Below are 288,358 nucleotides of genomic sequence, written 5' to 3' on the forward strand. Positions count from 1 at the left end.
ATCCATCAAATAATTGCTCCATGCCACTAGCCATGGCCATGATTGGACAGGGGGTGCCATACAGGTCCGCTCATCTCTAGTCATGAAATGATGAACTTGTTTAGATACGTGTGTCATAAGGTTATTTACTTATCCAGATATGTGTCATGAGATCATGGACAGGACAAGGAATTTATGTCTTGAGAAGATGAACATGTCTACATATATGTATCATGAGAAGACTAACATGTCTAGATATGTGTATCACAAGAAGGTGGACATTTGCAGATATATGTTTTAGGAGAAAATGAACATGTCCAAATATGTACCATGAGAAGATGGACATGTCCAGAAATGTGTATCACAAGAAGATGTATCGTACATGTCCAGATACATGTTTAATGAGAAGATGAGCATGTCCAGATATAAACCATGAGATAATGGGCGCGTTAAGATATATGTGTCAAGAGATAGGGGCAGATTTACTTACCCGGTCCATTCGCGATCCAGCGGCGCGTTCTCTGCGCTGGATTCGGGTCCGGCCGGGATTCATCAAGGTAGTTCCTCCGCCGTCCACCAGGTGGCGCTGCTGCGCTGAGAAGCATCTGAACGCACTCGAGTTCACCGGGCCGGACCAAGTGAAGGTAAGCGCGTCCCAAGCGACACATTTCTTTTTTTAAATGCGGCGGTTTTTCCGAATCTGTCGGGTTTTCGCTCGGCCACGCCCCCCAATTTCCGTCGCGTGCATGTCGGCGCCGATGCGACACAATCCAATCGCGTGCGCCAAAATCCCGGGGCAATACAGGGGAAATCGGCGCAAATCGGAAATATTCGGGTAACACGTCGGGAAAACGCGAATCGGGCCCTTAGTAAATGACCCCCAAAATGTACATGTCCTAATAGGAATGCCTTGAGATGATGGACATATTAAAATAAGTATGCTATGAAAATATGGTCTTGTCCAGATATATGTGTCATGACAATATGGACATGTTGTATACATGTTCATTTCTCAATGGTTGTGATTTTTAGCCTTCAGAGGGGTTTTGTTAAAGAAGTTGTCAAACCACATAATTTGCTATTATGATGGAATTCATCCGATCTTTTAGAGTGGAATTAATTTGGTCCAGGAGGTAGTGAATGTGACAAGGGTAAAGTACATTAGAGAAAGAAGCACTTTCCTCGTCCCCCACCATTGACTCGTAGAGCTCAGGAAAGTAAAATGTGTTTTGAAAATGAAGCATTTATTTTATTGTTGTTACATATTCCCTTGAATCATCCTCTCATGTGTAAATTTATGGGAACACGTTGAAAATGTACACATAATTTGATTATCTTAATGTAGCTGGATGTCGGAAATAGCAAATTAAATGTGTCAGATTATGCATTTTAATTATTTCAAAAGTTTAGCAGAGACAAACAGATGTTCCTCATGAGTCTAATTCATTTTGGATCAAAAATAGCAAAAAGAAAATATTTGGACGTGCTGTGTAATTTGTAAGCTTTCAGAGTTTTCCCATTGAAGTAATGCTTATATAATGGAGCAGTATAACGTTCACCATAACTTAAAGGGGTTGGTCACTCTTGACTTTGGAAATCTCTTTCATTAGACATGTCTCTGTATGTATATGTATGTGTACCTTTTCCTCCTTTTATAGATTCATTCTTTCCATGTTCTCAACCTGCTCCCCTCTGCACATATACACGACTTCCTGTTTATCACTCCTTCAGTCTGTCCTCATGGTGTTACCCACTGTGCCTCTTTCTCTCACAGTCCATTCTCATTGACAGATACAGGATGGGGGAAGAGAGCAGGATAAATTATAACTCTACTGCTACAGCTCCTCCTATTATATCAGTGCTCAGACAAGTAAAGAGAGTTTGCAGACAGGACTAAAGAAAGTAGCAGTACTGCTGAATCATTTGATGGACATTCAGGGATTAATTAAGGCAGTAACTTATATAAAAGAGTGGCCAGCCCCTTTATTCGGTGTCACAGAAAATAGTCAGTTATTATATAGGATTTGCATACACTGTGGATAGTAAAGTAAGAGTATTTATACCACATATAACCCTATTAGCTTTCATAAGCCACTGATATCATACAACATATGGATCTTGTTACATAATAAAAATATAATATCAAAATGTTTTTTTCTTAATATTTTGAGGCAGCATTTACTTGTTTTTTATTCAATTTTTGATATTGAAACCAGTAGAGTATTTTTGAAGAAAATGAGAGATTGTATCTTTTTCATGTTCTGACAACAGGCCACATTGCAGCAAAAGCATATTGAAGAGGACTTCTCAATGCACAGCTCTATGGCTACTTAACTTTTTGGAAAGGGGAAGGTCTTACCTATTGCCTAAGCTAGATGGAATATTTAAATTTGGAATGCCCCTTTAAAATAGAATGTTAAAATGTATTTATTAATGTAACAAATTTTACAGGTGCAAGTTATTCTAGTAAAGTTTATTATTTAATGCTTTCCTATTCTGAAGTCTTGTGAGGAAAAGCTAAAGATTAACTCCTTACAAGCCTAGAGAATATTTCACTAAATGATTTGGTTCTGTAAGGAGATGAGCATATACAGTTACCGTATATACGCGAGTATAAGCCGACCCGAGTATAAGCCGAGACCCCTAATTTTGCCACCAAAAACTGGGAAAACCTATTGACTCGAGTATAAGCCGAGGGTGTAGTATACAGCCTGCCCCAAGTAGTATGCAGCCAGCCCCATGTAGTATACAGCCAGTCCCATGTAGCATACAGCCAGCCCCATGTAATATACAGCCAGCCCCATATAGTATACAACGGGTTCGCGATCGGGAGCCGCCGCCGGGGATCGGGGCATGGGAGGGTGAGTATTACTTTTTTTTTTCTTTGACTCGTGTATAAGCCAAGGTCAGATTTTTTTGTGCTGAAAAACTCAGCTTATACACGAGTAAATACAGTACTCTCATTAAGGAGTGGAGTTACTATAAACTTTACTGATTTCTTAGCTGCTAGACTGGGCGATAGGTCCAAATAAATCAGGGGGCAGAGCTAATATCAGAGCCAGAACTTAATGATTCCAGTTCCTGGCAAATAATCCTATATCCCTCCATAAACATAAGACTGATTTTATCACCAAAAGGGAGGCCCTGAAGAGATAAGAGGGGAGCAACATAGAGGGAAAAGGGATAGAGAAAAAAGCATGAGCAACTTGAAGTGAGATGGGTCAAAGAGAGAAGTCTAATACATGGGGGCACATTTACTGAGGGTCCTGCGGCCGGATTTCCGCTGGGTTTCGCAAATTTTTCCGTTTTTCGCTGAATTGCCCCGGGTTTTTGGCGCACACGATCGGATTGTGGCGACACATTGCATGCGACACAAATCGGGGGCCGTGGAAGTGGGCCAACCTGACTGATTCGGACAAACCGGGGAATGTAACTTTCGCGAGACATGCACTTACATGCACCGGGAAGAAGATGGTGAATTCCAATGGACCTCGGCGGGGAAGCAACACATGGAAGGAAATTGGACGCGGGATCTTAGTGAATCGCGGCAGCTCCGAATCCTTGTCGGACATTCCGGATCGGCAGCGTCAACGAGACGGGTAAGTAAATGTGCCCCACGGAGTTAAAATAGAAAATTAAATTTTGGTGTGAAAAAATAGAGATTAAAATTTTAGGCAGAATGGTCCAGTCCTACTATCTGAGCATAGAGGAACAGCTAATTTATACAAAGTTCTGGGAAGAAATGAAGTATAATGCAATTCAATAAAATGTAAATACTAATACAAAGTTTATTATCATCACCTGCTCTATTCATTCATGAAATAAAAAACAATATGTAAGCATTTAGTTTCACTTAAGTGAATGTAATTGCTTCCTTTTATGCAAATTCTTTAGAAAGTTGCTTTAGATGCAAACAAACAAGATGGGTTGTCTCATTTAGACAATCTATTTTTAATTTTTTTAATTAAAAAAATGTCCATTCATAAATCATATGTGGGCAACGAGTGTCTGTTCATTTTGGACAGATTTTTTGAAACTATGTAAAAGAATGGCTAACAGCGAAGGATGAGAGGACCCAATTGGATTCAGGTTTGACCGATTGTGGGTTCCGATGCTGTGTGCCATCTTTGCCAGTGGCATTTAAAAGGTTAACGCCTGTGACTGGTGTCAGCACCAATCCCGGGTGTTACTAGACCAGGGTTGGCCAGAATGCAAGCTTCTGGGTGTGGTCCTAGTTTGGGATTGGGAACCCAAGCCCAGAGCCGAATATCGTGCTTCGATTCCACTCATCCACTCATAGCAACCAATTACATCACAACTTTTGTTTTTCAAGAGTAGAATACAAAATGAAATGTGTTGTGATTGGTAGGTTTGGGAAGCAAAGACATTTTTTAGAAAGTTTCATAACTCTGTCTAATGACTTAGTCTGATTTCTTAGAATTTGGCACATAAGCAAAATAAGACGGACAACATGCAACAAATGGTTTTTTTTTAAGTTATGGCACATGAGGAAACAGAATTTAATAAAGCCATAAATTATATAAATAATGTAAAGTCAGATACACAACAGTCCAACATTAAATGCATATGGATTTCTTCATTACAGGGATTGCCACCTATATAATAATTTACTCCATTTTAATTGGGGGCTACTTTTTCCACCATAGATAAATTATAATTTAGTTTTTTTTATCAAAGTATAGCTGCAAAAAAAAAACTAAAAAGTTTTGTAGAAGGGAAATTGTCAGTCAGTTTTTACCCTTAAACTGCCAGCATACCTTCATTCCTGATGTTGAAGGCATGAACAGTTAAAGGGGTTGGTCACTTAAACCAAACTTTAACACAGACAATATAACAACCTAAAGGGGGCACCAATATTGTACTTAGCAGCAAGATTCTGGACTTCCTGTAAAGTCCTGTATCTTTTAGGCTTCTGATGGATGGAGGGGCCTTCCAGTGATTCCTGTCTGCACTCCCTCTCTGTTATACACTCCCATATCAGTGGTTGGAGGGGCGTGCACATGCCATGATCCTCTAGAGGGGACGATGTTCTTCCACTCTAGCTAATAGATTAGGGGTTATTTCAAAACATCATAAATGTAGTGATGAACATTATATAGGGGCTGCTACATAGATTCACTGCCTGACACTGCCTGCCACTGATCGGTCAATGTCAGAGAAGATTACCAAAACACATGCTCCGTCCTCAGCTAAAAGAACCTCTTTTCTGAGAGGAGAGAATTACAATGGCCAAATACCAAGACTGATATCTTGCAAGAAAATCAAAGCCCCAGAATTTGTGTAGAAGCCCTCCAGATGGTGTATTCTTAACTATGGGTGCTTCTCTGAAATTAGCTGTTATGCATGGCGGAACCAAGTCAAAGTGGACAACCAGAAAATATATAGGGGGCAATTTATCAGAAGTGACTGGGGCACATGAAAACCAATCAGAGCTCAGGTGTAATTTTATAAATTGTTGATAAATAAAAGCTGAGTTCTGATTGGTTGCCATGGGCAACTAGAACATTACTGCTCTCAGACACCTCTGATAAATCTCCCCCTATATAGTTTCTATGTGAATCAATTCATATCTATGTAATGAACATAGAGGTCAGGACTTATGGAGAAGGAGATGCTCTTTATATCAACATTCCAGAAATGTTCTTCTCTATTCACACAGTAATTTTCCTTTGTTTTCCTAAGATCATGGCCATATGTAAACGGGACAATGGTCAAAAACAAATGGTTGTACAAATGTTAGTTTACCCGATCATTGACTTATGTAGAAGAACCTGATATTTCCTATTCGCCACTGTAATTGCTTTATTAACCATAACTCATTCAACTCTCTTTATGCCTTGACCTTCTTGACTTGAAATATTATCTTCCCCCTTAAAGGTAAGTAATAATGAACAAGTGAACGAAAAGCGGCATCGTGTCAGGAAATTGAAAGGTATGAGATCGTTGGAGCATTACATTGAAAATTTCCCATAAGAAAATATGGTAAAGCATCAGTCTCCTCGATTTAATCGAACTGTAGCATAATACATAAAAGAGCAGAAATGAAAAGGAAACCTTTCAAGTAATAATTTCTCATAGATAGTGTCTGCAGCGCATCAGTTTCTGGAATGCTTTCTTAAAGTCCTCATTGAAGATGGTATATATGAGAGGGTTAATTAAGGAATTGAGGTATCCAAGCCACGTAAGGAAATTGGACATATCGTCCGAGATATAACATGCATCACATATATTTACAATAACTTCCTTCACAAAGAACGGAAGCCAACAAATGACAAAAGCCCCCAAGATTAAGCCCAAGGTGGTGGCGGCTTTGCGTTCTCTATTGCTGGAGATTCGTTGCTTCCGCGTTACCTTCTCTTGCCTCATTTCTACTCTTGGGTTCCGTATTGTGATATGGATCCTGTCAAAATCTGTCGAGTGGTCGGAGAAAGACTTCTCCGCTATACACATGGTAGAACTTTTCCCACAAGCTTCGAGAAGGACTTGGCCATTTTGTTCCTTCTCACACCGACTCATGTTGCGTTTGTGATACAAGGATTTGGCAGCTTTATAAATTTTATAGTAAAGGATCAGTATTAACGCCAATGGGATATAAAAGGCTCCAAATGTAGAATAAATAGTAAAAACAATGTGGTCGTGTTTGATGATGCATTCGTCGTCACGATTGTGTCTTTGGTGCCGCCAGAATAACGGCGGCATAGATATGAAGATAGAAATAATCCACACCATGGCAATCATGAAGGCCGCATGTCGGGTTGTCCGCTTTCTGGCATATTCCACCGCGTCTGTAATAGCTCTATAACGATCCAATGCAATAGCGGCGAGGTGCAATATGGAACACGTGCAACAAGTAATATCCACGCTCAACCAGATGTCACATACTGCTTGACCCATGACCCAGGTTTCCTTTACAATGTACATAATGCTGAACGGCATCACCAGCACGGCCACCAGGAAATCCGTCAATGCCAGGGAACATATCAAGTAGTTGGCAGGATGATGGAGCTTCCGTGTCACAATTATTGCAGCAATTACCAGAGAGTTTATTGCAGTTGTCATCAATGTCAGGACGGACAGAGTGAGCGAGATAAGAATCTTGCCTGTAATCCCTTTGGTTAGCGGTTCTGTGCAATTATATTCCGTTCTGTTTAGTATATCCATATTCCTTCTACACATAAAGTTCACAACGGGGAGTTGATAGCTGGAGAAGGAAAAAAAGACATGTTTAATGATACATTTACACATTTAGTATGTTATATGCTGTCATTATGATAAGAAGCCATGAAAGGCTGCATCTATGGTTGTATGATTATTATTATTGTTATTATTATCATGTCATGTTTTGTATGCTGTATTTGCATATTTGATGTTTGTTTGTTCTTATAGTGTAATATATTTGGGCATGTTCTATTATTGCTTTTTACTTATTTTGAAGAAATTCAGTGAATGTCTTTAAATGTATGCTTCTGCTACTGAGAGATGAAAAAGTTTGATATATAGATGATTGATAGATAAATAGATGAATGATTCATTGATATAGAGATAGATAGATAGATAGATAGATAGATAGATAGATAGATAGATAGATGATTGATAGACAGATAATAGATCAGCAGCTAATAGATCTCTTCATCAGTACAAGGAGTGCTGCCCCTTCACTGAACCTTTATTGGAGACCCAGGCCAATGGATCAGCGGCTTCTGCACCCACCGCTAGCTGTGCTGCTCTGGATCTTCTACTTTTTAGATAGATAGATAGGAGATAGATAGATAGATAGATGATTGATAGATAGATAGATAGATAGATATTTTAGGGGATGAATCATGATAGCATAGTGTAATCAACTATAAAGTCAAAACAAAATCCATGTTCCACGTATTTTGTGTCTCCTTTGGATCTCTGAGAATACATTTGACATATGACCTTGCATGCTAGGTACACTAAAGATACAGTACGCTCCAAAGGCAGTGTGAATACACGCAGTGTCATCAAAATCTGTAAATGTTCACCTCTTTATGCAAAAAGTAATTTTCTCCTCTGGCATGCCATGCCCAAGGAATCCATCACCACAATTTAGCTTCCCGAACTAACTGCCATGTTATGTAGGGTTATGCCACCCATACCATTGCTTCTATAGTACAGCTGCTCCAAGAGGACCCAAGGGTGATGTAGAGTCAAGGATGAGAGAAGACACCGGCGGTGGCAGTGTAGCAGGGGACATTGTTATTGCTGTGGAGCCGCACCCCTGAGGAACTCCTTAATGCCCATAAAGCTTGTCAGCCTCATTTGCATATTAAAAAGTGAGGTTTTTCATGAAAGGGGCATCTGTAATATAAATACATAGGTATAAGTGGCATGTGTGGGCATAGCCCTATATAACAGCAGTTGAGTCAGATCGTGGTGATTGATTCCCATTCATTTTAGTGGATTTCAGGATATCCCATATGCCAGCAATTAGCCTGTATAGATGTCAGCTATAACTTGCACCAATTTTCTGTAAATCTTCCCAGCCGAGGATCCTTGCTGTGACGCGCTCAATTTTTCATACTCACGAGCATCTTGTACGAAGAAAAACGTTGGGCAAATTTAAGTTTAAAATACCTATGCTCCACCTTCATACCAGAAAAGAGGAAGACTCAGCTTCATAAATCCCCCCACTATCCGAAATATCAGCAATCCGGTGATATTACATTGAAAAGCCTTATTTCTTATAAGAAGAGCATATGATAGACGCCATGATCATTTTTCGGTGAACAGTGCCTGTTTTCTAAGAGCAAAATTTCTAAAGGATTTAGTCGACATCTGCTCACTTTCTGAGGAAATATCATTTTGAAGAAGAAAAGCGCCGGTTTTGTATAAAAATCTATCAGGGGATATCATATGTGAGTCTATAAAAGGGCAGACATTATAAGCCTGGAAGATAATGCAAGGTAAGGAAGCCTCCCGGAGACTACGCTGCCTCTCTAGCAGACGTGTATGAATATGTCTTATACACTAGATAATTCTTAGTAACGGCTGAGATTTCCCATGTTGCAGGTAACAATAGCACCTCTCATTCGTGAACACAGATGATTTCAGCTTTTGGGACGTCATGAAGACCAGTCATTTACCATGGCAATAGAGGCCGCCGTGTTGCAGTTACCATGGAGTCCATAAACCATGGAGGCCTACAAGATGCTGTAAACACTTTGATCTCCTTTAACACTTCACAATTTAATAGTCGGAAATTTTCACCATCAGGTCTCATGCACAACTGTATGCTACACCAGGGCTGGGACCAGGGTGTAGCATACGGCCGGCCCCTCCATAAGGAGCTGTGCAGTCGTTCTGTATTTCCGCCAAAAGAAAGCGCATGCTCTATATTTTTGATGGTGAGACACACATGTGCTCTCTGTACTATGCCGTGCACGATGCACGTCTATGGCGACCTTATCCTAGCTTCTGTTCGTGGGGGGCGCCATAAACTGTATGTTCGTGTGTATGAGGCCCTACTCATGCAATGAGATTAACGATACAAGCTTTCAGATGACATTAATGAATAAGGATCTTATTCATTAATGTCAAAAGTAGCAGTAGGCCAGAATATAGTAAAAGTAATTGAGGCTATAGAGAATTATGCAGCTGCAAGGGCTAAAGTGTTCTCTTTAAACTCCATTCTCACTACCTGAAGAAAAGATGTCACCGGATGTAACTGGAACATAATACAAGCTAGTATACAAACAATGGGACCGATTTATCATTCCTTGCATGCCAGTCTTTTTGTTGTATACCAGGAATTTTTCGACCCTTCCTTTTTTCAAACAGTGAGCGTAAAGGGGCAGGTGCCCACACCAGAATACCAGCGCTGGTTATACCTCTAACCTGGCATACATTTCATTATGACACTGGGCCTGATTTAATAAGCGGTCAGAAGTTTTTATTAATTCCATCCTATTTTTCCAAATTTTTTAAAGATGTCTACCTCACGCAGAGCTGTGGCGCTGTATCTAAACTGCCATTATATTGGTATTTACCATAGATAGAGTTGAGCTAGTATATCCCCTTTGCTACTACAAAAGTATCTACTTTACGTAAAGCCGTTGTATCTGAGCTGTTGTAGAAGTAACTACCTCACATAGAGTTGAGCTGCTGTATCTAAGCTGCATTGATGTATTATTGACATTGACATATAGATGTTTTTGGACTACGGAGGGACATTCATTTTTAAGATGCTTGTCCTAAGACTGCTTTGTACTGTGTTGGCTATGTACTATGATATTGTTGATGGCCTTTTTACTTATTCCAAAAAATGGATTTAAAAAAATTATCATACTGTCAATGAACCTGCATCAATGTGTCATGTGAGCTGCTGAAAGGTACAGGAGGGTAAGAGGAAAGGGGGCATTGGTGTCCCAAAATCAAAACGGTTGCCCTAGGGCTCAGGTTTAGTTGCCCCCCTGTTGTTGATGTATGGTTTTTAGAAGAAAATATCCATGTTTTACCATGTTTTACTAATCCTGAACAACCTCTTTTAGGCGATTGCAACTCTTGGGAGAATAAACAATAAAATAATAAAAAAAATATTAAAATTATATATCATTAGCTAATGTATATTATTTACCAATACTGTAATGTTTACAACAAAATAAAACTTACATTGTAGTACATGAAATTTTGCCTTTGGTTTTACACAACTAGACGGCACACAGCAATGTCAAAGAAATAAATATCTGAAATTTTGATAACTAATATTCTGTGTGCACATAGAAGAGCAATGTATCCCATTTTTGTATGGCTCCGTCTGATAAACACATGGACACACTATAATGTCTGCTCTTAAAAAACCCACATTGTGAATATCTCCCCATACAGCTCTGTCGTTGTGAATGCAAATTTGAGACTCATCTTGAGCCCCTTATTCTGTCTAATCTCTGTCTATAAATCACTTCCGCTACATTCCATACTCTTTGACCTTTGTGTCTCGCCTCTCTATTATCTTTTTGAGCACGTTTTTTACATATTCTTTTATTTTCTGCTTAGGTTCTAAATTTACATTTCAGTTTCTTTTCTTATCATACATCAGTCCACATAAATAGAAGTCCAGATTTTAGCAGGGCTCCGCTGACAAGCTGACAATAGCCATGTATAATATGATGATAATGCACACATCATTCTCTCCCATAGATTGAGCATAATACATTATCACCTTAAATATCACATGTTGAAATCTCACACTTCAGTTATATGTCAGAACAGGGTGTTCTCAATGTATAATGCTGAAATACCAGACACTTCATCATAGGAGATGTATTTATCGTGCAGATGAGTTGTGGGAAGTGAGAGTCAATAAACTGTAGTCGTAGAGATTTTCTTCATACATCATTTTAGAATCCAAAAATTCTGATGAATCTGGTTCGCGGGAATATAATATAAGGCAAGGTTAGAAGCGGAGCTAGGAAAAGCAATTAAAAAAGCCCTCATCTATTTGTTAACCCCTTAATGACCTGGCCCCTTTTTTCACTCCCCACCTTCAAAAATCTAAAACTTTTTAATTTTTCCATGTGAAAAGCTGTGTGATGTCTTTTTTTTCTGCGTAAAAATTTGCACTTCATAGTGATGGTACTGAATATTCCATGCCGTGTACTGGGAAGCAGGAAAAAAAATTCCAAATGCAGTGAAAATGCTGAAAAAACACATTTGCGCCATTTTCTTGTGGGCTTGGATTTTACAGCTTTCACTGTTCACCCCAAATGACAAAAGGTCTACTTTATTCTTTGGGTTGGTACGATCACGGGAATAACACATTTGTATAGGTTTTATAATGTTTTCATACATTTACAAAAATTAAAACCTGTACAATTTTTTTTTTTTGATTTTGCCATCTTCTGGCTCTAATAAGTATTTCATACTTCACTGTACGGAGCTGTGGGTGGTGTCATTTTTTGTCACTTTTTATGAAGTTTTCAATGCTACCATTTTTAGGACTGTCCGACTGTTTTATCCCTTTTTTTTGAATTTTTGATATTTTTCAAAATGCCAAAAAAGGGCCATTTTCGACTTTGGGCGCTATTTTTCTTTACGGGGTTAACACAGTGAAAAACTGTTATTATATTTTGATAGATCGGGCATTTTCAGATGTGGCGATACCTAATGTGTTTATGATATTTACTGTTTATTTAAATTTATATCAGGAAAGGAGGGTGTTTTGAATTTTTAGGTTTTTTAATTATATATTTTTTATTTTACTTTTTTTATTTTTACTTTTACTATTTTTAAGAACCCCTAGGGTACTTTAACCCTAGATTGTCTCATTGATCCTACCATACACTGCCATACTCCAGTATGGCAGTATATAGGGATTTTCCTCCTAATTCGTTACAATGTGCAAATTGCACAATGTAATGAAATGGTTAAAACGAAACAGCCTTAGGTCTTCGGAAGACCCGAGGCTGTCATGGCGACCGATTGCCGCTCCCCAATGACGTCACGGGGATCGACGATCGTTGCCATCTTTTTGTAGCTGCCTGCAGCTTTGCGGTGGCCATCGGTGGAATAACACCCGTGATCGGTTTTAGCACTGAGCCCTCTCCATACCCGGTAAGCCTTTGCTGCATATTGCAGCATTGAAATGAAATTGTGCCATTCTCCACCCTTCAGGACCAGCACCATTCAGTGAATTAGCTTGGACTGGAATGTTCCTTTAAAGGATATATACCACATGGATAAAGTACTTATAAAGCCAGGAGGCTCCCATGCTGGATTTTTGCTTCCAATTTTTTAAATAAAATATGCAAATGAGCCACAGCCGCAAGGAGCTGCACGCTGAAGATGCATTGGTAGATGGATCGCAAGAGGCTATGGGGGCGTGGAGTAGCCGCACTGTGTAGCCTCAGCTCCGGCTACTCCACGCCCCAGTAGCCTCTTTAGTAACTTTGCATATAAGGGCCATTAAAAATTCAAAAAGATTTGGGGCACTAAAGGATTAGCCCTAAAAAGGGAAATCCTTCTACAAATTATAGGAACCTGCCACCAGATCTACCTTAATAGTTAGATCAGTGATGGCAAGTTTCCTTTAAGGATATGTACAGATACACTCAATATACTAGGTGCTTGGTCTATTCCTGATCATTGCACATTATAAGCTCATTGGGACTTGTGTCCTGACGATGCAGAACAAAACAAAGTTTGCATTAAAATCTGTCTGCACCCCAACATCTTAGCTGCAGGTTGACATGTGTTGTAACTTTCTCTTTTCTACTGACTCTCCATAAATATGGCTTTTTTTTATTTGCCCTAAGATAACCTCTTGAAAGGTCAATAGCCCCTTACCAAACCCTAGATCCAGGATAGATCATACTTTAGACAATTGAGCAACACAATATTTTTACTGGAAATGATTTAGGGGATGTAGTCCCCCTCTGATTATAGGTTTTGCCTTTCTGCTTAAAGTATTAGAATCTTCCGGCAGTATGTAGAGAAATGCAAGGTGATTTTCAACACACCTTCTTAATTTCTGTTCATTACGCCATTTCTAAGTACTCCAATTTTAATCTATATGCTAATTAGGTGATTGGTGCACTAAGGTCATATCCTCAGCACTGGGAGCACTGCTATTCCCACCTAAATCACTTCCCTCTTCTTCCACTGTTACTCCACGGCTACTCACAAGACAAATCTCTTTTTGTCTGGTCCAGGCAGGAATAGCAGTGCTCTGGTTCCTGAGGATGATCCCTGGATGCACCAACTGCCTAATTTGCATACAGATTAAAATGGGAATTTCTCAGAAATGTCATAATAGTAAGAAATAATGAATATCTTATTTCTTAATTATAGTGATTTTCTTCACAACTTGCTGCCAGCAGATTATAATGTTTGCGGAGAGAGTAGACCCCATTTATCCACAATTGATGGCAACAGGATCAAGGCAGAAGCTCAACTTTTTTTCGAAAATTACTTGTTGCCAATACAGCTGGATATGTACATCCAGATGCATATAACAGTCTGTGGGTGCCATATGTTGCCATATACTGCCCTAAAAGCGATGCTTCCGGACTGCATGATACAGTACATGACTGAATCTTTTCTGGCAGATTCCTATAGAGCCCAGATGCTTATATATTGATGTCTGTACAGTTGAATTACACTCATTTTATATTGTGCTCCATGTAAAGAATGGTTAGATGTGATGGGACTGGGAAGAGCCTTGTAATGAAGAATGAAGCTCTTTCCATCTACACCTTCCTCTGTAATGACTCCCCTCAGCGGCATATTGCAGATCTTGTTTATGCAAATCACATTTATATGATATGATGATTTAACCCTAAGGTCCATAGATGAATCTTTCACAAGCTATTCATCAGTTTTCATTACAGCTCACTTGCTTTCTTCAAGCTTGTAATCACGCTCCAATATCTAATGAAGCAATGATTAGAAACGGAAAAGTGACCCTGCTCGAACAGAGGACTGTGTTAGTCAGTACTGGCATGTTACATTATTTTAATAAATGTCCTTGTACTTTGGGGCTCAAGGCGGGCGCAACAAAAATGTTGGAAGCTCAGTAATGTTGTTCATTATCTAGGAATGACTGTAGACCTAACCGTGATCTGTTGTAGATGAAAGGTTCCTTGGAGGATCCATGATATAAGAATCCGAGGTTATATTCCTAAAGGAGTCTTAGAATTTTTTCAATTTGTCAGGAATTACGTCTAAAGGGGGGGGGGGGGGGTGAAATAAGTATCGAGCACTTTACCAATTTTCTAAGCAAATTTTCTAAATTGATGTGAAATGACCAGATGTCAGCACATCCTATCCGATCCACACTGGCAAATGAATCAAGCAATAGATGTTCATAAATTTTGTTATATCCAATAATGAGAAAAGAGGGAAAAAGTACTGATCACATGAAGAAAGAGAAGTGCAAAATGTCTTGGAAAGTCATGACACCGGCTGAATTTTATCAGTAATTAGAAAGCAATCCTGTCACTCAGTGAAAAATAATATTAGCTGGGTCAACTGAATCTGCTAAAATGGCCCAGCCAATCATATGACCTGAATCCATCAGAAAGTTCAATGAAGAAACTAAAGCTCACAGTACATAGAAGGAACCCACAGAACCCGCAGGATTTGAAGAGCGATTGTGTGGCAAATCACACCTGAGAAATGCATGTGACTAATTTCCTCATACAAGAGTTCTCTTCACCAAAAAAGGCTTTTGTGCAAAGTTTTAAACAAATTTCAATTTACCTAATATATGGACTTCCATTTTTTTTTGCCAGAGTGGGTTGTATGGTTTATTTTCGACATTTGGTCAAAATTCCTGTCTATGAAATGGATGTCACAGGCAAATGGTTACATGACCAACCATTAGATTGAAGGAGAAGCTACTAAATATGGGCCATTATGTAATACAAGCTTTGGTAATTATAGTCTGTTCGAGGAGAGGGGATAGAAGACGAGGTCGGGTTTTGGATACCAGACCCACTTAGGGATCTTCGTCTCATAGAATTGTATCAGACACCTATCATAGACGAAGAAGATGTAACTGAAAGTCTGAAAATCTTTTGGAGCTGGAGGGGGGCAGTCTGTCTACCTGGGGAGAGGGGAAGTATGTCTGCAGGTGGAGGGGGCAGTCTGTCTACAGGTTGAGAGGGGTAGTCTGTCTACAGGGGTGGGAGTGTGTCCACAAAGGGAGGGGGGAAGTCTGTCTACAGGGGGAGGGGGCAGTCTGTGTACAGGCGGAGGGGGGCAGTCTGTGTACTGGGGGAGGTTAGGCAGTGTGTTCACAGGGGTAGGGGGGGCAGTATGTCCACAGGGGTAGGGGGGCAGTGTGTCCACAGAGGTAGGGGGGCAGTGTGTCCACAGGGGTAGGGGTGCAGTGTGTCCACAGGGGTAGGGGGGAGGGGTAGTGTGTCCACAGGGGTTGGTGGGTAGTGTGTCCACAGGGGGGGGTGGCAGTGTGTCCACAGGAGGAGGGGAGACATTGTGGCTACGTGGGGTAGGGGAGAAGTGTGACTACGTTGGTTAGAAGGGCAGTGTGGCCACTGGAGGGCGGCCCACAAATGGGCCCACTAAAGCTCTGTCACCCAGGGGCCTACTAAAACTTGGAGCCAGCCTTGACTCCAGAGACATTTCAAAACAAATTTGTTTCAGATCAGCTGTCCAAAGGAACGAGACTAGGTACTTCAGAAATTTTGCTTTACAGCGGATAAAGTCTTCTCCTTTTAGCTCCATTCCCTGTGTAGGTCTCGGCAGCAGGTGGAACCAGTAACAACTGATCAGTGTCAAACCCTCATCAAAAACGGGAATGGAAAACCCCTTAAAACGGTGGTAATAAAAGGATAGTTTATTGCTTGTTGTCTTCCTCTTCATTTAAAGAAAAATACTCTGAGGAGCAAATGCTGTATACAGCAAGCCTATTTCTGTGCCTCACATATATATTGCCTCTGATGTTCCTTAGCCACATGACATATGTCATTTATATCCTTCTATACAGTGCTTATCTGTATACATTTTACTCTCATTAGTGTCTCCTACCTCTTAAACTAATTCCATTTTAATAGATGCAATGACAGAAACCATTTAACCAAGAAGATGGATATTTGTCTTTCCAATATTTATCACCTACTGGGGGTGGAATAATCATGTGACAACCATCAATCCTCACCCCTTTCAATGGTTTGTTAATTGGTTTTAACCTTAATTGTCAATCTTTCTGGTACTTATGTGATCAGCAGAATGTAGGTCACAAGTGCCCTATGTGCATAGAGAACTGGTGCCTATCCATTGCTCATCAGACAACCATCAAAGTGCTTGTCAGATGGTTTGCAAATTTTGTTTTTTTTGTCCAGATCTTACAATTTATGGGGCTTTTTCTGGGCAACATTGAATTTCATCTCCCTCTAAAGATTTGCAGTTGGGTTCAGGTCTGGAAACTGGTTCTTTGTCATGCTGGAAGACTCAACCTCCTATCTTTAATGCTCCTATGAAGGGAATGAAGTTGTTGGCCAAAATCTTGCAAAAGTATGATGTTTTCACCGACATGATTGGGATGCTTTTCTTGGGGGGGTACTCATCCCTCTTCACTCTCCGAACCCATGATAGTAAAACATTCTATTTTGGTCTCATCTAACTACATGACCTTCTCTTGTGCCTCCATTTGCTGGAGTGAGCAGAGGGAGTTTCACGGATAAGGTGACCTACAATAAAAATTCTAAATTCTTTGTATGTGGGAAGACTTGCAAAATCAATAGTGTATCTAAATCCTTATTTTCCCATACTAATGGTATGACAATTAAAGATGAGCGAGCATACTCGTCCGAGCTTGATGCTCGTTCGAGCATTAGCGTGAAGACCACATTGCAGATGTTTCCATACATCTGCTAACTTATCAGAGGACATGAGTGCAGAAAGGTGTTCTTCACAATAGTACGTGAAGAACAATATGTGTGAAGAACACATTGCAGATGTTTAACATGGGTCATTCTCCTTTTTGAAGTTCCACGAATATTCCATTGAATAAAAAAAACGAAGAAACAGGACTGACTTCCTTATTTCTCAAAAAAATGACACATTTTATTGGTCCTCTTGAAAAATGCTCGAGTCTCCCATTGTCTTCAATGGGGTTCATTATTCGAAACGAGCACTGGAGCAGCAGAAAAAGTTTGACTCGAGTAACGAGCACTCGAGCATTTTAGTGCTCGCTCATCTCTAATGACATGTTGATTCCTAAGATTGTGAAATTTTTTTTTTAGCAATTATTTTATACTAGTATGTCACAGTGCTGTTAAGAATGTTTTAAGAGGGCTCTTCAAGCACACTAGGTGTCTGCTGCATTATACAGAAAACACCCACCTGAAATAACCTATAAACTGATGCAAGCAAGCAAAAAGTTATGGATTATGAGTGAAGAAAAAATGGCAGCGAAAAAGGACATTAGTGAGAAGGGGTTAATAGCTTAATTTCCTATTAAAGGGGCTTGTCCACAAAAGAGAATTTTCAAATTTCAATACCCTAGTGATTGTTATACAAAAAAGATCATCTTTAACCCCTTGCTTTACAATTTTACTCAGTTTTATTGCTGTTTTAGCTCCTATCACTCCCAAGACCGCTCAGTGCAAAATCCCAAGAACTGCCTGTAAGTTGGTGTCTCTGCAGATGATTGCTTGTTCATGTCCCATGAGTGGAAAGAGTAAAAAAGTAAAAAGTCTAAATCATAACACAAACCCCACATATATAGTATCACCGCATCCATACTGCAACCCGTAGAATAACAGTAAATACTTATTGAACCCGCACGATCGCCGTTAAAAAACTCTCCATAAATTATGTTTTTTTCCTATTCAATCCCAGAAAAAATGCTATAAAAAGTGATCAAAAAAACATATGTACTCCAGAATGATACTAGTGCAAAGTACAACATGTGCCGCAAAAAACAAGCCATCAACCGGCTCCGTAGTCGAAAAAGTAACAATGTTATGCCACTTGGAAGACGGCAATGCAAAAATGATTTTTCCCACATTAGAGTTTTATTTCACAAATTTAGTAAAACGTAAGAAAAAATATTTATGTCTGGTATCCCCGTAATCGTATCGACCCATAAAAAAAGATAACATGATCATTAGTCTTTCGGTGGACACAAAAAAAAAAAAAAAGGAAAAAATCCAGTAGAGAATTGATGCTTTTCTACTCATGACCTCAAAAAAAAGTTCCTAAATTTTCATCAATAGGTGATACAAACACCAAAATGGTAACAATGGAAAAAGCATCTCATCCTGCAAAAAAATGCTGTCACATGGCCCCAATAACGGAAAAGCGAAAATTTTATAGCCTACAAAAGGGTCCAATGAGGAAACTAAAATCCTGGCAGCTGTAGGGTGCTCCTTCCCTTCTGCGCCTCGCTGTGCCCCCATAACACAAGTAACGGCCACATGTGGGGGGTCTCTGTACTTGGGAGAAATTATAGAACAAATTGTATGGTGGATTTTCTCTTTTTATCTTTTGGAAATGTATAAATCTTAGGGCCAAATGAACGTATAACCGTCAAAATTTGATTATTCTAAATTTCACCTCCATTTTAATTCAATTACTATGAAGATCTCAAGGGGTTAACAATCTTCCTAAAAGCTGTTTCTGATAGTTTGAGGGGTGCAGATTTGAAAATGGGTTGATTATATAGGGGGTTTTGATGCTAAATATGTAAAATTTCATTCAAAACTGTATTTTTCCCAAAAATAGTCAATTCTGAAAATCGCTATTTGATTTGTAAGCCACGTCAAAATAAATTCTCCAGACATTTCAAAAATTATGAAAATGTAAAGTAGACATATGGAAAATGTTATTCAGCACTTTATTTAGGTGGTAAATCGATCTGGCTGAAACGCGATGATTTCGAATTTTAAAAATGGCAAATTTTTCAAAAGATTCATCATTTTTTTTTTTTTGTAAATAAACGCAAAACTCATCAGCCAAAATTTACAACTAAAATGAAGTACAACATGTGGGGAAAAAACAATCTCAGAATCGCTTTGATAAGTAACAGTGCTCAAAAGTTATAACCATATAAAGCGACGCAAGTCAGAATCCAAAAAATGGGGCTGAGCCTTAAGCTACAAAATGGCTGCGTACTTAAGGGGTTAAATTTGACTTTAAATCCTTAAGATTTTTGCTATTCCTCTATTCCTTCTAGAAATATGGGAAAAAATTGACAACTGAATGGAAATTGCAAATTGCTAAGTCTAAAGTAAAATATTTCAGAGTTATTTTTTTATTTTGACATGAAGAATTCAAATGTTTATTGAACTAGAAATTTTAGGAGAAGGGAAATGTTAATTTCCTGCATGTCCACATACTTACATCAAACAGCAATTTCTCTCCAAGTAAATGAGAATGAAGGCAATTCCCTTGCGTGCGTCTGACAGCTCTTTTGGGTAATGAACTCGTTGGAGTAGGATCTCCTCACTTAATTGTTTTGTTTATGTGTGAAATTACCCATTACGCTCGCACACTGGTTTCATGTCACCGCTTTCTGATTCAGGTGAAAGAAGATGTAAGTGCCTCATCTCCAAATGATGATAATTATAGGGACATACATCCGGACACCTCCAGCTTCGTTTATGATGTCTTTTAAATGGAGAGCGAACAGCATGAGAAAGAGATGTTATAAAAACTTCACACTGTTAAGTATTTTTATAGAAGAGGCAGAAGGAAAGGATGTTGCCATGTTATGTACGTAGCCAACACATTGGACCCTACAATGTATTCAGAAGATCTTCAGACCCTTCCGCTTTTTTATATTGTATTGAATTGCAGCCTTGTGCTTAAAAAGAAAACATTAAAGAGGTATTCTCATCTGGGCATTCACATTCAGTTTCATTAATCTGCCACATATAAACATTTCTTCAATTAGATGTTATTAAAAAAATGTTCCTGTGTGAAGATAATTTCTCATAAATGTAGCCATGTTGTCCCTTAGAAACAAGACTGTGTCCCTAGATACAGCCACTTCTGCTGGAGGGATTGCACAAAGAAAGATACGTTTTTGTATATGAAATGTCCGGGAGTTACTGCAAGTCCCACAGCCGTCCTTTGGTAATGAACGCTGAAGCCATGTGGTCAGGCAGGGCTCAACAGTGGCATGTCTGGCCACTGCTGCCAGAGTGTGAGGTGGTCATAACCGAGGAAGCTTTCTCATTTCTAAGGGACGACATGGCTGCATTTATGAGAAATTATCTTCACACGGGAACATTTATTTTAATAACATCCAATTGAAGAAATGTTTATATATGGCAAATTAATGAAACTGAATGTAAATGCCCAAATGAGAATACCCCTTTAAGTTTTTCCTATAATTATGTCCTTAATAATCCACAATGACAAATAGAACGTATAGGGGCACATTTACTAAGAATGTAGGAAACTGCACTAAAAGTGCTCTGCCCGTGTAAAATTCATGATTCTAACTATAAAGGTAGAAGGAGTGGTAGCTGGATGAATGGGACGTGAGGATAGCCCTTTTTTGGGCTAATCCTCACGGCCCAGCTATCTTTAAGAAAATTTTAATCCTTGGATATGTAAACTTTTTAAGCGGCTACTGGGGCGTGGAGTAGCCAGACATGAGGCTACACGTCGCGGCTACTCCATGCCCCAGTAGCCTCTTTTCTCATCCTACCATTGCTCCTTGTAGCTGCGCGCCCACGTCCGAGTACCCGGCATCTGCGCATGTGCAGTAGCTCCAGCCTCTGAGCTGTGGCCGCGCTCCCGCATGCCTGCGCATGCGCAGAACGCTGGGTATTTGGACGAGGGCGCGCAACTATGAGGAGCTGCACGCCGAAGATGCAATGGTAGGAGGAGAAAAGAGGCTACTGGGGCGTGGAGTAGCCGCGACGTGTAGCCTCATGTCCTGCTACTCCACGCCCCAGTAGCCGTTTAAAAAATTTACATATCCACCGATTAAAGTTTTCTTAAAGAGGGAGTCCGACAGACTTTGCATGTTAAATCTGGCGCATGGTCCGACTGAGCATCAGAACGCCCCCTGATTTGTGTCGCATGGTGCCCAGTGCAGCTGTGCCACAAAAAAAATGTGCGTGCGGCACATGTGTTGCAGACACTTTTTAAATACCTGTGCGAGCAGTTTACACCTAAAAGAATGTGCAAAGTCCGATAGAAAACTGGTTCAAAGCCCTTAGTAAAAGTGCCCCATAATGTTAGAAATCTTACCTAAGTTATTGAAAACTCTAAACTTGAATATTGCATTGATGTAAGTGTTCAGATTCTTTACTCTGCTGTTTTATAGTGTCGTGAAATTCATCTTTGAGCCACTTAATAAAATATTAAGTTTAATACATTGGGGCACATTTACTTACACGGTCACTCGAGTTCACTAAAAGTGCATTGTCCGTCTGTAATGCTGCGTGCGGCTATTCATGAAGATCATGCGCCCGAAATCATGAATGTGTCGCTTCCCCACACTTGTCCAACATAGTTCACCCTCTTTTTTGTTGTGCACCTTTAACATAGGGTGTGCGACACAATTTGAAAGTTTAATACAGCACTTGGTCCGAATCAGTTGGACCGCCCAACGACACACCATTTGTGTCGCATGCACCACAAAAGGGTCTCAACGCAGACACTTCTTAAATACCTGTGTAAGCTGTTGTAGCCATGAAGAACATGCACTGTCCAACAAAAGTGCAGCATGCGACCCTTTGTAAATGTGACCCATTGAATTGCATTGATTGACATGATGTTTTATGCTGTTGTGTTTGCTGTGAATGTGCAATAGGTCTTTAACGGAAACCTACCTAATAAGGTAGATCCAATGGCAGATTACTACTCTCTGCCATATCTGTACAGCGTCCCTGGCTAATCTTTTTAATTAGTAGAAACAGAAAAAAAAAACTTTTCATCTTTATGCAAATTATTGCCAGAGGCCTCTTGGAGTTGCCACACAAGGGAACGTGAGCAATGGCTACTACATGTACCCGGCAGCATGTGCGATCCCTCCTACCAGCACCTTAGTGAAGTTGCCCCCCCCCCCACCTTGTTCAAATCAAACAAAATTGGTGTCAAATGTTTGTGCTACATTTGTGCTGGTTTGTGCAGCAGAAATTTCCGTTTGTGCTGCTATAGATATTATTAAAAGTTTTCAGAGGTCAACCAGCAACCCTACTTTGCCCAAATCTAACAAAACTGGTGCCCATCAATTGTTCTACGTTTGTGCTGCTCAAATTTTTGTTTGTGCTGCTTTTGTTTTTAATATATTAACAAAATTGTAAAGGTCAAAAGGGCAACCAGACCCCCCTCCCCCACATTTACTGAATCAAACAAAACTAATGTCAAACGTTTGTGCAGCTAAAATTTTTCTTTGTGCTGCTATCATTTTTAATATATTTATAAATTTTTCCAGAGGTCAGCAGAGTTCATTCCTTCCAAAGTACAATTTAGCAAGCTGTCTGAAAGTTAGAAAATATCTAGTTGCCCATGGCAACCAATTACAGATCCCCTGTAAAATATTCATGAGCACTGGTAAAATGAAAGCTGAGCTGTGATTGGTTGCCATGGGCAACTAGAAATATTCTGACTTTCAGACAGCTTGATAAATCTGCCCCAATGTGTTTGCTAGCTCCCCCTGGTGATCAAACCAGAGAAGTATCACTAGGTTTGTTTATTTACCAGTTCATCCTAAACACCTAAACCTATGTAAACACCTAAACATACCTTAAACATTTTTGCTGCACAAACCAGCACTAACGTTTGACACCAGTTTTGCTTGATTCGGTTAATGTGTGTGTTGGGGGGGTGCTGGTTGACCTTTTGACCTTTACAAATTTGTTAATAAATATTTAAAACAAAAGCAGCACAAACAAAAATATGAGCAGCACAAACCAGCACAAATGCAGCACAATTGATTGGCACCAGTTTTGTTTGATTTGGGCAATGTGGGGGGCTAGTTGACCTCTGATGACCTTACAAAACTTTTATGAATATCTTAAAAACGATAGTGGCAGAAACGAAAATTTCTGCTGCGCAAACCTGCACAAACGTAGCACAAATGTTTGACAGCAATTTTGTTAGATTTGAACAAGGTGGGGAGAGGGGGGGGGGGCAACTTCACTCAGGTCCTACCAGCGCCTCCTTTAATGCTTTCAACGGCCTAGTTTCCAAAGCGCATGCGCAGAACGCCGGGAGTTCATTGCTGTTCATGCTCTCTTCTCCAAAGCTAGAGTTCTGCACATGCACATGGGCTTTGGAGACAAGACTGTGGACATTGATGACGGAACGTGCCGAGGAGGCACTGGTAGGAGGGATTGCACAGGCCATACGTGGGGATACGACAGAGAGTAACAACTTACCATATTACCTTACATGTAGTTCCCTGATACTAGGATTCATTTAAGGTCTAGACCCTGACAAGCTTCCAGTTATACAAGGTGGAATTGAACATGGAACATGAACATGTTAGTGGAAAATCTGTCACATTCTGGGTCAAAAACCTCTGTTGCGCCTTACAACACAGATATCGACCAACCTGTCCTGTACCGAGCCCGGAACAGGATTTTAAAATTGCGTTCAGTCATCTCTACTTAGGACTAAAGAAAGGATTCTAAGAATCATTGGATCGTCACTTAGACTTAATTAATTGATTTATAATCAATACTGTTTTAATATAATTACTGAATAATAATGATAATAGTAATAATTGGTTACCCTCATTTTGGGAATGCTGTAGGGTTCAGACATTGAGAACAATTCTTCTTTGCTCCATGGATGTGTTTCTTTTTGGTCTTCTTCGCTTTGTACATTTCCAAAGAATTATATTCTCTGCCAATCTTCAGCGCTGAATCTATTTACACACATCTGGAAGGAAACAAAAAAGCATAAATTATGGCTGGAAATATTCATTTTTTTGGTTTGTGAGGATTAGAGTATCCACGAATATCCATGGAACTAAATACTGAAATAAGTGTAGAAATTGACAAGACGCTGGAAATATAAAATCAGTAGATCATGATCAGCATAGGCGGTCCCCTACTTAAGAACACCCAACTTACAGATGATCCCTAGTTACAAACGGACCTCTGGATGTTGGTAATTTACTGTAGTTTAGTCCTGGGCTACAGTGATCAGCTACAAGAGTTACCAAAGGTGTTTGCAATTAAGCTTTATTGTTAATTCTGGTTCTAATGACAACCCAACATTTTTAAAATCCAATTGTCATAGAGGTTACAATTATAAAATATTCAATTCTGACTTACACACAAATTCAACTTAAGAACAAACCTACAGAACTTGTAAGTAACCCCGCTATTGAACTAGTGATGAGAGGAGCTAAACCGCAATAAGGCAGAAGTTCAGGTCCCCCCCAAGACCAACCTCAATTAGTCTGGCTATGCTCAAACCCCCCACTGTTAACTTTTATGATCGATGCTGGCACCGATCACTGGTATTAACTGTTTAAATGCCAGTGAAAACTGCAGGCAGCATTTAAATCAACGTGGGGCTTGCATTGCACCATTTTGTGCAGAATTGGCACTCCCAATGGCGTCATAGGGAGCAATGATGCCATTGACGTCATGGGGAGCAAAATGCCATTGCGCTGCGTCGCTGGTATGTTAGTATTAACGCACCTGCACTCTATTGATATAAACAGCATTTTAACATTTAACAGAAACTGAACAGATTTTTAGGTCCCATCATCACTAATTGTAACAATCAGATTGCATTTTTAATAAAATAAAGTTTGAAAAAAAATTAGAGCAGTGTTAATCACTGTGGGTAAAGGTGTTGCTAGTCCCAATGGTATCTAGTTTCCAGATGTCTCAGATTTAGTAGGTCCCAGTTTTTGCTTGATATCTCACAGTCTCTATCTGCAGCTTTAGAAGGCGCAATGGGGGAGAAAGGTCACAAAATGTAGGATCCACATTAAGGTTACTCAAACAAAGAGAGCTGTAAAAAGCCATCCATAAAAATGCATAATATATTTTATTAGAGTAATAATGCAAACAATACAAAGTATATATCACGTGATAGGGAGGAAAAAAGGGGGAAAACAAATGGCCCCTGATGGAAATGGGGCAACCATGAAAAACACAAGCCACCTCAGAAAAAACATTAAGGTTATATACAATGAAGAGCCACAATAAAATGTCAATATGCATCTATTGCACAGCTACAATAGGGGCATTGTAAAGTAGGGGTGTTACAGCCTGGCATTACAGCTACTTTCCCACTGCCAACTCTGTCTTTGATCCAACTGAATCCCACTTTTCCTATGTGCACATTCTATGACAGCAACCACCTGTAATGGTGGAGAGTGCGGCTGTTGGAGACTTTGAAGGAGACACCGATATGCAAATGAGCTGTACAAGCTACAAAGGAAAATGTGCAGGAGACCCTTAAAGGAAATCCAGCTTTTGATTTCATGCATTATGAACCAAACATACCTTGAGAATGCTGTAGCTACACTGATGCAGAAACATATCTTGTTTAAACCCTGAGGTGGGTGGTTTTGTTGAAAAAGCTATTATAACATTCAGGAACCTGGGAAAGCTGGGTTGCATTCAGTGGGCCGTTTATAAACACATTGTCAGGGCCCTAAGTCTGTAGACCCTCTAGACCACCGCAGGAGATAGTACTAGCCGACCACCAGGTCGTGCCACAGGTGTGACTAGCCCGCGGTGGCAGCCAAGGTAGCAATGCAGGAGACAGTCCATACCCGGGGTGACAGCAGGATATCAGCACAGGTAGGCACACTAGGACTCACGTCAGGAACGCAGGAGCTGGCACCACGGTTCAGGAACACTGGAAAGGACTGGAACATGGGACAGGAACACAGGAGCAGGGTCACAGGAAGACAGGAGGAGGAACTGGAACACAGGATACAAGGGAACACACAGGAACGCTGGAGACACAGGAACGCTGGAGACACAGGAATGCTGGAGACACAGAAACGCTGGAGACACAGGAACGCTGGAGACACAGGAACGCTGGAGACACAGGAATGCTGGAGACACAGAAACGCTGGAGACACAGGAACGCTGGAGACACAGGAACGCTGGAGACACAGGAACGCTGGAGACACAGGAATGCTGGAGACACAGAAACGCTGGAGACACAGGAACGCTGGAGACACAGGAATGCTGGAGACACAGGAACGCTTGGAGACACAGGAACGCTTGGAGACACAGGAACGCTTGGAGACACAGGAACGCTGGAGACACAGGAACGCTGGAGACATAGGAGGGCTTTCTCCTCACAGGAATGGCTTGAAGATCCGGCGGGGAATGATGGGAGCCGCTGGCCCTTTAAATCTCTGAGCACCGATGCTCACGGTAAGTCCAAAGTCGGGGCAGCAGGGCCAGCACGGGGGGCACAGGTGCACCCACAATCCATGACATGGATCACGATGGTGCCCGTATCAGGGAAGGCGGGGGCAGCAGGATTAGCATGGGGGGCACGGGTGCACCGTGACACATGCCGGTGACACACATTACAAGGAGCTTCCTGAACTGTCCAGACAAGACTAATCAACCTGAGCTTCCTCACTCATACACAGCAGCTGGGGGATGGTGCAGAGATTGATTACTTCTGCCTGTCAGGCACAACACAGTGATTACATTATTCTGAGGAGCAGTGCATAGTTAATGCGAGAGGAGAAGAGCTGAGCCAGGCACAGAAACGTCAGAGCATCATTATCATAAATTTAGAATTTTTTTTTTAGGAAAAAAACTTCACTTAGGGATTAAACAAGATATGTTTCTGCATCAGTGTAGCTACAGCATTCTCAGGGTTATGTATGGTTTATAATGCATCAAATCAAATGCATGAAAATAATATTTCCTTTAATGAGCAGAAATTGGCTAATGCCGCCCCCTTTAATTTAGTCTGCTTTATCCTGCTGCCGGGGCCACTACCTCAACTCGCCTTGTGGTAGATTTGTCACCGTTGCCACAAGGGTAGAATTATAAGATTTGGGGGCTTCAATAGGGTGGCCACAAGGGTGTATTTTACATTGCTGGTCCAATAAGTAGGGGGAATCTTTTTCAACTATAGCAATTCCCCCCAAAGCAGAACTAAAGTCTCTTTCTCAGAACGTCCATCAAATAGAGAACATAAATTAGGCTGATGATTCTGGGAGTTATGATCTGATCGCAGTCATTTGCCTATGTGCTTTTCTCCGCACTAGTTCTGAAAACTCTTTACCCTATTGAGTTGCTTGTATAGTCTTTACACAGCGTGGAGAGATTATTTCATTGGTAATAAAATGTCAGGGATTGAATTTGAAATACATGGCTTAAATTAAAATTTCAGAATAGTGAACATCACAGAACAGCCTGAAGTGTCCGTGTAATCAATAATCACTAATACACTCGGTTAATTTAATTTGTTCAGTGAATTTCTGCAGACAAGATGTATTTTTTATTGCCAGGCTATTTATAGTATAGAGAGATCAATACATCTTCCTTTACCTGGAGGCACCACAACTGGTTAAAACGAACACCTACGCACAAGTGATTCATCCACTAGTTACAGCCAATCCCTAGGATAAAGCACTGGGCTTCATTCATGAGAACTTCCATTACCTTAATCAATACACTCCGTTCTTGTGAATATAATGTCATCATACACTGGGGCATCCTCCTCCGTTTTGGCCAAGGGCTGTTTCATATAATCTTGGTTGGTCCGTGAATCATGAATCTGCAGTGGACGGATCTCGTAGACCAACAACAGTTGAGTCCCTTCTTCCATGAGTTTGGTGCGGCTGTTCCCCTTGGAAGATGAGACTCCTTACATCAAATAACAGTTTGATGTTTGAAATCCTGTCCCCGGCAATGTCAATGGTCCAGTGCGGTTCTGTGATTTACGGACTGACCAAGGTTGCCTAGGATTTCACTAGTGCTGGACTTGGCTGGTGGGAGACCCACTTTGCAACTATGGAGTAGGGTGTCATACAATAAGTTTGCAAGGCCAAGGCTGCCCAAGAAAGTTGGACTTGGCTGCTAGGGACCTTGGTGGCATCTGTAGAGTAAGTTGTAATACAGCAGATGGACTACATAACTAAACCAGAAGACCAAACAGGAGTAGTATACTAGCCAAAATAATGACCAGGTGGACACCAGATATAACCAAATCATAAACAAAAGACAAACCAGGGAGAGCATCAACTTTTGGGTGGAGAAGATAACACCACTGTGCTTAATGACTAGTCTCTTTTGAAGCATAACATGTGGATAGCGATACTTTGAGGGTAATCTAAAGAAAAGCGATCCATAGGATCTCTAGAAAGCTGTTGTAATAATGGCTCATTAATATGAGAACACATACATAGTAAATAATTGCATGATGAGTATCATTAATATAAGTCAGTAATCTCCTATATCATATAACAATGTGGGTTCTTCAGTATAAATATCAGTCAGTTGACACACAGTGTGCTTCAGAAGGTCAAAGTGTCAAATACAATTTATATTGTGCAATTCATCTGAAGTGAACCAATGATTTACACTCCACTGTCAACCCATTCAGGCTCCGGGGTAAAGGTCTGACATAGCAGAAGCCTGCAGGGAGATATTGACCATAACATGAAACATCAGAATGATGGAATGAACAGTCCCAGGAGTAAACCAAGAATCTTTACTGGTCAGAAGAAGATCCACAATATTTCCTTTCCATATGATGGAACGAACGAAAAGATCCAGCCCTGACATCTTCTTTTCAATTGAACTTTGCCATCAGATGGCTTCATAATGGAAGATGTCATGAGCATGACCGCTGTACGTCTGACTTGAACATAATCCCCTACTGTGAGTTCAGTTGAGTAGCATTTTGGCCAAGAATTGTGGTTCACACATGGACCCCATATGGTGAATTAGTAATCAGTTTAGCACAGTAAATGTGAAGCACAGCTAACAATGTGACCTTCTAGTTAATTCCACAGTGATAGAAAGGCCAAAGGGTATATTCATAAACAGTATTTATGACATGGCCATAGAACCCACATCTATCTCTAGAATGAGTATCCATTGACCACCAATCTTATGGTGGAGTTGAGGCCTGAATAGACCAAAGTGTAGAGAATATGCAAAGCACTCACATAATTTACAGTACATCAATATTTCTGTCCCTGGGCATCCAAATGGTTTAGTTAAGGTCTCAGGCACGAAAAAGTAAACTCTATATACCCGTAGGACTGGGATCCGTGGACCTCTTCCTTACCAAGCAACGCCCAAGCAATCTATGTGACAAATATGATGAGTTATACAACCACTTCAAGCAGACAATTGCTGAGAGGACCAACCTATTCTTCTAAATATAGGTCACCATTGAAGAAATTACAATAACTAATCTCTAATGACTGGTTATGCCAATAATGATTGAAGATCAGTCATTCCCATTAGTCTGGAAATGTTGGCCCACAATATTTGCACAATGGAAGTGGGCACATACTTTTTCATAGCTCTGTGTCATATAACCATTAGAGATGAGCGAGCACTAAAATGCTCGGGTACTCGTTATTCGAGACGAACTTTTCCCGATGCTCGAGTGCTTGTCTCGAATAACGAGCACCATTGAAGTCAATGGGAGACTCAAGCATTTTTCAAGGGGACCAAGGCTCTGCACAGGGAAGCTTGGCCAAACACCTGGGAACCTCAGAAAAGGATGGAAACACCACGGAAATGGACAGGAAACAGCAGGGACAGCATGCATGGATGCCTCTGAGGCTGCTTAATCGCACCATTATGCCAAAATTATGGGCAACAGCATGGCCATGACAGAGTGACAGAATGAAGCTAGATAGCATCTAAAACATCCAATAATTGACCCTGACACTATAGGGGACGGCATGCAGAGGCAGCGGCAGCAGCGGCAGGCTAGAGAGTGGCATGGCGACATACCCTAAATGGACTCAGGCTTCAAACCAATGGGTGGCAGAGAGGAACCAAAGGAGGTGAGCAAGAAGCGCTCAAATAATATCGGTACATGATAAAAGTTTGCCAGTATATTTTGTGGATTACACAGCAGGGTGGCGACAAAGTTAACATGGAAGCCATGAAAACAACCCAAAATTCTGCCGGACACAGCTCGTTTGATAAGGGGACCATGTATGGAGGCAGTGAACTAGTAGTAGATTAAAGGTGCTGCAGTTAAAACTATGTTAGTTGGATCTTGGCATGGAGCTGGCGCTCCGCTGCCAGGCGAGCTTTCGCCAATCCAAGCCCCTGTCTCTAGGCTACTCCCCAAACAGCACTTCTAAGAACCTTTTGTATAAGATCAAGTGTAGTAGCGTTCTTATAAGTTTAGGATATGGCGGGTGAGGGGAATGTAAACAGATGCACAAGAAGCGCTGAAATAATATTGGTAAATGATAAAAGTTTGCCAGTATATTTTGTGGATTACACAGCAGTGTGGCGACAAAGTTAACAAGTTTGTTGTGGAAGCCATGAAAACAACCCAAAATTCTGCCTGACACAGCTCGTTTGATAAGGGGACCATGTATGCCTACAGTTCATGCCAGTCGCTGCACTGGCTGCCAGTCTCCTTTCGAATACAGTTTAAAATAATAACCCTCATCCATAAAGCTCTGTATAATGCTGCACCCCCCTACCTCTCCTCTCTTATCTCAGTCTATCGCCCAACCCGTGCTCTTAGATCCGCCAGTGATCTTAGATTAACCTCTACCCTAGTGCGGACCTCCCACTCGCGTCTCCAAGACTTCTCTAGAGCTGCACCAATTCTATGGAATGCTCTGCCCCAGACTATCAGACTAATACCTAACCTCCAAAGTTTCAAACGTGCTCTTAAAACCCATTTCTTTAGGCAAGCCTATAACACTCATTAACAGCATGAAGTTTTAACTCTTCTACTAACCCGTCCTGTGTCGTCCTCCCATCTGTTATCCAGCAACCAACAGGCACCAGACTTCTCTGCAGTCCCATTCACCCTGGACCTGGTATATAAGATGACGGCTGAGTGGTTCAAGCGACAGCAATTCCATTTATTATATTTTGTTCTATTCCCTAAGAAGAATGGTTTGACCATTAAAAATTCTTTTACCTCGTGTTACCCCATCATCTTCATAAACCGTAAGCTCTGGCGAGCAGGGACCTCACTCCTGTTGTTCCATACAAATGTTGTGCTCTGTTACATTACATTTGTATTTGTTTCCTATGATTTGTAAAGCGTTACGGAATATGATGGCGCTATATAAATAAAGATTATTATTATTATTATTATTATTATGGAGGCAGTGAACTAGTAGTAGATTAAAGGTGCTGCAGTTAAAACTATGTTAGTTGGATCTTGGGATGGAGCTGGCGCTCCGCTTCCAGGCGAGCTTTCGCCAATCCAAGCCCCTGTCTCTAGGCTACTCCCCAAACAGCACTTCTAAGAACCTTTTGTATAAGATCAAGTGTAGTAGCATTCTTATAAGTTTGGGATATGGCGGGTGAGGGGGAATGTAAACAGATACGCAAGAAGCGCTGAAATAATATCGGTAAATGATAAAAGTTTGCCAGTATATTTTGTGGATTACACAGCAGGGTGGCGACAAAGTTAACAACTTTGATGTGGAATGCCCTGTAATAGCTCTTGGGCGGTGTGCCTTTTATCGCCTAGGCTCAGCAGTTTGAGCATCGCCTGCTGTCGCTTAGCGACGGCACTGCTGCTGTGCCTAGAGCTACCGACTGATGGCGCCATGGCCACGGATGGTAATTCGGAGGAGGAGGAGGTGGAGGAGGGGTGGGAGGAGGAGGAGGTATAGTAGGCCTTTGAGACCTGGACCGAGGTAGGCCCCGCAATCCTCTGCGTCGGCAGTATATGACCAGCCCCAGGGTCAGACTCGGTCCCAGCCTGCACCAAGTTAAGTGTAGTAGCGTTCTTATAAGTTTGGGATATGGCGGGTGAGGGGAATGTAAACAGATGCGCAAGAAGCGCTGAAATAATATCCGTAAATGGTAAAAGTTTGCCAGTATATTTTGTGGATAACACAGCAGGGTGGCGACAAAGTTAACAACTTTGATGTGGAATCCATGAAAACAACCCAAATTTCTGCCTGACACACCTCGTTTGATAAGGGGACGATGTATGGAGGCAGCTATATGGACGACTTTTGGAGGTAGCAATGGAGACAACGTGTGGAGGCTGCTATGGAGACAATTTAATTTGGATAGTGCCTGTATGTGGCAGTCCAAAAAAGTTTTCAAACCAGAGGAGCAGGTAGGTGGCCCTCCAGAAAAATGAAATAGATTGAGTGCCTGTATGTGGCAGTCCAAAAAAGTTTTCAAACCAGAGGAGCAGGTAGGTGGCCCTCCAGAAAAATGAAATAGATTGAGTGCCTGTATGTGGCAGTCCAAAAAAGTTTTCAAACCAGAGGAGCAGGTAGGTGGCCCTCCAGAAAAATGAAATAGATTGAGTGCCTGTATGTGGCAGTCCAAAAAAGTTTTCAAACCAGAGGAGCAGGTAGGTGGCCCTCCAGAAAAATGAAATAGATTGAGTGCCTGTATGTGGCAGTCCAAAAAAGTTTTCAAACCAGAGGAGCAGGTAGGTGGCCCTCCAGAAAAATGAAATAGATTGAGTGCCTGTATGTGGCAGTCCAAAAAAGTTTTCAAACCAGAGGAGCAGGTAGGTGGCCCTCCAGAAAAATGAAATAGATTGAGTGCCTGTATGTGGCAGTCCAAAAAAGTTTTCAAACCAGAGGAGCAGGTAGGTGGCCCTCCAGAAAAATTGAATAGATTGAGTGCCTGTATGTGGCACTCCCAAAAATTGTTTAAAACAGAGGACCGGGTAGGTGGCCCTCCAGAAAAATTAAATGCATAAAGTACTATAGCTAGAGCCAGTGGGCCCTGTCAAAAATAGCCAGTTTCCTCTGCTTTAGTGTACAAAGAGGAGGAGAAGGAGGAAAATGAGGAGGAGGAGGAGTGCATAAATTATTCAGGTTGAGCTTCCTTCACCTGGTGGAGATTGGAAATTATGAGAAATCCAGGCTTTATTCATCTTAATAAGCGTCAGCCTGTCAGCGCTGTCAGTCGACAGGCGTGTACGCTTATCGGTGATGATGCCACCAGCTGCACTGAAAACCCGCTCGGACAACACGCTAGCGGCAGGGCAGGCAAGAACCTCCAAGGCGTACAGCGCCAGTTCGTGCCACATGTCCAGCTTTGAAACCCAGTAGTTGTAGGGAGCTGCGTGATCATTTAGGACGATGGTATGGTCAGCTACGTACTCCCTCACCATCTTTCTGTAAAGATCAGCCCTACTCTGCCGAGACTGGGGACAGGTGACAGTGTCTTGCTGGGGTGACATAAAGCTGGCAAAAGCCTTGTAAAGCGTACCCTTGCCAGTGCTGGACAAGCTGCCTGCTCGCCTACTCTCCCTCGCTACTTGTCCCGCAGAACTACGCACTCTGCCGCTAGTGCTGTCAGAAGGGAAATACTGTTTCAGCTTGTGCACCAGGGCCTGCTGGTATTCATGCATTCTCACACTCCTTTCCTCTCCAGGGATGAGAGTGGAAAGATTTTGCTTGTACCGTGGGTCCAGGAGAGTGAATACCCAGTAATCGGTGCTGGAATAAATTCTTTGAACGCGAGGGTCACGGGATAGGCAGCCTAACATGAAATCTTCCATATGCGCCAGAGTACCAACGCGTAAGAATTCACTCCCCTCACTGGCCTGACTGTCCATTTCCTCCTCCTCCAACTCCTCCAACTCCTCTTCTTCTGCCCATACACGCTGAACAGTGAAGGACTGAACAATGGTCCCCTCTTGTGTCTCGCCAACATTCTCCTCCTCTTCCTCCTCATCCTCCTCCACCTCCACCTCCTCCGATATGCGCTGAGAAACAGACCTAAGGGTGCTTTGGCTATCAACAAGGGAATCTTCTTCCCCCGTCTCTTGTGACGAGCGCAAAGCTTCCGACTTCATGCTGATCAGAGAGTTTTTCAACAGGCCAAGCAGCGGGATGGTGAGGCTGATGATGGCGGCATCGCCACTGACCATCTGTGTTGACTCCTCGAAGTTACTCAGCACCTGACAGATATCAGACATCCACGTCCACTCCTCATTGTAGACTTGAGGAAGCTGACTGACCTGACTACCAGTTCTGGTAGAAGTTGACATCTGGCAGTCTACAATCGCTCTGCGCTGCTGGTAAACTCTGGATAACATGGTTAATGTTGAATTCCACCTCGTGGGCACGTCACACAACAGTCGGTGAGCGGGCAGTTGGAGGCGGCGCTGCGCTGCCCTGAGAGTGGCAGCATCTGTGCTGGACTTCCTGAAATGCGCACAGATGCGGCGCACCTTCTTGAGCAAATCAGACAGATTGGGGTATGTCTTGAGGAAACGCTGGACTATCAGATTTAACACATGGGCCAGGCATGGCACATGTGTCAGTCTGCCGAGTTGCAGAGCCGCCACCAGGTTACGGCCGTTGTCACACACAACCATGCCTGGCTTCAGGTTCAGCGGTGCCAGCCACAGATGAGTCTGCGCCGTGATGCCCTGTAATAGTTCTTGGGCGGTGTGCCTTTTATCGCCTAGGCTCAGCAGTTTGAGCACCGCCTGCTGTTGCTTAGCGACGGCACTGCTGCTGTGCCTAGAGCTAGCGACTGATGGCGCCATGCCCACGGATGGTAGTTTGGAGGAGGAGGTGGAGGAGGGGTGGGAGGAGGAGGAGGCATAGTATGCCTGAAAGACCTGGACCGAGGTAGGCCCCGCAATCCTCGGCGTCGGCAGTATATGACCAGCCGCAGGGTCAGACTCGGTCCCAGCCTCCACCAAGTTAACCCAATGTGCCGTCAGCGATATATAGTGGCCCTGCCCGGCAGCACTCGTCCACGTGTCCGTGGTCAGGTGGACCTTGTCAGAAACGCTGTTGGTCAGGGCACGGATGATGTTGTCTGACACGTGCTGGTGCAGGGCTGGAACGGCACATCGGGAAAAGTAGTGGCGGCTGGGGACCGAATACCGAGGGGCGGCCGCCGCCATGAGGTTGCGAAAGGCCTCGGTCTCTACTAGCCTATAGGGCAGCATCTCCAGGCTAAGCAATCTGGAGATGTGGACATTAAGGGCTTGGGCGTGCGGGTGGGTTGCACTATATTTCCGTTTCCGCTCCAGCGTCTGGGGTATGGAGAGCTGAACGCTGGTGGATGCTGTGGAGGATCGTGGAGGATTGTGCCTCAGCTGACACAGGGGAAGGAGCAGTGGTGTGCACGGCCGGAGGTGAACGGGCTTGGTGCCACTGAGTGGGGTGTTTAGCATTCATATGCCTGCGCATACTGGTGGTAGTTAAGCTAGTAGTGGTGGAACCCCTGCTGATCCTGGTTTGGCAAAGGTTGCACACCACAGTCCGTCGGTCATCCGGTGTTTCCTTAAAGAACCTCCAGACTTCTGAAAATCTAGCCCTCGCCGCGGGAGCCCTCGCCACGGGGGCTTCACTACGTGACACATTTGGCGCTGATGCACCTGCTCTGGCACTGCCTCTCCGTCTGGCCCCACCACTGCCTCTTCCAACCTGTTCTGGTCGAGGACTCTCCTCCGTCTCAGAAGCACTGTGTTCACCCGGCCTCTCAACCCAGCTTGGGTCTGTCACCTCATCATCCTCCGATCCATCAGTCTGCTCCCCCCTCGGACTTCCTGCCCTGACAACAACTTCACCACTGTCTGACAACCGTGTCTCCTCATCGTCGGACACCTCTTTACACACTTCTTCCACTACGTCAAGAAGGTCATCATCACCCACAGACTGCGACTGGTGGAAAACCTGGGCATCGGAAAATTGCTCAGCAGCAACCGGACAAGTGGTTTGTGACTGTGGGAAGGGTCCAGAAAACAGTTCCTCAGAGTATGCCGGTTCAAATGCCAAATTTTCCTGGGAGGGGGCAGACTGGGGGGGAGGAGGCTGAGGTGCAGGAGCTGGAGGAGTGCCGATTTCGGTGACATGGGTGGACTGCGTGGAAGACTGACTGGTGGACAAATTGCTCGAAGCATTGTCGGCAATCCACGACATCACCTGTTCGCACTGTTCTGGCCTCAACAGTGCTCTACCACGAGTCCCAGTAACTTCAGACATGAACCTAGGGAGTGTAGCTCTGCGGCGTTCCCCTGCTCCCTCATCAGCAGGTGGTGTCTCACCCCACCCAGGACCACGGCCTCTAACCCCTGCAGTAGTTGGACGCCCACGTCCCCGCCCTCGTCCTCTACCCCTAGCCCTCGGGTTAAACATTTTGAAAATGAAAGTTATAACTTTAATTTTTTTTAAACTTTTTTTTGTGTTTTTTTGTGTTTTTTTTCTTTTTTGTGTTTTTTAGTTTTTAAAACCAAACGATGCTATCCTATTGCTATGGCTATTTTCTAGCCAAGTATGAAAGCACACTGATGAGATGACGCTGAGTTATGAAAAAATAAACGTAAAATAAAAAGGAAATGGCAGACTGTGCCTAATTGAAATCCAACCCCTAATAAATTTTCCCACTTCGGTCTTTGCGATGGATATGTGCGTCACTAAGCGCTAAACACAACGGTCGCAAGTCTCACTACAAATTCCTCACAATTTGGTAGTAGATGCACTGCAGCAAGGACAGCCACCAGCAGATCAACCAGAAATCAAATATATATAACGCTATTGTAGGCGTAAGTAAGCCGTTTGGATTCTCCTTTGACTATTTTCTAGCCAAGTATGAAAGCACACTGATGAGATGACACTGAGTTATGAAAAAATAAACGTAAAATAAAAAGTAAATGGCAGACTGTGCCTAATTCTAATCAAACCCCTAATAAATTTTCCCGCTTTGGTGTTTGAGGTGGATATGTGCGTCACTAAGCGCTAAACACAACGGTAGCAAGTCCCCCTGCAAATTCCTCACAATATGGTACTAGCTGCAAATAAAAAAAAAAAAAAAGTATAACGTTATTGTAGCCCTAAGAAGGGCTGTTGGGTTCTTGTAGAATCACTCCTGCCTAACAGTAAGCTAATAGAACACCCTAACGCTTTCCCTGAGCAGCAGCAGCTCTCTCCCTAGCGGCATCCAGACAGAGAATGATCCGAGCAGCGCGGGCAGCGGCTAGTCTATCCCAGGGTCACCTGATCTGGCCAGCCAACCACTGCTATCGACGTGTAAGGGTACCACGTCATGCTGGATGGAGTGCAGAGTCTCCTGGCTTGTGATTGGCTCTGTTTCTGGCCGCCAAAAGCAAAACGGCGGGAGCTGCCATTTTCTCGAGCGGGCGAAGTATTCGTCCGAGCAACGAGCAGTTTCGAGTACGCTAATGCTCGAACGAGCATCAAGCTCGGACGAGTATGTTCGCTCATCTCTAATAACCATTTATCATAATTAATAGTTGAGATACATAAAATCCATCTGTACATAACCTACATAGATGTTATAGGGTTTATAGAAGTGACCTGACATATCAGCATGTTCACTCTCTTCCTCCAGAGTTGCTCGGAGATGTGTGTCGGGCATGGTGACATTTCTCTGCTTGCTACCATCATACACCTTTTGTTACTAGGACAATTTTACCATAGAAAATCAAGATTTGTTCCACTGGAAAGAATTTCCACACTTGTTTCTGACATCCAGTCAACTCCAGACATCCTTACTATCTCTTCATTTCACATGAATACATCAGATGTGGACGATTGGGCAAATTTATCCCTGGATATGCTATGGGACTTATTTTGGTGTTCACATAAATCTGACTAAATTTATCAAAATCTGACCAAAATCTAAAACACCTTTTGATGAATGTGGAACACAACAGAAACCGACTCCAAAAGTAGAAGACTTTGCAGATGATTAGAAATGTGTCTTAAATGGATTTAGTTACCAAGATTCACAAAACTAATTAAATTTAATTAAACATTAAAGTCATATAGAGCCATGTCTTACTTTGGGTGAATGTAGGTTTTGGTCAGGTTGCAATTAGGGTTTGGTCAGTGAAAAACTGACATTTTTCATCAGAGCTCAATCAGTTTTCAGAGTTTGTTCAGTGTCTCAGTTTTTCACAAGTGTTTACAATGCATTTTCAATGTGTTTTTCACGTGCAGATAACGCGTGTAAAAAGGACTCAGGACTGAGCTCTATCTTTTTTACGGCAATTGATGCATGAAAAACGCATTGCACTTGCAAGTGTCCCAGAGTGCAGTGCGTTTTTGATGCATCTACATAGACTTCTATGGTGCGTTTTTCACGTTAAAAAAAATGCAAGCGCGTGTGCGTGAAAAAGAATGCAAGTCTGAAAAGACCCATTGATTACAGTGGGTCAGAGTGCAATGCAAGTTCTGCGCTTCAAAAACAGGCACAGAACAAAGACACGAAAAACGCAAGTGTGAAAGGTGCCTAATGTCTTTATCTGCTTTGCTCCATGGGAGATAGACACCCGGCAACAGCTACACACCTGGCAGTAGTATCATAATCTTGAAAGACTATCCTTTGTAAATTCAATACTGACCGTTATGTGCCACTGGTGTATACAGTCAGCCACCAATTGTGAAAATTCTCCCACTTAAGAAGACAAGACAAGGGCTGTAATCCACATCATAGGTAGAACCTCAAATGTGAGAGACAAAATGTGAAAACAAATCCAGAGAATCACTATGTCTGATTTTTAAAGAATTGATTTGCAAATTATGCAGTGTCCTGGGAATGTTCAGCGTGGAAAAGTTCCCCCTGGCTTCTCAAGTGCTCATGCCCTCCTTCTCACAGTTACTACCTGAGATGTGCTGGCACGAGGGGACTGGGAGGAAGAGGGGAACTCAGCTCCATGCTGCACACTCCCGGGACACTGGACATGAGCTGGTAGGGAGCCAGGTAAACTTTAATATAAGTTATTGTTTTACCAACTAATGTTAGATGTTCTATAAAACCAGTTTGGATATAAGCTATTTATTGTCTGTGGGGACATGGAGGAGGCTCAAAAAGCTTGTCTACTGACAGGTTCCCAAGTGGGAGAGCTTGCACAGTTAGTGGTTGACTGAACACTTTTTTTCCCCACTGTATTAGGCTGCACAGATTTTTACATAACGTTTTTGAAACTAAAACAAGATTGGATCATAATGGGAGATGGGGAAGAATTTTCCTATGGCACATTCTGCAGAGCTGCATGGAGGTCCACCAAGTGGATGAAATTTTATTGGACCAACTTTTCACGTAGTGTTTGGTGCAGCAATCCTCCTCTTCTAGATCTACTTTCTCAGGATAACTAGAGGGGAAGCTATTAGACAGAGAAGAGGAAGAGTGGGGGAGGAGAGCAATTCCATGCAGTCCCCTTTCACATTGAGGGATGGACAGGGAGGATGCACATCCTCTGTAATGGAGCTTCTTTCTCACTAGTTCCAGCAAAAAAATTGTGAGTTTAAAACATAAAGTTTGGATTTAAATCCACCAAAAAGAAAAATGTAACAACTAAAATCATTTCATAAGGATAAAATCAGCAAGAAGGTCCAACACAAGACTGCAGAATAACATGAGGAAAAGAACCTGCATGTCCAGTTTAAGGCCCATTCCACACTTGCGAGTGTGATGCGATGAACTTGCATCACACTCGCAACGCATGATGCCGGGAACGCACGGCCCGAACGCTGCACACCGGGAGTGAACTGACATGCTGAGTTCACTCCCCCAATGCAGCGTTTGGGCCATGCGTTCCCGGCAGCATGCGTTGCGAGTGTGATGCAAGTTCCTTGCATCACACTCGCAAGTGTGGAACGGGCCTAAATCCAACAGGGATGGGGAAAGCAGTTTGTTTCATTCACTGGGTTGTAGAGCAAAGAACCACTGTTTCCACAATGTATCACCAAAGATAATAACTAGTGCCCTGCAAGGCTAGTACCCATTACATGCCCTATTTGTGGTTAGCTCTGATCGCAGGTGTTAACATTTAAATACTGGCAGTGCATGTTCACCGCCATCTTCCCAAAGATTATCGACAAAAGGATAGAATAGGAATTGAACACAAAACCATGAACTATGTAATAATCTAAAGATAACCAATAACAACCATCCATGACACATACGCATATAGATATACAGTATATATATATTATAGCTGATACCACATTTAAATTAATTATAGACAGTAATAATTTAATACACAGCATGAGAAAATAGAGAAACTATAAAGGAAAACCTATGAGCTAAGCAAAGACCACTGTGAGACTGGAAATATACGGGGACATTTACTAAAAACAGTGCACATTTCTGTTGGTCTTGGCATGTTAAATGTAACGCACCGTCCAACTGTGCTTGGGAATTCCCATTTAATTATCAAAATTTGTGTTGTGTGAAGAATAGTGCAGCCGCGATACCAAAGGGACACTTTTTAAATACATGTGCAAGCAGTTTGCACAGAAAAGAATGTGCAAAGTCCAACAGAAATCTGGCGCAAGGTTTTTGGTAAATGTGGCCCATAGTGTTCCCGGTATATAATAATATAAATTACCAACATTTTTACTTGTATTTACTTACTGCCTGTTTGTAGTCACTGGAGTTGAGGAGCAATTCTGAAGTAAACTTCCACCAAGTTGAATTTACATCAGTCGATGAAGCCACCTGAAAAATTTTCAGGTGAAGTCCTTTTTGGGTGGAGCATCACCTGAAGGTAAGCTCTAGCCTAATGAATACATCACCTTAAGTAATGATGATAATCCTGGTAATTTATTTAATCCCTTTCAAAAAGCATTCAAAAAAGCAATCCTGTTAACCCAAATGCTAATACTAAGTGGCTGTATCCCACAGAGAACATTCAAGGCTACATGTGCCGGCATTGTATCTTCAGCAGAATTCTAGTCTGGGCCTTAAGGCCCCTTTCACACTTGCGTTTTTCACACGTGTGTTCTGCGTGTGCTTTTGATGTGCAGAACTTACATTGCACTCTGACCCATTGTAACCAATGGTTTTTTTCAGACTTCCATTTTTTAACGCACATTTAAATCTCGACATGCTCTACTTTTGCAAGTCACGCGCGTGAAAATCACACCATACAAGTCTATGGAGACGCATCAAAAACGCATCGCACTGTGAGACACATGCGATCAATTGCCATAGAAAAGATAGAGCTTAGTCTTGAGTCCTTTTCATGTGCGTTATCTGCGCGTAAAAAATGCATTAAAATTGCATTGAAAACACAAAAAAACATGTGAAAAACTGAGACACTAAGCAAACTCTGACCGAAAACTGATTGAACCCTGATGAAAAATGTCTGTTTTTCACTGACCAAACCCTGATCGCACCCTGATCAGACTCTGATCTGATCTGCGACGCAAGTGTGAAAGGGGCCTTAGAGATGGTTCACTAGGGTGAACTTGGTGTGAAAATAACTTGCTTGACTAACTGACCTGAAGTCTTTACAGATGATCTGAACATATGTAAGTTTATCTCAGCTATCCTGGTATCAGTCCAAACTCATCCATGTAGAGGCCAATGCACATGACAGTCTGGAGGCTTGTACCCGGCTTTTGGATGCTATCGCAACTGCTCTGGGATGTTTGGGGGTTGAGGCACTGCAGTAAAACTTGACTAAACTCTTAACAAAATTGCATAAATGAATAGTGCAGATAATAATGACAAAGTTTAGAATCTTTAGAACAGACAGTGCCCTTATTTGTCCTCTGCCTTTCTTACTTATGTAAGCAGTGTGAGTAAGTTATCGTTCTGTCCTGTATCCACTGACAGCTGAGAGATAAAGGAGCCTGATACTGACTACAGTCCTTCGATAATCTATTCTCCTCAGGGATCTGCATCAACTGTGCAAAGTAACGCTAATCTTTAGCGTTACTTCTTTATCTCTTTGCTGTGTACATGACTTCAGATACACTGCTCACTACAGGAGAAAGAAGGAGCTTTTGTCTAAATGAAGTATATTCCTAAATTATTATTATCAACTGCGCTATTTATTTCTGCAATGAAAAGAAAAAACTTGAAAGGTTTAGTTTTCCTTCAAATATGTAGGTGTTACTTTTATCCTCCCAAAAGTCAATTATCTAGCAGATCAATTATATGGCAATCAAACTGGAAAACATTCTACTACGTATAAGAATGGTACAATATTGTGATGTATTATCTCCTTCCTGTTCATTACATTGTTGCCAAAAAGTTGTGACATTTTTCCTTTTCGCTACTTTTGTGGCTCATGTTGACCTAGTTTTATGTCACAAATAAAGCAGAATGTTCCTTTGACAGTCTGTTAAATAACATCTTTTGTTAACTCTTAAAAATACAGAATGATTAAAAAGCATTAAAATGAAATGTGCGGAATGCATATGAGAAATAAACTCAAATTTCTGGAGTGTGTATTTATAGGGAATTTATCAATAGGTTTGGGGTCCCTAAACCAGTGGCAGCTGAGGTTTAGGGGCCCAAACCTTTTAACCATAAAGGAAATTTACCATCAAAATCAATGATGATAAACCTGGGGCACTTACACATAGATCCAGGCACTGTGGCTGTGGTAATCGTTTCATATTTGTTATCCATTGCCTCCTTCCTTCTAAAAGCAACTTTTAATATTATGCTAATGAGCCCAAAGTGCTATGGGATGTCACCAGAGCCCCACTGTCTTCAAGTCTCATAATCCCATTTACTCCCTCTGCATGTCTTTCTTCCCTCTGCCTGTTATCTCACACTGTGGAAGGGGAAAGTACTGATTGCACATTGTAACAGCCTTAGAAGTTGCAGCATGGACTAATTTGCTTTTTTCACAGCAACCAAAGGAATGCTGCTGCTTTTCTCTCCTACTCAGAGAAGTAGCATTCTTACGTCCTTTTTTCAAGGAAGTCCAAATGCATTTATAAGGGTAAAAATGTAATAATTGATGGGAACACTTGGAAAATGCCCTTAAGATAAGGCCATTACAAACCTTGTTCAGTGGCACCATGGGTCCACACCTGCTATCAGTTATAATAGTAAAGGTATTGCTCAATGACAGATACTTATAGTTATTCATCTAAACCCTGTACTCATACATGAACTGTGGAACCTCATGATTGTAAATAATAGGTAAAAATGGAATACTGACAAAGTACTTAAAGGACATCTACCAACAAGATCAAGGATTGTAAACAGTGTCGGACTGGGTTTCCTTAGGCCCACCAGAGAAAATCAATTTGGGGGCCCACTCTTCATTATTCCCTAAGAAATATACTCTAGCAGCCTCCAAATTATGGTGTTTTCTAAAGGACCTATGGGGTTCAGTATTGGGTTGAGCAAGGGCCCACCGGAGGATCCTCTGGTACTCTGGTGGGCCAGTCCGACACTGATTGTAAAACAAGCACACTTACATACTGGTGGGTGCTCCCTCAAGTAGGATCTGCTCTTCTTTTACCTTCTTATGCCCTTGTTTTTAAGAAAAAAAACCTTTAAAAATTATGCAAATAAGCCTGAGGAACTCCAGGCTCCATTAAAACCTATAGAGCCTCATTTGCATCATTTTACAAACATTTTTTTGTAAAAAACAGGGTATAACAAGCTAAAAGAAGAGCTGATTCTGACAGAGGAGGCACACACCAGTATGTCAGTGTGCTTGCTTTACAATCCTTCATTGAAATAGAAAAATATAGATATAATGCTTTCTATGAAATTTTTTTAGTCTCTTATTTTAGTACAGATTACAGCACTAACACAATACGGATGAATGTCAACAGAATCTAGACAAAAGCGCAAAAAAGGAGCCACAAAAATAACGTGATTTGTGCCGCTTGTCTTTTTTCAAGGAAAAAATGTAGGTAAAAGCAGAGCAGAGTAAGATTTCAATTAAACAACATTGATCCACATACTACGAAATCCCCATTGAGATTAACCTAAGCATCTGTGATGACATACATCAGCCATTGATTAAATACATTGCAATTTAAAGAACCTTACTGCTCCACATGACTTTAGGGTGAGACATCTGATAATCTCATTCATGGCGCGTGCTGGGTGTAATGAAACTATAGACTAATACAAGCTTGTGGCTGACTATAGATCCGGTAGCTCATAGATATATAGACACTAAAATAAAAAAATCTACTATTTAGTTTATTATGCTAGTAATATTTTTAAATTGTTGATAATTGCAAAAATATTAATTGTTGCTATTTGTTCAACTCAAATTTTAAGAATGTGTATTGTTCCTGTATGTTACATATTCTGTGCATTTGTATTGATAAAATGATGAAATATTAATTTAATAATCAGAATATTAGGATGTTAGTGTGTTAATTAGTATTAAATATTCATATCCTGTATTATTAAAGAGGACCTGTCACCCTAAAAAAAAAGCACTAGGAATTGCTCCCATTTTTAGCAGTGTTAAAGTGCTAGCTTTATCAGAACCCTCCGATAAAACTAGCAGACACTGCAGCGCCATAGCCTAAGAACCCTACAGAGGTCTGGCGTATTCATGAGGGGGCGGTCTGAGGTGCTGATTCTTCCCGGACCACCCCTCCCACACCATAGGCCAGCTGTGATTGTCAGGCTTCATGTGGCAGTCACCGCCTCCTCGGACAGCCCACTCATGAATACGACAGACCCCTGAAGCTTGGTCTGGCGTTCTTAGGGTATGGCGCTAAAGTGTCTGCTAGCTTTATTGGAGGATTCCGATAGAGCTATCAGTTTAACACTGCTAAAATTGGGGTAGCACTAGGAGCAGCTCCTAGTGCTTTTTTTTTAGGATGACAGGTCCACTTAAACTACCGTTGGTATTGATCCAGCCCATTGTTGAGACCAATAATGGTCATATATCTAAGATAGCTGTCATCTTATTCAGCCAATGATAATTCTGACCTGATTTCTCATAAACATAAATGTTTATCTTGGCCAAGCATCCTTGTATCCTAAATGAAACCACTAGATTGGAACAAATTGATCACACAATTCGAAGTGTAATAGTAAACTTTGTGATATAATTCATTAAAGAAATAAGCTTCACCATGTCATCATATTTGTTTCTCCTCTTTCTCCTGTAGTGAGCAGTGTATTTGAAAAAAAATCAGAGATCTATCCACTTCAGACAGGTTAGGAGGTTGCTGGCTAACTCTGTCCATACCTAGAGAATATTTACCTTGTTCATTCAGCTTTGTAACAGGATCAGACCACACAAGAATTGTTTGTAAAGATATCTGGTTTCTTTATCCATTAGTTGTCAGTGGATGCAGGACAAAAACCTGATTTACACAAACATCTTAAAATCAAAATCCATCATGATAAACCAGGGACACTTAATCCTAAATCCAGGCACCATAACTGTGATAATCGTTTTGTATTTGTTATCAATGGCGTCTCCCTTCTAGAATCAACTTTTACAATTATGTTAATTAGCCTGATCTGGAGGATGTTTCCAGAGCCCCTCATTGCTGTAGCTCCACAGGATGAGCAGAGCAGGTTTTCCTTATCCCTATCACATCCTGCTGCAGTTAGATAACACAGGCATAGGGAGACGTGAGAGAGCAGGCGGTTGGGCAAGTGTGTATGGCCGGATTAATCGTTTGGTCTAGTTTATCCTCTATCTATATTGTCCCATTTTCCTCAGGAAGGTCATTTTGCCAAATCATCCTTCTCTATTAGAGCTTCCAGTAGCAACCAAGCACTGTTCTCAACAATCTCCCAAAGTTTCAACAGGTACAAATTAGGTAGAGACATGCCTAAATGGGACCATGTTTACAGAATATAAGGGGGGGCCCAGCTGTCGTAATATCGTGTCCATCGGTAAGGTATCTCAATGCTTTCCACTACTGACATCCATGTGACAATATATTTGCTTTTACGTCTTAAAATAAGAATGGAAAAGACAGCGAGATATGAGAATGATAAGGAAGATATTCTACAAACACACTTGATTATACATTTGCTGGCTAGAAATCCAATGTTAATTAAAGAGCAGCGCCACTTTGAAGTGCAGAGATCTTTTTTATGTTCTGCCACTTCTCAACTCAGCCAAAAAAAAAAGCCAGATATTAATGAGAGTGACTAAAGTAATGGAGAGAGCTGCGATAATGGAATTATAGGATGTAACATCTTATATGACCTCCTCCAATCTCACTAGAATTTAATAAGCATTTTTTTTAACAACCATCTTTCCTTGGCCCAATGTCATTAAAGGGATGATCCAGCCAAAAAAATCTTTACTAGATTTTTGGGTATTCCTATCTCTTTGAGATGGTTGAATAGCAACAGTGTGAGTCTTCCTCTGGTGACATCCAGTTGTAGATTGTCATTCTGTCATCACAAAGCCCATTAGGACACCACAATGTTCAATTGTGACATGAAAATACCTTATTGTGACTTTACAATGACGTCAAAATGTCAGTTTGTGACATAAAAATACCCCATTATGACATCAGAGTGCCCCATTACGATATCACAATACCCTTTATGATATCCTATTGCCACACTGGGACATAACAATTGCCATTATGGCTTTACAATGCCCCATTGTGACATCAAAATGCCCTTTTTATAGCATTATATTCTCCATCTAGATCGTAATGATGAAAGCTCCAACATGGGGATTTTATGGATGGAAGGGATTTTATGGATCAGTCCTCAAGATCCCCACCCCAGGTAGGTCCATTTTGCCACAGTCCAAAACTGTAGGCAGGGATCCATCATCCATGAGGCAAGTGCACCCTCTTGGCTCAGGCATCACCAGCAGCAATATGGTGGCAGCATCAGGGGAGCAGTCACCTGCTACAAAAGCTTGTAAAAAATAGTGGTGATAACTGTCGCTTGAGAGGACTGATGACGATTGGGAGAAGTCTTTTTCTTTTCTCCCACAAAATGCCCATGCCCTGCAGTGCCCAAGAGTAAAATTACAAATTGCTGTCTGAATGGTAAAGGTGCTGGAGCTGGGTTTGATCCTCCACATTTGGTAGAGTTTTTATGGACTCTAACCATTCTGGACCATGGTATTTGACACTTTCAAGATGGTCACTGGTAAGTCTGTCCAGGTCTCCACCCAACTGGCATCACTCTCGGTTTTGCTTTGTACCTTCTTTGTAAAGAAAGATCTGCTATGCCATTTCCTGGTGGCCGAAGGAGCTGTACCGAGACATTGGAAGAGCTCATTTCTAAACTTATTCTTGTAGATGGTGCAGTCATATAGTATATTGAGCCTACTATTGATCCCTGCTGAGATCGAGCTGAATACATTAGACGGCCATGCAAGGCATGGGCTTTTCACTTTCTCACCCCCTTTCCTACATTCCCTTTCTTCCCTTTACCATTTTTTCCCCTCCTTCTACTTACTTTTGTTTATGGTTATCATGTTTAACCCAAGTAGATCCCTAAATATTCATCCATGGGATCCTTTCTCAGTGCTTTTTCCTGATATTGATCTATAGATCTTACATGTCCATCTAGGTGCCTTTTTCTTGCCCCACCAGGCATAGAAGGTTATGTGCCATCTACAACCTGCGTGATCTCTAGTTTTGTAATAAATGTTGATTATACATAAAAAATAATGGAGGAGATATATTCTTTCCCTTTCTAGGTTTCTAGTTCCCTTTTTTGTATAGTTTCTTAATCTAATTTGTCTTAGGTGGATTCTTTTCATGTTGGTTGCATTCGTGCCTGTAAGACTAACATTGCTCCCCGGTACCGATAATTTTTGCGCAAAAAAAAAAAGTTTTACAGTTGGCTGTCCGATAAATCTCCCCCTTTATCTACATAATGTTTTTGGTTATATTGTCTGCAAATTGCAGCGAAAGACATCTCAATGCCAGGTTTTTTTAAATTTTGATTGTCCAAATTTGCACAACTTTTGATGTTTCTAAAGTATTTAAAATCCAAAACGAATCCCTTGATAAACAGTTGTGGAGCAAATGTGTAAAAGTCACCAAAAAGGGGCGCAAAAACAGCAATGTGCAAAAATATGAGACTTTTTAGTTCTAACATTTAGAAGAAAGATAGGGACAAATCTTCCCAGGTGTCTCTTCATACCAGCATGGATGTGAGACACTGCATGGACAACTGACTTCTACTGGAAGTGATGGGGAGGGGCGTTGTTCTATGGCTTGCCTTAGGGAGAAGAGAAACTATAGGGATACCTGATGTTAGACCCCCTTATCCTATACCACTTTACTATGATGGCTTCTCGTCTTATCTAATGACAGGTCAATAGTGTTTTTCTTGTTTTTCCTGTGCAGTTTCCCTAACTCCTTATGTTTGTAGTGATTTGTATTTTCTTATATTACTTTATTTTTACTCTCAAGTGCTCTCGGCAAATAAATGTGACGCTTGAAACAATAATAGGAAGGAACTGAGGTACTAGTTATATCTTTTTTAACACAAAAACACTAAGTGGGCGACCACCCCGACATTATAGAACGGCAGTAAATACCTTGTTGTCAGAGGCTGGTAATTACTTTGTAAATTGTAAGCCGTATAGAACGGTGGGTGTTTTACATTGATCGCTGAGACCATCTCTCTCCCTCTCTAAGTGGACAGTGACAGAAGCTTTGCACTGCTGATTTACTGACATTATAGTTTTCTTTTCTGCTCTGTTGTCTGGCAGCTACTTCTTATCAAAGAGACCGCCGTTGAACTTTCTATAACAGCAGGATCTCTGCTTCTATTGACATCAATAAAGCAAGTAGTGTCTATGTAGGGAGACATGTTAACCACTTGAAGCCTACATCAAAGGATTTAGATGTCCTACAGAGTCACGGACAGGATGAACAATCAGCAGCCCGGCTTTTACTGCTTCTCCATCCTCTGGATGGCCAGATTATGATACAGGATGTGGCCACTCACACAGGACATTAGATTTTCCGCTTTGTAAAGTCATTAAAAGTACAAAGCCTTTATAGTAGCAGCAACATGTTGCAGAAAAATCCTCAATATCTAGAAAAGTATTTCACAACATTTATTGGTCTGAGGGCAAAATTTTCTCAACTTAATGGGAACCTGTCATCAGAAGTTTACCTAATAAACCATTACCAGTATGTTGTCAAGCAGCTGACACACCTTCCAGATCGTGTTTCTCTCATGACCCAGTGGTGGTGGCACCAGAAAATCTACTTTGTTTGTATAAAGTCAAGGAGGAGGAGATTTTAACACTGAAAAGTCAATCTTCCTCAGAAAGCCCCCTTCACTGTAATTGATGGTCCTGTATCCACAGACATCACTAACCATATATCTATGATTTCTATAATAGAGGAGGAGGTTTTCAGAGCTCTGCACCTTGACTTCAGTGTTGCACTCTCCACCTCCTTGACCTAATACAACCAATTTAAAGCTAACTTCAAAGCTGAATTTCTGGATGATGTCAATACACTGGATCATGAAGAAAAACAAAAACGTGGTAGTGTTATGCTGCTTTACAATATTCTGGTTGTGGTTTATTAGGTCATTTGCTGATGACAGGTTCCCCTTAAAGTGGTGATCAGCATTCTAGATGTGTCAGAAACCACAATACAGCACAAATGTCACAGAAACCGAATTTGTACAACAACTTATAGAGACTCCAGAGCAGACCAAGTAGATATACAATACAGGAGACATCAGAGCAGATTGATAATACAAGAGACACCAGAATAATAATAACCCAGACTATAATACTGAAGAAGCCCCAGAGTATAATATAATGGAGACCCCCCCTGGTCAAATGTATAATAATGGGGAGCCTCAAAGCACATGTACAATACTGGAGACTCATGAAGAAGACATATCATAGTAGAGAACCCCATAGCAGATGTGTAACATAAGGGAGACCCCAGAGCAGATGTATAATAGTGGAGACTCCAGAGCAGACACTAATACTGGAGAACCCCAGAGCAGACATTAATACTGGAGACCCCCATTTTGGCAAACAATACTGGAGACCCCTACAGCAGACATATAATCCTGGAGACCTTATAGCAGACTAAGAATAATGGGGACCCCCCAGAGCAGATCTATAATACTAGAGACACTCGGAACAGATATGTAATAGTGAAGACCCCCAGAGCAGACCTATAATAGTGGAGACCTCCAGAGCAGATGTTTGTTACTGTAGACCCCAGACCAGACACTAATATTTATCTGACTAATCTGACCGATTTTGACTAAATCTACGATCAGAAAATTCTACACATGTAAACAACTTATTCATCAAAAAAGCGTCTTCGGCTGTGTGGGCATATCCCTACATAACGTAGCAGTTATTTCTGTTAGGTAAATCATGGTGACATAATGGGGCTCATTTACTAAGGGTCCAGTGGCCGCACTTTGGTTGGATAGTCTGACGATTTACTTTCCGCGCCGCATGTAGCAGAGGATTTTGGCGCACACGATCGGATTTTGGCGCATCGGCGCCAGCTTTCACGTGACGCGAATCACGGGGCGGGCCATCGGACGATCTGAAGGATTCGGACTATGCATGGGATGTAACATTTCAAATTGTGTGGCAAGCCATGCACTCACATACATCGGGAATAAGAAGGTGGACATCGGCGGACCTGAACGGGGAAGCAACACATGCAGGATCTCGGGCGCATGATCTTAGTGAATTGCGCCGGACTTCATCCTCGTCTGTCAACGCACCTCGGGGATCGCGCAGGGACCAGGTAAGTAAATGTGCCCCATATTCTTTAAAGCCAATTTACATAGTTAGACCATCGGAACATGACTGATGCTGAATGCAAAGCAAAGTGTGATGCGAGGAAGGGTCTTCAAGCATAAAATGATATTTCCTCTGATTAAAAGTGACCATCTGCCATTTCTAGAGAGTCTCTTCTTTAACCCTGATCCCTAAGTAGCTACTTTTGTCACCGGCACTAATTGTCATTACAGTAAATGTTATCACCACTGCTGAAGGCAAATCACTTCTATTGGCATCAATGCAATCGCACCACCAGCTGTGAAAGGGAATTTAGATAATAACCTTGCAATGGAACATCCCTGAACTGCAAATGTGACATTTGGTTTATTAGAGCAAATAATATATGTGTGGTGAGTAGCACCCAAGATATACAGTAATAACCCACGTAGAAGGTGGAGAATGTCACACACCTATCATAGACCATGTATAATCACACCACGAAAAAGAAGTTTATGTGTATATAAAGGCATTTGCACACTGCATTCATGAATCAACTGTAGTAAATTATATATAGTCTGTATAAATAAACAGTCAAAACAAGCTAAAATATTTGTAAAATAGCTTCAAAAGCAGTGCAGAGGCTTTCAGCATTATAAAATGCTGGAACTTCAAAGGGGTTTTCCAGAAATTACTATTAATGATTTATCCACAGAAAAGGATATTGATATCTGATTGGTGGGGAGTTTCCCCCCTGCCCATCGTGCAAATCAGCTTTTCGGCAGGCCATAAACAGAGAGTCTTGAGCTGGCAGTTGTTGACGCTGTACTTTCTGCAGTGGCCAAACATTGTAACTACAGCAATGCAAGTGAATGGGAGCCACATGTGCAGCCACATGAGCCTTTAAAATGATAGTAAGCAAATCAATACCTGCAGTGACCTACTGGTACCTGTAATGATCTACTTTGGGGAAAGTGTGTCTGACATATTTGTTAAAAGACAAACAGTTTATTCTTATTTGGTAAATAAACAGGCTGTATAGTACCCCTAGCAACAGTGTACATGACTGTTGATAGGGGGAGTCTGTATTCAGCCTGTAGAATATATTTCCTTGAAGAGTGAATACAGGTTACAACTGTAAGGGTAACAGCCTCATTATTCTCTGTAACATCTCATTTAAATCTCTTCTGAGGTTTTTTTCTTAAACCATGCCCTCCATAATCTTCACTAAGTCTTTAACCCTATTCTAACTAGTTCTGCCTAACAGAATATCTTATCTGCCTACTTATCTCCCTCGCTTTCACTTTCAGCTGGATAAGAAAAGACAAAGGAGGAGGGAGATAAGGGGGGTCATTTACTAAGGGCCCGATTCGCGTTTTCCCGACGTGTTACCCGAATATTTCCGATTTGCAACGATTTCCCCTGAATTGCCCTGGGATTTTGGCACACGGGATCGGATTGTGGCACATCGGCGCTAGCATGCACGCGACGGAAATCGGGGGGTGTGGGTGAACGAAAACCCGATGGATTCGGAAAAACCGCCGCATTTAAAAAAAGAAATTGGTCGCACGGGCCATACTCAACGACCTCCAGTCCAACACTGCTTGGAACCGGTAACTGTAGCCAAGTTTACTCTTCAAGGTAAGGGGCAGATGGGCATCCGGAAAGGGCGCAAAAGTAAGGAGACTCAAGCAGTGGTGAGCTGTACAGTGCTGTTCAGAGAGAGCATTGGAACAATAAATTCATCTATGTGTTGGGTAGAGATTATTTTGGTGAACTATTCTTCTATGTATTGGCAGGTAGAGGATTTCCACTTACTAGGAATGACAGACTTGAAGGCTTGAAAGAGATGTTGGGTTGGTGGTTGGCTACAGTGTGTCAAACTATAAAATCAAAAATAAATAGAGAATCCTCTGGGAAATTGGGTATGGAAACCCTCAGTAACTCTCGGACCATAGACAAGACAACCAACCAACCAACCAAGAGAGCTGTAAAGTGCCCTACAAAATACAGTCCATTGTGCTCACGTTTGAGCTACATCAACAGCAGGGGTCAGGGGCTGAGGGGTACCAGCGGGGGTGTAAAATAGGGGCTCTATACCACCAGGAGAGCACCTACTTGCTAATCTTCTGGCTTTTGGGGGCACTCACAGCTCGGAGGGAGAAGGAGAAACCATTAGACCATTAAATTGATGGAAAAAACATGCCTTTATAAACTGCCTTTATAGGTAATGTTATTGGAGAAGAAATGCAAAAAATTTAAAGTTTATCTGAAGTATCGGAGAAATAATCCAACCACCACTATTAATGAGCCAATCTCAAATGGGATCTCAAAGTAATAAAATTTTATCAACAAATCTCATAATGAAGTAGAAATTCGTGCAGAAAGCGCATGGAGCACCCAACAGTTCATGCTTCAGGGTATACGCTTTCTAGATTTCTCTTATCCCCTGGGATTGTGATAAAAATAGAGATGGTGAAAATATGTCCTAATAAATTCCATCTAACTGGAGATGTAGATCACACTCATGTGTAATAGGCGATGCTGATGATTATGCATATAGTGCGTCATACCCATGCAAGCATTTGGAGATAATTTAATGTTATTTTGACAAATACTGCAATCGCCAATACATAGAAGTGATCTTATGTGACATTTATGTGCACTCGCTATCTGTCAAATGTTCTCAGTCAGTGGAAAAGTTCCTTGAAAATTGCCATTGTTTCTATTAGGAATGACGTTAAATTAATCATAAATCCAGTCTCAATTTCGTTTATGGACTTGCTGGGTTTACAAATCCTATTTTTCATACCTCCTTATACGGCATAATAGAGTAGAATTATTAGTGCATGATTCTTATCTCTTGGCCGGAGCGAAAGTGGTTATTCTTACTCGGGAAGATGTGTCCTGCCTTACAAAACAAAGACAATGGGGGAGATTCAATATGGCTTCTCCACCAGAAAACCATATGAATCTCCCTCTCCCCACTGGTTCTACAGTTTCTCTGACCCGCATGTCATTATGGACATGTCAGGGCGGAGACCGGGGCGGACAAAGGGCAGCCTGGGGCTTGTACGCCCGACCAGTCACATTTACTATAGTGTCCACCGGAAAACCGGCAGAGACTATCGCAACAAACTCCACCAGTTCAGATCTGGTGTAAAGAGCCTCTTTGTGTATATGGGCGCAGGAGCACCAGCGCGGGGAGTCTTAATAAATCTCTCCTAATGCATTGATATAAATTAGAACCGTGTAATGCTTTATTTCACCAGAAGTGGCACTGCAGTTGTTTACTCTATGCCAGGTTTCTAAACAGATATAAAACATGTTTGTTGGTGCCTTTAAGGCAAAACACCAAACATATATGGCATTTTGATATTAAAGACGTTGGCCACTTTTCAATAAATCTCTTAGATATGTTGCTGTATGTATATGTAGTTGTGTCTTTGCTTTTTTTGACAGCTTCAGACTTTCCCTGTTCTCAGCTGCTGCCCTCTGCATATATGCACAACTTCCCCTCTCTCCATGCTCTGGGCCATTCTCATGGTGTAGCCCACTGTGTCTTTTTTTTCACTGTTCCTCCTCACTGACAAAGACACAAAGAGGAGAGAAGGGCAGGGTGAGTCATAACTCTGCTGCTTCAGCCTCTTCTATTCATCAGAGCTCAGAGATGTAAACAAAGAAATACAGAAAGTCTGCTGACAACACAAAAGTAAGTATCAGGCCAACCAACTATTCATTGAACCTCATAAGCTGAGAACTCTATATATAGACGGATGATTGCTGTTAACAACAGATATCAACCTTTTGGTGCCTGCACTGATCGTGGGTGTTATCCTGTGATTGAACATGACCATAGCACTTAAGGGAAAGCAGCAAATGGGCTTTGTTTCGCAACACCAGATTTGACCCTTGCATTGGCAGGGGTGTTGCACCATAACATCCAGGACACTTTGAGAAGCTCCTATGGCTATCACACAACAATAACTATAACAATCTTCTAGAGACAGGCTGTCATACTGAAGCAGTATATCAGCAATATGCACAAGCAATCCGACTCCCTCAGAATCAAGTACCCTAAAGCATCTAAAAAATAACACAAATTTCCAAATTGTGACTTTTCCCATAAAAAGTTACACTTGTGAAAACAAACATTTTAACTAAAACTGATATAAATGTTGTACTATGAATTGTTTGGACACTGTAGAGCAAAAGCCATAAAAACTAAGCCCAAGAGAGAAAAAAAGAACAACAGAAACTTGTGGTTAAATGACTTTTTTTCTGGGGTGCATTGTTCTAGACATAGCTTAAAGGGAACCTGTTATCAGATACTGACCTAATAAACCACTACTAGTATGTTGTCATGTAGCTAAACACTTTGCAGATAATGTTTCCTTCATGGTCCTGTATGGTGGCATCATCCAGAAAATCAGCTTTGAAGTGAGATGTGAATTAGTTGTATAAAGTCAAGGAGGAGGAGAATTTAGCACTGAAGTCAAGCTCTCCATGCCCAGATTGCCCTTTCACTGTAATTGATAGTCCTGCATCCAGAGACATCACTAGGCAAATCTCTTGAAGTCCGTTGCATTATGTCAATCACATGGGAAGATGTGGGGAGAGCTTGACTTCATTGTTAAACTCTCCGCCTCCTTGACTTTATACCAGTTTACATCTCACTTTAAAGTTGATTTTCTTCATGATGGAACCACACAGAGCCATGAAAGAAACGTGATCTGGAAGGTGTTAAGCTTCTTTACAACATACGTACTAGTTTATTAAGTTTATTAGGCCCATTTCTGACGACTGGTTCCCTTTAAAAGATATACATCCCCACATATTACTCGCTGGGATATTCAGATGTGTAATTTTTCCTTCCATCTCTGAAATTGTGACTCATCCTATATATAGAGTGTGATATGTTCGGCTTCTTTAAGACAAAAGTTAAGGAAGCGAGTGGAAAGGTACCAGACTGCTATGGAGCTTGGCATTAAATTGCTTCCTTTGCTCGAAGTAATGCTGACAGCCTACCTGTAGTCCACTAGTTGGTGTTCATGGCTTGCAGCAATGATTCAGTTCAATACAGATTGTATTATTGTGGCTTCACGTAGCCTGAAATCCTGTATACAATTTACTAAGTCAGAATGGGGTCCGTTCGGATTTCTGCAGGGAAGCTGTGAGATTTTTGTGTACTCTCTTGGCTCGATACATCCTACCAGACCAACACAATTACTCCATGTCTACCAGATGAGCTTGGACTGCAGACTGACAGAAGCATAATTTTAATAATACAGATACAGAATCAGGGTAAACAACACCTGACAGATGATAAATTGCATATTTTCAGCCAATGTCTTATAAATGCGCATAAGACGCGCCGAAAAAAAAGGCCAAAACACAAAACTGACTGCCCAATTGCCTCCTCAGCTTCTGCAGATCTAATCCTGTGAAAAATGAGATTAAAATTAGTGTCATTTCCATTTATATGAGAATTTTTATTTTGCTGCTCTACAGACAGAACAGAATTTGCAGCAGATGTTAAACCGTGCTATAGACTCTGCATCCGCATGAGCTCATAAGGACGGCAGCGCTGTGCCCGATCCAACACAACGACTGTCCACATCGAGTCTACTGCAAGGACAAATTGTCAGGACATCTGCTCGGAGCACGCCGCTCGTAATGAAGTTAACTATTACATAATGTAATGAAATGATAAAACTGCTTAAATGCTTCACGTGTGCTGAAACCACTGATTCGATTTGTTATGGTGGCTGGCTTTCAGATAAATGCGGGAGACGGATGTTGGGGACTGTATTGTTGTGGTGAAATCCATTTTACAGGTTTAGATTGTCCAAACTATATTATGGGCAAAGGGAAATTGATGAAGCCCAGACACAGTCATAGCTCTTCCTGTCCTACCTCTTCTAATCTTATGTTTTATATTATTACATTATTTGATATTTAGCTAATTTTTTTTTTGTATTTTTATATACAGTTCTCCTCTTTCTCTTCCCGCTTCCGCTCATGTAGCTTTTAAAAACCTCTTTGGATTATCACTGAGAACTTTTTTTTCAATGGAGGAGTTATTTATCTTTAGTCAGGACATTTGTGCATTTGTTTCTTTGCTTTTTATTCAGCATTTTGGACTTGTTTAAGTTATCTTAGAGGTTGATCTATCAGAATTGTGTATTTGTTGTCTTTTTAAAAGAAAAAAGTTGCACAAAAGTTGCAAATTCAGCTTGAACCCTTATCTAAACTTTTGCCTATGCCTGCTTGGGACTGGAGTTTATTTACACCAAAATTGATGCTTTTTTATACGCCCAAATTTTAAAGATATATCAGGCGCAACACTGAAAAATTCTCACGCCTCTAACTTTGCTTGGCGAGTGAAAAAGTTACAAAGTTGGCACAAATATGCAAGTACAAATATAGAATTTTTTAAAATTCTTTGGTTGCTGGACTTACAAACAGCAGTGTTTACTGAGTGGGATGAATGACCAAATATTTAATGAGTTTGGTAATTTTTATGATGCAGCAATACCCAATTATTCTAGGCTATTTTTTGTGTTGCCCTTTTTTTTTACATGTAACAGGAAAAGGAAGTTTTAAATATTTCTAAATTGTGTTTTATATGAAAAAATATATTAGTTCCTTGAGTGAACAGGTACTTTTATAATACAATACAATTGTCTACAATAAAAGAGTGTCTGTACATGTCTGGTTGTGATGCTAACCTCTGGGCTACCTACAAATGGAGTATGGGTGGCAAGAAGGGGGGAAGAAAGTCTACATAGATATGAGGTAGATTACTCCAATTGTATTTATTTGAACAATCAAGTGGATTTAATCAAGCAGCAATGACTCAGCCTTCATTACTGAAGTGTGGCTCAAGCCTATGATTAGATAATTAAAGGTGGTTATTAGATAGAAAGATATACACCCTGTTGGAGAAACTAATTATGCAGTTTAGTTCTACACCCGTGTGTAATATTCTGCGGACAGCAGTTTGACAATTGACAGCTCAGCAGCCTCTCTCAGCAGGGAATCTGTGTGCACATACGGGAATGTTCAAGGGCTGCTTCAATCATCTTATGAGGCAGAGTTTTGACCATATATTCAAAAAAATTTAAATTGCCTGTTTGTTATGCCTGTGCCTGTGATTGATTTTGTCTTTATAGTGCTCTTTGAGATTCTTTTATAATCTTTTTTGTGCTTGCTGAAGTTCTGACCTTTTGCATTTACCTTGACTACTCTTTTGATTTATGATTTTGTACTTCACTGCCATCTTGTTTTTTACTTCATTTTGTTACAGTTTTCCATGTTGTCTGTCTTTGTCTCTTAGTTTGTCAGTCTTTCTTCAATGTACAGTTATCTTGGTTAGGGACTGAAACCCAGTAGTCACCTGCAATTCAGCATGGGGCCGTCAAGAAAGTTTTAAAGTGCAGGGCAGAGTTTTTCCATGCATTGACACCGTGATTTCATTTATCTCTTATACTTTGTTTTCACTTCTTTGTATGTGGATATTTTATGGAAATTGCAAGCACAGGTAACTTTTCCACAAATGCTGCTCTAGATAGATAGATAAATCCTAAATAGATGATAGATATGAGATAGATAATAGATACATATAAAATAGAAGTAAAACAAGAGTAATAGAGGATACTAATGCATTTTTAAAAATTACTACCCATGATTTGTTAGAAAATCTTCAATTTATCAAAATGTAGAGTCTGTATCATAACTTTTGCTCTTAAGGTTATAGTTTAGAAAAGTTGATAAATATATTCATGATCCTTCTATGTTTCCTGATGCATCTTCCGTTAATAATCTTTTACTTTTACAAAACTATGAATTCTTAATATCTGTGTATGTGCTGCTATGGGAATAAGTGAACAGAGAAAGATCTTAAGAACATGGTGGGGATAAAGGTTAAAACTAACTTAAGATTTTGGGATGAATTTTCTCTTAATGTGACTGGGAATAATAATAATTGAATTCCTTTAATATTAAAAAGAAAGTTTATTTTGACCTTGGGGAAAATAAATGAGAATTCAAACCACCTCCTTAACTTCATGATGTGGGAGATTATGATGACACCAAGAGTATTCAACTTTTCCCAGTAAGTAAGAGAGAATGAATAGGACCTGCCCCTCTTTTGCTGTGCGGGCAGTTGGCATGTTCTGGAGCCTCATCGTGTATGCACCTCATCCTGAACATCCCTAATAAATGGCTGTGAACTACGCACACAAACATCAGCATATTCATGGTCCTGTTACTTTTCATTGGGCATGTTCATGGTGTATTGCATGCACAGTGAGGCACCGGAATAGGGCCATGAGTTGGCAGAGTTGAGAGTCGAGGAATGACTGAAATTGGCAAGAGCTCTGTAAGTAAACAAGTAAGGGTAGGCTAGCAGTGTCTTCCAGGAGGTCAGTTAGGCAGGTGTGTACCTGTTTACGCCACATTAGGAATGATTCCACTCCAAAGGCTGGCAGAAAGGCTGTGTTCTCAAACAAGGGTGTTTGGGGACCCAAGTTTCTGGAGATAACACCTTGCCATTGCTGTAGATCCCAGAGAGAGAGAGAAACTGGTGGGTAATGTAAAACAGTCTCCATGTTGTGTAACTTGGGGTTTACCCAGGGAGGATTTTTGGAGCAATATCTGTGAAACAATTTCCTCTAACTGTACCACTTGTTTGAAGGGATCGTGTTTGAAACCATCAACCACTCTGGAGAGGATAGCTGCTCGATGGTATCTCTGAAAGTCATGGAGCCCAGTGCCACTGGGAGACTCATTCTTAATTCATTTAATAACGCATTCACTAATTCACTGCTATTAACAAAAATACAGCATTTCACAGATATAATTCCAGTCTGTTTCTATCAGTCTTAATGTTTGGATGTCCCTGTATACGACCGTACCAAATTTCTGGGGGGGCTTGTGTTTGTTTTTTAAGTGTCATGTTTGAGGCCATTAATTCATGAGATCACTGCAGAGATCCACTATCCGAGTCGAGTACATTGAGCAGATACTTATCTGACAATATAAAGTATTTGAATCTTAGCAGTCTCGACATGCAATTTTAAGTTAAGTTTTAGGCCTGACCAATAAGGCTCTTTCTGTCTTAGGACAGTTGGTAAATAAGGGGAAGGTCTGACTTTGCTCTGATTCTTCTCATGAACACCTTCCTGCCAACATTTCCTGCCGGCAAGCAACAGTGTGCAAAAACTTACTCTACAAGCTAGAGACAGAGAAGGTCTTTATCCAGGAGGGGGAGGCATAGCAGGGTGAGAGTGTCATTGTGTGTTATATCCATGGATCTCATCATCTCTCATCTCTGATCTGTGTCATCTCTCTTTTTTTAAGTGTAAGATGCTAGTAGAATGTTCATTACCTAAATAAATGTGTAGATCAACCCTGTATCCTGATAATCTAAGCACATTTTAAGCACAGAGTATCTCATAGCACAGGGGGATCATGAAGTCCCCCCACACTTTGGATTCTTACACTGATCTGAATCCCTTTCTATAGCTTTCTCCAGAAAGAGGATGAAGAGAGGGCAGGGGTGGCTGAAAAAAAATTCAAAAACGTTGGGAGAATGTCCATTTGTACAGGGTTAATTCTGCCGAACTATGAAAGGCGTTCAGTGCCATTGTTGGTCAGAGCCTTTAGGGTTTTCCGTAGGATAGGAGCAAAGTTCAAGGTGTATAAGTCTGACAATTTTGTTGGAAGACATATCTCCAAGTACTTGATATAATGTTGTTGCATTTAAAAGAATTATTAATAGTGAGGTGCAGAACCGCCACATAGAGCTAGGATAATATTAAAGGCCTTTGACTTAATTCACTTTAAAGTTTCTAAGCCTGTGAAATTGTTCAAATTCTCAGACAATAGAGGGGAAGAAGGTCAAGGGGTCAGTGACATACAAGAGCAAGTCATCAGCATACAGAACATGGGGCCTAGCGGGATACCATGAATGTTGACATTCCCCCGTAATGCAGTTGCTAGGTTCTCCAAAGTCAAAATATATAGAAGTTGGGCTAGGGATCACCCTTGTTGTGTGCCAAAGACAGTTAAAGGGGAAGTATTCAAGGCCATGATATTCCCCAAGAGGTTAGGGCCAATTCTAATTTGGGTGAGAGCACCACAGAGAAATGACCAACACGGTCAAATGCCTTTACAGCATTGACCAAGAGGAGGCAGTCTTTGGTACAGTCTTAAACTGCACCAAAATTCATCATCACAATTTTAAATTGGGCGCAGCTCAAGACTAGTGTTGTCGAACTGTTGCCAAGGTAATATAGAGTATGGAAAGAAGAGAGTAAACACATCTTGGGCAATGTGGGTGGTCATGACCCCAAAATCCACATTTTAATAATCCCATCTCTGCAATTGATGATGTGATGAGGCAGCCCCCAATCCCTTAATATACAGTGCTCAGGTCTCTCTAAAATGAAGACTGATAGATCTGTCACTCAAAATAGAGGGTGGGGATGGGGAGCATAGAAGGCAATAAAAACATTTGTTTCTAAGTCATATTACCTGTAGCTACTACTAAGTGGAATAACAATTAGCTTCCTTCCAATCCACTGTAATTTGCCATAATCCCACCTTTAAAATTATCTACAATCTCTTAATCCAGTAATTTGAGGTTGTCAATTACACCTAATGTAGACCTCAATGATTAAATGGAAACTTTACTGTGCAATTACTAGATAATAAATTGCATATGAGATTTCATGATTAGTCAATGGCCACTTAGTTCTGATTAATACATTATATTAACTGTATATATTGCGAGCTGTCATCTGCTGGCGGTAACATGGGATTTTCACTATTGTCAATCTGTAATGCTGAGGATGAATAATTCAGAATTCATTTAGTCTGAAAGGTCAGCTGCTCTTTTGACTGATAGATTTATTCATTGGGGACATGAACAAAATGTGGTTAAGAAAGCATGTACAAAAAGATAATAAGCCGCAGTGAAAAAATATTGGAGCCTTGAAGAGCAGATGTCAGCATTAATTATTATACTACTTCTATTAATTGAAGGGTCTTGCCTCAAATTACAGTTACCATCAGAGATATCACAGTACAGGTGCCCCCCAAATTCCTATTTACCCCATAACACTAATAAAGGGAACTTTGGTAGAATAGATGTGATAGAAATCTATGGTCCACATTCAACTCTCTCAAAAGAAGACAACTGGATAACAGCCAACAGAAACCAAAAGTCTTCTACAGAATTTTCCGTGACGCACCTGTGCTGTATATGTACCTTTAGAAAAAATTTTTTTATAAATTCTTTAATGAGTGATAAGAAGACCAAAACCACAAAATTAAGGTCTGTGCTGGTCATTGCAGGATCAGGTCCCCAAACCTGGACTTCAGCTAGAGATTTGAGTTTGACTGAAACCACCGCGGTTAACATCCAAGAACGGTGCTGGCGCCGATCTTTAAATGGCAGCAGCTGCGACATACTCTTTGATCGTTTGTCCTGATGACGTCACAGAGAGCGACAATCTTTGGTAAAATGGCGGCGCTTGTTGGTCCGTGCCAACCAGTTCTTGAGCAGAATTCATCTCTGAGTCTGAACTCATCTCTAGTCTGCAGCTCCAATAAATTTTTAGGTGTCTCCATGTTTAAAACGTAACAAACTTTTAAGTCAAATCGAATCGAAATTTTTAAAAATAGCTTCAAAGATTTCGTCACAATTTAAAGATTTTAGTTTCTTTCAGCCAAATTTAAGAAGCTTTTGTCATTTACCCTATGACAACCACTCCCTGTGATGTCATCACTTTGTCGGCACCACAAATGGGTGACCGTGGGATTTGCTGGTGGGGGTGAGCCTGAAAGCCAAAGCTGAATTTGTAGCTCATGTCCAGGCTTGGGTTTGGCATAGACGAGCTCCTACCTTGTCTCATAAATTTTTTAACAATTTAAAAAAAAAATTTCACTTGTCCAGCCCCCTCCATTAAGCTCTGGGATGAAAGAGTCATCTGAAGCAAAGAGTCATCGGAAGCAAAGAAGAAAAGATTGAGATTCAATCTGGTTTCCAAAAAATGGCAGATTTGTCTCCCAACCAACAAATAGATTCCTCATCTCCATTTGCAGCCTTCTGTTTACCTACAGATTTTAATTTTGCATTTCACAGTTCAATGTTTTTATAATTCCAGTAGATTTATGGTAAATGTATGGCTGTAAAGAAGGGATAAAAATAGGAATGACAACGTTTTACATACCAATTGTCTGCCTGGAGCTCTCTGCTTGTATGTAATATAGTTAATGATGTGGCTGTGAGACTGTTGTTACATGAAATCTGGGAGAGACACATGACAAAACACTGAGCTGCATAAATTAGGTCATTTACCGATAATTTATAGTTGGTTACTCTCATGCATGATGTCACATTGGCTAGATGAGTTTCCATAGGATTGAAGATTTTACTTCTATAGGTATCACTAGAACAAGAGAGGTCCAAAATATCCACATATGATGATATTTTGTTATTGCTCCTCTGACAGTAAAAAGCTTCATTCTAAAATGTTTGCAGATTGGGGCTTATTTACTAAGGATCCCTCGGCCGCATTTCCGTCACGTTTTCTGACGTTTTTTGGGGATCACTGGGACAAGGATTTAGCAGATGATTGTGTAGCACGCAATCGGTTTGTGTTGCAATTGCGCCGTCTTTCATGTGGGAGGCGGGCCATCGGACGATCAGACGGATTTAACTTAAAAATTGTGTCGCAAGACAAGCAATTACATGCACCAGGAGGAAGATGGTGAACTCCTGATTGGGGAAGGGACACATTCAGGAAATCAGGCGCACAATCTATGTGAATCGCGGCACAGTGCATTATCGTCTGACATTCCAGATCGGGGATGGGAGGGGTAAGTAAATGTGCCCCAATGTCTTGCAGATTAACACCTTCCTGATCATGTTTCTTTCATGATCCAGCATGGTGGCATCATCCAGAAAATCAAGTTGGAAGCATGATGTAAATTGGTTGCATAAAGTCAAGGAGAGATTAGCACAAACATCAAGCACTCACTGCTCTATAACAACTCTGTGCTGTGATTGACAAAATACACTAGACTTGGATGAGAACCTATAAGTGATGACCCTGGACAAAAGGGCATGAAATACAGTGCAAGTAGCATTCTGAGGCAGGGAGAGTTTGACTCCGGTGCTAAACGCTCCACCAGACGATGCCATCACACTCGGCCATAAAAGAAACATGATCTGGAATGTGTTAAGAAACTTGACAACATACTGGTAAGGGTTTAATAGGTCAATTTATGCTCACAGGTTCCCTTTAAGAAGTCCATATACTGATTGGTATTGCCTTTCTGCTGTAGTATCTGTATTACGGCCCCAAAACAGAACTTGACACTCACGCTTATCCAGTACACACAGCGATGTCCTAACGTAGGGATAATGCACACAGTGATGTCACACAAACAGTGATGCCACAGTGCAAGGATAATATACACAGTGATGTCATAGTGCAAAGATAATATACACAGTGATGCCACAGTGCAAGGATAATATACACAGTGATGCCACAGTGCAAGGATAATACACACAGTGATGCCACAGTGCAAGGATAATACAGTGATGTCACAGTACAGGGATAATACACACAGTGATGTCACAGTACAGAGGTAATACACACAGTGATGTCACAGTACAGGGATAACACACACAGAGATGTCACAGTACAGAGGTAATACACACAGTGATGCCACAGTGCAAGGATAATATACACAGTGATGTCACAGTACATAGATACAGTAGTTCTCGGACTATAAGGCGCACCGGAGTATGAGGCGCACCATCAATAAATGCCTGCTTAAACGTCTAGGTTCATATATAATGCGCACTGCATTATAAGGTGCACCTGATTATAAGGATGAATGACCAGCAGGTGGCAGACCAGCCTTATAGTCCGAAAAATACGGTAATACACAAAGTACAGAGATAATACACACAGTGATATAATAGTACCGGGATAATACACACAGTGATGTCACAGTACAGGGATAATACACACAGTGATGTCACAGTACAGGGATAATACATACAGTGATGTCACAGTACAGGGATAATACACACAGTGATGTCACAGTACAGGGATAATACACACAGTGATGTCACAGTACAGGGATAATACACACAGTGATGTCACAGTATATTGTGATATATTCCTGAAATTATATTATCAGTCACACCAGATGTGTATACACACAAAATAAGGAAATTGTATCCCATAGTAAAACTGAGTCGAACTAATTAAAATGCTACTTAGTTAACCCTATGTCTTAATAGATGGTTCCCATAGCAGCTGCTATTCTTGTAGCTGTGCCAATGGTTTCTGGCCTTAACAGCATCTAATAGGTGGAGAACAATTACATGTGTTGGTCTCTGTTCTCATGTTTTTCTCATGTGTCCAATACTGCAAACCTGATAAGTTTCCTATTACTGTCCTTAATTCCAGGTCTTGTGGTTCTTTGCAAACAGAAAAGTTTTGCGCTGTCACATCGCGACTCGCAAACCTTTTTCTTTACAACATTTAAGTTTTAATTACATTGATTCCACAAAGTAAGACACAATGGAAAAAGACATTGTAGGCGCCGGACCAGATACAACATTCCCTTCTTATTCCCATAAAGGAAATGTCCAGCTCCATTCACCTTGGATCTTTTGATGCCTGGGGCACTTGGAAGGAGGAATATTATATAGAAGTCTATAGTTGGGCAGCTGTGCACTAAAAATACAATGTAAAGAACATTGTTTGGCTGGAGTCAGTATGATAGAAGTCTCATAAAGATAGAGCCCCGGGCACTTTATATGTTATTGTAGTCTCAGAACTGCAGGATCCATTCTACTTGCGAGAATCCTATAGGATGTCTGTATCTTACACAAGGCACTGCACTATATATCCATTGAAGTGCCCCCTTTAGCTGGATATAAATAGTTCATATTCTTACATTACTAAAATCCCATTGAAAGTATAGAAAGTTTTAGAAGTCTATTAAATATATAAAATGTTGGGTCTAACTGTACATTTTGGATTCTGTTTCATCCTTTCTGCGGATTTTTTGTAAATAGAGACAAATTTTCGCACTCCTTGCTTGCTGAGGAGGATACTGTTTTTGGTTAAGATGAGCAGACCCGTCATTCAGTTCGGGATCGGCCGTGGGACCTGGACCTATTGCCGGATTGCCAGGCCGCATAGACTATGGGGCAGATTTACTTACCAATTCCTTGGAGTTCACCTACAGTGTATTGTCCGCTGATAATGCACTGTGCCGCGATTCACGAAGATCATGCGCCCGATATCCTGCATGTGTCGCTTCCTCGCTCAGGTTCGACAGAGTTCACCTGGTTTATGTAAGTGCTTGATCTTGTGACACAAATTTTAAGTTAAATGCCATGGTTTGTCCAAATCCGCCGGCCTGCATCCGATTTGTGTCGCATGAAGGCCGGCACGATTGTGACACAATCCGATCACGTGCGGCATGGCTGACCTGATCGGAGAAGGGACACATGCAGGAAATCGGGCGCCAATCTACGTGAATCGTGGCATAGTTCATTTTTGTTGAACACTCCGAATCGGGGAATGCACAGTACCGTGTAAGTAAATGTGCCACAATGTTCTGGTTTGTGGTTTGGGTTCGGTGTCCCTTGGTCAATCACAGCCATGGCTAATTGCTAGGAACATCAATTTGTCGAGTTGGCTGTTCGGCTGTCAAACTGACAATATGTCTGGGTCAGGTGGCCAAACCCTGAAACGGTCGACAACCATGGGTTCCGCTATCTCAGTCTGTGATGTCTCCAGTACACACTGATATTTAGCTCCATTAACTCAATTTCATGCATAGACACAGCAGCAGCATGGACAACACTATGCAGCAGCGTTGAGCAGTGAAGTTGTGAATAGAAAATACTTACAAAAACCACTTACTAGAAGCCGAAGCACGTCTGTGTCTGGCATCACTCTAGCTTTTCTCTGCTGCTGCAAATGTGTATTTAAATCTGTTATGTGTTAAAGGGAAACAGTCACCTCCGCTACCCTCATAATCCCCAAACAGCATCTTGTTCACCACTTTTGATATGTTAAAATTTAGTTTTTATATCTTAAAAAACGTTCCTGAATTCTTCTGGAAAAGAAAATAGTGGTGATAGGGTGCGGGGTTGTACAGCCGTGAGGAGGCGGGGTAGCTTGCATAGTTGAGCTCTCCTGCCTCCTGGTCTCTATGTTAGACTGTAGGAAGATTTTCAAGATATTAAAACACCCTTTCAACACTTGGAAAGGGGGGAAGAAGATACTTTTGGGGGGTAGTGGAGATGACAAATTCTCTTTAGTCTCTGAATGAAGTTTGAGTATAGATTTCACTCAAGAAACACAATGCACAATAAAAGATTCTACCGTTTTCTTCCCCTTCAACTTTCTTCTATGTGTCACAGCCGTGAACGACTTCCACTTTGGACAACTGTCAGGAATGGGAACCTCTTGGTGTACCTTGCCGTTACTGCGAGAAAAATTCAAGCCCTACCCCTTTTCCAAGCTCCACCCTCTCCAGGGACGCCTACAACAGCAGACAATGGATATGATCAGTAAGACATTCACACATTTTCTCTGCAGGATTCTGTTTCTTTTTTTACTTTTTACCATCATTTCTTTTACCGATATTTCTTGACTGGCTTTAGAAAATTGTCCCTTACATTCATTGAAGGATTCATTTGAAATCACCATTGGGGACCAGTCTGAGGTGAGTAGTAATGACCCCTGTCCAGTGCTGTGGAATATGCTGGTGATATGTAAGCAAGACAATAATATTATAGAGTGCGAGCTCGGTAGGGTAGAGTATTGTGTCATTCATGTTGCTGAAAATATTTCTGTTATAGTAAATAATAGACTATATAGCACATGACTAATTTATGATAATATTCCTAGACTGGTGTATGGAAACATCCCAGCCTTACAGAAGCTCACAGGCGGAATGTGAAGGCGGCCATTGAATAGAGTGATCTGTTCTTTCTGCATAGATGCACCGCTGGTAGGAACGGCGACATCACAGCTTGAGAAATACGCAGTTGGCAAACACTGGAGCATGCTGGAGGCTTCCCCGAGTCATGATTAGATATGATGTTGGGTCCTAGAACATGTAAGGAGGACACGGATGATTTCCTTTTGAGATAATTAGCATTTTTCATTGAGAAAAATGGAATTAAGGTCACTAAATAACTTCTCCTCTATAAGAATAAAATGATTTGTAACTAGAGACAAACTTATAGAAAACCTTAAAGGACTAAACGCTCTTAACCCATTTGAGCCATATTCACAGAGCAAGTAAGAGATCTTCAAATCGTAAACTATCAAAAACTTCAAATCAACTTTTATAAATATGCTAATGCGCCAGAAGGGCTCTGGGGTATAACCTGTAGCTTCATAGGTTGTGCAGACGCACGTATCACCCTCCCCCTGCTTGCTCGGTACTTCCCCCATACACCTGTCTGCTATACTTACGCAATGGGAAAGCAGAAAGTGCTCCTGCATAGTGTAACTGCCTACAGCACAAACGGCAGTGGTGGATTATAATATAGATGGTGTGGGCAGTAGCCCAGGGCCCAAGCCTTCTAGGGGACCCATGGCCACCTAAACCATCAACAAAATTTTGTAGTGAGAAGGACCTTTGTGCATCTGATTCTAGTACCATATGTAGGAAGTGATTTCCAGACTTGTAGGGGTTATAATATTCATACAGCCCAGGGTCCATGGGAGTCATAATCTACCAGAGGGGCTCTGGTAATGCCCCCACAAGCCCTAACTTGAAGAGTGAATGAAGAGTTTTCCACCATAGCTGCTATGGGGCCCGCAGTGTCAAGGGGCCCCAGCATCCGACCTGACACACTAAAGAATGAAGGATGCACACCATATAGTATGGTGCACATTGTACAGTATAATATACATACAACAGTGCACATCATCCCCAGTACACAGCATGAATCAGCAGCTCAGTTGAAAAATATCGGGGGAGAGGGAAGGGACAGAAGAACTACAGGACTGTATAAAAGTTCATGAATGAGTGTCTATACAAACATGTATATTTGTACTGATGGGTTAGGGCGGGGCCCATTCCAAAGTCTGCTATGGGGCCCTGCCTCTCCTAGTTACGCCCCTGGCTCCTATAGTTGCTGAAGGAGCTTTCCAAACAATAAAAGGTCATGTGAGTTATCACTGTGATAGGAGTGAACTATCCATGTTGTGTTACCAATCTCTAAGAATTATTGCTTTTAGTGACAACAGACAAATCTCTGCAGAATTGTCTCTAGTATGTTCTGTAGCTTACTTACTAGATTTGACTTTCAATGCTTATCGAGCACATTGCTCTGCAGATGATGCTGAAACATGCTGATGACGGGATCATTCAAGATTCAATTTGCTGAAACTTCACAAAATGTTTCAAAAAATTGAGGTCAGAAAGGTCAGAACCAATGTTGTCCTGGAAATTGGTATATATCCCCCTTAAGTTCTCTAAAATACAGATGTTTGCTTATAGAAAAAGGGTCCTATCTGGTACAAATATGCTTTCGTTAGGGTTGGCGTCAGGGTTAGAATTAGGGGTAACACTAATCCTAATGCTAACCTTCGTGAAAATTTGTAAAAAATGGACCATTTTATATATTTAAAAAATCTGTTATATGGCATTTCCAGGGGAATTGAAACAATATCGGTTGCCTGAATCAAATCAGGGGGAAAAAAAAAATTGGATTCAATTGGTAAATTTATTCCGAATCTACTAATTGAAAAAATAGATTTGCCCAGCTCTAATTATTACTCATACCTTGAGAAATCATGAATATTTTATGGAATTTTTATTTTTATTCTTTGTACGTTATTAGCAAATAAAAAACAAGGCCAACATATCCTTTATTTACAGTATTCTGGATTCCTAGCAGGTTCTGCACCCATCATTTTGTGTTTTCCTTCCACCACTCAAGTACCCAATACTAGATATTTTTATTTCAAGACCCAGATGGTGGAGCCACATGGAAGAGCCTTGACATTAGCTCAGTGCTCCCTATACTGACCCCAGGCACTTGTCATAAATCTTCTTTAATCCGCTCAATCTTTCAGACTTCTTTTCATCACTTGTCATCTTCAAATCTTAATACCTCTACTTTTTCATTTGCATATTTAATCCTAATTTATCTGTTAAAGGGAAAGTATTGCCCTTGGTTTATATTTTACTAATTACAAATAGAGGTTGAATAAATAGAAGCTAGTTTTTTGAACCTTACAAACTTGTAGAGTACAATTAATAAATGGGTTGATTTTACATTTAAAGGGATACTTAGAGGAGGCCTATATAATTTTAAAAAGAATTCAAGTGTGTTTTTACAATGATACAATAAAGAATAATTCCAAAGGGAACTGCAACATTAATACAGAACCTACTGCTAATAATGGCAAAGTCTTACACAAGATGATGACATTCTGACAACTTTAAAGGAAATATACCATTTGCTTTTACGCATTGTGACCCAAACATACCTTGAGAATGCTGTAGCTACACTGATGCAGAAGCATCTCCTTCTAAAGGTGCCCAACACTTAAAATCAATCAGCACTGCCTGAGGAGTTCCTTTGGCCCACCAGATAAAATTACTTTTCCATCAGCACCTAGGACCTCCAAATTGTGGTTACCCCTGGAATATAAATTGGGGTAAACCCTCAACCCATCGGGAACCAATCCAACACTGTAGACCGGGTCATATCTACCAAAATACAGACAGCATTAATCAACCTGAGCTGGATGACTCATACACAGCAGCTGGGGGATGGTGTAGCAAATGATTACTTCTGCCTGTCAGGTACAACACAGCGATGATGTATTCTCGGCTTATGCTGGGCAGGACAAGGCATAAAATCAGTGCATAATTAGGGTAAGAGGAAAGCGCCGGGAAAGACACAGGTGCGACAGAGCCTCATTATCATATCATTATCATTGTTTTTTCAGCAAAACCATTCAGTTGAATGGGATCTAATTACTGCTAACCTGGATCATTATTAGGGAAAAAAGTCTGCCTGTGTAGGAACAAACTTAGTGATATTTAGGATGCTAACATCCAAGGTCCATGGAGATCTCTCATTAACACAGAACAACAAATCTACCTCCTTCTAAAGGTGCCCATACACTTAAAGTCAATCAGCAGTGCCTGAGGAGTTCCTTTGGCCCACCAGATAAAATTCCTTTTCCATCTAGGACCTCCAAATTGTGATTACCTCTTGGATTATATATTGGGGTAAAGCCTCAGCCCACCGGAGGCCAATCCAACACCGTTGACCGGTTCATATCTACCAAAATAATGTTTCTTTGGATGAAATCTACCAAGAAACTATAAATTTAGCTAAGAAAAACTGCTGTCATCATCTAGAAAGAAATTAGCCCTTACATTTTTAGGCAGTCTATGAATAGCCTTTCCATAAAATCATTCTTTTCCCCAGAATTACAGAACATGGCCGCCCAGCTTATATGTTGTCCAAGTAGACCGAGATGTGTATAGCTGCATCTGTGAACTTAATGGTACATTCAATGGATGTTCAACCATCAACCTTAATTTTTATAATTTCTATGGTCAACTTAATCCATGCAAGAATAAATATATTTCTATGACTAATATACACTTTCAGACTTCAGAATAGCTTCCTATTGTTCTTGACAAATCTTACCTGGAGAACTGGGAAATTCAAAGATCACTTTAAGAAATTTTTGCAAGGGTTTGTTTAATACCTCCTGATGTGGATTCAATGGAAAAGCTTCCAATATATATTATGGAAACATAAAAAATGACATTCGCAGGGTCATGTAATCACCCAAGGTAATGCCAGAGCGACTTCGTGATGCTAAAAGTGTGAAAATGTAATACATTATCTAGGCTTTCTCTTACTTTACATCCTTTGTGTATTTTTACAAGTTTGATTTTGTGTTTTTAAGGGAAACCTACCATTTGCTTTTATGCATTAGGAACTAAACATACCTTGAGAATGCTATAGCTACACTGATGCAGAAACATATCTTGTTTATATCTTGAACATGCTCAAAAAACAATTATAAAATTCAGAACCTTGGGAAAGATGGGTGCAGGCCACTGCACTACATAAACAAATTACACGCAGCCTTCTGAACTCTACACACAGGATTAATCAACCCGAGCTGGATGACTTATACACAGCAGCTGGGGGATGGTGCAGCAATTGATTACTTCTGCCTGTCAGTTACAACACAGTGATGATGTATTCTCTGCTTATGCTGGGCAGGATAAGGCTGGATCAGTTCATAATTAGGGTGAGAGGAAAGCACCAGGACAGCCACAGGTGCGACTGAGCCTCATTATCATATCATTATCATTGTTTTTTCAGCAAAACCACTCAGTTGAATGGGATCTAATTACTGTTAACCTGGATCATTATTAGGGAAAAAAAGTCTGCCTGTGTAGGAACAAACTTAGTGACATTTAGGTTGCTAGCACCCAAGGTCCATGTGAATTGGATATTTAGATGACCCCACCGATTGTGAGCATAGGCACAAACCATTGTCCAAATGATGATTTGTCTCCATACAGTTTTGTGTTTTGACCTCAATCATCTCCAAGCAATCAAAGTGTTATACCAAACAGCAAAGCATTCATAGAGGCTGTTTTTCCGCCAAAAGGTGACGAAAGTTTTTTTAACAGACTTTTTGTTTTTATCGTCTACCGAATCCAAACATTTTTTCATAGAATGTATCTTTAGCCGATACAGATAGCGAAAAAATGCATAGAATTCTTCCGGTCATAGATTTGTCTGAACTGCTGTCCATAACCCCATGGATCATGATGTGAGTTCACTATGGAGCAATGACCTATTTTATGGTGCATTATATCAATCCGTTGTTATTTTGGCGGACGTCACAATCTTGTAAATTAACATCTTTCCATCTCGCAGTCATGTCTTACCATATAAATCAGTTCACTAGACGGGAATTATCCTTCGTTTCAGGATGACTTGACCCTCTGCGCTATATGTTTAAATAGAAGAAGCAATTTAAGCCAAGTCTTTTCAATTACTTCACCTTTCATGAACCCAAACTGCTAGATGGAAGACGTTTCTGAGAAGGAGTCTCTCCACCACCCTCGTAGCTCTCTGGGGGTTGTCTTCCATATTTAGAGGTCGTAACTTAGTGCTGTGAAGGATAGAGAATACGCTTCTGTTCACCATGTAGTCATGACATTGGAAGTTCACATTCTGACAAACCAATGTCTTTTAGTTCATCCTGAATATATGTATATATATATAGTCAGAGGTATACTACAGCCACTGCACAGTATATGGATTGGATGTTTGATTCTAAGAAGGAGAAAAGCCATAAACATGTCCAAGACATGATGGTAGGCATATATAAATTGTGTCGCAGGGTGGAGCAGCTATAACTTTCAGTGGGATGTAAGTTTGCATTGCAAGGAATTAATTAATTGGCTGGCGCACGTCCGAAAATGGTCTAAGCTAACTCTCTATTCACGAAGGTGAAATAGTTTTCCCCCATAAATGTGCCAAAAAATAGGTTAGGAAACTAGAGGCGCCGTAATAGTTTTGGATTCCCAAGTGGCGCCAAAATTATCCACCGCCCCTAAAACAAAAAAAAGTTGTGAGTGTTGGAAAGTATATTAATGAATGCCCCCAGAAGAATTTATGCATCAGTTGTTTCAGGCACAAATATAGCATTTTAGCTTCCCATGCACAATTAAAGGGGGTTTTCAGATTCTTATAATACTAGTGACCTATCCAAAGAATTGGTCATTTTTAGTGACCAATGGAGGTCCTATACTATCGACATCCAACCGAAAAGCCCAATGTAGAATTGGTATGAAGCTGATAGCTCTATAGTCTTATTGACCTCACTGAGAGCTGCGTCTCTTGAAACACCACAATGGGAGGGAGCTGTGTTAATATAGTTTCAAACCCAGTGTAAAATAGCTAAATGGGTGTCAGTTAGTGCACCCTAGTCATCAACTAATGACCTATAATCACAGCAAAACGGGCTAAAAATGCTAATAAAAATCATGTTCCGAGACAACAGGCCATCAAACAGACATTTCGTTCTCATGCACCAGATCTTCAGATCCTCCCCACTGGAGGATACTAACCAATACCAATACTAAAGGCGGAGATACAAGGAGATACAAGAGAAGTAAACCAAATTTACAGGTTAGGGGTCTTTTCTTAATGAAATAAGTAGGAGCCCTGGAATAATTTTATGTAGTGGGCTTTGGGAAAAAAAGCAAACAAAAATGCTTGTAAAAACCATACTGAAAAACTCAAGATCTGAACGGTCAATGAAGTGTTTTACCGTCATATAAGTGTTAGAAGTTGGGTGTTAGGAGAGTAAGAAATTGCTTTGAACCCTTTGAATTGTTATTTAGCTATTGAAAGAACATGAAAACCTTAAATGTAGACAAGATATGATAGATGTTTGTGGGCTCCGAGAAAGACACTAAAGCAAGAGGACAGTTCTGTGCTCTGTCACTTCGCACTGTGTTCATTCTGGATAGCAGGGGTGCAGTAATCTTTAAATAGATCCTTTCACAGATATAACACAACATCTCGACTAACATCTCCTCCATAAGAGTATGAATGGGATTAAGGAAAAGATTCCGCACATCACTCCCATTTTTAGAGAGTTGCCATGGAAATGTTTTATGTTTTGCTTGAGGTAGACTGTTAAAAGGAATCCAATGATGCTTCACCTAAATATCTCTTGAAGTTTTATAACAAATCAAGGTAATGAGTGGCAGAAGTAATATTCTTCCATGTATATTTACAGGAGGGGCTTCAACTGTCTACCGGCAAACACAGCAGGCATCGGGAGTCATACATCCTACCTACAGAATGATCAACAGAACTTTTGTTGGCGCCGCTAAAATTACATGTGGACCGATTTAAAGGTAGTTTGTCAGGTCTAAAGACCCCCTCCACCCCATAATAGGGCATTGTATGGGGCTTGGGAATTTATTGTGAACAAAAAGTCACAACTGTCTACCAGCAAACACAGCAGGCATGGGGGGTCATACATCCTACATACAGAATGATCAACAGATCTCTTGGTAGCACCGCTAAAATTACATGTAAACAAATTTAAAGGTAGTTTTTCAGGTCTAAAGTCCCCCTCCACCCCATAATAGGGTCTTGTAAGGGCCTTGGGAATTTATTGTGAACAAAAAGTGACAACCTTCTATCGGCAAACACAGCAGGCATCGGGGGTCATACATTCTGCCTACAGAATAGTCAACATATAAGATACTCTATCACAGTGATGGCAAACCTTTTAGAGGCCGAGTGCCCAAACTACAACAAAGACCTGCTTATTTATCGCGAAGTGCCAACACAGAAATGTAATTTGAGATTTATACTCCCTTCTCTGTCACAGTTTTCATTGATACCAGCCCCTGAGGACACCAATAAAGCAGAAAATAGTCCCAGGTACAGCTGTCACTTTAAAATATCTCTGTGCACAGCAAGTCCTGGGCTGTCTGGGACTGCAGGAAGATACCTGGAGTCATCTCTGGTGATTGCCTGAGTGCCCACAGAAAGGGCTCCGAGTGCCACCTCTGGCACCAGTGCCATAGGTTAGCCATCACTGCTCTATCAGGTCTAAAATCCCCCTCCCCCCATAATAGGGCCTTGTACGGGCCTTGGGAATTTATTGTGAACAAAAAGTCACAGCCTTCTATCGGTAAACACAGCAGGCATCGGGGGTCCTATATTCTGCCTACAGAATGGTCAACATATTTCATAGTAACACCGCTAAAATTACATGTAGACAAATTTAAAGATATTCTATCAGGCCTAAAATCCCCCTCCCCATAATAGGGCCTTGTATGGGCCTTGGGAATTATTGTGATCAAAAAGTTGCAACAAAAGTCACAACTATCTACCAGCAAACACAGCAGGCATTGGGGGGGGGGGGGTTATACATCCTACCTATAGATTGGTCAACAGATCTCTTGGTAGCACTGCTAAAGCTATATGTAGACAAAATGTACTCTGTCAAGTCAATCCCCCTCCCCTCATGATAGGGCATTGTACAGGCCTTGGGAATTATTGGGATCAAAAAGTCACAACAAAAGTCACAACTATCTACCGGCAAACACACCAGGAATCGGGGGTCATACATCATACCTGTAGATTGGTCAACAGATCTCTTGGTAGCACTGCTAAAACTATATATAGACAAATTTATTGTCTCAAGTCAATCCCCCTCCCTTCATATTAGGGCCTTGTACAGGCCTTGGGAATTGTTTGGATCAAAAAAATCTGGAATGCGTAAATAAGATGCAATGCAAGTAGTGGAATGTTGAACGCCAAGAAAGAAATTAATGAAATTTGCTTTTTTCGACTAGACATTATATCCTAGTTCTCGCTCTGCCTTGTTCAAGATATCACCTTTAATTAGATTCTCCGAAACCATTTTATGTTTCTACATTGCACAAAGATAATTCATGTGTAAGAGACACAATAACAGACTCCAATTCAGGATGAGGCTAACGTACATTCCCTTTCTTCTGCAGTTAGGGAAAAACAAAGAGGCTGAATTACTGATTTATATCACAAAGTGAAGGTTACTTTTATTGAAAAATCAGCCAGTTCCTTTAATGGGGAAGAGTTTCCATGTTCCATCTGTGACACAATGCCCCAGCTCCGATTTTCTCAGTACAGACCCTCACTGCAGTGGAAGACTTCTGTTTATATACTAAAGCAATAACTCAGAAGGAGGGGCTGTGCAAGAAGTGAACACAAACAAGAGTGCACCACAGGGCCCCAAGTCCAGCTACAATCCTGGAATATAAATAACTTTTTCACAATCCTGCGGCTACTTATAACACACAGGTTTGGTTACAAAGATCTCCAGGGCCAATACTTAACAAGATTTCTATGGTCAAACACAGGGCCAGCTCCACGTTCCAGAAGGCTTCTGGGCAACAGAGCATCAGTGGGCCCTCAATAAAAATTTAGAAACTAAAACAGTCTCTTTTTCCCTAAAATATCCCCTAGTTTATTATACCAAACAGTCCCCTTATGGTTATTTTATGTATATCACTTCATGGTTATTTTATTACAGGGACTTATTTAGCAAGGGTCCCGCGGCCGCATTTTTGTCGGGTTTCCAAACTTTTCGGGGATCACGTCGCATGCAATCGGATTTTAGCGCACCGGCGCCGGCTTTCATGAGACAGAAATCAGGGCATAGGCCGGCGTACGATCCAACGGATTCAGACTAAGCGCAGGACTTAACATTTAAATTTGTGTCGCATCCAATGCACAGGGAGGAAGATGGTGAACTCGGCGGACCTGATCAGGGAAGCGACACAAGCAGGAAATCGGGCGCACAATCTTCTTGAATCGGGCAAGTGTGTATTCTGGCGGACATTCCGGATCGGGGATTGCGCAGGACCGGGTAAGTAAATGTGCCCTGCAGTCTCCACAACCCCATGGATTCCTTATGTACAACCTTATGTGCCCCCCCCCCCCACTTGCCTGCCGCTTGCCCTGGTCAAATGTGATGCCGTTACGCTTTATGTTTGTTTCTCTATGAAAAGGTTTATCGTCATGGCTGATGATTGAACATCAACATTGGTCCACAACCAAGTTTAAATTTTGGCCCACTTTTTTTTTTAGTTTGATACCCCTGTTCTAGACAGAGAATCAAAATGGCACAAGTAGAAGTAAAACCTTTTTTTTCTATATAATATTTGATATTTATCAAGAAAGCCTCATTTGAGTGGATATATGTAGACTAAGGAAGACCTTTAGAAAATGTCAAGAAATCCAAGCTATTTTTTTTCCGGATTAAAACATACAACATTTCTTCAATTTTATATTATTTGAAGCTTTACATTTCTTCCTTCAGATAAAAGGAATAGAGCCCAAGAGATTAGATCAGATTTACATCTTGGTCGGAGCAATTTTCCCTCGTCAGTGCTGTCATAGCTTGTCCCCAAATAACTTTTTTTTATTCTTTCCATATATTATAATGACTCAGTGTTGTCACAATAAATATTTTTGCTTTATGAATAGAGATGAGGGAAACAATGACTATTTGCTTTGCCAATTTGGTGAATCACAGCATAATGTGAATTATGGAACCTTCTTTTTGAGATGTAATTTGAGGAAATCTAAAATTACCGACCTGTAATAAAACTCTTCTTTTTTATACTTTATGTGCAGAATGTAAATCAATAAAACTAATTTGTATTCTGTCCAAAGAAAACTTAGAGAGGAAAGATACAGAACCATAAATTTGTGTTCTCTTGTCTTCTATTAAAAGGATATATAACAATAAAATAGATAAATGTAGTCCCCTAGAAGCTAATTGAACCTAAAGGTGCCCGACCACAAGGTAGAAGTTTGTAGGATGAATGGCTGCTGGCCTTCTTCCTTTGTTCCTTTTTCCTGGCCAATGCAGCACAAAATTGAAAAGGCTGGTGTGCTTATTCTTAAAGGAAATCTACCATTTGTTTTCATGCATTGTGAACCAAACGTACCTTGAGAATTCTGTAGCTACACTGATGCAGAAGCATATCTTGTTTAATCACTGAATTGAGTGGTTTTGCTGAAAAAAACAATTATAAAATTATGGTAATGAGGCTGTGGTGTCCCTGACAGGCAGAAGTAATCAATCGCTGCACCACCCCCCAGCTGCTGTACATAAGTCATCCAGCTCAGGTTGCTTAGTCCTGTCTGGACAGTTCAGGAAGCTCCGTGTAATGTGTTTATGAACAGCTTCCAGCATGCAACCCAGATCACTTGGAAAAGGGATTAAACAAGATTTGTTTCTGCATCAGTGTAGCTACAGAATTCTCAAGGTATGTTTGGTTCACAATCCATGAAATCAAATGGTAGAATTCCTTTAAAGTATCCCTGCCCATTCCTGCCTGTTCAGCACTCTTACCTCTTAGTTCCTGACCATGGATTCGTTGCATTGATTTGTCTCATAATGGTGATTGTGTATGCTGATACTTGTAGATGACCCTAGTCTGACCCTAGTCTCTGCCTTGACCCTGGCTTCTCTGAGACTATCCCTTACCCGATTATTTGGTGCCTCACACCGGCATCTCCTAGGTCGGTTGTTATTAGCACTAGGGCAGCTCCAAGAAGTACCAGCCTCAAGATCTTGTTTCCAAGATCCCCATTCAAGTTTGAATGATAAAAACTTACAGGGTCAGTCGAAAATGTAAAAAATAAGCCAAACAATACTGGCCTATAAGTGGTTGGCCTAATAGAACACTGTTACTTTTCACCAAACAAAGGATTTTTATGGTTATTCATTGCATCTCTATATCTTTCTACCTGTTATATCTACATGGATATCTAAAATAGCGTAATACTGTAATATATTTTTATTTACGGCACATTTGTGCTTCCATTGTAGTTATTATTGTGGAGAACCGAACATCGATGCTGACACTGGATTTTACTGTTAGTGATCAAGTGAGCACTAGGGACCAGAGACAAGAAAAATAAACTTATCAGGCTATAACACAAAAACTTAAGAGTAACTGATTTCTATAAGGAAAACTGAAACACACAAACTTGTCACAAGACCTGGATCCAGGACAAAACACTGTAGATACAGTAGACACCAGTTCACATTAGAGATGAGCGGGAATCCTTATTAAGGTCTGGGGTTCCCACGCAATCGGACCATACTGCTGATAGGTGGTAATACAGCCAATCCGGCAAATTGGCGCCCCTACCTACTATCCATTTCTGTGATTGTCTAGGGGTGTCTCCTGGTCCTCTCATTTCTAGTTCACACCTCACAATAAGTTTTTGCAGCAGTTTTTGTAAGCCAGAACCATATGTGGAGACTGCACAGATAAGATATCATGGAAGGATTTGTACCACCCACCGGTAACACCCACGATCGGTGCACTTAAATCCTGCCCCTTTTCCCCAGGAATATCTGGCTGAAGTCCTGGTTAGAATTCCTAGACCAAATCTGCAATGTCTGACACAGAGCTTGAACATTGGGGCAAATTTACTTACCCGGTCCTGTCACGACCCCCGATTCAGACGGTCCGACGAAGATGAAGCCGGGGAGATTCACGTAGCTCGTGCCCCTGAGTTCCTGAATCCATTGCTTCCCCACGAGGTCCGCCAGAGTTCACCTTCTTCTTCCCGGTGCTTGTAAGTGCGTGTATTGCGTCAAAATTTGAAATGTTAATTCCCGCACGTAGTCCGAGTCTGTCGGTTGTCCGACGGCCCGTTCCCTGATTTGTGTTGCGTGCAAGCCGGCGCCAATGCGGCAAAATCCGATCGGGTGCGACACAATCCCCGGCACGATGCGGTGTGGATAGGAAATCGACGGAATATCCGACCAAAGTGCTGCCGCAGGACCCTTAGTAAATGAGCCCCATTGTGTACGGGTCTGCTCAACCCTTGTTATAACTTATTTCTGAGTTTGGTCTGGTTTGATGTAAATTGTTTAGATATTTTCAAAATATTATTATAAAATATAAAATTATTTTGAACAATTATTGACAACTTACAACACTCGTTCCGAATGCTCATAGTATAATTCTATCCTCTTCTGATTTGATACTACACGGACATTGCTCTATGTAACTAACCGCATTGTACTGAGCCAGAATCTCAGAGTTTATACACAAAGCTGGACGTAGTAGGGGTCGTCATTTCTAGCATTAGATTGACTAATAATGAATTCAAATATCTTGCCTTGTTCTGATGAGATGTAATAAGAATGAAACAGACCACAGATGATTTAGAGGTTGCGCATTATGCTTGGGAGGTTGTGTTTGTGCTATTAAAGCGGTAATTCTGTGTACGTTGTATATCATAATGAGGGGATTAATTCCTTCATTCCTTGGATTTGTAGAATAATTGTGATTGTTATGAGCTAGTGACGTGCCCGTGTTCTGCCTTCTGATTTAAGAAGGCTTTTTACTGAACTGGAAAAATGATTGAACATACTGGTTAGGGAAATCTATAAATAGAAGGTCTACCCCTCCCCCACGCCTCATCATGTTTTGCTCTTGATATTTGTGAGTTTTGCAGTTAAATATTAAGTGCTTTTTGTATAAGATGAGAATGAATTTTCAGTAAGGATGGAGAATACAGATTCGGAAATATCCGATGACTATTACAGTTCTAGCAGCCCTGAATAAAAGCTATTGGGGGCTTACATGGCGTGCATACCCCCTAAAATAAATCCATTTTTGAAAAGATTTATTCCAGCCGCATGTCAGATTTTGTTAGCTTCACAGATTTCCCACACACAACATTTCCACTGTACAAAATGTGTTTGCATTAATATGCACAGCTTCAGGATATCACTTAAGATCTCCCGCGCTGCGGAGAAAAAGCAGACGAGGACTTGTTCCATATTTTACAGCTCGGCTAGATGTGGAGTTCTGGCACATGGATTTTACGTACATGAAGTTACTTACTGGGGATATTATTTATGGAGCAATGATTGCAAAATATTGTGCGCAATTTAGAAGGACGACACCGCAACAATGTAGAGTCTAACCGCATAAGTACCACATCACCTTTTACAAATCACTGCAAAATATTTCAAACAAATTTTACAATTTTGACTTTTTGTATTGTATTATTGCAATGTAATTGTGTCACACTTTCAAATTTCTAGACATGTACTGGACCCCTAAAGAAATTCATACTTAGGGCCCCATTATGAATATACAGGCAGTCCTCTGGTTACCTACCAGATAGGTTCTTTGGGCTTGTACTTAAGTTGGATTTGTATGGAAATCGGAACTATATATTTTACAATTGTGGCTCCATAAAAATTTTAGTTTTGCCCCAGTGATTAGTGGATTTTCAAATTTTTTTGCTGTAATTGGAACAAGAATTATGAATAAAGCTTCATTACAGACGCCTTACAGCTGATCATTGCAGCCTGGGACTAAAGTAAAACAATTAAATATATTTGTTATCCTTACAAGATGCCAATGTAATATACGTTCTCCTAAATGGATCAAACATATAGCATATATTATCAGAGGGGAACGGCGCAAGAAGGGACAAAGTGGTAAGGTCCGTCAGAAAAACCACAAAGAGCAACAGTCATACAGGTAATGGTGTTCCTCTGCTTCAACGCTCCACTCTTCAATCCAGTAATAATAGATTCCAAGACGAAAGGAAAATATACAGCGAAAGAGGTACTGTATATTTTCCTTTCGTCTTGGAATCTATTATTACTGGATTGAAGAGTGGAGCGTTGAAGCAGAGGAACACCATTACCTGTGGGACTAAAGTAAAATCCAGAGAGCTTCACCAGAGGTCACAGTGGGCAGAGAGGTCCGTCTGTAACTATGGGTTGTCTGTAAGTCAGGTGTCCTAAACTAGGGAACCACCGGTAATCAATTACTCACCATTTTTTTGGCTAGTTATGGAAACCCTTTTTGAGGTATATCCTAATTGATAAAGGGGTATTCCGTTTACAAGTTATGCCCTGTCCACAAAATAGGTGATAACCTTGTGATCAGTAACGGTCCCAGTGGTGACTGAAGAGAACAGGGGTCTGTAGTATAACAAATGAATGTGGCAATAGGTCAATCCCGCGTGTTACTGCAACATTCACGATATATGTCACTACTGGAAATAGCTGTGTACTGCACTTGGATTTACGAGATGAATAGAGCAGCAGGGGACATGTTTGACTGACAGAACCCCGTTTACATGTGGGTCCCCCTGAGGGACCATCACCATTCAGAAAGCTATTCCCTACCCGACTACCTAGATCAGACTGCTAAACCGGGTCCTTGTATTAGCCAGGTTAAGCAGTCCCAAATTTGGATGATTTGACCTGATAAATTGGGGGTTATTTATCATAGGCACTGGTGTATGATAGCCTGGCCGCTTCTCCAGCACAGTCGGATACATCAAGAGGTTCAGCCCTCTTGATGCATCTGGTGGGGGCCTATACAGTTTTTAGCGCTACATGAGGCACTGCCTGGTGTAAAAATAAGCGCAGCCGTCAAATTTTCTCAGGTGTGCGGAAAGAGGGAAATAATGACAAGTGTTAGCAATCAGGCTACAATTTGCGCTTATTTCAGGGCTTCTACATCACAGACATGGTACAGAAGCCCTGACATATAGCCCCATGGGTGAGATTTATCAGAAGTGTCTGAGAGCAGAACTATTCTAGTTGGCCATGGCGACCAATTGGAGCTCAGCTTTAATTTTCCCACAGCTGTTTATAAAAATGAAAGCTGAGCTCTGATTGGTTTCCACCAGGAACTAGAACAGTTTTAAATTAGACACTTCTGATAAATCTCCCCCATTGGGGCAAATTTACTTACCTGGTCCTGTCGCGACCCCCGATTCGGACGGTCCGACGAAGATGAAGTCTTCTACACTTTTCAGGCTGCTATGGATGCAGCAACCACCTACCAGTAGCACCCACGATTGGTGCACTTCAATCCTGCCCCTTTTGCCCAGGAACATCTGGCTGAAGTCCTGGTTAGAATTCATAGACCAAACCTGCAATGTCTGACACAGAGCCTGAACATTGGGGCAAATTTACTTACCCGATCCTGTCGTGACCCCCGATCCGGATGGTCCGGCAAAGATGAAGCCGGCCCGATTCACGTAGTTCGTGCGCCCGAGTCCCTACATCCATGGTTTCCTGCCGAGGTCCGCCGGAGTTCACCTTCTTCCCAGTGCTTGTAAGTATGTGTCTTGCGTCACAATTCGAAATGTTAAATTCCACGTGTAGTCCGAATCCATCAAGTTGTCCAACACACAGCCCACGATTTGTGTCGCGTGCAAGCTGGGGCCGATGAGCCCCATTCATTGCAGCTAAAATAGTTACTGGGTTGGTAAATTTTCTACTGTACATGTGTCAAACGAAGTTATGACATGGCACCTAAAGCTTAGTTTGTCGTAACTTAAATTGTCTAGATGGAATAAAGTCTCCTATTTCTGACTTTCTATTCAGTACAGTGAATACTCGTGTTTTCAATTACCACCATTTTCACATTTCAAGTACCAATTTTACACCGTAAGAGGACACATTTGTAAAGTCTAAAAAGCCTGAAATAATTAGAGATAATTCAAATAAGTGACGGCGGATGCATAACATTGTTTACTAGAGATGGCGTCTCATTGTTTACTCATCGACAGGCACCACAAACACAGTTTATTTTCTAACACTAACAGGGAGCATAAAAGATCTGCAGAAACCATTAGTTTTTCGGAGAATTGTTTTTTCTAATTTGAAAATTGGTACTTATTATCCAAGCACACAGCCAATATGGGAATGGCTTGGCATCCACCGAGCAGCTTGTTAACAGCACTTACTTAATTTACTAATGGAGCGGAACAATTTTAAGTCACACAGGAGGCAAATGTTACAGTTAATATGAAATTTCTAACGAGGCAAAATATCAAACCGTTTATGAGTCACGACTCCAGAGGCAGTCGCTTGTCTTTCTTATTAGACGGCTCCATTGAAATACTGGGGTACAATTACTAGTTTCTTGAAGTCAACTTGACACAATCATGGCTTTGTGTATGGGCGCGTCTACGGGTGCAATATAGTTCTTTTTGTTGTTGATAAGAAGTACTGTGTGGAAAAATAATAGACAAGCAAGAGAACAACGTAAATAATAGTCCAGGAGCAAGTGGGTTGCCTGGCGTGGTGTTCATGTTTAAGTGACGTGCACAATGCGGGGATGTGCAACCTGTGGTCTTTCTGGAACTAACTGGTGGCATACGGAGACTTTGTTAATGGAGTACCTGCATGAAAGACTCACTTTAAGTGTTCACAGCAGTGTAAAATATTGAACAATGGAGGAAGGATTGTGTATTTTTTATGCAGGAATTTAAAGGACACCTACAATACCAAGTGTTTTCCCTTAAAAAAGTATTTCAGAATACAGAACTTGACTCCTGGTAAAAAAGACCTTCATGAAGCATCATCCTCCATCCATAGGGTGTCGCTAAGAAGGCTCCATTTGTGACTTTCTTGACCATTCTCAGTGTGAATACAAGTTTGGGCTTGTTGTTTTTTTTGATTGGTTAATACCACATCCATCACTCTACTGCAGCTTGGCTCTGGTTCATCTATAGTTAACCACCTATGATTGACAGCTTCTCACTAGGTCTGGATATCAGAGTTCACTCATCAGGGACAGGGTGGACTCATCGGGACAGGGTTCTGATACCACATAAGAGCCCTGCCCACCCTTGTCTTGCTCGCTCTAGAAGTTCCATGGTTTGCTTAAGGGGAACCTGTCCGCAGAAATTGACCTAATAAGTCACTACCAGTATTTTGCCAAGCCGCTGAACACCAACCAGATTATGTTTCTTTCATGTCTCAGTGTGGTGGTCTCATCCAGGAAATCTACTTGGAAGTGAGATGTAAACTGGTTGTATAAAGTCAAGGAGGTTGAGATTTTAACACTGAAGTCAAGCTCTTTCTTCCTCAGAAAGTCCCTTCACTGTAATTTATAGTTCTGCATCCAGAGACATCACTGACCAGATCTCCTGAAGTCCAGTGCATGATGTCAATCACAGAGGGGGAGGAGTTCAGAGCTCCCACCTTGACTTCAGTGTTAAACTCTTCTTCTCCTTGACTTTATACAACAAATTTACAGCTCACTTCAAAGTTGATTTTCTGGATGCTTCCACCAGACTAGACCATGAAAGAAACAAAAACTAAAAGGTGTTATGCTGTTTGACAATATACTGGTAGTGGTTTATTAGGCCAATTGCTGATGACAGGTTCCCTTTAATACAAATCTTCTTATCTCTGTCTTTGGACCTTTAAAAATATTCAACTCCTCAATCAACTCCTAGTGCCCTAGTTTTGCCTGTTGTATGAAGGGGATGACCATAGTAGCAGGTAAAAACACAGGCAAGATTAAAGGGGATTAGTTAAGAAAGAAATTGATATGTGGCAGTTACCAAAATCTGATATATCATAAAATGTACATTTTATTGAACAGGGAAGAGAATACAAAAGATATTAGAGCAAACCAGAAGATTTAGCACTAGATTCTGTGTGTGTTCTTTTTCTATGTATGTTACATAAGGATTTATAGTGGGAATTACCGTGTGGGGTCTATATGTGGTTAGAAAATATCACTTCTGTCACATCCACACATGAAGGGCCACCATGAGAATATCCCTGCAGAGCTGATAATTAATGTGTCTTCCATTTCTCAATGTCATATTTCCTTCCTGAAACAAACGCAGATCCTTGTGAATGTGGGAATTGAAACATGTAACTACATTAGACATGCTGAAAGCATGTAATATAGTCACCGGCAGCTTGGTTTTGTAAGGACACGGATTATAGAAGTGATCCATATGATCCATATATACCAGCGTATGACATCAATCCATTGTGTAAGGGAAATGTTTTACTGTACAGCACAACAACCCTTTGTCATTTCTTAATTTGAAAGGACATTTACCGCCAGGATAAAGGATTGTAAACCAAGCACACTGACATACTTGTGTGTTCCCCCTCTGGCAGTCTCCGCTCTTCTTAAAGCTTTTTATGCCCTTTGGGCCACATGTATCACTCGTTTTTTCTGTTGTTTTTGCGCCTTTTCATTCAGGCGCACCGTTTTTGCGCCATTTTTGCGACTAAACGCCAAACTAGCTGCACAGCAAAAATAACTAGCTTTCCCTCATCTATCTTACCAATCCAGATGTTTTGCTGCGCCTAATGATATTCATCACTTGCAACGCAAAAACGCACTGAGCCCCTTTGCAGAACAGCTCATTTCTAGCAGCAAAGCTCAGCCAGACACTGGTACAGATAAGGGTACATTCACACAGCGGCATGCCCGCCACGCGGGCATACCGCCGTGTGCTGGAGAGGAGGAGGAGGAGGCCCCTCCTCCCTCAATAGAGAATAGCGGCGCACGGCAGCACACACGCCGAAAGATAGAGCATGCTCTATCTTTTTGCGGTGTGCGGGCCGGATCTGCGCCGTATCTGCGCAGTGCCGTTATTGCCGTCTATGGGGACGTACATGCGGCCGCAAATTTGCGGCCGCATCTACGTCCCTGCAGACGGCCATGTGAATGTGCCCTAATAGATACACTACATACACTATAGAAAGGAGCTGCAGACTCTATTTACAGTTCATCACCTTCTATTTACAAAACATTCTGCAAAACTCTGAGCTCACAACAAGAGCAAGAGAAGTTTGCAGAAGTTTGCAGAATGTTGCAGATACTACCGACAAGTGTCCCCCATGTAATTCTGCACAGTATCTGAGGGGGATACTATGCAGAATTACAGGGGTGCAGCAGGAGACCAGCACTGGGGGATCCCCTCCAGGAGAAGCCACTGCTGAGGAGGTCACTGGGTGCAGGGTGTCACACACCTGGGTGCTGCTGTGAGTGTTATCTTCATTCTGGGCTGTGGGAGAAGCAGAGAGGAGCTTGTAGCAGGATCACATGTAAGTGCCTGAATCTAACATTGCGCCTAAACTGCGCCTAAACTGTGTTAAAGTAAAGTGATTAATAAGAGGCAGAAAATTACCTTATCAAACAAAACAGTGCGCCAGAATTTAGGCGCAACTACTACACTTAGGCGCACAAAAGTGATAAATGTGGCCCTTTGTTTTAAGAATGAGCAATGAGCCTGAGATGTTAATAGAGCCTGGAGCCCCTAAGGCTCATTTGCATAATTTTAAGAGCCCTTTTTTTGTAAAAACCAGGGAATTAGAAGTTAAAAGAAGAGCACACACCAGTATGTCCGTGTATTTGGTTTACAATCCTTCTTCATGGTGGTAGGTGTCCTTTAAGTATATCTCCTATTTATAATTATTTATTTTATAGATCTTATATTTGTATCTATCTATCTATCTATCAATCAATTTATTTATTACCTTCTACTGCATGTTTTTATCTTTATTTATTCTCATACAGTATATCTCAATTTGTAGAGATATACACAATTAATACCCCTTGAACCTTTCCTAATTAAATGTAATGGCCACAAACATAAATTTTATGAGATTGATGGTGAACCTTTTAGAGTCTCAAACTACAACCAAAAACCAAATTTTTTTTTTCACAAAGTGCTAAATGCCCAAATTGGGAGATTATTTCAAAATCTAGAAGAATATTTATTATGAAATATTTGCAAAGGCACATATCATTGTCTTTACACTAATACTTGAAGCTTTGTGTTGCTCTATCACAAAACAAACAATACATTTAAAGGAATTGGCCAATTCTTTACCTAATGTGTTCATGTGCCTTTTCTGCTATGAAGATATTCCCTGAATTTTTCTGAAGTGATTCAGCAGTTCTGCTTCTTACTTTTGTTCTTACAGATCATCGGTGCTTCTTTCTTTACATCTTTACAGCTCTGCAGAATAGGAGGAGCTGTAGCAGGAGATTATGACTCATGCTACTCCCTCTTCCCTCGCCCTTCCACGTTTTGAGACACTTTTTTTTATACTTTTTTGCCTTCATACAATGAAGACAAACATCTACTAAATAAAAGTGGGCAATGCATAGATGTTGGCTGACATTTAATTCCAGGTGACTACCTCATGAATCTGACACACAGTTATCATCAAAGCAAAAGGGGGCTCCTCATAGCAATATAGATGTATTTATCTTAAAAAATAGAACTTACTAAAAAAAAGCTTGTTACAATTTGAAGATTTCTGGGAAGCACCGAACAATAAACCTCACTGCTAGCCTGACTTCATGTAGGAAATCAGCTGTGTGTTGTGGAGCTCAGCTGTGCCAGCCAGAGGCAATTCTGTCCCAAAAAGTTTGGATCACTGATTTATCATTCTATATGTGGGGCAGCTATTCCTTGTCTTAGTAAGGACATAAGAGCTCTGAAGCCTGTGATTTACCACTGTATTATCTGGTACAGGTGCGCTATATTGAAAATTGGGGTTAAAAATTTTACATTTTCTTCTATATTGTGTCAGATATAGCAACTATATCATTTTATTTTGTGTGTAAAAAAACATGTCCCACATTTAGTATATGTAAAGTTTGCATCACGTATGTGCAGCGTGCTCCGGTTTTCACAAATGTGGCGCACGCTGCGTGCGGCCAAAATGCATAAGCTAAGTGTGCCAGTTTTTGTCTGGTGCACTCAGTTAAAGGGGCGTGCGACACATTTATGCTGGACTTCCAACATAAATGTGGTGCATGATGCAATTACGCACTGGAACGCTGCTTTCTGTGCACAATATTAGGTTGCGGCGACACAATACTGGCACAAACAGTTCATAAATACATGTGCAACCAGACTGCATTTATGTGCAATCTATGCCACAATTCTTTATAAATTTGGGCCCATGTGTTGTCACCCAGACGCGTGAAAAAAATGTATGAATTTTAGTAAATTACTGCTGACATTAGCAAATTATATAGGCGTTTTATGTCCATGCACCAGCGCATTCGCTGCACTCGTCAAATCTTCACATATAGTGGATGGATTTTACAAGAGGTCATAGTGTTGCAGGTTCAAGTAGTGCAAAACTGAATCAACTTCTGGGCATAAAAATATATATCAAGATTTAACCTCTGTAAGGCTACATTCACATGATGTATGCCCGCTGTTATGGCGGGCATACATCAGCGCCGGGGAGAGGAGGAGGGGATGAGCGCCGCTCACCCCCGTCACTCTCCATAGTGATGGGGAGCACTCCATATGGGGGCGGGGAGCACTGATACCACTAGGAGTAGTATGTATAAGGGTCAGATCAGTTCCCAGTTATTTGAATTGGAGTCAAGCTGTAGTGATTCGATTTGGCCACGTAACAGATAATGGAACTGTTTTTTTTATTAGCTGATTTGTATCCCAACCTATTTTCTGGAAATTATAGCAATATTTCTACTCTGGAAAACACTTTTGCTGCATTCAGATATCACACAACAAAAGTCATCTAAAAAGTTTTAGTAAAGCTTTAATGTTACTGCCTATAACTTGTTACAAGTCAAGTAAAACTTTGTTGTATCTGTAATAGCAATTGTCAATTAAGCAAAACCTAACAGGGAGTAGCCGGCAGGGAGCCGCCCCTGGGACACTTGTGCTTATCTTTAAACTATAATTTCCCTGAAACCCTGGGGCGTTCCATAGTAAAACAGTTATTATGTAGCCTGCTGGGATTTCACACTGCCTCTAATTTATACGTTCATGTATCTTCTTTAAACCCAAAAATATGTGTCACATTAAAGCTGTTCCTCAGCTGTAAGAAATTGAGGGACTGGAGGATAAAATAATAAAAAGAAAGAAAATTGAAAATAACTTCTCCTTCACCGCCACCAAGTTGTCTGGTCCCATTTCCAGCACTCTTCCTGAAGCGGAAGTAAAATGATGGCTAGCTTCTTACCCAGAGCTTAAAAATAAGGGTTATATACAGATGAAATCAGAAGATTATATACACTATATAAAAAGGCACATATTCATGTGTTTCTCAAAATCTGATATGAAGTGAGCATAAACTTTTCCTGGTTTTGGTCAAATAGGAATACTGAAATTATTTATATTTGCCAACACAATGAGAAAAAAGTTTTACAGCATTTTTATGACTTTCTGCAAAGTAAAAAGTTTACATATGTTAAAATTACTATTCTTTAACCCCTTAAGGACGGAGGGTTTTCCGGCTCATTTCTCGCTCTCCAACTTCAAAAATCCATAACTTTTTCATTTTTACGTGTACAGACCTGTGTGAGGGCTTATTTTGTGCGTAACAAATTTTACTTTCCCGTAATGTTATTTATTTTAACATGCCGTGTACTGCGAAGCTGAAAAAAAATTCCAAATGTGGAAAAATTGAAAAAAAACCGCACGTGCGTCACGTTCTTGTGGGCTCAGTTTTTACGACTTTCACTCTTCGCTCCAAATAACACGCCTACTTTATTCTTTGGTTCGGTGCGATCGCGGTGATACCAAATTTATATAGGTTTTATTGTGTTTTAATACATTTTCAAAAATTAAACGAATGTGTACAAAAAAGAAAAAAATTTTTTTGCCATCTTCTGTCGCTAATAACTTTTTCATACTTTGGCGCACGGAAATGTGTGATGGGTCATTTTTTGCGAAATGAGGCGACGTTTTCATTGCTACCATTTTGAGGTCTGTGCGACATTTTGATCATTTTTTATTTCATTTTTTATGTTATGTAAAAAGGTGTAAAAGTCGCATTTCGGACATTTGGGCGCCATTTCCCGCCTCGGAGGTCACCGCCGGCCGTAACCGTTTTTATATTTTGATAGATCGGGCATTTTGGGACGCGGCGATACCTAATATGTCTGTGATTTTTACTGTTTGTTATGTTTTATATCCGTTCTAGGGAAAGGGGGGTGATTTGAACTTTTAATATTTTATTAATTTTTTTTATTTTTTAAACTTTTTTTTTTCTTTTTTTTTTCACTATTTTTTAGACCATCTAGGGTACATTAACCCTAGATGATCAGATCGCTCCTACCATATACTGCAATACTACAGTATTGCAATATATGGCGTTTTTGCAGGTCTTACATTACAATGAGCCACTGGCTCATTGTAACGAACCTGCATAAACCATGTAGCCTCGTGTCAAGAGAAGACCCGAGGCTACCATGGTAACCGATCGCCGCCCCCCGATGACGTTCGGGGGCGTGGCGATCGAAAAAAAGATGGCGGCGCCTGCGCGCCGCCGTCTTTTAAACGCCGCCCGCGACTTTGCGGGCGGCGTTTAGAGGGTTAATAGCCGCGATCGGTGCAAGCACCGACCGCGGTTATTAGCGGTGGGGGTTTTGTGCAAAATGCAAAAACCCCCACCTCTGTATGAAGAGGACTCAGCCCGTGAGCCCTCTTCATACATCCCTTATACCTCTGCGCCGTAGAGCTACGGCGCAGAGCGTTAAGGGGTTAAACAATTTTGGACAGCTCATATGAGGATGTCACGTCTTTGGGAGCTTCTGATTTATTGTTTTACTGGTAATACACCTGTGGACATAATTGAAGGCACATCTGACATACTACTTCTTTGTGTAACATCATGGGAAAGTTTAAAGAAATCAGTCAAGATATCCAGAAGTGAACTTTCACAAGTCTGGTTTATCCTTGTGTGCAATTTCCAGATACCTGAAGGTGCCTCGTTCATCTATAAAAACTACTATAGCGTACAATTATACGCAATAACAAACAATGGTAAGAGTGTGACACTATTCACAGTCCAGTTGTGTAAGGACCGAGTCCAGATGTGGAACACTGTACTGGGCCTAGTCTCCTCTTGTGACAGGGGTTTTCTTACCTCCCCTTGGGAGATAGCAAGCACAATGTCCAACCAGCTCACTCCTTCCTTACAGCAATTACAGAGTGTTCAATTGGATAATAACATTAACTCCTTTCCTCCCAGGTAGAGTCTTACAGCTGCATTACAAGATTTCCATGTTGGAGACCTTCTAGTGAGGTGCTCAGGCTCACCAGACTGCTCCAGACATGGAGAGTGACACTTTTGCAACACATACCTACCCCTTTGAATCTTCCGGAAGGCTGTTGCACAAGCAGTTTTCACTGAAAAGAATGTTCAAAGTAAGACAGAAAACTGTCACAAAGCCAATAACCCCTTAAGGATGTGTTACATATTGCTACCTGCTGGTGTTTGGAGAGGGCTCATGGGCTGACCCGTCTCCATAAGGGGTGAGCATTTGCTGCATATTGCAACAAACACCCACCAGTAACATCCACTAGCACAAATCGTGGGTGTTAACCCTTTGATAGCCGGCGGCAAGGTGCTGCCATGGCTTAGATCGTTGATCCCTGTGATGTCTAGCTTGAAGATACTTTACCAGGCTGTGAGAAACCACCTTCATGCAAACCTGCTCCAACCAGCTACCTCTAACTATCTGAAGTCTGCTGATGTTTAAGGCCGTTGCCTGCTGTTTGCTGTTTCAATAAAGAACTGTAAGTTATTCTGCACCTATGTGCCGCAGTATGTTCCCTTGATTTGGCTGTTCACCATCACTGGCTCCTCATCTACCATCCCAAGGGATTCCTTCCACACATCGTGGTTGACCCTGGGAGAAACCTATACTATCAGCCTCTCCCTACATTTTCTTTTACACAACACCGCCCCGTGATCATCGCTGACCACAAGGCCCATTTGTCAGCCATTCCGGTAGTTTGGACCCCGGCTTTCTCCAGCCACCCGAAAAAGGTCACGCCCGGTGGGGGATGTTGCACTTGCACATGTATTTAGAAAGTGTCTGTGACACACATGTGTTAGAGCTACACTATCCCCACCATGACACAAAATTCTGCACTGGAAGGGGCGTTACGGTGCACAGACAGAACGTGCGCCTCATTTCTCATGCAATGTCGGACAGAATTATGGCGCAACAAAAAAGTGGTGCACTCTATCGGAGCAGTGCAGGGGGCGCCAGATTCATGAAGAACGTGCACCACACATCATGAAACTGGTGCGCTCTGCACATTACACAGGAAAACTGCACCTTAACTGGGCCATTAACTATGTAATGACAAATTATTCATAACCTTCACTCATATATAAGTATTTTGCAATGTAAAAGTTGCCAGGGTTAGAAGTTTATGACCTGCTTGGCACCGAGGACCTGCAATACTTAATGTGATTGAAGATGTAATGGTCACTGCCATCAATTCCCGATCCCCACCACCTTCAACACCATTACATTTACATCTAAAGTGACAATAAAATAGACATGAGTTATGTCACGAATTACGGTGATGACAATTTCCATATACACAGCATTAAGGGATAGCTGCAGTTCTTGCCCTGAGTTGAAACTACTTTCCTAAGCCAACCGCTCGCAGCCTATTTTGCTGAGCATTACTTCAGTATTTGTAGTAATACTTGAGGGGGAAAAAACATACTTTGTTATCTCATGCAGAAAATTGAATCTGACAAATGATAACTTTGGCACTAATGGTATGGTTTACTCTGCACTGTTCTACATTAGCTTTCATGCTACAGTAAAAGGGTATAACACTCTCAGACGGTAGTGATGTACGGTAATGGATCCAACCGCAAACTGCAGGTAAAGGGATAAAAATATATCAGCTTTATTTCAGTCCATTTCCAAAATATGAATAAAAATATAGTTGATAAAAATGTATCTTTTTTAAGAGCTTCTCTTATGGTGGAACCAGTGAGCAATATATCATCATTAAGGGGGTTGGTAGAAAAACTGCCAGAAACTCAAAAACACAGCTTTCGATAATCTGTCGTCATTCAGATGCTACTGGATCCTAAATTGAATTTACTAAAGTGTAATGTCTGGATGACTAACGGTTGTCAAATATGGAGACCCATCACCACCTTCACCAGCACAAACTCCTCCAATGTAAAGTTGAATTTGCCATGACTAAGAACGGGGTGCCGCTCGAAATACGTAGGCTTTATACTCACCTACATGCTACGTTTTTAAGAAGCCTTCAATAAAGAATTAGACTTTTAATAGGGATGTGCCCCCGATCTCTTTTTCCTTCACTTACTGAATGCGTTGCCTAGAGTCCAATGTGAATCCCTATCACACGGCATTTAGAATCAAACTGAGTTCCTATCAGAAAAGTGAGCTGCTACATTTTCACTTTTGAAGTTTCCTCCAATGTAAACAAGTGTACATCATTGATTTCGAGGCTGGTATATTTTGTGACTATTGACTAAAGGGAGGGCATCTGTGAGATTTGGTTACTTGTGGTGGTCATCGTTACTATTTGCTGCTCTGGGGGGCAACTTTGATTATATTGAGTAATATTGGGGCAATATAACTATATTAGCTACTAGCACTGTTACTATATTGGACACTGTGGTATAATCATTAGTACTGTATATTGGCTTTTGTGAAGGCATTGTTACTAAATTGGCTACTGTGGGGCAGCTAGTACTATAATGGATACTGTGGAGCACCATTACTATATTGGACAGTGCAAAAATTACAATCCAGCTCCCTGGAATTCCTAGTGGTAGCCCTATATGCAGCCTATGATATCCTATCTAATAACCATCGAAAAAATGCTGTTCATAAAAGTTATGCATTATTGGTTGGTATCCTATCCACCTCTCAGACCCTTGTGCAGTATATTTCAAGATACCACCGAATCACGATACTGCCCCTTACCGCCCCTATCGAGAATTCTTTTGCTGTCTCCATAGACTTCAATTTAAGTATAATCATAGTACCCCTTCCAAAAATTGTAAAAAGTTCATAAGTTGCATGTAAGGAACTTCTTTTCTCTTTACAGATCCTGTCCACCTGTGCGGATTCTGAAAAAATGCAAATCAGTTCTCTAATCTTTAATAATGTACGACACGGTCTGAGCTTTTTCCTAATCATCAATGTGACAGATGGACATAACACTATATGGCAGCTTTGCACAAACAAAAGCCTGAAGCATCTCGCTGAATCACGCTGCGTCACGTCTTTTGGAATATGGATCTTTAGAGTTAAAAACAATAACTTTTCTTAATTCTAACATTTTTTTCCCCCTTAACTTCCAACTTCATGACGTCATCACATCACACATTCATGTTGTTTAGATCAATTATAACATGAAATTGTTTTTGGAGACAGTACTTGATATTTCAGAACATTGTGAAGTACAGCTGACGAACCAGATAAGATATTAATTACGCAAACCAGACACAAATCATTAAGTCTTAACAAAAAAAAAAATCAAAATGTGTCTAAATTTTTCATCTTAACCTGACAATTAAGAAACAGGAGAAGTGATACTGTTAGAACCTGTTCAGCAACCGTGCAACCACAACTAGGCTTGGTGCTTTCTGGGTAAATGGTGGCGAACTCACCCTGTGACGTCCCTACGGTCTTTGGTCCTTCCTGCAGCAGATAAGCCACCCTGACAAGGTCGAACCCGCTATCAGGAACCTAACTAATGGTCCCTAATAGAGATGAGCGAGCACTAAAATGCTCGGGTACTCGTTATTCGAGACGAACTTTTCCCGATGCTCGAGTGCTCGTCTCGAATAACGAGCCCCATTGAAGTCAATGGGAGACTCGAGCATTTTTCAAGGGGACCAAGGCTCTGCACAGGGAAGCTTGGCCAAACACCTGGGAACCTCAGAAAAGGATGGAAACACCACAGAAATGGACAGGAAACAGCAGGGGCAGCATGCATGGATGCCTCTGAGGCTGCTTAATCGCACCATTATGCCAAAATTATGGGCAACAGCATGGCCATGACAGAGTGACAGAATGAAGCTAGATAGCATCTAAAACATCCAATAATTGACCCTGACACTATAGGGGACTTCATGCAGAGGCAGCGGCAGCAGCGGCAGGCTAGAGAGTGGCATGGCGACATACCCTAAATGGACTCAGGCTTCAAACCAATGGGTGGCAGAGAGGAACCAAAGGAGGCGAGCAAGAAGCGCTCAAATAATATCGGTACATGATAAAAGTTTGCCAGTATATTTTGTGGATTACACAGCAGGGTGGCGACAAAGTTAACATGGAAGCCATGAAAACAACCCAAAATTCTGCCTGACACAGCTCGTTTGATAAGGGGACCATGTATGGAGGCAGTGAACTAGTAGTAGATTAAAGGTGCTGCAGTTAAAACTATGTTAGTTGGATCTTGGCATGGAGCTGGCGCTCCGCTGCCAGGCGAGCTTTCGCCAATCCAAGCCCCTGTCTCTAGGCTACTCCCCAAACAGCACTTCTAAGAACCTTTTGTATAAGATCAAGTGCAATAGCGTTCTTATAAGTTTAGGATATGGCGGGTGAGGGGAATGGAAACAGATGCGCAAGAAGCGCTGAAATAATATTGGTAAATGATAAAAGTTTGCCAGTATATTTTGTGGATTACACAGCAGGGTGGCGACAAAGTTAACAAGTTTGTTGTGGAAGCCATGAAAACAACCCAAAATTCTGCCTGACACAGCTCGTTTGATAAGGGGACCATGTATGCCTACAGTTCATGCCAGTCGCTGCACTGGCTGCCAGTCTCCTTTCGAATACAGTTTAAAATAATAACCCTCATCCATAAAGCTCTGTATAATGCTGCACCCCCCTACCTCTCCTCTCTTATCTCAGTCTATCGCCCAACCCGTGCTCTTAGATCCGCCAGTGATCTTAGATCAACCTCTACCCTAGTGCAGACCTCCCACTCGCGTCTCCAAGACTTCTCTAGAGCTTCACCAATTCTATGGAATGCTCTGCCCCGGGCTATCAGACTAATACCTAACCTCCAAAGTTTCAAACGTGCTCTTAAAACCCATTTCTTTAGGCAAGCCTATAACACTCATTAACTGCATGAAGTTTTAACTCTTCTACTAACCCGTCCTGTGTCGTCCTCCCATCTGTTATCCAGCAACCAACAGGCACCAGACTTCTATGCAGTCCCATTCACCCTGGACCTGGTGACGGCTGAGTGGTTCAAGCGACAGCAATTCCATTTATTATATTTTGTTCTGTTCCCTAAGAAGAATGGCTTGACCATTAAAAATTCTTTTACCTCGTGTTACCCCATCATCTTCATAAACCGTAAGCTCTGGTGAGCAGGGACCTCACTCCTGTTGTTCCATACAAATGTTGTGCTCTGTTACATTACATTTGTATTTGTTTCCTATGATTTGTAAAGCGCTACGGAATATGATGGCGCTATATAAATAAAGATTATTATTATTATTATTATGGAGGCAGTGAACTAGTAGTAGATTAAAGGTGCTGCACTTAAAACTATGTTAGTTGTATCTTGGCATGGAGCTGGCGCTCCGCTGCCAGGCGAGCTTTCGCCAATCCAAGCCCGTGTCTCTAGGCTACTCCCCAAACAGCACTTCTAAGAACCTTTTGTATAAGATCAAGTGTAGTAGCGTTCTTATAAGTTTAGGATATGGCGGGTGAGGGGAATGTAAACAGAAGCGCAAGAAGCGCTGAAATAATATTGGTAAATGATAAAAGTTTGCCAGTATATTTTGTGGATAACACAGCTGGGTGGCGACAAAGTTAACAACTTTTATGTGGAATCCATGAAAACAACCCAAATTTCTGCCTGACACACCTCGTTTGATAAAGGGACGATGTATGGAGGCAGCTATATGGACGACTTTTGGAGGTAGCAATGGAGACAACGTGTGGAGGCTGCTATGGAGACAATTTAATTTGGATAGTGCCTGTATGTGGCAGTCCAAAAAAGTTTTCAAACCAGAGGAGCAGGTAGGTGGCCCTCCAGAAAAATGGAATAGATTGAGTGCCTGTATGTGGCAGTCCAAAAAAGTTTTCAAACCAGAGGAGCAGGTAGGTGGCCCTCCAGAAAAATGGAATAGATTGAGTGCCTGTATGTGGCAGTCCAAAAAAGTTTTCAAACCAGAGGAGCAGGTAGGTGGCCCTCCAGAAAAATGGAATAGATTGAGTGCCTGTATGTGGCAGTCCAAAAAAGTTTTCAAACCAGAGGAGCAGGTAGGTGGCCCTCCAGAAAAATGGAATAGATTGAGTGCCTGTATGTGGCAGTCCAAAAAAGTTTTCAAACCAGAGGAGCAGGTAGGTGGCCCTCCAGAAAAATGGAATAGATTGAGTGCCTGTATGTGGCAGTCCAAAAAAGTTTTCAAACCAGAGGAGCAGGTAGGTGGCCCTCCAGAAAAATTGAATAGATTGAGTGCCTGTATGTGGCACTCCCAAAAATTGTTTAAAACAGAGGACCGGGTCGGTGGCCCTCCAGAAAAATTAAATGCATAAAGTACTATAGCTAGAGCCAGTGGGCCCTGTCAAAAAATAGCCAGTTTCCTCTGCTTTACTGTACAAAGAGGAGGAGAAGGAGGAAAATGAGAAGGAGGAGGAGTGGATAAATTATTCAGGTTGAGCTTCCTTCACCTGGTGGAGATTGGAAATTATGAGAAATCCAGGCTTTATTCATCTTAATAAGCGTCAGCCTGTCAGCGCTGTCAGTCGACAGGCGTGTACGCTTATCGGTGATGATGCCACCAGCTGCACTGAAAACCCGCTCGGACAAGACGCTAGCGGCAGGGCAGGCAAGAACCTCCAAGGCGTACAGCGCCAGTTCGTGCCACATGTCCAGCTTTGAAACCCAGTAGTTGTAGGGAGCTGTGTGATCATTTAGGACGATGGTATGGTCAGCTACGTACTCCCTCACCATCTTTCTGTAAAGATCAGCCCTACTCTGCCGAGACTGGGGACAGGTGACAGTGTCTTGCTGGGGTGACATAAAGCTGGCAAAAGCCTTGTAAAGCGTACCCTTGCCAGTGCTGGACAAGCTGCCTGCTCGCCTACTCTCCCTCGCTACTTGTCCCGCAGAACTACGCACTCTGCCGCTAGCGCTGTCAGAAGGGAAATACTGTTTCAGCTTGTGCACCAGGGCCTGCTGGTATTCATGCATTCTCACACTCCTTTCCTCTCCAGGGATGAGAGTGGAAAGATTTTGCTTGTACCGTGGGTCCAGGAGAGTGAACACCCAGTAATCAGTGCTGGAATAAATTCTTTGAACGCGAGGGTCACGGGATAGGCAGCCTAGCATGAAATCTGCCATATGCGCCAGAGTACCAACGCGTAAGAATTCACTCCCCTCACTGGCCTGACTGTCCATTTCCTCCTCCTCCAACTCCTCTTCTTCTGCCCATACACGCTGAACAGTGAAGGACTCAACAATGGTCCCCTCTTGTGTCTCGCCAACATTCTCCTCCTCTTCCTCCTCATCCTCCTCCACCTCCACCTCCTCCGATATGCGCTGAGAAACAGACCTAAGGGTGCTTTGGCTATCAACAAGGGAATCTTCTTCCCCCGTCTCTTGTGACGAGCGCAAAGCTTCCGACTTCATGCTGATCAGAGATTTTTTCAACAGGCCAAGCAGCGGGATGGTGAGGCTGATGATGGCGGCATCGCCACTGACCATCTGTGTTGACTCCTCAAAGTTACTCAGCACCTGACAGATATCAGACATCCACGTCCACTCCTCATTGTAGACTTGAGGAAGCTGACTGACCTGACTACCAGTTCTGGTGGAAGTTGACATCTGGCAGTCTACAATCGCTCTGCGCTGCTGGTAAACTCTGGATAACATGGTCAGTGTTGAATTCCACCTCGTGGGCACGTCGCACAACAGTCGGTGAGCGGGCAGTTGGAGGCGGCGCTGCGCTGCCCTGAGAGTGGCAGCATCTATGCTGGACTTCCTGAAATGCGCACAGATGCGGCGCACCTTCGTGAGCAAATCAGACAGATTGGGCTATGTCTTGAGGAAACGCTGAACTATCAGATTTAACACATGGGCCAGGCATGGCACATGTGTCAGTCTGCCGAGTTGCAGAGCCGCCACCAGGTTACGGCCGTTGTCACACACAACCATGCCTGGCTTCATGTTCAGCGGTGCCAGCCACAGATCAGTCTGCGCCGTGATGCCCTGTAATAGTTCTTGGGCGGTGTGCCTTTTATCGCCTAGGCTCAGCAGTTTGAGCACCGCCTGCTGTCGCTTAGCGACGGCACTGCTGCTGTGCCTAGAGCTACCGACTGATGGCGCCATGCCCACGGATGGTAGTTCGGAGGAGGAGGTGGAGGAGGGGTGGGAGGAGGAGGAGGCATAGTAGGCCTGAAACACCTGGACCGAGGTAGGCCCCGCAATCCTTGGCGTCGGCAGTATATGACCAGCCTCAGGGTCAGACTCGGTCCCAGCCTCCACCAAGTTAACCCAATGTGCCGTCAGCGATATATAGTGGCCCTGCCCGGCAGCACTCGTCCACGAGTCCGTGGTCAGGTGGACCTTGTCAGAAACGGCGTTGGTCAGGGCACGGATGATGTTGTCTGACACGTGCTGGTGCAGGGCTGGGACGGCACATCGGGAAAAGTAGTGGCGGCTGGGGACCGAATACCGAGGGGCGGCCGCCGCCATGAGGTTGCGAAAGGCCTCGGTCTCTACTAGCCTATAGGGCAGCATCTCCAGGCTGAGCAATCTGGAGATGTGGACATTAAGGGCTTGGGCGTGCGGGTGGGTTGCACTATATTTGCGTTTCCGCTCCAGCGTCTGGGGTATGGAGAGCTGAACGCTGGTGGATGCTGTGGAGGATCGTGGAGGCGACGATGGGGTTTTTGTGGCAGGGTCCTGGGCAGGGGGCTGACTATCAGCTGACACAGGGGAAGGAGCAGTGGTGTGCACGGCCGGAGGTGAACGGGCTTGTTGCCACTGAGTGGGGTGTTTAGCATTCATATGCCTGCGCATACTGGTGGTAGTTAAGCTATTAGTGGTGGAACCCCTGCTGATCCTGGTTTGGCAAATGTTGCACACCACAGTCCGTCGGTCATCCGGTGTTTCCTTAAAGAACCTCCAGACTTCTGAAAATCTAGCCCTCGCCGCAGGAGACCTCGCCACGGGAGCTTCACTAGTTGACAAATTTGGCACTGATGCACCAGGTCTGGCCCTGCCTCTCCGTCTGGCCCCACCACTGCCTCTTCCAACCTGTTCTGGTCGAGGACTCTCCTCCGTCTCAGAAGCACTGTGTTCACCCGGCCTATCAACCCAGCTTGGGTCTGTCACCTCATCATCCTCCGATCCCTCAGTCTGCTCCCCCCTCGGACTTCCTGCCCTGACAACAACTTCCCCACTGTCTGACAACCGTGTCTCCTCATCGTCGGACACCTCTTTACACACTTCTTCCACTACGTCAAGAAGGTCATCATCACCCACAGACTGCGACTGGTGGAAAACCTGGGCATCGGAAAATTGCTCAGCAGCAACCGGACAAGTGGTTTGTGACTGTGGGAAGGGTCCAGAAAACAGTTCCTCAGAGTATGCCGGTTAAAATGCCAAATTTTCCTGGGAGGGGGGAGACTGGGGGGGAGGAGGCTGAGGTGCAGGAGCTGGAGGAGTGCCGATTTCGGTGACATGGGTGGACTGCGTGGAAGACTGACTGGTGGACAAATTGCTCGAAGCATTGTCGGCAATCCACGACATCACCTGTTCGCACTGTTCTGGCCTCAACAGTGCTCTACCACGAGTCCCAGTAACTTCAGACATGAACCTAGGGAGTGTAGCTCTGCGGCGTTCCCCTGCTCCCTCATCAGCAGGTGGTGTCTCACCCCGCCCAGGACCACGGCCTCTGATTCCTGCAGTAGTTGGACGCCCACGTCCCCGCCCTCGTCCTCTACCCCTAGCCCTCGGGTTAAACATTTTGAAAATGAAAGTTATAACTTTAATTTTTTTTAACTTTTTTTTGTGTTTTTTTGTGTTTTTTAGTTTTTTTTTGTGTTTTTTAGTTTTTAAAACCAAACAATGCTATCCTATTGCTATGGCTATTTTCTAGCCAAGTATGAAAGCACACTGCTATGCCTGATGAGATGACGCTGAGTTATGAAAAAATAAACGTAAAATAAAAAGAAACTGCCAGACTGTGCCTAATTGAAATCCAACCCCTAATAAATTTTCCCACTTCGGTCTTTGCGATGGATATGTGCGTCACTAAGCGCTAAACACAGCGGTCGCAAGTCTCACTCCAAATTCCTGACAATTGGCTAGTATATGCACTGCAGCAAGGGCAGCCACCAGCAGATCAACCAGAAATAAAATATATATAACGCTATTGTAGGCGTAAGTAAGCCGTTTGGATTCTCCTTTGGCTATTTTCTAGCCAAGTATGAAAGCACACTGATGAGATGACGCTGAGTTATGAAAAAATAAACGTAAAATAAAAATGAAATGGCAGACTGTGCCTAATTGAAATCCAACCCCTAATAAATTTTCCCACTTCGGTCTTTGCGATGGATATGTGCGTCACTAAGCACTAAACACAGCGGTCGCAAGTCTCACTCCAAATTCCTGACAATTGGCTAGTAGATGCACTGCAGCAAGGACAGCCACCAGCAGATCAACCAGAAATAAAATATATATAACGCTATTGTAGGCGTAAGTAAGCCGTTTGGACTCTCCTTTGGCTATTTTCTAGCCAAGTATGAAAGCACACTGATGAGATGACGCTGAGTTATGAAAAAATAAACGTAAAATAAAAAGAAACTGCCAGACTGTGCCTAATTGAAATCCAACCCCTAATAAATTTTCCCACTTCGGTCTTTGAGATGGATATGTGCGTCACTAAGCGCAAAACACAGCGGTCGCAAGTCTCACTACAAATTGCTCACAATTTGCTAGTAGATGCACTGCAGCAAGGACAGCCACCAGCAGATCAACCAGAAATAAAATATATATAACGCTACTGTAGGCGTAAGTAAGCCGTTTGGATTCTCCTATGGCTATTTTCTAGCCAAGTATGAAAGCACACTGCTATGCCAGATGAGATGACGCTGAGTTATGAAAAAAATAAACGTAAAATAAAAAAGTAAATGGCAGACTGTGCCTAATTGAAATCCAACCCCTAATAAATTTTCCCACTTCGGTCTTTGAGATGGATATGTGCGTCACTAAGCGCAAAACACAGCGGTCGCAACTCTCACTACAAATTGCTCACAATTTGCTAGTAGATGCACTGCAGCAAGGACAGCCACCAGCAGATCAACCAGAAATAAAATATATATAACGCTACTGTAGGCGTAAGTAAGACGTTTGGATTCTCCTATGGCTATTTTCTAGCCAAGTATGAAAGCACACTGCTATGCCAGATGAGATGACGCTGAGTTATGAAAAAAATAAACGTAAAATAAAAAAGTAAATGGCAGACTGTGCCTAATTGAAATCCAACCCCTAATAAATTTTCCCACTTCGGTCTTTGCGATGGATATGTGCGTCACTAAGCGCAAAACACAGCGGTCGCAACTCTCACTACAAATTGCTCACAATTTGCTAGTAGATGCACTGCAGCAAGGACAGCCACCAGCAGATCAACCAGAAATAAAATATATATAACGCTACTGTAGGTGTAAGTAAGCCGTTTGGATTCTCCTATGGCTATTTTCTAGCCAAGTATGAAAGCACACTGATGAGATGACGCTGAGTTATGAAAAAATAAACGTAAAATAAAAAGGAAATGGCAGACTGTGCCTAATTGAAATCCAACCCCTAATAAATTTTCCCACTTCGGTCTTTGCGATGGATATGTGCGTCACTAAGCGCTAAACACAGCGGTCGCAAGTCCCCCTGCAAATTGCTCACAATATGGTACTAGCTGCACTACTAGTGCCAGCAAGCCCAGCCACAAGCAAACAAAAAAAAAAAAGTATAACGTTATTGTAGCCCTAAGAAGGGCTGTTGTAGAATCACTCCTGCCTAACAGTAAGCTAATAGAACACCCTAACGCTTTCCCTGACCAGCAGCAGCTCTCTCCCTAGCGGCATCCAGACACAGAATGATCCGAGCAGCGCGGGCAGCGGCTAGTCTATCCCAGGGTCACCTGATCTGGCCAGCCAACCACTGCTATCGACGTGTAAGGGTACCACGTCATGCTGGGTGGAGTGCAGAGTCTCCTGGCATGTGATTGGCTCTGTTTCTGGCCGCCAAAAAGCAAAACGGCGGGAGCTGCCATTTTCTCGAGCGGGCGAAGTATTCGTCCGAGCAACGAGCAGTTTCGAGTACGCTAATGCTCGAACGAGCATCAAGCTCGGACGAGTATGTTCGCTCATCTCTAGTCCCTAAGTTACCCTACAAGATGAGAGGGAAAACTTACTTCATTTGGCAGCTGCTGGATGGTGGAGCAGACAGGTAACCGGAATACAGGTATAGACCAGTGTTCACACTGGTGCACAGAAACCAACACAAATCTGAGACAGGGAAAGTGGGATAACACTCGAAGATACATGACACTGAAGGACAAACAACAGATACAGACAGACAAGCAGAGTCACACAAACCGGGTCAAAACCAAGATGGCGGCAAATGTACAGAATCGTATAGCAAATAGATTGGTCGGTAGGCAAAACAGACTGAAACCTGATCCCATCAGAACAATTTGTGAGTTCTGACAGATACTCTAAGATATCTGACAACGGAGTGTTAATATGCCAGATTGGCTGTTTGACAATTTGTCGGAGTCGCACAGAGCATTACCGAACCCCTCATCTCTAGCCCCCAACTCCAAAATTCTAGATTTAGTAAAAAGCTTAATAGTTTTTGCAAGTTTAAGCCACTCCCTACAATTGGTTGGAAAATATATGTGGTTAGCCTGTTTGTTTTAGCACAGCTGGAGAGAGCCTTTGATATCAATTCCAATGATACCTGCATCATGTTGCTGGCTTCTTCCTATCCTGAGATATATCAGGTATATATAAAATTAGGTTCAGCTATTCCTGATGTGGGTGGACACCTTCAGCTTGTTACATCAGCTCAGGGCAATGAAGCCAGAACAGGACAGCATGTTTGTAATTGGCCGATCTGAAGCATGTGATGAGTCATTGCTAAAGGTCTTTTGCCAGAACACTAAGTACTTTCAATTGATGCAGGACAGCACGTTTGCAATTGGCTGGCCTGAAGTATGTAATGAGTCACATGCTTGTGACATCACTACAAGTACTACAGCCCCTCTCAACAACCCATTGTACATTCCATATACATGGTGGCCCCATTGTTTAAAGGGTTTTTCTAGGACATAAATAGATCAGCAATTGCTGTGCTTGGAATTGCAGTTCAGTCCCTTATCAGGACACCTTGCGTCAGTACAAAAGTGCATGTGCCTACGCCAGCAGTCCGATACTTGAACACACCTCCAAAAATAATACTATAAATACAGGAACATGTCAGTCAAAGGATACAATACCAATGGAGGGGGGCATTGGGTAAAATGGTTCCGAAAATATCCCAATAGTCAATAAGAAGGAAATAAATAAGATCACAAAGCCTGGCAATAGACCGGGGAATAATTCCATCGGTGCTATCTGGTCCTCCATCTTCTATTATGCCATAAACATCACAAAAATCTTCATGCTGCCAATTTACATTGCATATTTTTTTACCAGGCTTAACCTCTAATCAAATCTATTCTGTTTGATCAATATGATTGACAGCCTGTAGTTTTTGTAGTATCCACTGATTACTTAAAATTTTCATTTTATTCCTCTTTATTATGGCCATCAATTCATTTGTTCACATTAACCTAAGGAAATCACATGCATTAGAAGTCACAATGCAGGGTGCACTTTGAAAATCAGGACACAATTTTATATGTTAGCATTGTAAGAGCTCCGCATCTCACGGCTTTCTACTGATTACTAACCATCATTATTGGCTTGGAGGATTGGACAATAATAACAAGTTAAATATGACCTGTGTCCTCTATGAAGCTCAATAGCTACGTGACTTTGTACAGTGAATGGCCTAGAATAGTAGAGGGGTCTCTCTGCCGCCAGTTTAGGTGAATGAGTATCTTAGCAGCCTCCACTAGATGTGTGGTCAGATTAGGTTTAGATGGGTACCAGGATTTATGTGTTAACCATAGTAGAACTGATTCCAAAGTGAGGGTAAGCTTACGTTTAGGGATGGATTGTATGGGGGTCATTTACTAAAGGCCCGATTCGCGTTTTCCCGACGTGTTACCTGAATATTTCCAATTTGCGCCGATTTCCCCTGAATTGCCCCGGGATTTTGGCGCACACGATCGGATTGTGGCGCATCGGTGCTGGCATGCACGTGACGGAAATCGGGGGGCGTGGCCGAACGAAAACCCGACGGAAAAAATGTGTTGCGGAGCTTGCACTTACCTTAACTTGGAATAGGCCGGTGAACTTGAGTGCGTTCCGATGCTCTTCAGCATCTGGTGGATGTCGGAGGAACTGCCTTAATGAATCCCGGCTGGACCCGAATCCACCGCAGAGAACGCGCCGCTGGATCGCGAATAGACCGGGAAAGTAAATCTGCCCCTCTGTGTTCCTCTACTTCTGTCCAATATTTTTTAATTTTTGGGCATGCCCAGTAGATGTGTTCTATTGACCCCCCTGTGTTATCGCACCTTCAGCAGTTATCTCCCTCCATCAGACCCCATCTTCTACAGATCTAGCGGGGTACTAACATGTACTGCGCTCAGTGGCAGCTTGGTGGTGGCACCATTATGAAGAAGACAGCTGACTTGTTGAATGTGTTTTACCCCACCACGTTTTTGTCTGGAGTTCTTATGGATGCTTATTAACAACAAAGTTTTGAAGAAATCTAAAAGTCTGGTCCGGGATGAAGTCATTTTCATGGACCATTCAGATGTTTTTTCCATAGCACATCAGAGGGTTGTTTGTGGATTTGCATGAAGTTTGTATGTTTTCCTTTTCCTTATATAAAAGAAGAATATGGTTTATTTTTGTACTCCAAAATTGACTTATAAGGAATTTATATTGCAAACCATAAAGTGTGTAGTATTAGGACCCAGGAGCATGAAGTTATATCTCTCCATATTACCGTAACTGCAAAATGATGTTGTAGAAGTTGAAATTACCCTTAAAATTTTATTTTATTTTTGCCTAGAGAACACTTCATGGCTTTTCATTGGAAATATCCAATTTTGTGAGATTCAGGTTTTATGTAATCAGGTGAGTCAAATAAATACAGAGAAAAAGCAGAACCATCAGATTTCTATATATTATTAAATATAAGCTATTGCAGTGAGTTGTGAATTACTGAGTCACACATTGGACACTTTCCAAAGCAAAGATTTGGCAGTAAGCTGCAAATGATGGCTTTCTACTTCTATAGAAATCAATGTAAGAACCAATGCATCACCCAGACGGCTGGAACTTCATGATTTATTTCTGTGGGTTTTTACCTAAGTAGCGCTGACTACTACTAATTACAGATAATGTAAGTATTGTGATGATTTGCTTAAAATTCAATTATACAGCAATCTATATGTGTATAACCACATTCTATATGTTTCAAAACTTTACATTTTGCATGATATAAAATCCATCTTATCATTTCACATTCAAAAGTTATTTTACAATAAAATACCTCTGCCACTGTGTATACATGTGTATATAGAAGTTTATACATGTGTTAATAAAGAAGTGTATGCATGTGTGTTAATTGAAGTTTATACATGTGAATATATATAAGTTAATACATGCATGTGTGTATAGAAGTGTTTATGTGTGTAGATAAATCAAACCTTATAAGTGTGTATATGGAAGAGTTTACATATGTGTGTATGAGTAAGAGTGTATATATGTGTATGTATGAATAAAAGTGTACTCATGTGTGTAAACAGAAGTATAAACATGTGTGTATAAGTAAGTGTACAAGTGTGAATGCAGAAGTCTACACATGTGTTAATAGAAGTGTATACATGTGTATATGAGTAAGAGTGTACACATGTGTATGTAGAAGTGTATACATGTGTGTATAAGTAAGTGTACAAGTGTGAATGCAGAAGTCTACACATGTGTTAATAGAAGTGTATACATGTGTGTATGAGTAAGAGTGTACACATGTGTATGTAGAAGTGTATACATGTGTGTAAATAGAAGTGTATACATGTGTGTATGAGTAAGAGTGTACACATGTGTATGTAGAAGTGTATATATGTGGGTATGAGTAAGAGTGTACACATGTGTATGTAGAAGTGTATACATGTGTGTAAATAGAAGTTTATACATGTGTGTATGAGTAAGAGTGTACACATGTGTATGTAGAAGCGTATACATGTGTGTAAATAGAAGTGTATACATGTGTGTATGAGTAAGAGTGTACACATGTGTAAATAGAAGTGTATACATGATCGTATGAGTAAGAGTGTACACATGTGTATGTAGAAGTGTATACATGATTGTATGAGTAAGAGTGTACACATGTGTATGTAGAAGCGTATACATGTGTGTAAATAGAAGTGTATACATGTGTATGTAGAAGTGTATACATGTGTGTATGAGTAAGAGTGTACACATGTGTATGTAGAAGCGTATACATGTGTGTAAATAGAAGTGTATACATGTGTGTATGAGTATGAGTGTACACATGTGTATGTAGGAGTGTATACATGATTGTATGAGTAAGAGTATACACATGTGTATGTAGAAGCGTATACATGTGTGTAAATAGAAGTGTATACATGTGTGTATGAGTAAGAGTGTACACATGTGTATGTAGGAGTGTATACATGATTGTATGAGTAAGAGTATACACATGTGTATGTAGAAGTGTATATATGTGTGTAAATAGAAGTGTATGCATGTTTGTTTGAGTAACAGAGTGCACATGTGTCCAAATAGAAATGCATATGTGTGTGTATGAGTAAGAGTGTGCACCTGTGTGTATATGAGTGTATTACTACATGTGTATGAGGGTATACTTGTGCATATAAATTAAAGGAAAGAAAACACATATATAAAATAACATACACATACCTAACATGTGTATCATAAATTCTAAAATACTTTTTTTGTCTTGTTAAAATGTTTTTTCCAGCTCCAGAAAATTGACAGACTTTCTGTAGTAAAAGTAATCACTATTAGAGATGGGTGAATCGATTCTAATGATTCAAACTTTGGTTAGAATTTCAGGAAAAATTTGATTTGTCACAAAGTCGAAGTTTATGCTGATTTGCGGGAACAAAGTAGTTTTTTTCCCCTCATGTTTCTGCTAAATGGGCACTGGAACAACTTGTTACATGGGGCAGAGAACTCTGGGAAGGAGAAAGGAACACCCCTGATGACATCTGCAGACCTGTAAGCCAATCAGCGACCGGCAGGCTTATGTGATGTCACAGCCCTATAAAACCAGCCATTTTCTATCTCAGCACTTCACACCTCATGTTGTAGCGTCCAGCTGCTGCCATTGTACTGTGCGATTCTTGCTGCAATCTCTCGCTGTTCTCTAAGGGGGATCTGTATACCCCAAATAGCGGTTCTATTTAGTGACAAAATCGAATAGGAAGAAATCTGTTTGACTTTCATGCATCTGCAGTAGTGAGCTGTCAGTTGTGGGGTATCTGTATAACGCACATTGCCATACCTTTTTGTATCTGTAGTTTACAGCCAGATTCACATGTCAAATCCACATAGTTTATACAGTGATTTTCGCTGAAATTACACTGTCAGTTGTGGGGTATCTGTATAACGCACATTGCCATACCTTTTGGGGGCTCTAGTTTACAGCCAGATTAACGTGTCAAATCCACGTAGTTTATAGACCGATTGAAAGAGGACACTGACACGTGAAAAGAAGGGCAAAATGATCAGTCACATCAATGCAAAGTTGCTGCCGACATCCTCTGCACTCTTTTGGGGGGCTTTCCACATGTATCCGCGTTTAACAGAACAGGTTCTGTCGTAATCTATGGAATCATCTTAACAAATTTGCCCATCTCTAATCACTATACATGAAGATGATAGAAGCAGACAGCGCTGTCCTTTGTGTAGTGGTGGTGCAGGGCTACTACTGTACTGGCTCAGCTACTATTCACTTTGGTGAGAGCCTCCTTGCAGTAACCCTGCACCACCATTACACAATGGAGAGCGCTGTCTGCTTCTGTCCTGTGAGAAATAAAGCTGTTGGAAGCTGCTCTCCTCTGATCTTTTCCCGAAGGTATTTTAAGGTTTTGTACCAACAAGCAACAAGCAGGTATAAGGAGGGCTAGAAATCTAGGCTCTCAAAAGGCACTCTTATAATAAATTAAGTTATTGTGGCATATATCATGGTTAAGGGGGAATCCCATCCAGAAGTCGATATGGGGTCCAACCTTTCCCAGTCAAGCCCCCCAGCAGTAATAGAAGCTGTATGATGACAAGCCCCAGATCATGTAATAGATCCCCCACTAGCATGGAAACTGAATGCTACCCTCATAAGAGGGTTAGAGGAGCAGAATTTGGTCTACAGTGGATAGTGACAAACTCCAACACTTTTGTTAAGCTGATATGAACATTTTGGGACCAAAGCACGTTCATCTCTGGGAAAAAAATTATAATTATCCCATCCAGTGAACAAAAAAAAAGCACCCAAAAAACAAATGTAGAAATCACCACTTTTTGACCATTCACCCATGAAAATTTGAATGGATCTGGCAGTCAGCCAACACAACTACGCCAGGTCTGACCTGGCAAAGTTTGTGGAAAAACCTGTGTTCATTCACAGGTTTTAAGAAAGTAGAGAGGCACGGGACAGGAATTCCTTGTGCCCGACCACTCCACTGGCAACGGGGCGTAACAAATTGTGATTATTTCACAACTTCTACACCAGAAATTGGCATGGAAGTGCGGATACATCTTCCCCATGTGTATATTAATGTACATGTGTATGACCCAAAACATAGACCAAGGAATACATCAACTTTAATTAAAAAATTTTTTTAATACTGTCATATACACTCACCGGCCACTTTATTAGGTACACCATGCTAGTAACGGGTTGGACCCCCTTTTGCCTTCAGAACTGCCTCAATTCTTTGTGGCATAGATTCAACAAGGTGCTGGAAGCATTCCTCAGAGATTTTGGTCCATATTGACATGATGGCATCACACAGTTGCCGCATATTTGTCGGCTGCACATCCATGATGCGAATCTCCCGTTCCACCAGTTTCCTGTTCTTAGCTGAAAGGAGTGGCACCCGGTGTGGTCTTCTGCTGCTGTAGCCCATCTGCCTCAAAGTTCGACGTACTGTGCGTTCAGAGATGCTCTTCTGCCTACCTTGGTTGTAACGGGTGGCGATTTGAGTCACTGTTGCCTTTCTATCAGCTCGAACCAGTCTGCCCATTCTCCTCTGACCTCTGGCATCAACAAGGCATTTCCGCCCACAGAACTGCCGCTCACTGGATGTTTTTTCTTTTTCGGACCATTCTCTGTAAACCCTAGAGATGGTTGTGTGAAAATCCCAGTAGATCAGCAGTTTCTGAAATACTCAGACCAGCCCTTCTGGCACCAACAACCATGCCACGTTCAAAGGCCTCAAATCACCTTTCTTCCCCATACTGATGCTCGGTTTGAACTGCAGGAGATTGTCTTGACCATGTTTACATGCCTAAATGCACTGAGTTGCCGCCATGTGATTGGCTGATTAGAAATTAAGTGTTAACGAGTAGTTGGACAGGCGTACCTAATAAAGTGGCCGGTGAGTGTAGTTTGTCTTTCTCTTTTTTGAAACATATATATAAAATTTGCAGCAATTTAAGGAAGTAAAACTTGGAGTAGGGAATGGAATGGGTTATTATCTAGTTTTTACAGATCTGATCTCTTTCTGTCTTATCAAACTCAATCAGCCTGGAAAGGAACATTTGCATATGAAAAAAATCTTAAAATAGATATTAGATTTGATATGTACAAGGTGTGTGAGGCTCAAAATAAGAGTGAATCATGACATATCTGAAGAAGAAACATAGCACCTGAATGTATACCGAAAAAACCCAACTACTTCTTTTCTTAGTTTCATGAATAAAGGAAGAGAATATTTTTACTTGTGAAAGGATTAAAAGTAAATGACAAGTTTTTCAAATTACTTTGGGATATTGTGTCACCTGAGGTAGGTTTCTCCTTCTCCTGGGTTGATTCCTAAGGTGATTTCTTTCAAAATCATGGACAAAAAATTGCAGCAAAAATTCACACCATAACAGAAACTCTAAAGACTCCATTATAATCAGTGGGTCTATACGGGACCCTAAATTATTAGTGGCACTGCCATTATTATTGTCTGTAGTGGGTGCGCTTCCCTTTTCACTCTTTCCACATTTCTCCTCACTGGTCTGCAGGATAGGTCTGCTGGCCCTGCACCAAGAATCATGATCCTAGTCAATCCAATGTGACCCTTTATTAAAAAGGCAACATTTCCCATAGTAAGGTGCCTGAGCCAAAATTATTATGGGTTCTAGATCATGATTTTGGCTTATTGATTCCTCTCCTGTTACCTGTTATAGCCCCTCTGATCGCACTTGTTGACCACAGCTTGTCTATGGCTATGAATCTTTGCTGTCCTGACCTCAGCTCATTTCCTGGCTGCTCCGTGTTCTGGCTCCTTGCCCTTCACTCTCATCCCTTGGCTGGTAGCAGCCTGGTGCCTTTTGCGTCCAGATTCATATATAGGGATAACACCCTTAGAAATATCCCAATGCCAAACTGGTGAAAGAGTTGATCATTAGACCTTTTTTCAAAAAGTTTTGCTCATATAATGGAGCAGAATACTAGAAGAGGTCATGATTGCCAGTTTGATTCTTTTGTGGACACCTAGTTATCACTGACTGACATCAAATTTGCAGACTCTGGAAGCCAGAAGTGAATCAGAACGCCTGTCTAAAGTCTAGAATACTGATACAAAGGTATCCGTAGCATTTACTGTGTTGAGAATCACAATAACCTTCAGAAGCTTCTCGAGTAATGGACATTTTGTCATTAAAAAACGTCTCCTGTTATGGACTACTAATAGAGATGAGCGAGTATACTCGTCCGAGTATACCGCGCTCGGATGAGTATCTCGCCGGCTCGAGATTGAGAATTAAATTAATAAAAGACAGTGAAGAACAGTGTTTACAGTGCAGAATAACACATTACACATGTTTACAGATGTTTTCCTTGTAAGAACACATTGAAATAACACTATTCTTCACATTGCAGGCGCGTGTTCCGCTAAGTTAGGAGATGTGCACAAACATCTGGAATGTGAAGAATAGTGTTCTTTCAATGTGTTCTGCACTTAAATGGTCCTGTGTTCACTGTTTTCACTGTTTTTATTCTATTCTTCACTTTGCAGATGTGCGCGCACATCTCCAAACTTATCGGAAGACATTCGGAAGAATTCTATCGGATTGCGGCAGCTTTCAAGCAACAGAAATCGGGGGCGTGGCCGTTGGAAAACCGACGGATTCGGAAATTAAAAAACGAATTGTGTAGCAAAATCAATCACTCGCATCCACCAGGAATAGATGGTGAACTCTAGCGGACCTCCACGGACCTCGGCGCAGCAGCGACACCTGGTGGACATCGGGCACACAACCTTAGTGAATCGACGGAAGACCATAATTCTCATCAGAGAACGCGCCGCTGGATCGGGTAAGTAAATGTGCCCCAATGGCTATCTACCTTTTCATCCCTCTAAGTATCTTAGATATGTGTTCAAATTGCTAGCAATATAGAATGCCTAGTAATATATCCTTCCTGTACTATCTTTAGCCATCTTACTATATTTTACGTAGATGATAGAATTTTTTCACTTAGATCTGACTGGGATTCCTTCCTGCCCTGGCTCTAGTGCCACTGGGTACATTTTTGTCATATCAGCATCTTAATAATATTGAAATAAGACTAAACTTTGCTGAAACAGGGGATTTTTAATAGCTGAATATGGGGAAGTGGAGCTTGTTAACTGCAATAAAAGTCAAAGCAAATTTACAATGCGATCCATCAGATTTAGTTTTTTGTCTTCTGTGCCTCTCCTGACTCCTTTAGCAGTCATAGCTGCCGCCTTTTGCAAATATATTTGTTATAGAGACAATTATATATTATGGCAGGAGGGCAAATATAACTCTAGGAATGTTATTAAAGGAGAAGTCTAGGGGACTGTGACCATTCGACAAATCGTACGGATTTGAATTGACCCTAATGAGGGATCTCCGATTTGAGCTGTGTTTTACCCAAGCACTGGCAGCTGATCAGTGGGTTCTTTCTGGAAACCTTCTTAAAGGGAACCAACTCAACCCCCCACCCCCACCCCAAAATTCCAAAAGTACCTTAAATGACTCTTATAGTGTTTTCATGATCCCAGTGTGGCCCAAAAAAGATTTTTATTCCAACATTTTTTTTCTGAGATCCAGTGAAGGATGTGGGAGAAGCGCCCAAGCGTGGGTATTGTGCAATGAACCTGGTGCATGTGAGAGATATCCGATCCATGAGCTCTGCTGCCTCTTTCATTGGATCTTAGAAAATAAAGATGAGAAATAAGAAATTTTTTTGGACTGTAGCACCAATGCAGAGGAGACACAATGGGATACTGGGAGATGTTAACACCATTGCCGATACTTTTCTGGGTTTATTATGCAAATTAATATGAGGGGCTCCAGGCTCCATATCTGTTAACAGAACCTGGAGCCCCTCGGGCTCATTTGCATAATTTCTAAAGTCATTTTTTTAAAAAAACAAGGTAATAAGGAGCTAAAAGAATAGCAAATCCTGATACAAGGTGCACACACCAGCATGCCAGTGTACTTGGTTTTTATCCTTGCTCAGCTCTCCCATGTCAGGCAGAGTTATTCTGAGCCCGAGGTAGATACGATCTGGACTGTTTAACCCATTAATAGACCACAGCATCTACATGTATTGTAAAGGAGGGGGCTACTTCTCCCACCTATCGGCATCCCACAATAACAACTAGTTTCTGTGGCAACCAGATGCCGCAAAAAGGCAAATGTTTGCCATGTGGGGTAGCCTATTTGGCATGCCATTCAATGAGGGATCTGATAGGCTGCCTGGTGGGCAAAGGTCAAAGCTAATGGAGTTTGCAAAACTGCCAGATATAGTTCAGACATAAGGAGGAGGGGCAAGATGGGAAACAGTTAGGTAGATATGGCCAGGAAACACACATGGTCACACGGCAGGAATCCTACACAGATCTACTTAGCCGTCATTTGTCACCTTAATCTCTATTTGATTAATGTCAGAACCCCCCCCCCCCCACCCCTTTAACATCCTCACCGATAAAAACTTTGAACATACTAAAACAATGTGTTACAGAACTGGAGCAGCAGATAACCAGGTGTTTAGTAAAGAGAAAAAAAAGGAAAACTGATATAAAAGTCTCATTTTCTGTAGCGAGAGACCAAATGAAGAACAAAAAGGAAGCAATATCTATGTTAAATTCTCTCCAGAGGAATCTGTCAAAACCCAAAACTGAGGGAATATAATCTAGCCAATAACATGTCAACATCAAATGAAGTCTGACACTTCAACAGGAATTTGTATCTGCTCCAAGATCATCTCTCTGCTTGTAGAAACATCTCAGAAGACGGTGGAGACTGTCTCATTCCTCATATGCTTTGCATCTATAATTATTATTATATTTTAGTAAGAGGACACCAGTAATTCCATAATGCTTCATATTCCGAGAAAAATAAATACAACATTTTTTACATGTATATTATAAAAACAACTACAAATACCATAGACAAAAAACAAGACTCAACTAGTACAAGGGATGGAGGATCCTGTCCCTGACGGCCTACACTCCCTCTTTGAGAAGACCATTATGGGGCAGATTTACTTACCCGGTCCATTTGCGATCCAGCGGCGTGTTCTCTGCGCTGGATTCGGTCCGGCCGGGATTTATTAAGGTAGTTCCTCCTCCGTCCACCAGGTGGCGCTGCTGCGCTGGAAAGCATCGGAACGTGCTGGAGTTCACCGGCTCGGGCTTGGTGAAGGTAAGTGCAAGCTCCGAGACAGATTTTTTGTTTTAAATGCGGCGGTTTTTCCGTATCCGTCAGGTTTTTGTTCGGCCACGCCCCCCGATTTCCGTTGCATGCATGCCAGCGCCAATGCGCCACAATCCGATCGTGTGCGCCAAAATCATGGGGCAATTCAGGGGAAATTGGCGCAAATCGGAAATATTCGGGTAACACGTTGGGAAAACGCGAATTGGGCCCTTAGTAAATGACCCCCTATATGTCAGATTTCCCTATTTTATAAAATCAAAAATAAGATTTGAATATGGTGATAAATATGGTGAACGCCAAAACAATTGGCAAAATAATGGCTTCTTCCCCATAATTTTGATTGCCCACACATAACAATTTCTTCATGTAGTAACAATATATAAAATATGTTACCGTATTTATATCTATGCCGCTGTCAGGATGAGACCATCCCAGTAGTGGGAGTATTAGGAAGATTAGGGGGACTTGTGTTCCTCGTTCTGCTAATCACAATTTACAGAATCTCAGCTGTTGAACCAGATGTGACTAAGCATTTCCTGCTGATAATGGAAAATTATGAGTTACTATTCAACCCTTACATGATCCCATCCTGCAGAAGTAGTCATACCACCTGATGCCAGTGAGTGGGGTACACTAGAAATGGGGTACTTAGTAAAGCAAACCCTGAAGACTGCCATGTACAGCCCTACTACTGCAGAGACTCCTGGCTGCCCGAGATGGATTGTCTATGCTTGATAATGATTGTTGGACTACTTCGACCCACGGTGTTAATAGTAGGCATGTACACCAGAAGTTTACATAGACTATATAAAAAAGAGACGGATGGGGGCACATTTAGTAAGGGTCTGTGGACCACATTTCCATCGGGTTTCCTGACAATTTCCGTTTTTCGCCGCATTTAACAGGGGTTTTTGGCGCACACAATCGGATTTTGGCGCAATCACGGCAACTTTCATGCAACAAAAAGGGGGGGTGTGGCCATCAGACAACCCGACTGTTTCGTACAAATTGTGTCGCAAGACATGCACTCACATAGACCGGGAAGAAGGTGAACTCCAGCGGACCTCAGCGGGGAAGCAACACATGTAGGAGATCGGGCTCATGATCTTAGTAAATTGCGGCAGACTTCATCCTCATCAGACAGCGAACCTCGGGGATCGCCCAGGGACCAGGTAAGTAAATGTGCCCCATGACGTTTTCTCATAAAATTTTTAATAGGATTGAGACCAGGGCTTTGTATTGGCCACTTCAAAACATTGGGGGTCATTTACTAAGGTCCCGAATCGCGTTTTTACGACGGGTTACCCGAATATTTCCGAAGATTTTCCCTGAATTGCCCCGGGTTTTTGGCGCACGCGATCGGCGCTGGCGTGCACGCGACGGAAATTGGGGGCCGTGTCCGAACAAAAACCCAACGGATTCAGAGAAACCGCCGCATTTAAAAAAAAAAGTGTCGCTGGTCACACGCTTACCTGCACCCAGCAACGGATCGTGAACTCCGGCGGACCTCGGTGGACTTCAGCGCAGCAGCGACACCTGGTGGACGTTGGAGGAACTGCCTTAGTTAATCGCCGGAAGACCCGAATCCACCGCAGAGAACACGCCGCCGGATCGTGAATGGACCGGGTAAGTAAATCTGCCCCATTGACTTTGTTATCATTAGAGGGGTTGCCCCTTTTACAATGGTCATTATTGTCAAACAGTAAAATTTTTATTTTGGTCTTTGTTCCTGTGTGCATTTGCATACATTAATCTATTTATGTTTCTTTTGGAGTGATGGCTTCTTCCTGGCAGAGCGGCTTTTCAGCCCATGTTAATACAGGACTTGTATCACTGTAGATAATGACGCACTCTTAACTGCATCTTTAAAAGGTGTTTTGCTTTATTTTTCCTTGATATGCACATTTTAGACCAAAGCATTTTCATCTGATGATTGATGATTGTACATCTTCATCTTGCATATACACAAACCATATACACATACATGCAGAATATACACACCATGTATACATGCATACAACATACAACATATACACACAAGCAAACAGTATATACACACCCAGGGCCGGATTATAGGCGGGGCTCCCGGGGCTCTAGCCCCGGGGCCCCCACCATCTTGCCCCCCTAGGGGCCCCCACCAGATCGCACCTCCCGTGCCCCCCCTCATGAGCCGAACGCCGCCCTCCGCCTCCGGGCATTGGTGAGCGCCTCCCCGGCGATCCAGCCCCTGCATAAACTGCCCGCCCACTCATCCTGCTGCATGGGGAGCCGCCCCCTGCCACTCCGCCCCTCCCCCCCTCCGGCACAGGTGACAAGCAACCCCGCTCGCTCCCGCTCCGCTCAATCCCGGCTAAACACCGCCCCCGGCTCCCCGCCCCCTGCTCCGCTCACTCGCTCTCCGCTCCCGCTCCGCTCAATCCTGGCTAAACACCGCCCCCGGCTCCCCGCCCGGCTCGCTCTCCTCTCGCTCAACAACCCCCGCTCCTCTCGCTCACCACCCCCCGCTCCCCGCTCCGCTCGCTCACCACCCCCCGCTCCCCGCTCCGCTCGCTAACCACCCCCCGCTCGCTCACCACCCCTTGCTCCCCGCTCAGCTTGCTCACCACCCCCCGCTCAGCTCGCTCACCACCCCCCGCTCAGCTCGCTCACCACCCCCCGCTCCGCTCGCTCACCACCCCCCGCTCCGCTCGCTCACCACCCCCCGCTCCGCTCGCTCACCACCGCCCCGCTCCCCGCTCCGCTCGCTCACCTCCCCCCGCTCCCCGCTCAACACCCCCCCCCGTCCCCCGCACGAAACATGCACCCGCCAACACCCCCCCTCCTTCCCGGCCGAATAAGCAACAACCGACCGACTTCCCCCCCCTGGCGAACAAGCACTGGCAAGACCCCCCGCCCGAACAAACAGGCACCCGGTCAACACTAACAGGTAAGTATATACATATGTGTTTTTCTGTGTGTGTATATGTGTATATACAGTGTATATGTGTATATACAGTGTATATACAGTGTATATACAGTGTATATACAGTGTATATGTGTATATACAGTGTATATATGTATATACTGTATATACATTCATCTACTGTGTAAATGTGTATATATGTATATACGGTGTACATATGCATCTACTATGTATGTACTGTGTATATATTCATCTACTGTGTATATATATGTATATACTGTGTATTTATGCATCTACTGTGTATATATATGTATATACTGTGTATTTATGCATCTACTGTGTATATATATGTATATACTGTGTATTTATGCATCTACTGTGTATATATATGTATATACTGTGTATTTATGCATCTACTGTGTATGTATATGTATATACTGTGTATTTATGCATCTACTGTATATATATGTATATACTGTGTATTTATGCATCTACTGTGTATATATGTATATACTGTGTATTTATGCATCTACTGTGTTTATACACGCATATATTTATATAAGCATATATGTGTGTACATTTATATATATGTGAATGATGTGGTTTTTGTATATACTGTGTATTTGGAATGTATGTATATACTCTATATATATACATATATATATGTTTTGTGCTGTCGCCGCTGTATGTAGCTGTGTTACTGGGGATGAGGCGGCTGTATGTAGCTGTGTTACTGGGGGTGAGGCGGATGTATGTAGCGGTGTTACTGGGGATGAGGTGGCTGTATGTAGCTTAGTTACTTGGGGGCGAGGCGGCTGTATGTAGCTGTGTTACTGGGGGGGAGGCGGCTGTATGTAGCTGTGTTACTGGGGGGGAGGCGGCTGTATGTAGCTGTGTTACTGGAGATGAAGCGGCTGTATGTAGCTGTGTTACTGGGGGCGAGGCGGCTGTATGTAGCTGTGTTACTGGGGTGAGGCGGCTGTATGTAGCAGTGTTACTGGGGTGAGGCGGCTGTATGTAGCAGTGTTACTGGGGTGAGGCGGCTGTATGTAGCTGTGTTACTGCTGGGATAGTGGAAAGGAAGCAGGAGGACGTGTGTGTACGCTACACTTAGTGGGGACCTCCACCAGATTTTGCGCCCAAGGGCCCCCACCAACCTTAATCCGGCCCTGTACACACCATGTACACAGATACAGCAAATACCCACATACATATAACATATACACACACATACACTAACTTATACACCCAAACAGAATATACACATCACATATTCACACAGTATATACACACCACACATATAGAACATAGGCATACAATACCCCAGTTGCCGGGGCCCCTTGAAACACTGGGCCCCATAGAAGCTACTATGGCTGCTACTCCTGTAGTTATCCTCCTGCTTGGAAAGCATGTAACATCCAAGAACTGAATCTCTGCAAAAGTACTGTGTCTTTTCATAGACATGTGATTGTCACAGTTTTTATTAAATGTATTCAAATAGAAGATTTTAAACAACTAAATTAGTTTTCTTAAAGTAGGTGTAACCCAACATAACTGCATCACATGTAGAAAAATCTAAATAATTGTAATGAATAATTATTAATATTATTTTAGGTGGAAGTGTTTACCTGTATGCCTACCCGTCATCACGGTTTCAGATATTTTGAAAGAACTTTGCTATAAAACAGTAGAATCAGGCTAAACTCAAGAACAGCAACAATTTCTTCCAAACATGTGAAGAAGTAGAAGATAAATTGGAATGGACGAGTGCAGCTTTATAGTGATCACAAGAGCCTATAATGATAAATCTGCTTCCTGAACACGGCCGATTGCAGTCATTCCAGATACAAGGTTGTTGTTTCCTTCTCCCATTTCACAACATGTTGTCTACTTCCCGACTGGAAAATAATATGATGGAGTGTAACACTGGGATAGATACGGCAATGTAAGCTGCTGACGACAGCACGTCCAGGACATTGGAAGATAAAGTACATTTGGGATGTGTTACACTTCAGCAGCGACTATTTGTTTAGCTGATGTTAAAGTTCTCCTAAGTAGCTATTGATTATTTCCTAAATCATTTTAAAGAGCACAAGCCTCCAATAATACGGATGATAAACATTAAGAAACTGAAATATTTGGCCGGGAAAGGCCACAGCTTGGTATTAATAGATGGTTACACCGGAGATTAGAGGACAGGATGACTATTATAGGGTAATCATCAAAGCTTGGAACTTTCTGATCAATACATGTCCTCTCCTGCATATCAATGATCAGCGGGCCATTAGTGATCAGTCTGGATACAGCAGTTTATTAGGGAGAACTCGAGAAAACAGCAGTGCAGATTTGTGGTGGTAGACCATGTTGAACAGCCCACCAGAGTATCAGAGGATCCTTCGGTGGGCACAGGCTCTAAGCTTAATATTGGACCCAATAGATACAACAGAAGACAACCAAGAAATTGGGGCACATTTAATTACCTGGTCCTGTCGCGATCCCCACTGTGCATTGTCTGATGATCATGGACTCCGGCGTGATTCAATAAGATTGTGCGCCCGATATTCTGCATGTGTCAATTCCGAATCCATCGTATCGTCCAGCGGCCCGCCCCCCGATTTCTGTTGCATGAAAGCCGGCGCCGATGCGCCAAAATCTGATTGCGTGCGACACAATCCCCTCCTAAATGCCTGTCCCGGCAAAAGTTGAAAAACCCAAAGGAAATGCGGCCATGGGACCCTTAGTAAATAAGCCCCATTGTGTCTATTTTCTGGGGGATGATCAAGGCTGAGCCCACAGAATAATCTTATCTGGAAGAACCACGGTCTGTCACTGGAGATATGAAAGACCAAAACAGTGGACCTGTAACGGAAGATTGTACATGATATATCTTCTGGTTACCAAACCCCAAAATTTGATTATTAGATTAAAGGAAATGCAGTGTAAAATAAGGTGCAGTCTTAAATGCACAGAGCTACCCAATGAACTTCAAGAGAGAATCAGGTAACAATGCTCTGCCGATGTCTTCGTTATGTTTGCTGCACTATTCTTCTCCTGGAAGTGGCTGGTCTTCATCAGTAGGTTGCACTCGGCCTTGAACACAATGAAAGCCTTCCTATTGGCCTTTTTTGAGCCATATAACAATAAAATATGTAAATAAGCCAGAGACGCTCCGCTGCATTATAATATTTGCTCGCCTCCCGCTCCCACCTTTCTTTTTCATCCCCCCTAGGTCGAGGAAGAACGGTGGGAGCGGGGGACATATATATATTATGATGCAGTGGAGCCAAGAGGCACTCCAATGACGTTGTCCAGGGCGCCTCTGGCTTATTTACATATTTTATAAAGTAGTTTTTTAGCTTAAAGGGGTTGTCCGAGGATTTGAAAACATTAGGAACTGGGCTGGGGTAGGCTTTCTTAAAAAATAAATGTGCACACACCTCCTCATGTCCCTCGGTCTGATCTGTGCCCCTGTTAACAGAGCTGTACTTGGGAAGCCAGCCGAGGTGGCTGACCACTCCCATCCGTCCCTATCTCTCACCAGTGTATCAGGCGCAGGGATATGATGACAAAGGGGAGTGGCCCGCTGAACACAGCTTCCATGCCACTATAAACAAACAGGGGCACGGATCCGACAAACCGTAGCACGGGACATCAGGAGCAACGGAGGAGGTGAGTACATGTTTATTTTTGTTAAAAGCCCGCCCCAGCCTGGCTTCTAATGTTTTCAAACTCTCAGACACCCCCTTTAACAAAGGACTCCTACGATTAAAGAAAGACAAGGTCATCCCCTAGATAAGGTAACAAGCACTGTTTTGAGGGCATCTACCATCAGTAAATCTGATGGTAGATGCCCTTTAACTTTGATGCTCGGAGTGCTATCCCCCCAAACAATATTCTGTCCCTGAAATCTGGCCACCACATGGTCTTACAGACTCAGCGTGATACATAACAGCAACCAACCACCAGAACCAATAAGTAGATAAAACAAAAATTAAAAAGTTGCAAATGAAACATCTCCCACTGGGTGTAATTGGCTATAACTGTGACCTTGTATGATTTTTATTGTATTACTGTTAATTGCATATTCTGCATTTTAATGATGACCTGGAGGTTTATAACTTGGATCTTCATCTGTGGCGAAACTACAACTCTCAGCATGCCCTAACAGCAGGAAGATTTTGATGGAGTTGCAATTAGAGGAAAGCATAAATAGCATTTCCAAAATATATATTGTAACTCTCCAAGTCAAATAATACACAGAGATCATTCCTGGCAAATATGCTGACTATATGCAAAATACCAGAAAAACTGTGGGACTTTTACATTATTTGTGAAATGTGAACTTTTATTTCTACGTTCTGATTGCGAAAATGGAAAAGATTGTATTGGTAAACTTATAACATCTTATAACATCTCGCTTCTCCTGGCAGATATCGGCGGTGAATATTAATGCGATGTGTTTAGGCAGAGGTTTCCTTTTGTTTATTCATTGGAACTTGTTATATGAAGTCCTGAACATATTGCAGTGGGAGGCTGATTTCCATGCAAATCATATGGATGGCTTTCAGGAACAGAAACAGAAGGTAGAAATGAGAGGTAATACTACAGAGGTGGGTGGAAAACCGACAAGCTCAAATTTATTTGTTTCTAGGATTTTAGTATCTCATTGTAATAAACATTGTATTGTTCCAATATCTTCCACCATGGGGCCAATCTAAGCTGAATGTCAACTGGATCAAAATGCGAAGAAAGCTAATTGAGAGCACTGCTCTTGGGGTGTGTTCACACGTCCAGTTTTTCAGATGCAGTTTCCAATGTCCAAACCAGGAGTGGAGTGAAAAGAAGAGGAGGAGCAGCATCACTCAATGATATGTTGTCATATAATGATCCACATTTGCTTTTAGCTTTGAAAACATCTTAAAAACTGAATGTGTGAACAAATCCTCCGTAAAGTTGGAGAATCATCTTGCATTCCTTGTTCATGCCTTAATATAATGTATACAGGTATGGTTCTTTAGGTTTCTACTTCATTTGAATTTGTATGTAGGTTGGAACCAGTATTATTTTATTATATGTAGTTACAGACAAAAAAAATTGTCCCTGTGACAATTGGATTTTCAAAATTGGAAGTAGGCTTGTCGATAAAGCTTTTTTACAGCCAGTTTACAGCTGATCATTGCGTCCTAAAGTAATGGAGACCCTTACCACGGGTCCCAGTGGGCAGAGAGGTCCGTCTGTAACTAGGGGGCATCTGTAAGTCGAGTGTCTGTCTCTCCGCTTGTCTGTCTCTTTATCTCTGTCTGTTTGTCTGTCTGTCTCTCTGTCTGTCTTTCAGTCTCTCTCTCTCTCTCTGTATGTCAGTGTGTCTCTCTGTCTGTCAGTCTCTCTGCTTGTCTCTCTCTATCTCTCTGTTTGTCTCTCTGTCTCTTTGTCTGTCTGTTTGTCTCTCTGTCTGTCCCTCTCTCTGTCTCTTTATTTCTGTCTGTTTGTTTTTCTGTCTCTATCCATATTACTTCACACATAAGATGTCTTATACTCATTGCCTATAGTAACCAATCAAAGCTCAGAGCTCATATTAATGACCTGTGGAAAAATAGAAGCTGAACTGTGACAATGGCTCCTGTATATAAGGGTTAATAAGTAATAATAATAATTCTTTATTTATATAGCACACACAGATTTGGAAAGCAAGGGGTGAAAATTGTAGCTACAGACAAAAAAATTGTTTCTGTAACAATTGGATTTTCAAAATTGGAAGTAGGATTATCAATAAAGCTTTATTACAGACACCTTAAAGCTGATCATTGTGGCCTTGGACTAAAGAAATGAATCAAGGGAGCTTCACCAGAGGTCACAGCGAGGTCTGTCTTTAACTATCTCTGCCTGTCTCTCTGTCTGTCTTTCTTGTCTATCTCTGTCTCTTTATCTCTGTCTGTATGTCTCTCTATCTGTCTCTCTGTCTCTTTATCTCTGTCTGTTTGTCTTTCTGTCTCTATCCATATTACCTCACACATAAGCTTATGTCTTATACTCATTGCCTATAGTAACCAAAGAAAAGCTCAGAGCTTATATTAATGACCTGTGGCAAAATAGAAGCTGAGCTGTGATTAGTTGCTAACTGCCACAGCAGACAATGGCTCCTGTATATTAGTGTTAATAAGTGTATTTTGGAAAGTGTGGGGTGAAAATTTGAACTGAAGTCACTCAAATTGAAAAGTCCTAGGAAGCGGGTGTGCAAAATTAGATTTTAAATGAGACGGTATAGATTCCTTTAACGGACATACATACACATACATGCACTATATATATATTTGGTAAGTCAATGGGGCTCATTTACTAAGGGTCGCGCTGTGCAATATTGTCAAACTGTGCACCTTTTTCGGGGCTAAAACAGCTTGGACAGGTATTTAAGAAGTGTGTGTGCTGGGATCTTGGCGCAGCTGCCCTGGCTTCCATGAGACAGAAATTGGGGGGCAGACCATCAGACGATCCGACTGATTTGGACTGAGTGCGGGATTTAACTTTCAAATTGTGTCGCAAGTCCAAGCACTTAGATGCACCAAAAAATAAGTGTATCGCGGCACAGGGCATTATACAAGGACAATGCACTGTCTGTGAACTCCAGCATCCGGGTAAGTAAATGTGCCCCAATGTCTTTTAGAATCGCACTGAGGTTTGGCAATTAAATGTTACTTTATATTCTATTTATTTATATTATATGTATAGTTATTGAGTTTACTTCATAGCACATATAAATTCACAAACTCAGTTTTCCTCATCTATATGATTTAGAAATAGATATAATTTATATTTATGTATATGTTAACATTTTACATATGCTTGAGCACTGCTGATTAACATCTCATATCCTAATACAAGATGGATTTTCCATATTCTCAGGAGACCCAAACACCTCTATGAAAGCATCATCCATGTGTCAAAGCACTTAACACGTTTTATCTGCCAGGAATAGCGCTAACATTAAGTGTTAATACGAGGCAGCAATGTAATACATTGGATGCATTTTGAAAATACAATGAAATGATATATAAAAATTAAAATTTTTCCAAATCTTATTTGAGTTAATCAAATATTAAGAAAATCTACAATGAAACTTATCCAGTTGGAAAAATTAAAAGGGTTGTCCAGTTTCAGCAAATAATTGATATGGATTGTGTAAGAAAAAGTTTCCATTATACTTTCTGTATCAATTCCTCACAGGTTTCTAGATCTCTGTTTGATTTCCCTCTATAGGAATCTTATATGTTTACTACCAATGGATAGAAATCTGCCCATGGTCACCCAGGTATAAGCGCCGCTATATCCCTGGTCATCAGAGCCGGATTAAGGGTGGTGGGGGCCCCTGGGTGCACACTGGTGGGGCCCTTCCAACAATCTTTTTGGAAGCATACAGCCACCAGCCCCCTGTAGCATACAGCCATCAGCCCCCTGTAGCATACAGCCACCATCTCCCTGTAGTATACAGCCACCAGCCCTCTGTAGAATATAGCCGCCAGCCCCTAGTAGTATACAGCTGCCAGTCCCCTGTATAATTTATCCGTCCCATCGCAACCTGCTGTTGCTGAAACAGTGCATCGGTGATCTCCCCCAGCGATGGCAGCTGTGTCTTACTTACACAACTGACATCCTAGACCCCTATGTGTGCATCACACACAGAGACAGTCAGCGACTCTGAGCTAAGTCGCTGACCGTTGGAAACTGGTGGGGGCCCCTTTAAAGGTGAAAGTGGTGGGGGCCCCGGGGCTCAAGCCGTTATATCCCTGGTCATGTGATGTCACACAGGTGCACAACTCATTGTATCCCTGGTCATGCGGTGTCACACAGGTACATGAGCCATTACATCCTTGGTCATGTGATGTCACACAGGTGCACAGCTCATCATATTACACAGCTCTGATTATTCTCTGTGATACTATCAAGCTGTGCACCTGTGTGACATCACATGACCGTAGACAGATTTCTATCTACTGCAAGCAAACATAGAATCTTTCTATGGAAAAACAGCAAGCAGAGATCTAGAAAACTGAGAATTGATACAGAAAGTTTATTGGAAAAACATAACTTTTCCTTACACAAACCATATCAATTATTAAGTGGACAAGTCAAAGTGAAAAGAGGGGCTAACTTGCTGACTTAGAATCCCTGTTGTACCCCAAAGTAATAGAGCAGCCGGTTGCACGCATGCGCTGCTTCTCCACTCACTGTATATAGAACTGATGGACATAGAGGAGTATGGCGTGGGGTGCATGTGAGACTGTCTGCTTGAGACTTATAGTATTTATTTGCCCATTGCTTTCCCCGCACCAAATTCAACAAATTAACTCAGTGGGGGATATTTATCACACAATGGCGCTCGTGCGCCAGCGTATGATAGCCCCGCCGCTGCAAATTTGCAGCCCGATACATCAAGAGGCTTCTGCGGGCGCACGATGTTGGTGAATCGCGCCGGACTTCAACTTTGTCGGACCTTTCGGATCGGGGATCGCGACAGGACCGGGTAAGTAAATGTGCCCCCTTGTGTCATCACATGTGTGGCCTCTCATGGCAGAGCTTCTCATTGGCATATTCTGGCTGGATTACGCTTACCCACACACAAGCGTTTCACAGGAATTTTCGCGCCAATTTACAATTTACTATAACAATTTCTTGGTCTGCTTGACAACTGAGCATGTACAGGATACCAACATGAGCAACTGAGCATTCTATATCTACAGGGTCAGCTGTAACCTCTATAGCCCTATATGCCAAAAGATACCATAAGGAACCTATGGTAACCAATGGTATGATAAGGTCAGCTAATCAGTGGCTGAGATGGGTCACTACAAGAGATGTGCAAACCGGAACTTTCCTGTGTTTTCCGATGACACACTTGAAGAAACTTGTGGGGCAGACACAACTACCAACTACCGGCGACTGAACTTCTAAAACATTGTTCTCCATAACATAATGAATCCATAAAAATAAATCCCAGAATTCTAGATTTCCTCATTACAACATTTACACATTCATCTTCTGACCCATTATACATCAGTTTGCGATTTGCATTTTTTCGTCACATATCCAAGACCTTCCTGACACTTGGCAACATCTAATTGAAGCAATATTACTGCATCTAATTGAAGTAATATTTAAGTGATCTCTAATACATTTCAATATAAATGGTAATTTTTAGCATTTGTCTTCAAAATCAAAACTTTGATAAAAAAGGTAATATATTTTTGACATAATTGATCCTTGAAAGTCGGTTTGTGCACAACACATTTCTATGACTGCAACGCAAATGCAAATCATTGTGACACTGAAATTTACATCTCTGGCCTATACTATACTATTGTACTACACAGAAAACTAGACATTCTGCCAGCTACATGTTCATTCTTCCCATTTTATATTCAAAAACTCGATGAGCAGACCCGAATCCCAATGCCAGAAGTGCAGGTTTGGAGAACCCCCTGTGCCAGTGTTAACTCGTTAACTAATATAGAGGCAATCTCATTTGTTTTTGCATCGCCATCTTTTCAGAGACGTAACTTTAATATATTTTGGTTGACAGAGCTAGTTTAGGGCTTATTTTTTACGTGTTGAGTTGTTCTTTTCAGTGGTACCGTTTTGGCGCATATAACTTTTTTTGATCACTTTTTAGAACATTTTTGTGCAGAGATTTTATGAAAAATGTACATTTTTTGGCGTATTTTTCGGGTTTTGTTTTTACAGCGTTCACTGAGCGGATCCAATAATGAGTTATTGTATGGATTGTTACGGACGCAACGATACCAAATATGTGGGGTTTTTGGGCGATTTTGTGTTTTTCTCCCTTTATTGCATGTGTATAGGGAATATTTGTGTGTAGGGGACTTTAACTTTATTTAATTAATTATTTTTATTCAAAAATGTTTTTATTTAATGTTTTTAACTTTTTTTATTTACTTTTACAGGTAAGCTTGAAGAAGCGATCCACAGATCGCTTGTTCAAGCTCTTCTTCACATTACACAGTGTAATACAGATGTATTACACTGTGTAATGTAACACACTGAGCTGCTGCGCATGCTCAGTGTGTTACAGCCGGATCCTGTCAGAAGGCAGGACCCGGCTACAGGAAGGAGATCGCGCAGCCCCGGGCACCGGCAGTCCCGGGGCTGCGATCGGAACAGCGGACTCCCCCCGGTAAGCGCTGCGGGGGGGTCCAATTCATATAGCTGACACCCGAAGCTTCTGGCCCCGGCTCCGTTCAGGAGCCGCGGCCAGAAGCATGACGTAATAGTACTGCATTTTGCGGGAACGCACCTCCCGCGATGCAGTACTATTACGTCAAATGTCGGGAAGGGGTTAATATGTCAGGCTACGGCATAGGGCATTGTGGTTCATATTTTTCATAGGAGGTTAATATAATTCATATTTTTAGGAGGACATTAGGGATGACATTTTTAATCAGTGTCCTCAAGCTGAAATATCACCGCACTTAAAATATGATTATTTACTTACTTTATGAACTAAATGGGTACTGCTATTTCAGCCCACTAGACATAAATAACCTTCCAGACGTGAGCCGATCCATCACCTCCCCACTCCTAGACAAGATTCAATCAATATCCTAGGAGCTAAGATAACACTATATGCTGTTGTGCCTGTAATACCATCTTTAAGTCATAGACTGGAGTAGTATTGTGGTTCCAATAACAGAATACATTTGGTAACCATTACTAAGAAAAATCCAGGTTACATAATCATATGTTTAAGAAAACATTTTTTAGACACCCATTTATTGACAGTCACATTACTAAACATGGAATTTTTTTTTCTTTTATGCATTAGGCTGCGCTTCTCCATGTAATAAATCTATAAATAATCCTCATTTATCTGGCGATCCAGCTGTTTTACACTTAAAATAACGGATCAAAAAATATTACATTGTGAAAAGAATTGGGAGCACGCAGGTTAAATCTAATACCGGACAGTGATATTATTTCTCGTATGAATTCTCAGAATGGTCTCTTCTTTCAAAGAAAGTAATCCATGTGAAATCAGCTTCAGAAAGCGCTCGCGTCTTATCCATTTGAGCTTCAATTGGCAATACAGCAGATGAAATGAACTGTGCTAGATTCAGATTTATGCATGGCTTACTGTACCCATTGTATTTTGTTTTCTTCCTAAAAGGTAGACGTGAAGCAGAAGCTTGGAGATGAATTGGATATCACACTATGTTCCAGGGCTCGGGCATGACCCTGGTATCATCGCATTATCACTTAAAATGACTTTTTATTACCAGTACTGGAAAGCTCACGGTGCTATCTCTGTATATTGCTTCTGTCTATCAAGTTTACAATTTATTCTATTTTTGATGACAATTTTTGTGCTCTTCAAAGCAAGTTATAGGTCCACCATTCAGTTTTAACCCATGCAACCAGCTATAGTTCTGATGATGTCAATCATGGGATGGGTTTCCAGAACACGTCAGCACTTGGTTATGTAAATGTGGATGAAATACAATTGAGAGTTGCTGGGCATTCAAAAACATCTCAAGATGTTTCCACTCTTCAGGGGTTTTCCAATTTAAATAATATATATTGATAACCTATTTATTAGATGGTTCTTTGAAGTCAACACCCAGGATGTGCTCCAATCAGCTGAACTAACCAGTTTTCTTTGGTGCCATGATTAAGGGTGTACGCTACACCCGAAACGTGTAGGCCTGTATCCTACGAAAATTACATGGTGATGCTATATTGGATATCTGCTTTGACTATGTAACATTTGGATTTTGAAACAATAAAAAGAATTGAAATTAAAGATTTCTCGGTGCCCGAGTGAACTACATTTTCTGTGCATTTGTGCGAACGTCGGGGTCTGGACGTAGTCCAGAGCACGAATAAGGATAGAGGTGAGCCGTTGAACAATCTTTTTTCTTGTTATAAGTCTTCTTTTTGGCTTCTTTGTACAAATTTGTTACACATTTGTTAAATTATATAACATAATTGAGAGAATTTGTCTAGCGATGAGCAGACCTGTTCATGTTCGGGTTTGCCTATGTTCGACCAAACATGAAACTGAAAGTTCAGTCCAGGTTCGGATAACGATCACGAATGCTCACCCCCACCTGCTAGTGCTGATTGCGGGTGCTATCCTGTTAATGTCTAAGGCAAAGCCTTGTGACGTCATTGGGGACTGACAATCCTAGAGTCAGTGGCAGCTTTACCAATGGAATTTAAAGAGTTAATATGCGGATTGTTGCCAGCACCATTCACAGTTGTTACCAGCGGGAGTCAAAGCGAAAAACAATGCCGGAATTCCGGCTGATTGCGGTTACGGATCTGGTCATCACTTAAGTTATTGTTTTTAACCTTAATGGGGAAATGTCTGTTTAAAAGAACTGAATACAATAATAGATTATAGTTATTGGGAAGAAAAGGAATTTATAATTTAGGTCATTTTGTAAAAGAGAAAAATGTATCGCTTGGAGGAATAGGAAATGAATTATGACTTAGGAGCAAGTAGTTTCCTTTTATATCTCCAACTGCGTCATGTGTTTCAGCAGGAGGATTGGAATTATCTCATGATTAATGAGGTTGCACCTGTTATACGGGGGGGGGGGTCATGGACTCCAGTTTTGTAAAAGTGGTTTAGGGACTTGTGAAAAACATTGACCAAAATGAGGACTTTTCATAAAATATAAAAAAAAACCTTTACCCTTTATTAAAACTCAATCATTCTGGTGCTCCCCACTGTTCTCTGCTTCTCTTAATACATCCCTAAATTGCTTTTTATAGCAGCTGCCTGGCTCTCATCCTTAAAATTAAGTTTATCTTCCACCAATACCTCCGAGTCAATTTCTGCTGCAGTTTTTCCAAGTAATTGACTTTTTAGAACATAATTTTATTTATTATTTCCATGGCCCAAGTGCATAAACTCTACATTAAACTTCATCAGCTATTTCTCTGCTCATTCCTCAAGCTTCCACAATTCCTCTGTAATGTTATACTGTCCTCTTATTAATTATTTTACAGAGTTTAGTATCATCTGCAAATATTGAAACTCTACTTTGTAAACCCCCTATATCAATAAAAAATATTAAAAAGAAGTGGCCCCAATACTGACCCCTGTGGCACTCCACTGTTAACATCAACCCAATTTGAGAATGTGCCATTAATGACACAAGACAATGTTTTCTATCACTAAGCCAATAGCCTACCAAAATACACAGATTTTCTCTTAGATTCAATAGCCTTATTTTATCAAATGCCTTTGTAAAGTTCAGATACACAACATCAATGTAACCACAATCGACCATAAAGTTAGTCCACTTAAGACCAGTCTCCTGTAGAACAATGCAGAGAAGCGAGTTGAGCACTAGTAAGGCTCCTTTGCACATGGTATCAATTCCTTAATGACCTTGATACAATTGAACTCAAGGGGGGCCCGATTAGAGGCACAGGAGGCCATGGTTCCTCCTACAATTTAATGGTTAGTAGCCCGTACAACTGTAGAGGTCACACATAACTTTTAATAGACATACCATTACCATCATTTTAGTACATATGGTACTAGAATCAAGCTTCTTGGAAATTTGAGCATTTGGAGGACCTTCAAAGGTCCTGAAATGGCTCCTGTGTATATGTGTATCGAGAGCAGGAGCAGATATATGGGGATTTCACGGGTGTAGGTCTTTCTTAGTATAAAATTTGGAGGGTGGTTTGCGCGGCCTTGGGCTTGGGTTTCCTCAGCAAAACTGAGTGGGAGAGTCAAAAGTGACACTTTGTGCCAATTACAAGATTTTTTTAAGCTTTACTTTCTTGTAATTGGCACAAAGTGTCACTTTTGCCTATATTTTTTTCATATATACAATGAACACAAGCTAAGCATCAGGTGCCAAATTTCTGTTATCAAACAATTGCTTACACGGACTGTGGTTAAGGATTTGCCTTCTGTTATTTTTACACCACAATCTGTAGGGATTATTGGATTTATAAACTATAAACATATTATATAATTGGACTGAAATACATTAGTAATCCAATGGTCACACTGATTCATAATGACTGAAATATAATTTATTATATAATAAGGGAAACTGTCACCACAGAACTACACTATAAACCCCATCTTCTTGTTCATTTATCCCTAATATTATTGTTGTCATAGTTTGTGCTTCACTCTCTGTATCCTCTCTGCTGCTGTAACGCTGTGAATTTCCCCACTGTGGGACTAATAAAGGATTATCTTATTATATAGTAACATTTAGATGACTGTAATTGTACTTTCATGGTTCCTTTGTGTATTTTGTACGTTGCAGCTTCATCCTGAAAAGCACTTTTATTCAGCCTGGTTTCTCTCACCGATGCAGTCAAGTTGGTGGGAGACCAGTCAAGCTCTCTCCCGCTCCCTCACAGCCGCTGTGCCCAGTAAACCCACCCCTCCACACTGGCACTGCCCCATCTTCATGTACAGAGCTTGTGTTTGAAAACTCTGCGCATGCACAGTTTGGCTTGATGCGCCAAGCGGCTTGTTCCCAGCTGTAACCAGAGCTGCACCGGGTTGTGTCTGCAGTGCTGGGTATATGCTACAGCCGGCCATGCTCCGATGTGCACAGCCGCACCGCCCATGTGTACAGTTTTCAAACATGAGCTCTGTGACATGAAAAGGGGGCAGTGCCAAGGGACAGGTGGAGGGGGGGGTTTACCGGGCACAGCGGCTGTGAGGGGGCGGGAGAGATCTTGTCTGTTCTCCCTCTTCCTTGATTGCATCGATGAGAGAAACCAGGCTCAATAAAAGTGTTTTTTGGGAGGAAGCGACAAGGTACAGACTGCACAAAAGAACCATGAACATTACCAATACAGTTATCGAGAAGGTACTATAGGGGGTTGATAGTGTGGTTCTGTGCTGACAGGTTCCCTTTAAAGTTAAATAAATAATAAAACACAATAAATATATGATGCAAAATTAACCCCTAGGCGCACCAGGACGTTATAGTACGTCCCCGGGGCTAGATGCTTAGCGCACGGGGACGTTCTATAACGTCCTGCTTCTGGCACCGGCTCACGAACGGAGCCGGTACCAGAAGCAGCGGCTGTCAGCTGTCTAGTACAGCTGACAGCCTGCGCTAACACCCGCGATCGGAGCCGGCTCCGATCGCGGGTGTTAACCCCTTACACGCCGCGGTCAAACATGACCGCGGCGTGTAACGGTGTTAGCGCTGTGGATCGGATCCCCCGTGCCGCTTACCGGGGGATCCGATCCTCTTCCGGGCAGCTCCGAGGACTGGCATGTGCCCCGGAGCTGCCCGGTCTCCATGGCAGCCAGACCCCTTCCGGGTCTGGCTGTAAACTGTCTGAGCATGCGCAAGCTTGCTCAGACAGTTTACACTGCTCTACAATAAAATAGTATTGTAGAGCAGTGTATTGAACTTAAACCAGTGATCAGAGCATCACTGGTTTAAGTTCAAGTATGTATAAGTAAAAATATGCAAAAACAGTTAACACTACACATTATAATAAATAAAAAATTAATACATAAAAATATAAGCCCCTAAAATGTCACTTTCCCATAAAAAAACTTAATAAAGTATAAAAAACATAAAAACACAAAAAAAACCCCGCATATTTGGTATTGCCGCGTCCGTAACAATCTGCATAATAAAACAGAATTGTTACTAGACCCGCACGGTAAACGCCGGAGGAAAAAAACGCAAAAAACATTCCGAAAAAAGATAATTTTTAATTAATACCCTATAAAAAATGCTCTAAAAAGTGATTTAAAAAATGTTATGCACTCCAAAATAAGCCCACTAAAAAGAACAACTGTTCTCGCAAAAAATAAGCCCCTAACAAGATTTATCTGCCAAAAAATAAAAAAGTTATGCATATAAAAAGATGGTGATGCTAAAATGAATAAGATTTTCTCCAAATTAGTTTTTATTCAGTACAATTGAATAAAATACACAAAACCCCCACATATTTGGTATCCCTGCGTCCGTAACAATCTGTATAATAAAACAGAATCGTTATTAGATCCGCAAAGTGAACCCCGTAAAAAACAACCTAAAAAAACTCTCTCTGCTAAAGATGATTATTTTATTAATGCCCTTTAAAAATGCTCTAAAAAAGTGATTTTAAAAAGTTACGCAATCTAAAATAAGACCACTAAAAAGAGCTATCATTCTTGCAAAAAATAAGCCCTTAAACAGATTTTTGAGGTGAAAAATAAAAAAGTTATGCATATGAAAGACGGTGATGCTAAAATTAACAACAATTTTGCCAAATTACTTTTTATTCAGTAAAAATGGGAAAAAATAAAAAAATATATATAAATGAAGTATTTTCATAAACGTGGCGACCCAAAGAATAAAAATAATATACTATTTTCATGGTATGGTTAACGGCCAAAAAAAAAAACACATAAAAATTTTCCTAAAAATTGATGATTTTCATTTCCTCCACCAACAAAGAGTTAATTAAATCTCACCAATTAGCTATAGATGCCCCAAAATTATGTATTAGAAAAGTGCATCTCATGTGGCAAAAGAAATAAGCCCCTATAGGTCCTCAATAAAAAAAAGAAAAAAATTATAGCCTGTACAATGTGACATAGCAAATCTGATTTGAATGGCGCCTCCTACCCTTCTATGCCCGGCCGTGCGCCCATACAGCAGGTTACCACCACATGTAGGGTATCGGTGTACTCGGGAGAAATTGCGTATCAAACTTTGTGGAGCCTTTTTTCATTTTATCCATTACAAATGTAAAATTTTCCACCCAAAATGAGTGTATTGTGAAAAAATATTACAATTTGCAGACTCCACCTCCATTTTGTTTTAACCCCTATAAAACACGTAAAGGGTTAACAAACTTCTTAAAAGTGGTTTTTCATACGTTGAGGGGTGTAGTTTCCACAATGGGGTAATTTACGAGTCTCGCTATTATTAAGGCCTCTCAGTGTCAATTAGAAACTGAGCAGGTCCATCTAAATACAGGTTTTGGCGATTTTACAAAAAATGTGAAAAATGGCACCCAAATTCTGAGCCTCATAACATTCTAGTAAAATATGTGGAATCTTAAAAAACCATGCCAACATAAAGCAGACATTTGGGAAATGTAAGTTATGAATTTATTTGGGTGCTATGACTTTCTGAATCAAAAGTAGAGAATTTAGAACGTTGAAAATAAAGAATTTTTCAAAATTTTTGCCAAATTTTGTTTTTTTTCATAACTAAACGCAAAATATTTCATCCAAATTTTTAAACTAATTTGAAGTACAATGTGTCACGAGAAAACAATCTCAAAATCCCCTGGATATCTCACAGCGTTCCCACGCTATAACCACTTATAGTGACACAGGCCAGATTTGAAAAATGGGGCTGCGTCCTTTAGGCCAAAAGATGCTGTGTCCCGTAGGGGTTAAAATACCCAGTGCCCTCTTTTTGCTGTAGCTCCTCTGATACCCAGCCCCCCTTTTGTACAATACCCACATTATGCACTTCTATTTATTGTATACCATTGGGTCTCTTTATTACTTGTGTCTCCCCCTTGTTATCGTGCCGTATTTCTGTGGTGTGCCGGTTATAGTCTGCCAGCTCCTTATGAAGAATCAAAAATCAATGAAGTGAAAGAATAAATAGTTGTGTTTACAAGCTGAGTCGATAGAATTATAAAATATTCAAGCAAATGTTCAAGGTTTATTTTATATTCCAGAGAACAAAAAGTTCACAGATATGTTTTTCAAAAACAGTAAAACTATTGCTCATGTACTGTCCATCCAGAAAATGGTAGATTTCATGAAGTTTGTGTACATAATAATTAGCAAACTTATGCCGGAAGGGATCCCGAGCAGGAACTTGCCAATAAGCTGTTCCTGACACACATTGAATATATTAATGCACAAACAGACAGACTCTAGATTACCAAAAAATATGAAAACTTTCTATTTTATTAAAATTACCATAAAATATACACTCCATATACAAATCATAGCATTATACAATCAAAATCAAGATGACCGGCTGGTCTATATGGCTTTCCTTTCCCGACGAGTAAGGAAGGATCATCATGTGCAGTAGTGCAGCCCCGTTGGAAGTGGGGCAGATTTTGGACATCGGGACATCATGCACACGCCGGAAGAGCTACACAGGTGAAATCATGTTATCTAGGTATGTTTAAAAAGCAGTCTATATGACACACAATAACAACCCTCTGAGGACGTCACATGTGCATTGGGTTAGTCCCAGCAGCAGTGTGTTGACCGTTTATCGGAAATAGGTAAGACCTTAATAGCTGTTGACATGCTTTACATATAAAGGGAACCTGTTAGCAGAAATTCACCTAATAAAACACTACTAGCATTTTGCCAAGCAGCTGAACACCTTCCAGATCATGTTTCTTTCATGGCCCAGTGTGGTGGCATTATCCAGAAAATTAGTGAGATGTAACTTGGTTGTATAAAGTCAAGGAGTTGGAGATTTTAACACTGAGGTTAATACTGCTATAATACTATTGGGGGTCATTTATCTTATCCCTGTTTGTTTTGGCTTGTTTTTGCCTGTCTATTTTCCGTCTGCTACTTTGGTAATTTACTCTTTTCTTGTGTTAAATTGTTTTTGTTTTTTTCAGATCTCTTTTTGCGACATTTGTTACAAATGTCTCAAAAATGTTGCACAAATGTCTCAAGTCACTTCTTTTCAAATTTTTCCGTACGTATGGTTTCTTTTGGAGTTTTTTGCGCCAAAAAATGTCACAAATTTTAGATAATTTGAAAAGATAAATGTCATTTAGCACATCTGGGAAGGACGATAAATGTACCTTACTGACGATAAACAAATGAATATTTTAAAAAGGTGCAAAAAATGCAAAATGACCCCCTGTGAATATTTGGAGTTTTTATAAGGACCTCAATAGGTCAGAAACGCGTATGCATTGGAACAAGTGAGTGCTGCTCCTATTTCCTTGAGTCAAGCACCTGGGGTTAGAGTGGACCTGTTCTTTTTTTCTTTAGACTGTATATTTTATGGTAATAAAAGTTTTTACATTTTTGACTCCTGACTGTTTTTGCATTGATTGATTAAATGGGAGGAGTTGCCTAATTTAATGGGTTTCTGTGATTGTAAGCCTGAGGATGTTTAAGTAAATACATTGAACATAAGCAGAAGTCCAGCTCCATTCTCTGTCTAGTGGTCTGTGTCGGGTACAGCCCAGATCTTTATGAAGTGAATGGGAGATTAGTTACGGTTGTGGATGTCGGAACCAAACTCTACCTTTCTAAGGTTTTCTACAATGTTGATGATGACCTATCCACATTGATAGGTGATTGATTACATAAAATGTGGTTGAAGGGAGAATATGTAACTTTTATTATGGGACCATTAAAATGAAGGGATGATTTAATCAGTGAATTTCTGTCGTAGAAGAACTGGAAAAAAAAAATTGTGACTGCGCCATGCCATGAAGGTCACGGTATGGAGGGACATGACTGACAGCAGAATGGGTCTGCACGAGGTGTTCCTACCCAGGGACTGCATACTTTTTAACCCCTTAACGACTTGGCCTTTTTTAGTTTTTTCACTTCCATTTTTCACTCACCAACTTAAAAAATCTATAACTTTTTTATTTTTCCACATAAAGAGCTCTGTGATGGCTTATTTTCTGCGTAACAAATTGCACGTCATAGTGACCGTATTTTAATATTCCATGGCGTGTACTGGGAAGCGGGAAAAAATGCGTCCCAAATGACATGTCTACTTTATTCTTTGGGTCGGTACAATCACGTGGATACCAAATTTGTATAGGTTTTCTAATGGTTTTATACATTTAAAAAAATTAAAACCTCCTGTACAAAATATTTTTTTTTATTTTGCCATCTTCTGGCGCCAATAACTTTTTCATACTTTGGTGTACGGAGCTGTGGGTAGTGTCATTTTTTGCAAATTTCGATGGCGTTTTCATTGCTATAATTTTTGGGACTGTGCGACCTTTTGATCACTTTTTATTAATTTTTTTATATTTTTCAACTTTTCGACTTTGGACGCTATTTTCTGTTACGGGGTTAAACGCAGTGAAAAACCGTTATTATATTTTGATAGATCAAACATTTTCAGATGCGGCGATACCTAATGTGTTTATGATTTTTACTGTTTATTTAGATTTATATCCGTTCTGGGGAAAGTGGGGTGATTAGAATTTTTAGGTTTTTTTATTATATATTTTTTTTAAACTTTTTTTTATTTTTACTTTTACTATTTTTAAGACTCCCTAGGGTACTCTAACCCTAAGTAGTCTGATTCATCCTATCATATACTGCCATACTACTGTATGGCAGTATATGTGGATTTTACTCCCCATTCATTACAATGTGCAATTAGCACATTGTAATGCATGGGTTAACACGAAGTAGCCTCGGGCATTCGGAACGCCCGAGGCTACCATGGCTCGTGACGTCATCGGGGAGCGACGATCGGCGACAAGATGGCGGCGCCCACGCGCCGTCATCCTTTTGAAGCCGCCAGCAGCATTGCCAGCGGCGATCGAGGTGAAAACACCCGCAATCGGTGCAAGCACCGATCGCGGGTGTTACCGGTAAGCCTTTGCTGCAATATGCAGCAAAGACTTACCGGCTATGGAGAGAGCTCGGCCCGCGAGCCCTCTCCATGCACCGGGACCCGGCGCACGCCGTACTAGTACGGTGCGCATCGGGAAGGGGTTAAAAACCTGCAAATGGTTCTGCCATAGTTTTGCCTGGTGGGGCAGCCGCCCAATGGATGCATCAAGAAGCCTACGTTCGGTTACAGGCCGGTGTATGATAAATTCTCCCCATAGTGTTTAATGAAAATCTACCACCAGGATGTAAACCAAGAACTCTTACATGTGCCCCCTCCTGCAGGATCCACTCTTCTTTAAGTTTCTTACATTCCTTATGCCCTACAATAAATGGCTTTAAAAATTATGCAAACGAGCTTGAGAGACTCCTGGCTCAATTAACAACTATGGAGATAGAAGACACTGAGGCTCGTTTGCATCAATTGTATGGCATTTTTTTTGCAAAAGCAAGAGCATAAAGCGCTAAAATAAAAGTGGTTATTGCCAGAGGGGGCACACACCAGCATGAAAGTGAGCTTGATTTACAATTTTTGTTCCTGGTGATAGATTTCCTTTAAATTGTTATTTATGTTGCATTTTTCTTTATGCACTATTGAAATACCCCACACAGAGTGGGCTTAGGGCCCATATATTTGGGGCTCCGCATACCTGTGGTCAGGTGATCAATAATCAGGTGATTAATAATAGAACCATCACTTGGGATAACGGGACAGAAGATGATTCCGGAGACTCACTTCTCCCCAGCTATAATGGTTCTGGCAACTTCATCGCCCATGAGGCATGGCCGCTGCTTTATGGAGACATGCAGCGCCGATGCAGACTAAGGAGTAGAGATGAGCGAGCACTAAAATGCTCGAGTGCTCGTTATTCGAGACGAACTTTTCCTGATGCTCGAGTGCTCGTCTCGAATAACGAGCCCCATTGAAGTCAATGGGAGACTCGAGCATTTTTCAAAGGGACCATGGTTCGGGAATAAAATGTGTTATTTAATTGAAAAAGAATGTCTTCTGATAAGTTAGCAGATGTATGCAAACATCTGCAATCTATTCTTCACTGTTCCGCGTGTATATTATCTCCCGACAAGTTAGCAGATGTGAAGAACAGTGAAGAATAGAATAAAACAGTGACCACAGGATCATTTAAGTGAAAAACACAGTGAAGAATAGATTGCAGATGTTTGGCACATCTGCTTACTTGTCGGGAGATACGCTGTCCCGGGATCCGCTGCTCTTCTTCCACTGAAGTCTCCCCGATGTCTCCGTGCCGCTGCCCGATGTCTCCGTGCCCCTATGTCTCCGTGCCCCTATGTCTCCGTGCCCCAATGCCTCCGTGCCCCAATGCCTCCGTGCCCCGATGTCTCCGTGCCCCTATGCCTCCGTGCCCCGATGTCTCCGTGCCCCTATGCCTCCATGCCCCGATGTCTCCGTGCCCCTATGTCTCCGTGCCCCGATGTCTCCGTGCCCCTATGTCTCCGTGCCCCTATGTCTCTGTGCCGCTCCGTGCCGCTGTCCGATGTCTCCGTGCCCCAATGTCTCCGTGCCCCGATGTCTCCGTGCCCCTATGTCTCCGTGCCCCTATGTCTCCGTGCCCCTATGTCTCTGTGCCGCTCCGTGCCGCTGCCCGATGTCTCCGTGCCACTGCCCGATGTCTCCATGCCGCTCCCCGGTGTCTCTGTGCTGCTCCCCGGTGTCTCTGTGCTGCTCCCCGGTGTCTCTGTCCTGCTCACCGTGTTCTTCAATGTGTTCTTCACACATATATATTGTTCTTCACATACTATTTTGTTTGCACCGTTCCGCGCGTATCTTCCGACAAGTTAGCAGATGTGAAGAACAGTGAAGAATAGAATAAAAACAGTGAACACCGTGAACACAGGATCATTTAAGTGAAAAACACAGTAAAGAACACAATGAAGAATAGATTACAGATGTTCAGCACATCTGCTTACTTGTCGGGAGATACGCGCGGAACGGTGCGTACAAAATAGCATGTGAAGAACAATATATATGTGTGAAGAAGACATTGCAGATGTATGTAAACATCTGCAATGTGTTCTTTACACACATATATATATTGTTCTTCACATGCTATTTTGTACGCACCGTTCCGCGCGTATCTCCCGACAAGTAAGCAGATGTGCCGAACATCTGTAATCTATTCTGCACTGTGTTCTGCACTGTGTTTTTCACTTAAATGATCCTGTGTTCACTGTTTTTATTCTATTCTTCATTGTTCTTCACTGTGTTTTTTTAATTAAATGCTCGATCTCGAGCAGGGGAAATACTCGTCCGAGCAACGAGCCGTTTCGAGTACCTTAATACTCGAACGAGCATCAAGCTCGGACGAGTATACTCGCTCATCTCTACTAAGGAGCCATCAGTTATCTTCAGGGAGGTCGAGGTGGGTCGTGGTCTTTAAGTTTCAAGTGTTATGACATATCAAGGTATTCTTTTCTATGTCATTCATAGCAGATCAATATGGCTCTGAGGCTTAGACACCCACTGGGCCATGTCACCGGAAAACAATGGCATTGAGTCAGACGGTAACAAGTGATCAGACGGTACACACAGACGGTCCCCTACTTAAGAACACCCGACTTACAGACGACCCCTAGTTACAAACGAACGTCTGGATATTGGTAATTTTCTGTACTTTAGCCTTAGGCTTTATTGTTAATCCTGGTTCTTATGACAATCCAACATTTTTAAAATCCAATTGTCACAGAGACCAGAAAAAAATTTGGCTGGAGTTACAATTATAAAGTATACAGTTCCTACTTACATACAAATTCAACTTAAGAACAAACCTACAGAACCCATCCTGTACCTAAGCAGGGGACTGCCTGTATATATACTATATAATAAATATTTTGACCCATCTTCTCAGTTTTGTATAACGGATATTTTGCTGTTTCACAATCACAATTTTTTCTGCAGTTTCTTATTTTAATGTATTTCATATAAAAACAAATCATACAATGTCTTTTTCTCTTCCACAGCAGAGAACATATTCCTTTCTAAGCTAATTGAATGTCTGATGAGTTTTACTGACCACACTCATTTTCATAGATTCTCAATGGCACTAGAGGTGAAAAACAGAGATAGAAAGATTTTTAACTATTGTTCCATCTGAGCCGGAGGATTAGAAGTAATAGTCTTAAAATTAGACTAGATTCCATTAGAAAATTAACTTTTTATTTAATAGATACTGTGCACAGTCCAATTTTTCAATCCAGCCTTTCAGAATGCTCCATCATCAGATTATACTGGTTTTAACACTATAAACTCCTCTGTCCTAATGAAAAACAATAAGACAGTTTATCCAATCACCAAGTTTGGCAAAAAATAAACATTTATAAACACCTAGAAATGAGTCCAATAAGGCATATCGGACTCACCTCTAGTGCACCACCCTATTGTACTACCGCAGTGGGAATAATTTAAAGTGCAACTCGATTTTTATAATGATGTTATCAAATTGTCATATATGATTCCTCCTTTCAAAACAAATAGAGTGTTGCCCACATAAGACTGCTAGCCTTTTTTATGAATAATTTTATTTTTTGTTCTAAGCTACTTGCCAGAAATTTTCTGTAGTAGTGAAGTGGGTAGAGACTAACCTCTTCCTGTCTTTCCCCTAAAGATGAGCAAATGCAGTTTCCTATAAACAAATCAAATCAATGGAGATCTGGATAGTGTGTACATACTGGACTATATAGTTACTGTATTTGACTGTATAGTGAATGTATAATAACTATATGTGATGAAAGTTAGTGTCTGCTTTTATAACAAGGAGGAGTATAATAAAATTGATAATAAAATAATATAATAATAATAATATAATTATACATTTATAATAAAATTGATCATACAATCATATAATAATAATAAGAATAAGAATAGTAATATAATAAAATTATGATATTGCTATTTTTGTGGTAAACATATAAACCCAAAAATACAGTAGCAAGGTATTAAAAATCAAATAATAATTATAATCATGACAATCATGATTATTATTATGAGCCACAACATCACATGGCACAGTGTATCTGTATATCATTTTAGCCCATCACCCACTAAACTTAGGACTGAAGACTTATAGAAGATAAAATAATTTCTATTTTATTATTATTTTATTATGCACATAATGGGAAAGTTCCATTGAACAGATCCTGTATCAGGAGACATCCCCTGGGATTCCCATACTCCGGCTTTCTAGGAAGATTCAAATTGAACACGTAACATCCATCAAATCATTAATCTGTGTCAGTAAAAGCTAAGAGGAAATAGCAGGTGGTAGCTAAGACGCTCTTCTCATCATTTGGAGGATGAATGTTATGGCTGCTGTGGACTGCACTACTGTATCAGGATGATAGATATCGCTGCGGCCTGTGGTGGTGTAGACAGAATTCACAAATCATCTACAAGGTCAATATATCTTATGACCCAGCGAGACAATGCATGTAATGGGCAATAGACAATGGTTACATAAGGTTTAACCGGTTCTGCTGCGGAATAACTTATCTTGTGCATATGTATAGCCTTTAACTGAATTTCTCTTTATGTTTCACAAAAATTCACAAATATTTTTATTTTGATAAAAACTGTTTCATTCAATACCGAAATCTAAACCTCTTTCTGATTAAGAGCAGTTCTGTGAAAAAAAAGTGCTTATCCGGGTAGAAAGATACATTGGGGCAGATTTACTTACCCGGTCCGCTCGCGATCCAGCGGTGCGTTCTCTGCACTGGATTCGGGTCCGGCCGGGATTCATCAAAGCAGTTCCTCCGCCGTCCACCAGGTGGCGCTGCTGCGCTGAAGTCCGCTGGAATGCCTCGAAATACACCGGCCTATCCAGGATGAAGGTGAGTGAAATTTTCGCGACACAATTTTTTTTTTAAATGCGGCGGTTTTTCCGAATACGTCGGGTTTTCGTTCGGCCACGCCCCCCGATTTCTGTCGCGCGCATGCCAGCTCCGATGCGCCACAATTCGATCGCGTGCGCCAAAAACCCGGGGCAATTCGGGTACAATCGGCGCAAATCGGAAATATTCGGGTAACACGTCGAGAAAACGCGAATCTGGCCCTTAGTAAATGACCCCCATTGTGTTCCTGAATCTTTTCACAAATGAGCTTGGTTGGTTTATAGATTGAAGCTTCCAAAAGCAGCAGAGAGATTTACCGAAAATCCCGGTGTATCTAGGGGGGGCACAGATAAAAAAAACGGGGAAAATATCAACTTTTACGTCTTCCTTCTGTACCTTAAACAAATACAACTCTGCAGACGGTTCTTCTGTCCTATCATTGTGTGTATACATCTCCTGCATGATGTGTCCACTAACTGAAAATATTCTTCATGACACAGTGATGATGCATACACATGGATACATTACCAAAATTCCATTTGGCATATACATCAAGTGTCCATATGGTGGAACCACTGCCAAGGCCGTAGAGAAGAAAATTACAATTCAGCAAAAACTTGCTTCGGAGCTACATTACTGCTGAGGGTGTGGCTAGCAATTTATAACTTAAATGGAACCAGTCACCAGATTTTCACTTAGAAACCTGTTGACAGGTTCCCTTAGCACTATGCTAAATATTGACCACACTGTTTTTAGCTAAAAAAAAGTACTTGTAAGCCTACCTGGCCTATAAGGGGTGTGTGTTATTCATGCAATGCTTCGGGCATCTCCCTTATTCCCCCCTCTTTTTGGCTGAACACAGCTGAGCAGAGGATGATGTCAGCCGAAGGGAGGGGGAAAGAGGGAGATGCCAGAAACATGGAAAGAGTCACACAGTGACTCACATGAATAACATAAACCCCTTGTGACGATTCTGGAGCTCAGTCTTAAATTATCTGATGCACCCTGCTCTGTAAGTGCGCACTATTTTATTTTTGTTGCACTTTTAGTATACAGAATGCGATACAATTATGTCGAGTCGCTGTATGTTGCAAACTCTGACTAAGGGCTCACTCACACGGCTGTTTATGGGGATGTACATGCGGCCGCAAATGTGTGGCACCAATCCGTGCCACACACCGCAAAAAGATAGAGCATGCTCTATCTTTCTACGAGTGTGTGGCAGTGCACCGCTGTTTTCTATGGAGGGAGGAGCCTTCACCGCCTCCTCCCCTCCAAAACACGGTGGTATGCCTGCACGGCGGGCAAATCGTGTGTGAATGAACCCTAAGCAGTAACACACCTCTTTAGGTGTACATTTTTCTGTCTTGTTTGGAAACAGTTCAGCCGTGACACATGACTGGTGCAGACACTTCTTAAATACATGTGCAAGCTCTGACGCATTGCAAAGTCAGACAGAAAACTGTCACAATCTGAACTGATTGGTTTTGCTGAAAAAAAATTATTATAAAATTAGGGTAATGAGGCTCTGTCGCTCCTGTGGCTGGCGCTTCTCCTCTTACCCCAAGGGTGATACCACAAGTGGCGTTTTTGGTCCGTTTTTAAGCATGCATTTTCAGTCCGTTTAAAAACACATGCATTTAATAAGGCATGAGTTTTTAAAATGCATCAGTTTTGGACCGTTTACCATCTGTTTGGCTGCTTAAAACCTGTTTATCTTAATAGATAAACAGGTTCAAAGAAGCCAAACAGTAAAACACTAATGAGTTTTAAAAACTCATGCGTTATTAAATGCATGTGTTTTAAACGGACTGAAAATGCATGCTTAAAAACATGCTCAAAAACGCGACATGTGGCATCTCCCTAATTAAACACTGCTTCAACCTTGTCCCGCCCAAAATAAGCAGAGAATACATCATCACTATGTTGTCCCTGACAGGCAGAAGTAATCAATCACTGCGCCACCCCCCAGCTGCTGGGTTTGAGTCATCCAGTTTAGGTTTATTAGTCCTGTCTGGACAGTTCAGGAAGCTCTGTGAGTTCTGTGTATTATGAACGGCAGCCAGCATGCAACCCAGCTTTCCCAAGGTCCTGAATTTTGTAATAGTTTTTTGAGCAAAACCACTAGGATCATGGCTTGAACAAGATGTTGCTGCATCAGTTTAGCTTCAGCATTCTCAAGGGACGTTTGGTTCAATACATGAAAAAAATGGTAGATTTCCTTTAAAAGCTCCATGTCGCACAGTTGTAAATAAAAAAAAAGAATAAAGAGGATAATCTCAACGTATATCCAGCAACCAGAGCTGTGATGCTCTGCTGATGCATCATGGGATTGAGAGTAGTGCATGGACAATGGGGAAACATGGAAGTCTTTAAAAAAAAAAAAATCAGAGAAGAGGGTGCACTGTAAGAGGTACATAATATGTTTCAGAGTTGGATATAGTCAGGTGGAGGTGCAGGAAAAGACACTTTTGCATTGCAGGTCTTATTTAAGTCTTATACTCCTCAAGCCAATAACATTAAAATTAAAGGGGTATTCCCATCTGGGCATTCACATTTAATTTAATTCACTTGCCATATGTAAACATTTATTCAATTGGATGTTATTAAAAAAATGTTCCTGTGTGAAGATAATTTCTCATAAATGTAGCCATGTTGCCCCTAGAAACCAGATAGCTTCCTTGGATACAACCATGTAACACTCTGGCAGCGGTGGACAGACATTCGCTATTGAGTCTGGCCTGACCACATGGATTCAGCAATCATTACTACAGGACGGTTATGGGACCTGCAGTAACTCCCGGACATTTCATTTCCAAAAACCTTTTGTTTCTTTGTGCACTCACTCCAGCAGAGGTGGCTGTATCCAAGGACACAGACTTATTTCTAAGGGACCATATGACTACATTAATGAGAAATTATCTTCACATAGGGACATTTTTTTTTAATAACATCTAATTGAAGAAATGTTTATATATACGGCAGATTAATAAAATTGGGAATACCCAGACGAGAATACCCCTTTAAGTATCCTTAGTGGTAGTTGTTTCCATTCATCAGTGAAACCCAACTGCAACTACTAAAGACTCCTGTAACCCAAAGATGAACCGAGTAGCTAATATTACATTTCTCAGTAGTGCTACCATAAAGGAGTAAAGGCTTATGCTGCACAGCATGAAATCACCCATGTAATATATGGTTCTGTACAGATCATCAGGATTATAAAGACTTTCCTCAGGACCACCATCTTCTATACAAAGTTGGAGTATTAGAAAATGGTTCTCCAAATCAGACAATCCTCTATTTAGTGACAAATCTTTTTGGTTTTTGCTTTGAAGATATGACCAGTTCTTTACCTTCTATTACTTATTATTATTATTATTATTATTATTATTATTATTCTATTATTATACCTTATATTATTATTATTATTATTATTATTATATCTTCTTTTATTATTATTATTATTCTCTTATTACTATTATTATGATACCTTCTATTATTATTATTATTATTCTATGATTATTTGCTATTCGGTTTGAGATTTTGAGTTAGTTCTGTGATAAAATGTTTTCTTGACCCTGGATTTTCGTTACAATATGTCCCTCGCTGGGAACAGAAAGCCAAAAGGACAAAAAAATCCCATAAAAAACATGTTCTATATTTCCATTTAGATTGGTCATTTATTACATTCCTATAGCTACAGGATATCTTCTGCTTTGTATCCTCCAGCGCTCATTAATCAGGAATAACAAAATTGTATTATATGAGATGTATCGGGAGCGATGCTACCAGCACACTCATCATTTAAATGGAAAATCAGATATCTGGTGCCGATCAGCGCCTCACGTCCTCCTTGAATAGTTGTCATTTTGACAAAAGATCCCACCGAGGCTAAAACCCTGAAAATATATGCTATTTAGCCAGAAAGTTTTAGTTAAACAGTTATTCTGGGGCTAAATCATTATATTTACTATGAATAGTAAAAGCAAACAGATGTATAACCTCCATTTCTAAATAGCAGAAGAATCGTTCTTCACTTATAGCAGAAGTCACTGTCTTCTGCAGGATCGAGCTCCTCTTCTCCTGCTGCTGCCGTGTCAATGATCACAGTGTGTTCCAGGCTTCAAACTAAGTGTCTCGGCTTTAGAACAGATAAGATCAAACATTTGTAAAGTGCAAATTCTTCATCTACATCCTTTCTATTCTCCTGTCTGATACCTGCTATTCACCATCCAATACAGAAATGTGATGTAAAAAGTAACAGAATTGTACCTAAAGATGTTTTCAAGGTACAAGGGGTGCCACTTATTTGGGGTACACATGGGGCCACATTTACTTACCCGGTCCGAGGAGTTCACAGAAAGTGCATTATGCGTGTATAATACGCTGTGCCGCAATTCACTAAGATTACGCGCCCGATATCCTGCATGTGTCGCTTCCCCGCTCAGGTCCGATGGAGTTCACCTTCTTTGTCCTGGAGCATGTAAGTGCATGTCTTGTGACACAATTTGAAAGTTAAATCCCGCGCTCAGTCCGAATCAGTCGGATCGTCCGATGGCACGTCCCCCAATTTCTATAGCATGGAGGCCAGGGCAGATGTGCCACAATCCAATCGTGTGCGACACAATCGCAGCACAGACACCTGTTACATACCTGGCAAAGCTACGCAAATCCCAAAACAGTGAACAAACCAACGAAAGTGTGATCTGCGACCCTTAGTAAATAAGCCCCATTATATACAGAACAGCAACAACCCATTCATTCTAAAAGAACTATTTAAAGGAAATCTACCATCAAAATCCATCATGATAAACTTACTCATAGATCCAGATACTGTGACTATCTTCTTTTATTTGTTATAAATGGCCTCCTTTCTTCAAAAATCAACTTTTAATATGATGATAATGAACCAGAAGGGCGCTGGGGACGTTACCAGAGCCCCTCCATGCTCTGGCTTTAGAGGCTGTTACACTGTGCAGGAGCACTTCCCCACTCCCCACTGTGTTCTGAAATGTCTTCTACTGCAGTGAGATTACATCAAACAAAGGGAAAAGGGAAGTCCTAAGGGAGGGTAAAACAGTGTAACAGCCTGTGAAGCTACAGTTTGAAGGGGCTCTAATAACACCCTCCCAAAGCCCTTTTGGCACATTACCATCATTTTAAAAGTTGCCGGGATCTATGAGTAAGTGTCCCTGGTTTTTCATGATGGATGTTGGCTTAAGGGGATCTGTAATATAATTTCCCTCTTATATCCGCATCCCCACTGATTGGGCTGCACTGCTCCAGGTGCCATTTCAAACTCCACCATCTAGGTGTCTCCCAACAGCAATATAAACACTGGGGGGAGACCTACCATTATTTAACTAAACTGTAAGATCCCTTTAAGCATTGCTGCACATAACCGGTAATTTTTTGATGGTCCCAACAGCAGGAGACTTCACAAAGGTTTTTTTTTTCCAAAAATCGGCTGTCAAAAGTGGGTTTCCTTCCTTTTTCTAGCAGAACTCTAGTGAAAGGTTTCTACAGATGAGCTCTAAGGTCAAGAACTACGACCATTGCTAACAAAACCCCACAGCTCTGCTCTGCCGCTCACATGAGGCCATGCCACAAGATCTCGTCTTCTTGCCTATCTTTGCTTGACCTCACTTGGCCTGTAATTAAGTTTTCTGGTGGCTAAATATGAAGGGAGATCGAGGGAAAAAATTATTCTAAGGAAATATTTGATTATTTGACACGTGCTCCAGGGTTTATCACTGTCAAATATCAGCTGATAAAAATTGACAAGTTCGCTGGAAATACTCAATGTTGTGATGACCTGAAACGACACAGCGCAAATGTTCTATGCGGAGGATTCTTCAAAAAACAAAAGTTTACAACTTGGGATCTTTACTACATTCTCCTGACCTTCGTATCACTTTTAGAGGTCTAGGCTTCATGATGTATCCACCCTGGTGGCGCGGTGGCTGGGAGTTTATCAAACGCTGGGACTTTTCTTTATTTCTCAACCACATCGGAGATATTATCCAAACCTTTTGTAGACTGCACCCTAATAAAAAAAGGTTCCTACTTATTAAAGGAAATCTGCCATCAAGAATGATAATCCAGGGACAGTTACCCAGAAGCACTCAGTGCTGTAGCTTCACAGGCTGTTACAATGACTCCCCCTCCCCCTGCTCCCTCAGCACTTCATCCACACTCAGCTTGCTGTAATCTCACATTGTGGGAGGAGGAAAAGTGTTTTTGCACAGTGTAAGAGCCTGTGAATCTGCAGCATGAAGGGACTCTGGTAACACCCTCAGAGCTCTTCTGGCTCATTAGCATAATTAAAAGTTAAAATTAGAAGGAAGGAGGCCATGGATAACAGATATAAGAAGATTACCACAGTCATGGTGCCTGGATCTATGAGTAAGTGTTAATCATGATGGATTTTGATGGTAGATTTCCTTTAAGAAGAAACAATATACCTTTATGAAGTTGAAACTACAGTATTTTTCGGACTATAAATGGCACCGGATTATAAGGAGCACCATCAATAAATGCCTGCTAAAACGTCTAGATTCATATATAAGGCGCACCTGATTATAAGGATGAATGACCAGCAGGTGGCAGACCTGTGCACAGTTCAAGACAGTTGTTGTCTGTAAGTGCGGTTCATATATACGTCGCACTGGACTATAAGGCGCACCTGAGAAAATCAAAGGATTTTTTGTGCACCTTATAGTCCGAAAAATACGGTAATGGGAAAAACCCTATAATATTGCACCCATCATGTGCCCACATTTAAAAGGGAACCAATAGAGGAGCATTACTTTTTCTTACATAGATTTCCCAGTTTACTCAACAATAATGTGATAAGAAATCTATTCCATATGTTCATATTCCTTCTTGAGAAGATGATGGTAGGGCGGACAGATTATGTGGACATTTACCAAGACTAAGACAAGACTAATCAAGCGAAGATGCATTATGTGATGCGATACATTAAAATCAACAGCTTTAAGGAGTTAATAACAACTTCCATTCAGCTACAACTCCCAAAAAATATCAGTTTACCAAAAAAAGGCATATTCCGAAATAATAATCACATCGCTTTTTGCTCCCCTTCCCCAGTATAATGTGTGATTTCCGTCCAGCCGGTACTTTTTCAAGTGCCGATAAGTGATGACTGATAACAGGTAATTACATCCGATACAATTTCATCATCTCTCGCCTGACGTTACCGCTATGTCCTTGCATGACCGATTTCCATCACGAGGAAAGAAAACCACAAAGAATTTTTATCGGATCCAGTTGGATTATTGCCCCCATAGCTGCCATTCAAGAATTTGGTGGAGAAATATCTCAAAATAATGGAGTCTTAGTAAATGTTTTTATCAAATAAGGAAGCAGCCAACATAATTTTTATGGAATATCTGTACAAGAATGGAATCTTTCTATTGAATGTTGGATACAATGTTGAGTACATATTACATGCATATAGACAGGATATTTGTGTAGCTCAACATACGGGGGCAGATTTACTTACCCGGTCCGTTCGCGATCCAGCGGCGCGTTCTCTGTGGTGAATTCGGGTCCGGCCGGGATTCACTAAGGTAGTTCCTCCGCTGTCCACCAGGTGCCGCTGCTGCGCTGAAAAGCATCTGAACGCGCTGGAGTTCATCGAGCCGGACCAAGTGAAGGTAAGCGCGTCCCAAGCGACACTTTTTTTGTTTTAAATGTGGCGGTTTTTCTGAATCCGTCGGGTTTTCGCTCGGCCACGCCCCCGATTTGCGTCGCATGCATGCCGGCGCCGATGCGCCACAATCCGATCGCGTGCGCAATACAGGGAAAATTGGCGCAAATCGGAAATATTTGGGTAACACGTTGGGAAAATGTGAATCGGGCCCTTAGTAAATGACCCCCACTGTATCTGCTCGACCATGGCCTGAGCGATGATCCACAAAGTCAACCAAGGACAAAATAGTCAATATCACAATAAGGCACAATATGGAGAGGCTTAGAAATTCTATTCAAGTTCATTCATATATTTCTTTCTCCAAAGCTTCTTATGATTGACAGTTACCTCTACTACAATGGATGAAAAACCCGGTGGATGAGTTGGCCTTACTAATTCTTTGGGTAGATAGATCTTGTCCTGGTCTAAGTAGGTGAAAGAAATGTTGTGTTGTATTACAAGGAAAAATTACTTAGAAGGCTCCTCACAATATGAGTAGGTGAAAAATATGTTCGGCCTGGAAAACACATTTTCGAGGATGCAAAGAGTTGCGATTGGTGGACATGATAATTGATGTTATTGTTATGAAAGATACTGTCACGAGACAAATTATTTTAATAAAATGTTGTTTAAAAAAATGTCCCAATTTGAAGGGTTTATCTTGTGGTTCTAGAATGGAAAAGCTTATCACAAGGGCTCAAGCACACGACTGTTTGGGTTGGGTTCAGCGCATCTCCAGAGGAGCTTAGCGGTGGTGCAAGAACATGGTCAGGAATAGGAACTTTTCTATAATTTGTGGTGTGGCCATTTGGCGCCGTGGCGGTGCTATGAGACACGGTGGCATCACGTCACCATAACCATGCATAATAGAAACCAATGACAGTCACGAGCTAGCAGTATACGCTCGTGAGCATGAGGCATAAGATGGTAGCCTCCATGGCACTGCTGTAACAAAACGCTTACATGAAATCTTCCATCTAGCAACAGACTGCAGCCTGAATTTCCGCTCATGAATGCAGACTAAAGACTGTCATTGAAAAGCCAATATGCGGTTAATGGGTTGATCCAAAATATGTGAAGCCTTGATTTGTTATTCCAATAAATACACTACCAAGGGCCAGGGGCGCAACTAGGAGAGGCAGGGCCCCATAACAGACTTCTGAATGGGGTCCCCTTACCCTTAAAATATACATATTACATTCATATATCTATACACACATTTATACCTATTACTATATACATAAATATATAGTTCTTCACTCATTTGTGTATATAGAATATACACATTAAATATACACACACACAGTGCCATACAAGCACACACCTTATACAGATACAGCATATACACATCACAGATATACAGCACATATACATTATATGGTGTACATATTATGCTGTACAATGTGGAGCATAATATGTATATAATGGTGCACATCCTCCATTCATTAGTTTCAGGTCAGATGACAGGGCGCCCTGACACTGCGGGCCCCACAGCAGCTGCTATGGCTGATACCACTGTAGTTACGCCCCTGCCAAGGCCATAGCTTTAGGGTGTGCTTTTGCCCATAAGGGTACACCTTTTGGCACACAAGAAGACATGGTAGGTATCAACTAGTAATTCAATCTTGTTTCCAACCTAGGATTTTTAACTCACGCCTCTGAGTGCTTTTTATAGTATGACCTGATATATTCATATAGGGCTATACCAAAGGTCACCCTATCCTTTAAAGCAATGTATTACACGATTTGTTACAACAGTGTTTCTCCACATTAGGAAAGCGCTAACATACACATCTGTCAGTCAAAGGGCCAAGCGACAGAAGTAAAGTGAGAAATTCTCCCCAATTTAAGTAAGAAATAATAAGTAATCATATAAACACTTCAAAAAAAAAGTGCGGGAATGATAATCACCTCTGTGCTGCCATCATTAAATCAGCTCTAATGATGTTGATTCCAGTATTGGGTGTGTGTGCCCTGCACAGATCCAGTAACCACTATTCATCTTAATTAAATGATATTTTTATTCATTCTTTTTGTAACTTAATATAAGACAGAAGTAAAGTGATTGTAAACTAATGAGTAACATTAAATAAGCAGAAACAGGATCCCGGGAGGTGGATATGGAATAGAGATTGTAACTACCTGTGTACAGTAAGTGATGATCTTCTCTGTACTGCTCTGTGGTATAGGTTGGAGCTCTATAAAAGAATGAACTATGGGACTAATGAAAATATGGTACAGGTGGTTCCCTAATTAAGGACACCCGACTTACAGACAACCCCTAGTTACAGACGGACCCCTCTGTCCCCTGTGACCTCTGGTGAGGCTCTCTGGATGTTACTATAGTCCCAGGCTGCAATGATCAGCTGTAAGGTGTATTGATAATCCTTGGTCCCATTACAGCAAAAAATTTTGAAACTTCAATTGTCGCTGGGGCAAAAATATTTTTCTCTAGATCTACAATTATAAAATATTCAGTTTCAACATACATACAAATTCAACTTAAGAATAAAGCTATCTTGTAGGTAACCCGGGGACTGCCTGTAATATGTAGTCACAGATATTTTGGGACAATTTTTCTGTGCATTTATTCCATAAATATTAATTCCTCCAAAAGTGATTTTCTATATAAAATATGTAAAAACGTATAAGTGTTTCTTTTCCTTATGTTCTTAGAGCAAAGAGATATTGTCATCATTGTGAAGATTCTCCCAAATTCTAGTATAGAATGACCTATATAAAATACACTGAGAGATAAAACACACTTTATAGGAATGTTTTATGGAGGATTTTCTCCCTCTGACCTCACATCTGGGCTAAATGAATCAGGGTAAACGCTTGGTTTCTTAGCCATCCATGAGCGGAGGCTGAACACCTGGTGCCTGTAGTGTATGTGCATCCTACATATATGTAATACCTGCTCTAATATTAGATTGACTCCATGGCCCGTAAAGGATCCATCAAGAATCATTTTAGAATGACCTAAATATTCCATATATCATAATGACAAACGCCAAGGAAAGTGCATGCAAAATGTATCATTTCCATATAGTTCTAGTTCTAGTTTAGGTTAGTAGGTCATGACCTAGGCCGGTTTTAGACAAAGTGGGGCCCTGGGCAAAACTAAATGTGGGGCCCTAAAATAAAACTCTTTTATAAACAGTCACAGCCAGTAAGAGGCTCCTTTATAAGAACACTTTGTGGTTTTTGTGAATCTAGAATTTACAGAATCCTATAGAAAACTCAGCAGCCACAGAATATATTACAAATGTCATGTACATTTACCAGGGAAAAGAAAAGACAAATGAAGATGGATTTTAAATCTATTCTTATCTCCAATAATGTAAAGGAAATCCAACATCAAAATCCATCATGATAAACCAGGGACACATACTCATAGATCCTGGCACCGTGACTGTGGTCCTCCTTCTAAAATCAACTTTTATGATTAGTGATTAGAGTAGTGTTCCCATACCACTGTACTTCCCACTGCTGCTAGATTATACAGGGAGGAAGAAGAGGTCAGGGGGTTGGGTGGAAAATATTCTGCTCATTGTAACAGCCAATGAGTCTGCAGCAAAGAGAGGTTTTAGTAAAGTCCTCAGAACCCTTCTTGCTCATTAGCATAATTGTAACCCCTTTAGGATGCAGCCAATTTGTAGCTTAGTCCCATTTTTTGCAATCAAACAGACATCGCTTTATATAGTTATAACTTATCAAAGTGATTTTGAGATTATTTTTCAACATATGTTGTACTTTACATTAGAGAAGTAAATTTTGGCTGATAAATTTTGTGTTTAATCATTTTTACCACCCAAATTAGTTACTGAATAACATTCCCTATATGTCTGTTTTATGTTTTCAGAATTTTGAAAATGTCTGGATATTTTATCCAGGCTTACAAATCGAACATTGTTTTTCCAAATTTCCAAGGAGATTTCAAAATTGACTTAATTGGGGATTATTAGTGTTTGTAATGAAATAAGTAAAATCTCATATAATGAGATTGAAATATATAATATTAGAAACCATATATCAAATCTGCACCCCTCAAGCTATCATAAACAGCTTTTAGGAAGATTGGTAACCCTTTGAGATCCACATAGTATTTAAAACAAAATGGAGGTGAAATTAAGAATATTCGATTAAGAATGGTCCGATTTTGTCAGTACAGGTGGTCCCCTACTTAAGGACACCCGACTTACAGACCACCCCTAGTTAAAGATGGACCCCTCAGCCCCCTGTGACCTCTGGGACTGTCTGTAATAAGTTCATTTAGCCCTAAAATTAACATGCTCACAATAGATAAAAATCTTACATTTGTTATGCAATTTCTCCCTAGTACGGAGACACCCCACATGTGGATGTAACTTGCTGTATGGGCGCACAGCGGGGCACAGAAGGGAAGGACGCTGTGTATTAGCCAATTTTGTCCTATAGAATTTTGTGGGTTTTAGTTGGCTCATGGCGCACTTTTGTGAGCTATAAAATGTTTGTTTTTCCGTTGTTGCCAACTGAGGGCCTATTTTTTGCAGGATGAGATATATTTTTCAGTGGTACAATTTTTTTGGGCTTCTATGCCCTATTGATGAAAATGTATTGGGTGTTCATCGTATACAATAAGTAACATGTTAGATTTATTCTACAGGTCAGTACAATTAAGGCGATACTAAGTTTCTAAATTTTTGCTTACTTTTTACAAATTTTGTGGAATAAAACCTAATGGCCTACATTTATCAAAACAAGTGCAGTGTATACTATGTGCAGTTTGCCTGTGGAGTGTACAGGGGGCGCCAGATTCATCAAAACTGATGCACGATGAATGAATCTGGCGCCCCCTGCATTGCTCGGGAAGTGAGCACCATTATTTTTTTGTGCACTTTGTTCTTGCTGCAGAATTGTGGTGCACGTCAGTAATAAATGTGGCACAAACTCAGAGTAAGCAGTAACACCCTCCTTTAATAGCACATTGTTCTGTATTGTCGGTCACAGTGCAACCATGACATAAAACTGGTGAGGACAATTTATAAGTACTTGTGCAGTGAGTTTGCATGTTCTTTTAAGTGCAAAGTCAGACAGAAACTGGAACAACTGCTTTAAAGGGAACCTGTCACCAGGAGACCCATTTTTAGCACTCCCGCAGTCCCCACAGAGCATAGTACATACACTGCCAAAGTGTTTTTGTATTAAAAATAGGTTTTACAGAAAAAAAGATATGTTATATTGTACCTTTCATTAGCATCTGCTGTGTGACTAGGCAGTTGCCTTTTGGGAGGAGCTGGAAAGGAGCAGTTCCCCCCACCCTTGGGAAACATGTGACCATTTCAAATATATGAATAACTCCCAACACTCGGGATTGGCTGTAGAGGAGCAGGGGGCGTCGCTAAGCCAAGTGATGGGTGTTTTCATATATTTGAAAAGGTCACATGGAGAAGCTGAATCCCAAGGGTGGGGGGGGAACTGCTCCTTTCCAGACCCTCCCTTTTGGCAACTGCCTAGTCACACAGCACATGCTAATGAAAGGTACAATATAACATATCTGTTTTTCTGTAAAACCTATTTTTAATACAAAAACACTTTGGCAGTGTATGTACTATGCTCTGTGGGGACTGGGGGAGTGCTAAAAATGGGTCTCCTGGTGACAGGTTCCCTTTAATAAATACGGGGCAATATGGGGGAAAAAAAACTATAATTTTTGCATCGCCATTTTCCAAGTGGCATAATTCTTTCCATTTTTGATCTATAGAGCTGTTCGAGAGCTTGTTTTTTTGCGGGACACGGTTCACTTTACAGCAGCGCCATTTATGTATTGACTTGGGGTTTTTTTTAATCACTTTTATTGCATTTTATGTGGGATAAGGTAAAAATCATAATTGTTTTAACTTTTTTCTTGTCCAACTAATGGACATGAGCAAGTTAGATCAGACTTAGGGTTGCTATAGCAGTAAACGGCCCCCTGAAAATGCCAATCGAGCAGGGAATCTCCAGGCATTTAAATAGCACGGTCACGTTAACCTCAGTATTTTAAAGTGTTAACACCCGCGTTTGGAGCGTGCTCTGAGCGTGGGTGTTATACGGGGATGTCAGTGGTAGATTACCGCTAGCACCCAGTGGTTCCCGATGCCGGTTCAGCTCCAGTGAGGAGATGTCCTGCATCAGCTCCATGACGTACTATTACTGCATGTTGCGCTCCATGCAGTAATAGTACGAAAAAGTGCACTTAGAGGTTAAAAGTTGATTTTAGAAGGAAGGAGGTCATGGATAACAAATATAAGAAGATTACCACAGTCACGGTACATGGATATATAAGTGTCCCTGGTCATAAATTTAAAAAGCAATTTTTTTATTTTCGGAAACCTGTACCCCATCTAATATCCAGATTCCAGATGTAAAAAAAAATATGTGCAGAGCTGTGCAGTTTTGTCACAATACATTAAACAAAATAAATGGGTTTATGTAGAACAACAGATAAATCAAAAAGACAGACAGAAGCAAAGATCCTCAGATCAGGAGTAAATTATAGGAAATAATAGGAAATCTTCTATAGTTGTGCACATAGTAGAAACATTTACATTCATTTCTACAGATACTGGATAAGCCTTTTAGGTTTTTCCCATAATAAATTGAGTGTCGAGCTATATTTTGCATCACCAAACACTTTATTGCAGAACATAATGATGGGAATTCATTAAGACTGGAGGTTTAACATTTCCCCGCTTTGGCCTCTTAGATTAGGCGCAATCTCCGCCAAGTCAGACCAAAGACCATGTCTGGTTTGCTGGAGATTTCTGCTCTGGTATTTGCCGGTAGAGACGATAATAAATTGGGTGGGCCGGACATTCACATAGCTGCCCACCCACCGCCCGCCCACAGGATCCGAGAGTGGTGTGCAAGTCGAGAAATCATAATGAATCTCCTCCAATGTATCTACACTTATAGATGTACAAGTATATGTCATGAATGATACTGATCACTGTTCGGCACTTGGTTTCGTAGGAAGAACAAATAGGCGTCAGATATGTCAAACACCTACATGAAGGGAATTTTGGTCTAATTTTGCACCAAAAGAAGTGTCAGGAAACTTTAATGTGCAAGATATGTGTCATATGCGTCATATACCATATATTCTCGTGTGTAAGCCGAGTTTTTTAGCACAAAAAATGTGGTGAAAAACCTCACCTTGGCTTATACACGAGTCAATTAAAAAAAAAAAAATTAATACTTGCCTTCCGGCGCGCGAATCCTTTGCACGGTTCCCGGCTCCTCTTCTCTCTTCTCTAGCCAGCAGTCATGTCCATGCGATCTCCCGGCCTACCCACACTATGATGCGGCGGTGTCGCCGCTGATGACGTCATCAGTGGCGACACCTCCGCATCATAGTGTGAGCCCGCCCGCAGATTGCATGGACATGACTGCTGGCTAGAGAAGAGAGAAGAAAGAAGAGGAGCCGCTGAGAACCGCCCCAAGGATTGGGAGCCATGCAGAGCATCGGGGGTGAGTATGGCCAGAGGGTGAGTATTATTTATTTTTTTTAATGTGCTTGGCATACAGGGGGAAGGCTGGCTGTATAATATATGGGGCTGGCTGTATTCTTTATGGGGGCTGGCTGTATACTACATGGGGGCTGTATAATATATGGGGCTGGCTGTATACTACAGGGGGCTGGCTGTATACTATATGGGGGCCGGCTGTATACTATATGGGGGCTGGCTGTATACTACATGGGGGCTGTATAATATATGGGGCTGGCTGTATACTACAGGGAGCTGTCTGGCTGCGTACTACATGGGGCTGGCTATATACTGGTGGGGGCTGTCTGGCTGTATACTACATGGGGGCTGGCTGGCTGAATACTACACCCTCAGCTTATACTCAAGTCAACAGGTTTTCCCAGTTTTTGGTGGTAAAATTAGGGTTGGACAAGATGCAGAAACAATATATATGTGTGAAGAAGACATTGCAGATGTATGGAAACATCAGCAATTTGTTCTTCACACACATATATATTGTTCTTCACATGCTATTTTGTTCGCACCGTTCCGCGCGTATCTCCCGACAAGTAAGCAGATGTGCCGAACATCTGTAATCTATTCTTTACTGTTCTTTACTGTGTTTTTCACTTAAATGATCCTGTGTTCACTGTTTTTATTCTATTCTTCACTGTTCTTCACTGTGTTTTTTTAATTAAATGCTCGATCTCGAGCAGGGGAGTTATTCATGTCACCTAGCAACCCATCCGTTTAAAACGCATTGCACTCGCATTGCACTTGCAATGCTTGCGAGTGCAATGCATTTTTGATGCGTCTCCATAGACTTGAATGGGGCGGGAAAACGCAAAAGTAGAGCATGCTGCGATTTTGACGCGCGTCAAAACAAACGCAAGCATGCGCGTGAAAAACAACGCAAATGAGGAAAGGAAACAATGGGACAGAGTGCAATGCAAGTTCTGCGCGTCAAAAGCACGCGCAGAACTCGCGCGGGAAAAACGCTAGTGTGGAAGGGGCCTAAGGTAATAGAAGTCTAAGGGTCCGCAAAAAAAAAAAAAAAAACAGACAAAACATCCATTTTTTTTTTTTTTACTGAGGAGGCTGAAAACCCAGGTGTGAATTCAAAGCAATGTTACACCTTTAGTGTTTTTTGCTGACACAGAGACAATACGGAAGAAAAACGGAGACACAACACAACGGCTGCAAAACTGAAGCTGAGAACAAACCCCAATGCGAAAGAGCCCTGAGTGGATGAATAGCTAATAAGGGATCATAAGAATTGGAGTTGGTGGATGAACTGCTAATATTGGATGATGAGAGTTGGAGTTGGAGGATGAATTGCTATTATTGGATGATGAGAGTTGGAGTTGGATGAATTGCTAATATTGGATGATAAGAGTTGGAGTTGGTAGATGAATTGCTATTATTGGATAATAAGAGTTGGAGTTGGTGGATGAATTGCTATTATTGGATGATGAGAGTTGGAGTTGGTGGATGCATTTCTAATATTGGATGATAAGAGTTGGAGTTGGTGGATGAATTGCTATTATTGGATAATAAGAGTTGGAGTTGGTGGATGAATTGCTATTATTGAATGATGAGAGTTGGAGTTGGTGGATGCATTTCTAATATTGGATGATAAGAGTTGGAGTTGGTAGATGAATTGCTAATATTGGATAATAAGAGTTGGAGTTGGTGGATGCATTGCTATTATTGGATGATGAGAGTTGGAGTTGGATGAATTGCTAATATTGGATGATAAGAGTTGGAGTTGGTAGATGAATTGCTATTATTGGATAATAAGAGTTGGAGTTGGTGGATGAATTGCTATTATTGGATGATGAGAGTTGGAGTTGGTGGATGCATTTCTAATACTGGATGATAAGAGTTGGAGTTGGTGGATGAATTGCTATTATTGGATGATGAGAGTTGGAGTTGGTGGATGCATTTCTATAAGAGTTGGAGTTGGTGGATGAATAGCTAATAAGAGATGATAAGAGTTGGTGGAGCTAATAAAAGTGAACTTTAATTGGGCACCCACAAGCTCTAGAAGCTGCATCTCTGATTAATTTTGGGTAATCATAAGCCCGAGATCAGAAGGTCCCACAATATTATGGGTACTGATAGGGACCAAATAAAGAAACCCACAAGTCTTGATCATTACTTTCTTCCCGGTGGGTGGATTACCCACTTACAGCGGATTGGTTACTATTCAATTGGATTCCATGTGCTAACCCATTCAGAAGAATGGAACAGATTCCTATAACAGCTCTGCTCACACATATTGTTCCTTTCATCCCATTCATGTCCCCAGGGAACACAAAATGTTCACTAAACTTATGGAATAAAGTGACAAAAAACAACTGTTCAAGCATAAAATCATATATCATTAATGAGTCAGTGCGGTCCAGACACACTGCACAAGTCCACAGCTAAATAACTGGATACAGACATAGCAGAGCTGAACTTGTTACTAAACTATTTCATCTATAAATGTGCAATATAATCCCACAAGTTATCTCCATCTCCATGTAAAAAGACAGACTGAAGAGTTGTGCCAGATGACTAAGTCAGCTCTGCTATGCTGAAAATCACTAGTCTAGATTTCAGCAACTTTACTACACCAGAGGATAAGCAGAGTTCTCCATGTGTCCTGTATAGTCTGCCTGGCTACTTGTGATGGGTAGAGTCATCTTAAAGTGATAGCTCCTTACCTGCCTCCTGTGCATGTCCCAGCTGGGTCTCCTTCACAATGTGGTACAACTTTCTGCTCATTTTCCCCCAAAAAATCATCCAGAATCAGATGAAGATATACCCTGGGATGTGATTCTTGTTAATCCATGTGTGTGCTCAGAGAGAAAGAGCAGGCAATGTGAAACCCCTTAAAGTACTTAATAAAACAAGGCAAAATGTAGTAGGAGAATAAGGCAAAGCTGTTCAGAGACTTGCAGGCAGCCCAGGAGCTCCTCGTACTGACTGCATCTCTACAGGGTGATGTGTGCACATTCCAATAGCTGGATGCGCTGCAGAGAGGCCGAGTGCTGCCACCTGCTGCCTGCTTCATGTACTGCTCATTCAGAATGATGTAGTCAGTGCCCCACACACATTACCATCCACATTCCTCTCTCCTATGTACAGGCAGTCCCCTGGTTATGTACAAGATAGGGTCCGGAGGTTTGTACTTAAGTTGAATTTGTATGTAAGTCGAAACTGTTTATTTTATTATTATAGATCCAGACCAAAAAAAATTTTGGCCCCCAGTGACAATTGGAGTTTAAACATTTTTTGCTGTAGGATTATCAATAAAGCTTCATTACAGACACCTTACAGCTGATTATTGCAGTCTGAGACTATAGTAAAGCATTCAGAAAGCTGCACCAGAGGTCAGAGGGGTCTGTCTGTAACTATGGGTTGTCTGTAAGTCAGGGGACCGCCTGTACTTACTACAGCACATAATATATTCATACACCTTTTTTTGCAGTTTAGAAAGGTTGCCTTAAAGAATAGGTCCATATTTATCAAAAGTGAGGTACTAAGGGGGTCATTTATCTTTATTTTTATTCCAGTCTTTTTTTGAGACATTTTTTGCCGTATTGCAATTTTTGCACCTTTTTGGGGACATTTTTACATTTAACGCAAAAAACTCCAGATGAAACCATACGTGATCAGATTTTGGTGCAGCTGCGCTGGCTTTCATGCAACAGAAATTGGGGGAGGGGGCGTGCCGTCAGACGATCCGACTGATTCGGACTGAGTGCGGGATTTAACTTTCAAATTGTGTCGCAAGACAAAGCACTTACATGCACCAGGAAGAAGAAGGTGAACCCCTGTGGACCTGATCAGGGAAGCGACACGTGCAGCATATTGGGCGCACAATCTTAGTGAATCGCGTGATCGGCGGACAATGCACTTTCTGTGAACTCCCGTGGGAATATAAGTAAATGAGCCCCATTGCATAAACCAAGTTTAATACATAGATAAGTTGGGGCTGATAGAACTTCACTGTGGACCCAGCAAACATTTCCTCTTAATTTTACTGGGATGGGAAACCCCTTAATCATACAACATCCTTGGTGTCAGGACATAAACAATATGGAGTAATTTATTGATAATCTACAATCAGATATACAATTATGATGATCAGATGCACCAGTTTTGAAGGTCACATGAAAGAAACACTGAAACACTGTCCTGAACGTTAGATATTTGCACCAATGAAGGCGCAATCTCTGGAGCTGATTTCCAGCCATCGTCAGCTCTTCTCTTTCCATGATGGCTACATGCACTCTATATTCAGGTTTACCCTTGCTGCCAGTCTGAAGGGCTTCACAATGGCATTCCCTTATTCCCTATAGAACCACTATATTTTTCCAATTTCCTCTATCTTTTATCTCCAGCTCTCACTCCTATCATGTTGACTTTTTCCCCAGTATAGAGACAAAAGGGCTTTCCGGACGTCAGATCTCATCAGTATTCTACCTAATTCACACCAAACCAGCTACTTGTCTTACATTTCATTCATCATCCCTGATTTGCAGTGAATTGTCTGCTCCTTCATGTATCACCAGTCCATCAGATAAGGAAGGAAAATTGCACTGCATGTACTTTGTATAGAAAAGCCCCATCAACACGTCTAACACACTGTGCAAGAGCACTTCACCCTTCCCCTGTATCAGAGGGGGAAAGCACTGAGTGCACAGTGTAACAGCCTTTGAAGCCACAGCACAGAGGGGCTCTGCCAAAGCCTCCACTTCTGGCTCATTTGCATCATTTTAATTTTAAGGTAATATATTAGAACAAATATATAAAACAAATATGAGGGATATAAATACAAGGGGTAACAAATATACAAAAAAATACCACAACCACAGTGCCTGGAGTAAGTGTCCCTAGTTTATCATAATGGATTGTGATGGTAGATTTCCTTTTAGGCAGCCCCCCTGTATCCTCAAGCTGTAAACTCAATTTTGGAAAAAATGGAATCTAAGTAGTCAACCACCATTGATTCACTGACAATAAAGGAATTCACATTTTAGAAAAAAAAAAAAAAAAACACACACACCGCATAAAACATATTACACAAATAAATATATTCCTGAGACTGCCATGGACCCTGTGCTGTATCAATATTATAGCCCCTACAATTCTGGAATTCGGGCTCTTGAAATGGATAGATGACACAGACATAGACCATGTGCCCTGAAACTAAACCCCCTTTCCAGCTGTCCCTGCCTACTTTCCTCACTTATGCTAAGTGGTAAGGGACAACTTGTTGGCATTCACTTCCTACACCAAAGTACAAAACACAGAGATGATGGCAAGACTAGAAGGCCTGGGCTCTGGGTTACCACCTAAGCTGCCTTAATTATAATCCACTACTGCTCGCAGCCTCAGCTCAGATCTGAAAAGAAAAACCCTCCTCCACCGCCGGCCTGCACTTTATTAGAATCTCTGCCTAGTGCAGGAGGATCAGATAAGTTGCTCTTCCATAGTTTTCATTATTCAGTGAAGGAGATGAAGGTAAAGCAGTTCTCGGGTGTGCAGCCCTGTAGAAGAGGAAGTGTCCGTCATTAATGTGGGGGTTAAGCCTCTTATTCGGGAAGCAGTAAGAGACACTGAGACTGGGCCCAGCCTTGCCGCGCTCCTCTACAATGAATCAAGCAACTCTGCTTTTCCCGCAGCAGGTGGCATCGGTGAATTTTTTTCTACTCCTCATCACCCCCCCAGACCAGAGCAGAGATAGCGATCACCTACCTCTACCTACCCCTCCTCCAGACCCTGCTCTGATTCCTTAGGAAGAGAGAGCGAGGCATTTGAGATTAGATTGCATGACGCTTTGCTGAATCTTTGATTCAGTTCAGAATCAAACCAGTCAGAATTGATGTTGTGACAATCGCCCTGGAGATCGGTATATAACCCCGCCTAGTACTCTAAAACACAGATTGTTTAGAGATTGGGAAAGATTGGGCAAGATTGTTTTGTAGTGCCTGGAACCTGTTCTGTATACTCTGGAATGGAAGCATCCTTCAGAAAAATATGCAAATGTTGGCTCTGCTGTCTAATTATATGTCACATATGTGTATATATGTATATATACTCTTCTGTTGATATTGACCGCACATGTACACTTGTAATAAATTATGCTAATGCTTCCTGGGAGTGTATTTATACTCCATTTGTAACTCTCACTTCCATGCTTGAAAATAGCTCCATTGAGGGGCTGAAACGTCGCACCTTCCACATTTGGTGAAGAAACGCCTTTTCCAGGAGTGCAGCCTCATCTCTTTTATTTCCTTTGGCAATCGTTTGCTTACATTGAGTCCGGTCAGCGGAGTCTTGACCCACACTGGGACCCTAGTCCCCTCCTTCACAGTGCTGCTCTACCTTCAATCTACCTGTAGATTTCTATGGCTCCAGACCACGTTGGGGTGGCTGCGCCGGATGGTTTAGGACTTTTCCTATACTTTGCCAGATACTCGGCATGGCCACTCTTCTGACTGTGGATGGAGGAGGAGTGACAAGCACTTATCCCTTCCCCCCGACTCCTCCCGGCCCTGTGCTCTACCGGGATCTGGTCCTGGCAAGCACATGGCCACAGAAATGCCCCCTTAGACAGGTTCCACTACGCATATACACTCACCGGCCACTTTATTAGGTACACCTGTCCAACTGCTCGTTAACACTTAATTTCTAATCAGCCAATCACATAGCGGCAACTCAGTGCATTTAGGCATGTAGACATGGTCAAGACAATCTCCTGCAGTTCAAACCGAGCATCAGTATGGGGAAGAAAGGTGATTTGAGTGCCTTTGAACATGGCATGGTTGTTGGTGCCAGAAGGGCTGGTCTGAGTATTTCAGAAACTGCTGATCTACTGGAATTTTCACGCACAACCATCTCTAGGGTTTACAGAGAATGGTCCGAAAAAGAAAAAACATCCAGTGAGCGGCAGTTCTGTGGGCGGAAATGCCTTGTTGATGCCAGAGGTCAGAGGAGAATGGGCAGACTGGTTCGAGCTGATAGAAAGGCAACAATGAGTCAAATCGCCAACCGTTACAACTAAGGTAGGCAGAAGAGCATCTCTGAACGCACAGTATGTTGAACTTTGAGGCAGATGGGCTACAGCAGCAGAAGACCACACCGGGTGCCACTCCTTTCAGCTAAGAACAGGAAACTGAGGCTACAATTTGCACAAGCTCATCGAAATTGGACAGTAGAAGATTGGAAAAACGTTGCCTGGTCTGATGAGTCTCGATTTCTGCTGCGACATTCGGATGGTAGGGTCAGAATTTGGCGTCAACAACATGAAAGCATGGATCCATCCTGCCTTGTATCAACGGTTCAGGCTGGTGGTGTCAAGTTGTGGGGAATATTTTCTTGGCACTCTTTGGGCCCCTTGGTACCAATTGAGCATCGTTGCAACGCCACAGCCTACCTGAGTATTGTTGCTGACCATGTCCATCCCTTTATGACCACAATGTACCCAACATCTGATGGCTACTTTCAGCAGGATAATGCGCCATGTCATAAAGCTGGAATCATCTCAGACTGGTTTCTTGAACATGACAATGAGGTCACTGTACTCAAATGGCCTCCACAGTCACCAGATCTCAATCCAATAGAGCATCTTTGGGATGTGGTGGAACGGGAGATTGGCATCATGGATGTGCAGCCGACAAATCTGCGGCAACTGTGTGATGCCATCATGTCAATATGGACCAAAATGTTTCCAGCACCTTGTTGAATCTATGCCACGAAGAATTGAGGCAGTACTGAAGGCAAAAGGAGGTCCAACCCGTTACTAGCATGGTGTACCTAATAAAGGGGCCGGTGAGTGTAGTTCATAATGTACCAGAGAAGATTGAACTTTTTGGCTTAATGTATAAATTGAAACTTATTTACTGAAAAAACTTTGCAAAAAAATAAAGATTCTCAGTATTTGTTACATGGTTATAACGCACGGCAAGGTTATAAGTCGGGCAAAAACACATTCAGTATACTGATACATTGTTACATAGACGTAAAACTCTCCGACTCCTTATCTCCTCTGCATGCAGATCAGCTCCAGCGATTCTAAGCAGAACTAAATTTCTCAATCCCTGGAGGACGCAATGTTGAATTTTGTTGTATTTCACAGTACGGCTAGAGATGACTGATTCAGTGTTCTATGAATTAGAATGAAATGTGATGAGAGACATGCATCGCCACTATCCAGTAACCTCATTCTGCACCAAATAACACTCTGTGCGCCGGAACGACGGGGGAAGATAAAGAAATAAGGTCATCAAGCAGAAGCAGATTAAAGTAGACATGTTTCCTGCGCGAGGCTTCTGCTCCTCGTAGTGGGAAGTGCCGGTTGTTGTTGTTACTAGACTTTCCCTGGAAATGACCAGAATCCAGACCAGCATAAGGAAACTATTTCATTTGATATAAATGACTCCGAGGTGAACAGCTGACGTCTTGTTCTTCATAAGAGAGAGTCTTCTCCACCATCAAAGATATTGTAGTTGTGTTGTAAATCTCGGGGGGGATCACAAGGATCGCAACAATGTAGTCAAATCTGCCTTCTTGAAGCTTCCTAGAATCCAGCTGCTTCTGAGGACATCAGTCAGATGCTTGATGGTATATGCACAATGTGCGGAAAAATCCAGTAAAATTCAGTGCAAAAATGGACCTTTATATGACCATCACATGGCAAACTTGTATCTAGATTTTAGATGCAGATGTCAACAAGACCATTGAGTCTTCCATACTTGAATCTACATCAAATCCACATCAAATTATGTAACTAAATCTACATGAAAAGCTCACAAATTAGTTATGGATTTTGCTGGAGAGCTTGATATAGAAAACTAGCTGTGTTACCCTGAGGTAAGGGCCACAGCTGTGGAAAAATGGGCAGTGGCTAACATTTGGAAATAGCTTTCTGGTAGGTCTGGTCTTCTGGTGGCCAATCGCGCTGTTATGAAGCCCTTGAAATGGACAGGTGACACAGACATAGACCATGCGCCCTGAGACTAAATCTCCTTCCCATCTGTCCCTGCCTATTTTCCTCACTTATGCTAAGTGGTAAGAAACAACTTCTTGGCGTTCTCTTCCTACACAAAGTGCAAAACACATAGATGATGTCAAGACAAGAAGGCCTGGGCCTTAGTTACCACCTAAACTGCCTTTATTATAATCCACTACTGCTCGCAGTCTCAGCTCATATCTGAAAAGGAAAACCCTCCCTGCCTGCACTTTATTAGAACCTCTAAGTGCAGGAGGATCAGATGAGTTGCGCTTTCCTGCTCTCCATTATCCAGTGAAGGAGATGCAAGTAAGCGGGAAGGGACATGTGTAAAACATGGAGATGAAGTCAAGACGAATACACACAATACAACACAGAAGAATAGTCTCCGGAGCCACGTCAAAACCATGAGGACAGATACAGTATAAAATCTCAAGACAAAAGGATAGTTGGAATAGGAGTAAAAGGGTCAAAATACCAGGATAGAGGTAGCAGGATTACAGGATAATCTGAAGATTACTAAATCCTCTATTACAGGCAGAGTAAAGATCAGGAGACACGATGACACAATCCTCTGCGGTAACTTACTGATAGACAATGACATCGATGTTAGACACGCATATTATAATCCGGAACTGTTGCTTATGCATCTGTTTTGCACCTTAGTGACCGATCTATGTGTTATTAATAGGTACCACATGTCCTCCTAAGAAATTTATAAAAAAAGAACACAAATTTGCTATTCTGTTTATTTTTAAAAAAAACATAAATAACACTTAAGGTTTTTCTCTGGGTCGATACGAATACAGCAATAAATAATCATTACTATATCACTATTAGTATATTTGTATGATTCAGTCTTTTTTCTCTTAAAGGACACCTACCACCAGGATGAAGGATTGTAAGCCAAGTACACTGACAGCCTGGTGTGTTCTCCCTCTGGAATGATCTATTCTTCTTTAATCTTCTTATTTCCTGGTTTTTGCAAAAAAAAGTTCCCATCTTTGTGCTGTGTTCATGAAAAAAACTAAACTCAAAACAAAATTACTTGTCAAATATGCATTAAAATCATAGTTAAAGCTGCACAATAAATCAACAAATGAGGGTTATTCTTAATTAGTTTGATTGGGCTACAAAAACCCTACATAGCTCCATCTAGTGGCAAATGTAGGGAGCAATTATTTTCAGTTTTATCTGTAATTCGCCACTGTTAAATAAGAAGTAGTAGTGTAAAATGTACTATATCCATATAGAAGTTCTACAGTAAAATTCTTTGACTCTTTTGATGAAGTTTCTGTCTATGAGAATTTCTAGGTACTTCAACTTTTATTCCTGCCATGGCTTCTGTGTAATGGCCTGCAGACATTGTGCCTATGATACACTGTACTGACATCTTACAGCTGCTCGGCTCCAGTACAACAAATCTAAACTGGGCCCCAAAATATAATCAGCTATTTATTTTACTAGTATTTTTGTTACATTATGGACCCTCTAAGATGCATGAGACAGGATGGAATAGGAGCCTCTTTAACCCTCAAGTTAAAGGACATCTACTACCAGGATGAAGGATTGTAAACCAAGCACACTGACATACTGGTGTGCGCCTCCTCTGTCAGGATCTGCTCTTCTTTTAGCTTCCTTTACTTGGTATATACAAAAAAAAGGCTTTTAAAATTATGCAAATGAGCCTAAGGGGCTCTTGGCTCCATAGATTTGAATGAAGCCTGGAGCCTCTCAGGCTCATGTGCATGATTTTAAAAGCCTTTTTTTCTTAAAAACAAGGTCATAGGAAGCTTAGAGAAAAGCAGGTTCTACCAGAGGGGGCACACACCAGTATGTCAGCGTTCTTGGTTTACAATCCTTCATCCTGGTGGTAGATGTCCTTTAAGCTTCTGTGTATAGAATAGGTATATTTATAATTTATATGATTTTCAGTGTTATTTTCTGTACATTACTCATTTATGACAGCATTTTATGTGCTCATCGTGATCCAAGCAGCATTGATATTTCGATAGCTATTTTATTTGCACTCTATACTACTATTTTGGGTTCTTTAAACAATGTAGGACTTTCATCTAACTACAAAGAGAGAATATGATGAGATTTGGATACAAATAGAATGCCACTATGTCTCATCTGCTTGAAAAATAAACCTATCATTTACAATGTGATGTCATACAACAATTCAGACAAACAAGTGGACTTCTATTTTGTGTACAGAAAATTCCCCTCCAATAATAGAAATAATAGAATACGTGGAAATGACTGTCCTCGTGCTCATGTCTACGTCTCTGCATGTAAATATGTTCTGAAGTCTGTCCTCATTGTATCTGTAACACTCAGGTCCTGTCTTCACAATTGACTCTCCACAACTGTGACATCAATGGGTTTTCTGTAGCCACTTGAATGTCATTCAAGAAAATGTAACACATTTTCTAAAAATCCTCTTCTCGCTGAAATTGAGCCTTGTTATATAGGTAGGTCTCTGTCCTCTATAACATCTTCACTGTCACGTGGAGGAACCAGAACTAGAACATCTATTAAAAGTGACAGAGGTGAAATACTTTAAAGCTTAATGAGTTGGGTTGAGCAGAACCGAACCCCAATGTTCAGCTTTCGGACTCACCCATAAAAAGCTGGTTAATGGGTAGAATTGCCGTTTTGGCTAGGGTTGTCGCTCTGCACTGATGTCATGGGGTACAACAATCCCAGGTAAAATGGCGGTGCACATTTGAAAGGTTAACAACGACAAATGGTGCTATAACTCGTCTATTAAAGAAGTATTCCCATTTCATGTATTTAGGAGATATCCATGGGTATATTTAGAACCTAGGCCACATGCATACTGCTGTTGCCTGCTGCGCCGTAGCACGGCGGGCACACGGCAGCGCGGGGAGAGGAGGAGGAGGTGAGCGCCGCTCACTCCCGCCCCTCTCCATAGGAACATATGGGCCATGTTCTATCTTTTCCCTGGGTACGGAGCGGTACGGTGCCGCGCGTGCGCTGCACCATACTGCTCCCGTACGATGCCGTGAGCCCATAGAAGTGTATGGGGGACGTATATCGGCCGTATATAAGTCAGCCGTATATACATTCCCCATACATGTGTGTGAATGCAGCTTCACCCTGTGTTCCCTCTTTAAATAAATGGGAGCTCTAAAAACAGGGTAACGAGCAGCCTTGGCTACTTTAAACACTCCCATTCACATGAATAGATAGTGTGGTCAGTCCGATTACCCCTGCATTCACATGAATAGATAGTGTGGTCAGTCCGATTACCACTGCATTCACATGAATAGATAGTGTGGTCAGTCCGATTACCGCTGATTTCACAAGTGGGGGTGAAATGGAGTTCAGTAGACTTTAATTTATACATTAGGTGTAAGTCCCAGAGATTTGACCAGTATCGGTGATCCGTTTTTTGTCATAAATCCATTAGATGGGACAATTCCTTTAAAGGGTGTTTCCATTAAAAAAAAACACTGGGGGGCATTTATCATTGGATTTTTGTTTATGTTTGGCGCAGTTGTGGTACAAATGCTGTTTAGTAACTTTCCATTCTGCCAAATGATCATAGGACAGATCAAAGTTACTTTAATATGTGCTAAATTCATTATTTGCACAGACTGGTTTTCACAATGCGGAACGGAATTCATGATTTTTGATTTGATGCAAATTTTCCTTTAGGTGCAAAGTTTGGTCCAAAATGACTCTAGTCACCCCCTTGGCATAGAAATAGGAGAAGAGCCAAATTTATCAAGACCAATTGCTCTTTAGAGGAACATGTGCACCAAAAAAAGAACATTTCGCATCAAAATAGGCAAAAAATACCAATATTATAAGACAAACAAAAAAAAACAAACAAAAACACAACAACATTCATAGACCCACTTGATAAATTCAGATAAAACAAAAATGGAATTGAGCATAGACGACCAAGTCAAAGACAAATTGTAATGATAGATTCCCCCCAGGGTGGGAGTTCAGAAGTGACCCACAGGTCCAAAACATTTTGTTTCAATTCTGCCGCGGCCCTCATGATCTCAACTAACACAATGACATCATGTGGAGAACACTTGCAGTAAATCACTGGTGTCACCTGGAACAACATGATATCACTGCGGCAGTTGATCCAAAAACATCAAGTCATTGCGGGGGAAATAAACAGGTAAATACACAATTTTTCATTGATTTATCCAAACCAGTTTCTCTTGAAAACTTGGCATCCCAAGAAAAGGAAGATTTCAAAGGGTATCCCAAACAAGGAAATAAGTGATAGCGAAACAGAGCATACTAACCCACGTATTGGGTATAAAAATGTTATATTAAATATTACCACCGCTAACAAAGTATAAAGCACAAATCCTGATGAATGCACACAGGATACTTAAAGTGAACCTGTCACCAGGAATGGCATTTTTAACTGGTGACAGGTCCTTATACCCTATGTTATGCTGAATTTAAAAATGCCTTTATCAGCATTCCGGATTATTTCAGTACTTTATAAAACTTTATTTCACATTACTAGCAGCGTGTGATAAGTCCTGGGGTTTTGGAAGGCGGGGAGCTGGAGCAGCCTGTGAGCCTGTGTTTTGCTCTGCTCTTCTCCATGCTAATCCAACTCCCTCCCCACTTCCTTTCATGTGTGGAGTTGCTGTGTACCATGCACTACATTTATCATGCAGAGTCCAACAGAAGTGTGCTGCACGCACCATGTTAAAGGTGAACCAAAAAAAGTTGGGGTAGTTTAAGTGGCGCCAAATTCATGATGATCGTGCACTGCAATTCATGAGTCTGGCGCACCCTGCACACTACACAGGCAAACTGCACCTAGAGCACTATTTTTGGTAAATATGAGCCTGGGAGTGCCGAAAAAAGCCATAATTCTGACTGCAATACAGATTTTATCAACAGAGAAACAAACGCTGCTACAAAGTAGCACTTCAAAGCTTGTTTCACTTTTTTTTGGTGCACCTTTCACACGGGCAATGCGACACACTTCTGTCTGACTGCATGTTAAATCTAGCACACGGTCCGACAGAACACCAGAACGTCCCCTAATTTGTGTTGCATGAAGAATAGTGCAGCTGCATCACAAAAGGGTTGTGTGCGACATAAATGTGGCGCAGACACTTCTTAAATACATGTGCAAGCAGTTTGCACCTAAAAGAGCGTGCAAAGTCTGAAAGAAAACTGGTGCAAGGTCCATAGTAAATGTGCCCCACTGTTCTTTAGGTCCCTAAATGGCTACCAATAACATGGATTTTACCAAATCCTACCACCCTAAAAACTAATTTGACACTAAACACTAGTCAAAGTGCAGAGTGAAAAACAAGGGGGGGATTTATCAATGCACTTGCGCCACAATTCTGGTGGTTTTGAGGCAAAAAACATAACCACAGTTATCAAGGCTTTAAGACAGTTTTTTGGCATATTCCCGACTTGTCCAATTAAGGGGCGTGGTCTCCATGAGATGGGCGTGACCTTGCGAGAAAGGGTCATTGCTTGTGGTAAATCGTCTGTGTGCCCAAAATTCTGGCGCACAGTTTAGACCAACTAAAAGTAGATTTAAAGTAGGAACCAACTTTCTTTTACTCCAGCAGAATTCATTATTACCGTGATAAATCTGGTGCAGGGAAAGACAAGTGTTTTTCAGCTAGAAACTGGCAGAGCCTAAGACACATTGGGGCTTATTTACTAAGGGTCCTGCGGCCGCATTTCTGTCGGGTTTTCTGACTTCGGGGATCGCGTCACTGTGAAAGGGATTTAGAATTGGGGTTGGGCCATCGGACGATCCGACGGATTAAAACAAACTGTGGGATTTAACTTTAAAATTGTGTCGCTAGACAATGCACTTACATGCACCAGGAAGAAGAAGGTGAACTCCGGCGGACCTGAGCGGGGAAGCGACACATGCAGGAAATCGGGCGCATGATCTCAGTGAATCGCGGCAGAGTGCATGATCGTCGGGGAACGAACCTCGGGAAACGCGCATGGATGGGTAAGTAAATGTGCCCCATTGTTACATCGCCTCCAAAGAGTAGACCCCCTCTCACAGAAAACCCCAAAACCTATAAGGTCTATAAGTCCTCCATATACAAATTTAGACAACACAATTGACAGATTTTTCAATTTTTTTTCAAAATCACTGTAGTAGAAACCTGATGGAAGTTCACAGTGTTCTTTTTCTGTACACCACTATATTTATCTGGTAGCGTTCATAGGGCTGAAATAATGTTCACCATAGAAAAGGGAAATACAAAACAAATGTTGAAAATATATTACACGATCATAACGCATAACACCATATAAAATCAGTAGACAATCAAAGGAAAGAACAGAGTGTGAGCCCAAGAATGTAGGCAGATAAATGTGAATACAAATGGTGCCCTCAAGCACAGCGATCATTCACAATACCGTGATAAACAGTATTGTTTATTCGGCTCATCTATCCATCTGTGCCTGCTCCTCAAAATGGGGTCATACAATACAAAAATACAAAAAAGATCACTGACAGAATTGGAGTCAGGCCTCTTATTAAATAAGGGTGCAAACTCCGCCAATGGACCAATGGACTGTAGGTCTTTACTATAGTAAATGTAACGTTCACATCCCTGCCCACCCTCCAGGCTCACCGCCTGCTCCACCGCGCCCAGACATGCTCAAAGTGGTGTGCAAGTTGGGGAAAAGCAAAAGTAGCGGGGGGGGGGGGGGAGATTCCTCTGCCTCCTGGATGAGAAGCCATGATGAGTCTCCACCGATATCTCCTGAAATTATCAATACACCGAGCCCCTAAAATAATGAACCTATTCACTGTAGCCTGTTATATTATACAGTATCCTAAGCCCCTGGGGGGAGAAAATAACCAATCCACTTTAATTCCTGAAATAAATTATATGTTCCACTGTGTCCACTAAAAGACATACAACACTTAGTTTACAGTACTCCTTGAATTAGGAATACTGTACACTAAGACCCCTGACATATATATAATACAGTACACTAAGACCCCTGACATATATATAATACAGTACACTAAGCCCTCTGACATATATATAATACAGTACACTAAGCCCTCTGACATATATAATACAATACACTATGCCCCTATAATATATACATTGATACTGTACACTGTGGCAGACCACCATGACTGCTACTACTGATGCAAATGGTGCAAGCTAAAAATAAGTCTGTTTATCCAAGAGGAAGATCTTGACTTTATTTTGGGCCTGACAGGTGGTGACATATTAATATTGTATGACAGCAGATGGTAATGCGGGTGTGTGGTAACATTAGCAAGAAAATAGCGGACATAATGGTGTCTTCTAGGCTGGGACACTGGTAATATTGGTACAAGTTCCACTTGTGTAAACACAATGGGGCAGATTTACTTACCCGGTCCGTTCGCGATCCAGCGGCGCGTTCTCTGCGCTGGATTCGGGTCCGGCCGGGATTTATCAAGGTAGTTCCTCTGCTGTCCACCAGGTGGCGCTGCTGCGCTGAAAAGCATCTGAACGCACCCGTCGGTTTTTCCGAATCCGTTGGGTTTTCGCTCAGCCACGCCCCCCCGATTTCCGTCGCGTGCATGCCGGCGCCGATGCGACAGAATCCGATCGCGTGCGCCAAAATCCCGGGGCAATACAGGGGAAATCGGCGCAAATAGGAAATATTCGGGTAACACGTCGGGAAAACGGGAATCGGGCCCTTAGTAAATGACCCCCAATGGGACACATTTACTTACCTGTCCAACGAATTTCCCAGAAAATGCATTGTCCAACGATGATGCACTCTGCGGCGATTCAGTAAGATTGTGCGCCCGATATCCTGCATGTGTCGCTTCCCCGCTCAGGTCCAACGGAGTTCACCTTCTTCTTCCCGGTGCATGTAAATCCATTGTCTTGTGACACAATTTGAAAGTTAAATCCCGCACTCAGTCCGAATCAGTTGGATCGCCCGACGGCCCGTCCCCCGAATTCTGTTGCATGAAAATCATCTAGAATAATGCTTTGTACTGTAGGACATCGTTATGAAATGGTCTAAAAGAAAAACTGCCTTTGGTTGCCAAAAACAACTAATCATAGCACGGCATTCAAGAGCAAAAGATGAAATCTGTACCGTGATTGGTTATAATGAGCAATAGAGATAACTTTTCTTAGCATTTATTTTTGATTCCCCTATCAGTGATGTCACTTTGTGGTCCAGCAACATCCTGTATACGCGTAGAAGATGTTGCTGACCAATGTCTGGGGCTCTCCAATGCACCTGCTCCATTCAACCTCTGCTAAACCTTGGAGAGGCCTCCGACATGAATTGTCCAAAATATCTTCTACTCATGTTGCTTATTCTATGGAGCCAAAGTCCATTTGTGCTCTATGAACACCCCCACCCTACCCATTCTGGAGCACTTCAACCTCATAAACATAGTTAGATAATCAAATTTGAGAATGAATAGAAAGATGCCTGCCATATCCCACAAAACAGCATTGTTGGATTGGTTTAGTGGAAATCTAGTACCCTCCACTTTGTTTAAAATGTTGGGTCCTACAGCGATGGCAATGTACTGTGTGTATACCTTTAACTGTTTTATGTTTAATAAAGAAAGGAGCTGGCCTACCAAGGTGAGAGAGTAGTGAAGCATTGTGGGAAGAAGAGGGGAGGAGTTAAGAGAGAGTGAGTGAGAGTAGAAGTCTGAGGAGAGTGTAAGCGTGGAGGGAGTGAAGTCAGTCTGCAGGAGCAGTCAGGTTGAACAGTAGCTGGTGAAGCATGTCCTAGAGGAGAAGCTCAAAGGAGCTAAGCAGCCCAGCAAGCGGAGGTTGTGCCTGTAATCAGAGGAGTTCAATGCAGCTGAGGAACAAGCAAAAATCATATTGAGGAGGATAGCTCACCAAGGTGGCCGGCATCCCTACAGTTCAAGTTCAAACGCAAGTGTATGAGTTGTTTCTTTGGCGTCACTATCATTGTGAGGCAAGTGACTTACACCTCCACCTCCATCCACTCCCCTGGGAGCAGCCCTAGTCGGGAAGGGTTCATAACATCATGCTGAACCGCAACACCTATCTCCCAGGGCTGAAGTCAGCAACCATTATCCCGGCTGGAGTCACGAACATTTCCTTACAAGTCCTTTCCTTCCCCCTTTTCAGGGGAGGATAATGGTGGCCCCTGGTTCCCCATCAGTACCCTCGGCCTAAGGGGGCAGGGGGCGCGTCAGTAACATATGACAGATTCCCTTTAAATTACATCATGGGGGGTTGAGGATGGAAAGCAGTGTTCCCTTTTAATCAGTATTTATTTTTATGAGCTGAACAAATTGATTAACACCATATTGTGGATGTTCTTTATTGCCACTTGCACATTATAATGGAGCACGACACAACCAATGAGGATATCCAACGAGAGCTGTCCATCTTGTCCCATCATGCTCGCTACATCTCTCTGAGGAAAACTGGCAGATGAGAAGGGAAGAGTTAGGCTTCATTGTCATTCCACAGGCCACCAACAACATTGTGTGTGTGTCATCGATGTGTGAGGTCCATTCACATGCGAAAGAACGTAATAAAGACTGTCCAATAGTGGTGAGCGGACCCGAACACCTGCAATCGGTGCCAGAACTGATAAAAAGGTGATAACTGTTCAAATGCCGCTGGCAAAGTCACCAGAGTTTAAATTCCTGCGGGCGGGCACACCCTGCCATTTATAGGAGCTTTGTCACTCTGATGATGTCATCGGGGAGGAACAATCTTCCCCATAATGGAGGTGCTCTGTAACACTAGCAACTTTGGCGATTTTGCTCGTGATCAGTGCTAGAGTTAGAGGCCTGGGGCAGTTTGAGCCAAACCCAGTCCCAAACCTCAAATAAAGTTCAGCGTTGGGTCCAGGAGAACTTAACCCGCAAAGTTCGGCACTAACCAGAACTTTGCAGTTTGGGTATACTCATCACTACTGTGCAAGCCACAAACATGGGCAGGAATAGAACCTGACCTGTGTATGTACCCATGGAAATTTATTGGACCCTGTGCTATCCATTGACTCAACAGATAGGACACAGACATAAAAAAGTGTCTATGCTCAAGGCTTAGAGAGGAAAAAGAGAAAAAGTCCTACAGATGAAAGAATAGAATATTAAAACATCATATGAGTGGTTAAAACATTTCCAAGAAGAGACAATTACCAATATCCAGCTGAATAAAAAGAAATAAAATATCCATACAGTGAATTATTATTTTTAATGATTAGTTTGCAAGAATCTTAATGTAATGGCTTTTGCCCTGAGTATTCTGTGACCTGGAGCTTGCGAACGCAGGGACTTCATCGTAGTATCTTCCGGCCTCCCCTCTGACTGCCCCTTTGCCTGCCTTCACCATGCCTATGGGTAAGTGTGACCTGCACTGTTGGAATTTCTAAACACCGGATGGTACCTCCGGTCTATTAAAGTGGTTCATGTGCATTTGGGTCCATCTTCCCCTAAATAGTTGGTCCTATTGTTGGACGCAGTATTTATTTGATTTTTACTCTTGGCAAGCTTTTGATTTTGGGGCATACGGAGGAGGGGGGGTCGTAGGTACTTTGTGTTGGTCCCATTCTCCATCTGGGACATCTTGGTTCCCCCATTGTTTGTACTTCCCAAACTTTTTGTTGGAAGTCGCTTATGTGTATTATCTTGGAATGTCAATAAAGTATAATTATTCTTCTTGAGCTCTTTGTTTTGGTATTGCTGGTTCTTAATTCTTGAGAGCAGAACAGAGATTGCATATGTGGGCTTTATTGGTTTTTCATTCAGTGGGAAAGTCTGATTCTGGTTAATATTAGAGGGGCCATTTATGTAGGCCTTTGAAGACTAAACAAGTCACCTGTAGCTTCCTTCCATTTCACAGTTTTGCCAACAAACTCCACGTTCCACATAATCCAGAGAGAGCCACTACTGGGATTAAAAACACTCATGGTCAGCAGCAGGAGAGGCTGTGTACAAAAAAAAAGTGACATCTTCCCCCTTTCCTATTTGAGTTCCACCGATACGGCAACTGACTCCAACAGTATCTGCTTGTTGGACCATTAGTCATCTGTCGCGGTTTTGTGTCACCTTTACAAAAGATGAATTGAAAATGTAAAAATACATAATGTACTAAACACAATGAATAATGAATCTTAATAGCTGTTAAATAGTTTTATTACCTAATTTTTAACTAAAACATTAGAATTTTTTAAGTCTTTGCTAGGTGTTTTTGTCTTTCACCAATGAAACAGCTCCTGATTAGAAATATTGACCCTATAACAGATATTTTAGGAAAAACAAGAGCTCCACAGGAGGAGAGGAAGCTCAATAAACATTCCTGCTGAATCAACTATGCGGCTATAGGTATTCAATATGGTGCATTAGGCAGGCTGAAAACTTGGATTGTTCAGGTGACATTGAAGTTTTCCAAAGATATTGATGATATTTGCTAAGGATGGGTCCCCAATATCACATTGAACACCCAGGTCCTCCACAGCTCAGCTTTCCATAGCAGCTGATAAACACGGAATGGAACAGGAAGCAGACAGCTCTCTTCTCTCTATAGTGGCTGAACTGAGTCACTACAGCTTGGCCTCCCTTCAGATGCATGCCAAAGAATAGCCATATTTATTGGTGTTGCTTTCTCTGTGAATACTTGCGAAAACTCTGCCTCCATTATAATCACAGCGTTTTTTGCTTCGGAACTGGAGTTTACATCAGTTACCGATCACTGTAGTGAGAATTCGTAGCCATTATTTAGTCTTTCTTTCATTGCTGCATTCCTGGGTGAAAGCTTCTGGTGGTGAACAAATTGCATTGGTGCCAGAGGGAGCACTCAGAGCCCTTTCCTTGGGCACCCAGGCCTAGCAGGACTCATGGAATCCCAGTCAGCCCAGGACATTCTGCACTCAGGGCTATTTTAAAGCAACACATACTTGGTTGCCTAAGATTTCAGGAGGAGCAGGGACGTTTGGGCCAGGCCCCATTTTCATTGGTATGCCTACTACTACTGGTCCCTCAATTCTTCTTGTCAATGGGGGATAAAAGCTACAATGATAAATCAAATTACTCTTTTTTTCAATATATTGCTTAAAGGGAACCTACCACCACAAATCTACCTATAAAGGTAGATTGGGTGGTAGGTGGATCAATGGGACGTGAGGATAGCCCTTTTAAGGGCTAATCCTCACGTCCCCACACTTTTTTGATAACTTTTATTATCCCTATATTCAAATTTACTTATGCGGCTACTGGGGCGTGGAGTAGCCGCATCTGAGGTTACACGAGGCGGCTACTCCACTCCCCGGTAGCCTCTTTTCTCCTCCTACTCACCCATCTTCGGCGCGCAGCTCCGCGTAGCTGTGCGCCCTCGTCCGGCGATCCTGCCGTCTGCGCATGCGCAGAAGAGCAGGCCCGCGCCTGTTTCGGAGCAGTGAGCGCGCAGGCGCGGGCCTGCTCTTCTGCGCATGCGCAGACGGCAGGATCGCCGGGCGAGGGCGCGCAGCTACGCGGAGCTGCACGACGAAGATGGGTGAGTAGGAGGGGTAAAGTGGCTACCGGGGCATGGAGTAGCCGCCTCGTGTAACCTCAGATGCGGCTACTCCACGCCCCAGTAGCCGCATAAGTAAATTTGAATATAGGGATAATAAAAGTTATCAAAAAAGTGTGGGGACGTGAGGATTAGCCCTTAAAAGGGCTATCCTCACGTCCCATTGATCCACCTACCACCCAATCTACCTTTATAGGTAGATTTGTGGTGGTAGGTGCCCTTTAAATTGCCATGTTGGCACCTTAACAATAAATAAGTGCTGTAGGTTTTGATTATCAGTCGGGCACTCAGTGTGTAAAAAGTTCATCGTCAAGTTCTAAGGTGTCAGAAGGTCTCCACTATGGTATCCTAAAGCACTACTAATGTGTTTTTCCTATTCTGTTGTTAAATTTTTTAACTATATAATTTTTGCTTGCATTTACTGTATATTTCATTAGTTAATACTAACCTTAGGACAGTGCTTTCCCTGTGTAACTTTTCCTGGTGACCACTGAGGGTGCCAAATTAACATCCCCCCACCTTCATATAGTCCCATTTTAAAAATTTAGACGTCATCCCTTACCCCAACCCCAAAAAGTACTGTACTATATAATGCCCCACCGGCCCCTAGTAGCCTTCCTGCAGCCCCCTTAAAATATTTCCTTCCCTCCAGCTTCCCCTCTTGTACTGCCCTCTTTCCTGCAGCCCCATATAATGCTCCCTTTAGGTAAGCAACAACTACCCTTCTTCCCTTGTTCCATTGAAACAAAAAATTTGGAACTGACCTACGCATGACCCCATGGCATTCCTCATCTGCAGGGCTTTGAAGCCGGCAGGCCAAATGTGTTGACATCATCATTGCTAGTGGCTTTAGAGCCTCACACACACAAAATGAGAACCGCTGTGGGTGAACATGGAAAGGTAAGTATCAGATTTTTTTTTAGTAGCCGCCAACTGTTCAGTCAGGACCAGGTGTTTCATGGCTCGGTGCTGGGCAGCCATAACACAATCATGAGCTCTTAGGTGCATCTCTAAGAAAAATAGCTGAACAGATATTTGAGGCTTCTTAGAAACTGGCCCCAATAAGGGATAACATATCTCAAACAGCATGCTTTTAAAAATATTCCCAGATCCAAAATCTGAATTTTTTTCAATGTTAAGTACATATGGCGAGATGTATCTCAATATAACTTATTAGTTGAAAGAACCATTACTGTATATACTTGTATATACTTGAATAGAATCAGACAAAAAAGTGGTAAAACTTACTGACTGTAGTATAAGCCTAGAGTGGGAAATGCTGCCACTACTGGTAAGTTTCAAAAATGAAAATAGCTACCAATAACATTTTCATTAATTGAGGCAACAGTAGGCAGCAACCTCATCCTCACTAACAAATTCCAGCAGCCTCCCCTCACTAACAAATTCCAGGAGCCTCCCCTCACTAACGAATTACAGCAGCCTCCCCTCTTTAGAGAAATGTCCTGCAGCCTCCCCTCATTAATAACATGTCTAGCAAAGCCTCCCATACAACAACGGCAAAGGAGAAGATGGGGAGGACTATGAGTCTCAGCACTGGCTCCCATAACAACAGCAGAGGAGGTGTGGAGGACTAAAAATACCAGCACAAATAACCATACAGTAGATGAGGAGGTGCAGTTTCATATTTTCTATTCTCAATACTTTATGTTGCTCTATCCTATAAAATATCAATAAATTTTTTGACAGTAACATTTAAAAATTAATCAAAGTTTAAGGGCATTGATACTTTTGCAACCCTGCGTAGGTCTGTATGGGAGCTGTAGAAAAAAGATTGTTTACACAGAATCTGGCATTTAAAATAGCCCACCCAAATGAAATACTTAATTAAAAACGATGATTAAAAAGCATAAGATAAGATAATCCTTTATTAGTCCCACAGTGGGGAAATTCACAGCGTTACAGCAGCAGAGAGGGTACAGAGAGTGAAGTACAACAATAATATTAGGGATAAATGAACAAAAAGAAAAGGGGGATAAAAAGACAAAAAAGAGACAGTTTGATGTTTAGTCTGTGGATGGGACCTGCAGGGACTGGTTAGGTGGGGGGCGCAGGTTACTTCTGTTTGGGCCTTGTTTGTTGAACAGCCTGATGGCAGCAGGGAGGAATGACTTACGATAACGCTCCCTCTCACACTTGGGGTGAAGCAGTCGGTCACTGAATGTGCTCCCCAATGCCACCACAGTCTCATGCAAGGAATGGGAGCTATTCTCCAGAATAGACTTCAACTTACACAGTGTCCTCCTCTCAGCTACCACCTGCACTGTGTCAAGAGGACCCCCCAGGACAGAACTGGCTTTCCTAATCAGTTTGTGCAGTCTGCTCCTCTCCCTCGCTGAGATGCTGCTTCCCCAACAGACTATGCCAAAGAAGATGGCTGGTGCCACTACAGAGTTGAAGAAGCTCTTAAGAAGAGCCCCCCGCACTCCGAATGCCCTCAGCCTCCTCAGCAGGTGTAGCCGGCTCTGACCCCTCCTGTGAAGTGCATTTATGTTCTCTGCCCATTCCAGTTTATTGTTGAGGAGGACACCCAAGTACTTATAGGATTTCACTGCCTCAATGTCTGTCCCATTGACAATGTCTGTCCCATTACCCTTATTCCTAAATTGTTCCTTTCCATGCAATTTTAAAATATCAGTTTATAATCTTAGAAGCAAATCATCTGATTTAAGTCCATTTACACTAAGTGAGTCCTGTATAGTGCCCTGCCTCCTTGTTCCTGATTAACAGGAACTGCCAGGACATGCTGTTGTATGGAACATTGAGAAAGAATTCTGTTACATCATTGGGCACTGTAAGCGATGTCATCTAAGGTCCTATTACATTTGCAACTTCTTCCCCATGTATGTATCTGATCACATGAAATCTCATCATGCCTCCATGGATTTTATGTTCCTCTCCATCCTACATGGAGGCTGCGGTGATGTCATGAGATCAGACACATACATAGGGCAGACTTTGAAAATATAATAGGACCTTAGAGGACATCACCCTGGCCACATGAGACGCTGAGAATAGGCAAAGGACATAAAGAGGAGCAGATGGGTGATGCCGGCTGAGCAGGACATGCCTCCTCTGATGCCAGGATATGAGTTGATTTTAGGGGGGATGTAAGAGAAACAATTTTTAGCTAAAAGAAGGATGTCTCTATGGGAACCTGTCACTAGTTATATTTGTAAAAATGTCCCCTTTAAGTATTTGCAATATTTTTATTTTTGATGTGATTGAATTTTTAAAGCAATATTGCAAATGAGAATTTTTCTTTAAAATACTTTTTTGTAATGTCACAATTGTGTGGATTACCGGGGATATTTTATATCTGTCAGCAGAAAGACTGTAGTCCAAATTCCTCCTAATAACAGGCTGTCATGTTCCAAGGGCTTTGTTGTTCCTATCTTTATACATACGACTATAGTCATTACTTTTTAATACATAACCCTGGGCTAGGCTGCTCACAGTGATACGACCACAGTAGTAAACAAGGATGGAATTGTATAGTGAGATGAAAGTGAGACGGAATGGACAATATCTGGATACTACTTATTTTTTTAACCAACAGTAATGATGAGCATCTTTAAGACCATCAATTGAGCAATTAAAAAGATCAAACGAACTGCAAGTACCAGGATTTAGAGAACCGAGCACAATATATAATTTACAGATGAGCACTGTATCTCCTTAAGGAAAGTGTTGTGTTCCTTTATCTTCTTTGAAGCTGTAGATGTATAGGAGAACGATATATAGAAATCTTAGGAATCTCTCCAGATGTATAATTACCTCTCGCTGCCTTACATATGCAACCATACGCTGGCCCTGATATGTTCCCTAGATCGTATCTATGTGATTGATGTCTCGGAGAATCGCTGGCAAGTACTTTAACATAGAACGTTTCTGTTAAAAGGCTAATTAATTGGAGGGCATGATGGAGGAAGAGATAAAGCGGAGAATAATAGCGTTTATCTTCAGAGCCCGGCGCTAATCCTTCTGCATTGTACGTAGGATCGGAAAAATAAAGATGACATAAAAATGTCTACTAAAAGCAAATGCCACAAATCACTATTACTGTTTGTGTATTTAACTTTATGTAACTTAGATTTTTCATTTTCTGCATTAGAAATGAGACAGTAATGTATGAAGGCAGTTTGGCCACTCGATGCTCTACAGTAAGTACCATATTATTAATTGTTATTCATTTAAGAACTTCATGAATACCATTGCATTGTACGGGATAAATGATAAAGAGTTTATATATGAAATACAGAAGAACAAGTTATGGAATGGTTGGTACAGGGAAAGAGTAGACCCTAAAAATTGACGATATACTGGGAAGGCGGAGGAGACTATAGGGGAGGTATTACCTGCTCATATGTTTGAAGGGGTTGTCAGAGTTAAATATTTTTTGAAATTTGATTTCCAAATAATAACTAGTAACATAACAAAGTGTAAAAGGGGTTGTCCAACAGCATAAAAAACCCATTGGTTGCCGGGAGGGGGCTGGTTAAAAAAATAAACATTTACTTACCTTCACTGTCCCTCCCGCCGTCCCATGCTGTCATGACCACGATTCGTGCCTCAAATAAACACAAAAACCAACAGGGGCACGGAAACCATGCTGCAATCAGCTTGAAATGACGTTGGAAATAAGGACGGGCAGGCGTGGACGACCATCTCGGTCAGCTGGAAACTGAATGCAAGCACGGCTTACTTGCCCCTGTTCGTTTACATGGAGCATGGACCAGAGTAATGGTAGCACATGACTCCAGGAGGGACTGCGAAGGTAAGTATTTTTTTTTTAACTAACCATGGGTTTTTTATGCTGATGGAAAACCCCTTTCATTTCTCTCCCGGCACTTGACCGCTAGCTGTTGGTCTAAAGTTGTCACATGCATGCAATACAAAGGAGACAGGGAGTCGTTCAGTACAAGCAGCACTGGACCCCCGTGTCAAAAGAGGTAAGTAGACTTTATTATGTTATGTGGACAATCTTGCAGCTGATAAGGTAATAGGTTTTGTCTCTTTCCAGAAGAGATCGGTTAAGGGTAAATCCCTTAGGGCGTTTGCTAAATTCTAGATGATGACACTCCGCTTTAAAAGTCTGTAGATTTATAGCTATTAGGCCCCTTTCACATAAACTTATGCTATGCTTTGGCTGGAACCCAGGTGTAGCATACAGCCGACTGGAGAAGGGTAGCAGGGAGCACTCCTTTCCCCTCCCATCTCCATATGAATCTGTGCTGCAGCACTGTAGGTATACCAAAGGATTTAGCACATCCTATCTTTTTTTGGGCACATGTTGTGTTCAACGTACCATGCCAATGCAATTTTTACGGCAGCTGATTGTAAGCTGCTGTTCGTATGGGTTGCATACGACCGCCATAAACGTTTGTGTGAAAGGGGCCTTAATCTGTACATGGTCAGCTGCTGCAAGCATCCATAATTACTAGAGCTGCCCATCCCCCTCTGACTACAGTAACAATTTAAAGATGCCATAATCATGTTTATCGGCTACATTTGTAATCCATGTAAATTGCCACCTATAGCAAAATTGAAGAGGGGACTCCTAATCTGAACCTTTTTTATTTACTAGAGTGGAGGGAGTGTCTCTCACTCCAAAAGACCTAGTACATATCCACAATATATGGATAGTGTATTGATTCAATCGGATCCTTTGTCAATTTCAATTTCGCAGGTGGCGGCGCTATAGGGCAACTGAGTAATTGGTGCCATATTTACACACATAATATGGCTGATCACTAGGTACCCGGTATCACCTTACAGTCATGTGACCTTTGTGGTGGTAAGAGATAATCCAAAGCAGAGGGTTGTGAGATTGTTTACAATTCTTTGATGTCCTGTGATCTAGGAACATTGGTTACATCTACAAAGAGACTTGGCTTCTGCTATAAGAACCTTTTAAATACCAATTTGCGTTATCACATATTTGTGAGTTTGAAGGTTAAAAAGCCGCCGTAAATGTGGAGGGAAAAGCTTGTTTGCATGATCAGCTGTAATTTCAAATCATCTCGGCTTTCTCTCTGTAGTTGTAATAAAAAGCAGAGAAAAGAAGATTAATTGGTATTTTTCTCCGGCTTAGTACTAAACACATTTTGTCATGCATCAGTTATAGATTTAGCACATTCTATATATAGCTCCGCAGTGATAACTCGTCTGTGCTACTCACAATGATAAGATGCGCTAATCTGAACTGAGCAGGGTTTGTATTTTAAGATTTGTACTATGTGTGAACCGCCGCACTTCTGACTTCTGTCTGGTTTATCCTTATGGTGCTGTGTATGGATGATAAAGTCCTTTCTAGAATTTCTCTTCTGTATGACTGTAGGTTAGAAACACCTATGTGCATGTTTAGTGCATATTATGGGGTAAAAATCAACACGTTATTAGGTTTTCCTTTAAATATTTTCATAAAATTTCTCTTGTGTTCCCACTTGCCTGGACCTCCCATTGCTGACCCAGGATTTGGACTTGACCTTGCATCTCTGCCGCCTGCCCTGACCCTGAGCCTGGACCTGACCTCGAGACTGTCTTCCGTTAAGGTACCTCGACCTCGGCTACCAGCGCGGGCTGGTCGCACCTGTGGAACGACCTGGTGGTATCCTGCCGCAGCAAGTCCAACCCGAAAAACCAGGTGCCACTTAGACTCCGGTCCCAGTTGTCGGCTTGTTTCATCTCTCGCGGTGGTTCAGAGGATCTACTGGTCCTGACATGACATAAGCTGACACCTGAGGCTGGAGTCTAAGTGGTACCTGGTTTTCACCAGAGCGCGCCTCATACTTGCTGCGGCGTGGTACCACCAGGTTGTTACACAGGTGTGACTTGTCCACTGTGGCAGCCAAGGTCAAGGTACAGGAATGGCAGGCAATCTTGTAGTCGGGAATAGGCAGGAGGTCAAGACGGGCAGCACAGGGTCAGAGTAAGAGACGTAACAACAGGTCAGGGCAGGTGGCAGAGGAGTGTAGTCAGGAATGGAACCGGTGTCACAACGGGAAATCTCAAACACAGCACAAGGCATCAGACACAGCTTTCTCTAGGGCACAAGGCACAAAGATGCGGCAGGGTGTACAGGAAGAGGCAGGCTTATATGCGTTTTCTGAAATTGGCCAGCGGCAATTAATGTTGCGTTGGCACTTTAAATCTAGAGAAGCACCCTAGGAGTTAGTAACGCTTGGATACGCCGGATGAAGACGAGACAGAAGCCGGGACAGGTAAGGTGCGCGGGCAACATGTTAGCAGGGGTAGAGGGGCATCTTGTGTAATGTGGTCATGTTAATCTATATGGTGATATATCACAATGCAACTAAGGAACTAGTAACATGTAAGAGCATGCCTTTTGTAGTGTATGTATGTAACTGTAACCTTAACCTATCTCTTACTGTGTGAAACAATTGCCAGGACACTCTGTACAAAAGAATCCCGCCCCCAGGGGATCAATAGAGTACTATCATATTGGGGATCATTTACTAAGGGGCCGAATCACCGGGTTTCCTGAATATTACCGATTTGCGCTGCTTTTCCCTGAATTGCCCCGGGTTTTTGGCGCACGCGATCGGATTGTGTCGCATCGGCGCCGGCTTGCACGCGACGGAAATTGGGGGGCATGGCCATTGGAAAACCCGATGGATTCAGAAAAAACGCGGTATTTGAAAAATAGTTTGACTCACTTGACACACACTTACATGCACCGAAGAGAAGAAGGTGAACTCCGGCGGAGCTCGGCGCAGCAGCGACACCTGGGGGCACATCGGGTGCATGGACCTTAGTGAATCCCGGCAGAACCCAAATCCTCATCAGAGAATGTGCCGCTGGATCGCGACTGGACTGGGTAAGTAAATGTGCCCCATTGTATCTTAAAAAAATATTAACATTCCATTTAGAAAGTTTATCATCACATGTTTACGGACAGCTAATACTCTAAATAAAGGTTTAAAACATAATATAAAGTTCTTTCTGCAATCTTTAAAGGAGGGCAATCCAATTTTTTTCATATACTACCCTTCAATGATGAAGCCAACCTCATCTGCCACCATAAGTGTAATGGCAGGAGCATTTTGTTGGCAATCGGGCTCTCTGTGTCACTTTTCCCAATGTACGAGACACGGTCGGTAACCTGTAGAGGTGCCCTTTAAGAATCAGTCTTATGCTCTCTTTTAAAACTCGCATAATATATTTATCGTAACGAACAAAAATAAATTATGAACTTTAGCACAACAATAAGCAGAATAATGACCTATTATCTCATCCAGTCATCCCCTTTGAAGTTCAATGTCAAGCCAGAGGAGGGTAGAACCTAGTACATGACAGAAATGTTAATAATTTGTGGCAGTTCAGCATGGCTCTACAAACACAAACGCTAACAGTTCCCTGTGATCTTCCATCTGATAGATTCTGGCACGGAGACCTAATTCTGTCATGTGAAGTAGTCGCTGCCACAGATAAACAGTTTACCAACAAATGGCTCCTGTAATGAAGGGATTAATATGTGTGTTAATTAGGGATAAGCAGAATGAGTTCTCCATATTAGTAATGTAACAGCTTTTGGATCACAAGCACAAACCACTTTACAAAATGAAATAAGAGACGTACACGTAACGTGGAGATGTGATGAGCCTTCGTTTGTTGCAGGATTTTCTTTCGTTTTTTTTTTTTGCACGTTCCCCTTCTCACAAGCAACACATCATTAAACATATACATATACGTGCATAGGAGTGTGGGAAATGACACCCACCTCCTCCACTCTTTATTTAGATTCACTTTTGAAAGCAAATTTACCATTTGCTTTTATGCATTATGAACCAAACATACCTTGAGAATGCTGTAGCTACAATGATGCAGAAACATATCTTGGTTTTGCTAAAAAAAACAATTATAAAATTATGATAATGAGGCTCTGTCCCTCCTGTGGCTGCTTGGGCACTTCTCCTCACCCTTATGATGCCCTGCTCCAGCCATGTTCCACCCGGTATAAGCGGAGAATGATGTAATCATTGTGTTTTCCCTGACAGTTAGAAGTAATCAATTACTGCATCATCCCCCAGCTGCTGTGTATGATCCATCCAGATCAGATTGATTAGTCCTGTCTGGACAGTTCAGGAAGCTCCCGGTACTGAGTTTATGTAGGCAGCCAGCATGCAAGACAGCTTTCCAAGGTCCGGAATTTTATAATGGTTTTTTGAGCCAAACCACTTGGTTCAGCTATTAAACAAGGTATGTTTCTACATCAGTGTAACTTTCTCAAGGTATTTTTGGTGCACAATGCATAAAAACAGATGGTATATTTCCTTTAACTTCTGCTTCTCCCCCTCCCATAGTGTGGCGCCTTGACTAGGATAATATGGTGACAATCTATATAGGATGATTTAGCATGCCGTTGCTTTATCAATTTTGAACTTTGATTCATAGGTGATTTATATTGGTTTTAATCAGTATGTTGATCTTATGCAAACAGTTGCACCATAGTTTGATTCCATTATTTCCTATGTGAGAATGAAAACTAAAAATGGCCCTGCACCAAATACAGTTAAAAACATTTTCAATTTTATTCTATATTTTAATTTAAAAATACATTATGACAAAAAAAATATTTGCTATATAATTACATACATGGGGGGAATTTATTATGACTGGCGTTTGCCAATTCTCCTCCATTGACGCACAGCATCCTGGATCTACTAAGAGGCTCCTGTATGCTGCGCTCTCAGCTCTCCGCCCCATCATGTCCAAGTGGTGTGTGGAGCGGAAAAGCTCAAAAACTGGTGGAGACTTATAACATGGCTTCTCCAGAAAGTAACTTTTGAAAATGCATAGTAACAGCTCCTTAAGAACAGTCTTTATAAAAAGACTTTTGAAAAGCACTGTTCTTATTGGGGCAGATTTACTTACCCGTCCCGTCGTGAGGATTCGGGTCTGCCGCGATTCACTAAGGTCATGCGTCCAATTTCCTGCATGTGTCACTTCCGAGCTAAGGTTTGCCAGAGTTCACCTTCTTCTTCCTGGTGTATGTGAGTGCATGATCTTGCGACACAATTCTGATTCTAAATTCCGCGGTTTGTCCGAAACCGTTGGGTTGTCCGATGGCACGCCTCCTGAATTCTGTCACATGCAAGACGGCGCTGATGTGTCACAATCCGATCGCATAAGCAAAAAACCCGGGGCAATTCGGCGCAAAATGGAAATATTCAGTAAACCCGACGGAAACGCAGTTTGCGGACCCTTAGTAAATGAGCCCCATTGTGTTTCTCTCGTGTTGCCGTAACCTCTTTATTACCTATTCAAACCTGTCAGAATGACATGGGAAACTTAACCATCCGCTTTTCCTTTCAGACCTGTGGTTTAGTGTCCCAAATCACCTTATATCACCTCATCACAAGGACATTAAAACACTTGAACCAATGTGCTGCATTGAACCTACCTCTAATGCTTCCAGCGCCTGCACCATATTGCTTCAATGTAGAAGCCCTGACAGCTTCCAGAACATTATTTGGAGTGGCACACTCCAGCCTCCAGCACATTTTGTTGTTCTCTTTCTCCGTGTTTGTGCTATCTCTTTACAAGGTAAGCATTACAAACACTCAGCACTTCTGTAACAACTGTTCTAAAGCCTTCCTCTGTCTGCAAAGGACATCATAGGTGGAGTTAAATCTCCTTTCTGTTGTGTGTGAACTGTGGATAACGAAGATGCTGTGTTAGGATTTATTTAGCCACACTCAGATCTCTGCAGCCCAGCCCTAACCAGCAAGGGTTACTAGAGTGATGAATGGCTGATCCAGTCAGCTGCTGGAGGCGGTGTCCAGTAACTCCTTTATACATCTTTCCAGTTCCTTTACATCTTGCTGGTTCTACCGTTCCCCTTAAACATGTTCCGATTGCAGCTTGTTTTTACTTTGCTATTCCTTGTATCCAACCTCTTCTTTCTTTACTTGAGCATTCTCCTGCGACATGCTTCTTGCTTCACTGACATCTTGTTTGTAACAAGGTCATGCCACACTGGCTTCTTTTCTGTCTCTACCTGATGTTTGTCCCTCTGTGTTGTGTCTCCCATGTTCTGTCCCCACTTTCGCTGACTCAGCTTTGTTTTTTTCTCTTGACGCATTTCATAGTGTCCTAGTGTGAACACTTGTCTGTCCCCCTGTTACTGTTACTGGATCCACCATCTAGCAGCTCCCAGACGAAGTAAGTTATTTCTGTCACCTTTCAGGGTCTATCATGGTATGTTAGTTAGGTTCTTGATAGCAGGTTCAACCTTATCAGGGCAACTTATCTGCTTTAGGCAGGTCTGTAGTCTTCATGGACATTGCAGGGTGAGTTCTTCACCACTTACGCAGTCTGATAGCTTTTCGCCAAGCCTTTTACCTCTGCACATCAATAATACCTTGTACAGGTAACATTGCTCTAAATATACAGGCAAGATATAAAATTGTGGTACCATTGATAACTGTACATTGCATTTAATCAATCATATGGCCATCACTTATGTATTGAGCATAATATCTTCTTTCACGGGTGGTCCCGCGACCCATATCGCGGGTCGTGGGCTCACCCGTGCTGCCCAGCCCCCGCCAGCGCGCCGCCAGCGCGTCTCACCTGGCCCGGCTCCCAGCTCGCTCCCCTCCGCGGTCCGCGCGTGTCCCCAACTGCTAGGGCGCACGGCTCCTTCTCAAGATTTAAAGGGCCCCATATTGCCCAAATCTATATAAGCCTGCCCCTTCCTGCAAGCCCTGCTCGGATCTTTGTCCTCACAGCCTGAGAGAAAGCTTTACTGCGATTAGCCTGCGTTCCTGTGTCTCCTGCGTTCCTGTGTCTCCTGCGTTCCTGTGTCCCTCCGTGTTCTTGTGTTACCTGAGCTCCTCCGTGTTTCCGTGTACCAGTGATCCTCCGTGCTGCTGTCCTGTGTGCTGTGTTCCCGCACCCCTCTGCTTGGACCTCCTGTTGCTGACCCCGGATTGAACCCTGACGTTGTATCTCTGTCGCCTGCCCTGACCCTGTGCCTGGACTTTGACCACGAGATTGATTGCCGTTCTTGTACCTCAACCTTGGCCGGAACTGCAGACAAGTCACGCCTGAGGAACGACCTGGTGGTACCACGCCGCAGCTTGTCTAACCCGCTTTGCGGCGGGCTCTGGGGAAAACTGGGTACCACTTAGACTCCGGTCCGAGGTAGTGGCTTGTGTCATCGTCTGCAGTGGTCCAGAGGATCCACAACCCGCAAGCCTGACATCTTCATTGTACAAATGTGGAATATGTGCCTGTAATGCATATTGAACTATTCATGTTACATGTTATATCTTAAAAAATAATAAAACAGAATTCTAAAAAAAATAAAAAATAATAATACCTTGTACAGAGACTATGTAATCAGGTCCATTCTATAGATACATTTACTTGAATATAATAATAATCTTCAGATTTGTTCATGTTATCTAAAATAATACTAAAAGATTATCTAAGATCCCAGATTTGTGCAGTATGTCTTTAAGACTAGAGGAAAGTCGTAGTAAAAATATCATTTTTCAGGTATTAACCAAAGAAATATTCCTTCTGATTGTTCAGTTTCCTATTTCATTTAAGGCTTCGGCGCTGGTGATTGGGGTCTTGAATTATAAATTAATGTTTGCATGAATATGACCTTTCATTGTATAGTTTTGTCTATGATTTCACAGCGTACAACTAAATTATACAGCAGTGTGTATGATTCTAGACATAAATTATACATTACACAATATGCTTTCTTCTGGACTGCGGAATAAGGAAGTAGTCAACGCAACGAGAAATACCATGAGAAATCGAGATCGCTACAAAGATTGTCAAGTGCACGCAAGCAGAAAAATATTCTGTTGTCAGAATTCATTATTATGTCCCATCGTGTGCCAGAAGAGTCCAATATGCTTCTATCCATAATCATAAGTAATCCAGAAGGATAGGCTGGTACAGGGAACCCTCACTACTTCCTATAGCACCCAGTAGTCTATAACTGTGGTCCTGATTCATCATCTTTCTTGTGTTTCATATAAAAAAAAAAAATTATTGATGGATGTTGCTGCTTTGTCTTTGTCTGGACCATTTAGACTATATGGCTTGAAAGTAAGACTCCGGTATTAAACTTTGTAATACTAAAAACTATAGCATTATTGTAGTGTGAGCCATAAGCTTCTCACAAACTCTGTTCCTGCCTACTTTCTAACCCCTTGGCGGCGGTCCCTACACTGGTAACTTCAGCAACAATAAATGCAAAACAAATACAAACACAGAAAGATAACAAGAGAGGTCAAACAAATTGGGTCAGAACAAAGATGGTGGCAAAGTACAAAATCACCAGGCAGAAGGATTGTCAGGGTACCGTCAGTTTCATGGAATCACTACAGCCAGAAGTCAAGTCTATAACAGGCACCTGTTTAAAGTTTTAAAAGCAATATATAGAGTAGTTGCAGGACTGTGTTCACACATTTCAAGCTGACAAGGTCAGAAAGGGACCATAATCTGCAGACCAAGCTCTGTAGTTCTTACAATACCCCCCCCCCCCTCTCTAGGAGGGGCCACAGGACACTTCTCTAATGGTATTTAACCGGGTTCTTTGAGAAGGATGCTTTGGGCTGTAAACGGGTTCTTGCGAGCCTGTGCCCACCCTGTGCACAATTGGAAACAACAATTTCTTGAGGGTAACAAGATGAATCAGAGGACAACCATTAAAAAAAAGAAGATTGAATCCCTAAATGCAGAAAAATGAGGATGAGGCACCAAATGGATTAATGTGGTTCTTATGTACGAACTCAGCAAGAACTTAATGTCTCCCATATTCTTCCTGGCAGTCAGAAACTAAACTCCTGACTACTGTCCTAGAACCAGATAGTCCCGCTCAAACCGCCTGTTAGTCTCTGGGTGATAGGCTGATGAAAATAAGTGTTGTATCTCCAACTTACTACAAAAATCCCTCGAGAAACTTACAGATACAAATTGTACCCCTCGCTCAAAGACAATGACAATATTGTCATTCAACAGAGTTTGTCATTGGGAAGATAAGGAGAAAAATGTTTTATTTTACTGTTTTTATGCACTAAACTTTAGATTATATATAAACTCTACACCACTGGGGAGGCACCAATTTCCTAATAGTTTGGGGCCTGTAATAGTATTATACTTAAAGGGGTATTCTCGTCTGGGCATTAAGATTCAGTTTGATTAATCTGCCATATATACATTTCTTTAATTGGATGTTATTAAATTTTTTTTTACCTGGATACGGCCACCTCTGCCCAAAGATACGAAATGTCCAGGAGTTACTGCAGGTCCCACAGCTGTCGTGTGGCAATGAATGCTAAATCCAGGTGGCCAGGCAGTACTGAATAGTGCATGTCTGGCCACCACTCCTGAAATTCCTAGTGTCCCTGAGTGTCCCTTGCTTATTTTGCACGATTGTGGTGGTAGATTTCCTTTAAAGGCATGATAAACCAGGGACATTACTCATAGATCTAGGCATTGTGACTGTGGTAATCTACTTATATTTGTTAACCATGTCTCCTTTTCTTCTAAAATCAATTTTTAAAATGATGCTAATGAGCCAGATGTGCAAGCTGTTATACTCCTCCCCCTCAGTCACTCTGCACTTCTGCACTCCCTCTGCCTGATGTAATCTCACTGCAGCAAAGTTTCAGCACATATTGGGAGTGGGAAAGTGCTCCTGCAAAGTGTAACAGCCTGTGAAGCTGCAAAGGGGCTCCGATAATGCCACCAAGACCCCTTCTGGCTCATTAATATAATTTGAGAGTTAATTTTAGAAAACAGGAGGCCATGGATAGCAAATATAAGAAGATTACCACGGTCACAGTGTCAGGATCTATGAGTTAGTGTCCCTGGTTTATCATTTTGTAGATTTCCTTTCAACTATACCACATTCAGTGGACCAGCATCTGGTGAAGCTTTGCAAAATGTTGGAGCTGGTGGAGGTGGTAAAGGTCCCTTTAAAGGGGTTTGCCTATGAAAGAATATTCTCAAATTGCAAACCCTTAATGATGTTTACACAATAAAGATAATTTTTAAACCCTTACTTTGCAAGTTTACTCATTTTTGTTGCTATTTTAGTGTAAAATCCAGTGTGTGGTCAGTGTGTGGGCAGGGACTCTCCAAGCAGACACTTCATGATTTCTCTGTGCTATGAGATGCTGTGTGCTGACAATGTGCTCAAATGATCAGGGTGCAGATTTATTTACACTTTCATTTAGATTCTGCATGTTCTACTAGCATCTGACATAGAAAGAGAGATGAGACAGATCAGAGATGAGATCTGTGAGATGCATATAACACACAATGACATTCTCAGTTGTACTATATTCTGCTAAAATAACATACACTGTCAGCTCTGCAATGCCCCCTCCCTTGGGTAAAGACCTTATCTATCTGTAGCTTGTAAAGTAAGTCTCCTCATGCTGCTGTTTGCCGGCAGGAAGTCTGAGTGTTTGTATGTGAGCTTGTCGTGGAATACAAGCGGAGGGCCGCAATTCCGTCAGGTTTTCCCGAATATTTCTGTTCTGCGCCCTTTTGAGCAGAATTGCCCCAGGTTTTTGGCGCACACAATCGGAATGTGGCACATCAGCGCCGGCTTGCACGCAACAGAAGTGGGGGGACATGGCTGTCGGACAACCCGATGGCTTTGGACAAAACACGGAATTTAAAAAACTAAATGTGTCGGAAGATCACACACTTACATGCACCAGGAAGAAGAAGATGAATTCCGGTGAATCTCGGCACGGAAGCGACAACTGCAGGAAATTGGACGCACAACCTTAGTGAATCGCGCCGGACCTGAATCCTCATCAGACAACGCACCACGAGATCGCGACAGGACTGGGTAAGTAAATGTGCCCCAATGTGTCCTGCTCGATCCAAAGTAATAGAGACAGGTTAGAATTATATCTGTGAAATGCTGTATTTTTGTTAATAACAGGGAATTAGAGAATTGTTATTCTGGGTACATTTAGGAATCTTGTATTCGTGGGAATACCCCTTTATATCTCTTGATATGGTATCCCTATAACTAGTAATCAGCATGTTTTTGAGATTTTCTATGAACCCCACACAAACACAAGAAGAAGATACACTCTATACACATGACTGGTCAGCACAATTTTTTATTATGGATGTATACATACAATGAATAAACGTGCTGTGAGTGTAAGAGGCTAGATACACTGAAGGCCAATTTGCACAACACAGTCACAGGCCTTGGGAGGTGTGAACCTAAGAATCCAGTGCTGCCCAATGCTCCCAATATTAAATTGTATTTTGGGAATATTTTTGTGACAGCTATGAGTCTTTTTTCTAAGCTGACATGATTCAGAGCGTGCGTCACTGCCATGTCACCTTTGGTTTACACCACACGTACAGTAATACATTGTGACAGGTTACAATTATTATCTTAACAATTACAGCGATTCAGAAATAGCGGATCATTTAACCTTTATTGAAAAGATTAATAACACTTCACAAAACGTCAGATAAAACGGATATAGTCTTTATGGAAAATCTAAAAGTCTTGTGTAAGGGTTTTTTTATATTTTAATTTTCAGCTGCAGGATCACCCTTGAGTTAAAGGAATTTGTTCCTTTTCATTGAATAATTTCTCATTATACTTTATGTATCACTTCTTCACAGTTTTCTTCCTCTTCCATGGTCATGTCATGTCACACAGGTGCGCGGCTCGTTAAAATTACAGAGAGTAATCAGAGCTGTGTGATATAACAAGCCGTGCACCTGTGTGATATCACATGACCAGGGATACAAGGAGCCGTGTATCTTTGTGACATCACGTGACCAGGGATATAACAAGCCGTGCACCTGTGTGACATCACATGATCAGGGATACAAGGAGCCGTGTATCTTTGTGACATCACGTGACCAGGGATATAACGAGCCGTGCACCTGTGTGACATCATATGACCAGGGATATAAAGAGCCGTATATCTGTGTGACATCACATGACCAGGAAACAAGGAGCAGTGCACCTGTGTTACGTTACATGATCAGGGATACAAGGGGCCGTGCACCTGCATGACATCACATGATCAGGGATATAAAGAGCCGTGCACCAGTGTGACATCACATGACCAGGGATACAAGGAGCAGTGCACCTGTGTGACATCACATGACCAGGGATACAAGGAGCAGTGCACCTGTGTTACCTCACATGACCAAGGAGCGTTTTTTATCCATTGGAAATAAACAATGCTTCACTTTTAGAAATTGCTAGATTTGCAGACAGATATATCAACGCCGGTGACTCCCAAAATTGATCTTCCCCCTCCTTTTTTTTGTCCTGCGTAATCTGAGGTGCTTATCTTTCAGGCTTTGTTCATACATTCTATCTGGACTGCTTTCAAAAGGCCACCCAGACACAGCAGGAAGGGGCTCGTTCCAACTGTATATGCTTTTCAACAGAATTGCTTCAGATCGGTCACAGGTGCTCCTTGTTTTGCATTGTTTACATGCAAAACACTGGGCATGCACTACAGATCGCATGCATTTCTATTGAAGCGCACATGCGATTGGCCAGTGAACACAGCCTCAAGCTCCCTGCAAATGGAATAGTTAAATGGCAAATGTATATCATATGAGATCGCCTATGGGCTCTCCTGGTCATCGGCATAAAGGGATCAATTTCTCTTCAAGATGTTAAGGGCGACAAGCAGGGCTGGCGCCAGCACTGGCGTACCTGGGCAAGTGCCAGGGCCCAGAGATACTGGGGGCCCTCATAAGGCTGTACATAAGGAATTTTATGGGCGTGAGGGTGGCTGTATCCAATAAATCCATAGTGGGTGCTGGGGTTTTTATATAAAATACCCATGGGGTGGGGGGGTGCGGCATATAAAATAACCATGAGGGGGGCTGTTTGTTATGATAAACTAGAGAATATTTTAGGGAACAGGAGACTTTTTTTTTGTATCTGAATTTTTAATGCCACCACGTGAGTTCACTGCAAAGGGGCCCACTGAGGCTCAGTCGCCCAGGGGCTTACTGCAACCTGAAGCCGACCCTGGCAACAAGTAAAACCATCTGTTCCCTTTAAAGCAGTCTTTTTTTGAATATTTCTCCTCTGGAGGTGAATCATACAGAAATGTTTTGCTGTAATGTTGTCATTTATTTTTGTGGCACGCAATAAACGTAACAACTGAATTTCTCTAACTTTATTTACTTTCTATGTCGGGGGCTTATCAGCCGTTTACAGGCCTGTCAGCTTGACTTCATTCATATATCAATATGAAAGTAATTCTTTTATTCGATATTTGGCATTCCTGACTATAGCCATGTAGCAGCTGTGTGCTCTACCTTTTATGCTATGATTTATGGAGGAGTTATGTTTATCCTTCCCTGTTCCCGCAGACAGACAATTAACTTGAAGTGAAATAAATGAAGCCAAAAGTGAAAAGTCCTGAAAAGTAGTTTTTTTAATTTCTTTATTCTTCTCCATACTATTATTGTACAATGCAGCATATATATTATGTCCTATGTGGTAATTAGGTTTTAGGAGGCAGGAAATAAATTGCTACAGTTTGTTGAGATATAACATGCTGTGCAGATAGATGAAAAGGTTTTGTTTCCTACAAAAATTTGTCTTCTTGAAAAACCAACAAAAACAAAAACTGAAGTCACCTCCCGAAATATAACATTTATAAGAGTTTAATTATATGTGCTGCTTCAAAGCATAACATAGAAATATAGCATGACAATGCCCAGAACCACCCTCTAGATTTAGGTAGGTTTTATAGGTGATAGCCATAAGCTCCCTCAGAAATAAAGATAGAGGGGGGGGGGGGGCGTTTAGCATACACCGGGTCATCGCCAGATACATTGAGAGTCCAGCAGCTACTTTTCTTTTTTCTTTCTTTCTGGTGTACAATTCTACGCCAAGCTATGGCTTGCATAGAATTGCGCTATTACCTGTGCCCATTCAGGCCATTCAGGCAGGAGCGCCCATGCTGACCCACTCCACTCTCGGGTGCTCCAACCTTCACCAACCTCCACGCTGTCAGGATCAGTGGTAACTGTCAGGATCAGTGGTAACTGTCAGGATAAGTGGTAGTGGATCCTCTGGACCACCGCGGACGATGACGTAAGCCAACATCTGGCACCGGAGTCCAAGTGGCACCTGGTTTTCACCAGAGCCCACCTCAAAGCAGGTTGGACTTGCTGTGGTACCACCAGGTCGTTCAACAGGTGCAACTTTGTCTGCGGTGGCTGCCAAGGCTAAGTGCACAATCGCGAGGCAGAAGCGTGGTCGGGGACAGACAGTAGGTCGAACAGGCAGCATAGGATCAGAGTCAGGAACGTAGCAGAAGGTCAGGACGGGTAGCACAGGAGCAAGGTCAGGAACAGAATTGAGGTCGGAACGGAAAATCAGGATAATCGTACAGGTTGTATCATTGCCTTAGACTTGGGGCATCCTCTACACCTAGGGGAGAGGCGGTTCTACCATCGCCATAGACATGGGGCATCCTCTACACCTAGAGGAATGGCTTATCTACCATCACCTCAGACAGGAAGCATCCTCTACACCTATAGGAGAGACGGTTCTACCATCACCATTGACAGGGGGCATCCTCTACACCTAGAGGAGAGGAGGTTCTACCATCACCATAAACAGGGGGCATCCTCTACACCTAGGGGAGAGGCGGTTCTACCATCGCCATAGACATGGGGCATCCTCTACACCTAGAGGAGAGGCTTATCTACCATCACCGCAGACAGGGGGCATCCTCTACACCTAGAGGAGAGACGGTTCTACCATCACCATTGACAGGGGGCATCCTCTACACCTAGAGGAGAGGTAGTTCTACCATCACCATAGACAGGGGACATCCTCTTCACCTAGAGGAGAGGCAGTTCCACCATCACCAAAGACAGGGGTCATCCTCTACACCTAGAGGAGAGTTGGTTCTACCATCACCATAGACAGGGGGCATCCTCTACACCTAGAGGAGAGACGGTTCTGCCATCACCATAGACAGGGGACATCCTCTTCACCTAGAGGAGAGGCAGTTCCACCATCACCAAAGACAGAGGTCATCCTCTACACCTAGAGGAGAGTTGGTTCTACCATCACCATAGACAGGGGGCATCCTCTACACCTAGAGGAGAGACGGTTCTGCCATCACCACAGACAGGGGCATCCTCTACACCTAGAGGAGAGACAGTTCTACCATCACCACAGACAGGGGCATCCTCTACACCTAGAGGAGAGACGGTTCTACCATTACCATAGACTTGGGGCATCCTCTACACCTAGAGGAGAGGTGGCTCTAACATCACCAAAGACAGGGGCATCCTCTACACCTAGAGGAGAGGTAGTTCTACCATCACTATAGACAGGGGGCATCCTCTACACCTAGAGGAGAGGTGGTTCTACCATCACCATAGACAAGGGGCATCCGCTACACCTACAGGAGAGGAGGTTCTACCATCACCATAGACAGGGGGCATCCTCTACACCTAGAGGAGAGACGGTTCTACCATCACCATAGACAGGGGGCATCCTCTACACCTAGAGGAGAGACGGTTCTACCATCACCATAGACAGGAGGCATCCTCTACACCTAGAGGAGAGGAGGTTCTACCATCACCATAGACAGGGGGCATCCTCTACACCTAGAGGAGAGACGGTTCTACCATCACCATAGACTGTGTGCATCCTCTACACCTAGAGGAGAGGCGGTTCTACCATCACCATAGACAGGGGGCATCCTCTACACCTAGAGGAGAGACGGTTCTACCATCACCATAGACTGTGTGCATCCTCTACACCTAGAGGAGAGGCGGTTCTACCATCACCATAGACAGGGGGCATCCTCTACACCTAGAGGAGAGGCAGTCCTACCATCGCCATAGACAGGGATACTTTACCATGAGCAGTGAGAATATGGATCTTGCTGACACAGAATATTGTGATGGCTTATATATAGTACATGTTCAAGCAAATATATTACATTTTATGACAAAGACATTTTGGTATATGATATTGATCCAGTGAGTAATTCTGTCATATTTCTGAAAATGAAAAGCCCCTTTAAGAAAAACACTTGACTATACCTGAGAAGTTTACCATCCAAGTTTGAGTTTTATAATACATACTGAAACTTATAATAGTTGTAAAATCTATGTGAGAGTTTGCAATGAAAAAGCCAGGCTAAAGTCCTCCAAATCTTCTACTAGATACCTTGTAATCGACTAGCGGGGGACAGGCTTTGCCTGATAATGGAAAATGAGAGCCAAGAAATATTTACATATAAATTGATCTGAACTGGTGGCTAAAAATAAAAGCCCTTATATGACTAGTGTGTAATAATATCCATGAAATCAATGGACACTCATCGAGCAAAATATAATGGTTGGGGACGATCATTATAAAACGTGATATGGAGAAACCTGAAATCTATATCTATGTCATAAAGATAATAAGAAAGCATGGTAGTATAATATAGGATAGTATATTAATATTGGATAGTTGGATAGATGATAGAAGGACAGGCAGATAGATAGATAGATAGATAGATAGATAGATACCATCAGTGAAACAGTTAAATGAAGTGCACAGTCTGTTCTGTGTGAGGGTTAAAGGGAACCTGTCACCAGGGACCTCATTTTCACTAAAGACAGGTTGCAGAAGCTCAACACACCTGCATTGCACATACGCCTTTCTGCCTTCTCTAAGCATTTGCATTACAATATACACTCACCGGCCACTTTATTAGGTACACCATGCTAGTAACGGGTTGGACCCCCTTTTGCCTTCAGAACTGCCTCAATTCTTCGTGGCATAGATTCAACAAGGTGCTGGAAGCATTCCAGATTTTGGTCCATATTGACATGATGGCATCACACAGTTGCCGCAGATTTGTCGGCTGCACATCCATGATGCGAATCTCCCGTTCCACCACATCCCAAAGATGCTCTATTGGATTGAGATCTGGTGACTGTGGAGACCATTTGAGTCCAGTGACCTCATTGTCATGTTCAAGAAACCAGTCTGAGATGATTCCAGCTTTATGACATGGCGCATTATCCTGCTGAAAGTAGCCATCAGATGTTGGGTACATTGTGGTCATAAAGGGATGGACATGGTCAGCAACAATACTCAGGTAGGCTGTGGTGTTGCAACGATGCTCAATTGGTACCAAGGGGCCCAAAGAGTGCCAAGAAAATATTCCCCACACCATGACACCACCACCACCAGCCTGAACCGTTGATACAAGGCTGGATGGATCCATGCTTTCATGTTGTTGACGCCAAATTCTGACCCTACCATCCGAATGTCGCAGCAGAAATCGAGACTCATCAGACCAGGCAATGTTTTTCCAATCTTCTACTGTCCAATTTCGATGAACTTGTGCAAATTGTAGCCTCAGTTTCCTGTTCTTAGCTGAAAGGAGTGGCACCCGGTGTGGTCTTCTGCTGCTGTAGCCCATCTGCCTCAAAGTTCAACGTACTGTGCATTCAGAGATGCTCTTCTGCCTACCTTGGTTGTAACGGGTGGCGATTTGAGTCACTGTTGCCTTTCAGCTCGAACCAGTCTGCCCATTCTCCTCTGACCTCTGGCATTAACAAGGCATTTCCACCCACAGAACTGCCGCTCAATGGATGTTTTTTAGTTTTCGGACCATTCTCTGTAAACCCTAGAGATGGTTGTGCGTCAAAATCCCAGTAGATCAGCAGTTTCTGAAATACTCAGACCAGCCCTTCTGGCACCAACAACCATGCCACGTTCAAAGGCACTCAAATCACCTTTCTTCCCCATACTGATGCTCGGTTTGAACTGCAGGAGATTGTTTTGACCATGTCTACATGCCTAAATGCACTGAGTTGCCGCCATGTGATTGGCTGATTAGAAATTAAGTGTTAATGAGCAGTTGGACAGGTGTACCTAATAAAGTGGCCGGTGAGTGTAAATGTGTGTTTTAACTTACCTGGCTTACTGACAACATCTTTTTTTTAGTCCAAGGGGTTGGGCTTTAGTTGGGTTGCATTTCAAAACACAACACGTGCCTTGTGCGTGCTGTTTACTCCTCAGCTCTCAGCCCCCACCTTTCTGCCCCTGTCCAGCTCCTCCCTCCACCAGTGATGTCAGCTCTGTCCCTATGAAGGAGTACAAATATGGGGGCTGAGAACAGGTGTGATGGGCTTTTGCAACCTGTCTTTAGTGAAAATGAGGACCCTGGTAACAGGTTCGCATTAATAGCATTTCCTCACTGTGCAGAAAGTACAGACTAGAAGGTGGGGGAGGGAGTGCAGCATGAGGTGAAGAGAGAGACAGAGAGATGGAGAAAAGTTACTAACAAAATAATAAATTATGAAAACACAAGGAAACACAGGAAACACATTACATTTTATTTTATTTTATTTATTATTTATTTCTATTACATTCATTATTTTTTCTTTCCATCGCTGCTAGTGGATGGTGGATTATGAGGTGAGGGGGTTGGCTGTTGAAAAGAGGTGGGTAAAAATTAAAATAATAAAATAGTTATTGGGGCACATTTACCTACATGGTCACTGGAGCTCCCCTTAAGTGCATTGTTCGCCTGTAATGCTGCGTGCGGCGATTCACTAAGATCGTGCGCCCCGTCATGCATGCATGCATGTGTCGCTTTCCAGAGATCACTTTTTTGTGGTGCATTTTAAACATAGGGCTTGTGACACAATTTGAAAGTTAAATACCGTGCTCAGTCTAAGTCAGTTGGCACGCCCCCTAATTTGTGTCACATGGAAGCCAGCGCAGCTGCGCCAAAAAACGATCACGTGCGCCACAATCAAAGCACACACACTTATTAAATACCTGTTCAAGAAGTTTTAGCCCTGAAAAAAATGCACTCCCCAACAAAAGTGTGCGCGACCCTTAGTAAATGAGCCCCAATGTAACTGATAAATTATGGTCGTGTGAGCAGTGGACATGTTATTTAATTTTTATTTGAATATTTGTTTTCTTTTTTAAAGAGGACCTGTCACCTAAATTTTCGGTAAGCAGCTCCTAGTGCTTGAACAAACGCCACAGTGTTAGAGTGATAGCATTACCGGAAACCTCCGGTAACACTATCAAACACTGCGGCGGGGTACAATGTACTCATCGGACCGATTGCATGATGTATTCATGAGGGGGCGGTCCGAGGCGCCCGCTCGCTCCATAGGCCTGGAGTGACTAGCCACGCCCCCTCATGAATACGTCGGACAGCTTTGCGAGCTGTCCGACAATTACACTGTACCCCGCCACAGTGTTAGGTAGCGTTAACGGAGGTTTCCGGTAACGCTATCACTCTAACACTGCAGCGTTTGTTCAGGCACTAGGAGCTGCTTACTTTAGTAAGCAGCACCTAGTGCCGATAAATTGGGTGACAGGTCCTCTTTAAGTTGTGGTATAAAAAAAATTACATAAACTACATAAAACTTCATTTCATATTTGACCAAAAATTATTATAATACATATTCATAGATATACTATAGTAAGTAAGGATTTCATACCTTCATATCCGGCACTATTGTTGGCCCACAGTATGGGGACATTGTTTCCTATATATTATAACAAAAACAGAGAGATATTTTTTCTATTTTCTCCCATCTGTATAGCCCATCCTGAGCTCTGTCAATGTCTTACTGCCTATGTTCAATCCAGCGCATAACATAAAGACAGAAACTACGAGCAGTCACCGCGGTGGTCACTCTGAATCACATTGCTGAAATCTTTAATTAGTTGTCAATGTTCTCACCTTGTCTGCAGTCAATGAGGAAGAAAACAACAGGAAATCTCTGAAGCACTGTCCTGTCTCTCATATAAAGTGTTCTGTGGGATACAGGGGTACTCAAATGATAATGTTTTGGCTGCCTATAGAGTTTGTATGGGTTGAGATGACATGGGTTGAGTAAGGTTGAGATGACATTTCCTGCAATTTCCTTGGCAGATGTTTTAGACATGTCACATAATAAGGTGACATCTTAAAGTGGTGCTTAAAAGAGCAAATGTGCCTTGGTATATCAGGGGGCCATATCATTGAAAAAACTTTTTTGATATTAGGTCCTTCTCACTCCATTTACTAAGTCAAGGAATTCACGCGATCTTGTCCTGTTGTATCAGTTCTGGCACCAACAAATTGTGAGGTGCGGTCTCCATGCATTTGACTTTCCAGGACCTCCAAAAAAAAAATTTGACTGGATTGAGATTTGAGGAACTAAGGGCAAAGTAAACTAATCTAAGGTTTTCCTGAGGTCATTGCTCAAAGCATCACACTGTCTCCTCTGGCTTGACTTCACTGCTCCGTAGCCTAGTTCTGGTGCCCACAAGACATGATGAAGACAGGTAGGCTAGTCTTTACTCTGCATTTGTATTCACGACCCTTGATCACCTAGTTTTTCATTCTTGGATCACTCCACAAAACCTGTTGTAACCTAGTCATCTAGCTATCACCACCTAGTCCATGTTTTGGGTCTCAGGTGCAGCCTGTGCCTCCCTGTGCCTCCCTGTGCCCCCAGAGTTTGGGAGCTTCTCTCACCTTGCCATGCTGGAGCAATGGTCTCCTCGATCCAGTGCGCGCATACCCAGGGCCAAAAATAATTGGTGCTAGTTGACCACCTTCCCTGTTAAGTTCCCGAACCTTTCCGGTGTTCTATGCCAGATCTTTGTGTCTAGTGCCTCTGAGAAAGCTTGTTCCCTTTGCCTTGTGCTTGTGTTGTGAATTCCCATTGTGACCCGGGTTCCATCCCTGACTACGCTCCTTTGCTGCCTGACCTGACCTTCCGCTATGACCCTGACTCTGATCCCATGCTGCCGGTCCTGACCTCTTGCCTGTCCCCAACTACAATTCTGTACTCGACCTTGGCCGCCACTGCTTACAAAGTTGCACCTGTGGAGCGACCTAGTGATACCACGCCGCAACAAGCCCAGCCTGCTTTGCGGCAGGCTCTGGTGAAAACCAGGTACCACTTAGACTCTGCTCCTTGGTGTCGGCTTACGTCATCGTCCACGGTCATACAGAGGATTCAATACCACTGATCCTGAGACTCAACATCACTTAGATCCATGCACTTGTCCATTGTTCCTGTTTACAACACATCAATTTCTAGAACTGATTGTTTGCTTGCAGTCAAATATATCTCACTCCTCGAACACTAGTGTACAGTGATGCACCCACAAAGTAAAGAAATAATCGGCTTTCAAGATGTTAAGCATGTTCCTAACTTAACCAACAAGGTAGGCCCTCGCTAATTACTTGTTGGGTTATTCAGATACGTCATATTTATTTGGTTTCTCAAATAAAAGTAACCTAGGACTTTTGAGTCCAGGGGTGCATTAATACAGCCATGTGCCTGGGATTTAAGAAAATTGGGGTCCCCTTGTGAGTCTAATTTTTGTTATGGTTGGAAATGTACTTCCTACAGCACCAGAACCAAGTTACTTTGAAAAGGAAGTCCTGTTGGCTTTCAGTTTAAGGACGTTTTGAGGATTTTTACATGTCTTGAAAGGGCTTTCGTAAGTATGTCAAGTATGTGTCAAGAGTGGGAACACATTTATGAAAATATCATTTCTGGGAGATCCCTCTCTTTTTTATATCTACAGAGCAGTATCAAATTTGGTTGGTGGTTTGGGTAGACATGGGCCCCATAGAAGCCTCGGGCTCCAGGCTGCTGCCCAAACCGCCCATATTTTGTTGTACTTCTGCATTTGTCTCCCTATACATATGTATAAAGCAAAAGTAAAGGGCTAACTATGCTGTATATAGATGCATGCTAATATTTCCTTAAAATAATTTAGAATTAATTTATTTTGTGACAAATGTGAGTTTCCTGAAATATTTTTTGAGGATACAAGCCTCATCGTTTACACCGCTGCTTCCTTCACATCAAGGACTTCTTGATTGCTTAATGATTAACACTGAGTGGTTGGACTGAAATGCACAAGTGGATTTAGTCTTCTATCTGGATCCTATTTGTTTGGCTAAATTGGGTTTGGAGTCCTGCATTGAGCACAGTTGTTATGACAACAAAGGCTAAGGGATAATCAGCGTTTAGTCGGGTAAGTCACACTTGGCTTCTTGTGTTTATCTTGATTTCCTTGAAACAGTGAGATAAATATATTATCTGGAATGATAAAATCTGAATGGAGGGTAAAATCTCCAGTGTAAGTGAAAGTCAGAAGTTAGAATTTTCCTTATTTCATTTGTATGAAATAACTTGGATCAAGGGAGCAAAGAAAAATCTTAGAGATACCCAAAGGTATGAAGATATTTCATATTTTTCTCAGCAATTTCATAGTTATTGGTTTCTAGTAATACAGGATGACAATTCGAGAGCAGTGATATGAACCTTTTAAAGACCGAGTACCCAAAATGCAATCTGAAACCCACTTCTTTATTGCAAAGAGCCAACACAACAATCCAAGCAGTAACTTATTGCCATCTTCTTGCTCGCTGCTCAACCACTGCTTTCAACCACTTGAGGACACCAATGTCATTGACAGAGATTCAGATCGCCATTGAAGCTTCCAAACAGGAAGAATTGTGGGGCACGGAGCAGGAGCTCCAATGGTTTCAATGTAAATGAGACCCAGCCCACATCTTCTCTGTCTTCCTGCAGTAGACCAGGATGCTTCACTTTAACATAATGCTGAGCATGGCACGTCCTGGGTTACATGGGACTGCAGAAGGTCCTGTCTGGTGAACTCTGTGCTGGGGTAACAGCCACCATGAGGACGCTAAGTACCATCTCGGGAACCCTGCCATAGTTTTGCCACCACTACCCTAGTGCATATAATGGGGCTTATTTACTGAGGGTCGCGGATCGCACATTCATCATACTTTGCGCCGTTTTCGGGGTTTGCACTGCTCGGAAAGGTATTTAACAGGGGTTTGCGCCAGAATTTTGTAGCACGCAATCGGATTTTGACACAGCTACGCTGGCTTCCATGCAACACAAATTGGGGGGCGTTTCGTTGGACAATCCAACGGATTCGTTCTGAGCGCGGGATTTAACTTTCAAATTGTGTCGCAAGACCAAGCACTTACATGCACCAGGAAGAAGAAGGTGAAGTCCGGTGGACCAGAGCGGGAAAATGATACATGCAGGATATCAGGTGCACGATCTTAGTGAATCGCAGCAGAGTGCATGATCGACGGACAATGCACTTTCGGTCAACTCCACGGACCTGGTAAGCAAATGTGCCCCAATAATATTGTTATGGAAGCTTCCATTTGGCTTTCCAAGAGCACTTAGAACAACGTTTTAGGTGATGTTCTAAGCAGATGGTGTGGTTGGGTTTCTCACCCAGGCTCTAAAAACTAATAATGAGATCCAAAGAACACAACCCTGGTACAAGTCTTTGGGAAGCTAAATTTAAAATTGGGGTCTTTAAATTATTACATTTTATTGATAATATCTCAAACATGGAGATGCACATGTTCTGTAGAGATGAAGAGTCATCAAGATGAAGAATCATAAACCTTTGTACATATTTATTAGATCAAAGTTGGACAAATCTGTTGCTTTCAGCTGACCCACTATTGTGCCATACTGACCAAACTGCTTATCTTCACCTCCCATCACTTGTCAATCACTAATAAGAACACCCACTGGACTACTAAATAACAAGTTATACAGTTTTTTTTCAATATAAAACTATATATGAATTAGCTCAGCTCCTCCTGCTCTATAACATGTTACCTATGGATTTAACTTCATGTTCATAGTGATAACCATTTAAAAATTAGAAACCATAAAGGACAGTAGATAAAAGTTAGACAGACATGACAACGTTGTGCTCTACACCATTAGTATGTGATACATGTTAGTACAAATGTGATCTACATCACCAAATAAACAACATTGAACTTAATTTCTTATACATTTGTTTGTGGCTTTGCTTCATTTGGAAGGGATAAATCTTTATCGTCTTTGTCCTTTTAACCATGAACTTTGTCTTCCTATTTGGCTACAATTACCGGCGAGCTCATTGTATAAACACGGTCACCGGGGACTACAGCCGCCTGCGCCGGAACATTTCATTGTCCTTCTCTTTATTTTTCTTGATTCTTAGGAGAAAAGCGGATAAGAAAATAAAGGCAGAAATGTCACATTTACAAAACCTGCACACGTGGGACAACTCTGAAGACGCACGTTCTTATCCATTACAACAAATAAAGAAGTTCTGATGATTTCCCAATAACTTCTGTAGGTTAAAACAGGTTTGCTATAACTCTGAAACTTGAAAACTGCTATAACTCTGTTAAAGGGGTTGTCTACTCTGAAAAACTAAAAGGTGCATTGAGTCAAAAGTTTTGAGAAAGTTTACTTTTGTGACTATTGAAGCAAGGGCATAATTATAGGGGTAGCAGCCATAGCAGCTGCTATGGGGCCCACAGTCAAGGGGCCCTAGCATCTGGGGTATTGGGAGTTTATATGCTGTATGAGTGTGGTGTGAATATACTGTATGTATGTGCATGTGTGATGTGTAAATGCTCTATATCTGTGTGTATCTGTGATGTGTTAATGTATGTGTGTGGATATGACGCATGGGTGTATATGGTACTGTATGTATGTGTGAATAGGCTGTATATGGTGTGTGTATGTACTGTGTGTGATTGTAACTCACAAGTGTGTATATTTTTAAGGGGTGGGGGGAAGTCTGCTACGGGGCCCTGAATCTCCAAGTTTTGCCCCTGTTGAATACAACTTTTACTGATACCGTTTCTATTCCTTTTGGCATAACAAATTAAACCTTAACCTTATACTCTTAAGTCTATGCCCCCACTTTATGCTCAAACTGTGGGATATGTTCTCCACCTGCCCTCCCCCCGCCCCTCCTCCACCTTGAAGGCGAAAGTGACGTAAACATTGGCTTTAGCAAATCCCTTCTGCAGGGAATCTGCAGTGTTAAGTAATTGTACACATTTGGATAGTGACACCACTGGAGAAACACCCACTGCCTAAGCTCAGCGGAGGCCAGAGATGGATGCTGACAGTTGCATCAGTTCCCCATAGGATATTATGGCCTCGGCTGTATGAACACTGCACTCTCCAGCAGTAAGCTGGATAAAAGGTATACAAGGCAGGATGCCGCCGCCTGCCATTATAACTCTAATATGCAGGGAGCTTTCCACAAAAAAAAAAAAAATTTTGAATGTAGGCTTAGATTTATGTTTCTTTTTTGAAGACTGAGAATTATTTGTTCCAAATGTTGCGTGCGAGCAGTCTACAAATGCGTTGACTGCTCATCATCCTTCCAGGTTAAAGAATGTACACATTAATTTATTCACCTGACTTAACAATATTATCAACGTGTATTTGCATGAATGCACAAGGATTTCTAATCTGCACCACTTATCAGGTACCCAGTTAACTCATGGACATCCTTTACCTTGTTTGTCACTGTCCTGTAATCATCTAGTACAGTGATGGCGAACCTTTGAGAGCCTGAGTGCCCAAACTTCAACCAAAAGCCACTTATTTATTGCAAAGTGCCAGCGCAGTAATTTAAGCAGTAATTTATTTCTCCTTGTTCATTGACAACTTTCAATCTTTCAGACTCCTAAAGACACCAATGCAGTTGAAAAGAGGAGGGCAAATTCATCTATCATTGTAGGAAGAATCTGTAGGCAGATTCTTTGAGTTCTGTCTGGTGAACTTCATGCTGGGTTGATGGCCTGGGTGCCCACAGACTGGGCTCTGAGTGCCGCCTCTGGCACCAGTGCCATAGGTTCGCCACCACTGATCTAGTAGGTATATATCAGTCACATAGAATGATAGAAGAATGATATAGAATTTCATCTGCAGCCACGATTCCAGGGAAGTTTAATGTATTTCATTTGTTTATCTATGAGACTTTGGCTTTATATCAAAATATTTGTCCTATTTAATGAGTTTAATGGGAGGAATAGGAAGTCATGTGGTTGTTTCTTGGAAAACTCATTTATGATTTTATAAAATGTCAGCAAAGAGAAATGTTTAAGCTCGGCTTATCTGCTAAATTATCAGCGATTCTGTGAGCAAAACAAGATTTTAGAATAATGTAGACACTTCACAAATGAAAATGTACCAAGATTCATGTGTAATGCCACATTGTGTCGGAAGAATTATGTTTTTTCATTTTGGTGTAAGCTAAAGGGTGTCTAAATTTAGACTTGACATTTTTAAAGAAGATATGTCACCAGAATTTTAGCCCTCACACCAGTAATACCTGCTGGTAAAGAGTTAATATTCCACTTCATATCATGTAAAATGATCTGCCACTGAGACACTGTACTGTAATTACAGTCCTTTTTCTGATATGCAAATGAGAATAGATGAGTCAACTTCTGGAGAAAAGAGTCATGTTTCTTCAGGCTACCAGTGAACCCCGCCTCCTTCTTTTGACTGACAGCTCAGTGCCTCTTCAAATCTCTGCCTCAGCAGACAGAAAGTCCTATCCCTGTCCACTGTGTTGAAAACTGCAGATCTTCTCACTATTTCAAGCACGCCAAGTGGCGCTAGGTGTGTAAGGTTTAGTGTTTCTGTTCTTGATAAGTTCCCTTAAAACTGTACCAGATGTAATATGGGGGCTGGTGTTGGATGATAAATCTAGCTTTAGTGTACAATTTTCTAGCATGACGTTTGAGTCTCTAACTTTATTTTATATTAATAGTTACTCTTGTGGTTGGGGTGACACAGTAAATAAAAATGTATTTATTCATTTATATCTCGGAGATAGCTGGAAATCACAGAGTAGGACAACTCACTGTTTTTTTAAATACAAAGTAAGCATAGATATAAATAACAAATTGTGCTAAATTGTTTCCCACCAAACTACATTTAAATCTTCTTAGCTCATCCTGCACTATAAGATGCTGCATGCAGGGCTGCATCTGCCATGAAGAGGGATGAAATTCCTGCCTCAGGCGGCAGATGACTGAGCCCCGAGGGGGGCGGCAGAATTGCCGTTTGTAATGTGGGCTGAAGACAGCTGCACTGGACTCCAGCAATATGGGATGGCAGGTGGGGTATATAAGGTACTTCATATAGCATTGGACACATGTGGCAGCCCTTACTAGTCAGTCCAGTGTACGCACCACCTGTTTTCCATCTACTATAACAGAAGAGTAATTGCAGGAGTGCAATTGGAAGCAAAACTATAATATTGGTTTAATTTTATGGGGGTTTTTTTGCAGTGTCACCTAAAAAAATCTACAATGTATCTGTATCGCTGCTATCATTAATATTATATGTAATTTATCTAAAAATCCTAAGCAATAAATCATCCTTTGATACTGCAAAGCCTTACGGTGTCTTACCAGTACTCGGTGCCTTGCAGCCGCCATATATAAATATATATATTTGCATCCTGCATCAAACTCAATGTTTCAGAGCTGCTGTAATGTAAAACATATTTTCTGTACTGTATCCTTTAACAAAGCCACTAAAATATGCAGAAAATGCACTGGATGCAAATGACTTTTGCCTTAAGGATGTAAGTCATTGCGGCCTCTCCATAGACTGAACCCGTTGTGAACTATGACTTGTAATTTAATATGCATGGAAATGAAGAAGTGTCTTCTCCTCTAATCACAATGATGTGGCTGAAAAGGAGTCATCAGCATATAAATATCTGTCATTAATATAGCCACATATGACAGCCACGTACTGAGAAATAATAACCTGAGTGATTTATGGAGTTATTGCTAATAAGTGATTGTACTTGTCTTATTATTGTATAAATATTGCATTAGTCCTTAGGACATATCACAGCGATGGTTTCCTAGATTCCTAAATACCAAAGATGGTTAAAATTTTGCATAAACAACTAGTTATTCTATGTCTTTTCTGATGCTAATCTATATCTTCTCGCTCTGGCTCACACCCAGGGCCGCCATTAGGGGGGCTTAGTGTGACTGTGTTCAGGGGGCCCTGAAAAGAAGGGGCCCCAAGTCACAGAAAACCCTCCTCCCTTACCAGGTGCAGGAAACTCTCTGTGCACACAGATATTTTCATTCTGGGATTCTGGGGGGGGGGGGGAGCAAAAAAATTAACAGCCGGGGGCCCCAAACTTTCTACCACCATGATGACTACTTCAAGCCCCTTATCTCTGCACACAAACTTACAATCGTGTTTGTATGCTCAATTTTCTTTCTTAGTGCCCTTACACAATAACAGCTAAGTATTTTAAGTGAAGTGTGCCCCAACAAAAAATTTCCCACACGGTAATAATGACAAAATGTTACCCCACAAAATTCGTGTCCCCTTTTTGTCCCCATATAGTAATAATATCCACTTTTTACCCATCACATAAAAATAGTTGCCCCCCTTTGTGCTCCTACTCCATAATAATGTTCCTTCAATGCCCCCAAAGTAAAAATCCAATCTTCACAGAATTATAATGTTCTAATCCCCTTATTTGTGCCCTACATTAACAATTTCCCGGGAGGGACTATATATCCTGTGTCATAGGCTCCTCTGTCGGCTTTTACGCTGTAATAAATGAATTTGGCGCAGAGAAGTAATTTATTTGCCGCATGACAGTGCTATACAAGCACCAAAAGATGAAAACGTATTGTTTTTGGAAAACAACGATAATAATTGAGGCAGAAGTCCCGGATCATCATTGGGTACTTGAGAATTGGTTCTGCAAGTCATATTAAATCCTTCCCCTTGTGTCTCTCATTAGTCCAATTCCCAAAAAGTATCAAACCAAAAAGTCACCCAAAATAGCCTGATCTCAAGATTTCCTACTATAAGCACCATCCTCAATGAGAATGTGGGACTGTGTTAGGGATGGAAATGTTTGTATCTGATGCATTATTTACATCCATCATTATACGATGATTCAATCAATTCTAAGTACCGTATATACTCAAGTATAAGCCGAGTTTTTCAGCAAAAAAACTCGGCTTATACTCAAGTGTATAAAAAATAAACTTGTATACTTAACTTCTGGCGCTCACCGCTGGCGTCCTCTTCTCCCTGTCTTTTCCATATAGATCCAGCTTTCCTGCAGTGTGGGCAGAGGCATGTCGATGCTCTCTACCCACACACACACACATTATGGCGCAATTTATCCCTGCCTGACTACCTCCTTTGCTCACTCTGCTGGGGGAAGAAGATGTGGGGGTAAGCACCGGTTGTAAGTACTTAGTTTATTATTTTTAAGGGCACTATGCTACCGAACTGGGGACTATGCTGCTGGACATTAAGGGGGGCTCTGCTGCTGGACATTAAGGGGGGCTCTGCTGCTGGATGCTAATAGAGGCTTTGTTACTGGACAGAGGGGCTCTGGTGCTGGTTGCTAAGGGGCACTGCTGCTGGACGTAAAAGGGGGCTCAGCTACTGGACAGGGGGGTTCTGCTGCTGGATGTTAAGGGGGGCTTTGTTACTGTACAGGATGGCTCTATTGATGGACCCTAAGGTGGTCTCTGGTACTGGACAGGGGGACTACGCTGTTGGACGCAGGGGTAAGCACCAGTTGTAAGTACTTAGTTTATTATTTTTTAGGGGGACTTTGCTATCGGACTGGGGACTATGGTGCTGGACATTAAGGGGGGCTCTGCTGATGACTTTAGGGGGGGCTCTGCTGATGGAAATTTCAGTAAAGAGTAGTTGTTTGCATTTTACACCCTGGGCTTATACTAGTCATTAAGTTTTACCAGCCTATACTAGGGTCGGCTTATACTTGAGCATATACAGTAGTTAGCCTACAGAACCTCATATCTTGTACTGCCTGTAATTCTTTTTTGTAGGCCGGATATAAATCTCAGAGTGTAATAATGGCGGGCTTATGAATGTGGGACAAGTATCACAGGATGAAGCCAGGATGAGCCACGGAATCGTCTGTCATCACCTTCCTCGGTGCATGTTAGAGCCGCATCAAGGATCATTATCCGATTATTGCTTGTTTTAAGCCCAAAACCCCGTAATTTGTTGCCTCTCCCGCACATAATCACCACTAATGTTGTCATTGTCACCCCTGCAGGCCATTGTGACACATCTCTTCCCACTGCAGGAGACTCGCAGAGTAAATTCTTGCTCTAATTGCTTTCTGTTTTTCCTGTAGTTTTACAAGCAGCGGATGAGTCACCGGGATGTATCATGAGGGCAGAGGTTGGCAGGATGGCGCTGATCATTAGGAAGCCGTGCCATGTGGAGATGTCTTAATTGGGCTCAAATGTAAAACATTTCTTGCATGTCATAGACTAAATGAAATGAAACATGTTCTCATTCAATGAACATTCGACATTCCCCTTAGAAAAATGAATCCCTTTTCAAATACGACTAAGAAAGGTAATAGTATATTTTAGTATAACATGTACATAGGTCATGTGTTCATCTGTATAAAACTAAAAACTGTAAAAATACTGAAAATGCAATAAATTATGAACGTGCACAACGAGCTACAGAGAATAAAAGGGTTTTCCCATCGTAAAGGGATTGACCACTTTACCTAATTTTTTTTAGTGTGTGTGGGGGCAGGATATTAGTTAATTTACCAATATACATCTGGTAAATTATCCTGTCCCTAAAATGGTCGCAGTCAGATCATGTGATCTCTATGTGTACATGAGCAATCGCCCTGCCAGGACCTTATGATAGTATTCATGAATATAAGATCAAGGTCCTGGCAGGGCGATTGCTCATGGACATTTAGAGATCACATGACCCTTCATCTGCAGCCATTTTATGGACAGGAATGTTTGACAGATGAGGTAAAAGACAGGAGGCTTCACTTTACATATCAAGAGAGTGGAGCGGAACTAGTAATATATGTATATTGGTACATTACCTAATATCCTGCCCCCCACACTTTCACACAGTACAAAAAAAATTGTGGTAAAGTGGCCAACCCCTGTTCATGCCATACCCACAAGATAATAGATACGGATAATAGCTATGGGTCATACTTATGGGACACACACCTCTCGGGAACGAAGGTACACTGTCCTGCTCCTGCCACCGGGGTGGATGGGGAGAGTGCCACGGATGTACGACCACTCTCCAATCAGCTGTATGGGAGCTCCGATTTTATAGTCCTAGCTCCTGTCACAGCTTCCATAGCGCTGAATGTAGATTGGCCATACATGCATTGGAAAGGAGGTCAGTGGACAGGAAGAGGACCGTCATCCGTCATCTAGAACATCCTTTAACTAGAACAGTTCTGCTCTGAAAAGCTTCTGAAAAATTTCCCCCATAGCTTAGATTATGTTCTATAATGCCATGGTATTTTATGAGGTATAGAGTAGGACTGTCCTACTAGGGTTTGGGAAGACGCTTTGGTGGCCTCTGAAGGTCCATCACAAAAAAACTCAATTTTGGGCTGGAAAAGGCTCCTACGTTGTTATTTTCTCAACAATGCTGAAACCCAATCCGATTCCACCTGAGTAAACCATGATATGGGATTATCTTTGCAGGTGCCCTGCTATGATTACCATATGTATGTACCCAATGCATATATGTATCTATAAATAGAAATGCATCCATTTATCCGCAGCCATGTAGATAATTGAATCTTGGCTTTTCCGGAAGCCATTACCGTACTTACTCTCTCTTCTCTGATACCTTTTTAATTGATGTACAAGATAAGAAAATGATGTCTAAAGCTTAAGATTTCATTTCTTCTCTCTGATATCATCATCAACAGATTGTGGCCCCGGCGGCTCCAATGATCACTGAATCCTACATTTTACCGTGGATGAGTTCATTTTGTGTGAGGCGAAAAGAGAAGAGTTCATCAAAAAATGTTCCGAGAACTCAGTAGAGCAGATGGTTCCACGTGCATCGGGGATGTGTTTGTCCTGCCTAATGAATTCCCATCACAGTGCTCTCCGCTTCTTCTAGGAAAAGATCTCAGGAAAGAAATCTGCATCATAAGTAGCGGAATGTATTGGGATGAGAACAATGACAAATTAGACTGCTTAAATATATCCCAGTGTATATTGTGCCATCTGCTCAACCTCAGCCTATTTTCACTTCAAAGACCTTTGGCGCTCATATTACTTTTGGCTACCGTACATTTAGATTTCTTCCATCCAAAGAACATAAAGTCGTTTCTAAAGTTATAGCATGCACCATAAGAGAAAATGATACTTTTGTGATTTTTTTTTTAATTTAAAGGGAATTGGTTAGTAGTTTTTAAAATATAACTGCAGACAGCAGTGTGAGACCTCACATTGATTTGCTCTTAGCTCTCTGCATTGTGCTCCACCTTCCCTCCCTAGTATGTAGAAGCTGTCATAGGATTTTGGTTATTTATTAAAGCAGTCATTCACAGGAAAGGGACAAAGAAGTCTGTAAAAGAGACATGAGATTGTCAAAGGGGCTGGCCACCTTTAGCATAAAACTAAAACTGGGCAATAGATGGGCTAAATGTGCTAATAAATAATTCTCCCTACCAGTCCCAATAGCAGGTCCTAAACCGCCCCTGCTTGTTTCCCCAGCTCTCCGCAGAGTCCCTGAGTGAGAGGGATCCGCTGGCACCATCTTTGCGCATCGCTACGTTCATCACTGGTCACGCAAATCAGAGCCCACTGTCTTCATCGAATGTGCCCCTGACAGAGAAGATAGAGGGGCATGCATGACAAATGGGAGGAGCATCACATGTTCCACCAGTGGGACATGAAAGGTGGGCAGGAAGACAAAGAAGATGGACCAAGGACCGCCAGACTGCACAGGAGGATTGAGACAACACTGGAGAGGTCGTAGGTAAGATTGACAAATGTTTGTTAGCCTTCCCTCTGGCCATAATTAATTTTATATTAAAGTGGCAAAACCCTTTAAGAGCAGTCTGTGTAATAGAGGGATTGGGCCATAGGTAGATTGATAAGAATTTTTGTCCCTACTGTACCCTCTAAAGGTTAATGTTCCAGAATGTTCCTAAAATTACATCAGTACCTACAAAACAACACTGTGTGAACCAAAATATAAACAATGACCATACACACAATAAAAAAAACACAATATTAACTTATTAAATGTTGAAACCCTATTGGGGCCTAAAAATATGGCAATGTTGGTGGTCATGGTTCACAATGTAAACAATGTATATCAATCACAACTATAAATCAATACCAAGTAATGTGCAGAATGTCCCCCGGTAACAGGACCTACATATCACAGCCCATAACAACAACTAGAGAGGAATTATACCTTCTATTGAAATAATCATGGTTCCATTGGAACTAAATCCATACTGACCCAAAAGAGATGTATGTAAAAAAAAAAAGATTACGGAAAGACAATACCACCACCACAGCACAAGTCGGGGTTGTGTTTCACTGCTTTCCTCAATGGGTTTGCTTTGGATTAATATGTATCCAATCAGATGGTAATTCATATGGGGTCTACCAATGGAAGGATACTATATAGGCAATGTCATCCAAAAGACAAAAGTTTTAGCCAAATTGCATGGCATGGCTACCCAGTGTTATAAAAAATAGTGCATGGTGTCCGCTGATCCCATCACATACCAAGAATATTCATTTATCATCATCTGATCACAACACATTGGCAATCAGTACATTTACCATGTAAAATCCCGGTAAATAAAGGGAACCTGTCATCAGAAATTGGCCTTATAAACCACTACCGGTATGTTATCAAGCAGTTGAACAGTTTCTAGATGATGTTTCTTTCATGGCCCACAGGGTTAAACACTGGACATAACCGTTATTATATTTTGATAGATTGGACATCTTGGGACACAGCGATACCTAACATGTTTATGATTTTTACTGTTTATTTATATTTATATAGGTTCTTGGGAAAGGGGGGTGATATGTGATTTTATAACTTTTTTAAAAAATTTTTTACTATAACAATACTTTAACAATTGATTGTTTGACTGATCCTAAAAAATTGACCCAGGGGCCCCCTAGGAGAGGCAGGGCCCCCTAGCAGGCTACTATATGGGACCCCCCTTCCCACTTAAAAAATATACATATTAGTATACTCACACATGCGCGTTACAATCACATATAAATACACTCATGTGCAAGTACACACACATACAGTGCCACATGCAACATACTCACATATAGTGTAAACAGACACCAAATACACATCACAGATACTGCATATATACATCACAGTGTATGTTATATACATATTATGCTGGACAATGTGCAGTACAATATAGATATAATGGTGCACATCCTCCATTCTTTATTGTGTCAGGTTGGATGACGGGCCCCCTGACACTGCGGGCCCCATAGCGGCTGCTATGGCTGCTACCATTGTAGTTACACCCCTGGATTGACCCATTTTGAAGATGGCAGGTTGACATGAATCAGCATTAGCAAGAAGCCTAACTTTACTCCTGGTATGGAGTTCACTCTCCTTCATACTGCCCCCTATAATATAGCTGCCATCATTATAGTTTTTTAAAGATTAGAAAAATTTGGTCCCTTTCCTCCAAAAATCTTGTCTACTGTCAATGCCGATTATATTGCATGGAGGCTTCTATAAAATCAAGCAATTAGCCTGTCATTATAATTTCCTGTTGCATTCATGTATGTATTAGACATATGAGAACAAACCTCTAGATCCTGACCTTTTACCGAGATTAGAAAAAAAAGGTCACCCGTCAGATCTAAGGTATAGATACCAGCCGTATTCTATAGGGTGGCCTTTTACCTTGCGGTTTAAGGTCATCCCACCACAGTTCATATTTCTTGTATCTTTTAATTTTATTACAGGATCATTTCTTTCCAGAAGACAAAGATGAAGAAGGGCTTAGAAGCACATGGGTTATTCTTAGTTACAGTGTCAATTAACGTAGGATTAGATATAACAGGAATCCAAAGATGAGGATTAGTGGTGAAGGCATGAAATGAGGCATAATACAAAGTTGCATATGAAATTAAATATTGTTGCTCCCTCAGTTCTGAATAAATTTATTGGAATTTTTGAAATGATGATTTTCGATTACCAAGTATGTTTGTTACAGCATTCCATATATATATATATATATATATATATATATATATATTTCAATGTTATTAACAAAAATACGTCAATTCACAGATGAAATTCAAACCTGTCTCTATCAGAGTATAGAATGTTGCCCCAGGATCCAACCGTAAAACTTCTGACTATGGTCAGGCAGGTTCTTCTCATGAATAGCTTCACTAGTCCGCGCTCTGCCTCCTGCCCCTCCACCCTGTGTTACAAGACAAGCTCACACACAGACACTCACGAACACTTCCTGGTGGCAAGTAGCAAGCAGAGTTTACTTTACAAGCTACAGATAAGATAAGGTCTTTATCCAGGGGAGGGAGTCACAGCGTGTGTTATAGCTGAGATGTAGCAGAGTTGAAGTTTATCATTGTGTGATATATCCAACTCATGGATCTCTCATCTCTAATCTGTCTTATCTTTCTTTTTCTATTTGTTAGATACTAGTGAATGTTCAGAAGCTAAATAAAAATGTAGATAAATGATGGACCCTGATAATCTAAGCACATTGTCAGCACACAGCATCTCATAGCACAGAGGAATCATGAAGTGTCTGCTTAGAGAGTCCCAGCCCACACTCTGAAATCTTACACTGACCATCACTGAGTGATAGAAGCTAAAACAGCAATAAAACTCAGTAAAATTGTAAAAAAAAAGGTTATAAATTATCTTTATTGTGTAAACTTCACTAGGGGATTGAAATTTGAGAACTTTCTTTCATGAGCAAACCCCTTTAAAGAAAATCTACTCTCGAAAAAAAGTCAGGGAACCAGGGTCACTTACTCATAGGTCCAGTCACTGTAACTGTGGTAATCTTCTTTTATTTGTTATTAGAGATGAGCGAACATACTTCGAGCATTAGCGTACTCGAAACTGCTCGTTGCTCGGACGAATACTTCGCCCACTCGAGAAAATGGCAGCTCCCGCCGTTTTGCTTTTTGGCAGCCAGAAACAGAGCCAATCACAAGCCAGGAGACTCTGCACTCCACCCAGCATGACGTGGTACCCTTACACGTCGATAGCAGTGGTTGGCTGGCCAGATCAGGTGACCCTGGGATAGACTAGCCGCTGCCCGCGCTGCTCGGATCATTCTGTGTCTGGATGCCGCTAGGGAGAGAGCTGCTGCTGGTCAGGGAAAGCGTTAGGGTGTTCTATTAGAATAGTGTTAGGCAGGAGTGATTCAACAAGAACCCAACAGCCCTTCTTAGGGCTACAATAACGTTATACTTTTTTTTTTTTGTTTGCTTGTGGCTGGGCTTGCTGGCACTAGTAGTGCAGCTAGTACCATATTGTGAGGAATTTGCAGGGGGACTTGCTACCGTTGTGTTTAGCTCTTAGTGACACACATATCCACCTCAAACACCAAAGTGGGAAAATTTATTAGGGGTTTGATTTCAATTAGGCACAGTCTGCCATTTACTTTTTATTTTACGTTTATTTTTTCATAACTCAGCGTCATCTCATCAGTGTGCTTTAATACTTGGCTAGAAAATAGCCATAGGAGAATCCAAACGGCTTACTTACGCCTACAGTAGCGTTATATATATTTGATTTCTGGTTGATCTGCTGGTGGCTGTCCTTGCTGCAGTGCATCTACTAGCAAATTGTGAGCAATTTGTAGTGAGACTTGCGACCGCTGTGTTTTGCGCTTAGTGACGCACATATCCATCGCAAAGACCGAAGTGGGAAAATTTATTAGGGGTTGGATTTCAATTAGGCACAGTCTGCCATTTCCTTTTTTATTTTACGTTTATTTTTTCAATAACTCAGCGTCATCTCATCTGGCATAGCAGTGTGCTTTCATACTTGGCTAGAAAATAGCCATAGCAATAGGATAGCATCGTTTGGTTTTAAAAACTAAAAAACACAAAAAAAAACAAAAAACACAAAAAAAAGTAAAAAAAAAATTAAAGTTATAACTCTCATTTTCAAAATGTTTAACCCGAGGGCTAGGGGTAGAGGACGAGGGCGGGGACGTGGGCGTCCAACTACTGCAGGGGTCAGAGGCCGTGGTCCTGGGCGGGGTGAGACACCACCTGCTTATGAGGGAGCAGGGGAACGCCGCAGAGCTACACTCCCTAGGTTCATGTCTGAAGTTACTGGGACTCGTGGTAGAGCACTGTTGAGGCCAGAACAGTGCGAACAGGTGATGTCGTGGATTGCCGACAATGCTTCGAGCAATTTGTCCACCAGTCAGTCTTCCACGCAGTCCACCCATGTCACCGAAATCGGCACTCCTCCAGCTCCTGCACCTCAGCCTCCTCCCCCCCAGTCTGCCCCCTCCCAGGAAAATTTGGCATTTGAACCGGCATACTCTGAGGAACTGTTTTCTGGACCCTTCCCACAGTCACAAACCACTTGTCCGGTTGCTGCTGAGCAATTTTCCGATGCCCAGGTTTTCCACCAGTCGCAGTCTGTGGGTGATGATGACCTTCTTGACGTAGTGGAAGAAGTGTGTAAAGAGGTGTCCGACGATGAGGAGACACGGTTGTCAGACAGTGGGGAAGTTGTTGTCAGGGCAGGAAGTCCGAGGGGGGAGCAGACTGAGGGATCGGAGGATGATGAGGTGACAGTCCCAAGCTGGGTTGATAGGCCGGGTGAACACAGTGCTTCTGAGACGGAGGAGAGTCCTCGACCAGAACAGGTTGGAAGAGGCAGTGGTGGGGCCAGACGGAGAGGCAGGGCCAGAGCAGGTGCATCAGCGCCAAATGTGTCACGTAGTGAAGCTCCCGTGGCGAGGGCTCCCGCGGCGAGGGCTAGATTTTCAGAAGTCTGGAGGTTCTTTAAGGAAACACCGGATGACCGACGGACTGTGGTGTGCAACATTTGCCAAACCAGGATCAGCAGGGGTTCCACCACTAATAGCTTAACTACCACCAGTATGCGCAGGCATATGAATGCTAAACACCCCACTCAGTGGCAACAAGCCCGTTCACCTCCGGCCGTGCACACCCCTGCTCCTTCCCCTCTGTCAGCTGATAGTCAGCCCCCTGCCCAGGACCCTGCCACAAAAACCCCATCGTCGCCTCCACGATCCTCCACAGCATCCACCAGCGTTCAGCTCTCCATACCCCAGACGCTGGAGCGGAAACGCAAATATAGTGCAACCCACCCGCACGCCCAAGCCCTTAATGTCCACATCTCCAGATTGTTCAGCCTGGAGATGCTGCCCTATAGGCTAGTAGAGACCGAGGCCTTTCGCAACCTCATGGCGGCGGCCGCCCCTCGGTATTCGGTCCCCAGCCGCCACTACTTTTCCCGATGTGCCGTCCCAGCCCTGCACCAGCACGTGTCAGACAACATCATCCGTGCCCTGACCAACGCCGTTTCTGACAAGGTCCACCTGACCACGGACACGTGGACGAGTGCTGCCGGGCAGGGCCACTATATATCGCGGACGGCACATTGGGTTAACTTGGTGGAGGCTGGGACCGAGTCTGACCCTGCGGCTGGTCATATACTGCCGACGCCAAGGATTGCGGGGCCTACCTCGGTCCAGGTGTTTCAGGCCTACTATGCCTCCTCCTCCTCCCACCCCTCCTCCACCTCCTCCTCCGAACTACCATCCGTGGGCATGGCGCCATCAGTCGGTAGCTCTAGGCACAGCAGCAGTGCCGTCGCTAAGCGACAGCAGGCCGTGCTCAAACTGCTGAGCCTAGGCGATAAAAGGCACACCGCCCAAGAACTATTACAGGGCATCACGGCGCAGACTGATCTGTGGCTGGCACCGCTGAACCTGAAGCCAGGCATGGTTGTGTGTGACAACGGCCGTAACCTGGTGGCGGCTCTGCAACTCGGCAGACTGACACATGTGCCATGCCTGGCCCATGTGTTAAATCTGATAGTTCAGCGTTTCCTCAAGACATACCCCAATCTGTCTGATTTGCTCACGAAGGTGCGCCGCATCTGTGCGCATTTCAGGAAGTCCAGCACAGATGCTGCCACTCTCAGGGCAGCGCAGCGCCGCCTCCAACTGCCCGCTCACCGACTGTTGTGCGACGTGCCCACGAGGTGGAATTCAACACTGACCATGTTATCCAGAGTTTACCAGCAGCGCCGAGCGATTGTAGACTGCCAGATGTCAACTTCCACCAGAACTGGTAGTCAGGTCAGTCAGCTTCCTCAAGTCTACAATGAGGAGTGGACGTGGATGTCTGATATCTGTCAGGTGCTGAGTAACTTTGAGGAGTCAACACAGATGGTCAGTGGCGATGCCGCCATCATCAGCCTCACCATCCCGCTGCTTGGCCTGTTGAAAAAATCTCTGATCAGCATGAAGTCGGAAGCTTTGCGCTCGTCACAAGAGACGGGGGAAGAAGATTCCCTTGTTGATAGCCAAAGCACCCTTAGGTCTGTTTCTCAGCGCATATCGGAGGAGGTGGAGGTGGAGGAGGATGAGGAGGAAGAGGAGGAGAATGTTGGCGAGACACAAGAGGGGACCATTGTTGAGTCCTTCACTGTTCAGCGTGTATGGGCAGAAGAAGAGGAGTTGGAGGAGTTGGAGGAGGAGGAAATGGACAGTCAGGCCAGTGAGGGGAGTGAATTCTTACGCGTTGGTACTCTGGCGCATATGGCAGATTTCATGCTAGGCTGCCTATCCCGTGACCCTCGCGTTCAAAGAATTTATTCCAGCACCGATTACTGGGTGTTCACTCTCCTGGACCCACGGTACAAGCAAAATCTTTCCACTCTCATCCCTGGAGAGGAAAGGAGTGTGAGAATGCATGAATACCAGCAGGCCCTGGTGCACAAGCTGAAACAGTATTTCCCTTCTGACAGCGCTAGCGGCAGAGTGCGTAGTTCTGAGGGACAAGTAGCGAGGGAGAGTAGGCGAGCAGGCAGCTTGTCCAGCACTGGCAAGGGTACGCTTTACAAGGCTTTTGCCAGCTTTATGTCACCCCAGCAAGACACTGTCACCTGTCCCCAGTCTCGGCAGAGTAGGGCTGATCTTTACAGAAAGATGGTGAGGGAGTACGTAGCTGACCATACCATCGTCCTAAATGATCACACAGCTCCCTACAACTACTGGGTTTCAAAGCTGGACATGTGGCACGAACTGGCGCTGTACGCCTTGGAGGTTCTTGCCTGCCCTGCCGCTGGCGTCTTGTCCGAGCGGGTTTTCAGTGCAGCTGGTGGCATCATCACCGATAAGCGTACACGCCTGTCGACTGACAGCGCTGACAGGCTGACGCTTATTAAGATGAATAAAGCCTGGATTTCTCCTAATTTCCAATCTCCACCAGGTGAAGGAAGCTCAACCTGAATAATTTATCCACTCCTCCTCCTCCTCATTTTCCTCCTTCTCCTCCTCTTTGTACAGTAAAGCAGAGGAAACTGGCTATTTTTTGACAGGGCCCACTGGCTCTAGCTATAGTACTTTATGCATTTAATTTTTCTGGAGGGCCACCGACCCGGTCCTCTGTTTTAAACAATTTTTGGGAGTGCCACATACAGGCACTCAATCTATTCAATTTTTCTGGAGGGCCACCTACCTGCTCCTCTGGTTTGAAAACTTTTTTGGACTGCCACATACAGGCACTCAATCTATTCCATTTTTCTGGAGGGCCACCTACCTGCTCCTCTGGTTTGAAAACTTTTTTGGACTGCCACATACAGGCACTATCCAAATTAAATTGTCTCCATAGCAGCCTCCACACGTTGTCTCCATTGCTACCTCCAAAAGTCGTCCATATAGCTGCCTCCATACATCGTCCCTTTATTAAACGAGGTGTGTCAGGCAGAAATTTGGGTTGTTTTCATGGATTCCACATCAAAGTTGTTAACTTTGTCGCCACCCAGCTGTGTTATCCACAAAATATACTGGCAAACTTTTATCATTTACCAATATTATTTCAGCGCTTCTTGCGCATCTGTTTACATTCCCCTCACCAGCCATATCCTAAACTTATAAGAACGCTACTACCCTTGATCTTATACAAAAGGTTCTTAGAAGTGCTGTTTGGGGAGTAGCCTAGAGACACGGGCTTGGATTGGCGAAAGCTCGCCTGGCAGCGGAGCGCCAGCTCCATGCCAAGATCCAACTAACATAGTTTTAACTGCAGCACCTTTAATCTACTACTAGTTCACTGCCTCCATACATGGTCCCCTTATCAAACGAGCTTTGTCAGGCAGAATTTTGGGTTGTTTTCATGGCTTCCACAACAAACTTGTTAACTTTGTCGCCACCCTGCTGTGTAATCCACAAAATATACTGGCAAACTTTTATCATTTACCAATATTATTTCAGCGCTTCTTGCGCATCTGTTTACATTCCCCTCACTAGCCATATCCCAAACTTATAAGAACGCTACTACACTTAACTTGGTGCACGCTGTGACCGAGTCTGACCCTGGGGCTGGTGATATACTGCCGACGCAGAGGATTGCGGGGCCTACCTCGGTCCAGGTCTCAAAGGCCTACTATACCTCCTCCTCCTCCCACCCCTCCTCCACCTCCTCCTCCTCCGAATTACCATCCGTGGCCATGGCGCCATCAGTCGGTAGCTCTAGGCACAGCAGCAGTGCCGTCGCTAAGCGACAGAAGGCGGTGCTCAAACTGCTGAGCCTAGCCGATAAAAGGCACACCGCCCAAGAGCTATTACAGGGCATTCCACATCAAACTTGTTAACTTTCTCGCCACCCTGCTGTGTAATCCACAAAAGATACTGGCAAACTTTTATCATTTACCGATATAATTTCAGCGCTTCTTGCGCATCTGTTTACATTCCCCTCTCTCGCCATATCCCAAACTTATAAGAACGCTACTACACTTGATCTTATACAAAAGGTTCTTAGAAGTGCTGTTTGGGGAGTAGCCTAGAGACAGGGGCTTGGATTGGCGAAAGCTCGCCTGGAAGCGGAGCGCCAGCTCCATCCCAAGATACAACTAACATAGTTTTAAGTGCAGCACATTTAATCTACTACTAGTTCACTGCCTCCATAATAATAATAATAATAATCTTTATTTATATAGCGCCATCATATTCCGTAGCGCTTTACAAATCATAGGAAACAAATACAAATGTAATGTAACAGAGCACAACATTTGTATGGAACAACAGGAGTGAGGTCCCTGCTCGCCAGAGCTTACGGTTTATGAAGATGATGGGGTAACACGAGGTAAAAGAATTTTTAATGGTCAAGCCATTCTTCTTAGGGAATAGAACAAAATATAATAAATGGAATTGCTGTCGCTTGAACCACTCAGCCGTCACCAGGTCCAGGGTGAATGGGACTGCATAGAAGTCTGGTGCCTGTTGGTTGCTGGATAACAGATGGGAGGACGACACAGGACGGGTTAGTAGAAGAGTTAAAACTTCATGCAGTTAATGAGTGTTATAGGCTTGCCTAAAGAAATGGGTTTTAAGAGCACGTTTGAAACTTTGGAGGTTAGGTATTAGTCTGATAGTCCGGGGCAGAGCATTCCATAGAATTGGTGCAGCTCTAGAGAAGTCTTGGAGACGCGAGTGGGAGGTCCGCACTAGGGTAGAGGTTGATCTAAGATCACTGGCGGATCTAAGAGCACGGGTTGGGCGATAGACTGAGATAAGAGAGGAGAGGTAGGGGGGTGCAGCATTATACAGAGCTTTATGGATGAGGGTTATTATTTTAAACTGTATTCGAAAGGAGACTGGCAGCCAGAACAGCGACTGGCATGAACTGTAGGCATACATGGTCCCCTTATCAAACGAGCTGTGTCAGGCAGAATTTTGGGTTGTTTTCATGGCTTCCACAACAAACTTGTTAACTTTGTCGCCACCCTGCTGTGTAATCCACAAAATATACTGGCAAACTTTTATCATTTACCAATATTATTTCAGCGCTTCTTGCGCATCTGTTTCCATTCCCCTCACCCGCCATATCCTAAACTTATAAGAACGCTATTACACTTGATCTTATACAATAGGTTCTTAGAAGTGCTGTTTGGTGAGTAGCCTAGAGACAGGGGCTTGGATTGGCGAAAGCTCGCCTGGCAGCGGAGCACCAGCTCCATGCCAAGATCCAACTAACATAGTTTTAACTGCGGCACCTTTAATCTACTACTAGTTCACTGCCTCCATACATGGTCCCCTTATCAAACGAGCTGTGTCAGGCAGAATTTTGGGTTGTTTTCATGGCTTCCATGTTAACTTTGTCGCCACCCTGCTGTGTAATCCACAAAATATACTGGCAAACTTTTATCATGTACCGATATTATTTGAGCGCTTCTTGCTCACCTCCTTTGGTTCCTCTCTGCCACCCATTGGTTTAAAGCCTGAGTCCATTTAGGGTATGTCGCCATGCCACTCTCTAGCCTGCCGCTGCTGCCGCTGCCTCTGCATGAAGTCCAGTATAGTGTCAGGGTCAATTATTGGATGTTTTAGATGCTATCTAGCTTCATTCTGTCACTCTGTCATGGCCATGCTGTTGCCCATAATTTTGGCATAATGGTGCGATTAAGCAGCCTCAGAGGCATCCATGCATGCTGCCCCTGCTGTTTCCTGTCCATTTCCGTGGTGTTTCCATCCTTTTCTGAGGTTCCCAGGTGTTTGGCCAAGCTTCCCTGTGCAGAGCCTTGGTCCCCTTGAAAAATGCTCGAGTCTCCCATTGACTTCAATGGGGCTCGTTATTCGAGACGAGCACTCGAGCATCGGGAAAAGTTCGCCTCGAATAACGAGCACCCGAGCATTTTAGTGCTCGCTCATCTCTATTTGTTATCCATTATGATAAATCAACTTTTAAAATCATGGTAAAGAGACACCACAGCTATGGGCATATTTCAGAAGCTCTATGTTCTCTGGCTTCACAGGCTGTTGTTACACTGCAGCAACAGGTCTTAGTCTAACACTCCCCCAGGCTCATTAGAATGTAACAACCTGTGAATCTGCATCTTAGAGGGGGATCCTTTCTAGCTTTTTAGTACAATTTTAAAAGTTGATTTTAGAAGGAAGGAGGTCGTGGGTAACACATATAAGAAGATTACCACAGTCACGGTGCCTGGATCTATGAGTAATGTTCCTGGTTTATCATGCTGGATTTTAATGGTAGATTTCCTTTAAAGAGAACCTGTCACCAGAGCGCTCTTTTTTAAAGGTGACGGGTTCCAATAGAGACAGAAAACTTATTATCACACACATGTTTTTACATCATCTCTAAATTACTTTGTTTTAGTAATATCCGATTATAAAATTTACCTGTTTCCTTTCCTGCTTGCACATAAAAGTCCTGGGGTCTGTGCCTTTTATATTGCAACGGGTGCCTGCTCATATGTATCTTTACTGCGTTCGTCCCCCTGCTCATTAGTATTCACCCCAAACCCCTCCCACATCCTCCCTCTATTACCCCTCCCACCTATGACATAGACTCACCACGCAAGCAAACCTCGAGCTTGTGCAGTGAGCCAAGTAATTCTGATATGTGCATCAAGCATGCGTCACTTTGTATTCTATATCTAACTACTGCTTGTCTGATTAAGAGCTAAAGAGAAGCTACTGAGTGCAGAACATATGAAAGCGGGCTGGGGGTGTGAATAGTGTGACAGGACTACACTGAATAGAATTTCAGGTTCCATATTTTACCATCCACTTCTGCTTTAAATGTAAGACTTACAGGATTTTACAGACAATCATCTTAGCTATCTCTTACATAATTTGACTTTTAACATATGCCGATTCTTGTAAATTATCTAAAATCTTTCTCAAAATTTTCATTTTTTATTATTTTGTTAAAATATTATAAATCCCCCTTTTGGATTTAAAAATAACCAGCGATCTTCTGGCCATGCCCTCGATAACTATAGCTGTGATGAAATCGAATATTTGGTATCTTCTTTACGTTTCTAATGTTGGATCACATTTGGTTGACTAACTTGGGTATAAATGAAGTTTTTTCTTCAATACTACCCACATATGTTCGATTGGGTTTAGGTGTGGGGACTGTGGGGAAACTCTTGTCCTTTTTACACCCTTAGCACTTGAGTATACTCTTCTTGTAGGATACTTACATGTTACTCAGCAATAAGAGTGCCATCTATCTTGGCCATGTATCCAAAGCCTGTCTGATAAACAACCCCATATCATCAGGCTTCCTTGACACCGACCTGGACAGTTTCTAGATGCATTACCCACTTTTCTCTTGATTCTTCGTTTGCACCCATCAGAGCCCAAACTATTGACTTTCATTGCATCGCTCCAAACACCCGTTTCTAATCTTCTGCTGTCCACTTTTCGTACTTTTTTGCACACTTGAGCCAAGGCTTCACATTACGAGATTGCAGTCAAGGCTTTTTCATCTTCTTTGGGCCACCATTCCAGACTAGTGTAAGGTATTTCACACAATGCTATCATTGACATTTCTTATTTCACTATTATGAAGCATATGAACCACCTCCACCGGCATGTTACATTAGAACTGATAGACCTTGTGATGGGCCTACGTGTTCACTCTGCCTGGACAAAAATATTTTGGCTTTGGAAACAATAGTCTGACTTAATTCCATAATTTTACTACTATAGCACTGGCATGATGCAGTTTGCCAGTTTTCCTGGACAAGAGACCACTATCCATGAGCTTGATGATGTTGTTTATCTTCTCTTTGGAAATTTTCTTCATGGGTGAATGAAGTAATGAATGTGAGATCAGGTTGTACTTTGTAGTTACATGCCAAGAATCTGCAGAACTAGAGATGAGCGAGTATACTCGTCCGAGTTTGATGCTCGTTCGAGTATTAGGGTACTCAAAACGGCTCATTGCTCGGACGAGTATTTCGCCTGCTCAATAACGTGCTTTCACTTAACGAAACACAGTGAAGAATAGTGAAGAATACAGTGAAAACAGTGAACACAGGATCATTTAAGTGAAGAACACAGTGAAGAACACAATGCAGATGTTTCCGTACATCTGGTAACTTATCAGAAGACACGGGTGCTGAACAGTGTTCTTCACAATAGTATGTGAAGAACATGTGTGAAGAATTGCAAGTCCAATTTATGTATGAGATAGCCAAGATGATTGTCTATAAAATGAGGTAGTGTCACGTGCAAAGCTGTAGTGGATGGAGAGATATAGTGTATTTATTACTTTCCAACCTACATTATCTTCACCAATTGGTAAGTTCTGAGTTATAGATTTTCATTGATAAAATGTATCCACACATTGGGAGAGATTTTCAAGGCTTGTACACCACTTTGCTGGAATGCAAACCTTGAAATAATCACAATTCTTTGCACACCGACAGGAATTACGAATATTTTGCCCCTTATATCACATCACATCCACACCAAGTTGACGTAAAGGGCACAAAAGTGACCATACAAGGCAGTATGTTCCTGGCCGGGTACAGGTTATAGCACAAGAATTGTCCGGCAGAGTTGCCAGCCGCTGGAGCCTCTCGATATATACGGTGTGTGTGATAAATCTCTCCCGCTGCTTCTATAATACTCTGTACCAAAGATGGTGCAATATCAATATCAATGCAATGTCCAAGTCTTTGATAACAATATTTCTTATTTCCTCAATTTTTAAATGAAGTCTACCGTATATACTCAAGTATAAACCGACCCACGTATAAGCCGAGGCCCCTAATTTTACCACAAAAACCTGGTAAAACCTATATTTTTTTTACTCAGGTATAAGCCAGAGTTTGGGTTTTCATCACATTTTCTGTGCTGAAAAACTAGGCTTATACTCGAGTATATATGGTATGTTCTTTAAAATCTACAACAACTTTCCAAAAACATCAATAAAACACTAAATAGAAGATTTTTTTTCAGAGATTTGTACATAAGTCTTGCAAAAATAATTCTGGTTTTGAATAAATTAAGTCTCTTTAGATACTAATTACTTGAAGTCACTATATAGGTCACACATAACCTTAGGGTAGAACCACAATTGAAGTGACAACAGGAATGGCACATCTACCAACATTTCTAATTAATTCTCTAATTTGATCATGCCGTGGAACTACATTAAATTAATAATTTACAGAAAAGCAGCATTTTATTTTCTTTTTGGAACATAAAATGTTTTTTCCGAAGCGAATATAAATTCACATGAGTTATTGCTGTTATTATAGGATCTGAAACTGATTTAACACTTCAAAATGTTTTATGGCAGCCCGGTGGATGTTAAGGGCTCATTTGCTTGGTAAATGCTTAGATAAGCAGTTTTCAAATAAGTCTTTATAAAAAATGTCTTATCAATTGCTCCTTCACCTAGATGGCCGCCCTGCTGAATGTAGCCGAGATCTGATGGTCCCTGCCCCTGGCTCGGTTACCCCCTCAGCTGCCTTGGATAGGGCCTAACATTGCGTCGTGGGAAAACCCCTTTAAGGCAAGTTGAACTGTATTTTTTTTAATCCAAAACAAAAAATATGAATATTATTTTATATTTCGAATTCCTTTTGCCTAAAAGAAAATTGCCAAAAAAGTTCCAATCTTTGACTAAGAACATGTTCACATATAGTTGACACTAGTCTTTTTATTCAATCAGCTTATGGTGTTGATTGCATATCTAAAACTTGACCAAAGATATTTTAAGAATTTTTTAAAGTTTTTGAATTTTTCAGTCATCATAACTAGATGAGGGTTTGCTTTTTTCATTGATTTTCTAAAAACCAAGGCATAAGAAGCTAAAAGAATAGCGGATCCTCCTAGAGGGGGCACACACCAATATCTCAGCATGCTTGGTTTACAATCCTTCATCCTGGTGGTGCCCCTTTAACACTTCAGAATTGCCAATTGTTGTTTCCCAACCACATTTTGCTGCATAATTATATAGAAATAAGAACAATTAAAAAGAACAGCATTAAAAAGTCAGTTCCCCGCCTTAATTTACCACCTAGCACTGTGCCTTCACCAACAATCGTTATCAGTTACAGCTATGACATTTCAAAGTGATATTTAAGACTGGTTACACATTTCTAAAGGTCTTATGGAAAAGAAAGATGTCAGATTTATGCCGCCAGATGTGATTTTGTGCCTATAGACATTTCATAACAAACAATAAATTCTTGTACAAAGGTGAGAGGAGGATGTTAAAGTTTTCAGGTCTGCAAACATGAGAAGAGATAATGAAGTCAATTTTAGTGAAGCTTTAAAGTTTTGAATTACTATTGACGTTAATAGGAAGTTTAGTTTAAAGGGTTTGTCCATAATAAAAAAAAATTCTAAAAAGCATTGGAAAGTTTGTTAAAAAAACTGCTGCTCCAGCACTGCCTCTGATGGACACTGGTCACATGGACATAGGTCCAGCATCAGGACAGTCCCATGGTCCTCGACACCATGAGTTGGGATGATTTAGTGGCTTCAGTGGCACCTTGAATATCAGTTAATCTACACCACAAGTGACTTGTTTTGGCATCTCTGAGGATGCATGACATTGTGCAACCTATTATTGGCCTGCCATACCTGAAGACCGTGCCAGGTAGGGTTTTTTTTTTGTTATTAAGCTACCAGCCCCCAGGAATTTTAAAAAGGACTTTTTAACACCTATATCAACACTCAACTGTTTCCACAGATCCTGCTCTACTAATTCTTTTTTTTTAACACGCATTTTTATTGTTTTTTTAAACAAAATTATACAGTACAGTGAGTACAGTGAGGGGGTAACCGGATCGCCCCGGTGCAAATAACAAAGCAATAATACAAATCTCAAGTGGAGGGGAAAGAAAATGGGGGCAGGAAGAGGGGAAGGATGGAAAGGGTAGGAGAAGAGAGTACATATCAGAGGAGGGGATAACAGTAGCAATAACCACAATATTAACAGTTAACAATAACCATAGCAGTAACATGCTCCCTGTATCCATTTTTAAAGTGTAATATGGTGACTGTCAAGATGTCAAGACGTGGAATGTCAACAATTTGTCCTCTTTGTTTAGATCATCCAGATCTAAGGATATGAGAGCTACCTAAGGACCCCATGGAGGAGGGTTTTTTTTGCCGAAACAAACAATATTCACACAATTCCCCCACACGTGTAAAAGAGTGCCGCTCTCTCTATTCCATCTCCAGTATTTTGGAAAGACGAAATTGGGCCAGAAATCACTGGTTGATGCAGTGAGATGATTTAGAGCTCATGAGGAACACTTCTTGCCACCGTTGAGGTGAGAATTGGCTTTTTTGTTCCTCTTACCATCTAGAGACAAAGCAAATGGGTCCGTCTGTCTCGGACAGTATGATAGCGCCGTAGATCACGGAAATACCTTTACGCTTTTTAAGATGGTTGTAGTAAAAGGATTCTATGGGAGTTGGCGGATGGGTTGCACCCACGTCATGCCCTGAGGAGAAATGTCTGATCTGAATGTATTTGAAGAATTATTTGTTTGAAATATATCCTTGATGAAGATCACCCATAGTCAGTAAACCCACACGTATCCAAGAAGAAAAGTCTGAGTCAAGAATAATGTGTTGGACGGTATTAAGAGGAACATCTCCATATCTGAGGGGGAGTAATTAAGGGGATTGTAACAAACCTCACCACAAGGATATGGTTGACCTAAGTGTAGGGAGATTAGTAGGACATGGGGACTTGTCCACCCTAGCCTTCCACAACCAGTCCTCGGGCCGCATGTTATGAAAGGTAGCAGACTCAATTTGTACCCATAGCTTGGACGTGTTCCCCTGCCCTGCTCTACTGATTCTTGATAGTTGGATCTTGATAGAGTATCTTGTTATTGAACTATGGATCTACTATGAAATGGGAGGTTCCAGGTTGTCTCTCAGCTGTCAGATGGGTGTTCCTTGGCAATTGTTGATTGCTTTGGATGCCAATTTGACAGTAGAAAACCAAAAATGGTTACACCGATGACAAGAATGAACTCCCCTTACCCTTGTCTGACGAATGTTGTAAAGAGGTGGCAGCACATGTGTGGCTTTCTCCATTAAGTCCAATGGAACTTCCTTTGAGTTAATAGACGGGTCATCCATGTGCACCCATCATTCTGTTTACCACAACCTCGAACATTCCGGGTTGAAGAACTCACTTCATTTTGAAACTGTTGGCACCCTGCAGTGACTGAGATGAGTGGATCTTTTTAGTACAGCAAAATGAATCTAAATCTCAGAGAACATGAAGCTCTGACCCTCGGGATGGGGAAACCACATGATTGGAGTCTAACAATCATTGCAAGATAGTGAAAAGATCCAACTTTCTGGTCCCTGGGAACCGATCAATTATCTTTAAACAGGGAAGGTTGAAATACAAAGTACATCATGTAGATGTAGGATTAAGAAATTGCTCAATAACCAATCCTGGTCGAAACTTTGTTGTGATTGATCTAGCACAGACTATGATACAGTGTTCTGGCATAATTAACGTTTCATGACCTTTACAAATTTGAGACACACTTGTGTACATTTAAAAAAAATAACATGAGGAAAACATTAAAAAATGAATGGCATAAGAGATACTATTTGAAACTAAATTCTATATTCAAATAAATTTGTAAAGAAGTCTGAACAAGTAAGCGATTCTCTCTGATGTCCTTCCTTTCCATCATGTTGATGCATTCCTCAGCAAGGTATTAACTAAATCAGTAAAAAACACAGCCGCCGACGGAAGGATATTTGGCTGCATACATCAAGTATGGTAATAATGTGAGAGAGGAAATGCAGAACTTGGCCGGCACGAAGAAAGCCACTGCTAACATCAATGAGGTTCTCCACCACAAGGTACGTCTACGTCCAGTGACTGGTCTGATCACTGCTGTGCAGACTCCGTACATCCAGCATCATGTCAGATAATTGGGAGACATAAATATATAAAAGCAATGTATCAGACAAGACGGACATAAATAAAAAAAATACACTGACATAAACAAGACCCAATGGAGCTTATTATATGGAAATGTGGAGACATAACCAGGCACAGGCCCAAGTAAGAGAATAAAATAAATACAGGCTCCTAAAACATAATGATTATGGGCTCATTACACAACAATGTTCGTATAGTCACAAAATCTTTGATCCAAGCTCAACTTCTTAGGTGGACTAGTAAATAGATTCCAGATAAATGAGTTTAATGATTCCCAGGGCAGGGCAGAGGTGAAATCCTGGATCGTGCTAGACTTGTCCTGGATTTTATTGATTTGTTATAATTCTTAATTTTATACTACTTTTGTAAGTTTATAATAAAATATTTTATTTTGATATCTGAGGTGATCTACAATATATATACCATATATACTGGTGTATAAGCTGAGTTTTTCAGCACAATTCTATAAAAAAAATAAACTTGTATACTCACCCTCCTTTGGCCCAAAGCTCCACGTGGCTCCTCTTCTTTCTTCCCCGCGGCTCCTCTGTCAGTCTTTTTTAACAGCCGGCATGGACGTGGCCATGTTATCTTCTGGCCGGCTGGCGCATACTATAACGTCAGCAGCGGCCGCATCATAGTATGTGGAGGGTGAGTATATAAGTTTATTTTTTTAAGTGCTGGGGGGGGGCTGGCTGTATACTACATGGGGGCTGGCTGGCTGTATACTACTGGGGGCTGGCTGTATACTACTGGGGGCTGGCTGTATACTACATGGGGGCTGACTGTATACTACATGGGGGCTGGCTGTATACTACATGGGGGCAGACTGGCTATATACTACTGGGAGCTGGCTGGCTATATAGTACTGGCGGGGTTGTGACCAATGCATTTCCCACCCTCGGCTTATACTCGAGTCAATAGTTTTTCAATTAGGGGTCTCGGCTTATACTCAGGTCGGCTTATACTCGAGTATATACAGTACTTTAAACTGTTACATCCGTAGGAAGCATTGGAGTCATCTGTACATGTACATGGATCTGCAGACAATCGCTAGGAGTTTCCTTGGCATGAATACAGACATAACTTTTTTTTCCACTATTTTCTATCTTCAATACGGAGGGGAATTATTGAGCTCATTCATCTGGAATCTTATTATCAGTCCACCTAAGGAATTGGGTTCAGAATAAAAAATGTTGCCGATGTGCTTGAAGTTTAAGAATTTTCTTGGGACTTTCCTTACTTGACTGCTCCTCTGACTTGGTGATAAGTATACCAGCTGTTGGTTTTTATTTTGTTTTATGCTAAATGTGTGTATAGTATATGTAAATGATGAAGTGATGAAATGTAACACAGAAAATGGCATTGTAGAAGTACACTGGACCTTCTTTGGATTTCAGAACTTTACCAATTCATTGAAGAATACACAAGTATCAAGCGCAGACATAAGAGGGATATATAAAATGCTTTCACCACCAGTTTTCTGGCAGAGAGGGCACATAAATATCCTCATCCTAACCAATTTCCCTGCTTCTCTGACTCGCATGCAACATTGGGTGTGTTGGGGCAGGGAGCAGGGGTGTTTAGGGGCGTAAACCCCCAACCCACCAAATTTACTAAAGTCCCACTGGAAAACTGGGAGACTAAGCTAAGACAGAACTCTCAACCTGGCGGTGATTGCACCCATATCTAGTAACAGGCAGGAGCATCTTAGTAGATATGGACACCAGTGAGGGGAATTTTGAGACTGGCATTTCTAATGCCAGTCTTAATGAATCCCTGCCTCCCCTCCCCCTCCCCCCCAAGGGATTCAGGTTGTGCTGACAGAACTTTTCCAGACAATTACATCACATCTACCAGCCTTAGCTGCCAGTAAGATTTCATCAATTCTAATGTTCCTATTAGTATAAAGAAATCTTAATTGATGGATAATTTTCCTTATCCTATTATTCTTGTAACATCTTGGGCATTATTGCAATAGGAAAACAAGATTTAATTTAATTAATTTTTGAAATGCTGGATGCAGCTCCCCTATGTTCAAATTTCTTTAGATCAGTTGTCCCCAACCTTTTTTTGTATCCGAGGATTTATTTTTTGCAGGGACTGGGTCGAGTAACCCCCTTACCATGGTCCCTTGGAAAAATAATTGGTAGTCCCGCCTAAACCCCATTACTAACCTTAACCCATATAATGTGCCATTTCCAGCTACACTTAGTCTAAAATGCCCCCTTTCCTGCAGCTACCCCTTTTCTGTAGCCCTGTCCTGATAGTGCTGCTTCTTCTTTTAAATAAATGTCCACAGCAGAGCTTCCCCCTCCCCTATTAATGAAATGTCCACAGTAGAGCTTCCCCCTCCCCTATTAATGAAATGTCCACAGTAGAGCTTCCCCCTCCCCTATTAATGAAATGTCCACAGCAGAGCTTCCCCCTCCCCTATTAATGAAATGTCCACAGCAGAGCTTCCCCCTCCCCTATTAATGAAATGTCCACAGTAGAGCTTCCCCCTCCCCTATTAATGAAATGTCCACAGCAGTGCCACCCTTAAATGAAATGTACACAAAATGTCCACAGCAGAGTCTCCTTTTAAAGAAATGTCCACAGCAGAACGTCCTTTTATAGGAATGTCCACAGCAGAGCCCCCTTTTAAAGAAATGTCCCTCCCCCATTAATGAAATGTCCACAGCAGAGCTCCTTTGTAGAAGTTCTCTATACCTACCTCCCTCAGGGAGAAGCCAAAGGTAAGCATAGGGGTTTTTTTTTTGACAAAGCTATCTGTCCTCTGCCCGGCACATGGGGACTGCTGCATAGATCATATGATTTTCTGAATACTGATGTGGCTGCAGTAGGTGTGCACTGTTGATGTGATGTCACTACTGAGCCTCTGTGCGACAACCAAAGCTGGTGGTGATGGGAGACACCAGTGCAGACCAGAGTTAAAGCGAACCCGTCACCAGGTATGTCATTTTAAGCTGTTGACAGGTTCCAATAGACAATTCTATGCTGATTTTAAAAATACAATTTTTACCATTCTGAATCATTTTAGTAGTTTATATAAGTTTAATTCACATTACAGTGATGACGGACAGTTAAATGAGAGACACAGTGGGAGACACCATGAGGACGCGCTGGGGCAGTGAGAGAGGAACTTATGTGTATATGCAGAGGGCAGCATGCTGAGAACAGGGAAAGGCTGAAGCTCTCAAAGGAGGCAAAGGCACAGGTACATATACATACAGACATGTCTAATGGAAGAGATTTTAAGAAAAGTGGACATCCCCTTTAACACCTCATATGCCAGTTTTCTCAAATTGTCTAGGACAAATCTGACAACAGCTACTAAGACACTCTAAAAACTGGCGCATGATGCCAAATTATACATCTACCCCTCCTGAGCTTAAAGAATTGATTCAAATATTCTCCGTCCATTAACACGCTGCTTAAGTTCATCTGTGGATGTGAGATAAATACATTAATTTTCTAAATTAAGATTATATCTAGGATATCTTCTGTCTCATTATCCCTCACCAGTTTCATTATTCGCAATACCTCTTCAGACGACTTCATTTCAGGAGGCCATGCAGATTTTTTATGTAAAAAGGTTTTTCCAGGGAGATCTTACATCTTTCTAAATGTCTCTCAAGGATCAAAGGGTTTCAGAATTAATCACCTAACGGTGTAGCCATCTTTGCCCTGTGCTTCCCTCATCCTCCAGGATTTATTACCTTCTTCAATTTTGGTGACAGATTTTCTCATAAAGTGACCGTCACCTCGCTGGGAAGATTTACTTATGCTGTTTATCTGTTTCCATGAAAACCTTGAGGAATCCGGATGCTCTGCAGGAGGACAATTGCCTGGATGTGATGAGAGGTAAATTATCTTATGGGAGTTGTAAAATCAACAAGTTTCCTTAAAGGGAATCTGTCATCAGCAATTGATCTAATAAACCACTACTAGTGTATTGTTAGGCAGCTTAACACCTTGTAGTTTTTGACTCTTTCATGGTCCAGCATGGTGGCATAATCCAGAAAATCAACTCCTACGTGAGATGTAAATTGGTTGTATAAAGTCAGGGAGGCGGAGAGTTTAACTCTGAATGCCTCCTCCTCTGTGATTGACATTGTACTTCATGAGATCTGATTAGTGATGTCTCTGGGTGTAGAACCATCAATTACAGTGAAATGGACCTTCCGAGTAAAAGAGAGCTTGACTTCAGTGTTAAAATCTCCTCCTCCTTGACTTTATACAGCCAGTTTACATCTCACTTCAAAGTTGGTTTTCTGAACAATGCCACCACACATGATGAGCAATATGTTCAGGGGGTGCTTAGCAACCTACTGGTAGTGGTTTATTAGGTCAATTTCTGATGACAGGTTCCCTTTAAAGATGAAAAAGTAATAAAGAGTAAAAAAAGAATTCCACCAACTTTCTGCAGTAGGAGAGGAGCATAGCGGAAACTCTTTTCTATACTTTTCTTTACTTTACTGTATTTTTAGCTGGATCAACCTGCATTTTTAGCCATAACATGACCCATTATAGGGACCACGGCCCCCACTTTTGGTGCGCCAGCTTAAAAATTTTTGTTGTAAAGTTTTTGTGACACATAGGACTTTTTTTTTTGTTTTATTTTGGGTTTCATTACAAAAGTGATAAAAAAGTATTCTACCAATCTATCAAAATCAAGAATGGTAAACCAGGGACACTTTTTTCATAAATCCAGGCACCGTGACTGTGGTAATCGTCTTATATTTGTTATCTATGGCCTCCTTCCTTCTAAAATCAACTTTGAAAATAGACCATCATGACCTGCTCACTGACCTGTGTCTGAGACATCCCCAATGTTTTAAATGGGAGTGAGGTACAGGGCTGTACATTAAAAGAGGTGGAGCGGGCTCAAATTTACCAATGCCTCAAGTTCGTCTGACCTCACTATTGTGTGAATAGACACACAGTACTTCACACTGCCTTGAAAAACCCAATTATCTAAAATTTTATCTGCCCCTCATTGTCATTCTACCTACCTCCTCTCCAGTGAACAATGCTGGTCTGATCCACTCATCACTTCTAGCGCAGGGACATTAACATCATATTATTTTTTTGCTTAATTTTTGTCATGTTATTATTATAATTACTTTTCACAGCCCATTTTTGTTGGGGGGGTTTACCCCCATTTTTAGCCCACTACCGTCATCTTTCAGACATTGTTGCTGTTGTGGTTAAAATTAGCTTCTATGGGGTTCGTTTTCGTGGGGGTCAAGTCTTGGTCCCGAATAGAGATGAGCCAACATACTCGTCCGAGCTTGATGCTCGATCGAGCATTAGCGTACTCGTAACTGCTCGTTGCTCGGACGAGTATTTCGCCCGCTCGAGAAAATGGCAGCTCCCGCCGTTTTGCTTTTTGGCGGCCAGAAACAGAGCCAATCACAAGCCAGGAGACTCTGCACTCCACCCAGCATGACGTGGTACCCTTACACGTCGATAGCAGTGGTTGGCTGGCCAGATCAGGTGACCCTGGGATAGACTAGCCGCTGCCCGCGCTGCTCGGATCATTCTCTGTCTGGATGCCGCTAGGGAGAGAGCTGCTGCTGGTCAGGGAAAGCGTTAGGGTGTTCTATTAGCTTACTGTTAGGCAGGAGTGATTCTACAACAACCCAACAGCCCTTCTTAGGGCTACAATAACGTTATACTTTTTTTTTTTATTTGCTTGTGGCTGGGCTTGCTGGCACTAGTAGTGCAGCTAGTACCATATTGTGAGGAATTAGCAGGGGGACTTGCTACCGTTGTGTTTAGCTCTTAGTGACACGCATATCCACCTCAAACACCAAAGTGGGAAAATTTATTAGGGGTTTGATTTCAATTAGGCACAGTCTGCCAGTTTCTTTTTATTTTACGTTTATTTTTTTAATAACTCAGTGTCATCTCATCTGGCATAGTAGTGTGCTTTAATACTTGGCTAGAAAATAGCCATAGGAGAATCCAAACGGCTTACACCTACAGTAGCGTTATATATATTTGATTTCTGGTTGATCTGCTGGTGGCTGTAGTTGCTGCAGTGCATCTACTAGCAAATTGTGAGCAATTTGGAGTGAGACTTGCGACCACTGTGTTTTGCGCTTAGTGACGCACATATCCATCGCAAAGACCGAAGTGGGAAAATTTATTAGGGCCCGGGGTTGTATTTCAATTAGGCACAGTCTGCCATTTCCTTTTTTATTTTACGTTTATTTTTTTCATAACTCAGCGTCATCTCATCTGGCATAGCAGTGTGCTTTAATACTTGGCTAGAAAATAGCCATAGGAGAATCCAAACGGCTTACTTACGCCTACAGTAGCGTTATATATATTTGATTTCTGGTTGATCTGCTGGTGGCTGTAGTTGCTGCAGTGCATCTACTAGCAAATTGTGAGCAATTTGGAGTGAGACTTGCGACCACTGTGTTTTGCGCTTAGTGACGCACATATCCATCGCAAAGACCGAAGTGGGAAAATTTATTAGGGCCCGGGGTTGGATTTCAATTAGGCACAGTCTGCCATTTCCTTTTTTATTTTACGTTTATTTTTTTCATAACTCAGCGTCATCTCATCTGGCATAGTAGTGTGCTTTAATACTTGGCTAGAAAATAGCCATAGGAGAATCCAAACGTCTTACTTACGCCTACAGTAGCGTTATATATATATGATTTCTGGTTGATCTGCTGGTGGCTGTTGTTGCTGCAGTGCATCTACTAGCAAATTGTGAGCAATTTGGAGTGAGACTTGCGACCACTGTGTTTTGCGCTTAGTGACGCACATATCCATCGCAAAGACCGAAGTGGGAAAATTTATTAGGGCCCGGGGTTGGATTTCAATTAGGCACAGTCTGCCATTTCCTTTTTTATTTTACGTTTATTTTTTTCATAACTCAGCGTCATCTCATCTGGCATAGCAGTGTGCTTTCATACTTGGCTAGAAAATAGCCATAGCAATAGGATAGCATTGTTTGGTTTTAAAAACTAAAAAACACACAAAAAAAAAAAAAAACACAAAAAAAAGTTAAAAAAAAATTAAAGTTATAACTCTCATTTTCAAAATGTTTAACCCGAGGGCTAGGGGTAGAGGACGAGGGCGGGGACGTGGGCGTCCAACTACTGCAGGGGTCAGAGGCCGTGGTCCTGGGCGGGGTGAGACACCACCTGCTTATGAGGGAGCAGGGGAACGCCGCAGAGCTACACTCCCTAGGTTCATGTCTGAAGTTACTGGGACTCGTGGTAGAGCACTGTTGAGGCCAGAACAGTGCGAACAGGTGATGTCGTGGATTGCCGACAATGCTTCGAGCAATTTGTCCACCAGTCAGTCTTCCACAGAGTCCACCCATGTCACCGAAATCGGCACTCCTCCAGCTCCTGCACCTCAGCCTCCTCCCCCCCCAGTCTGCCCCCTCCCAGCAAAATTTGGCATTTGAACCGGCATACTCTGAGGAACTGTTTTCTGGACCCTTCCCACAGTCACAAACCACTTGTCCGGTTGCTGATGAGCAATTTTCCGATGCCCAGGTTTTCCACCAGTCGCAGTCTGTGGGTGATGATGACCTTGTTGACGTACTGGAAGAAGTGTGTAAAGAGGTGTCCGACGATGAGGAGACACGGTTGTCAGACAGTGGGGAAGTTGTTGTCAGGGCAGGAAGTCCGAGGGGGGAGCAGACTGAGGGATCGGAGGATGATGAGGTGACAGACCCAAGCTGGGTTGAGAGGCCGGGTGAACACAGTGCTTCTGAGACGGAGGAGAGTCCTCGACCAGAACAGGTTGGAAGAGGCAGTGGTGGGGCCAGACGGAGAGGCAGGGCCAGAGCTGGTGCATCAGCGCCAAATGTGTCAACTAGTGAAGCTCCCGTGGCGAGGGCTCCTGCGGCGAGGGCTAGATTTTCAGAAGTCTGGAGGTTCTTTAAGGAAACACCGGATGACCGACGGACTGTGGTGTGCCACATTTGCCAAACCAGGATCAGCAGGGGTTCCACCACTAATAGCTTAACTACCACCAGTATGCGCAGGCATATGAATGCTAAACACCCCACTCAGTGGCAACAAGCGCGTTCACCTCCGGCCGTGCACACCACTGCTCCTTCCCCTGTGTCAGCTGATAGCCAGCCCCCTGCCCAGGACCCTGCCACAAAAACCCCATCGTCGCCTCCACGATCCTCCACAGCATCCACCAGCGTTCAGCTCTCCATACCCCAGACGCTGGAGCGGAAACGCAAATATAGTGCAACCCACCCGCACGCCCAAGCCCTTAATGTGCACATCTCCAGATTGCTAAGCCTGGAGATGCTGCCCTATAGGCTAGTAGAGACCGAGGCCTTTCGCAGCCTCATGGTGGAGGCCGCCCCTCGGTATTCGGTCCCCAGCCGCCACTACTTTTCCCGATGTGCCGTCCCAGCCCTGCACCAGCACGTGTCAGACAACATAATCCGTGCCCTGACCAACGCCGTTTCTGACAAGGTCCACCTGACCACGGACACGTGGACGAGTGCTGCCGGGCAGGGCCACTATATATCGCTGACGGCACATTGGGTTAACTTGGTGGAGGCTGGGACCGAGTCTGACCCTGCGGCTGGTCATATACTGCCGACGCCGAGGATTGCGGGGCCTACCTCGGTCCAGGTGTTTCAGGCCTACTATGCCTCCTCCTCCTCCCACCCCTCCTCCACCTCCTCCTCCGAACGACCATCCGTGGGCATGGCGCCATCAGTCGGTAGCTCTAGGCACAGCAGCAGTGCCGTCGCTAAGCGACAGCAGGCGGTGCTCAAACTGCTGAGCCTAGGCGATAAAAGGCACACTGCCCAAGAACTATTACAGGGCATCACGGCGCAGACTGATCTGTGGCTGGCACCGCTGAACCTGAAGCCAGGCATGGTTGTGTGTGACAACGGCCGTAACCTGGTGGCGGCTCTGCAACTCGGCAGACTGACACATGTGCCATGCCTGGCCCATGTGTTAAATCTGATAGTTCAGCGTTTCCTCAAGACATACCCCAATCTGTCTGATTTGCTCACGAAGGTGCGCCGCATCTGTGCGCATTTCAGGAAGTCCAGCACAGATGCTACCACTCTCAGGGCAGCGCAGCGCCGCCTCCAACTGCCCGCTCACCGACTGTTGTGCGACGTGCCCACGAGGTGGAATTCAACACTGACCATGTTATCCAGAGTTTACCAGCAGCGCCGAGCGATTGTAGACTGCCAGATGTCAACTTCCACCAGAACTGGTAGTCAGGTCAGTCAGCTTCCTCAAGTCTACAATGAGGAGTGGACGTGGATGTCTGATATCTGTCAGGTGCTGAGTAACTTTGAGGAGTCAACACAGATGGTCAGTGGCGATGCCGCCATCATCAGCCTCACCATCCCGCTGCTTGGCCTGTTGAAAAACTCTCTGGTCAGCATGAAGTCGGAAGCTTTGCGCTCCTCACAAGAGACGGGGGAAGAAGATTCCCTTGTTGATAGCCAAAGCACCCTTAGGTCTGTTTCTCAGCGCATATCGGAGGAGGTGGAGGTGGAGGAGGATGAGGAGGAAGAGGAGGAGAATGTTGGCGAGACACAAGAGGGGACCATTGTTGAGTCCTTCACTGTTGAGCGTGTATGGGCAGAAGAAGAGGAGTTGGAGGAGTTGGAGGAGGAGGAAATGGACAGTCAGGCCAGTGAGGGGAGTGAATTCTTACGCGTTGGTACTCTGGCGCATATGGCAGATTTCATGCTAGGCTGCCTATCCCGTGACCCTCGCGTTCAAAGAATTTATTCCAGCACCGATTACTGGGTGTTCACTCTCCTGGACCCACGGTACAAGCAAAATCTTTCCACTCTCATCCCTGGAGAGGAAAGGAGTGTGAGAATGCATGAATACCAGCAGGCCCTGGTGCACAAGCTGAAACAGTATTTCCCTTCTGACAGCGCTAGCGGCAGAGTGCGTAGTTCTGCGGGACAAGTAGCGAGGGAGAGTAGGCGAGCAGGCAGCTTGTCCAGCACTGGCAAGGGTACGCTTTACAAGGCTTTTGCCAGCTTTATGTCACCCCAGCAAGACACTGTCACCTGTCCCCAGTCTCAGCAGAGTAGGGCTGATCTTTACAGAAAGATGGTGAGGGAGTACGTAGCTGACCATACCATCGTCCTAAATGATCACACAGCTCCCTACAACTACTGGGTTTCAAAGCTGGACATGTGGCACGAACTGGCGCTGTACGCCTTGGAGGTTCTTGCCTGCCCTGCCGCTAGCGTCTTGTCCGAGCGGGTTTTCAGTGCAGCTGGTGGCATCATCACCGATAAGCGTACACGCCTGTCGACTGACAGCGCTGACAGGCTGACGCTTATCAAGATGAATAAAGCCTGGATTTCTCCTAATTTCCAATCTCCACCAGGTGAAGGAAGCTCAACCTGAATAATTTATCCACTCCTCCTCCTCCTCATTTTCCTCCTTCTCCTCCTCTTTGTACAGTAAAGCAGAGGAATCTGACTATTTTTTGACAGGGCCCACTGGCTCTAGCTATAGTACTTTATGCATTTAATTTTTATGGAGGGCCACCGACCCGGTCCTCTGTTTTAAACAATTTTTGGGAGTGCCACATACAGGCACTCAATCTATTCAATTTTTCTGGAGGGCCACCTACCTGCTCCTCTGGTTTGAAAACTTTTTTGGACTGCCACATACAGGCACTCAATCTATTCCATTTTTCTGGAGGGCCACCTACCTGCTCCTCTGGTTTGAAAACTTTTTTGGACTGCCACATACAGGCACTCAATCTATTCCATTTTTCTGGAGGGCCACCTACCTGCTCCTCTGGTTTGAAAACTTTTTTGGACTGCCACATACAGGCACTCAATCTATTGCATTTTTCTGGAGGGCCACCTACCTGCTCCTCTGGTTTGAAAACTTTTTTGGACTGCCACATACAGGCACTCAATCTATTCCATTTTTCTGGAGGGCCACCTACCTGCTCCTCTGGTTTGAAAACTTTTTTGGACTGCCACATACAGGCACTCAATCTATTCCATTTTTCTGGAGGGCCACCTACCTGCTCCTCTGGTTTGAAAACTTTTTTGGACTGCCACATACAGGCACTCAATCTATTCCATTTTTCTGGAGGGCCACCTACCTGCTCCTCTGGTTTGAAAACTTTTTTGGACTGCCACATACAGGCACTCAATCTATTCCATTTTTCTGGAGGGCCACCTACCTGCTCCTCTGGTTTGAAAACTTTTTTGGACTGCCACATACAGGCACTCAATCTATTCCATTTTTCTGGAGGGCCACCTACCTGCTCCTCTGGTTTGAAAACTTTTTTGGACTGCCACATACAGGCACTATCCAAATTGAATTGTCTCCATAGCAGCCTCCACACGTTGTCTCCATTGCTACCTCCAAAAGTCGTCCATATAGCTGCCTCCATACATCGTCCCTTTATCAAACGAGGTGTGTCAGGCCGAAATTTGGGTTGTTTTCATGGATTCCACATCAAAGTTGTTAACTTTGTCGCCACCCTACTGTGTTATCCACAAAATACACTGGCAAACTTTTTCCATTTACGGATATTATTTCAGCGCTTCTTGCGCATCTGTTTACATTCCCCTCACCCGCCATATCCTAAACTTATAAGAACGCTACTACACTTGATCTTATACAAAAGGTTCTTAGAAGTGCTGTTTGGGGAGTAGCCTAGAGACAGGGGTTTGGATTGGCGAAAGTTCGCCTGGCAGCGGAGCGCCAGCTACATGCCAAGAACCAACTAACATAGTTTTAACTGCAGCACCTTTAATCTACTACTAGTTCACTGCCTCCATACATGGCCGCCTTATCAAACGTGCTGTGTCAGGCAGAATTTTGGGTTGTTTTCATGGCTTCCACAACAAACTTGTTAACTTTGTCGCCACCCTGCTGTGTAATCCTCAAAATATACTGGCAAACTTTTACCATTTATGGATATTATTTCAGCGCTTCATGCGCATCTGTTTACATTCCCCTCACCCGCCATATTCCAAACTTATAAGAACGCTACTACACTTAACTTGGTGCAGGCTGGGACCGAGTCTGACCCTGGGGCTGGTCATATACTGCCGACGCAGAGGATTGCGGGGCCTACCTCGGTCCAGGTGTTTCAGGCCTACTATGCCTCCTCCTCCTCCCACCCCTCCTCCACCTCCTCCTCCTCCGAATTACCATCCGTGGGCATGGCGCCATCAGTCGGTAGCTCTAGGCACAGCAGCAGTGCCGTCGCTAAGCGACAGCAGGCGGGGCTCAAACTGCTGAGCCTAGGTGATAAAAGGCACACTGCCCAAGAGCTATTACAGGGCATTCCACATCAAACTTGTTAACTTTGTCGCCACCGTGCTGTGTAAGCCACAAAATATACTGGAAAACTTTTTTCATTTACGGATATTATTTCAGCGCTTCTTGCGCAGATGTTTACATTCCCCTCACCCGCCATATCCCAAACTTATAAGAACGCTACTACACTTGATCTTATACAAAAGGTTCTTAGAAGTGCTGTTTGGGGAGTAGCCTAGAGACAGGGGCTTGGATTGGCGAAAGCTAGCCTGGCAGCGGAGCGCCAGCTCCATGCCAAGATCCAACTAACATAGTTTTAACTGCAGCACCTTTAATCTACTACTAGTTCACTGCCTCCATACATGGTCCCCTTATCAAACGAGCTGTGTCAGGCAGAATTTTGGATTGTTTTCATGGCTTCCATGTTAACTTTGTCGCCACCCTGCTGTGTAATCCACAAAATATACTGGCAAACTTTTATCATGTACCAATATTATTTGAGCGCTTCTTGCTCACCTCCTTTGGTTCCTCTCTGCCACCCATTGGTTTGAAGCCTGAGTCCATTTAGGGTATGTCGCCATGCCACTCTCTAGCCTGCCGCTGCTGCCGCTGCCTCTGCATGCCGTCCCCTATAGTGTCAGGGTCAATTATTGGATGTTTTAGATGCTATCTAGCTTCATTCTGTCACTCTGTCATGGCCATGCTGTTGCCCATAATTTTGGCATAATGGTGCGATTAAGCAGCCTCAGAGGCATCCATGCATGCTGCCCCTGCTGTTTCCTGCCCATTTCCGTGGTGTTTCCATCCTTTTCTGAGGTTCCCAGGTGTTTGGCCAAGCTTCCCTGTGCAGAGCCTTGGTCCCCTTGAAAAATGCTCGAGTCTCCCATTGACTTCAATGGGGCTCGTTACTCGAAACGAGCACTCGAGCATCGGGAAAAGTTCGTCTCGAATAACGAGTACCCGAGCATTTTAGTGCTCGCTCATCTCTAGTCCCGAACCAAATTTTTTCACAATGTCCAGCTATACCCATCAAACCTAGATTTCGACTAACCCGCTCATCTCTAGTCACCTAAAACCACCAAAAACAGTCACAGAGTAATAAGAACCTAAAATGCCACAGTGGCAAAATACAACTTGCCAAACAAAAAAGCAGCCCTGTACTAGATTTATAAGTGAAAACACTGAAAAAAGAGGCAAACTGGGTGTTAAAGGTGATCTGTCACGAGTGCATTGACCTGATAAAGCAAATAAAGAGTACACCTAACGTCACTACATATTATCAATGAAGTGACCTGTAATTTCCATAATTTTACCCCAGTGCATTTGGGAGCCCCATAGGTGAGGGTCGTGCTGTTGGTTTAGAGGCCCCAAAATTGGTTTTAATAATTATAAAGAATAAAACAGGTAGAAAATGTTCAGTCTGCTCTAAAGTTTGTTGTCTCGAGAAAGAATCACAGGCCAGAAGAAACTCAACTTGTGCTAAAAGCCACAGAATCTCCAGGGCAAATGTGTAATGAATGTGCAAAGAAAATATGGTATTTTTTGTGCATTTACCGTTCAATAAACTCTATTAAATACACAGGATTTGGTAATGATCTTTTTAATAGCAGATTTGGGTATTATTTAATTCTCTACCAAGTAATGCAACAAAGAACATGAAAGGTTTAATGCTGAAAGGGGTTGGAGACTCCTCGGCCAAAGCTCACAACTTACCAAAAAGACAAAAAGTTTGTGTTAGGAGTAAATTTACTGTTATTGTACAGACTGTCATTGTATCAGAAATTCTTTAGGACCTTATGATTTTTTGCATTCCATTTTTAAAAGGAGGCTGTCACTCCCCAAATGCCCCAAACTAATAGTCCATTGTAGGATCCTATAGAAACATACCTTCAGTGGTTATAAATTAAGGACTTTAAGGCCTGTGGAGGGCTAGCACGGCTATATATTGGCTACCTGCAGCCGTAGTAAATACCTTTCGCTTGCAGGAATGTCAGCCTGGATCAGTAGTTAGCTTGACTTGGAGTAGGTCCAATGAGCCAGGTAGGCTCTGCTGAATTAGCAGCATGATTGCAATCAATATTTTAACAAAGATGTGTCTAACTCAATGTCACAAAAGTCCTAAGACTGAGAACCTTGTGACAGATTCTAACTTTATCATTTCTCTGTTTCAGAACATTCTGAGCTTCGATCCAATCGGCACCCTGCTAAGCCTCAGGAAGGTACATTTGTATAAATATTCAGGTTATATCCAGTCATACACTTATTTTTTTTACAAGTAATACTCTATTTCTGCAGCCTTACTAGGAAAATAAGTATTCAGTTTAATATGCAATTAAAGGTATCCTAAGTGTGAATGAGGTCCAAAACTACAGGATGACCTGAGTTGGGGAAGCAAATGTATTGGTCAGTCCCACTAGATCCCTGGGGCAAGAAGTACCTGCTCCTATTAAATGACCCCCCAACACAGCACTATTATTGCTTTAGGGAGGACGAGAGTAAGTCCTCCGCATGGTGGCATAGATATTTTTTACATTTCTTGAGTTTATAACAAATGCATACAAATCTATAATGAGAGGTATTTAATCATGTTCCTCAGATACTGTACCACCATATTTTGCACAGTTAGTCAGTGACTAAAGCGTCCTGCTGGACACCAGACCACCACATGGAGTGCAGTGCCACAATTATATATTGTGAGTTGTATACATTTATATGCACTGAGCTCCACCTACTGGTGGCTGCAAACAGACAGATTTTTTAAATTCACAGCAAGCAGAAGACTTATTAACCGGTTCGCGACCGCCCGCCGTGTATTCACGGCGGCGGTCGCGTTCCGATGCATGGAGAGGGCTCGCGGGTCGAGCCCTCTCCATAGCCGGTAAGTCTCTGCTGCATATTGCAGCAAAGGCTTACCGGTAACACCCGCGATCGGTGCCGGCACCGATCGCGGGTGTTTTCTTGCAGAACGCCGCCGGCAAAGCTGCCGGCGGCTCCAAACAGATGGCGGCGCTCCCTGTGACGTCATCGGGGAGCAGCGATCCGTTGCCATGGTAGCTTCGGGTCTCACGAAGACCCGAAGCTACTTCGAGTTAACCCATTCATTACAATGTGCTATCAGCACATTGTAATGTATGAGGAGTAAAATCCCCATATACTGCCATACTGTAGTATGGCAGTATATGGTAGGATCGATCAGACAACCTAGGGTTAAAGTACCCTAGGGAGTCTGAAAAATAGTAAAAATAAAAATTAAAAAAAAGTTTTAAAAAAAAAATTATAATAAAAAAACCTAAAAATTCAAATCACCCCCCTTTCCCTAGAACTGATATAAATATAAATAAACAGTAAAAATCATAAACACATTAGGTATCGCCGCGTCCGAAAATGCCCGATCTATCAAAATATAGTAACGGTTTTTCACTGCGTTTAACCCCGTAACGGAAAATCGCGTCCAAAGTCAAAACTGGCACTTTTTTGCCATTTAAAAAAAAATTTAAAATTCTATAAAAAGTGATCAAAAGGTCGTACAGTCCTAAAAATAATATCATTGAAAACATCATCAAAAGTCGCAAAAGATGACACCACCCTCAACTCCATACGCCAAAGTATGAAAAAGTTATAAGCACAAGAAGACGGCAAAATAAAAAAAAAATTTTTGTTCATGAGGTTTTAATTTTTGTAAATGTATGAAAACATTATAAAACCTATACAAATTTGGTATCCCTGTAATCGTACTGACCCAAAGAATAAATTAGATGCGTCATTTGTGGCGTGAAGTGAAAGCCGTAATATCCAAGCCCACAAGAATACGACACAAATGTGTTTTTTCACCATTTTCACTGCATTTGGAATTTTTTTCCCGCTTCCCAGTACATGGCATGGAATATTTAATACCATCACTATGAAGTGCAATTTGTTACGCAAAAAACGAGCCATCACATAGCTTTTTACGTGTAAAAATAAAAAACTTATAGATTTTTGAAGGTGGGGAGTGAAAAATGGAAATGAAAAAACGGGAAAGGGCTCGGTCCTTAACCGGTTAATGGGCTTCATCTTTTTAGTAACACTATGGGACCACAATCACCTTAACCCCTTAACGCTCTGCGCCGTAGCTCTACGGCGCAGAGGTATAAGGGATGTATGAAGAGGGCTCACGGGCTGAGTCCTCTTCATACAGAGGTGGGGGTTTTTGCATTTTGCACAAAACCCCCACCGCTAATAACCGCGGTCGGTGCTTGCACCGATCGCGGCTATTAACCCTCTAAACGCCGCCCGCAAAGTCGCGGGCGGCGTTTAAAAGACGGCGGCGCGTGGGCGCCGCCATCTTTTTTTCGATCGCCACGCCCCCGAACGTCATCGGGGGGCGGCGATCGGTTACCATGGTAGCCTCGGGTCTTCTCTTGACACGAGGCTACATGGTTTATGCAGGTTCGTTACAATGAGCCAGTGGCTCATTGTAATGTAAGACCTGCAAAAACGCCATATATTGCAATACTGTAGTATTGCAGTATATGGTAGGAGCGATCTGATCATCTAGGGTTAATGTACCCTAGATGGTCTAAAAAATAGTGAAAAAAAAAAGAAAAAAAAAAGTTTAAAAAATAAAAAAAATTAATAAAATATTAAAAGTTCAAATCACCCCCCTTTCCCTAGAACGGATATAAAACATAACAAACAGTAAAAATCACAGACATATTAGGTATCGCCGCGTCCCAAAATGCCCGATCTATCAAAATATAAAAACGGTTACGGCCGGCGGTGACCTCCGAGGCGGGAAATGGCGCCCAAATGTCCGAAATGCGACTTTTACACCTTTTTACATAACATAAAAAATGAAATAAAAAATGATCAAAATGTCGCACAGACCTCAAAATGGTAGCAATGAAAACGTCGCCTCATTTCGCAAAAAATGACCCCTCACACATTTCCGTGCGCTAAAGTATGAAAAAGTTATTAGCGTCAGAAGATGGCAAAAAAATTTTTTTCTTTTTTGTACACATTCGTTTAATTTTTGAAAATGTATTAAAACACAATAAAACCTATATAAATTTGGTATCACCGCGATCGCACCGAACCAAAGAATAAAGTAGGCGTGTTATTTGGAGCGAAGAGTGAAAGTCGTAAAAACTGAGCTCACAAGAACGTGACGCACGTGCAGTTTTTTTTCAATTTTTCCACATTTGGAATTTTTTTTCAGCTTCGCAGTACACGGCATGTTAAAATAAATAACATTACGGGAAAGTAAAATTTGTTACGCACAAAATAAGCCCTCACACAGGTCTGTACACGTAAAAATGAAAAAGTTATGGATTTTTGAAGTTGGAGAGCGAGAAATGAGCCGGAAAACCCTCCGTCCTTAAGGGGTTAATTATACCTGAGGCCTGCTGTTATCGGGGTAGGCATTCCTGGCTCCCGTGGCTAAAAGGGGCATAGTTCAAGGCAAGAGCCAGTCAGCAGGTTACTAATAGGTCTTCAGAGATAATAACAGTCCAAGGTTAGAGCTACAATTTTATTTTTGTTTTGGGAATTAGCATTTGGGTGTCAAATTATATTTCCATGTAGATCTACAGTAGAGGCCACAGAAATAGACTTTGATAACCTCTTCCTAGTCTTATGATCATGACTTTGTAATAACTTTGTAATGACCTGGGAGAGACGACACATCTTCCAGGACCTTGAAGAAACTCATCCAGTTCCCATCTGTGTTTTGGCTTACGTTTTGCAGTTTCTGTTTTTTAAACAGATGTCTAAATACTTTTAACTGATCCATTAAAAAACAGATACTTTCCTTTCCATTAGTATCAATTAGCTTCCGTTTTTTAATATTTTTTAGCCATTTAGTTTTTTATTCCTCTGCTGAAATAACAGATAATCTAACGGAAGATGGAAAACAGATACTAGTGGACACTACTGCAAGTCCATTTAAATCAATTGGAAAAAAAATGGATCTGTTATTTATCTGTTTTTTAACAGAAGCTGCATAAATGCAGATGGGAACCGGCCCAAAGTCAATCACAGCTAAGTGTAGTGCCTAGTGGGTCTACCCCCGAATGATAGATAAAAAGTACTGTAATTCAATAATAAATTAGACACATTGGGGGTTATTTATCATTAGACCAGCTTTGGGACAGTTCAATGTCCCAAATTTTTGGAGCTCCACTGCCCACCAGATTAATTAAAGTGGCTTTGGCCCTTTAATAAATGTTCTTATGGTTTATTTTCTGTCTGGGATTTTTTTTCAAAAAAGTCCCAAAAAAGTCTCAAAATGTATAAAAAGTCTCAGCACATAGATCAGCAGGGGAATGGAGTAAGTTTTGCAAAACTCTCAAGTTATGAATTGCACAGTCTTGCACTAGCAGTAGTTCTATGTTTACTCCAGATTAATGAAAAGGTGTATATAGTCCTGTGAGACTTTTTAGCAGTGAAAAGTCTCAAAAACTCTCCATGTGAATACTTTGAGACTTTTTTATGCCATATATCTTATTTGGAGCAGTTGATCGATACATTCCGGGTGGTACACAGGTTTTAGTGTGCAATCCAAAATACTAAGTACCCTTCCCATTACTATAAAGCAACAGGAGGCCAATATATCAAGATAAGGCACAATAAATTAGCCCCAAACTTACAAAGTTCCTTTACCTTGTCGTGGATGGTTTCTGCATATAAATTGTAAGGTGTACAGTTTACTAGATAGTACATAGCAGTGGTGCGAACCTGTGGCACGGGTACCAGAGGTGGCACTCACAGCCATTTCTGTGGGCACTCAGACCAGGACACAGTTCACCAAATAGGACCAAATCCACCAAATCTTCCTGCAGTCCCAAGCAAGAGATGCTGCTCTCAGTGCTATTTTAAAGCTTTCTGGAACTGTATGAAAATCGAGAGGGTGTTGTAAGAACTGCAATATCTCTGGAGGTCCTCCTGCTGACTCACCATTCTTCCTCTACTGAGAGAATCTGAATTTGCCCTTCTTTTTTCAATTGTATTGCTTTCCTCAGGGGGCGATACAATTGAAAGATTGGAAGTACAGGTAGTAATAAGTTACTGCTTAAAATGCGTGGATTTTTGTTGTAGTTTGGGCACTCTGTCTTCAAAAGGTTCGCCATCACTGGTACATAGGGACATTGCACACGCAAAATTTAGTGCAAAATGTACTGAACTTAATGACATGAGGAGGCGAATGACCCGTGGTGTGAGGTCGTGGTCCCTTTGTGATAGCAAAGCTGGCGCGCGTTTCTCCTCCATCGTTGTCCGTACACTACATTCTATGTGATTGAGGAGCAGCGGGCGCAGTGCTGATTACAGATGACATGAAAATGATGTAGTCACCTCGGCCATTAGCCGCTCACTTATCTGTCGCCCGCTGTCATTATGTTATATGATTATAAATATTACTCAATCACTTTGGAGAACAACCTCTACTCAGCAATCAGCGCGACAATGAGAATCGGTCTGCAGCGTCTTCACAGCCGCCGTCCACTCGCATCCCAATCCTCATCTACAGACTGAAACATACAACAACAAGCGGGAAAATCAATGGAAAGTACATTCTTATGTCAGGGGATTCTCAGCCATATTTTATTGGTCTATTGATCACCACGGATGGTGTCTACAAGAATATATTCTGAAATGGTTGAGTAGAGTTTGTCGCTTAGCTCTTTGGGATCTATGTGAATCATGATATCTCTTAGGGCTCATGCAGAGTAGATGTATGGGGGTCTATAATTAAAGGGATTGTTCAACTATCTTTTTAATGTTAGTGTCCTTCATAGAAAATATGCAAATACATTTTCCAGGATGGGACAAGAAAAACCTTGCCTCTTTTGCTGGATTCTAAGTCCCCTTCCTATCAAGCATGACTTTCAGGAAGCCTAATGATATGATGTGGGATTAAAGCCAAACCAGTATATCTATTCCAGAAGGAACAGACTCCCAGCTGTAGACAGCACTGTTTTGATGTGGTTGCATCTCTTCAGTACAGTGTAGGGAACTGGTTTAGCGGAGTCAGAGGCTATTGACTAGAGTAAGAACTCTCCTTATGGAGACTTTGCCAATTAAGGCCACCTTGCAGGTGAGTGAAGATGTGTAGCCAGTCATGCTCCACTAAGGGATTCTGGGAAATGTGAAAATAAGTTTTCCAGGATGGGATGTCAAAATGTAAGATTGTGAAAATGGTGATAAAACGAATTTGAGCCATATTCTTGGGGGCTTCGATTTTACGGTTTTCACTGTGCGCCCCAAATGACATGTCTACTTTATTCTTTGGGTCAGTGCGATCACGGGGGATATCAAGTTTGTATAGGTTTTATAATGTTTTCATACATTTACAAAAATTAAAACCTACTGTACAAAAAAAAAAATTCTGCCATCTTCTGGCGCTAATAACTTTCATACTTCAGTGTACGCGTCACGGGTGACCCCTCAGTACATGTTTCGGTCTGCTGTCTCGCCACGGGTGTCCCCGCGATCCATGCTGCGGATCGCGAGTGCACCTGTGCTCTGCTTTGTACCTGCCGCTGCCCCGCTCCTCCAGCTCCTGGCTCCGGCCCGTCCGGCGTGACCTGCTGTCTGATGAGCTTGCGCGCTTCCCTGCTGCTAGGGCACGCGGGAGACTCTCCAGGAATTTAAAGGGCCAGCGTCCTCCTTATTGGCGCTGGTATTCTGGCTCTGCTATATAGCCTGGCGACTCCCAGCATCCCTTGCCGGATCTTCAGCTCATTCTTCTGAGGATAAAGCCTTCCTGAGCGTTTCCAGACGTCTCTGAGTTCCCGTGTTCAGTGGTGTTCCCGTGTTCCTGTGTTTCGTGGTGTTCCCTTGTTACGTGTTGTCCTGTGGCGGTCCTGGTGTCCTGTGGCGGTCCTGCCGGCCTTCCGAGGTCCTGCCAGCCTTCTGAGGTCCTGCATGCCATCCCTGGTCCTGCCTGCCATCCGTGGTCCCTATGTCCCTTCCTTGGCTGCTGCCGCGGGCCTAGTCGCACCCGCGGAGCGACCTGGTGACTCCCCACCGCAGCAAGACCATCCCGCTTTGGGACGGGCTCTGGCGAAGACCAGGAGTTCGCTCCCGGGTTGCGACTAAGGTTGTTATCCCTAGCGGTGGTCCAGGGAGTCCACTGACTATTCCCCTGAGACTGTGACAGTACGGAGCTGTGTGTGGTGTTATTGTTTGCCACTTTTGATGATGTCTTGAATGCTATTATTTGTAGGACTGCTCAGCCTTTTGATCACTTTTTATAGAATTTTTTTATATTTTTCAAAATGGCAAAAAATTTGGTATTTTTTACTTTGGGCGTTTCAAGAAATAACAGTTTTTATATTTTGATCAGACATTTGGGGACGTGGTGATACCTAACATGTTTGTGATTTTTACTGTTTATTGATTTGAATTTTTAGGGTTATTTAATATAACTTTCATTTTATAATTTTTTGCTATTTCTTCGACCCCCTAGGGTACATTAAGAAAGAACAACCTGCTTAGAATTTGAGATCTTGTGTGATGTCCCCATCCATGTTTATCTCCCCGATGAGTATTAAGCTAATCAGAGCATCAACACATTAAGGAGAAGATCGCAGGTTTATGAAATGAGGCTCCAGTGTGAGAGTCGAGGAACGTGAAGAATTCTTATCAGAATAATGACATGATGACATCCCGGCTAATGGCAGCTCTGTAAAGATTTGTATACATTAGCATTTAGGGAAATGAAATCTAAACATTTGAATGTACGGTAATTGTGTCTCATCCGATAGCATCAGAATCCTCCGTCCAAACTGTTCAATAATTCATCCCCCGTAACCAGTAAACGAGTCTGCACATATATGTAATGACAAAGGTCAGAAAGTAAAGAATCAGAACAAGTCTCACTGTTATACCGGGCAGAGTTTTGTACTTCCAGTTCTTATGCTTTGCAAAACATAGAGGGGCGATATTGTGAGGCTTCATCAAATTTTACATTGGATCCAATACTAGAAAGATGTAATTATTAACAGGGTCTGTACTGCCACCTACTGGGGAACAAACAGAATAACAGAATTTATCCTGGATTCAGCCTTTTTGTTACATTTGTTAAATAGACGTTCTGCTAAAAATGTCTATGTCCAGTGCAGTGCCCAGTGCCCAGTGCAGTGATTGGCAAACTGAGGATCAGGTTCTGTTCCCATTGATGGAGGTGGACACAAGCTGCGGCACTATTGGCCAAGGTAGCTGCCCATGACCTGTACATAAAGCACAAGCGCAGCTGAATTTAGCACCTGTCCAATGCCACCGGTGAAACAACAGTTATTTCTTGTCAGCCCACTCCAGGTCCTACAAAAGAGATGCAGGGCAGAGTACTGTACTTCATACAGGGATTTACATGTCACCAAAAATTCCTGGATCCTGAAGCAGGACCAGGGGACAGGAGAAGCAGAATACAGGAGCAGAGGAGAGGAGAGGCAGAATACAGGAGCGGAGGAGAGGTAGAATACAGGAGAGGGGGAGAGGAGAAGCAGAATACAAGAGGAGAGGCAGAATGCAGGATTAGAGGAGAGGAGAGGCAGAATACAGGAGGAGAGGAGAGGCAGAATGCAGGATTAGAGGAGAGGAGAGGCAGAATACAGGTGGAGTGGAGAGGCAGAATACAGGAGCAGAGAAGAGGGGAGGCAGAATACAGGAGCAGAGGAGAGGCAGAAGAGGAGAGGCAGAATACAGGAGGAGAGGCAGAATACAGGAGCAGAGAAGAGGGGAGGCAGAATACAGGAGCAGAGAAGAGGGGAGGCAGAATACAGGAGCAGAGGAGAGGCAGAATACAGGAGCGGAGGAGAGGTAGAATACAGGAGAGGGGGAGAGGAGAAGCAGAATACAAGAGGAGAGGCAGAATACAGGAGCAGAGAAGAGGGGAGGCAGAATACAGGAGCAGAGGAGAGGCAGAATACAGGAGCAGAGGAGAGGCAGAATACAGGATTAGAGGAGAGGAGAGGCAGAATACAGGATTAGAGGAGAGGAGAGGCAGAATACAGGATTAGAGGAGAGGCAGAATGCAGGATTAGAGGAGAGGAGAGGCAGAATACAGGTGGAGAGGAGAGGCAGAATACAGGAGCAGAGAAGAGGCAGAATACAGGAGCAGAGGAGAGGGGAGGCAGAATACAGGAGCAGAGGAGAGGAGAGGCAGAATACAGGAGCAGAGAAGAGGGGAGGCAGAATACAGGTGCAGAGGAGAGGCAGAATACAGGAGCAGAGGAGAGGGGAGGCAGAATACAGGAGCAGAGAAGAGGCAGAATACAGGAGCAGAGGAGAGGGGAGGCAGAATACAGGAGCAGAGGAGAGGCAGAATACAGGAGCAGAGGAGAGGGGAGGCAGAATACAGGAGCAGAGAAGAGGCAGAATACTGGAGCAGAGGAGAGGCAGAATACAGGAGCAGAGAAGAGAAGAGGCAGAATACAGGAGCAGAGAAGAGGGGAGGCAGAATACAGGAGCAGAGGAGAGGCAGAATACAGGAGCAGAGGAGAGGGGAGGCAGAATACAGGATTAGAGGAGAGGCAGAATACAGGATTAGAGGAGAGTAGAGGCAGAATACAGGTGGAGAGGAGAGGCAGAATACAGGAGCAGAGGAGAGGCAGAATACAGGATTAGAGGAGAGGCAGAATACAGGATTAGAGGAGAGAAGAGGCAGAATACAGGTGGAGAGGCAGAATACAGGAGCAGAGAAGAGGAGAGGCAGAATCTAGAATTAGATGAGAGGAGATGCAGAATACTGGAGCAGATGAGAGGCAGAGTGCAGGAGCATAGGAGAGGAGAGAAGATGCAAAATACGATGGCAGCGGATAGGCAGAACATAGGACCAGTGCAAAGGCAGAATACAAGAGCAGAGGCAAAATACAAGAGCAGAGGCAAAATACAAGAGCAGAGAAGAGGGGAGGCAGAATACAGGAGCAGAGGAGAGGCAGAATACAGGATTAGAGGAGAGGAGAGGCAAAATACAGGAGCAGAGGAGAGGCAGAATACAGGATTAGAGGAGAGGAGAGGCAGAATACAGGTGGAGAGGCAGAATACAGGAGCAGAGGAAATGTGGAATAAATAGCAGAGGAGAGGGCAGAAGTCGCAGAATTTAGAAGCAGAGGAGAGATAGAATACAAGAATAGAGGAGAGGTAGAATCAAGGAGCAGAGGAGAGGTATAATTTAGGAGGATTGGAGAAGCAGAAGAAAGGGGCAAAATTCTGGGGCACAGTAGAATAAATGCAGGTTAGAGGTCAGGTTTTCCTGAAATGTAAAATAGAGGCAGACTTTGGAAAGCCTTGAATTAAGTTCAGCTCCATAAGTAACAATCAGTCAGGTACAGATGGGATAGATATATGAAAATCCTAATCCATTAACCCCTTATCCATGTTAAAACCTGCCAGTTTCACCCCTCGATGACCAATATATTTCTTCTGTTGTATGAGGCTTTGGTTTTGTGGGAAACATGGTAGGTAGAGTTTGCTTAGCGTTTAGCGTTTTCTTCAATTATTTTTAAAGTGTCTACCTATACAACAGATACATATTTTGGGTCATTCTGGATACAATTCTATGTGTCCAATATGTGTGTTCCTTCCTAAGAATCCTGAGGGACGTACATTGACTAACAAGGGATCTGTCAGGGATCTTATATGTTATCTGTTCAACACGTTGTTTACCAACCATAGCTATAGATAAGGATCTGATTACATTGACACGACAGCTTTGAAACAGACCGCAATGTATTCCATTGACCTAGTCATCCACCAGATTCCCATTGGTTTTTATTTTTTACAAAAAGTCTATAAATCAGTAAAACTGAGAATTTCTGCAATAATACTCCATTGATACTATATTCTTTCTATCCTATTTTCTTGGTATTTTTCACTCTGTACCTACTGATAGGCTATAAGGAGGTTCTGCTATAGGGAGTTTAACATGTATGACATGCACAGAGAAGACGCCAGGTGCTTGTGCTGAGTAATATCAATCAGTTATCCTCATAAACATTCAGTATTCATTTAATAAATTTATTGATTCCCTATATAAAGTTTGCTGCCATGGACAAAACAAGTATAATCGTGATAAATCCTGCGGTATGCATATAGGAGCCGCCGAGTAATCTGCTCATAATCTCTATGGGTTACAGACTAGAAATGTTTTCCAAACATGAAGATCTATGTGACGGACGCTGGATTAGAGGGACATTATAGGACGCTGCATCCAGGTACATGGCTTTATAATGGAAAATGTTACCGATTAAAATTAGATTTTTAAAAGGAATAAAGCTAAGTACAGGCAGTTCCCGGGTTACATACAAGATAAGTTCCATAGGTTTGTTCTTAAGTGGAATTTGTATGTAAGTCGGAACTGTACATTTTATAATTGTAACTCCAGACAAATATTTTTTTGGTCTCTGTGACAATTGGATTTTAAAAATGTTGGGTTGTCATTAGAACCAGGATTAACAATAAATTTTCATTACAGACACCTCTGATAACTGTTACAGCTGTTTATTGTAGCCTAAGGCTAAAGTACAGTAAATAACCATCAGGTGCATTTATACAACAAAATTACATAACAATAATAATAATAATATATAATAAATAAAAATGCACCTGATATGATCACATGACTTATGATGTTGTCCATATACAGGCGGTCCCCTACTTAAGAACACTCGACTTACATACGACCCCTAGTTACAAACGGACCTCTGGATGTTAGTAATTTACTGTACTTTAGCCCTAGGCTACAATGATCAGATATAACAGTTATCACAGGCGTCTGTAATGAAGCTTTAGTGTTAATATTGATTCTTATGACAACCCAACATTTTTAAAATCCAATTGTCACAGAGACCAAAAAAGTTCTGGCTGGGATTACAATGATAAAATATACAGTTCCGACTTACATACAAATTCAACTTAAGAACAAACCTACAGACCCTATCTTGTATGTAACCCGGGGACTGTCTGTATATGGAGTGTTGGATTTATCACATTACTTGAAAAAGGATCCTGAACAGGGTCTGAAACATTGCACTTGGGCTAATAAAGCACCCATCTGTCTGATGTGGAGTGCAATTTTTTTTTTTTATCTATCTATCTCATATCTATCTATCTATCTATCTATCTATCTATCTATCTATCTATCTATCCATCCATCTATCTATCTATCTATCTATCTATCTATCTATCAGCTATCTTTCAGCTATCTATCTATCTATCTATCTATCTATCTATCTATCTATCCATCCATCTATCTATCTATCTATCTATCTATCTATCTATCTATTATCTATCTATCTATTATCTATCTATCTATCTATCTATCTATCTATCTATCTATCTATCTAGTTATCTATTTCATATCGATCTTTCTCATCTATCTCATATATCTATCTATCTATCTATCTATCTATCTATCTATCTATCTATCTATCTATCTATCTATCTATCTATCTATCTATCCATCTATCTATCTATCTATCTATCCATCCATCTATCTATCTATCTATCTATCTATCTATCTATCTATCTATCTATCTATTATCTATCTATCTATCTATCTATCTATCTATCTATCTATCTAGTTATCTATTTCATATCGATCTTTCTCATCTATCTCATATATCTATCTATCTATCTATCTATCTATCTATCTATAATCTACCGACCCCATTGCTTATAAATTAAATAGCACCACATTCAATAATATTTCTGAACAAGGAGACATCTCTCTTTCCATCCATCCATCTAGCATTATCTATCTATCATCTATCTTTCTTTTTATTCTTTGCCTCCTTATATATTAGTGGAGACTTATCAGAAGAGTGTGAGAGCAGAACTGTTCTAGTTGCCCATGGCAACCAATCAGAGCTCAGCTTTCATTTTCCAACAGACGTTTACAAAATAAATGCTGAGCTCTGATTGGTTTCCATGGGCAACTCGAACATTTTTACCTCAGACACACATTTATATATATATATGAGATAGCAGACAAACAAGGCAAAAAAGAAACCTGAGTGACAGGAAACTAGAAAGAGAAAGAAATCTACCCCTGTGTATATATATGGGGGGTGTATACATATAATGGGGTACATTTATCTTTTCTCTTTAAAGTTTTCTTTACTTTTGTTTAGTTTCTTACTTTAGTTTCTTTTTTGCCTTCTTTCTTAGTCTAATTGATCGATTGATTCGTGTAGATGAGCTTTTGCACATTTTTTGCACCTTTTTAAAAAGTCACAGATAGTTAGTACATCAATAATAGAGTGAGTCCTGCAAAGACTCCTGCACAAAAGTCACAAAAAAGGCAGATATTCACCACTGTGACTTTTTGATTCTAACATAATACACAAAATATAAGATAGATCTACCCCGTTATCATTGCAATGTGCAGCTGGGAGGGCTAATATATATATATATATTATTAATATATAGGCAGTCCCCAGGTTACATACAGGATAGGTTCTTTAGGTTTGTTTTTAAGTTGAATTTGTATGTAAGTTTGAACTGTATATTTTATAACTGAAGATTCAGACCAAAAAAATGTTGGCCCCAGTGACAATTGGAGTTTAAAAATTTTTTGCTGCAAGGATTATCAATAAAGCTTCATTACAGACACCTTACAGCTGATCATTGCAGCCTGGAACTATAGTAACATCCAGAGACTTCACCAGAGGTCACAGGGGGCAGAGGGGTCCGTCTGTAACTAGGGGTCGGCATTAAGTTGGGTGTTATTAAGTAGGGGACCGCATGTAATGTGAATAGTATGTCACTACCACCGCACTCTATAAATCTGTTTTCTGGTGAAGTGCAAGGAAGGAGAACCAACCATCCTCCGGTCTCAAAAAGGGTGAAAACACAGCTGTAGGATAATGGTGGGAGATACAGAAGAACACACAAAATATGTATCTTTGCTATTGTTTTACGCGGGAAAGTGTAACAATTTTTTGTGCACTTTTTTAAAATCAGATTTTATTTATTGAAGAACTGAGTGACAAAGGGGTTAGTAAGTTTTATAAATGAAAATTAAACATACAGGGGCTCATTCAATTAGAAAGTTACAGCTGAATTTACAAAAATAAATTAAATATATATTAGAGTAAATATTAGTAAACAAAAATAATGGTAATAGGTGGATCTGGAAAACTTCACAGAATTTGTGAAATATGAAGTGGATTAAACCATGTTACCACCAGCATAAAACAATAATAATATTCTTCAGTGCCATGCATGTTTTTCATTTTCCTTTAATGAAATGTTAAAGGGGTTGTCCAATTTCAGCTAATAGTCTTATAACTTTTTTATTACACAGACAATATCAATTTTTTGTATGCTATTCATGGTTTTCTAGACCTTGGCTTGCTGTCGTTCAACAGGAAGTGTCATTGTTTACTTCCTGTTTCTATATACCGGTCCCTGGTCATGTGATGTCAGAAAATTGCGTCATTTTTACAAATAATATCAATTATTTGCTGAAAGTAGACAACTTGTGTGAAAGACCGTGCAATGGAACTGCTCTTTGGAAAAAGCGATCATGTGACTGCCCAGCAATGTCCATTTTTCATGGATTAACGAAAGACCAAAGCTGCTGCTTGTAGGATTTTTCTCTGATGTGCTAGCACAATAATAGCATCTTCTTGTGAAATTTTTGTAAGCACATCTGTATTTAGACAATTAAGGACAATGCGTGGCTGCCTTATTAAAATTTTAGTGGAAAGGTGGCCAACTACTTCAAGTTCTAGCTACAAATCTATTGATCTCTCTCTCTCTCTCTCTACAATAATAATATCTCTTTCTAACTATATATCTCTCTATCTATGTACAGTATGGTGCACTCAGGAATAAAATGTGGGACATTAAGGGGGTTTTCTGTGATTACAAAAATTGATAGCCACATCGATATCCTGTACATATGGGACTTTGCCAGTGGAATCCCATCCATTGTTATGGCCGCTTTATTACTTACACTTTTCCTTACATGTTAATGCCTATAACATAGTAGTAGCTGCTTGGAATATTGTGTCTTCTTTTGGAGTCCCAAGCCAGTTCCCTCCTGTTCCTGGTTACAGAACTCAATTTATTCAGGTAATAAAAGTTTCTACAGAAATATTTAGCATCCTTGGAATTCCTGCCACCTGATGGATTTGTGTGATCCTATCTTTGACTTGTTTCTTCTCCTCATCCTGACCTGATGATCTCCTGTGATGAACTTAGAAACAACGAGGGAGATTTATCAAGCTGCCTAAGAGTAAGAATGTGCTTAGTTGCCCGTGACAACCAATTACAGTTCAGCTTTAAAATATTCATGAGTACTGGTGAAATAAAAGACGAACTGTAATTGGTGCCATGGGCAACTAAGCACATTTTTAGCACATTCTTAGCACAACTAAGCTTAATAAATCTCCCCCATGTCCTGACTTTCTGCCTGGCCTTGACCTTGCATTGTCCTTGTACCTGACACCTCTCTTACCTGAGCTCCGGTTCTCTCATGAATGTTTCACTGCCCTAAACTATCAGATGAGGAGAGAGCAATCTGGTGACCTTTGTGCAGACGGGTCCACAACCCTAGTCAAGGGTTAAAGGGTGAAAACTTTGGAGGTTGCCACGAAATGCCCTTCAGTGGCTTGAAGTCAAATAAGGTGGTCCAGGGGATTTACTACAGTGTCGGGTCTAGGCATTCTGCTAAGGAAATAATAAAAAACAAAGACCCTCTTAATCATACATTTTACTGATGGAATAACAGAAAAATGGCCAATTAAAAAAATACCTCAAGTGTTATGAGGTCTTCTGTAATGTCTTCTGCTTCCCCGATGCCCCCACAAATATAGCATATCCTCAAATTTTATAAAAATTCTGTCCTTTGTGGTTCAAATTATAACTTATATTAAAGCTTACCTGGCTCCCTACCAGCTGCGTCCCCTGTGACCCTGGGGCGTGTTCATAACAGAACCCAGTCCAGAAAAACCCTGTCCCCTCCCAGTCAATGTGCAAGGTTGGCACAGGGTTGCTAGGCAGAGAGCTACAGAGGTTGGGTACCCGGAACACTGTCAGGTGATGCAGCGCATGCGCTGATTGCAATTGGAGATGTACCGGGTGTCTACACTGCTATCTCAACAAAGAGGAAGCAAAGCCAGGGCAAGCAGTGACTGGGAAGAGGTAAGTAATTGTTTTTAAAAGTGAAGGAAGAAGAGAGTTTTACAGAGAAGGGGCAGGGGACTCGGCTCCATGATGAATATGCCCCAAGGTCACACCGGACACAGCTGGCAGGGAGCCAGGTAAACTTTAATATAAGTTATCAGAGGATTCACAAAGGGCAGAATTTTTATAACAGTTTGGGGATTAATTGTCTGTGGGATTATGGGAGAGGTTGCCTGTTAAGGGGAATCTACCATTAAAATCAAGCATGATATACCAGGGGCACTGACTTAGAAATAAAGGCACCATGATTGTGATTATCGTCTTGTATGTGTTATCCATGGCCTCCTTACTTCTAAAATCAACTTTTATGATTATGCTAATGAGCCAGAAGTACTCTAGAGCAGTGGTTCTCAACCTGTGGGTCGCGAACCCCGGCGGGGGTCGAATGATCAAAACACGGGGGTCGCCTAAAGCCATCGGAGCCACGATTTTATTGCATTTTTTGGCATGAATACAATATTCTTGTACATGGTTTGGGGTCACCGCAACATGTTGAACTATATTGCGGGGTCACAGCATTAGAAAGGTTGGGAACCACTGCTCTAGAGGGTGTTATCAAAGCTCCTGCGTGCTGTAGCTTCACAAGCCTTTACCCTGTGTGGGAGCATACCTCACCCTACTGATATCTCACACAGTGAGAGGGGGAAGTGCTCCTGCACTGTGTTACAGCCTGTGATGTTGCAGCATGGAGGGGCTTTAGTAACACCCCCAGAGCACTTATGGCTGATTAGAACAATTGTAAAAGTCACAGCGTCTGGATCTATGAGTAAGTGTCCCTGGTTTATCATGATGGTTTTTTATTGTAGATTTCCTTTAAGGTTGCAGTACAGGCCATAGACAATGTCATACCCTATGATGTATAGGTAGTGTATAGAGGGTTGTGTGACTCCAAATACAACCCAAGATGAGAGCAATCACTTCCCTCCCTAAGCCCCAAGGGTCACATATTGGTCAAGAGACACATAGCTATTACTAATTATCACATGCGCCCCTTCAGATTACACGTCTTCATTTCTATTCATATGTGAACAGAGGTCGCTGCCTGCATTGATGAATATTAGTGAATCAAGTGACAAAAACATCATCTGTTCCCCGGGTTTTCAGGTTTCAGTTTCAGTAACAAACACAACATCTTCTGTGCAAAGTGATTTCATCAACATATTCATCCCAGCCATGAAGTATGGAAAGGTCACCTCCGCCAGATACTGTATCCCCCAGCTGCTGTAGGACTACACACACCAGCATGCCTCACAGTTACAGGCTGGGATGGCTCAATCATTCTTCTATGTTTCTCTCTGGAAATGATATCATGATAAGCTGTTTTCCATAGGATAGCAGGTAAATTTACTAGACTACATTACACTATGACATAAACAACCAAAGATGAGAAATTGATAAATTCAGCTCCGCCATGTACTGTATAATATAATATTGTGTACTTTCCATTATACAGCTGAAACCAGAAGTTTACATATACTATATAAAAAGTCACACATTGGGGCAGATTTACTTACCCGGTCCATTCGCGATCCAGCGGCGCATTCTATGCGGTGGATTCGGGTCCGGCCGGGATTCATTAAGGTAGTTCCTCCGCCGTCCACCAGGTGGCGCTGCTACGCTGAAAAGCATCGGAAAGCGCCGGAGTTCACCGAGCCGGGCTGAGTGAAGGTAAGTGCAAGCTCCGCGACAGATTTTTTTTTAAAATGGGTGGGTTTTCCGAATACATCGGGTTTTCGTTCGGCCACGCCTCCGATTTCCGTTGCCTGCATGCCAGCGCCGATGCGCCACAATCCGATCGCGTGCGCCAAAATCCCGCGGGAATTCAGGGGAAATCGGCGCAAATCGGAAATATTCGGGTAACACGTCGGGAAAACGTGAATCGGGCCCTTAGTAAATGACCCCCATTATGTTTTTCTTACTGCCTGACATGAAATCAGAATGAACCTTTCCTGTTTTCGGTCAATTAGGATTACAAGTGCCAATTTTGGACAACACATTTGATAGTGTCATGTCTTTGGGAGCTTCTGATTTATTGACAACATTGGAGTCAGAGACAAACCTATGGATATATTTTAATGGGCATCTAAACACACTGCTTATTTGTGTAAAATCATGGGAAAGTCTTAAGAAATCAGCCTAGATATCAGGTAGAGAATTGTAAACTTGTAAACTTGCACAAGTCTGGTTTAACCTTGGGTGCAATTTCTAACCTGCAGATACCAAACAATTATACGCAAGTGCAAAGAAGATGGGAATGTCCAGCCATCATACCACTCAGGAAGGAGACGGGTTCTGTGTACGAAATGTGCATATCAACCCAAAAAACAAAAGTGAAAGATCTCGTGAAGATGCTGGCTGAAGCTGGTAAGAGTATGCCATTATCCATGGTGAAACAAGGACTTTATTGACATGGACTGAAAGACCACTTTGCCAAGAAGAAGTCATTACCCCCCAAAAAACAGAAAAAAATACTGATTAATGATTGCACATGCACACAGGAACAAAGCCCTTCATTTTTGGAAACTTGCCTTATGGTCTGATCAAACCAAAACTGTTTGGCCATAATGACCATCGTTATTTTTGGAGGAAAAAGGCAGAAGCTTGCAATCCTGCAAGCACCATACTTACTGTGACATCTGGGGGGCAGCATCATGTTATGAAGGGACTGGTGTACTTCACAAAATACATGCATCATGAGTGAAGAACATCATAGGGCTTATTTACTAAGGGTCCTGCGGATCGCACTTTCATTGGCTTTTAAAAAATTTCGGGATCTGCGCCACTGGGACAGGTACTTAGAAGGAGATTGGGTCGCACGTGATTGGATTTTGTTACAATTGCGCCGACTTTCATGTAACAGTGGGGGCTGTTGGACAATCCGACAGATTCGAACTAATCATGGGATTTAATTTTAAAATTGTGTCGCAAGACAAAGCACTTACATACACCGGGAACAAGAAGGTGAACTCCGGTGGACCTGAGCGGGGACACGTCAGATGCAGGAAATCGGGCGCACAATCCTTGTGAATCGCGACAAAGTTCATTCTCATCGGACAATGCACAGTGGGGATCATGCAGGATCAGGTAAGTAAATGTGCCCCTATGTGTCAATACTGAAGTAACATCTCAAGACATCAGCCAGGAAGCTACTGTCAAACTGGTTACAAAGTGGCTTAAGGATAACAAAGTCAATGTTTTGGAGTGGTCATCACAAAGCACAATCCTATTGCAAATTTATGAACAAAGCTGCATTGCAGGTGTGTAGAGACTTATAGCCATTGATGCTTGTGACAAGGGGAATGGTTGTACTCCATGAAATCATGGGGCAATAGTTTACACATAAAAGGATAAACCCAACAAATGGTGCCAGTACTGATTGTGGGTGTTAGCGGTGGGTGTCTGTAGTATCATACAGCAATCACCTGCCTTGCAGGGAGAGACCTTGGCTTCTGAGTCTTCTCCATGCAGCTTTAATGCTGCATCTCCATATAATTTTGCTGCAAGATTTTAATGGATTAAAAGAGTTGTCCGAGACTAACTAAAATAAACCAAGTGGCCGGGGGTGGGATGTATAAAAAATGAACTAGTACTTACCTCGCCCGGCACACCGCTGTCCGTCGGAGCCATGTTTACAGTGGCACAAAAGCTACATTACAACTTCTTTTAGCTGGTGTTTCTAGGTGGCAGGGATCCCAAGATATTCACATTGAAAGTGGGAGATTCAAGTGCAATTTTATATATTATTATATGTTATTAAGCCTCTTTTACCCAGATCAATCTGAGAGCACATGTGTCATATAGTGAATGTTTTTTTTACATAATAGAAGGAGAGAATGAACATTTCATCATCTTCAACTAATGTAGCTACATAATAACACTGCCACCCAGAATGTTTTCAAAAAGTTGCATGAAACACAAAAGCACAAATTCCCGAATTAAGTTTTTATTTCACACCATTATTGCCTCTATTATTTATACCTATGTCCTTACTCAAATTCTTATTCAGAATTCAGAGTTCAGTTATTACTCTGCTAATACAATGGTGCCCATATAGCACCCATCTAAAAGTGACCTTTGTCATCTCAATAACTATATATTGGATATATAGGACCAGAAGTACTAAAGCCCCTGCAGCAGTTTTCTGTCTGACTTTACACATTTTTTTAGTGCAAACTGCTTGCACAGGTATTTATAAAGTGTCCGAGACATAAATGTGTCATGGCTGCACTATAACTGACACAAAATTCTGCACATAAGGGGTGTTCTGGGTCACAGTCAGACCATGTACCACATGTATCACAGATTATTCAACAGAAGTGTGTTGCACGCCTCATGTTAAGGGTGCACCAAAAAAGAATTGGTACATTCTGCCGCTGCAGTGCAGGGAGCGCCAAATTCATGAAGAACGTGTGACACATTTCATGTATCTGGAGCCCTCTACACACTCCACAGGCAAACTGCACATAGTGCAGTTTTTCACTATTCTTAATAAATCTGGGCCGTAGTTTTTTATTTGGGTTACAGTTGTGTAAGCAAGTGTAAAATAATGTATTTTTCAAAACTCTGCAAGATTCTGCAAAAATAGGTTGACACACCGCAGATTAAATTTTCCCTTTTCTGCATATTTTGGTGAATATATACATGTGGGGTATGAATGAACTCCCCAAAATTACTGGGGCACATTTACTTATGCGTCTGAAGTTGTTCACCGAAAGTGCATTGTCTAACGATAATGCACTGTGCCGCAATTCACTAAGATTGTGCGCCCGATATCCTGCATGTGTCTCTTCCCCGCTCAGGTCCGACGGAGTTCACCTTCTTCTTCCTCTTGCATGTAAGTGCATTGGATTGCGACACAATTTGAGAGTTAAAGGAAACCTACCACTTGTAGTGGCAGGTTTCCGATGGCAATACCGAGCACCAGCTCAGGGTGAGCTGGTGCCGGAGCTTATTTTAGTTAGTGTTTTAAACCGCGGTAACGCGGTTTAAAACACTTTTTAAACTTTATAGCCAGCGCATGGAGGTACGCGCTCGGCGCTTACCATGCGCGCGGCTCTCATTCACTTCCTATGTAGCCGCGCGCACGGTAAGCGCCGAGCGCGTACTTGCCTGCGCCGGCTATAAAGTTTAAAAAGTGTTTTAAACCGCGATACCGCGGTTTAAAACACTAACTAAAATAAGCTCCGGCACCAGCTCACCCTGAGCTGGTGCTCGGTATTGCCATCGGAAACCTGCCACTACAAGTGGTAGGTTTCCTTTAAATCCCGCACTCAGTCCGAATCACCCGGATCGTCCGACGGCTCACCCCTGATTTGTGTCGAATGAAAACCAACGCGATTGCGACACAATCGGTCTCGTGCGACACAATCCCCTACTAAATACCTATCACAGCCGTGCAGTCCCCGAAAATGTTGGAAAATCTGACTAAAGTGGCAGCTGCGGACCCTTAGTAAATAAGCCCCACTGTTTTTAGGAGTTTTAGTTTATAGAAATAGTCTGGATTTGTACATATTTAAGTGGAATTTTTATGTAAATTTAGCATTTTGTCACGGTTTGCACAAAGGTCGTTGTTTGTATTGATTAAAACTTTTTTGTACACATGGTAGGCTGTGTTTTCTGGAAGAAATTTATTTTGACAGGAAAGGAGCTGTTTACTTTGTGTGCTACATATTTTTTAACACATTTGTGAATTACAACCAAATATTGCTTGGCTATTCTCATCACCTTGACTTCTTACTTTTACATCCCTATTTGGTTATAAATCTCATTTTGATGTGAGGTTTATGCGGAAATGTTTTTCTTCATCCATTTTTTCTTTAATTTGTGTTTGTCACAAAGTTGCATCTGGATGGTAAAGGCTGTAAACTGTTAATCAAGACAAATGTAATCACCAGGTTGTTGGCTTTAAAAAATATATAGGTTTTAGGGGTGAATTTCCTTTTTAAAGGGAACCTGCCAGGCACATCTGGGCCCTAATACTTAAGGTCCTACCACATTTCCTGTAGTGAGGTGCTCTGCGTGATGATATTGAACTCAGTTGATGGCTCCGGTGAATTATAAAATGATCCCCCAGTCTGCATTGTAATCCTGTGAATTGAGTCAGTCTGGGTCTTCCTGAGCTGATCTGAGTCAGGCTGCAGCACCCCCTTCCACCTGAGTGAAGTTGGCCCCCCCACCTTGTTCAAATCAAACAAAATTGGTGTCAAACGTTTGTGCTACGTTTGTGCTGGTTTGTGCAGCAGAAATTTTTGTTTGTGCCACCATCATTTTCGGATTTTAATGAAAGTTTCCAGAGGTCATCAGAGGTCAACCAGCCCCCCCACATTGCCCAAATCAAACAAAACTGGTGCCGAACAATTCTGCTACGTTTGTGCTGGTTTGTGCTGTGCAAATTTTTGTTTGTGCTGCTTTTGTTTTGAATATATGAACAAAAAATTAATTTGATTCGGTTAATGTGGGGGGGCTGCTTGAACTTTTGAACTTTAATTTTTTGTTCATATATTCAAAACAAAAGCAGCACAAACAAAATTTTGCGCAGCACAAACCAGCACAAACGTAGCAGAATTGTTCGGCACGGGTTTTGTTTGATTTGGGCAATGTGGGGGGGCTGGTTGACCTCTGATGACCTCTGGAAACTTTCATTAAAATCTTAAAAATGATAGCGGCACAAACTAAAATTTCTGCTGCACAAACCAGCACAAACGTAGCACAAATGTTTGACACCAATTTTGTTTGATTTGAACAAGGTGGGGGGGCCAACTTCACTCAGGTCCCCCTTCCACCTTGGACCTCTTGTAAACCTGCTCACTGGGTGGTACTGGCACCGATGTGTTGTCGTTGGGTTTGAAAAGCTGGTTTATGGACTGTTCAGCAAGTTTTAACCGGATTTTCCGAGAGAGTCCGACTTCTGTGGATTCGGGGGACCCAAAGCTGCAATGGTCTGGACAGACCTGAACGTTGCTGTGCCTGGGATTTGGTCCATAACATATCAGTTTTGGACACATTTTTGGTTTACCTGCACATGAATGTTAAAAAAAAAACGATTATGCAAATTGCTGTGAAAAACGGATATTAAGTTATGTTCTTCGTGGCTCTTTTTTATCAGTCTGTCATCCGTATTTTACAAATTCTTATAACCTTTAGTCTGTGAATGATCTGTAAAAACGATTCTGACTATGAAATGCTCCACTTTTCTACTGTTGTGTCCACCTACCCTTACTTGTCTTTTCTTGTAAATCCTTGTATTCTGCATATTAGGAGTAATTATAGAGCATCTTTTCCCCTGTCAGTCCCAGATAACCTCTGTAGGCATTGATTACAACTTTTCTTAAATACAGGGAATACAGGCAGTCCCCGGGTTACGCACAAAATAGGGTCCATAGGTTTGTTCTTAAGTTGAATTTGTATATAAGTCGAAACTCTATATTTTATAAGTGTAGTTCTAGACAATTTTTTTACCTCAGTGACAATTGGAGTTTCAAAATTTTTTTTGCGACCAAGGATTATGAATAAAGCTTCATTACAGACACCTTACAGCTGATCATTGCAGTCTGGGACTATAGTAACATCCAGAGAGCTTCACCAGAGGTCACAGTGGGCAGAGGGGTCCGTCTGTAACTAAGGGTCATCTGTAAGTTGGGTGTCCTTAAGTAGGGGACCGCCTGTATTACGTGGGGGAATAATTTACCAAAAACATGGCCCTGCACCCTGTATAAATTATACACTACAATCCTCCCAGTATAGTTTACCCTTATATGCAGACATCGTACACTGTGCACTAATACTAATCTATACATCTATTAAAGGGGACACTTTTCTTCTGGTGGTGAGTAGTATAAAGCCAAGATGAAGAACACAATACATTGGGGGCTCAAAAATGTTCCTTTCTATATAATTAGTATTGATGGGAATACATTAATAGATGTTTACCTATAGTGAATATAGTACCATAAGCTGTATTATCTATCTATATGCAGTATATATATATGTATACATTTTGTCCATTAGCACAGACAGCAGGGGCAGAGCGTGGGCAGGTGCTTCTGTAAACCAATTCTAACTGTATTTGTGCTTTACCTTAATATGTTGGTTTTCTCAAAATCTGGCTTTAGGCTATTGTCACATGTAATGTAATTATTCTTGGTTGCATTGAAAAGTCAGCGAAGCAGACATCAGCAGCAAGACCTAATAAGCCATCTATATGTTTCCTAAAACCGGGCACATTGTGTTGCGGCATGGGAAAGTGTCTTCTTTTCAGCCCCCTAATTGGCTCTGTGCGCCTGCTTATCTGTATTGCACTGACCAGACCCCTCTTCTTCCAGCCTCGTCCACACTTCAGCTTAATCAGCATCCTAACCTTATTTACTGCCGAAAAACCCATCTTTTACATGTTCAGCAGTAATAAGAATCCTCTGGATGGAATCAGAATGAATAGAATGGATTGTATTATTGCTATTGCCATGCGGTTCTTGTTGTAGAACTTTACTTACCGGAATTGTACTGCTGCTGTGGCTCAGATTATACTGTAGTTGTGTATATGTACCATAGTGTAAATACAAGTAGTAGAATATAGGGTTGGTGAGTAAAAAGTCACTGTCAGCCAAAAACTATGGCACAAAGGGGGGATTTTTATACACTGGCGCATCATGCATCATTGCATGAAAGCCACCCCCCCCCCTCACCACCACCAAGCTGGATCTATCAATCGGATTCGGCCTACTGATAAATCTGTTTACTGGCTGCACTGCTGGGGTATTCTATGTCAAGTCCTGCCAAAATGTAAAAATACAAAATTCAAAAGGAAAAAAAAAATATATATATATATATGAAAATAATAGTAATAATAATAATTCTGTTTTTTCAGGACATACTGGTGTAAGCCCCCTCTAGCAGGGTCTGCTCTTATTTTAGCACCCAATCCCTTTTTCTTGAAATAAAAAAAAAAGACTTAACAAATTATCCGAATGAGTTTGAAGAGCTCCAAGCTCCATATCTGTCAATAGTTCCCCTATTTTTATGTATTTACATAAAAACAATGGTATAAGAAGCTAAAAGAAGAGTGGATTCTGCCAAACGGGGCAAGCACCAGCATGTCGGTGTGCTTGGTTTATATTTCTTCATCCTGGTGGTAGATTTCCTTTAAACACAAAATTAAAAACAAATTGCACTGTTGTCAGGGCCTTAAAAATGAATATTATTTATATATACGGGCAGCTTAATGGTTAGCATTACAGCCTTGCAGTGCTGGGGACCAAGTCAACATCTGCAAAGAGTTTATATGTTCTCTCCGTGTTTGTGTGGGTTTCCTCTGGGTCCTCCAGTTTCCTCCCACACTTCAAAACATACTGGTAGGCTGATTAGATTGTGAGCCCCATTGGGACTGATTTGGTAAGCTCTGTGCAGCGCTGTGTAATCTGTGTGCGCTATATAAATAAAGGAATTATTATTATTATACAGGCAGTCCGCGGGTTACATACAAGATATGGTCTGTAGGTTTGTTCTTAAGTTGAGTTTGTATGTAAGTCGGAACTGTATATTTTATCATTGTAAACCCAGCCAGAACTTTTTTGATCTGTGTTACAATTGGATTTTAAAAATGTTGGGTTGTCATAAGAACTAGGAGTAACAATAAAAAAGGTTCATTACAGACACATGTGATAACTGTTACAGCTGTTTATTGTAGCCTAGGACTAAAGTACAATATATTACCAATATCTAGAGGTGCGTTTGTAACTATGGGTCGCATGCAAGTCGAGTGTTCTTAAGTGGGGGACCGCCTGTATACTGTATTGTATGCTTTATATACTCAATAGTAAAAAAAATTCCCTTTTTATTAATAAAGAGCAGTAGCTCGCCTAGTGGCCTGGTAGCAGACACAAGTTTCCTTTTTCGGTTCCCTAATATAACTTTTTAAAAAATATATATTATAATTTATACCTAAGCATATAGGAACATCTTAGACTGTGATGTCTGCCCCCATTCACCTATATTGTCCAGTGCTGAGTCCTGTCAATGAATAGAGCGTCTCAGGTTTCTGTTTTGTCAGACCAATTGGCCGGGTATTGTTATATGAGGTGGGAAGGACGGTTGATGCGTTTATGTAGCAATCTCCTGGGAAGAAATCATTAACATGGATACAGGGATTTCCTAAGAGTATAAATACCTGCACACGCCGGTCGCTCCCCAGCCAGTCCCTTAATGCATACATGCAAGTCTAAAGAAAACTTTTTTTTTTTGAAAGATTCATTTTAGATTCACAAAAGACTTGGAGAAAACTTTTTCAAATTCATCTCTCATTTTGTTCCTATTGTCAGGGGGGATGAGTTTCCAAGCTTTTGTGACAGCTGATACATTTGTTCCTATAAATTCTGATTCCTCAGCCACTTTCCCCCTTAGGATGCATCACGGCACCGCAGAGTATCTGCCTGTCACCAATCACACGACTAACGTGGTCTCCACAGGTATTTCCAAATTTGTGTTTTTTTGTTTTTATTTCAGATTTTTTCTTAAATTTCTTATACTTTAATACTTAAAAATCAGTCTATGCATTCAGTATGTATCTAGGTCAGAGTATGTCTTAGACGATAGATCACCACTTGACCTCTGCGGCGTACATTCAGCTTGATCTGTAAATAGGAAATTAATGTAATTGGAAATTGTAATTTATAATATTGTACAAATCTGTCCTAAATTAGTGCATTCATTGTAGCAATTATTATGAGACTGATATACTCCATCAAAGTCTATATACTGCAGCAAAAATATATAGAAGTAAATAATGTTATCAAGCAATTTTATAATGCAAATTTTTCTCATTTACATTTCAAAAACTTAAAAGAAAACTTGTAATTAGAATTTTTATGATCAATGTCATCCCTTCTCATTGATCACATATGTAAATGTGGTAATAATATGGTGGATAGTGATTATTTTATTTATAAAAATATGAGTAAATTGTACTTAAAATTGATTATTTCCTAATGTTAAGTTGCTAATAATGTCTCAACTGTTTTGACAATGTATGTGATGTCATTTATACACCTTTTTAAGGAATAAAGTTATTAAGAAAGTCAATTATTATTAATGTTTTAGGAGTAGATTTTTTTTTTATATGGTAACACAATCTACAATAGGGAGATAATACATAACCATAGAGTTACAACTTATCGGTATTTATTTGCTTTGTGTTACATTTCATTTTATAATTTATTTTGAAGAAAATTAAAGAGATTCAATTCTTAAAATTGTTTTTAATTCTTTTTAATGTTCCAATTAATTTTTATGTGGTATTGTATTGGGATTTTCTATGACTACCAGGTTTTAAAAAAATTAGTATTTTCCACGATTTAAGCTTTTCTAATTCTAAACCTTATCAACATCTAATATGCCTGCTCTTTAGGGAACCTCAAGGTTGTCAATGACAGATAATTGGAACATGTGCCTTGTTGTGTATAAAGCTGAGAGCAGAGCAAATATAATATAAGTGTACAGGCAGTCCCCCAGTTACATACAAGATAGTTTATATAGGTTTGTTCTCAAGCTGAATTTGTATGTAAGTCAAAATTGTATATTTTATAATTGTAGATCCAGACAAAATTTTTTTTTTGCCCCAGTAACAATTGGAGTTTCAAAATATTTTGCTGTAATTAGACCAAGGATTAGCAATAAAGCTTCATTACAGACACCTTACATCTGATCATTGCAGTCTGGGACTAAAGTAACATCCAGAGAGCTTCACCAGAGGTCACAGTGGGCAGAGGGATCCTTCTCTAACTAGGGGTCGTCTTTAAGTCGGGTGTCCTTAAGTAGGGGACTGCCTGTATAACTTTAAGTTAAGACATATCTGTATAAAAGTCGTAAAATTGAGTTTCTCTTTATGTCCTTATATGATGATTGGGTTTCTGACTAGTTAGACCCTCACAATGGGCAGAATGTGGGACCAGAAGTCTTTGAAAGTGTCCCAATACGGGATAGGACTTCCAGGATTGGTCACCCTGCAAGTTGTACACAAGGTCCCATAAAAAGTAATTGGATGGGGATATATTCAGTTCACAGATAAATCCCCATTTGCAAAAGTTTTTCCCACTGGACCACTGTAACTAATTCCATAAAATTTCTCACCAATATGGTAGACAGTTATATATCTGCATATCCTGACCTACTTAAAGTGCCGGTGCCCCAAAATTTTATTACTGGAAGTCATTGCTCCAAGAAAGAAAGGTAAGTATTATTATTTTATATCAATGTAAGAAAAAAAACTCTCCCTAGTTGTACATAGTTGGTCCTTTAAGAGTTTATGTTAGCATTGTACATTGATCATACAGGATAATGAATTGTTGTAAAATGATATGAATACAATGAATATTCTTGACTACATTTTCTTACCAGTCCCGTCTGTTTTATCTTTGGTCCAAATTCCTAAATTATCTCTTATACACTTCTCTGTGCCTAACGTGGACAATATACCAGCAGGCCTTCACTACCCAAATCCATCATGTCACTATGGAAACCAACAGTCTACCTATGGAGTGATGACAGGTAAGTGCTCCCACTTTCTGTAGAGAGCTTATTTTATTAATGAATTTTCTTAACATGCTTCAGGCTATTGAGTTTAGTTTGACTCACAAATCCATGACCTTGGTCATGGTTGTGTTAATGAGAGCCAACTGAAGTCTTGTGATGACCAGACAAATTGGATAGCTGTTAGTACACAACAACCACTACAGTATCTAACTTAACTCCAATGGTTTGTGGCATGTGTCACAGACTGAGAGAGATGGAAAACAATATATCTTACGTAGGTCGTTTTTTTCCCAAGAAAAAAAGGATAAGTCATGTTGAAATCCCACCACTCAATCCTTGTCTATCCTGAGACCTGCCATTGGAGGAATACTACGAGGCCTCCATACACATTTAATAGGGCTTAAAGGGGTTGTTCAAAACTTTTTAGTGATTATTCAACCACTGGTTCCCAGAACAATTCCTACTGGCTGTATATGTGAGTTATCCGATCCCTTCTCGACCTCAGCTGTGTCATGTGACTAGCAATTGGTCTCTACAACTGACACAGTTGGGGAGATTTATCATAAGTCTCTTAGAGCGGAACTGTTCTAGTTGTCCATGGCAACCAATCAGAGCTCAGCTTTCATTTTCCCACAGCTGTTTAGAAAATAAAAGCTGAGCTCTGATTGGTTTACATGGGCAACTGCAACAGTTTTACCCTCAGACACTTGATGATAAATCTCCCCCAGTGTCTAATGTGTGGAAATCACTTTCTTCATTTATTTCTCCTTGTGAGAAATAGAGCATTGCTCACATAATACAGCTAAGGAGCAGAAGTAAGCGTCAATAGCAGGAAGCTAAATTTAGCATTCAAGTAAGTTTTAACCTACTATTTTTCTTCCTAGGAATAAAACCCACTTCCCCAGAAATGCTTTCAGCAAGTATTTCCCAAACACGCATTTTGCAGACTTGCAGTATGCCTCTTTCCAATGTTGTGAATGGAGTTGGTACTCTACAAGGTAATTTATACAGTGTCTATGAGTCAAAAATTACATAAAAACAGTCATTAGATTTTTTTTATTTATTTACATGTTTGTATTCCTGTATGACGCTCACAAATTATTATAGGGGGCCTACCAGATCTCATAAACCAAAACATTGCATAGGTCGCTTTTAAAGCTGTATACACCTACCTTTCTTATTACCTAGCAATCCGTCATTTAGGAGTAAAGTAACTTTTTATCTTTCTGCAAATTAACTTCTTGGTGCACTGGGCTATAGTCACGACTACCAAAGCACCTATAAATAAATCACTAGTTTATAGAGTAAGCATTTTTTATTATTTCAGCAATGAAAACAGCAGATGATAATAGTAAATGTAATATATTTCCTTTTCTCTGGCCTTTATTTGGTTATTTCTCCAGTAGTGAGCGGTGTATCTGAAAGCATTCAGAGCTCCATCCAATTCAGAGAGATAAGGAGACTACTTATTAACTCTTTCCATATCTACAGAATATTTACATTGATGATTCAGTTCTCTGAGAGGATTAGATTGTCCAGGGACTGTTCTGTACTATTCATTTATGCAGTTTTATCAAAACTTTTATACTTGGTAACACAGTGAAAGCCATGATGCCAGTGTAGAGAGCCCATAATACTGCATGTGAAACTCATTGGGGCACTTTCAAATTCAACACATTGGGGCACATTTACTTACCCGTCTGCTGGAGTTCACTGAAAGTGCATTGGCCAACGATCGTGCATTCATTAAGATCGTGCACCCGATATGCTGCTTGTGTATCTTCCCCCCTCAGGTCCAACAGAGTTCACCGTCTTTTAAGTGGTGCATGTAAGTGCTAGGATTTGCGACACAATTTGAAAGTTAAATCCCGCGCTCAGTCCGAATCAGTCGGACTGTCCAGAGGTACGCCCCCCCCCCCCAATTTGTGTCGCATGGAACTCAGCACAGCTGCGCCAAAAACTGATCACGTGCGCCACAATCCCAGCGCAGACCCCTCCTGTCCAAGCCTTGTAATCCCCGAAAAAGGCGCGCAGTCCAATAAAAGTGAGCAGCGCGACCCTTAGTAAATACTAAGTACCAGGGTGTATAAAAAATTTTTTTTTGGTTTATACAGTCAAGACTTCTGACAATCTACCTTTAAATGGTTAAAAGACATATTCTCATTTTGGGTTTTTATGGCTTTGATAAGAATAGCCACCCATATGCTGCAATTAGAAAGAAATAATATATTAATAGAAATAGGATGACCTGGAAGTTGCATAGTTTACTGCTAAACTATTTCTGTATATTTATTTCACTTCTATTGGTAACTACATAGTAAACTAAGTAAGAAATTTCCATAATCATTCCCCACCCCCCTCTGACCAAATGAATAGCTCCGTGACGGCTACATCTCCTTATACATGGAATATCAATGTGTTTTACTAATGCAACAAGTCATGAACACTCCGTCTTTCTCTTGATCCCATAGGAGTCCATACTGCCAGCTTACCTCCCTGCTTAATGAGTGCCAGCTCCTGCACACTCGGCCATGGTTTTGCCCCCATGCATCAAACTCTACTGGAAGATGTTACAACCACAGATTTCAAGCAAGAATTCAGAAGAAAAAGCAAAGTCATTGAGGAACCCATAGATATTGACTCCCCAGAAATCAGAGAACTGGAAAAGTTTGCCAATGAATTCAAAGTGAGGCGGATTAAGCTGGGTATGGATCTCTAAATGGCGTGAAAGCAAATAATGATCATGTTAAGGCCTTGTACTGTCAGGTGCATGGTCCTGGTATGTTTCCCCATGGAGGCCGGATCAGGGGAACAATTACCTACTAAAGAATGGGAAGCATTGTAGTTGTTGGATATGACTGTGTTTATGTAGTTAGTGTCGGATTGGACCACCAGACTTTCAGAGGATCCCCCGGTGGGTCCAGACTCTATCCTAATTCTGAATAACACAAAAAACAAAGTAAAAACAACCTAATTTGGAGGCTACTTATCTCCATTTTGTTGGGTATGATGAAGGTGGCCCCTAGAATAAGTTTATCTGGTGAGTCAAAGAAACCCCAGTCCAACACTCTAAGTCAGCGGTGGCGAACCTATGGCACGGGTGCCAGAGGCGGCACTCAGAACCCTTTCTGTGGGCACCCGGGTCATCGCCCCAGCACACCAGACAGAACTCAAAGAATCTTCCTGCAGTTGCAAGCCACTTAAAAGATGCTCCTTTCAGACATATTTTGATACTTCCTTCTCTACTTAGAACTGTAGGAAGAGGGAGAATGAGTAGACAGGGCCAAATTATCTTTGGAGGACCTCCTGCTGCCCCTACGATTCTCTGTGTACAGAGGGACACTGGAAAGAAGCTAAAGTGATGGAAATTTTCCATCTTACTACTGTGTTGCTGTCCTCAGGAGGCCAATATGATTGAAAGTTGTTGAAAAACAGGGAGCAATAACCTACTGCTTTCATTTTTGGTTGGCACCTCGTGATAAATAAAGGAGGTTTGGGTTGCAGTTTGGGCACTCGGTCGCTGACAGGTTTGCCATCACTGCTCTAAGTAGTGGAGACTAAAAGTATCAATTCTCCTCGCCTCTCTTTCCTCCGGCTTAGAAGATTAATAGATGTCTCAGAATATCATCTTCTGAAACATCAAGGCTTTCCAGAATAATTAAAATAAAGAGATTTTGCAGAATAAGAAAGACATAAATTTCTTTCCTAAACAACTCTATCCCAGCAAATAGGCTGTATCTGGTGTTGCAGATCCACTGAACTTAAAAGGCATCTAATACCAGGATGAAGGACTGTTTACAAATGAGAATGAGGGGCCCCAGGCTCCATAGGTGTTAATGGAGCCTAGAGCCCCTCAGGCTCATTTGTATACAGTCTTTTATCCTAGTGGTAGATGCCCTATAATGCAATTCTACACACAACCACTGGACAGATGTGGAGCTGTTGTTCTGCTCTTTCTTCTTCCTGACGTATAAATCTGTTCATTGCTCTCAAGCAGGTTACACTCAGACAAATGTTGGAGAAGCCCTCGCTGCTGTACACGGCTCCGAGTTCAGCCAGACAACCATCTGCCGCTTTGAAAATCTGCAGCTGAGTTTTAGGAACGCCTGTAAACTAAAGTCTATCCTGTCTAAGTGGCTGGATGAGGCAGAACAAGTCGGAGGTAAAGTAGATCCAATCCGTCTGTCTGATAATAGACCGGATATAAGTAGGCCTTATAACTTAGTGTTGACGCTGCCAGTTGTGGTGGTTGGCAGGAGGATGGGTGCTGCAGCAGTACTTGGGTGGGTTGAGCTCAGGTCGGTATCGCAGAAGCTTTTAGGAACTTCAACAATCCTCAAGTGTACTTGAACTCTGATTAAGAAACCACAATGGTCGGCCTGAGGTCCAGATAACCAAGGCTGAAGTAGGGTTACTGAAGACCTAGTCCCTTCCTAATGTCAGGAGGCCGATGCTAGTTCCGCTATCAGAGTATAACTAATGAACACGTATGTTTCTATTTAACTAAGCTGGTAACAAGACAAAATACCCCCCCCCCCCCTCCCCAAGCATCAGATAAGCTATAGCTTCTATAACTAATGCTCCTCACACTTCCTGAACGATCTAAAGAATTGGCCAATAGAAGAGGGTTTCTCATAAAGCCTCAATCTCTCACCACACATGATAGGACACAAACTATATCAATACATGAATAACATAGGCATATCATTTCCAAAATTTTGGCCCATAGGTAGTAGCATATCACCTGGTAACGCAGCTAGAGACCACACCCTGAATCCTAATATCCAAGAAGGTCACTTTAGGAGACTCCTACTCAGGGTGTGGGTGCTAAGCACCAATATTAGACTACTACTCACCTGACATCAGCTTCACACAGAGGATAACTCTACCAGAAAGAGAAGTAACGCCGAGCATAACCCAGCATGAAATGAGGAATCTGGAGGCAAAAAATTAATTGAAAGACAAAGGTTCCCTCTTTTTTAAATTAGAATGAAATTATATCTGAAAAATTTAATAACATATATTTTCCGTATACCAGATATAAAAAATATAAATATAAAAAATACAATGCCCCACCCTTTAAAAAAATTGATTAATTAACCATTTTATGACCACTGCATTAACTTTGTACGGTGGTCATTTAGGGTCCGTTTTCTGATACAAAGCCTTTCTATGCTGACACATCACAGGAGGTTTGCAGGACCTAGTGCCTTGCTTGTGTCAGGCTGCGTTAGCAACGATGTTGGAAAATCTCCATTCTCAGATGTTTAAGCCACAGTGTCTAAGGAACTGCAAAGGGAGTGAGCCACCTCTCGCAGCACTGTTCTTGGGGTGCAGGTAGTATTGCGCAGCAACCCAGGGTCCAGTGAAGGACCCCAGCACTTCCTGTCCTAACTATCCGGAGACCTGTCAGGGAAGATATAATGCACTGCACTATATAATTATTTATATATAAGTAATTATAGAAGAGTTGAAAGTAATATAAAAGAATGCAAAAATAAAATAAAGTAAAAAAAAATTAAAAAAAACAATAATGTCTAAAAACACCAAAACACACAAAAATCGCCTACCCTTTATAAAAAAAAAGAAAAAAAAGAAGAAATCATACACATTTAATACATTCACACCCAAAACTAACCCAGGCTATAAAACGATTGTAGTATTTATCCCAAAACTTTAAATACATAACCGAAAACAGGATGGCCAAATTGACATTTTTTAATCGTCCATCAAACAAAAAAATATATTAATTACGATTTAAAAACTTTATGAACCCCAAATGTGTCCAAAAAAAAATCTATGGTTCTTTTAAAAAAAAAAAATAACCCTTTGGCAATGCAAAAAAAAAAAATGTTTCCCCAAAACTATTTTATTATGCAAAGGAAGGTAATTTTTTAACATAACCATAAGGTTTTATGTTATTTAGGTTAAACAGTGAGGGGAGATTTTTTGGAAAAATGCGTCCTTTTTTAAGGTTTTCAAGAAAGGGTTAATTAAAGTTCACCGATAGGATATATGAAACCCAAAATTGTGCTATTAAAAACTTATTTTGTCCAAAAAAAAACATACAAAGACCTCAAAGAAAGCTTATAGAAGGCATTGCTGAAAAATGACCTGGGCATTAACATGGAAAACAGGTGCGGAGATAAGGGGCTAATAAGCAACAATGTTTTTTTAACATGTTTTTTGTAACACAAGACTAGAAAATTCATGTTGATTTATGCAAATTAGCTTTGTATCAGACAATGAATTACATTGTAACATATTATTTTCCGCTTCCAGCCTTGTATAACGAGAAGATTGGAGGAAATGAACGGAAGAGAAAGCGCAGAACAACAATAAGGTAAGGAATTTAGGAATAGAAATTAAATGCCTGCGGAATATGTTTTAGTCTCAATAAGTGAAAGTAATAACAAAGGCACAGAGAGGGAAACAGAGGCTGCTGGAGCTAATAGAAAGTTTTCTATCTCCCACCCAGAGTAACAGACTAAGAGAAATCTAATTTTTTCTCCTTGTGCTGTCTATATCCAGGGATGCAAGTTATTGTTGGGTTAGTATTTTGGGCTGTAGATATTGGCAGCTGTAGTTGGAGTCTGCAGTGAGAACATCCAGCAATATTTGTCCTGCTGCAGATTCTAAATATTATAAGCCGCACTGCCTACCCCCATAATAACCTGACATAGCAGCGACTCCCAATATTCCCCCCCAAGAAACTGTGTCCCCACAAATGTAAGTCACAGTGACCCCATTGTTGTATCTCTCACTCCATCCATAAAACAGCATAGCTGCAAAGGAAGCCCTGGAATCCCACTTTGGAGAACAGAGCAAACCCTCATCCCAGGAGATCATGAGGATGGCCGAAAGCCTCAACCTGGAGAAGGAGGTCGTCCGAGTTTGGTTCTGTAATCGGCGACAGAGGGAGAAGAGAGTGAAGACCAGCCTGCACCAGAATACTTTCACCAACTTCTCTAAAGACCATCATGAATGCAGATGACACCAGAGAGCACTAGCACCTCCTGCACTTTATATATAACGCTAATAACTTATGACTATCCATCCTTTAAGCAGATATTGGTCTATGTCCAGCCTGATGTCAGACTTGTAACAGGACAGCTCAGTTGTGATTGGGACGAGGGTCATGGGCCCCGGGCTGTATAGAAATTGTCGCCCATTACAACAATCAACTTTTGAGTGGCATTGACTTGTACACTTTTAGTTCTGCAGTTTGAGGACCTTTGGAGGACCTTAAAAGGTCCTGGAATGACCCTGGTATATGTATGTATTGAAAGGATGAGGATTTCATGGCTGAAAGTCCATCTCTTTATTATCTCTACAGGACAGTATCAAACTTAATGATTGGTTCAGGTTATCATGGGCCCCTTAGAAGCCTCGGGCCCCGGGCGGCCGCCCAAACCGCCTATATTATAATCCAACACTGACTGGAGCAATGTAATACCAGTTCCCACAATGTATTATGTTCTAGGACAATGTGCGATGGGGACCCTTAGAATTTAATTTCTAGGATCGTCCTTAGTTAAATAGACCTTAGCGTCACTGCCTGATGCTCCTGGCTGCTGATTTCTTACATTTCATGCCCCAAACACAACTATAACCTGATATTTATATTATTTATCTGCTGTTAGGTGATAGAAGAGTCTTTACCCCTTAGACATTATGGCCCAGGTGTAACTGCACCCCCATATCTACCCCAATGATAACCCTAAACACCATTCCATGAGCTGGTTCTATCACTGCTTTGTAGATCCTTCATGTATGTAATGTTTAGTATCATGTGTGACCTGTAGATGATGATAATTTATTTATTATTTATTCTTTACTGAAATAAACTTGTATAGAAATGTATACAGGCGGTCCCCTACTTAAGAACACTCGACTTACATACGACCCCTAGTTACAAACGGACCTCTGGATGTTGGTTATTTATTGTACTTTAGTCCTAGGCTACAATAATCAGCTATAACAGTTATCAAATGTGTCTGTAATGAAGCTTTTGTGTTAATCCTGATTCTTATGACAACCCAACATTTTTAAAATCCAATCACAGAGACTGAAAAAGTTCTGGCTGCGGTTACAATGATAAAATATATAGTTCCGACTTACATACAAATTCAACTTAAGAACAAACCTACAGACCCTATCTTGTATGTAACCCGGGGACTGCCTGTAATGTAGGATTTTATTTCTTGTTGATGTCGCCCCCCAATATGACCACAAGGGGGCAGAACTGTCTTGTACTTGTAAAACTATGGACACATCTGGATCTAGCAGGTCTATTCTGCATCGGTGATACATTATAGTGAATATTACA

At 41.9% G+C, this 288,358-nt stretch overlaps 2 protein-coding genes across 4 annotated transcripts; one reads left to right on the forward strand and one right to left on the reverse strand.

Moving 5' to 3' along the window:
- Positions 1 to 758: 758 nt before the first annotated feature.
- On the reverse strand, positions 759 to 162,822 carry HTR1F (5-hydroxytryptamine receptor 1F). 2 transcript variants are annotated; one of them, XM_072138531.1, is made up of 3 exons: positions 162,527 to 162,822; positions 24,184 to 24,333; positions 759 to 7,201 (listed from the first exon to the last, which is right to left on the reverse strand). In XM_072138531.1, exon 3 carries the CDS (start codon positions 7,174 to 7,176, stop codon positions 6,073 to 6,075), a length of 1,104 nt encoding a protein of 367 aa, XP_071994632.1. In that variant the 5' UTR covers positions 7,177 to 7,201; positions 24,184 to 24,333; positions 162,527 to 162,822; the 3' UTR covers positions 759 to 6,072. The 2 variants fall into 2 exon arrangements, with proteins under 2 accessions (XP_071994632.1, XP_071994633.1); XM_072138532.1 differs by lacking the exon at positions 162,527 to 162,822 and adding an exon at positions 40,941 to 41,001.
- Positions 162,823 to 277,825: 115,003 nt separating this feature from the next.
- Positions 277,826 to 287,228, forward strand: POU1F1 (POU class 1 homeobox 1). 2 transcript variants are annotated; one of them, XM_072133209.1, is made up of 6 exons: positions 277,826 to 277,967; positions 279,895 to 280,048; positions 282,517 to 282,734; positions 284,027 to 284,191; positions 286,312 to 286,372; positions 286,810 to 287,228. In XM_072133209.1, exons 1-6 carry the CDS (start codon positions 277,826 to 277,828, stop codon positions 287,021 to 287,023), a joined length of 954 nt encoding a protein of 317 aa, XP_071989310.1. In that variant the 3' UTR covers positions 287,024 to 287,228. The 2 variants fall into 2 exon arrangements, with proteins under 2 accessions (XP_071989310.1, XP_071989312.1); XM_072133211.1 differs by having other exon boundaries at positions 279,976 to 280,048.
- The last annotated feature ends 1,130 nt before the right edge of the window (positions 287,229 to 288,358 follow it).

The sequence above is a fragment of the Engystomops pustulosus genome, chromosome 2, assembly GCF_040894005.1.
Source record: "Engystomops pustulosus chromosome 2, aEngPut4.maternal, whole genome shotgun sequence".
In the NCBI taxonomy this organism is placed as follows: Eukaryota; Metazoa; Chordata; class Amphibia; order Anura; family Leptodactylidae; genus Engystomops; species Engystomops pustulosus.

Coding starts and splice junctions, on each gene's coding strand:
- HTR1F (XM_072138531.1), bottom strand. CDS start 7,176: ATGTGTAGAAGGAATATGGATATACTAAACAGAACGGAATATAATTGC.
- POU1F1 (XM_072133209.1), top strand. CDS start 277,826: ATGAGTTTCCAAGCTTTTGTGACAGCTGATACATTTGTTCCTATAAAT. Junction 277,968..279,894: donor GACTAACGTGGTCTCCACAG/GTATTTCCAAAT, acceptor TTTTCTTACCAG/TCCCGTCTGTTTTATCTTTG. Junction 284,192..286,311: donor TGAGGCAGAACAAGTCGGAG/GTAAAGTAGATC, acceptor TTCCGCTTCCAG/CCTTGTATAACGAGAAGATT.